Source organism: Chlorocebus sabaeus, chromosome 22 (genome assembly GCF_047675955.1).
Source record: "Chlorocebus sabaeus isolate Y175 chromosome 22, mChlSab1.0.hap1, whole genome shotgun sequence".
Taxonomy (NCBI): Eukaryota; Metazoa; Chordata; class Mammalia; order Primates; family Cercopithecidae; genus Chlorocebus; species Chlorocebus sabaeus.
Genome location: NC_132925.1, coordinates 54736787 through 55017316, shown reverse-complemented (window position 1 = coordinate 55017316; position 280530 = coordinate 54736787). Strand labels below are relative to the sequence as shown.

The 280530-nt window shown below is 48.2% G+C and overlaps 9 protein-coding genes across 55 annotated transcripts; 6 read left to right on the top strand and 3 right to left on the bottom strand.

The window, feature by feature from the left end:
* Positions 1-76480: 76480 nt before the first annotated feature.
* On the top strand, positions 76481-130256 carry MTMR14 (myotubularin related protein 14). 13 transcript variants are annotated; one of them, XR_012090591.1, is made up of 21 exons: positions 76481-76767; positions 80917-81065; positions 89699-89807; positions 95720-95795; positions 96405-96465; positions 97959-98081; positions 99804-99877; positions 104547-104617; positions 105198-105272; positions 110362-110428; positions 111755-111840; positions 112056-112132; positions 112379-112415; positions 115361-115431; positions 116239-116297; positions 116489-116627; positions 117532-117711; positions 125231-125386; positions 125597-125735; positions 125861-126189; positions 129654-129761. XR_012090591.1 is itself a non-coding variant. In XM_038003626.2 (19 exons), exons 1-18 carry the CDS (start codon positions 76609-76611, stop codon positions 125366-125368), a joined length of 1710 nt encoding a protein of 569 aa, XP_037859554.2. In that variant the 5' UTR covers positions 76481-76608; the 3' UTR covers positions 125369-125386; positions 129654-130256. The 13 variants fall into 13 exon arrangements, 10 of the variants coding, with proteins under 10 accessions (XP_037859554.2, XP_007983323.2, XP_007983325.2 ...); XR_012090592.1 differs by having other exon boundaries at positions 125272-125386; positions 125597-126189; XR_012090590.1 differs by having other exon boundaries at positions 125597-126189.
* Positions 130257-131695: 1439 nt separating this feature from the next.
* On the top strand, positions 131696-157743 carry CPNE9 (copine family member 9). 3 transcript variants are annotated; one of them, XM_073009887.1, is made up of 21 exons: positions 131696-131940; positions 132480-132520; positions 132642-132688; positions 132783-132886; positions 133357-133393; positions 133488-133613; positions 133883-133959; positions 140400-140463; positions 140584-140687; positions 141154-141258; positions 142740-142781; positions 143115-143190; positions 143299-143352; positions 143793-143854; positions 144893-144939; positions 145869-146050; positions 146315-146442; positions 153871-153973; positions 154882-154939; positions 155329-155402; positions 157342-157743. In XM_073009887.1, exons 1-21 carry the CDS (start codon positions 131873-131875, stop codon positions 157525-157527), a joined length of 1785 nt encoding a protein of 594 aa, XP_072865988.1. In that variant the 5' UTR covers positions 131696-131872; the 3' UTR covers positions 157528-157743. The 3 variants fall into 3 exon arrangements, with proteins under 3 accessions (XP_072865988.1, XP_072865989.1, XP_072865990.1); XM_073009888.1 differs by lacking the exon at positions 133488-133613; XM_073009889.1 differs by lacking the exons at positions 131696-131940; positions 132480-132520; positions 132642-132688; ... (2 more) ...; positions 133488-133613; positions 140400-140463 and having other exon boundaries at positions 133660-133959.
* Positions 157744-159572: 1829 nt separating this feature from the next.
* Positions 159573-175702, top strand: BRPF1 (bromodomain and PHD finger containing 1). Of its 9 annotated transcripts, none has more exons than XM_007985144.3 (14): positions 159573-159976; positions 161974-162582; positions 166844-167803; positions 168649-168811; positions 169185-169316; positions 169720-169848; positions 170638-170947; positions 171275-171595; positions 171918-172202; positions 172700-172847; positions 173260-173396; positions 173499-173617; positions 173989-174143; positions 174856-175702. In XM_007985144.3, the coding sequence occupies exons 2-14, from the start codon at positions 161984-161986 to the stop codon at positions 175037-175039; spliced, it is 3642 nt and encodes a 1213-aa protein (XP_007983335.1). In that variant the 5' UTR covers positions 159573-159976; positions 161974-161983; the 3' UTR covers positions 175040-175702. The 9 variants fall into 9 exon arrangements, with proteins under 9 accessions (XP_007983335.1, XP_007983334.1, XP_007983333.1 ...); XM_007985143.3 differs by having other exon boundaries at positions 171272-171595; XM_007985142.3 differs by having other exon boundaries at positions 169720-169866.
* Positions 175703-177464: 1762 nt separating this feature from the next.
* Positions 177465-216316, top strand: OGG1 (8-oxoguanine DNA glycosylase). Of its 12 annotated transcripts, none has more exons than XM_073009875.1 (8): positions 177491-178137; positions 178658-178905; positions 179787-179966; positions 182423-182604; positions 184169-184319; positions 184461-184510; positions 211487-211557; positions 215260-216316. In XM_073009875.1, the coding sequence occupies exons 1-7, from the start codon at positions 178001-178003 to the stop codon at positions 211535-211537; spliced, it is 999 nt and encodes a 332-aa protein (XP_072865976.1). In that variant the 5' UTR covers positions 177491-178000; the 3' UTR covers positions 211538-211557; positions 215260-216316. The 12 variants fall into 12 exon arrangements, with proteins under 12 accessions (XP_007983342.1, XP_072865980.1, XP_072865978.1 ...); XM_073009876.1 differs by lacking the exon at positions 215260-216316 and adding an exon at positions 212197-213353; XM_073009879.1 differs by lacking the exons at positions 211487-211557; positions 215260-216316 and adding an exon at positions 188473-189205 and having other exon boundaries at positions 177476-178137.
* CAMK1 (calcium/calmodulin dependent protein kinase I) lies at positions 185060-198185 on the bottom strand. Of its 2 annotated transcripts, XM_007985149.3 has the most exons (12): positions 198036-198182; positions 195887-196001; positions 194016-194147; positions 191127-191201; positions 190902-191040; positions 189633-189759; positions 189463-189538; positions 188322-188434; positions 187363-187441; positions 187179-187266; positions 185445-185562; positions 185060-185337 (listed from the first exon to the last, which is right to left on the bottom strand). In XM_007985149.3, exons 2-12 carry the CDS (start codon positions 195967-195969, stop codon positions 185255-185257), a joined length of 1113 nt encoding a protein of 370 aa, XP_007983340.1. In that variant the 5' UTR covers positions 195970-196001; positions 198036-198182; the 3' UTR covers positions 185060-185254. The 2 variants fall into 2 exon arrangements, with proteins under 2 accessions (XP_007983340.1, XP_072865984.1); XM_073009883.1 differs by lacking the exon at positions 194016-194147 and having other exon boundaries at positions 198036-198185.
* On the bottom strand, positions 209622-221950 carry TADA3 (transcriptional adaptor 3). Its single transcript, XM_007985164.3, has 9 exons — positions 221593-221950; positions 220640-220873; positions 219102-219352; positions 218898-219003; positions 216556-216697; positions 216363-216466; positions 214980-215089; positions 213681-213866; positions 209622-210203 (listed from the first exon to the last, which is right to left on the bottom strand). The coding sequence occupies exons 2-9, from the start codon at positions 220844-220846 to the stop codon at positions 210011-210013; spliced, it is 1299 nt and encodes a 432-aa protein (XP_007983355.1). The 5' UTR covers positions 220847-220873; positions 221593-221950; the 3' UTR covers positions 209622-210010.
* A 152-nt stretch (positions 221951-222102) lies between these two features.
* Positions 222103-237177, top strand: ARPC4 (actin related protein 2/3 complex subunit 4). 3 transcript variants are annotated; one of them, XM_007985160.3, is made up of 6 exons: positions 222103-222219; positions 227039-227157; positions 229530-229641; positions 231152-231247; positions 233403-233573; positions 236269-237177. In XM_007985160.3, exons 1-6 carry the CDS (start codon positions 222103-222105, stop codon positions 236272-236274), a joined length of 621 nt encoding a protein of 206 aa, XP_007983351.1. In that variant the 3' UTR covers positions 236275-237177. The 3 variants fall into 3 exon arrangements, with proteins under 3 accessions (XP_007983351.1, XP_007983353.1, XP_007983352.1); XM_007985162.3 differs by lacking the exon at positions 222103-222219 and adding an exon at positions 222376-222501; XM_007985161.3 differs by lacking the exon at positions 222103-222219 and adding an exon at positions 222463-222558.
* A 947-nt stretch (positions 237178-238124) lies between these two features.
* On the top strand, positions 238125-270672 carry TTLL3 (tubulin tyrosine ligase like 3). Of its 7 annotated transcripts, XM_038003608.2 has the most exons (13): positions 238125-240831; positions 241061-241149; positions 243385-243553; positions 243690-243787; positions 246029-246157; positions 247634-247748; positions 248812-248910; positions 250554-250749; positions 254958-255106; positions 257015-257258; positions 258979-259414; positions 263819-263988; positions 265392-265917. In XM_038003608.2, the coding sequence occupies exons 1-13, from the start codon at positions 240279-240281 to the stop codon at positions 265501-265503; spliced, it is 2559 nt and encodes an 852-aa protein (XP_037859536.2). In that variant the 5' UTR covers positions 238125-240278; the 3' UTR covers positions 265504-265917. The 7 variants fall into 7 exon arrangements, with proteins under 7 accessions (XP_037859536.2, XP_037859534.2, XP_037859533.2 ...); XM_038003606.2 differs by lacking the exons at positions 263819-263988; positions 265392-265917 and adding an exon at positions 270596-270672 and having other exon boundaries at positions 254922-255106; XM_038003605.2 differs by having other exon boundaries at positions 254922-255106; positions 263819-266114.
* Positions 270673-273286: 2614 nt separating this feature from the next.
* RPUSD3 (RNA pseudouridine synthase D3) lies at positions 273287-280158 on the bottom strand. 5 transcript variants are annotated; one of them, XM_007985154.3, is made up of 9 exons: positions 280028-280155; positions 279609-279745; positions 278365-278409; positions 278150-278249; positions 276835-276942; positions 276669-276753; positions 276316-276439; positions 274530-274669; positions 273287-273713 (listed from the first exon to the last, which is right to left on the bottom strand). In XM_007985154.3, the coding sequence occupies exons 1-9, from the start codon at positions 280150-280152 to the stop codon at positions 273522-273524; spliced, it is 1056 nt and encodes a 351-aa protein (XP_007983345.1). In that variant the 5' UTR covers positions 280153-280155; the 3' UTR covers positions 273287-273521. The 5 variants fall into 5 exon arrangements, with proteins under 5 accessions (XP_007983345.1, XP_007983346.2, XP_037859529.1 ...); XM_007985155.3 differs by lacking the exon at positions 280028-280155 and adding an exon at positions 279869-279945; XM_038003601.2 differs by lacking the exon at positions 274530-274669 and having other exon boundaries at positions 280028-280158.
* Between the last annotated feature and the right edge of the window lie 372 nt (positions 280159-280530).

The following is a 280530-nucleotide window of genomic DNA, read 5'->3' as shown; positions in this document are numbered from 1 at the left end:
GGTGACAGAGTGAGACCCTGTCTCAGATAAATAAATAACTAGAATATCTAATTTTTTTTTTTTTTTGAAACGGAGTCTCGCTCTGTCACCCAGGCTGGAGTGCAGTGCCGTGATCTCGGCTCACTGCAAGCTCCGCCTCCTGGGTTCACACCATTCTCCTGCCTCAGCCTCCCGAGTAGCTGGGACTACAGGTGCCCACCACCACGTCTAGCTAATTTTCTGTACTTTTAGTAGAGACAGAGTTTCACCATGTTAGCCAGGATAGTCTCAATCTCCTGACCTTGTAATCCACCCACCTCGGCCTCCCAAAGTGCTGGGATTACAGGCATGAGCCACCATGTCCAGCCTTTTTCTTTTTTTTATATGAATATAATGGGGATCTTTTAGTTTAAAAGGCAGGCAGAGAACTGGTCTCCCATATAAGATTTGAAAAGTCCTTGACTTCAGCCCGTTTCTACAGGCTACTTTTACTGTGCGTAAGGCAATAGGCAAAGCTTTATCCCACATCAGGTTAGTTTCCTGACAAATTTTAGCTAATGTTCTTTTTATAGTATGGTTTTTTGTTGTTGTTTTTGTTTTGTTTTGTTTTGTTTTGTTTTGAGACGGAGTCTCGCTCTGTCGCCCAAGCTGGAGTGCAATGGCATGATCTCAGCTCACTGTAACCTCCGCCTACTGGGTTCAAGCAATTCTCCTGCCTCAACCTTCTGAGTATCTAGGATTATAGGTGTGCACCATGCCTGGCTAATTTTTGTATTTTTAGTAGAGACAGGGTTTCACCATGTTTGTCAGGCTGGTCTCAAACTCCTGACCTTGTGATCCACCTGCCTCGGTCTCCCAAAGTGCTGGGATTACAGGTGTGAGCCACCGTGCTGGGCCAAGTATGGTTCCTTTTATAGTATTTATCTTTTCAATTTTTTCCAATAGACTGTGTTCTACAGGCCATATGGAGATTCCAGGTTATGTCAAGGGCCTGGGACACATTCTTTGTAACTTGGCTGCCCCATTGTCACTCTGAACGCAGACAGGCAATCTGAACTGAAGGATGATTTCCTTTAACAGAGCCTTAACAACTTTAGATGTCCGTTCGGTCTTGCCGTAATATGCTTCAGCCCATCCTGAAAAAGTACTTATGAAAACAAGCAAATATTTAAAATGTCTTGCTGACCTCAGCATCATGGTGAAGTCAGTTTGCTAGTCTTCCATTGGCCCTTCAGCTCTTGCTTGAACCCCTAATAGTGCAGCGTGGAGGACCAGTCTTAGGATCGTTTTTGGTGCAGAGAAGGCATTTTTCTATTACATTTTTCTTTTTTAAAAAAATTTGTGGTCCGGGTGCGGTGGCTCAAGCCTGTAATCCCAGCACTTTGGGAGGCCAAGACAAGCAGATCACAAGGTCAAGAGTTTGAGACCAGCCTGGCCAACATGGTGAAACCCCATCTCTACTAAAAATACAAAAAATTAGCCAGGCCTTGTGGCACATGCCTGTAATCCAGCTACTCGGGAGGCTGAGGCAGGAGAATCGCTTGAACCCCAGAGGCAGAGGTTGCAGTGAGCAGAGATTGCACCATTGCACTCCGGCACAGGTGACAGAGCAAGACTCCGTCTAAAAAAAAAAAAGTGTTCGTTATCACCAAGTAGCAATATATTAGCTTTTGGATAGTCCTCTTTAAGGCCCAAAGATGTAATTTTGGATTCACTGGAGAGTGACATCTCTGCCATAGTGCGTGGTGTCATGTACATGTTTGATAACATCTATCATAAGATGTTTAAGTGCCAGGACTTTTTTTCTTATTTATTACAGATTCATCTGTCCTGGGTTTTTTGATTGAGGTCAAAACCCCAATTAAGTGTTATTTTTAAATCTTCTGACTATTTAAAGGGTTCTATGATGAGGTCTGTTTCAGATACTAATGGCATTAGCCGAACTTTTGGGGTCTTTTTTTAATGCCATTTCCCTAGCAGCCTGGTCTGCTCGAATATTACCTTTTACCAAGTGTGGTGGCTCATGCCTATAATCCCAGCACTGTGGGAGGCCAAGATGGGAGGAACGCTTGAGCTCAGGAGTTTGAGACCAGCCTGGGCAACATAACGAGACCTTATCTCTACAAAAAAAATTTTAATTAGTTGGGCATGGTGGCACATGCCTGTGGTCCCAGCTACTCAGGAGGCTGAGAGAGGAGGATCACTTGGGGCCAGGAAGTTGAGGATGCAGCGAGCTATGACTGCACCACTGCACTCCAGCCTGGACAAGAGAGTGAGATTCTGTCTCAGAAAAAAAAAATTACCTTTTGCCTCCAAGTTATCTGTCCACTGGTGTCCAGGGTAATGTATTATAACTATTTCTTTGGGCTCTAAGACCAATGTTATTAATAGTAAGACTAGGATTTCTCTAGAATATTTAATTTGTTCATTACCAGAGGTTAAGAGCCCCCCTTTCTCTCCAGATGGCCCTGTAAGTGTGAACAAAAATAAAGGAAAATCTGGAATCTGTATACATGGTTATCCAGGAGTCTTTACCTAGTTGGAATGTCCCAGATAGGGCTATAAGTTCTGCCTTTTGTGCCAATGTACCAGAAGGGAGTGCCTTTGCTTCCAGAATCTGTCGGAGTGTTACCACGGCAGGCCCAGCCTTCCATTGTCCTTGATCTATAAAGCTGCTCCCCTCAGTGAACACTTTTAAGTCTGGATCTGCCATGGGGGTATTAGCCAAGCCTGGTCAGCTAGAGTAAACTTGTTCAATAACTTGTAAGCATTCGTGTACAGGGTCAGCTGTACTTTGAGGAAGCAAGGTGGCAGGTTTTAGAGTGGAGACTGCTCTCAAAGCTACATTTGCGTAATCTGGGAGGATGTCCTGATGTCTACCCAACCTTCCAGAGGTCAATCTGTACCCCCCTTTCTGTTCTAATAGAGAGAGCACACAGTGAGGGGTGTGCACTGTGGTAGGTTGTCCCAAAGTGAACTTTTCTGCCTCCTGGAGAAGGCCTCAGGTGGCAGCATCTGCTTGGAGGCAAAAGGGCCAACCCCTTGTGACAATGTCTAGCTGTTTTAAAAAGTAGGCTGCAGGTCTCATGTTTGCCAGGTGCTGGGTTAGCACTTCTTGAGCCATCCCTTGTCTCCCATGCAGGAACAAACTGAATAGCTTCCTTATATCTGGGAGTCCCAAGGCTGGAGCTGTTAATAATCTTTCTTTAATGGTCAGAAAGGCTTTTTGACAATCCCCTGTCCATTTTAGGGGCTTGATGTCTATTCATTTTAAAGCTTTATATAGAAGTTTGGCTGTAAGTCCAAAATTAGGAATCCAAATGCAGCAAAACCCAGCCAAACCCCAAAACCCTTGCAGCTTCTGCTGTGTGGTGGGTCTAGACACCCTGGCAAGAGCTTCCCTCTGGTTCAGGAGCATATTTATTTGACTGAGGGCTGTGAGATCTATGCCTGTTTCCTGGATACACTGTATCCCTATTCTGCCAGGAAATTTGAAGTCAGTATAGTGTTCCAGTCAGAGTCTGTCATAGTGGTACTGGTTACTAATATGCCACTGATATATTATAACAAAGTCTTGCCTTTTAGTTGGAGGTCCTGGTGGTCTTTGGCAAGTATTTCTCTAAAGATACCTGGAGAGTATTTGAAACCTTGAGGGAGCACTATCCAACAGTACTGTAGTTGGACTTTGGTATCCAGGTCTTGCCATTCAAAATAGTAAACATGAATAGTAAAAGTGCTCCAGATATTTGGAAAAAGCTACAAAAGGTAGATAGGCCTTTAGGAATGTCTTCAGCCTGGGTGACAGAGCGAGACTCTGTCTAAAAAAGAAAGAAAGAAGGAAGGAAGGAAGGAAGGAAGGAAGGAAGGAAGGAAGGAAGGAAAGAAAGAAAGAAAGAAAGAAAGAAAGAAAGAAAGAAAGAAAGAAAGAAAGAAAGAAAGAAAGAAAGAAAGAAAGAAAGAAAGAGAGAGAGAGAGAAAGAGAGAGAGAGAAAGAAAGAAAGAGAGAGAAAGAAAGAGAAAGAAAGAAAGAGAAAGAAAGAAAGAGAGAGAGAGAAAGAAAGAGAAAGAAAGAAAGAAAGAAAGAAAAAAGAAAAGAAAGAAAGTCTCTACAAATTGAGACAAAGGCATTAAATTGTGTGAGGCTTCTGAATTATTGTTCATGTACTGTCTGAAGGCCTTGAAAATCCACTCTAAGAACTCTGAGGGGATCTCATTAGGTTTCTGTCTAACTTCCTAGACCTTATTGAGACTTCTTTGCTTGGACACTCCCCTGCAGAGACCAGTCAAAGTGCAGTCCTGGTAGTGTTCAAGCTTATGTCTATCTCTAGTGTTTACATTTCATCCTGGGTCAATGGTGGGCACTGCAACTTGGGGCACTGCTCTTATGGGTTGCCAGAAGAGTCTGCATGCATTTGATCAGCTTTCTCCTTGCCTTTATTTAAAATCATTCTCCACTCCTCTGAAATTAATATAGTACTGAGCAAATTTTGGACACCTGCCCAGATGGGGTTGTGGGTAGCTAACATAGAGGAGAACAGATTTTCCATCCACTTTGGATCTTCCTAATAGGTGGGCTTATTTTTCCAGTAAAACAAGTCAGAGATGGAAAATAGAGAGTGGACCCAGCAAATCCCATAGGTTGGCCTGTGGCAGCACTAACACTTCCTCTGGGTAGTTGGCATAAGAGCAATTGCCCTCCCAGAGCCAAATGGCACCCTAATGAATTGAGTTCCCTGTCAGATATGAGAAGGAGAGACCATTCCTGTTGCCCCTGACTCCTTACTTCTCAGGGTGAGAACTCCAGTAGGGGAGCCATAGGCTCACTTAGTGGAACCACCAAAACATCAACATCTTTTTGTTGGGGGTCAGTCAAAACGGGCCTTTTCCCTCGTTCAACCATGATTTTGCATTTCTTTTGCATTGGTGGGTTTTGCCAAAGCTGCATACAACATTACACATAAGGGATCTCATCTCATTTCACTTCCTGTTTCAGAACAACTCTAGCTGTAGGAGAGTATTATAATTAAGGGAGCCATTTGGTGGTCACTATTTTCCTGAATCCAGCAAGTGTTGGGGCCAGGCAGAAGGATAAACGAAAATTATTCCTTTTTGTCTCATGGAATCATAGACAAAGCATCTTAATTTTACAGGATACAGCCCACCGGGGTGCTTGAGGAAACCAAATTAACATTTCCAACTCCAGCTGAGATGATGCACATACACCAAAATACAGACACTAATTGCTCTGCTCCTTGCCCAAGTTTGACCTGGAAAAGCTCAAACTTGCCCCTGTTGGCCCTTGGTGCCTTTGATTTACTCAAGGTGGAGAGGAATAATTTTCAACCAGAAGTGCAGCAGTCGATCTCTGGGAAAGGTGGAGAAGTGGCCAGTCACACTGAGTTAGGCCTGCTGAGATTTCATTAGCAGTTCCTTTAGGGTTCACTGATTGTGACTAGCCAGACAAAGAGAGTTTCCTGAGTTAGGGCTGCTGAGCTTCCACTAGTAATTCCTTCAGGGGATCCCTTTCACAAACATAAACATATATAACAGGACGAAGACAAACAAGGAGGCCTTCCAAAATAAAAGTTCAAATTTTAGAAATCAAGAGTATTTTTTCCTGGCCATGCCTTTTATTCAATTTCCAATTTAGGAGAAATCCCCTCAAACAAGGCCTTTCCTATTACTAGGGAGGTTCAACATGACTTCCTAAGAGGTCACAAGACCTCCAAGGAGGACAGCAAATCAGGAGACGGGAGAAGTGCGCCAGTTACACAGAGAAAAGTTACCAAAGACATCTTTCAAAACCAAAAACCGTTTATTTGCTGCAAGAAATTCGTGCACCACAGGTTGACACTGCCCTTTGAACATGCAAGGCACCGGAAACAGCCCTTAGTTCAGTGAAACTGAACAGCCACTTGGGCTTGTCTCTGGTTCCATGCCAATAATGAGGGGTCACCAAGCTGCAGGCCCACAAGGGGCTCCTGGCTGGATTGCCAAAATTTGTTATAGGACCAACGTGTTTGTATCCCCACTGTGCAATAACATACCAATTACTGTGAGACAGCACGATTTGCAGCAGAGAAAGTTTCATAATCACAGCACACCAAGTGAGGATGTAAGAGGAGACCTCAAATCCATCTCCCCAAGGAGTTCTGGGCTGGGGCTTTTAAGGGGATTATAGAAGGTGAAGGGTTGGAAAATTGGGGTTGTTGGTTGATTGGGGCAAGGGAGAGGAAATCACCAGGATGTGGAAACTGCATTCTTTCATAAGTGAGGTCCTTGTGGGGTCTTTTAGACCAGCTGGCATCCATGGGGTCCTTCAGATCAGCTTGAGTTGGTAGGGTCTTTCAGACCAGCTGAGTCAGTAGTTTCATCAATAAGCATGATCTTAAGGAATGTCTCAAAGGTAAAACTTAATGTTTCATAATGTTCAAGTTGTTACCTGTAGAACAGTTGAGAGGAACTATTAGGGTTGGCATGATTCTAGCTCAACTACACAACTATCAGGAAGCAGGTCAGAGAGCAAAGTGACCTAATGATTAATGCTGAGTGTGCTACAAGCTTGGCTTATTTTCCTTTCTCCCTCTCCTTTCTTCCCTGGTTAATTTTATAAGGTTTATAGGGATGGTTTCACTTTCATCTATTTGGCTTTCTGGGTGTTGACCTACAGAAAAAAAAAAAAAAAAAAAAACAGATACAATATTAATATAAGTACAGAGTTTATTTGGAGCAAGTTTGAGGATTGCAACTCCAAGTACCCTGAATCTATGCTCCAATCAGCAGCAGTTACAAGTGGATTTTTTTTTTTTTTTTTTTTTTTTTTTTGAGACAGAGTCTCGCTCTGTCGCCCAGGCTGGAGTGCAGTGGCCGGATCTCAGCTCACTGCAAGCTCCACCTCCCAGGTTCACGCCATTCTCCTGCCTCAGCCTCCCGAGTAGCTGGGACTACAGGCGCCCGCCACCTCGCCCGGCTACTTTTTTGTATTTTTTTAGTAGAGACGGGGTTTCACCGTGTTAGCCAGGATGGTCTCGATCTCCTGACCTCGTGATCCGCCCATCTTGGCCTCCCATAGTGCTGGGATTACAGGCTTGAGCCACCGCGCCCAGCCTACAAGTGGATGTTAAAGGGAAAAAGGAGAGGCATTTCCTAAGTCATTTATCAGGAATTTACACGAAGGCCAGGCCAGGTGGCTCACACCTGTAATCCCAGCACTTTGGGAGGCCAATGCGGGTGGATCACTTGAGGTCAGGAGTTCAAGATCAGCCTGGCCAACATGGTGAAACCCATCTCTACTAAAACTACAAAAAATTAGCTGGGCGTGGTGGCATGTGCCTGTAATCCTAGCTACTTGGGAGGCTGAGGCAGAATTGCTGGCACCCAGAAGGCGGAGGTTGCAGTGAGCTGAGATCCTACCACTGCACTCCAGTCTGGGAGATAGAGCAAGACTCTGTCTCAAAAAAAAAAAAAAAAAAATTTTACATAAAAATAACTAAAGCTCTTGATTTGCTATACATTGTTCATTGTACTAAAAATTCCAGGAACATGATAATAGGTAAGACATCTAGTCAGGAACAAAACGACTGTAAATAATTACATGGGTGCAGAGGGCATGGCTGAAGTCCCATACTCATGTCTCTCTGGGACTAATAAATTTTGCATACCTCACATAGCTCAAAGTACTCTGAGCTATTTTTCTTTTCTCAGGGGGCACCAGGGATTACTTTGTACTGTGAGAGAACATGACTTTTTAAAAATTTCAATAGCTTTAGGAGTACGAGTGGTTTTTGGTTACATCAATGAATTATATAGTGATGAAGTCTGAGATTTTAGCACACCTGTCACCTAAGTAATGTACATTGTACCCAAATTTTTAATCACACATCCCCCTCTCAGCCTCCCCCTTTTGAGTATGCAGTGTCCATTATGCCACTCTGGATGCTTTTGTGTACCCATAGTTTAGCTCTCACTTGTAAGTGAGAACATACGGTATTTGGTTTTCCATTCTTCAGTTAATTCACTTAGAATAATAGGCTCCAGCTCCATCCAGGTTTCTGCAAAATAAATTATTTCCTTTTTATTTTTATTATTTTGTTGAGACAGAGTCTCACTGTGTCACCCAGGCTGTGGTGCGATCTTGGCTCATTGCAACCTCCATCTCTCGAGGTTCAAGTAATTCTCCTGCCTCAGCCTCTCCAGTAGCTGGGATTACAGGCATGTGCCACCACACCTGGCTAATTTTTGCATTTTTAGTAGAGACAGGGTTTCACCATGTTGGCCAGGCTGGTCTTGAACTCCTGGCCTCATGTCATTCGCCTGCTTTGGCCTCCCAAAGTGCTGGGATTACAGGCATGAGCCACAACACCTGGCCAGTGTGCAGGTGTCTTTTTGACATAATGACTTTTTTTCCTTTGGGAGATACCTAGTATTGGGATTGCTAGATTGAATGGCAAACCTACTTTTAATTCTGTGAGAATTAAGCACCACAGGTGCGGTGGCTTGTGCCTGTAATCCCAGCACTTTGGGAGGCTGAGGCAGGCAGATCACTTGAGGTCAGGAGTTTGAGACCCGCCTGGCCAATATGGTGAAATCTCATCTCTACTAAAAAAAAAATACAAAAATCAGCTGGGCATGGGAGTGGGCATGTGTAGTCCCAGCTACTTGGGAGGCTGAGGCAGGAGAATTGCTTGAACCCGGGAGGCAGAGGTTGCAGTGAACTGAGATCATGCCACTGCCCTCCAGCCTGGGACACAGAGCAAGACTCTGTCTCAAAAAAAAAAAAAAAAAAGAGAGAGAGAGAGAGAATTACTGGGAAGTCTCCATACTTTTTTCCACAGAGGTTGTACTAATTTACATTCCCACCAATAGTGTATAAATGTTTCCTTTTCACCACATCCATGCCAATATCTATTGTTTTCTGACTTTTTAGTAATGGCCATTCTGGCTGGGATAAAGTGGTATCTCATGATGGTTTTAATTTACATTTCCCTGATGATTAGTGGTGTTGAGCATTTTTTCACATTTGTTGGCCATTTGTATATTTTCTTTTGAGAAACGTCTATTCAAGTCATTTACTACATTTGATGGGATTATTTGTCCTTTTCTTGCTGATTTGCTTAAGTTCCTTGTAGATTCTGGATATTAGTCCTTTGCTGGATGTATAGTTTGAAAATATTTTCTCCCATTCTATGGGTTGTCTGTTTACTCTAATGATTATTTCTTTTGCTGTGCAGAAGTTTCTGGTTTAATTAGGTCCCATTTATTTATATATTTATTGATTTATTTGAGATGGAGTCTCACTCACTCTATTGCCCAGGTTTGAGTGCAATAGTGCAATCTCAGCTCACTGTAACCTCCACCTCCTGGGTTCAAGCGATTATACTGGCTCAGTCCCCCGAGTAGCTGGGACTACAGGTACGTGCCACCATGCCCAGCTAATTTTTGTATTTTTAGTAAAGACAGGGTTTCACCATGTTTGCCAGGTTGGTCTTGAACCCCCGTCCTCAACTGATCAGTCTGCCTTGGCCTTCCAAAGTGCTGGGATTACAGGCATGAGCCACTGTGCCCGGCCCCCATTTATTTACATTTGTTTTTGTTGCATTTGCTTTCAGGGTCTTATTTATAAGTTCTTTGCCTAGGCCAAAGTCCAGAAGAATTTTTCCTACATTTTCTTTTAGAACTTTTCTGGTTTCACATTTTAGATTTAAGTCTTTAATCCATCTCGACTTGATTTTTGTACATAATGAGAGATAGGGATCTAGTTTCATTCTTCTACAGGTATCTATCCAGATTTTTCAGCACTATTTATTAAGCAATGTATCCTTTCCCCAATTTATGTTTTTGTATGCTTTGTCAAAGATCAGTTGGTTATGAGTATTTGGCTTTATTTCTGGGTTCCTGTTCTGTTCTGTTGTTCTATGTATCTACTTTTTTTTTTGTTTTTGTTTTTTTTTTTTGAGACGGAGTCTCGCTCTGTCGCCCAGGCTGGAGTGCAGTGGCCGGATCTCAGCTCACTGCAAGCTCCGCCTCCCGGGTTCACGCCATTCTCCTGCCTCAGCCTCCCGAGTAGCTGGGACTACAGGCGCCCGCCACCGCGCCCGGCTAGTTTTTTGTATTTTCAGTAGAGACGGGGTTTCACCATGTTAGCCAGGATGGTCTCAATCTCCTGACCTCGTGATCCGCCCGTCTCGGCCTCCCAAAGTGCTAGGATTACAGGCTTGAGCCACCGCGCCCGGCCTATGTATCTACTTTTATGTCAATATCATGCTGTTTTGGTTGCTATAGCCTTGTAGTATAAGTTGAAGTCAGGTAATGTGATGCCTCCAGATCTTTTTTTTTTTTTTTTTTTTTTTTTTTGCTTAGGATTGCTTTGGTTATTTGGGCTCTTTTTCAGTTCCATATAAAATTTAGGATTTTTTTTTTCCAATTTTGTGAAAAGTGATGTTGGTATTTTGACAGGAATTGCATTGAACATATAGGTTGCTTTGGGCCATATGATCATTTTCATGATACTGATTCTCCCAATCCATGAGCATGAGATGTATTTCTTTTTATTTTATTTTATTTTATTTTATATTTTATTTTCCAATCCTTTTTTTTAAAGATGGGGTCTTGCTATGTTGACCAGGCTGGTCTCAAACTCCTGTCCTTAAGTAATCCTCCCATCACAGACTCCTGAAATGCAGGGATTACAGGCATGTCAAGTGACCATCAAGTGATGGTCAGGTGATTGTTAAACTGTCTCTCTAAAATAATAGTTGGTTGCAACCAGTGCCAAGGAAAGGCAGTCTCCCAATAGATAAAAAACACCTGGGGCCAGGCACAGTGGCTCATGCCGGTAATCCCAGCACTTTGAGAGGCTGAGGCAGGCAGATCACCTGAGGTCAGGAGTTTGAGACCAGCCTGACCAACATGGTGAAACCCCATCTCTACAAAAATACAAAATTAGCTGGGCACTGTGTGCATACCTGTAATCCCGGCTACTTGGAAGGCTGAGGCAGGAGAATCGCTTGAACCCAGGAGGCAGAGGTTGCAGTGAGCCAAGACTGCGCCATTGCACTCCAGCCTGGGCATCAAGAGCGCAACTCTGTGAAAGAGAGGAAGGAAGGAAGGAAGGAAGGAAGGAAGGAAGGAAGGAAGGAAGGAAGGAAGGAAGGGAGGGAGGGAGGGAGGGAGGGAGGGGAAGGAAAGAAAGAAGGAAGGAAGGAAGGAAGGAAGGAAGGAAGGAAAGAAGAAAGAAAGAAAGAAAGAAGGAAAACACCTGAAGCTGGTAATCAGCAGTTTCCCATTAAGATTCCAGGAGTTGAGAGAGTGGGCTCAAGCATATGCACTAAGAGGAAAAATGGCGAAGTTTAACTGGCATATGATCTTCCTCTAGGAACACTCAACTGGTAAGGGAGAAATGCCTCAAATGAGTATGTGCACAACTTCAGTAAACACACTGCACATGTGGCCCCTCCCAAGTGCTAGCAGGCCACTGTGCAAGCAGAAAGCCCACCCCTCTGTGCCCACTGTGCAAGCAGACAGCCCACCTCTCCTCACTTGAAAAATCAAGTGAGGAGAGATGCAAAACCCTGGAAGCACCAACGTTTAAAACCCTAAGTCAGCCAAGGCAGGCAGATTACCTGAGCTCAGGAGTTCGAGACCAGCCTGGCCAACATGGCGAAATCCCATCTCTACTAAAAATACAAAAATTAACCAGGTATGGTGGGTGCCTGTAATCCCAGCTACTAGGGAGGCAGAGACAGGAGAACTGCTTGAACCTGGGAGGTGGAGGTTGCAGTGAACCAAGATGGCGCCACTGCACTCCAGCCTGTGTGACAGAGCAACACTCCATCTAAAAAAAACCCTCAGTCAAAGGTCAACAGGGCACTTAGATTGTTGCCTGCTTGGCCCTCTTGTACTTTACTTCCTTTCGTTACTGCTCTAAAACTTTTTAATAAACTTTTACTCCTGTTCTAAAACTTGCCTTGATCCCTTACTCTGCCTATGTCCCTCAGATGAATTTTTTCCTTCTGGGAGGCAAGAATCAAGTTGCTGCTGACTCATATGGATTTGCCACTGCTAACACCCCATGCATGTTAATAAAGTTGTATACCTTTTCTCCTATTAATCTGTCTTTTGTCAGCTGATTTCAGTGAACATTCAGAAAGCAAAGGGGAAGTTTTCCCTTTGCCTCATATGTGATTTGAAAATATTTTGTCCAAATTTGTGGCTCATCTTTTCACTCTAATTTTTTTTTTTTTTTTTTTTGAGACGGAATCTTGCTCTTTCACTCAGGCTGGAGTGCAGAGGTGCAATCTCGGCTCACTGCAAGCTCCGCCTCCCAAGTTCATGCCATTCTCCTGCCTCAGCCTCCTGAGTAGCTGGGACTACAGGTGCCTGCACCACGCCCGGCGAGTGTTTTGTATCTTTAGTAGAGACGGAGTTTCACTGTGTTAGCCAGGATGGTCTCGATCTCCTGACCTCATGATCTGCCCACCTCAGCCTCCCAAAGTGCTGGGATTACAGGTATGAGTCACTGCATCCAGTGAAAATCACTCTAACAGTGTCTTTTGAAGAGTGAAAGTTCTTAATTTTGATAAAGTACAATTTATCATTTTTTCTTTCTTTCTCTCTCTTTTTTTTTTTTTTTTTTTTTTTTGAGACAGGATCTCACTCTGTCACCCAGGCTAGAGTGCAGTGGCTCAATCATAGCTCCCTGCAGCTTTGACTTCCTGGGCTCAGGTGATTCTCCCACTTCAGCTTCCCAAGTAGCTGGGACTGGTGTGTGCCACCATGCCCAGCTAATTTTTTGTATTTTTTGTATTTTTTTTAGAGACAAGGTTTTGCCAGGCTGGTGTCAAACTCCTCAGCTCAAGCAATCTGCCCGCCTCAGTCACCCAAAGTGTTGGGATTACAGTTGTGAGCCACTGCACCCAGTTCATTTTTTCTTTTGTTATATTTTTTATATAATAGCCAATAATTTTTTGCTTGACCTGGATGACAAAGCTTTTTCTTTATGTTTTATTCCAGAAGTTTTATAGGTTTATCCTTTACATGTAAATCTATTATCTATTTTGAGTTAACTTTTGTTTGTGATGAAAGGTTAAGATCAAGGGTCAACTAATGTGTATAGTTACCTGATTATTCTAGCACTGTTTGTTGAAAAATGATCCATTTTCCATGGAATAGTCTTTGCATCTTTGTTAAAAATCACATTGAAATACCTCTTCACAATTACTAGTGGATAACATTAAAAAGACAGAAAATACCAACTCTTAGTAAAGATGCGGAGAAATCAGAACCTTCGTGTATTGCTGGTGAGAATGTGAAATGAAGATGCTGCCCTGAAAAACAATTTGGGCTAGGCATGATGGCTTACACCTATAATCCCAGCACTTTGGAAGGCTGAGGCAGGCAGATTCCTTGAGTCCAGGAGTTCGAGACCAGCCTGGACAACATGGCAAAACTCCTTCTCTAAAAAATACAACCTGGGCAACATGGCAAAACTCCTTCTCTACAAAAAATACAAAAAATTATCCATCTGGCCGGGCGCGGTGGCTCACGCCTGTAATCCCAGCACTTTGGGAGGCCGAGACAGGCGGATCACGAGGTCAGGAGATCAAGACCATCCTGGCTAACACAGTGAAACCCCGTCTCTACCGAAAAATACAAAAAACTAGCCGGGCGAGGTGGTGGGCACCTGTAGTCCCAGCTACTCGGGAGGCTGAGGCAGGAGAATGGCGGGAACCCGGGAGGCGGAGCTTGCAGTGAGCTGAGATCCGGCCACTGCACTCCAGCCTGGGCGACAGAGCGAGACTCCGTCTCAAAAAATAAAAAAAAAATAAAAAATAAAATAAAATTATCCATCCATGGTGGCACATGCCTGTAGTCCCAGCTGCTTGAGAGGTTGAGGTAGGATTACTTGAGCTTGGGGGGGTGGAGGTTGCAGTGAGTCAAGATCACACCACTGTACTCTAGCCTGGGTGACAGAATGTGATGCTGTGTCAAAAAAAAAAAAAAAAAAAAAAAAGGAAGAAAAGAAAAGAAAAAGAAAAAGAAAGAAAAACAATTTGGAAAATTTGGAAGTTTGGAAGTTTCTAAAAATGTTAAACATAACGTTACCACATTGACAGAAGAGAGACAGACCCTCTCATATTGTTTTTTATTGTTTTATACTCAGAAAAGAAAAGAAAAGCGAAACTAAAGGCAGGTAGCCCAGTGCCTGGGAACCAGACCCAAAACCAAGGAACCAGACCCAAAACCAGGCCTGGACCTGCCTGACCTAAGCCTGGTAGTTAAAATTCCCCGACCTAGCAACTGAGGTTATCTATAGATTCCAGACATTGTATGGAAGGACATTGTGAAACCTCCTTTTCTGTTCTGTTTCACTCTGACCACAGGTGCTTGCAGCCCCTGTCACATACCCCCAGCTTGCTCAATTGATCACGACCCTCTCACACGGACCCCCTTAGAGTTGTGAGCCCTTAAAAGGGACAGAAGTTGGGCACCTGACAAATTCAGATTTTAAGATGTTAGTTTGCCGATGCTTCCAGCTGATTAACAAATTAGCCATAAGATTAGAAATTATGGTTTAGGAGTCATGTGGCTGGAGGCTGCAAGATTCTGACCCTCCCCAAATGGCTCCTGGGGATGACATCACTATTGTAAAACCTAAGATCAGTGCTTGAGAGATTGTGCAGACCCTGCACTGGATGGATCAGCTGGCACCACCCAGATTGATAAACTGGCTCATCTGGTCTTGTGGCCCCCACCCAGGAACAGACTCTGCACAAGAGAACAGTTTTGACTCTCTGTGATTTCATCTCTGACCTGGCCAATCAGAACTCCCAGCTTACTGCCCCCCAATTCACAAAATTATTCTTAAAAACTCTGATCCTGGCTGGGTGCAGTGGCTCACGCGTGTAATCCTAGCACTTCGGGAGGCTGAGGTGGGTAGATCGCTTGAGCTCACAAGTTTGAAACCAGCCTGGGCAACAAGAAGAAACCCTGTCTCTACCAAAAATACAAAAATTAGCTGGTGGTGCATGTCCATAGTTCCAGCTACTCAGGGTGATAGGGTGGGAGGATGGTTTAAGCCCAGAAGGCAGAGGTTACAGTGAGCCAAGACTGCACCACTGCACTCCAGCATGGACAATAAAACAAGACCTTGTCTCAAAAAAAAAAAAAAAAAAGAAAAAGAAAAAAAAAAGAAACAATTAAAAAATTTAAAAAGATGTTAAAGCTCTGATCTCCAAATTTTCAGGGAGACTGATTTGAGTAATATAAAACTCCAGTCTCCCGTACAGCCAGCCCTATGTGAATTACTCTTCCTCTATTGCAATTGCCTTGTCTTGACAAATCAGCTCTGTCTAAGCAGCAGGCAAGGTGAACCCATTGGGTGGTTACAAGACGGGAAAATGGCTTCCCTTTACCCTGCTCTGTTCTTTGGCTGGGCTACAAATTAAGTTGACATACAACAGGTTAATAAAAGAAAAGGTATACAAATGTATTACATGAAAAGGGCATTCCATGAAAGAAAAGTGAATACTCGATAACCCAGGGTGATCTAGAAGCTAATATGCCCTCTTCCTAGAGGAGAGGTGAAAGAGAATGTAGGCAATTTAGGGAGTAGTAAATGAATTTTGGGAAAATGAATGGGCCCTCAGAAGAACAGGTGATAATCTGGGTGGGATAGAGAGAAGACAGAGCTCTAGTCTCTCCTCCTGATAGGGCGTTAATCTTCCTGACTTTTGAGTTCCTTTTGGAGGATCTGTCTTTAGGCAAATAAGGGGGAATCCAGAGAAAGGCTCTGCCTGAATCTGCTGTTCCACAAGTACCCTCGGTTCAAAGTGATCAGCATCCCAAAACATCATGTTTCGCGATAGCATTTCCTGCTCTCAGGTAATAAAAATTGTCTCTGAGCAACCCTCTTCCTGATACAGATACTTTTACTAGTATAGGTTTCCTTTATAGATGCAAATTTCTTGTACAAAAGGACAGTTTTTTAGAGCTGCTCCTGTCTGCAGCTTCTCAGAATAACCAGCTTGAAATATGCCAAGGAAGTATATTTTGGGGCAGCATATTCTGGTCTCCTACAGTCATATTTTGAGGTGGGGTATCCTGAGCCCCAACACCTCAACTGCTGACTAGATACCTAAAATGTAGTATAGCCATACAATGAAATATTATTTCATAATAAAAAGGAATTACATATTGATACATGCTACAGAGTGGATAAACCTTGAAAACATTATGCTAAGCAGAAGCAGCCTGTCACAAAAGACCACATATTGCATATTTCCATTCATATGAAATGTCAAGATTAGGCAAATATATACAGAAAGTAGATTAGTGATTTCCTAGGGTTGAAGGAATAGGAGAATAAGGAGTAGACTGCTAATGGATATGAGGTTTCTATTTGAGGAATTGAAATGTTCTAAACTTACATTTTGATAATTGTTGTACAACTCTGTGAACATAACAAAAGCATTGAAATGTACACTTTAAATGGATGCATTTTTATAATATGTGAATTATATCTCAATAAAAATGTTTTCAAAAATAAATTGGTGAGCGGACATGGTGGCTCATGCCTGTAATTCCATACTTTGGGAGGTCAAGGCAGGTGGATCAACTGAGGTCAGGAGTTCCAGACCAGCCTGACCAACATGGTGAAATGCCATCTCTATTAAAAATACAAAAAATGAGCCGGGTATGGTGGTGCACACCTGTAATCCCAGCTACTCGGGAGGCTGAGGCAGGAGAATCACTTGAACTCAGGAGGCAGAGGTTGCAGTGAGCTGAGATCGCACCACTGCACTCCAGCCTGGGCAACAGAGCAAGACTCTGTCTCAAAAGAAAAAAAAATTAATGGTATTTATGTGTGGATCATTCTCTGGACTCTGTTTTGTTCCATTGATGTATGTGTCCATCCTTTTGCTAATATTACTTTACTCTGATTATTTATCTTTGTAGTAAGACTTGAAATCAGGTACTATGAGTCCTCCAACGTTTTTGTTTGTTTATTTTTGTTGTTGTTTGTTTGTTTTTAGCTCACTTCAGTCTCTAACTCTTGGGCTCAAGCAATTCTCTCACCTCAGCCTCTCTAGTAGCTAGGGCCACAGGTGTGCACTACCACACCCAGCTAATTTTTTTTTTTCTTGCTCATTGCAACCTCCACCTCCCAGGTTCAAGCAATTCTCCTGCCTCAGCCTCCTGAGTAGCTGGGACTACTACAGGTGTGTACCACCACATCCGTCTAATTTTTTGTATTTTTAGTAGAGACAGAGTTTCCCTGTGTTGGCCAGGATGGTCTCGATCTCCTGACCTTGTGATCTGCCTGCGTTGGCCTCCCAAAGTGCTGGGATTATAGGCATGAGCCACCACACCCAGCCCCCAGCTAATTTGAAAAATGTTTTTGTGAAGATGGGGTGCCTCTATGTTACCCAGGCTGGTCTTGAACTCCTGGCCACAAGTGATGCATCTTGGCTCCCAAAGTGCTCAGATTACAGGCATGAGCCACAGCACGTAGACTTGTTCTTCTTTTTCAAAATTGTTTTGACCATTCTAGTTCCTTTTCTTTTCCACATAATTCTTAGAATCAACTTGTGGATTTCTACCGAAATATTGCTAGAACTTTAAAATGGATTGCACTGAATGTACAGATCAATTTAAGGAAAACTGACACCTTAATAATATTGAGTCTTCTTATCCATGAACATGATATATCTTGTCGTTTGTTTTAGTCTCCTTTGATTTCTTTCATCAGGGTTTTGTAGTTTTCTGTGTAAATATGTTGCACACATTTTGTTAGATTTATACCTATTTCATGTCTTTTGGTGTTATCATAAAGGATACTTTTTTTTTTTTAAACAAAGTTTCACTCTGTCACCCAGGCTGGAGTGCAATGGCACTGAGACAGCCAGGTGGGAAAGGGTCCCCAGAGAAACTTCAACCAGCCTGCACACTGGGAGGAGTGCACATTGGGATGGAGCCACAGAAGTTCCTGCTGTTTGCAGTGGGGAGGAGCCTGGCCCCTCCTCTTCCTGGGTGGAACCTGCAATTCAATCTCTGAGGCAGGAAGCGCTTACTAACAGTACTTTTACTCTGCTGAGAGTCCCTGTTTCCCATTTGACCCAATAAATCCCATTTTTCTCATTCTTCAAGTTGTCTGCAAGTCTAGATTTTCATGGCCATGTGACAAGGACCCCATCTTTAGCTGAACTAAGGAAAAGCCCAGCAACAGCACCATTACAGCTCACTGCAGTCTCAACCTCCCGGGGCTCAAGTGGTCCTCTCAGCTAAGCCTCCAAGTAGCTAGGACTACAGGCATGCACCACCACACCCAGATATTTTTTGTATTTTTTTCTGTAGAGACTGAGTTTTCCCATGTTGCCCAGGCTGGTCTTGAACTCCTAGGTCAAGCAATCCACCCACTTCAGCCTCCTAAAGTGCCAGGATTACAGGCATGAGCCACTGCAACTGGCAATGGTACTTTACATTTCAATGGTACTTCACATTACAATGGTTTTTTTTTTTTTTTTTTTTGAGACATTATCACTCTGTTGCCCAGATTAGAGTGCGGTGGCACCATCTTGGCTCACTGCAAGCTCCACCTCCCGGGTTCATGCCATTCTCCTCCCTCAGCCTCCTGAATAGCTGGGACTACCAGCACTTGCCACCATGCCTGGCTAATTTTTTGTATTTTTAGTAGAGATGGGATTTCACCATGTTAGCCAGGATGGTCTCAAACTCCTGACCTTGTGATCCACCCGCCTCAGCCTCCCAAAGTGCTGGGATTACAGGCGTGAGCCACCGCACCTGGCCACAATGGTTTTTACATTTCTTCTTCTTCTTCTTCTGTTTTTTTTTGAGACAGAGTATTGCTCTGTTGCCCAGGCTGGAGTGCGGTGGTGTGATCTCGGCTCACTGAGACCTCCACTCACTGTGACCTCCACCTCCCAGGTTCAAGTGATTCTCCTGCCTCAGCCTCCCGAGTAGCTGGGACTATAGGCTCAGGCCACCATATCCAGCTAATTTTTTTGTATGTTTAGTAGAGATGAGGTTTCACCATGTTGGCCAGGCTGGTCTTGAGCTCCCAACCTTGTGATCCACCCACCTCAGCCTCCCAATAGTGCTAGGACTACAGCCATGAGCCACCACACCTAGCCAGCTTTTAATATTTCAAGTTCTAATTTTCCTTTTTTTTTTTTTTGAGACAGAGTCTCGCTCTGTTGTCCAGGCTGGAGTGCAGTGGCGCCATCTTGGCTCACTGCAAGCTCTGCCTTCTGGGTTCACACCATTCTCCTGCCTCTGCCTCCCTAGTAGGTGGGATTACAGGCGCCCACCACCATGCCCGGCTAATTTTTTTGTATTTTTAGTAGAGACGGGGTTTCACCATGTTAGCCAGGATGGTCTCCATCTCCTGACCTCGTGATCCCAAAGTCTTGGCCTCCCAAAGTGCTGGGATTACAGGTGTGAGCCATCACTCCCTGCCCCAATTTTCATTGTTAGTGTACAGAATTAATATTGATTTTTATATTGACCACATATCTTGTGATCTTGCTAAGTTGCTTATTACTTATAGCAGGACATTTTTGAAGATTCTTTGAGATTTTCTGTATAGACGATTATGTAGTCTGTGAGTACAGTTTTATTTCTTCCTTTTCAATCTGTATGCTTTTTTGTATTCTTATTGTAATGTTCCATTACAATGTTGAATAGGAGCGACAAGAACAGATATCCTTACCTTGTTCTCTTTCTCAGTGGAAAAGCACTGTCTCTTACCATTAAATATGATGTTAGATGTAGGTATTTTGTTGATGTCAATTATCAGGTTGAGGATATTCCCTTCTGTTCCTAATCTACTGACAGTTTTTTATCATGAATGATGTTAGACTTTCTTTTCTTTTTTTTTTTTTTTTTTAGACGGAGTCTAGCTCTGTCGCCAGGCTGGAGTGCAGTGGCATGATCTCGGCTCACTGCAACCTCCACCTCCCGGGTTCATGTGATTCTCCTGCCTCAACCTCCTGAGTAGCTGGAATTACAGGTGCCCGCCACCATGCCCGGCTAATTTTTTTTTTTTTGTATTTTTAGTAGAGACAGTGTTTCACCAAGTTGGCCAGGATGGTCTCATCCCTTGACCTCGTGATCCACCCACCTAAGCCTCCCAAAGTGCTGGGATTACAGGTGTGAGCCACCGCGCCTGGCCTAGACTTTCTTTTCAAATGCCTTTCTTGTGGGTGCATTTTTTGAGATCATCATATGGTTTTGTAACAGCCCAAGAAGGTCTTCTTGCCCACTGCCCAGAAAAGCCAAAGCACTGAGAACAGCAGGTTTTGCAGCAAAGAACATGTTTAATAATGGCAAGTCCAGCAAAGCAAGAAGATAAGATAATTCTCAAATCTGCCTCCCAGAGAATGTGGAGGCTAGGGTTTTAAGGATAGTTTGGCAGGCAGGGAGCTAGGGAATGGGAAATACTGATTGGTTTGGTCAGGGATGAAACCACAGGGGTATCAAAACTGTCTCTGTGCCTGTCAGTTCCCAGGTGGGGGGGTCACAGGTCTGGGTGGCATCAGTTGTTCCACCAGAATGCAATGCCTGAAAAATATCACAAATACCAATCTTAGGTTTTACAATAGTGATATTACCTATGGGACAATTAGAGAAATTACAAATCTTGTGACCACTGGCTATGTGAATTCTGAGCAGTAAGCAAGTTAGAAAACAATGGATAGTTATTATTAAACTCTGCATAGGTCTTTGCAGAATTCAGGACCCACCCATAATTCTAATCTTATGGCCTTTCATAAGTTTTACAAAGGTAATGTCAGTCCCCAAACAAGGAGAAGGTAATTTGAGAAGGGGCTGCTATCATCCTTGCTTTAAGATTAAATTATTAACTAAATTCCTCTCAGGAATTCCTGCCCAGGAATTGGCAAGGGCAGTTAGCTTGTGAGTTTACAAGCAAGTTGGAGCCTGCTATATTAGATTTCTCTGTGTCATAATTTTTGCAAAGGCAGTTTCAGTTTTCTTCATTAGATTCTAGATATGATAAATTACACTGATTGCCTTTCCATGGTTTTAAAATCCCAAACTCTAGCTTGGAAGGCTTTCAAATTTGAACCATCTCTGCATTCCTTGTATGATCATGATATTGTATGGTCTGAATGTGTACCTCCAAAATTCATGTTGAAACCTAATCCCCATTGTGGCAGCATTAAGAGGTGAAGTACTTCGAAAAATGATTGAATCAAGAGAACTCCGCCCTCACAAGTGGTATTAGTGCCCTTCTAAAACCAGTTGAAAAGAGCTCCTAGGTCGCTTCCACCATGAGAGGACAGTGATAAAGTGCCGTCTATGGAGCAGTGAGTGAGCTCTTACCAGACTCCAAAACTGCTAGCACCTTGGTCTTGGACTTCCCAGCTTCTAGAAGTGTGAGAAATAAATGTATACTATTCATAAATTATCCAGGCTGTGGTGTAACTGCCCAATAGGTTTACCTTGCCCGCTGCCTAGACAGAGCCATTTTATCAAGACAGGGGAATTGCAACAGAGAAAAATATTTCACAAAGAACCGGCTGTGTGGGAGACAGGAGTTTTGTTACTACTCAAATCAGTCTCCCGAAGCATTCAGGGATAGGAGTTTTTAAAGATATTTTGGTGGGTAGGGGCTTGGGAAGGTAGGGGCTTGATCTGGGTGGAGATGGAATCACAGGGGGTCAAAGTGAGGTTTTCTTGCTGTCTTCTGTTCCTGGGTGTGATGGCAGAACTGGTTGAGCCAGATTACCAGTCTGGGTGGTGCCTGTTGATCCATCCAGTGCAAGGGTCTGCAAAACATCACAAACACTGATCTTAGTTTTTACAATAGTGATGTTATTTCCAGGAACAATTTGGGGAGGTTCAAACTCTTGGAGCCAGAGGCTGCATGACCCCTAAACCCTAATTTCTAATCTTGTAACTAATTTGTTAGTCCTGCAAAAGCAGACTGATCCCCAGGCAAGAAGGGGTTCTTTTTGGGAAAGGGCTATTACCAATTTTGTTTCAGAGTCAAATCATGAACTGAATTCCTTTCCAAAGTTAGTTTGGCATCCACCCAGGAATGAACAAGGACAGCTTGAAGGTCAGAAGCAAGATGGAGTCAGTTAGGTCTGATCTCTTTCACTGCCATAATTTCCTCAGTTATAATTTTTGCAAAGGCGGTTTTGTAACCGCCCAGGGGGTTGACCTGACCTTGCCCGCTGCCTAGACAGAGCAGATTCATCAAGACAGGGAAATTGCAATAAAGAAAGACTAATTCACTCAGAGCTGGCTGTGTGGGAGACCAGAGTTTTATTATTACTCAAATCAGTCTCTCCAAGCATTTGAGCATCCAGGGAGCAGAAATTTTAAGGTAACTTGGTGGGAAGGGGGGAAGCCAGTCAGGAGTGCTGATTGGTCAGAGATGAAATCATAGGGAATAGAAGCTGTCTTCTTAGGCACAGTCAGTTACTGGGTGGGGGCGCCACAAGATCAGATGAGCCAGTTCATTGATCTGGGTGAGGCCAGCTGATCCATCAAGTGCAGGGTCTGAAAAATATCTCAAAAACTGATCTTAGGAGCAGTTCAAGGAGGGTCAGAATCTTATAGCCTCCAGCTACATGACCCTTAAACCATAATTTCCAATCTTGTGGCTAATGTTAGTCCTACAAAGGCAATATAGTCCGCAGGCAAGAAGGAAGTCTGCTTTGGGAAAAGGCTCTTACCATCTTTGTTTAAACTACAAACTATAAAATAAGTTTCTCCTGGCAGGGTGGGTGGCTCACGCTTGTAATCCCAGCACTTTGGGAGGCCGAGGCGTGCTGATCACCAGGTCAGGAGATCGAGACCACCCTGGCTAACACGGTGAAACCCCATCTCTACTAAAAATACAAAAAATTAGCTGGGCATGGTGGCGGGCGCCTGTAGTCCCAGCTACTCGGGAGGCTGAGGCAGGAGAATGGCCTGAACCCGGGAGGCGGAGCTTGCAGTGAGCTGAGATTGCGCCACTGCACTCCATCCTGGGAGACAGAGCAATACTCCGTCTCAAAAAAAAAAAAAAAAAAAAAAGTTCCTCCCAAGGTTAGTTCAGCCTAAGTCCAGGAATGAACAGGGACAGCTTGGAGGTTAGCAGCAAGATGGAGTCAGTTAAGTTAGAGCTCTTTCACTGTCTCAGTCATAATTTTGCAAAGGCAGTTTCAGTTTCAATGGTATTTTGTGGTAGCAGCAGGAACAAACTAAGAATTATTATCCTTTTTATTACTGGTCTCAAAATCCCAGGCTTAAGCAATCCTCCCACCTTGGCCTCCCAAAGTGTTGGGACTACAGGCTAGGCCACTGCAGGGCCTATGGTTCTTACATATTGCTAAATTCACTTTGTGATATGAAGGATATTGGTTAATAAAGGATATATTCTACAGGTTCTCTCTCCACCCACCTTATAATGTCTTTGACTGGCTTTCGTATCAGGATAATTCAAATATAAATTAAAATGAGTTGGAAAGTATCCCTCCTCTTTTATGTTCTGGGAGAGTTGGTGTGGGACTGAGATTATTTCTTCCCTAAATACGTGAATCAGGGCTTCTGTTGGGGCGGGGGGGCAGGGGCGCTGGGCGGTGGCATGAAGGTCACGTGCCAGACAGGCACCAGCTGGCTAGATGCCTGGCAAGGAGGCGGCGGCGTGCTCCACTGCCCGCCAGACCTGCCCTTCACCGCCTGAGAGTGCACCGCGCGCTTAACGTCACCTTCGACTCGGTGGCGCCACGGCGGGCCCGGGGCAAAGTGCAGGGCTGCCGCAGGAGGGCGGCGGCGGCCGCGATGGATCTAGGCCAGGGCAGTCACCACCCTCCAAAGCTGCAAGTCCCGTACTCAACTCGTGCTCACCTGCCAGTCAGCCTGCCCATGGCCCACAGGTCTCCTTCCTCAAAGGGGGACAAGAGACCTTCTACTCGGAATATCCCGAGTGCTGCGTGGAAGTAAAACCATTCCACAAGATCGACAGTGGGAGAGCCGGCCTGGCACAGTGGCTCACACCTGTAATCTTAGCACTTTGAGAGGCTGAAGCAAGTGGTCGATACCAGCCTGGCCAACATGATGAAACCCCGTTTTTACTAAAACTACAAAAATTAGCCGGGCGTGGTGGAGGGCGCCTGTAATCCCAGCTACTCAGGAGGCTGAGGCAGAAGAATCGCTTGAACCTGGGAGGTGCAGGTTGGAGTGAGCCGAGATTGCACCATTGCACTCCAGCCTGGGCGAGTGAGCCAGACTCAGTCTCAAAAAAAGGAAGCGGGAGGCCGGGCGCCGGTGGCTCACGCCTGTAATCCCTGCACTTTGGGAGGCCGAGGCGGGCGGATCACGAGGTCAGGAGATCGAGACCATCCTGGCTAACACGGTGAAACCCCGTCTCTACTAAAATACAAAAAAATTAGCCGGGCACGGTGGCGGGCGCCTGTAGTCCCAGCTACTCGGGAGGCTGAGGCAGGAGAATGGCACGAACCCGGGAGCGGAGCTTGCAGTGAGCCGAGATGGTGCCACTGCACTCCAGCCTGGGCGACAGAGTGAAGACTCCGCCTCAAAAAAAAAAAAAAAAAAAAAAAAAAAGGAAGCGGGAGAGCCGGCCTAGCGCCTTGGCTCACGCCTGTGATTGCAGCACTTTGGGAGGCTGAGGAGGGAGGATGGCTTGAGCCCAGGAGTTTGAAACCAACCTGGGCAACATAGAGAGACGCTGTCTCTACAAAAAATAGAAAACTTAGCCAGGCGTGGTAGAGTGCGCCTGTGGGCCCCGCTGCTCAGGAGGTTGAAATGGGGCCATCACTTGAGCCCAGGGGTTCAAGACTGCAGGAAGCCATAATCGGGACACTGCACTCCAGCCTGGGCAACAGAGTGAGACAGTGTCTCAAAAACAAAAGGAAAGAAGTGACCCTCATCAGCCAGTCTGGAAAACCAGTGCTACATATCAGCTACAGGCCAACTTATGACCAGGGGGGCTCAGTTGAAATTTTCCCTCCCTCTTCTTTGGCAGGGTCAACCACGAATCCAAGGGAGAGTTCCTCCCCAACCTGCATGTCATAGGTGTCCAGGCCAACCTTCAAGGCCCAAAGGACCCACCTTCACTAAAAATGGATCCCCGTGGAAGACAGCCATATGGCTGACACTAACTCCCACTTTCAAGAACAGACAGGCCTGGCGCGGTGGCTCATGCCTATAATCCAAGCACTTTGGGAGTCTGAGCAGGGCTGATCACTTGGGGTCAAGAGTTCGAGACCAGCCTGGCCACATGGTGAAACCTCATCTCTACAAAAATACAAAAATTAGCCAGTTGTGGTGGTGAGCGCCTATAATCCCAGCTACTGGAGAGGCTGAGGCACGGGAATCACTTGAACCCGGGAGACAGATTGCAGTGAACCGCAATCGCAGCACTGCACTCTAGCCTAGGGAACAAGAGTAAAACTCCATTAAAAAAAAATTATATATATATGTATGCAATAGACTTCATTATGTCAGGGGAAAAGGAGGCAAGGTCCTGGTCCACTGTGAGGCTGGAATCTCCTGTTCACCCACTAATTGCAAGTCTTACCCCATGAAGACGAGAGAGCTCTGCCTGAAGGAGAGCTTCTATTACATCAAGCAGAGAAGAAGCATGATCTGGTCCAATTTTGGCTTCATGGACCAGTTCCTACAGAAGGAATCTGAGATCCTGCCCTCCATGCCCACCCCCAGCCTCTCTCTTGCCAAGTGAGGCAGCAGCCTCTTCATTAAAGCTCATTTGCAGATACTGAGCCCAGACCTGCAGGATGCCTACCGCACATTCCCTTCCCTGGTGCTGGCACTGGTGCCCACCCACTGGAAAGTCTCAGTTCAGCAGGATCCCTGTGGCCACAGCCACATCCTGCTAAAACTGGGATGGAGGAACCAGCCTGGCCCCAAGAGCAACTGTGACTTTTGTTTCCAAGACTCGTGGACATTTCATCCCTGTGCAATACTGAAGACCTCACTCTGTCACGCTGCCCCAGTGAGATAGTGAGTCCTCACCAGGCTTGCAAATGAACTTCAGGCTGACCTTGGGGTAGGTTCTCAAAACACCAAAGGAGGGCCAAGCCATTATAGGAGCACAGCATGTGCTGACTACTGTGCATCCAGACCCCCTGCCCTCTCGGGACTGCCTAGTCCTTGCACCTCAAAGTTCGCCTTTTCATTTCAGGAGTAAGGCAATAAATACCCTGCAGCAGCATAGGAGAAAGAAGTTGCTGGACAAGGAGAAAAGGCAGTTAGGAAGCCAATTTATTTGGAAGGAAGCACAATTTCCACCTTCTTTTCTGAACTTTGGCAGTCTCACTGTCTGTCTCTGTTGCTTCAGGGAATAAGCTGATCACCATGTAGCCAGAAAAGCAACCCTGCAGGGTTTGTAGGGGCACGATATATGCTTTGATTTAAACCCTGACATGTTTTTAAGATTCTTTTTTGGGTCCAATGGAGGCAGTTGGTTAAAGTAGCAAGATGTTGACTTTCCTGGGTTTCTTTTCCACCATGGGTTCTTCACTGACCTTGGAGTTTGGCATGATTCTTTTTTTTTGTTTTTTGTTTTTTGTTTTTTTGAGATGGAGTTTTGCTCTTGTTGCCCAGGCTGGAGTGCAATGGCGTGATCTCAGCTCATCGCAACCTCTGCCTCCCGGGTTCAAGCGATTCTCCTGCCTCAGCCTCCTGAGTAGCTGGGACTACAGGCATGCACCACCAAGCCCAGCTAACTTTGTATTTTTAGTAGAGATGGGCTTTCTCCATGTTGGTCAGGCTGGTTTCGAACTCCCAACCTCAGGTGATCTGCCCGCCTTAGCCTCCCAAAGTGCTGGGATTACAGGCGTGAGCCACCGCATCTGGCCTGGCATGATTCTTACTCATATTTTCGAACACGTTTCATTACACCTCTTCTCTTCTCTTTACACCTTTTCTCAAATGAAGCAACTCCTTGAGAAAAGTGTTTTTCAGATCATAAACAAAAAAATTATACTTTTCTTTTCTTTTTTTTTTTTTGAGGCGGAGTGTAGCTCTGTCGCCCAGGCTGGAGTGCAGTGGCCGGATCTCAGCTCACTGCAAGCTCCGCCTCCCGGGTTCACGCCATTCTCCTGCCTCAGCCTCCCGAGTAGCTGGGACTACAGGCGCCCGCCACCTCGCCCGGCTAGTTTTTTGCATCTTTTAGCAGAGACGGGGTTTCACCGTGTTAACCAGGATGGTCTCGATCTCTTGGCCTCGTGATCCACCCGTCTCGGCCTCCCAAAGTGCTGGGATTACAGGCTTGAGCCACCGCGCCCAGCCTAAAATTATACCTTTCAGGTGGTGGCAGTGGGTGCCAGGAGGGAGGGGGTACCTGCTGTGTATTCTGGATCAGTGGTGTTGAACACAATGGTTTCCTTAGCTTACTGTCCTATATGCTTGGTCTCTTACGACATTTGTTTTCCTCCCGGGCCCTGAGGGTTGTTTTCAAGCTACCCATTTCTGGGATTTGTGGATTTTGCAATGTGGTACTACTTTTTTTTTTTTTTGTCTGTGGGTTATTTCTGCAGGGGAAAAGGCAATAATTTTCTAAAACCCACATGAATGTGAAGAAAAGAAGTATGTGACTGGTTATTGGTTTTTCTTTTTTATGGTGCAAAAAAAAAAATAGTAAAAGGAAATAAATAAATATCTGAACCAATTTAGCAGTGAAGCTATCTAGCTCTGCAGTTTATTTTGTTAGATTTTTTTTTTTTTTTTTTTTTTTTTTTTTTTTTTTTGAGATGGCTTCTCGCTCTGTCCCCCAGGCTGGAATCTCTGCTCACTGCAAGCTCCGCCTCCCAGTTTCACGCCATTCTCCTGCCTCAGCCTCCCGAGTAGCTGGGACTACAGTCTCCGGCCACCATGCCCGGCTAATTTTTTGTATTTTTAGTAGAAATGGAGTTTCACCGTGTTAGCCAGGATGGTCTTGATCTCCTGACCTTGTGATCTGCCCACCTTGGCCTCCCAAAGTGCTGGGATTGCAGGCGTGAGCCACCGTGCCCAGCCTTATTTTGTTAGAATTTTTAAAACTAAAAATCCAATTTCTGGCTGGGCACAGTAACTTATTCCTGTAATACAAGCACTTTGGGAGGCTGAGGCGGGTGGATCACCTGAGCCCACTAATTCAAGATCAGCCTGGGCAACATGGGGAAAGCCCATCTCTACAAAAAATACGAAAATTAGCCAGGCATGGTGGCATATGCCTATAATCCCAGCTACTCAGGAGGCTGAGGTGGGAGGATCATCTCAGCCCAGGGAGGTTGAGACTGCAGTAAGCCACTGTGCTCCAGCCTGGGACACAGGGTGTGACCTCCATCTCAAAAACAACAAATCCAATTTCTTTTATAGATATTGGAAAATTCAGGTTATCTCTTCTTAAATGAGCTTGGCAGTTTGTGTCTTTTAAGGAATTTGTCTGCTTTATCTAAGTTGTCAAATTTACAGCCATATGTTTCTTGGTAATATTCCCTTATTTTCCTTTTAATGTTTGTAGGATGTGTAGAGGTGTCCCCTTTTTGGTTCTTTATCTTTTAAAAAAATTTAGATGATATTCACATAACATAAAATCAACAATTTAAAGTGTACAATTCAGTGGTATTCAGCATGTAATTGTCCAGTGGTTTCTTCCTGCCTGCTGCACAGACAAAACCAATTCACTGAGACCCTGGTATTGCAGTAAAGAGTTTAATTAATGCAAGATAGCTGAGCAAAAGGACTAAAGTTATCACTCAAATCAGTCTTCCAGAGAACTCAGAAGCTAGGATTTGTATGGATAATTTGGCAGGCAGGGGGCTAGGGAATGGGTGCTGCTGACTGGTTGGGGATAAAATCATAGGGATGTGGAAAACAGTCCCTGTGTGCTAAGTCTGCCTCTGGGTGGGTCCATAGGACCAGTCAAGTCATGAGTCACAGGTCTGGATGGGGTCAGTCAGTTGACAGAATATAAAAATCTGAAAAACATCTCAAAAGATCAATCTTAGGTTCTATAATAGTGATGTTAGCTATAGGAGCAACTGGGGAAGTCACAAATCCTGTGAGGCTAGACATGAGATGGAGCCAGCCATGCTAGGCTTCTCTCACTGTCATAATCTTTGCACAGGCAATTTCAATCACATACAAAATGTGCAACCACCACCTAAATCTAGTTCCCAAGTATTTTCATCACCACCCTCTCAAAAAACCCATACCTATTAAACAGCCAATCCTCATTTCTTTCTTCCCACGGGATTAGCAACTTAAAAATTTTCTTTCTGTTTCTATGGATTTACCTATTCTAGATATTTCTTATAAATTATGTCATACAGGCAGGGCGTGGTGGCTCACGCCTGTAATCCCAGCACTTTGGGAGGCGGAGGCGGGCAGATCACAAGGTCAGGAGATCGAGACCACGGTGAAACCCCGTCTCTACTAAAAATACAAAAAAAAAAAAATTAGCGGGGTGTGGTGGCAGCGCCTGTAGTCCCAGCTACTCCGGAGGCTGAGGCAGGAGAATGGCGGGAACCCAGGAGGCGGAGCTTGCAGTGAGCCGAGATCGCGCCACTGCACTCCAGCCTGGGCAACAGAGCGAGACTCCATCTCAAAAAAAAAAAAAAAAAAAATTATGTCATATAACATGTGGCGTTTGTGTCTGCTCACTGAAGCTCACTGAAGCCTCAACATCCGAGGGCCAAGTGATCCTCCCACCTCAGCCTCCTGAGTAGCTTGGACTACAGGCATGTACCACCACGCCTACCTGAAGTTTCACTGTGTTAGCCAGGCTAAATTAGCCTGCCTGGCTAATTTTTATTAGTAGTAGTAGTAGTAGTAGTAGCGACAGGGTCTCACTATGTTGCCAGGGCTGAATTCTAGAAGTTAAAATGTATTTTTTTCAGGGATGGGGTCTTGTTATGTTGGCCAGCTGGTCTCAAATTCCTGGGCTCAAGCGATCCTCCTGCCATGGCTTCCCAAAGTGCTGGTATTACAGACATGAGCCACCACACCTGGCTAGATTTCCAAAATATTTACTATTTTTTAAATTCTCATATTCTACTTTTATCACCTGGATTTAAATTTTCTTTTTTCTTAATTTTGAAGTATGTCTTTCGGCAAGGACCTTCAAATAGTTAACCCTCTTGGCTTCTTCTCCTCCCTCATTCTTTCTATTCTTTCCTTTTAGGACTCCTATTATATGCATAATGGACCTTCTTATTCAGTTCTCCACATCTCCTAACTGCTAACTCTGTTCTATATTTCTCTAGGCTACATTCTACATAATTTGTTCAGACCCATCTTCAAATTCATTATTGTTTTCTTTACCTATAGTTCTTAACATTTATTTTATTTTATTTTATTTTATTTATTTATTTTTTTGAGACGGAGTCTCGCTCTGTCGCCCAGGCTGGAGTGCAGTGGTGCGATCTTGGCTCACTGCAAGCTCCGCCTCCTGAGTTCACACCATTCTCCTACCTCAGCCTCCCGAGTAGCTGTGACTACAGGCGCCTGCCACCACGCCTGGCTAAGTTTTTGTATTTTTAGTAGAGACGGGTTTTCACCATGTTAGCCAGGATGGTCTCAGTCTCCTGACCTCATGATCCGCCCACCTCAGCCTCCCAAAGTGCTGGGATTACATTCATGAGACACCGTGCCCAGCCTAAAATTTATTTTTAAATATAGAGATGGCACCAGGAGAGGTGGCTCATGCCAGTAATCTCAGCATTTTGGGAGGCCGAGACAGGCAGATCCCCTGAGGTCAGGAGTTCAAGACCAGGCTGGCCAACATGATGAGACCCTGTCTCTACTAAAAATACAAAAAAAAGTGCTGGGCACAGTGGCTCACGCCTGTAATCCCAGGACTTTGGGAGGCTGAGGCAGGTGGATCACCTAAGGTCAGGAGTTCGAGACCAGCCTGACCAAAATGGAGAAACCCCATCTCTACTGAAAATACAAAATTAGCCAGGTGTGGTGGCGCATGCCTATAATCCCAGCTACTTGGCAGCCTGAGACAGGAGAATCGGTTGAACTCGGGAGGTGGAGGTCACGGTGCGCCGATATCATGCGATTGCACTCCAGCCTGGGCAACAAGAGTGAAATTCCGTCTCAAAAATAAAAAGAAAAGAAAAAAAAAATTAGCCAGATGTGGTGGTGTATGCCTGTAATCCCAGCTACTTGGTAGACTAAGGTAGGAGAATCACTTGAACCTGGGAAGCAGAAATTGCAGTGAGCCAATATCGTGCCACTGCACTCCAGCTTGGGCAGCAGAGTGAGACACTATCTTAAATAAATAAATAAATAAATAAATAAATAAATAAATAAAATAAAAATAGAGATGGGATCTCACTCTGCGGCCCAGGCTGGTCTCAAAATCATGGGCGCAAGTGATTCTCCTGCCTCAGCCTCCCAAAGTGCTGGGATTACAGGCATCATGAGCCACCATGCCTGGCCTTCTTCGGCTACATTTAGTCCATATTAACTCATTCAATGAACTTTTGTTTTCATTGTTCTGTTGACTTTTTTTTTTTTTTTTTTTGAGACAAGAGTTTTGCTCTGTCACCCAGGCTGCAGTGCAATGTTGAAATCTTAGCTCATTATAACCTCCCCCTCCCAGATTCAAGGCATTCTTCTGCCTCAGCCCCCCGAGTAGCTGGAATTACAGGCGTGTGCTACCATGCCCGACTAATTTTTGTATCTTTAGTAGAGACAGGGTTTCAACACATCAGCAAGGCTGGTCTCAAACTCCTGACCTCAGGTGATTCACCCGCCTCAGCCTCCCAAAGTGCTGGGATTACAGGCATGCACCACCATGCCCGGCCATGTTGATTATTTTATTTATTTATTTTATTTTAAAGACAGGGTCTCACTATGTTGCACAGGCTAGAGTGCAGTGGCTGTTCACAGACACAATCATAACACACTGTTGCCTCAAACTCCTGGGCTCCAGTGATCTTCCTCCATCAGCCTCCCAAGTGGCTGGGACTACGGGTGTGCAACATAATGCCCAGGTCAATGAACTTTTACTTCAGTGATTACATTTTTTCACTTCTAGAATTTCTACAGTTGACCTTTGAACAAGGCAAATTTGAACTATGTGAGTCCACTTATATGTGGATTTTCTTCTGCCTCTGCCACTCGTGAGACAGCAAGACCAATCCCTCTTCTTCCTCCTCCTCCTCCTCCTCAGCCTTCTCAATAAAAAAACAACAAGGATGAGGCTGGGCGCGGTGGCTCATGCCTGTAATCTCAGCACTTTGGGAGGCTAAGGCGGGCGAATCATGAGGTCAGGAGATCGAGACCATCCTGGCTAACACGGTGAAACCCAGTCTCTACTAAAAATACAAAAAATCAGCTGGGCGTGGTGGCGGGTGCCTGTAGTCTCAACTACTCGGGAGGCTGAGGCAGGAGAATGGCATGAACCTGGGAGGTGGAGGTTGCAGTGAGCTGAGATCACGCCACTGCACTCCAGCCTGGGCAACAGAGCTAGACTCTATCTCAAAAAAGAAAAGAAAAAAAAAAGAAAAGAAAAAGAGGTTTAATAGACTCACAGTTCCACATGGCTGGGGAGGCCTCACAATCATGGCAGAAGGTGAAAGGCATGTCTTACATGGCAACAGACAAGAGAGAATGAGAGCCAAGCTAAAGGGATTTCCCCTATAAAACCATCAAATCTTGTGAGACTTATTCACTACCATGAGAACAGGTAGAAACCACTCCCATGATTCAATTACCTCCCACCAGATGGGAATTATGGGAGTTACAATTCAAGATGAGATTTGGGTGGCGACACAGCCAAACCATATCAATGATCCACTTCCACTTAACAAATAGTAAATATACTTTCTCTTCCTTATGATTGTCTTAATAACATTTCTCTAGCTTACTTTATTGTAAGAATACAGTACATAATAAGCATAACAGCCTGGGCACAGTGGCTCATGCTTATAATCCCAGTGCTTCCGAAAGCTGAGACGGGAGATTCGCTTGAGGCCAGAAGTTTGAGACCAGCTTGGGCAATATAGTGAGACCCCCATCTCTACAAAAGACTTTTAAAAATAATTAGCTAGGCATGGTGGTGTGCACCTGTAGTCCTAGCTACTCAGGAGGCTGGGGCAGGAGGGTCTCTTGAGTTCAGGAGCTCGAGGCTGCAGTGAACTATGATGATGTCACTACACTCCAGCCTGGGTGACAGAGTGAGACCCTGTCTCTTAAAAAAAAAAAAAAAAAAAAAAAGTTATAGGCAGATTTTCTTTTTTTTTTTTTTTTTTTTGAGACGGAGTCTTGCTCTGTCGCCCAGGCTGGAGTGCAGTGGCCGGATCTCGGCTCACTGCAAGCTCCGCCTCCCGGGTTCACGCCATTCTCCTGCCTCAGCCTCCCGAGTAGCTGGGACTACAGGCGCCCGCCACCTCGCCCGGCTAGTTTTTTGTATTTTTTAGTAGAGACGGGGTTTCACCGTGTTAGCCAGGATGGTCTCGATCTCCTGACCTCGTGATCCACCCATCTCGGCCTCCCAAAGTGCTGGGATTACAGGCTTGAGCCACCGCGCCCGGCCTTGTTATAGGCAGATTTTCAACTGCATTGCTAGGTCAGTGCCCCAACCCCTGCACTGTTCATGGGTTAACTGTATCTGGTTGTCTCTACCACCTGTTTTCCTTTCATGTCATTCTGTTTTAGCCTGTGGTTTCTGTTCCTTCTTTAGCTCTTTATTTAATTTAATTCTTTTTTTCTTTTTTTGAGATGGAATCTTGCTGTGTCACCCAGGCAGGAGTGCAGTGGCATGATCTTGGCTCACTGTAACCTCCGCCTCCCAGATTCAAGCGATTTTCCTGCCTCAGCCTCCTGAGTAGCTGGGACTACAGGCGCCCGCCACCACGCCCAGCTAATTATTTATATTTTTAGTAGAGACAGGATTTCACCATGTGGGCTAGGCTGGCCTCAAACTCCTGACCTTAAGTGATCCACCTGCCTCAGCCTCCCAAAGTGCTGGGATTATGGGTGTGAGTCACCACGCCTGACCTCTTTTAGCTCTTTGAACATTCTAAACATATTTATAAAGCCTTTTTCAGATTTTAAATGTCTAGTTGTTGGGATAAAAAAGTACTAATCTGTGACATTTGTAGAATGTCCCCAATAATGATTCCTTTCCATGTGTACTTAATACTTTTGACCATAAGATTATCTTCAGCAAAGCCACCTTCCCATAGGAATCTATGTGCCCTGGATTATAGAAATATTCTGCAGAGATATGTCTCATTTTATCTATCAGGACCTGATGGGTATCACCAATTCTAGAACTTCTTTTAAGATTATGTCTTCACTTGGGATGCTTATCCTAATGTGGGGTAATAGATTCTGACTCTCCTTGTATCTGCATGTATAGCAAAGATTTAGGATTCTCAGGTTAAATTTGTGACTCAATCATGATATCAAGGACCCAAGAACTTTCCATCTTTCACTCTGCAGTCTACCTGCAATATTCTTCATTGTGGTCACAAGATGGCTGTGGCAGATATGGCCAATCTGAGGGAAGAGGAGGGGGAAATTTCTTCCCATGTATCTCTTTTATTAGGGAGGGAAACTTTTCCCAGAAGACCCTTTGCAAATTTTCCCTTAGGTCTTATTGGCCAGAACTGGGGAACCTGCCTACATCCCATCCAGATAGGATCCCAAGAGGTGCTGGGAAAGTTGAGTACCGGCATTTTCCCATCTCTATAGTGGGGCTGAGCCCTCCCAGTGTAAAGAAAGGACAGGTAGGAGTTGGAAATGACTTTGTAGGTAACATTTGTAACATTTCCAAATATTTTTGTGAGTGCAAACCTAGAGAAAAGATATTTTGTTACCAATTCAGTCCACCATACTGACTGAAATTCAGTATTAGATTTTTTTTTTTTTCTTTTCTTAGAGACAGGGTCTCACCCAGACTGAAGTACAGTGGGCCATTGTAACTCACTGCAGCCTTCGACTCCTGGGCTCAAGTGATCATCCCATCTCAGCATCCTTAGTCATAGGGACTACAGGCGCACCCCACCACACTCTGCTAATTTTGTTTATTTATTTTGTAGAGACAAGGTCTTGCTATGTTGCCCAGGCTGGTCTGTAACTTCTGGCCTCAAGCGATCCTCCCACCTCAACCTTTCAAAGCACTGGTATTGCAGGAGTGAGCCACTGTGCCCAGCCAGTATTACCTTTGTAATTAAAATGAAACAGGACTCATTTATTTTTAACAAATCTGTCTCAAGAATCCCTGCCTTTCTAACTAACTAACGTCCCAGGCATCACCTCTAGCAAGAAACCCAACCTATTTAGAAAGCCTAACTGTTTTGTCATTTTGTGCTAGAAGGAAAGAACAAAATAAACATTTGTGTGTGTGTTGGTGGAGGGGGTTGGGTTTTTTGTTTTGTTTTGTTTTGATTTTATTTGAGACACAGTCTTACTCTGTCGCCCAGGCTGGAGTGCAGTGGCGTGATCTCAGCTCACTGCAACCTCCGCCTCCTGGGTTCAAGCGATTCTCCTGCCTCAGCCTCCTGACTAGCTGGAATTACAGGCACCTGCCACTATGCCCGGCTAATTTTTGTGTTTTTAGTAGAAATAGGGTTTCACCATGATGGCCAGGCTGGTCTCAAACTCCTAACCTCAGATGATCTGCCTGCCTCGGCCTCTCAAAGTGCTGGGATTACAAGCGTGAGCCACTGCACTGGGCTGAAACATTTGTTTTTGCCTGCCTCATGTTGGGTCTTTACAATGCATTGTTGCCTTTGGTCCTTTCACTGACCCAGTGAAATAGATGCTGATTTAGTATGGATATTTGTCCCTACCCAAATCTCATGTTGAATTGTAATCCTCAATCCTGGAGGTGGGGGCCTGGTGGGAGGTGTTTGGATCATGGAGGCACATGTGTCGTGGGTTGATGCTGTCTTCATGATAGTGACCAGATAAAGATCTGGTCATTTAAAAATGTGTGGCACCCACCGCCACCCCCCTCCCACCAACACTCACTCTCTCTCTCTCTCTTTCTCTCCTGCTTTTACTATGTGACATGCCTGCTCCCCCTTTGCCTTCTCCATGACGGTAAACTTCCTAAGGCTTCCCTAAAAGCTAAGCAGGTACCAGCACCTTGCTTCCTATAAAGCCTGCAGAACTGTGAGCCAAGTAAACCTCTTTTCTTTACAGATTACCCAGTCTCAGGTATTTATAGCAATGCAAGAATGGCCTGATACAGATACCAATGTCCCCATTTTACAGATGAGGAAACTGAAGCTCAGAGAATAGAAATGGCTTGCTCAAGGTCACACAGCCTAGAAGCCCAGCACTTCCAGGTCTGCCTGACTCTAAAGTCCCTGCTGTTTTCTTTGAGCCATTCTGCCTCCATTCTCCTCATCCCAGTTATTTGTAAGGATCAGACTTGAGGATCAGGAAAGTAATTTTCTGGGCATCAACTGGGCCTAAAACATCCATCTTGAGATCAGAAATTATCAGAGTGGAGCTTGTTATTAAGTAGTACACCAGACAGTCCCTTGATTAGCAATACAAATGAAATTCCGGCAGACTGTCTCTGGGGATGCCATTTAGCAATATTAACTTGAGAACATAAATCAGTCTGGCTGGAGAGCTAATTCCCTCCCTGATTCAGGAAGCTGTCCTGAGAGAGATATCCACTGGGGAACTCAGCCTCCTATTCCACATTTGCTGTGGATGAGATTTCAGAAGAACCATCCATTCCTATATGACTCAAACTGCTCTTCCTGGGAAGTCTACCCACTGAATTTGTTGTCTGCCTTGCCTGCAAGACTGTGAACAAGGAACTCCCTAACCTTGTGCAATGCTCCCTTCCAGGCCCAGCATAGTGCACATAGTGCATTATGAGCACTATGCCAGGCTCATAGTGGCACTGCATATGTGCTTGCTTAACTAGTCGATTGATTAACAAACCATTGACAACGCCAGCATTCAGTTGCTCCCAAATCATGTTGAAATGTGTGTGTTGGCCGGGCGCGGTGGCTCAAGCCTGTAATCCCAGCACTTTGGGAGGCCGAGACGGGCGGATCATGAGGTCAGGAGATCGAGACCATCCTGGCTAACCGGTGAAACCCCGTCTCTACTAAAAAAAATACAAAAAACTAGCCGGGTGAGGTGGCGGGCGCCTGTAGTCCCAGCTACTTGGGAGGCTGAGGCAGGAGAATGGCGTGAACCCGGGAGGCGGAGCTTGCAGTGAGCCGAGATCGCACCACTGCACTCCAGCCTGGGCGACAGAGCGAGACTCCATCTCAAAAAAAAAAAAAAAAAAAAAAGAAATGTGTGTGTTTAGTGTGTTGAAATCTCCCAATGGTAGGATTAGAACTCATGAGGAAAACATGTCTCAGTGGCGCCTGCTGGTCTTTGAGGGTTTCCCAGGAGCAGCGACTTCTGCTACATACGGCCTTCCTGTACCCCAGATCTGAGGTTGTGGACTAGTCACTGCTCCCTACACTAGACTCTGGGCTGCCTTCCTTCCTTCCAGCCTTTGCCTGGTACTCCTAGATGGCAGTATCTCCTTAGAACAAGGAGAGAGGGACCCTTGCTCTTGACTCCTGCTCTAGAGGGCTCCATATCTCACAAACGCATATGTGAAATTTATGTAGAGCCACTTCTGTCATTTGTGATCTGGTGCTCAGCACTGGCACCATTCAACCCATAACCCTAAATAGCCACTCTCAGGACCAATCCCATTCAGGCCCCAGGGAAATGCTTATCTACATCTCTAAAGACAAGGTTGGGCATGGTGGCTCACACCTGTAATCCCGGTACTTTGGGAGGCCGAGGCAGGCAGATGACTTGAGCCCAGGAGTTTGAGACCAGCCTGGGCAACATGGCAAAACCCCATCTCTATGAAAATACAAAAACTAACCAAGTGTGCTGGTGCACGCATGTAGTCCCAGCTACGAGGGGGACCGAGATGGGGGGCTTGCTTGAGTCCAGGAGGTTGATGCTCCAGCAAGCCATGATTGTGCCACTGCACTCCAGACTGGGCCACAGAGTGAGACCCTGTCTCTAAAAAACAAAAAAAAAAAAAAAGAAAAGAAAAAAGGAAAAAGAAAAGATGACTGCATTCAAATGCCTTTCAGTTGGTTGTGCCACTGCTTACATTCAAGACAGACACTGTTTTAGGGTATGGGGAGGATTTGAGTGGTGGAATCACTTGGATAAGAGAAAAGACATATGAATTAAAAATTTACCAAATCCATCCCTTCAGAAAGAACACCTGCAATAGATTTTTTTCTTTCCAACTTTTATTTTTAGGTTCAAGGGGTACAGGTGCACATTTGTTACACAAGTAAACTGCATGTCACAGGTAATTTTGTCACCCAGGTAATCAGCATGATAATATCCATAGGTAATTTTTCAATCCCCACCCTCCTCCCACCCTCCACCCTTAAATAGGCCCCAATATCTATTGTTCTCTTATTTTTTCTTTTCTTTTTCCTTTTTTTTTTTTTTTTTTTTTTTGAGACAGAGTCTCACTCTGTCACCCAGGCTGGAGTGCAACCTCCACATCCCGGGTTTCAGCAATTCTCCCACCTCAGCCTCCTGAGAATAGCTGGGACTACAGGTGCAGGCCACCACATCTGGCTAATTTTTTTTGAATTTTTAGTAGAGACAGGGTTTTCACCATGTTGGCCAGGCTGGTCTTGAACTCCTGACCTCAGGTGATCCACCCGCCTCCATCTCCCAGAGTGCTGGGATTACAGGTGTAAGCCACCACGCCCAACCTATTGTTCTCTTCTTTGTGACCATGTGTGCTCAATGTTAGCTCCCACTTATAAGTGAGAACATGTGGTATTTGGTTTTCTGTTCTTCCAGTAGACTCTTGCACAACGAAGCATTGTCCCCCATTGTGTCAGATGTACAATTCTCACTACTCTCTATATTCCAATTTGTGGTTCTAGAAGTACTCACAAATTAGTTCTATACTCACAAGCATTACACATGGTAACTGAGGAATATTTTGCAATATTGAAAATGTTACTACTCTTAACTTTGCATATCAGTTTGTCTAGATATAATGTGAGTGAAATGTGATACCAGTTATTTACATGGGCAGCTAGACGGGCACTGGCATTGCAAGCAGAACTGCAAATGGTTTTAGGTTTCTAAAAATATTTAGCTGGGTACAGTGGTGCATGCCTATAGTCCCAGCTACTCACAGGAGGCTGAAGCAAGAGGATCCCCTGAAGTCAGGAATTAGAGGCAACAGTGTGCTATGATTATGCCTATGAATAGCCACTGCACTCCAGCCTGAGCAATATAGTGAGATTCCCTTCTCTAAAAAAAAGATAAAGGAAAGCCAGGTGCAGTAACTCATGCCTGTAATCCCAGCTCTTTGAGAGGCCAAGGCAGGAGGATTGCTTGAGACCAGGAGTTTGAGACCAGCCTGGGCAACACAGAGAGACCCTATCTCTACAAAAAATTTAAAAATCATCTGAATGTGGTGGCATGCACCTGTGGTCTCAGCTACTTGGGAGGCTGAGGCAGGAGGATCTCTTGAGCTCAGGAGTTTGAGGCTGCAGTGAGCTGTGTTCGTACCACTGCACTCCAGCCTGGGTGACAGAGCAAGACCCTGTCTCAAAAGAAAAAAGAAAAAGTACTAATCATATTTAATTAAACTTTCAAAAAATAAATTCAGATTTTTTAAAACTTTAATTTTGAAATTTAACGTTCATTTATTATAATTCTACTTGCCTTTTAATTTTAATAATTTTGCATATTTTAAGTTATTTTTGTAGCCCAGACAATTTTGCATATTTTAGAAGAGAAATAACTTTTGGGAAAACAAATAAACAACTTTTATTTTATTTTATTTTATATTTTATTTTATTTTATTTTGAGACGGAGTCTCGCTTTGTCGCCCAGGCTGGAGTGCAGTGGCCGGATCTCAGCTCACTGCAAGCTCCGCCTCCCGGGTTTACGCCATTCTCCTGCCTCAGCCTCCGGAGTAGCTGGGACTACAGACGCCCGCCACCTCGCCCGGCTAGTTTTTTGTATTTTTTAGTAGAGACGGGGTTTCACCGTGTTAGCCAAGATGGTCTTGATCTCCTGACCTCGTGATCCGCCCGTCTCGGCCTCCCAAAGTGCTGGGATTACAGGCTTGAGCCACCGCGCCTGGCCACAAATAAACAATTTTTAAATTGTAATATTTCACATTTACTTTAATTACACTTAATGAAAATAGATTCACATTTTATGTAATTTAAATGTAATTTTTGACTTTATAATCATTACTGTCAATAGGACACAAATTAGGTGAATAACTTGACTTAACATAATAATGTTTCTGACAGGATAGCAAGAAAAATAAATTTAATAGAATACTCAATTATTTATAAATTATGTGTCATTTTAATATTTGAAAATCACAACTCTGAACAAAACACTGAGACAGACAATCCACAATAATTAACTTCAGTCACCTTTAAGACTGTGTTGACGGGCCGGGCGCGGTGGCTCAAGCCTGTAATCCCAGCACTTTGGGAGGCTGAGACGGGCGGATCATGAGGTCAGGAGATCGAGTCCATCCTGGCTAACACGGTGAAACCCCGTCTCTATTAAAAAAAAATACAAAAAAATAGCTGGGCGAGGTGGTGGGCGCCTGTAGTCCCAGCTACTCGGGAGGCTGAGCCAGGAGAATGGCGTAAACCCGGGAGGCGGAGCTTGCAGTGAGCTGAGATCCGGCCACTGCACTCCAGCCCGGGCGACAGAGCGAGACTCCGTCTCAAAAAAAAAAAAAAAAAAAAAAGACTGTGTTGACTTTCAGTCATATAAAACTGTGGCTAGGGCCGGGCGTGGTGGCTCATTCTTGCAATCCCAGCACTTTGGGAGACTGAGGCCAACAGATCACTTGAGACCAGGAGTTCAAGACCAGCCTGGCCAACATAGTGAAACCCCATCTCTACTAAAACTACAAAAAATTAGCTGGGTGTGGTGGCGTGTGCCTGTAATCCCAGCTACCCAGGAGACTAAGGCAGGAGAATTGCTTGAGCCCGGAAGGCAGAGGTTGCATTGAGCCGAGATCATGCCACTGTACTCCAGCTTAGGCAACTGAATGAGACCCTTTGGTCAAAAAAAAACAAAAACAACAAAAAAAAAAACTGTGACTTGTTAGAACATGTGGAAAAAAGGAAAAAAAAAAACAAAAACAAACTGTGGCTTGGTTCTTCTCATTCCGGTCTCTTCAGCTCTGCCTCAGGGCCTTTTCTCCTGCTTTTTCAACATTCCAAGACTCTGTGCAGATCTTCAAGGAGCTATTCCTTCTCCTCGTTCAGGTTTCAGCTCAAAAGTTGCCTCCTCAGAAAGGTTTTGCTTTTTCCTTCCCACATGTGTTGTGCTCTAACTAGGTGCCCGGGTCTGTAACCAGTGCTCCAGAACTGTTTAACCAATTTCTTCCTTCCCACGGCCCTTGGAGGCAGGTACTTTTTGGCACAGAAGCAGCAAGTAACCGGAGGACATAATGCTAAGTGAAATAAGCCAGGTACAGAAAGACAAATATCCTCCCTGTCCCAGTCATGGACACATGACCCTGTCTTATTTCCTCATTTTGTTGATCACTCTCTTAAATTATCTTGTTCATAGTGTGTTTCCTTGTCTAGCTCCATGAAAATGGGGGTTTTCTCTTCCTTGTTTGTCACAACACCAGCAGAGCCAAGAAAGGGCCTGGCGCCCAGTGGGAGCTTGTAAATATTTGTTAAATAAGTTAATAAACCATTACATTAAGCTTTAAAAAGCAAAAGCTCCAATCATCAAGGTTTGTTTTTAACTTCAACTTACTATTTAAAAATGTATTCTGAAATATTAATGGGTGAAATTATATGATGCCAAAGACATGCTTTGAAATACTCTAGGTTTTTTTTTTTTTTTTTTTTTTTTTGAGACGGAGTCTCGCTCTGTCGCCCAGGCTGGAGTGCAGTGGCCGGATCTCAGCTCACTGCAAGCTCCACCTCCCAGGTTTACGCCATCCTCCTGCCTCAGCCTCCCGAGTAGATGGGACTACAGGCACCCGCCACCTCGCCCAGCTAGTTTTTTGTATTTTTTAGTAGAGATGGGGTTTCACCATGTTAGCCAGGATGGTCTCAATCTCCTGACCTCGTGATCCGCCCGTCTCGGCCTCCCAAAGTGCTGGGATTACAGGCTTGAGCCACCGTGCCCTAGTTTGTTTTTTTTTTTTTTAAATGTGGGGATAAAGGAAATAAGACTGACAAAATATTGATTATTATTAAGGATGGGTGATGGATCCATGAGTCATCTTGAGAGGTGAAACCGGCTGGGCTTCTGGGTGGGGTTAGGACTTGGAGAACTTTTCTGTCTAGCTAAAGGATTGCAAACACACTAATGAGCGCTCTGTGTGTAACAAAAGGTTTGTAAACACACCAATCAGCACTCTGTAAAAACGGACCAATCGGCACTCTGTAAAATGGACCAATCAGCGCTCTGTAAAGTGGACCAATAAGCAGGACATGGGCGGGGCCAAATAAGGGAATAAAAGCTGGCCACCGGAGCCAGCAGGCAACCTGCTCAGATCCCCTTCCACCCTGTGGATACTATGTTGTTTGGCTGTTCCGAGACCTTGATGTTTTGCTGTTCACAATAAATCTTGCTACTGCTTGCTTTGGTCTGCGCTACCTTTATGAGCTGTAACACTCACCACAAAGGTCTGCAGCTTCACTCCTGAAGCCAGCGAGACCAAGAACCCACCAGGAGGAACGAACAACTCCGGATGCACCAACTTTAAGAGCTGTAACACTCATTGCGAAGGTCTGCGGTTTCACTCCTGAAGTCAGGGAGACCATGAACTCACTGGGAGGAAGAAACTCTGGACACATTTGAACGTCTGAAGGGAAAAAAACTGCAGACACACCATCTTTAAGAACTGTAACACTCACCGTGAGGATCCGCGACTTCATTCCTGAAGTCAGCAAGACCAAAAACCCACTGGAAGGAACCAATTCCAGGCACATTTTTTTATTCTCTTTACTTTTAAATATGACGTTCAAAAAGTTCCTTCATAAAAACTTTTTTAAAGCCAGTTAATTGTCCTTGGGACAAGATAAACCCAAGCCTTCAGAATGCAATGACTTGGTTACTCCCTTGAAGAAGGAACAAGGGAAAAAAGAAAACTAGACAAAGCCAATTTCTATGTCATAGGCACACATAGGAGTTACAAAGGAGGCAGTAACTCAACCCCCGAAGGCAGAAAAGAGGGTTTTACAGGAAAGATGACAATGGAGGGGGAATCTGTTGGATGCATAGTTCATGCATTAAGCACAATAAAGGCATTCTAGGCAAAGGACACCAGTCTATCCAAAGGCACAAAAATTGACAGTGCCTGACATATTGATTAAATTAGGATATTTTCAACTGAACTAGATTAAACAGTAAAGACAGTTTAGTAGATCTCATAAGATGAGGAGAGGTAGATGGTGTCCAGATTGGTTAAGTCAGCAACTCTGAGATACCGTTAAGGACCCAGGTTCTCTCCATGTCTTTGCTCTGTCCACCACCACATGTCTTAGCTGTCCTCATGGTTGTAAGATACCTCCTTCAATTCCATGCATGATAACTTCCAAATGAAGAAGAAATAGCATCTTTTTCCACCAACAAGGAAACCTTTCTCAGAAGCCCCCAGCAGACTTCCCCTTGTGTTTCGTTGACCAGGAGTGTGTTATCTGCCCATGCCTGAGTCATAATTGAGGGAATCGAACCACCATGACTAGTTTGGGATGATCTTTATCCACCCCTTGCTGCCGGGCCCAGCGCCTGCCTCTAGGAAGCACATGCCTCTCCAAAGGTTAGCAGGGCCCGTGTGGGAAAGAGCCTTATGATAGGCTAAGGAGTCTTCATCCAAAAATAGGTGGTGGAATGCTGTTTTTAAAGAGACTGATTTGATCTGATCTGTTTTTCAGAAAGATCACTCTGGTGCCTGAGTAAAAGATGGTTTGGGAAGAGGGAGTCAGCTTTGGAGTCAAAAGAACACAGGGGAGGGGACTGCAGTTTTCCAGGAGAGAGAAAATGGGCCTAATGTCTTCTATCTTCCCCTGCAGATCCACTCTCCACTCTCCCCTGCTACTCTCTGCAATTCTTGGACACTGACCTCCATGGGCCTGATTAAAGACTTCCATGCCCTCTGCCTTCCAGTGCTGTTCAGTCAAAGGGAAGAACTGAGAGGGGAGTGGAGGGAGGAATGAGATTAAGGTGGGGGTATCTGTCTCCCCAGTTTCCTCCCCAGGTCACCTTGAGCTGGCTGGGTCTTGACCCATCAAGGCTCCCTCTCTATATGGCTCACATAACTGTTCACTGCATGCCCTTAGCTATGGGGATGGTAACAGTGATAGTGGCAGGAGAGTGACAAATTCTTAGGTAGATAGGGGCAAGTCCCTGGTGAAACCCAGCCTTCAAGCCAAAGAGAGTTTAAAGCCTGAAAACCAAGTCTCTGATAAATCCATGAACTGGATTGAGAACCATTTGGTGCACTTTCCCTTCATTGATCCCCACCCTTCACCCATTTTATATATACTTACTCTTCCCTAATTGGTTTTTTACACTGTCATGCCCATCTTTGAGTGGTGCCTTTTTTTAGCCTTTTTTGCATACTCACAAACCAATCAGCACACATCCCCCAATTCTGAGCCTATAAAAACCCCCGACTCAGCCACACTTTAGGACTACTTGCCTTTGGTGGGGGACTACCCACTTTTGGGTAAGGGCTGCCCACTTTGGGTCCCCTCTCTGCTGAAAGCTGTGTCATTGCTCAATAAAATTCTTCTCCATCTTACCCTCCAGTTGTCAGCATAACCTCATTCTTCTTGGGTGCAGGACAAGAACCCGGGACCCATCAAATGTAAGTACAGAAAGGGCCGTAACACTGTAGCTCTCTGCCCTCTGCTGATGCCAGGGGGCCACCTCACATAATGGGAAGCAGAAGCAGTGCTGGGTCAACCCAGGAGTTGCAGGCCAGAGTGGGTCAGTGGGACTGACCGAGCTGTAACACAAATGGGCTCAGACATGCTCTGTCCCCACTCTTATGTGCTGGGCTGCAGGTGGTAGGAAGGAGAGAAGAGCCATGACCCTTCTGGGGTGCCAGACCTTGGGGTTTCCCCAAGCCAGAGCTGTAACCTGCTGTAACCGCCTCTTTGGGGTTCTGCAGTTGCTGGCATCACCAAAGCTTTTGGGTGCCACTGTGTTCCCTTTGTCCAAACACTGATGCCCAAGGCAGAAGCAGGTCTTGGAATGCCTAGCCCAGCTGCAGGCTAAGCATGGATCCCACAGTGAGTGCGGGATCCAGGCTGGGGTGCAAGCCAAGTGCAACCTGCAAAGCTGAGTGGGCAGTGTGCCTCCCACCCAGGTAGGGTTGTCGCTGGCTGTGGAGATCTCTGGCTGGCAAAGCAGCACCAAAAAAATGCTGCATCAACTGCTGCCATCACTAGTCACAGGCACCACACTTCCGTTTTCCCTACACCTGACTCACACCTTTGTAGCTAGTACCTTTATCAGGTTTTCTTCCATTCATTCAAATTATTATTACTATGATTATTTTGAGACAGAGTCTCACTCTGTCACTAGGCTGGAGTGCAGTGGTGCAATCTCGGCTCACGGCAACCTCTGCCTCCCAGGTTCAAGTGATTCTCCTGCCTCAGCCTCGAGAGTAGCTGGGACTATAGGCATGCACCACCACCCCCAGCTAATTTTTGTATTTTTGATAGAGATGGGGTTTTACCATGTTGGCCAGGACGGTCTTGATCTCTTGACCTTGTAATCCACCCACCTTGGCCTCTCAAAGTGCTGGAATTACAGACGTGAGCCACTGCACCCAGCCCATTCATCCAAATTTAAACATGTTGTCCACTTCCTACAGGGACTTTGGCTGAGACATGTGACCAGGCTTGTGGAGTCAGGGGAGTCTTAAACAACCTGCAGAGCAGGAGAGGGGACTCCTTGGCCATTTGCTTCCTTATCGTGGGGGCAGACAGACTCCACAAGCTGCCACCAGAAGAGCACAGCACTGCTGGCTCAAGGAGTTCCATCCCCATTAAATAACCTAAGTTATAAAGGGCAGGTGCAAAAGAATGATGTACCCTTCTGTCTCCTTTTTTCTCTGTGTTATTAGAATTTTTGTTTGTGGCTGGGCACAGTGGCTTATGCCTGTAATCCCAGTATTTTGGGAGGCCAAGGGGGGCAGATCGCTTGAGGCCAGGAGTTTGAGACCAGCCTGGGCAGCATGGTGAAACACCATCTCTACCAAAAAATACAAAAAATTATCCGGGCATGGTGGTGTGTGCCTGTAGTCCTAGCTACTTTGGAGGCTTCGGTATGAGAATTGCATGAACCCAGGAGGTGGAGGTTGCAGTAAGCCAAGATCATGACACTGCCCTCCAGCCTGGGCAACACAGCAAGACTCTGTCTCAAAAAAAAGAAAAATTTGTTTGGTTGCATCTTCATAATATTTCATTCAGAGAATAGAAGGAGCTTACAGCTCAGTGCCCCAAAGGAGAAAGGAAAGTGAGAACTAAACGCCATCCTTGTCAGTCCTCTTGGGATATAAGAGAAAGTGAACATGTCAAATGGGAAAAGCAGGGATCTGATGCAGTCCACAGAGTGCAATGAGGATAAACCTTTGTGCTGTCAATCTAAAGGAAAAAAAGAAAAATCAGTATAAGTAGAAAGGTTATTTAGGTCCAGTTTGAGGGCTGCAACCTGGAAGCATAGATTCTTGCTGCCCTGAACATTCACTCTGATTAGCAACCGTTACAAGTAGGCACTTTTTTTTTCTGTTTTTTTTTTTTTTTTTTTTTTGAGTTTTAAGACGGAGTCTCAACTCTATTGCCTAAGCTGGGGTGCAGTGGTGCCATCTCGGCTCACTGCAATCTCTGCCTCCCAGGTTGAAGTGATTCTCCTGCCTCAGCCTCCTGTAACCCCAACTAGTACCTGGGATTACAGAAACGTGCCATCACGCCTAGCTAATTTTTGTATTTTCAGTTAGAGATGGGGTTTCACCATGTTGGCCAGGCTGGTCTCAAACTCCTGACCTCAAGTGATCTGCCCACCTTGACCTCCCAAAGTGCTGGGGTTACAGGCGTCAGCCACCATGCTGGGCCTACAAGTAGGCATCTAAAGGAAAAGAAGAGGGGCAGTTCCTAAATTGTTTACCAATAATTTACATTAAAATGACAAACTTTTTTTTTTTTTTTTTTTTTTTTTTAAGATAGGGTCTTGCTCTGTTGTCAAGGTCGGAGTGCAGTGATGCAATCATGGCTCACTGCAGCCTTGATTTCCTGGGCTCAAGCAGTCCTCCCATCTCAGTCTTCTCAGTAGCTAGGACTACAGGTGCGTGCCACCACACCCAGTTAATTTTTTGTATTTTTTGTAGAGATATGGTTTCACCATGTTGCCTGGGCTGGTCTCAAACTCTTGGCCTCAAGCAATCCTCCTGCCTCAGTCTCCAAAGTGCTGAGATTAGAGGTGTGAGCCACAGGGGCCAGCCAACATAAATTATCCTTTAGCTATTCCTTGTTCTTTGTATCTCGAATCTCAGGAACATGAAGATAATGCGTGAGGCAGCTGCTCAAGAACAAAATGCCTTTAAACAATTGCCCCCGGGCATTAGTGAGAGGAAGAGAGGAGGGGAGGAGCCTGGCTGAAGTACAATATTCAGGTCTCTCTGGGCCTGATAAATGTTGCAAACCTCACATAGCTCAAACTGGCCTGAGCTGTTTTTCTTTTCTCAGTTGAATAGTGTCCTCCCCCAACTTCCCAAAAAAAGATACCTTAAAGAGTCTGAACCTGCAGTGTGACCTTATTTGGTAATAGGGTTTTTACAGAGATAATCAAGTTAAAATGAGATTATTATGTAGGTCCTTATGAACGCAGTCTGAATTCGACTGAATTCAGAATGCATGGTGCCAGAAGCAAAACAGAAAAACAGAAATGGAAATTTGGATATGGGGCAGACACACATAGAAGGAAGACAGCCATAATGTGAAGAAGGGATTGGAGCAAAGCACTCACAAGCTAAAGAATGCCCAAGATTGCCAGGAAATCACCTGAAGCCAGGGAGAGGCAAGAAAGGATCCTCTCCCTACGGTTTCAGAGGGAGCATGGCCCTGCCAACACCTTGATTTTGAATTTTGAGACTCCAGAATTTTGAGACAAATAAATTTCTGTTGTTCTGAGACTCTCAGTTTGTGAGACTTTGTTATGGCAGCCCTCACAAATGAATACATCTCCTGAAAAGATGCGACAGTGTCAGGCTCAGCTCAGTCTGTAAGATGACTCACAAAGCAGACCTCACCAATGGACAGCTGAGACTCCAGTAGGGGTGACATCTGATTATTACATAATGGTGATCCTGAGTAGAAGATAAAGACTGTATACTGGCTGGGCACAGTGGCTCATGCCTGTAATCCCAGCATTTTGGGAGGCTGAGGCAGGAGGATCACTTGAAGCCAGGAGTTTGAGATCAGTCTGAATAACATAGTGAGACCCTGTTTCCACAAAAAAAAAAGTCTTTTTTTTTAATTAGCTGGGCATGGTGGCACATGCCTGTAGTCCCAATACTCAGTAAGCTAAGGCAGGAGTATCACTTGAGCCCAGGAGTTCAAGAATAGCCTGGGCAACATAGTGAGATCTTGTTTCTAAAAAACAAAAAAGAACGTTTAGTTACAAACCCTCCTTTTATTCTTTTTCTTTAAACTTATTAGGAAAACAATATCTGTCATCCAGCTTAAACAACCATCAATATTTCACTATACTTGTTTCATCTAACACTCCCTGTGCCTCTCCCCCACTTTTTCTTGGCTACAGTATTTTAAAATAAATCCCAAACAGTGTATCTTTTCACTCCTCCTCACAAAACCTAAGGCTGCATCTTTAAAATAAGAACATTTGATAAATAACTATTATTTAGCAGTCAAGCAAAATTAAATTCCTTAATGTCGTTCGTAAAACCTAGTCCATATTCTAATGTCCCTGAGATATTGTAAAGTATATTTCTATAGTTAGTTTGTTCAAATCAGGATTTAAATAGGTCTTATTATATTAGGTTGTTCTACCATTGAAGCATATTTTAAGTGTCTTTTAATTTAAAGTGTAGCCTTCTCCTTTTTTTTTTTTTCTTTTTTTGAGACACAGTCTCACTCTGTCACTCAGGCCAGAGTGCAGTGGCACAATCTCAGCTCACTACAGCCTCCATCTCCTGGCTTCAAGCAATTCTTCTCTCTCAGCCTCCACTCTGTCCAGCTAATTTTTGTATTATCAGTAGAGACAGGGTTTTGCCGTGTTGGCCAGGCTGGTCTTGATCTCCTGACCTCAAGTGATCTGCCTGCCTTGACATCCCAAAGTGCTGGGATTATAGGCATGAACCACCACACCCAGCCCTGCCTCCTCTTTTTTTATCCTGTCATTGACTTTTGAAGAAATGAGATCTGTTGTCTGGTAAAATGTCCTACTCTCTAGAGGATTTGGCTGGCTGTTTCCTGGTGTCATTTAACTTGTTCCTCTATCCCGATATTTCCGTGGTATGAAAGAAATATCTGAAGTCTTAATTAAATTGAGATTTAATTTTTTAAAGACTATTTAATAGGTGGTACTATGACTTCTATTGCATTGTGTCAGGAAGCCTACAGTATCTGGTGTCTATTTCTTTGCATTCTGAACTTTCTGACAGTGAATGATAATTGCCTGCACAACACCCATTCTCCTACAATATCTACTTTTCAGGAATAGAACTACAATTTTATTTTGGGAAGCAAAATGCCTGAAAAAGGTCTGCATTTGACTGGTCTCAAACTCCTGAGCTCAAGTGGTCTGCCCACTTCGGCCTCCTAAAGTACTGGGATTACAGGCTTGAGCCACCACTCCTAAAGGAAACATCCCTCTTTTATCTCTTGCAATGCTGCTTGTGTTAATATAACCACATTGGCTTCCTTTTGGTTAGTATCTACATGGTGTATCTTTTCTTAAACTTTTATTTTCAACTTCTCAGTGTATATATTTAGAATGTGCTCATATAAACAGTGTATCATTTATTTTCTGGGTTAATTTCCCTCTTCTGTCTCCACTTTCTGATTTCCATCACCATAGAACAGTGTTGTCTGTCCTTGAGTTTCATATAAGTGGAGCCACACAGTAAGTACCCATCAGGCCTCCTTCTTTCATTAACACAATGGGTTCTTTTTAAAATGTGGATGAGTGTATCAATAGCTCATTCTTTTTGATTGTTAGATGATATTACATTGTATGCATATACCATGGTTTGTTTGTTTACCCATTCTCCTTTTGATGAACATTTGGGTTATTTCCCATTTGGGGCTTGTTTTGAATTTTATTTTCTTTTTTCTTTTTCTTTTTCTTTTCCCATTTGGGGCTTTTTAAATAAAGTTACCATAAACATTTTTGTATAAGTCATTGTGTGGATGTGGACATATACTTTCTCTCTTTTTTTTTTTTTTTTTGAGATGGAGTCTCGCTCTGTTGCCCAGGCTGGAGTAAACGCAGTGGCGATCTCGGCTCACTGCAAGTTCTGCCCCCCGGGTTCCAGCCATTCTCCTGCCTCAGCCTCCTGAGTAGCTGGGACTACAGGCACCCGCCACTACGCCTGGCTAGTTTTTTTGTATTTTCAGTAGAGACGAGGTTTCACCATGTTAGCCAGGATGGTCTCGATCTCCTGACCTCGTGATCTGCCTGTCTCACCCTTCCAAAGTGCTGGGATTACAGATGTGAGCGACTGCACCTGGCCTTTTTTTTTATTTTATTTTGAGACAAAGTCTTGCTCTATTGCCCAGGTGAAAGTGCAGTGGTGCAATCTTGGCTCACTGCAACCTCTGCCTCCCAGGTTCAAGTGATTCTCCTGCCTCAGCCTCCTGAGTAGCTGAGATTACAGGTGCACACCACCACGCCTGGCTAATTTTTGTATTTTTAAGAGTTGGGTTTTCACCATGTTGGCCAGGCTGGTCTGGAACTCGTGACCTCAGGTGATCCACCTGCCTCGGCCTCCTAAAATGCTGGGATTACAGGTGTGAGCCACCGCGCCCAGCCTCCATTTCTCTTGTATAAATATCTAGGAGCAAAATTGCTGAGTCACAGGGTAGATGTTCAATTAATTTTATAAACAGTTCTCCAAAGGTATTGTTAACATCCTTCAGCAGTGTGTGAGAGTTCCAGCTGTACTTCCTTGGCAACATTTAGTATTGCCTTTTTTATTTTAACCATTCTAGTAATTGTGAAGTGTTATCTCATTGTGGTTTTATTTTGCCAAGTAATCCCAGCCAATTAACAAAAAGTTTTTTTGTAGAGATGGAAGATCTCACTCTGTTGGCTAGGCTGGTCTCAAACTCCTGGGCTCAAGCAATCCTGCTGATGCAGGAAAAGCAAGTCCTAAAGTGGGGCTTAGCCCACAGGGCTCTTGGCTTCTCTGGGGCGAACCAGTGCTAGGGTAGAAAAAAACAGCTTTATTGAAGCAGCAGTGTTGCAACTTGGGCAGCGTTGTAGCTCCATGACTGCTCCTGCGGAGCAGGGCACACACCCCATAGGCAGTGTACTGAGAGTAGAAGCTCAGGGGAGTTCTGTGGTCACATTCACACCATTTTCAATTACATAGAAATTAAGGGGAGGTTTCTGCAGAAATTTCTTGGGAAGGGGTAGTAACTTTTGGGTAATCAGGTCATTGCTATGGAAAGGGGCAGTAACGTCCAGGTGTTGCCACGGCAATAGTAAACTGACATGGCACACTGGTGGGCATGTCTTTTGGAAAGCCGCTTCCATCCTGTCCCTGTTTTAACTGTCCTCAAATTGGTCCAGTGTCCAAGCCCCACCTTTGGAGTGGAGTCCTGCCTCCTGCCTCACTCCTGCCTCAGCCTCTGGAATAGCTTGGACCATAGGCATGCACCACCACACCCAGCAATTTTTAAATTTTCTGTAGAGATGGAGTCTCATTTTGTTGCCCAGGCTGGTCTCAAACTCCTGGACTCAAGCAATTTTCCCACCTTAACCTCCCAAAGTGCTGGGGAATACAGGCATGAGCCACCGCGAGCCCAGCTTTTTTTTATATATATATACTTTTCTTTTTTGAGATGGCATCTCACTCTGCCACCCAGGCTGCAGTGCAGTGGCCCAATGTTGGCTCACTGCAACCTCTGCCTCCTGGGTTCGAGCAATTGTCTGGCCTCAGCCTCCCCAGTAGCTGGGATTACAGGTGCGCACCACCACGCCCAGCTAATTGTTGTATTTTTAGTGGATACAGGGTTTCACCATGTTGGCAAGGCTGGTCTCGAACTTCTGGCCTCAAGTGATCTGCCTGCCTCAGCCTCCCAAAGTGCTGGGATTACAGGTGTGAGCCACCACGCCCAGTCTAATATTTGTTGCTTTTCCTCCACATTACTTACCCATTCTTACACTCTTCATTCCTTTCTGTAGTTCCATGCTTCCTATCAGTGTCCTTTAGCCCGGACAACTCCTGTAAATATTTCTTATGGTTCAAGACTGCTGGCAACTAATTCTCTCAGGTTTGTTTTGGCCAGAAAACATTTTTGTCTTCCTTTTTTTTTTTTTTTTTTTTGAGATGGAGTCTCACTCTATCACCCAGGCTGTAATCTAAACACTTTGGGAGGCCAAGGTGGGCAGATCACTTGAGCCTAGAAGTTTGAGATCAGCCATGACAACATGACAAAAACCTGTCTTCATGAAGAAAAAAAGAAAAAAAAATTAGCCGGGCACTGTGGTGTGCACCTTTCATCCCAGCTACTTGGGAGGCTGAGGCAAGAGAATCGCTTGATCCTGGAGGACAGAAGTTACAGTAAGCCGAGATAGCATCATTGCACTCCAGCCTGGGAGACAGGAGTGAAACCCTGTCTCAAAATATATATATATATTGAGGCATAGTATTCCTACATAAAAGTGAACAAATCTTTTTTTTTTTTTCTTTGAGATGGAGTCTTGCTCAGTCACCCAGGCTGGAGTGCAGTGGCGCAATCTCGGCTCACTGCAAGCTCCATCTCCCAGGTTTGCACCATTCTCCTGCCTCAGCCTCCCAAGTAGCTGGGACCACAGGCGCCTGCTGCCATGCCCGGCTAATTTTTTGCGTTTTTAGTAGAGACGGGGTTTGACCATGTTAGCCAGGATGGTCTCGATCTCCTGACCTCGTGATCCCCCCGCCTCGGCCTCCCAAAGTGCTGGGATTACAGGCGTGAGCCACCGCGCCCGGCCTAAAAGTGAACAAATCTTAAGTGTACATCTGATTATTTTCTCATAGTTATATAACTATGTAATTGCCACCAAAATCAAGTTATAAAACATTTCCAGCACCCCAAAGTTTCTCTTATATCCTTTCTGAACCAATAACCCCTTACTCCAGAAAAAAATCCCTATTTTGATTTTTCTTTTTTTTTTTTTGGTGGGGGTCAGAGTCTCACTCGTACCACACAGGCTGGAGTACAGTGGCGTGGTGGGATCTCAGCTCACTGCAACCTCCGTCTCCTGGGTGCCAGCGATTCTCATATCTGGGCCTCCTGAGTAGCTGAGATTACAGGTGCCTGCCACCACACCCGGGTTAATTTTTGTATTTTTAGCAGAGACGGTGTTTCACCATGTTGGGCAGCCTGGTCTCAAACTCTTGACCTTAGATGGTCCACCAGGCTCGCCCTTCCAAAGTGCTGGGATTACAGGATTCAGCCACCATGCCCAGCCCCTATTCTCATTTTTAACACCGTAAATGAATTTGTTTTTTAATAACATCTTTATTAAATTCAAATAATGTACTATAATGTATATATTTCGTATATACTCACATGCTATAATTCACCTATCTAAAGTGCATAATTCAAAAGTTTTTAGTATATTCACAGAGCTGTGCAACCATTGCCACAATTTTATAACATTTTCATTACCCTCGCCCAAAACATTCACAACATGGTCAAGTCCCCTGTATTCTATTAGTTACACAGGCCAATCCTGATGCAATATGGGAGTGCACTACACAAGCATGTGAGCACCCTGGAACTCTGACACAATCCTAGGTAAAAGACAATGGAGAGGGGAGGTCCTGAGTTGAAAGAGGTTTCATTTCATCTGCATCATCGAACAGGGGCTTTTAGTAGAAATTTTATTTACTGATTTCTTTGAGAATGAAGATCTTGATACATTGCAAAATAAGAACCATTTACTTATAGCAGAACCTGCTGAGAAGGAATAAAAACTCAATGCAGTGTTTTTTTGTTTTTTGTTTTTTAGAGGGAGTCTCACTCTGTCACCCACACTGGAGTGCAGCAGCGCAATCTCAATTCACTGCAACCTCCACCTCCCGGGTTCAGGCGAGTCTCCTGCCTCAGCCTCCCGAGTAGCTGGATTACAGGCGTGAACCACCACACCTGGTTAGTTTTTGTATTTTTAGTACAGGCGGGGTTTCATACTGTTGGCCAGGCTGGTCTCAAACTCCTGACCTCAAGTGATCCACCCGCCTCAGCCTCCCAAACTGCTAAGATTACAGGCGTGAGCCACCATGCTAGGCCAAATGCTGTTTTTTTTGTTTGTTTGGTTGGTTTTTTTGAGATGGAGACTTGCTCTTGCTGCCCAGGCTGGAGTACAATGGCAGGATGTTGGCTCACCACAACCTCCACCTCCTGGGTTCAAGCGATTCTCCTGCCTCAGCCTCCTGAGTGGCTGGGACTTTAGGCATGTGCCACCACGCCCAGTTAATTTTGCATTTTTAGTAGAGACGGGGTTTCTCCATGTTTGTCAGGCTGGTCTTGAACTCCCGACCTCAGGTGATCTGCTCGCCTTGGCCTCCCAAAATGCTGGGATTACAAGCGTGACTCACCATGCCCAACAAATGCTGTGATTTTTAACAGCTGTTTCCAACCCTATGCTACTCAAAATGTGATCTGTGAACCAGGAGCCATGGCATCATCTGTGAATTTATAAGAAATGAAGCTCAGGCCGGCACGGTGGCTCATGCCTGTAATCCCAGCATTCTGGGAACCCAGGGCGGGCAGATTGCTTGAGTCCAGGAGTTGGAGACCAGCCTGGGCAACATAGGGAGACCCTATCTCTACAAAAAAACACAAAAAGTTAGCCGGTCATGGTGGCATGTGCTTGTAGTCCCAGCTACTTGGGTGGCTGAGGTGGGAGGATCACTTGAGCCCAGAAAGTCATGGCTACAGTGGAGCTGTGATCATGCTACTGCGCTCCAGCCTCGGTGACACAGGGAGACCCTGTCTCAAAAACACACACACACACAAAATGCAGTTCAGGTCCCACCCTAGACTTTCTAAATCAAAATATATATTTTAACAAGATTCTTACAGGTGATTCCTGCACATTCAAGTTTGACAATTACTGGTGTAGCATAAACCAAAGCTGACTGTGGGCTGTGAAGCCAAGATGGGAGGACTGCTTGAGCATGAGTTTGAGACCAGCATGAGCAACATAATAGGTCCCTGTCTCTACAAAATAAGTAACTAAATAAATACATAGGCCGGGCGCGGTGGCTCAAGCCTGTAATCCCAGCACTTTGGGAGGCCGAGACGGGCGGATCACGAGGTCAGGAGATCGAGACCATCCTGGCTAACCTGGTGAAACCCCGTCTCTACTAAAAAATACAAAAAACTAGCTGGGCGAGGTGGCGGGCGCCTGTAGTCCCAAGTTACCCCGGGGGGCTGAGGCAGGAGAATGGCGTGAACCCAGGAGGCGGAGCTTGCAGTGAGCTGAGATCCGGCCACTGCACTCCAGCCTGGGCGACAGAGCGAGACTCTGTCTCAAAAAATAAATAAATAAATACATACATACATACATACATAAACTTTGGCTAAGAGAAAAACAGTTCCACCTCATTCTTCACAAAAAGGAAAAAGCAAAAGACACACACACAAGAAAGAAAAGAATTCCATATAGATCATCATAGACCTAAATATAAATCAAATGACACTCACTTTTTCTAAGAGAAAAGTTTAGGAAAATACAAAACCTTGAGGTTGGCAAAGATTTCTTAATCTTGACACATAAAGTACTGACCATAAAAGAAAAATATCATTACAGGTAAAAAGACAAAAAGAAAAAACAAAACCAAAATAAAAGAAAAAATAATGGATAAATTGAACTACATTAAAACTAAGTACTGTGTTTCTCAAAGGGCACATTAGGAGAGTGAAAAGACAAGCCAGAATGAGAGGAGATATTTACCATATATATATTTCACCACCATGTACCCATCCAATGGGCTCGCCTTGCCCGCTGCCTAGACAGAGCCCATTTATCAAGACAGGGAAATTGCAATAAAGAGTAATTCACACAGAACTGGCTGTATGGAAGACCAGAACTTTATTATCACTCAAATCAGTCTTCCCGAGCATTCAGGGATCAGAGTTTTTAAGGACAGCTTGGTGCGTGGGGGGGAAGCCAGTGAGCCGGGAGTGCTGATTGATCAGGTCAGAGATGAAATCATAGGGAGTCGAAGCTGTCTTCTTGTTCTGAGTGAGTTCCTGGGTGGGGGCCACAAGATCAGATGAGCCAGTTTATTGATCTGGGTGGTGCCAGCTAAGCCACTGTGTGCAGGGTCTGCAAAATATCTCAAGCACTGATCCTAGTTTTTACAATAGTGATGTCATCCCCAGGAGCAATCTGGGGAGGTTTAGAATCTTGCAGCCTTCAGTCATATAACTCCTAAACCATAATTTCTAATCTTGCGGCTAATTTGTTAGTCCTGCAAAGGCAGTCTAGTCCCCAGACAGGAAGGGAGTTTGTTTTGGGAAAGGGCTGTTTTATCGTCTTTGTTTGAAAACTAAACTATAAACTAAGTTCCTCCCAAAGGTAGTCTGGCCTACACCCAGGAGTGAACAAGGACAGCTTGGTGGTTAGAAGCAAGATGGAGTTGGTTGAAGGTCAGATCTCTTTCACTTGTCTCAATTACAATTTTGCAATGGTGGTTTCAATCCATCCCTTTGGGTTTTATAACACGTTAATCTTAAAGTGTTGGCTAATGAAGATGGAAAAAGGGTGAAGCTTGCTCTAACTTCTTCCTGTTGATCAGGGCATAGTGGGGTAGGTGTTGACCCCAAGGTGAGAGGAGTAGAACCACTTTGTAACTGAATGTACTCATGCAGGCCTGGCTGGGGTTCCAAGGCTTGCATGGCAAAGGCGTTAGTACTGTCATCTATACCTTTAGTACCATATTTAAGGGAACAATGTACTATAATGGTAAATAATGAGTACTAGGGTAAGGAGTGCAATTCCCAGGTTTAAAAGTAAAGATTTGGGCCAGGCGCGGTGGCTCAAGCCTGTAATCCCAGCACTTTGGGAGGCCGAGACAGGCAGATCAGGAGGTCATGAGATCGAGACCATCCTGGCTAACACAGTGAAACCCTGTCTCTACTAAAAAATACAAAAAACTAGCCATGCGAGGTGGCGGGCGCCTATAGTCCCAGCTACTTGGGAGGCTGAGGCAGGAGAATGGCCTAAACCCAGGAGGCGGAGCTTGCAGTGAGCTGAGATCCGGCCACTGCACTCCACCTTGGGCAACAGAGCCAGACTCTGTCTCAAAAAAAAAAAAAAAGTAAAGATTTGAAAGCATTAGACTGGGGACTTGCAGGCCACAAATAATACAGGATTTAGTCTAAACTTCAGAAAAAAAAACTCAAGAACAACTAACAACAGGTGCACTATAGTTTTTCTTTTGAAGCATAATGTTTCACTCTCCAGTTCCCATTTTTATTAAAAACAAATGATAGAACTGATTTGTTTGCAAAATAAACTTTAGTCTTACTGAACTTGGCCTGATTATTTGCATAAACTGCAGCAAGAACAGTTATTTTTCACATAGGTTTTTAAAATTGGTTTTGATGGAACTCTGTTCCATAGGAATCTCAAATAAAACTTTTTGTTTTTTGAGATGGAGTCTTGCTCTGTCGCCCAGGCTGGAGTGCAGTGGCACCATCTCGGCTCACTGCAAGCTCCGCCTCCTGGGTTCATGCCATTCTCCTCAGCCTTCTGAGTAGCTGAGACTACAGGCGCCCGCCACCACGCCGGGCTTATTTTTTGTATTTTCAGTAGAGACGGGGTTTCACCGTGTTAGCCAGGATGGTCTGGATCTCCTGACCTCGTGATCCACCCACCTCAGCCTCCCAAAGTGTTGGGATTACAGGCGTGAGCCATCGCACCCGGCCAGTAAAACTTTTTTTTTTTTTTTTGAGATGGAGTCTCGCTCTGTTGCCCAGCACGATCTCCGCTCACTGCAAGCTCCGCCTCCTGGGTTCACACCATTCTCCTGCCTCAGCTTCCTGAGTAGCTGGGACTACGGGTGCACGCCACCATGCCCAGCTAATTTTTATTGTATTTTTTCAGTAGAGACCGGTTTCACCGTGTTAGCCAGGATAGTCTCCATCTCCTGACCTCGTGAGCCGCCAGCCTTGGCCTCCCAAAGTGCTGGGATCACAGGCGTGAGTCACTGAGCCCAGACCCAATACAACATTTTTAAAGCCAATCCCAGGCTGGGCATGGTGGCTCATGCCTGTAATCCCAGCAATTTGGGAGGCCAAAGCTGGAAGATCACCTGAAGTCAGGAGTTGGAGACCAGCCTGGTCAACATGGTGAAACCCCATCTCTATTAAAAATCCAAAAATAATGCTTTTTTTTTTTTTTTTTTGGTGGCACATGCCTGTAATCCCAGGTATTCAGGAGGCCAAGGCACGAGAATCGTTTGAACCCAGGAGGTGGGGGTTGCAGTGACCCAAGATCGTGCCACTACCCTCCAGCCTGAGCAACAGAGCAAGACTCCATCTCAAAAAATAAATAAAATGAAATGAAATAAAATAAAGCCAATCCCAGCCATGGGGTTTGCACCCCAAATACCTGTGAGTTGGGTAAGTTCCTCTCCTCTTGAGGTCCCAAGATAACTTGGTGCTCCTGGGCCTGTTAGAAAGTGACATTCTTGGCCGGGCATGATGGCTCACACCTGTAATCCCAGCATTTTGGAAGGCCGAGGCAGGTGGATCACGAGGTCAGGAGATCGAGATTATCCTGGCTAACACTATGAGACCCTGTCTCTACTAAAAATACAAAAAGTCGGCCGGTCGTGGTGGCGGGTGCCTGTGGTCCCAGCTACTCGGGAAACTGAGGCAGGAGAATGGCGTGAACCTGGGAGGCGGAGCTTGCAGTGAGCCGAGATTGAGCCACTGCACTCCAGCCTGGGCGACAGAGCAAGACTCTGTCTCAAAAAAAAAAAAAAAAAAAAAAGGGACATTCTTTAGTTACCACTAGTCAGGAACCTTGTACAGGGACTGTGTAGACAAGGTGAGGCCAGATTTCCCACGGGGTTTTTGTTGGCTCTGTAAGTCAACTTTGTTTTGTTAAAGAAAGCATGGCATTCAAGTCAAAGCCTGGGTAAAACGACCAATTTCTCCAATTATGTCCTGTTACAAAAGAAAACAGATGGTTTTTGTTTTTGTTTTTTTTCCTTTTTTGAGACGGAGTTTTTGCTCTTGTTGCCCAGGCTGGAGTGCAGTGGCATGATCTCGACTCACCGCAACCTCTGCCTCCCAGGTTCAAGCGATTCTCCTGCCTCAGCCTCCCGAGTAGCTGGGATTTCAGGCATGCGCCTCCACACCCAGCTAATTTTGTATTTTTAGTAGAGATGGGGTTTCTTCATGTTGGTCAGGCTGGTCTTGAACTCCCGACCTCAAGTGATCCGCCTGCCTCAGCCTCCCAAAGTGCTAGGATTACAGGTGTGAGCCACCGTGCCCAGCAGAAAATAGATTCTTATTGCACTTATGCAAATAACTATAATGCCATAAATTGAGAATACTCAGAAAGTTTCCAAATTCTGGAAAAATCAGGTAGAGAGAAACAAATATGCTCCAAATTTTGTTCACAGGAGTATATTTTACTCACTTGTTAAAACTTTCAAATAGCTCTAAAGAAATAAGTTCTCTTGACTCTGAAAACAAAAGGATTAGCAATATTTAACACATCAGCTCTCCATGAGACCCTAGAAGTTTCGTTTTTTCCTCTATTCCAATAGTACAATTTTTGTTTTGTATTGTTTTGTTTGAGACGGAATCTTGCTCTGTCGCCCAGGCTGAAGTGCAGTAGAATGATCTCAGCTCACTGCAACCTCCACCTCCCAGGTTTAAGCAATTTTCCTGCCTCAGCTTCCCAAGTACCTAGGATTACAGGCATGCACCACCATGCCTGGCTATTTTTTTTTTTTTTTTGGTATTTTTAGTAGAGATAGAATTTTATCAAATTGGCCAGGCTGCTCTCCAACTCCAGACCTCAGGTGATCCACCTGCCTCAGCCACCCAAAGTGCTGGGATGACAGGTATGAGCCACTGTGCTAAGCCCAAAAGCACAATTTCTTTTCTTTTTCTTTTTTTTTTGAGATGGAGTCTCACCCTGTAGCCCAGGCTGGAGTGCAGTAGCATGATCTCGGCTCACTGCAACCTTTGTCTCCTGGGTTCAAGCGATTCTCCTGCCTCAGCCTCCCGAGTAGCTGGGACTACAGGCAAGTGCCACCACACCCAGCTATTTTTTTGTATTTTTAGTAGAGATGGTGTTTCACCATGTTAGGATGGTCTCGATCTTCTGACCTGGTGATCTGCCCACCTCGGCCTCCCAGGGTACTGGGATTACAGGTGCTGAGCCACCACATCTGGCCCAGTAGCATAATTCTTAAGGTTATCATAGACCAGTACTCAGAATCCTATATCTGATTATAAACTGCCTTTTGAAAAGGATCAAAGCAAGACAAAATGTCTGTGGATGACAAGTCTTTCTTTTTTTTTTTTTTTTTTTGAGACAAAGTCTTGTTCTTGTCACCCAGGCTGGAGTGCAGTGGCGCGATCTCAGCTCACTGCAACCTCTGCCTCCCAGGTTCAAGCGATTCTCCTGCCTCAGCCTCCTGAGTAGCTGGGATTACAGGCACCTGCCAACACGCCCGGCTAATTTTTGTATTTTTAGTAGAGATGAGGTTTCACCATGTTGCCCATGCTGATCTCATGGTGAGGTTGCCACTGCTGACCTCAGGCGATCTGCCGGTCTCAGCCTCCCAAAGTGCTGGGATTACAGGCGTGAGCCACTGTGCCCGGTGACAAGTCTTAGGATAGCCACTATTAAAGCTACAATTCACTAGTGGTTTTGGTTACCTCTGTGGCATACAACAATTTTACATTAATTATAATTATTAATAACATACACTAAATCATATCGGAATTACAGTTTCTCATAATTTTGGAACACATACTGATAACATATTTATACAAAATATAGCCCAAAGAAAGCCATATACCATTTCATATTTGACAATGCTGCCTGTATGATTTTTATACCAAATAAGCCAAACATGTCATTTTTGGGCTTCAGGTGACCTAATGTCTGAAGGATTAAATAGGTCAGAAAATGACATGAAGGGGTGGCCTGCCCCTCCACACCTGTGGGCGTTTCTCGTTAGGTGGAACGAGAGACTTGAGAAATGAGACACAGATACAAAGTATAGAGAAAGAAAAAGTGGGCCCAGGGGACCGGCACTCAGCATACAGAGGACCCACGCCGGCACCGGTCTCTGAGTTCCCTCAGCATTTATTGATCATTATCTTTACCATCTTAGAAAAAGGGAAGTAGCAGGATAATAGGATCAACGTAGGGAGAAGGTCAGCAGTAAGACATATGAATAAAGATCTCTGTGACATGAGTAAGTTTAAGGAAAAGTGCTGTGCCTTGGTATGCTTATACAAACATCTCCATAAACCTTTTTAGTGCATAAAGAGCAGCATTGCGCTAGCAAGTCCCACCTTTCGCCCTAAGGCGGTTTTCTCCTTTCTCAGTAAACAGAACATACAATCGGGTTTTACACCGAGATGTTCCATTGCCCAGGGATGGGCAGGAGACAGAACTGCCAAGAGGCTTCTTTCCTCTTGTACTGGTCCTCCTCAGCACAGACCCTTCACGGGTGTCAGGCTAGGGGACGATCGGGTCTTTCCCTTCCCACGAGGCCATATTTCAGACTATCACATGGGGAGAAACCTTGGACAATACCTAGCTTTCTTAGGCAGAGGTCCCTGCGACCTTTGGCAGTGTATGTATCCCTGGGTACTTGAGATTAAGAGAATGGTGATGACTTTTCACAAGCGTACTGCCTTCAGGCACTTGTTTAACAAAGCACACCCTGCACAGCCCAAAATCCTTTAAACCTTGAGTCACACAGCACAAATCTCTTGCAAGGACAAGGTTGGGGGTAGGGTCACAGATTAACAGCATCTCAAATACACAACAAAATGGAGTCTCTTATGTCTACTTCTTTCTATATAGACACAGTAACAGTCTGATCTCTCTTTCTTTTCCCCACATGACATACTTTATATTTTATTTTGGAAAGTTTTTCAAATATAGAAAGTTTAAAACACTGGATATCACAAAGTAGAATCACACATTATTCATTTATCCAAACTGGTAAGTCAAAAAAATTTTTTTGCCGGGCACAATGGCTCATGCCTGTAATCCCAGCACTTTGGGAGTCCGGGGTGGGCGGATCACAAGGTCAGGAGATCGAGACCATCCTGGCTAACACGGTGAAACATCATCTCTACCAAAAATACAAAAAAATTTGCTGGGCGTGGTGGTGGGCGCCTGTAGTCCCAGCTACTCAGGAGGTTCAGGCAGGAGAATGGCATTTACCTGGGAGGTGGACCTTTCAGTGAGCCAAGATCGCAACACTGCATTCCAGCCTGGGCGACAGAGTGAGAATCCGTCTCAAAAAAAAAAAAATTTTTTTTTAAAGGCAAAAACCTTTACTCTGATAAAAGAGACTTAGCCTAGCCCGGCCAACATGGTGAAACCACGTCTCTACTAAAAGCACAAAAATTAGCCGGGTGTGGAGGAATCACTTGAGCCTGGCAGGTGGAGGTTGCAGTGAGCCGAGACCATGCCATTGCACTCCAGCCTGGGTGCAAAGCGAGACACCATCTCAAAAAAAAAAAAAAAAAAAAAAGAGACAGTTAGCTTTCCAAACAAGACCCAATGAAGACAGTATGAGGCCAGCTGAATCTGTCTCTTTTCTCTACCCTCTTTTTTCCCTGCCATTTACCCGAAGGGGTGAACAAAAACCTTTCATGAACCTTTTTTTTTTTTTTTTTTTTTGAGATAGAGTCTCACTCCGTTGCCCAGGCTGGAGCACAATGGCGCGATCTTGACTCACCACAACCTCTGCTTCCTGGGTTCAAGCAATTCTCCTACCTCAGCCTCCTGAGTAGCTGGGACTACAGGCGCCCGTCACCACGCCCGACTCATTTTTGTATTTTTAGTAGAGTCGGGGTTTCACCATGTTGGCCAGGCTGGCCTCGAACTCCTGACCTCAGGTGATCCACATGTCTCGTCCTCCCAAAGTGCTGGAATTACAGGCGTGAGCCACGGGGCCTGGCCCTTTATCTTTTAATATTACATAAAAAATCTTTTTCAAAAGAGAAAACCAAATTTATGTTTGCATTAATGCGTCTTCAATACTAAGGCAAGTTTTTAAATAAAATTTTATAAATCTATCCAGTTTTAATTAGTTTGACCATAAGGTAAGATTTTCGTAAACTTTTTAGAACCTTTTACAATTTTCTGTTAAACAGCAGATCAATTTTCTAAGAAAACCCTGTTATTTGAACACATGGACCCAGATTCTGACCCCGCATTAGTATGCTTTTATTTTATCTTCAACTTAGGGCAAAAAAAAGAAATCCCCTTCAAATTTTAGTTAACTTATTTACATCCACAGAACCTTCTTTTTGTCCCATTACTCTTCTAGGTTAAAACAATCTTTAAAACCCTCTGAAGTAGACAAAATTACATTCCCTTTAACAAAAGCCATATTACCATGCCTTCTCATACTCTTTAACCAAAAACACATTCTGCTTTCCCTACACACCTTGTATGTAAAACTGTTTCTCCAGTAGTCTCGATTACATGTTACAATGTTAACTCTTAGCAACTTTTATTTTGATGAAAAACCTGATAAATAAGCAATTTTAATTATGTACTAGGTGTAGAGCCTAGGACATCAGACAGAAATACAGATAATGTCTGGCCCTTTGCAGCATAGCTAGGGGCATGACTCTCCACATGTCCCCAGGCCTCATCTAGAATCTAATGCTCCAAAGTAGGTAAATCAAACAATTTTCGCAACAACGGACTTTTTTTTTGGAAACAGTCTCGCTCTTTCGCTCAGGTTGGAGTGCAGTGGCATGATCTCGGCTCACTGCAACCTCCACCTCCTGGGTTCAAGCAATTCTCCTGCCTCAGCCTCACAAGTAGCTGGGATTACACGCATGCGCCACAATGCCTGGATAATTTTTGTATTTTTAGTAGAGACGGGGTTTCGCCATATTGGCCAGGCTGGACTTGAACTCCTAGACTTAGGTGTTTTGCCCGCCTCGGCTTCCCAAAGTGGTGGGATTATAGATGTAAGCCACCACGCCCAGCAACTGAACAATTTTCAAAAGTCAAAGAAATAGTTTATGACCTTAAAGCATTTAGCAAATCTCATCTCTGACTTTAATCTAGGCCAAATGTCTAAAATTTGAAGACATTTTTATTTTACAAATAATCTTGAAAACTGTGTTTATTTCTAAAAGACTACTAAAGTAACATGAACAAAAAGGCATTAAAGTTTCTATTTTTCTGGCGGGGCGCAGTGGCTCATGCCTGTAATCACAGCACTTTGTGAGGCCGAGGCTGGTGGATCACCTGAGGTCAGGAGTTCGAGACCAGCCTGGCTAATATGGTAAACCCCATCTCTACCAAAAATACAAATATTAGCTGGGCATGGTGGTGGGCACCTGTAATCCCAGCTACTCGGGAGGCTGAGGCAGGAGAATCACTGGAACCCGGGAGGTGGAGGTTGCAGTGAGCCAAGGTCACACCATTGAACTCCAGTCGGTTGGCAGAAAGAGACTCCATCTCAAAAAATATATAAAAATAAATAAATAAACACACAGATGGACAGAAGATTCAGCACTTGTAAGATTTTTCATTTGCCAATTTCTTAACTGGATTACTGATTTTGGGGTGGAGCCCTCGGAGGAACAGGGCCAGGAAAGCATTCAGTTTCTAGGACCTAATAAGCAGGCACAGCTGGAAGGCAAAGATCCCAAAAATTCAGGGTATACTGTATCCTGGATCCCCAAAAGGAGGGAAATACTGTAAGAGAAGACAGTGCAGTGCTTCTGCTGAGCAAAACATTGCAAAACAACCCATAGTAAATTAGCCCATTTTATAATCAGCCCATCCCCCGTGGGAGTCTCATCTCTCAGTGCAGGTTGGGGATGTTTCCCTATCTTTTAATGACCAACAGTGTGTTTCCCTAATCGAAACATCAAAACAGAATATCCCCCTGTAAGTGCCATTAGCCATCCTCAAAAGCATATTTCCTACCTAGTTATTATACACCAAGTTTCTTTCATAATGCGAAGTAATTTCTGATACCCACAAAAGCCAAAACCATCAGCTAATGCAATGCAAAACAGAACAGAGCCTTAGATTTTGAGAAGGATCTATTCTCTTTTAATTTCTAGGCTTCTGTGAAGAAATCTGAGGTTTTTCTCAGAATGGGATCTGTGGCGCCTCCTCTGCTTTTCCCCAGGAGTCCCAGGTTGTTAGAATTTATCTTAGATTCTCTCATGTGGGCATCAAGAGTGACAAAAAGACAAAATGGAGAACAATTCAGTCGCCTGAGAAGAAAAAACCTGTTTTTCAGAAAAACATGATTCAAGAAGAGGAAAAAGATAAATTCCTTTTATTTATTTTTTTTTTTGAGACGGAGTCTCGCTCTGTAGCCCAGGCTGGAGTGCAGTGGCCGGATCTCAGCTCACTGCAAGCTCCGCCTCCCGGGTTCACGCCATTCTCCTGCCTCAGCCTCCCGAGTAGCTGGGACTACAGGCGCCGCCACCACGCCCGGCTAGATTTTTGTATTTTTTAGTAGAGACGGGGTTTCACCGTGTTAGCCAGGATGGTCTCAATCTCTTGACCTCGTGATCCGCCCGTCTCAGCCTCCCAAAGTGCTGGCATTACAGGCTTGAGCCACCGCGCCCGGCGATAAATTCCTTTTAAATACATATGGCTTGGTTATCCATTTTTAATTAAGCTGGTTTTAACCACAGAGCTCTTTTTTCTAAAAAAAAAAAAAAAAAATCCTTTTCAGTATCTTATTACCAGGGTACCCAGTATTTCTGGCTTTTGAATTCTACCACAGGTAACTTCCCACATGAAATTAATATGCTTTAACTAAGTTTATTACTTAACCATGGACGCATAAGGTGTCTCAAAGAGATGGTAAGCCTCTTTCTTTCTCTCTCTCTCCTTCCTTCCTTCCTTCCTTCCTTCCTTCCTTCCTTCCTTCCTTCCTTCCTTCCTTCCTCTCTCTCTTTCTTTTCTTTCTCTCTGTCTCTCTCTCTCAAGGGTAGTTTGGAGAAAGGAAAATCCAAAACAGAAATCAGAAGCTCTCCATGGAGTTTTAAAAAATTCCTCAATATCGGGAGGCTGAGGCAGGAGAATGGCGTAAACCCGGGAGGCGGAGCTTGCAGTGAGCTGAGATTCGGCCACTGCACTCCAGCCTGGGCGACAGAGCGAGACTCCGTCTCAAAAAAAAAAAAGAAAAAAAAAAAAAACTTTCCTCAATAAATGGCAAAGTTACACAAATAACAAACCAGAAAGGAATCATTCTGGAAGCTAAGAACTGAACCCAGGCCACAGTTGTCAAAAGACAAAGCCTTAGCTACTGACCTACATAACATCAAGCAGTTTCTATTGTTTTTCCCAGAAGAAGTCTACAGCAACCAATTTCAAGCTTAGAAAGAGCTTTAACTGCTCAAGATTATTTTATTTTATTTTATTTTATTTTATTTTATTTTATTTTATTTTATTTTATTTTATTTTATTTTTTGAGACAGAATCTCTGCCACCTGCGCTGGAGTGCAGTGGTTCGATCTCTGCTTACTGCAACCTCCGCCTCCCGGTTCAAGGGATTCTTCTGCCTCAGCCTCCTGAGTAGCTGGGATTATAGGTGCCCACCACCACATCTAGCAGGGTTTCACTATGTTGGCCAGGCTGGTCTTGAACTCCTGAACTCAGGTAATCCACCTGCCCTGGCCTCCCAAAGTGCTAGAATTTCAGGCATGGGCCACTGCACCCAGCCTGCTCAAGATAATTTTTAGAGCTATGACTTGAACCCCAAATTTTCCTGTGCTCTGGATGGTGGAAACCAAGAGAACTAAGAGAAAGTATCCTTACATGGTCACACAGTTAAGCTTTTTTTTTTTTTTTTTGGAGACAGCGTCTTACTCTGTTGCCCAGGTTGGAGTACAGTGGCACAATGTCAGCTCACTGCAACCTCCATCTCCTGGGTTCAAGCAATTCTGGTGCCTCAACCTCCCGAGTAGCTGGGATTACAGGCGTCTGCCACCATCCCTGGGTAATTTTTGTAGTTTTAGTAGAGACAGGGTTTTACCATGTTTGCCAGGCTGGTCTCAAACTCCTGACCTCAGGGGATCCACCCTCCTGGGCCTCCCAAAGTGCTGGGATTACAGGCATGAGCCACCACGCCCAGCCTAAGGTTAAACTCTTAGTGACATAAAACGAGAAAGAGAAATTTTGTCTGGTATTGGTTTCAGGGACCTGCAGCAAAGTTTGTAACTGACCAGCCTGCTGGGGTGGCTTGAAAAATAGTCTTACAGGGATCCTAAGCTCATGTTCTATCCTGTGATACCCCTCTCTCCATTACAGAAAGACACATTTTTAGTACAAACTGCATCAGATTTGCTACAGCCTAAGACTAGTCTCACAAATCCTTTATTTTTCTATTAATTAAACCCTTGCAGAGGACACAAATAATGACATTTATCGTTTACACACATACAGAGAGAGAGAGAGAGAGAGAGAGAGAGAAAGACCAGAAATTTGGCTGCTAAGAATTATTACCCTTTTTGCTGACATACCAACTTTCTGGGTCCCTTTTCTCTGCTGCAGCTTCCAGAAAAACGGAGCAGCTTTTGATGACCCTCTTCACTATGCCATAGCTATGGGGGACCAAGCCCCGTTACAAAATAAAATCATCCTTTTCTGCTTCGTGGAACCATAGGCAAAAGGTTCTCCATTTTGCAAGATGTTGTCCAACAGGCTGCACGGGGAACCGAATTAACATTTTCCATCCCAGCAAAATATACATAATACAACAGACACTAGTCACCTCTTTCAGCACCTAGTATCATCCTGGCAAAACGCAAACTTTCTCCTGTCGGTCTCTGTTGTTTTTGATCCACTCCGGGCGGGGAGGGATGAGCTCTGAAAGGTAACACAATGGGTGATCTCTGGGCAAGGTGAAGAGTGGATAGTCACACAGAGACAGGCCTGCTGATCTTTCTCCAGGGCTCAATGAATGTTAACAGACTAATAGGAGGGTTCTCTGAGTTAGGCCTGCTGGACTTCCGTCAGCAATTCCTTCTGAGATGCCCTCCACATATACAAACACATACATAAAGACGAGACAGAGAGAAGGCCTTCCAAATCATATCCTTAACCAAGAACTCCAAAAGTATCCCTTCCAAACTATTCTCCTATTCTCCATCTGAGAAATCTCCCCGAAATCTTCCTGATTGAGAAGTCTCCTGAACCAAGTCTCTTCCTACTAGTTAGGAAGAGCCAACTGAAACCCCCACCAGGAGCCAAACCAAGACAGACACTCCACAATGGGGCAACAGACAAACTGAGACCCCTGAAGGAGCCAAACCGAGACAGACTATCTGTGGCGGAGCTATTAGACAAACAGACACTCTTGGGACTACAGACACTCCACCATGGGGCTACAGACAGACACCTTGTGATAGGGCTACAGTTATGGGACCTCTCCCCAGGACTATTTCTCCATTGCAATTAAATCCATGCAGGCCAGCCGCGGTGACTCACGCCTGTAATCCCAGCACTTTGGGAGGCTGAGGCGGGCGGATCACGAGGTCAGGAGGAGATGGAGGCAATCCTGGCTAACACGGTGAAACCCCGTCTGTACCAAAAAATACAAAAAAATTAGCCGGGCGTGGTGGCGGGTGCCTGTAGTCCCAGCTATTCAGGCGGCTGAGGCAGGAGAATGGCGTGAACTGGGGAGGCGGAGCTTGCAATGAGCCGAGATGGCGCCACTGCACTCCAGCCTGGGCAACAGAGCGAGACTCCATCTCAAAAAAAAAAAAAAAAATTCCATGTACATTGGGTTGTCAGTGCCCCGCAACTGGAGAGAATACCAGAGTCAACCCCTAGTCCAAGAGAACTGGGCTGCGGCTTGGGCTGGCCTCTGGATCCATCGGCGGAGAGGGGCCTACCAAACCACAGGCAGGTAGCCACAAGGGCAATCTTAGACAAGTCCCCAAATTTGTAACCGTCCAATGGGTTCACCTTGCCTGCTGCCTAAACAGAACTTATTTATCAAGATCAGTTGATAAATCTGGGGGTCCAGGTGCAGTGGCTAACGCCTTTAATCCCAGCATTTTGGGAGGGTGAGGCAGGCGAATTGCCTGAGGTCGGAAGTTCGAGACCAGCTTCACCAACATGGAGAAACCCTGTCTCTACTAAAAATACAAAATTAGCCGGGCTTGGTGGCAAATGCCTGTAATCCCCGCTACTCTGGAGGCTGAGGCAAGAGAATAGCTTGAACCCAGGAGGTGGAGGTTGTGGTGAGCCGAGATCTCGCCATGGCACGCCAGCCTGGGTAACAAGAGTGAAACTCCGCTTAAAAAAAAAAAAAAAAAAAAAAGACAGAACTGCAATAGAGAAAGAATAATTCACACAGAGGCGGCTGTGCGGGAGAACATAGTTTTATTATTACTCAAATCAGTCTCCCTAAGCCTTCTGGGATCAGAGTGTTTAAGGACAACTTGGTGGGTGGGGAAAATCAGTGAGCCAGGAACACTGATTGGTCAGGTCAAAGATGAACTCACAGAGAGTCTTCTTGTGCTGAGTAAGTTCCTGGATGGGAGCCACAAGATCAGATAAGCCAGTTTATCAGTCTGGGTGGTACCAGCTGATCCATCAAGTGCAGTGTCTGCAAAATATCTCAGACACTGGTCTTAGGTTTACAATAGTGATGTCCCCAGGAGCAATTTGGGGAGGGTCAGAGTCTTGTAGCCTCCAGCAGCGTGACTCCTAAACCATAATTTCTAATCTTATGGCTAATTTGTTAAATCCTACAATGGCAGTCTAGTCCCCAGGCAAGAAGGGGATTTGTTACAGGAAAGGGATGTTATCATTTTTGTTTTAACCTGTAAACTAAGTTCCTTCCAAAGTTAGTTCAGCCTACGGAGTGAACAAGGACAGCTTGGAGGTTAGAAGCAAGATGGGAGGCAAAGACTTCATGACTAAAGCACCAAAAGCAATGGCAACAAAAGCCAACATAGACAAATGGGATCTAATTAAACTAAAGAGCTTCTGCACAGCAAAAGAAACTATCATCAGAGTGAGCAGGCAACCTAGAGAATGGGAGAAAGTTTTTGCAATCTATCCATCTGACAAAGGGCTAATATCCAGAATCTACAAAGAACTTAAACAAATGTACAAGAAAAAAACAAACAACCTCATCAAAAGGTGGGCAAAGGATATGAACAGACACTTCTCAAAAGAAAACATTTATGCAGCCAACAGACATGAAAAAATGCTCATCATGAATGGTCATCAGAGAAATGCAAATTGAAACCACAATGAGGTACCATCTTACGCCAGTTAGAATGGCGATCATTAAAAAGTCAGGAAACAACGGATGCTGGAGAGGATGTGGAAAAATAGGAATGCTTTTACACTGTTGGTGGGAGTGTAAATTAGTTCAACCATTGTGGAAGACAATGTGACGATCCCTCAAGGATCTAGAACTAGAAATACCATTTAACTCAGCAATCACATTACTGGGTATATACCCAAAGGATTATAAATCATACTACTATGAAGACATATGCACATGTATATTTATTAAGGCACTATTCACAATAGCAAAGACTTGGAACCAACCCAAATGTCCATCAATAATAGACTGGATAAAGAAAATGTGGCACATATACACCATTAAATACTATGCAGCCATAAAAAAGGATGAGTTCATGTTCTTTTCAGGGACAGGGATGAAACTGGAAACCATCATTCTCAGCAAAATATCACAAGGACAGAAAACCAAACACCGCATGTTCTCACTCGTAAGTGAGAGTTGAACAATGAGAACACATGGACACGGGGAGGGGAACATCACACACTGGGGCTTGTTGGGGGGTGGGGGACTGGGGGAGGGATAGCGTTAGGAGAAATACCTAATGTAAATGATGAGTTGATGGGTGCAGCAAACCAGCATGGCACTTGTATACCTATGTAACAAAACTGCATGTTATGCACATGTACCCTAGATCTTAAAGTGTAATAATAACAAATTTTTTTTAAAAAAAGAAGCAAGATGGAGTTGGTTAGGTCAAATGTATTTCACGGTTACAATTTTGTAATGGCGATTTCAAAAGAACTCAAGTCCAGAATATTCAAACCTCTTCTACAAATTTATAATAAAAATACAGACAACCCGCTAGAAAAATGGGCAAAGGATGTTAACAAGCACTACCCAAGAGTATATTCAAATGAGCAATAAATATGTGAAAAGGTGATCAACTTCATTAATCAGGGAAAGGCAAATTAAAACCAAAATTAGCTATGCTGAAAGAAGCCAGACACAGAATACACAGGGTATAATTCCATTTATAGGAAGGCTAGTGACAGAAAACAAATCAGTTGTTGCCTGGGGCTGGGGGTAGGGGTGGAATGGACTGAGATGGGACTCAGTGGAACTTTCTGGAGGTGATATATATGTTCAATATCTTAATTACACCGGTGATTTTATAATTTAGCAACACCCATCAAAATGTACAATTAAAGAGGATGAATTTTATTCTACGTACTCATACCTCAATAAAGTTGATTTTTTAAAAGCACAGTAGGGCTGGGCACCAGTGGATTATACCTGTAATTATAGCACTTTGGGAGGCTGAGGTGGAAGGTTCACTTGAGCCCAGGAGTTCAAGATCAAACTGGGCAACATAGCAAGACCTTGTCTCTACAGATAATTAAAAAATTAGTTGGGTGCGGTGGCACATGTCTATGGTTCCAGCTACTCAGGAAGCTCAGGTGGTAGAATTGCTTGGGCCCAGGCGTGGAGGCTGCAGTGAGCCGTGATCAAGTCACTGCACTACAGCCTGGGGGACAGGGCAAGCCCCTGTCTCAACAACAACAAAAGCACAATAAGATACCACTACATTCTTCCAAAGTATAAACTAGTATGAGGAAAAAACAAAAGAAATACCAGTACATTCTCACCAGAAAAACTAAAATAAAATTTACCAAGTATTGACAAGGATGCAGAGCAACTGGAACGCTGCTAACTTGCAGGAGGCAATGTAAATGTCATGGGAAAACTCTTAGAAAGTTACTCTTTGACTGTTGTCAAAAGACAAAATTGCAACTTAAAGATCTTAATTGGCTTTATTTTTATTTTATTTTATTATTATTTTTTGAATTGGAGTCTCCCTCTGTCACCCAGGCTGGAGTGCAGTGGCATGATCTCTGCTCACTTCAACGTCCGCCTCCTGGGTTCAAGTGATTCTCCTGCCTCAGCCTCCTGAGTAGCTGGGATTACAGGCATTCACCACCACGCCTGGCTAATTTTTTTTTTTTTGAGACGAAGTCTCGCTCTTGTCCCCAGGCTGGAGTGCAATGGCGTGATCTCAGCTTACTGCAACCTCCGCCTCCCAGGTTCAAGCGATGTTCCTGCCTCGGTCTCACAAGTATCTGGGATTACAGGCACCTGCCACCATGCCCGACTAATATTTGTATTTTCAGTAGAGATGGGTTTTCACCATGTTGGGCAGGCTGGTCTAGAACTCTTGACCTCAGGTGATCCAACCGCCTTGGCCTCCCAAAGTGCTGGGATTACAAGAGTGAGCCACCGCGCCCGGCCTAATTTTGTATTTTTAGTAGAGATGGGGTTTCTCTATGTTGGTCAGGCTGGTCTTGAACTTCCGACCTCAGGTGATCCGTCCGCATCGGCCTCCCTAAGTGCTGCGATTAGGGGCGTGAGCTATTGCGCTTATAGACAGATAAGGGCTGAAGAAAGCACAAACAACACAAAGTGGACTGGTCAGTTCTTTTCTTTTCTTTTCTTTTCTTTTTTTTTGAGACGGAGTCTTGCTCTGTGGCCCAGGCTGGAGAGGGCAGTGGCGCGATCTCAGCTCACTGCAAGCTCCGCTTCCCAGGTTCACGCCATTTTCCTGCCTCAGCTCCCTGAGTAGCAGGGATTACAGGTGCCCGCCACCACGCCCGGCTGTTTTTGTTTTGTTTTGTTTTGTTTTGTTTTGTTTTTTTAGTAGAGATGGTGTTTCACCGTATTAGCCAGGATGGTCTGGATTTCCTGACCTCATGATCCGCCCGCCTCGGCCTCCCAAAGTGCTGGGATTACAGGCGTGAGACCCGACCCGGCCGCATTGGTCATTTCAAAGTAACTTTCCTTGTAGGGCGGGAACAAGGAAACAGAACAATAGAAAAATAACGGATTGGGCCAGGCGCAGTGGTTCATGCCTGTAATCCTACCACTTTGGGAGGCTGAGGTGGGCGGATCACCTGAGGTCAGGAGTTGGAGACCAGCCTGGTTAACATGGCGAAACCCCGTCTCTACTAAAAATACAAAAAAATTAGCCGGGTGTGTTGGCGCACGCCTGTAATCCCAGCTACTCTGGAAACTGAGTCACGAAAATTGCTTGAACCTGGGAGGTGGAGGTTACAGTGAGCCGAGATGGCACCACTACACCACTGCACTCCAGCCTGGACGACAGAACCGCGGGAACTCGTCTCAAAAAAAAAAAAAAAGAAGAAGAAGAAAAATAACATTGATTAACATCAGGTTACTTTTGTTGTAAGGATTATGGGCAGAGGAAAGTTCATTGTCATGCTTATTGAAAGTGGCCTGTTGGGGAAATATCTGTTCTCCAGATTTCTCTGACGGTCAGATAATTAAGTTTCAGCTTGGTAAAATGTAACTTTAGCAGGAATTACTCCATTTTGGTTCTTAGTCTTGTTTGTTAGGATCTAGTGCAGGTGCCTTGTCCAAAATAATGGCCTTCTATAATTTTTTTACATTTCTTTTATTTTTGAGACAGAGTCTCAAGAGTCTCTGTCACCTAGATTGGAGTACAGTTTCGTGATCACAGCTCACTGCAGCCTCAACCTCCCTGGCTCAAGGGATCTTCTCCCACCTCAGCCTCCCAAGTAGCCTCTCAATGTGCGCCACCACACCTGGTTGATTTGCTTGTAGATACGGGGGTCTCGCCATGTTGCCCAGGCTCATTTGGAAGTCCTGGGCTCAGGTAATCAGTTTACCTTGGCCTTCCAAAGTGCTGGAATTACAGGCATTAGCCACCATGCCCGGCCTGTAATTTTTCTTTAACACCATATAATCCAGTCATTTCATTCCTAGGTGTTTAAGATAAATGTGTATATAGATTTGTCAGAAAATATCTACTAGGCCAGGAGTAGTGGCTCAAACCTGTAATCCCAGCATTTTGGGAGGCAGAGGTGGGAGGATTGCCTGAGCACAGGAGTTTGAGACTTGCCTGGGCAACATGGTGAGACTCGGTCTCTACAAAAAAATTTAAAAAGTAGCTGGGTGTGGTGGCACATGCCTGTAGTCACAGTTACTTGGGAGGCTGAGGCAGGAGGATTGCTTGAGGCCAGTAGTTGGAGGCTGCAGTGAGCCATGATCATGCCACTGTACTCCAGCTTAGGCAACAGAGTGAAACCCTGTTTCTAAAAAAAAAAACAAAAAATTAAATTAAAAACCAATCTACTGTATTAAAACTTTAGAAGCCAGGATAGTGATTATCTGGGGGTGGGGAGGGTAGGGTGGTGGGTGGTTGTTGGTGAGTGGGTAGTGACTGAAAGTGGTCAGGAGGGGGCTTCCGGGGTGCTGGTGTATATCATACTATATGCATATCATACTTCTATTAAAAGTTTACCAAAAACGAATTACTTTCGTTACATTTGTGAGACAATCTGAGAAAATGAAACCCAGACTGGGTATTAGACCACATTAAGGAATATTGTGAATTTTCTTAGGTATGTTAATAGCCTTGTATTTTTTATGTATTTTTTTGAAGCACTAATCTGTTGTGATTAATGCTTAAGTGTTCACAGATGAAATAATGTGATGTCTGGAATTTGCTTTAAAATAATTTCCTGGATGGGAAGGGATTGCTTAAACAGGATAAATAAGCAGATGTTGATTATTGTTCAAAACCAGTACATGAGGGTTCATTATACTATTGTCTCCACTTTTGCGAATATCTGAAATATTCTAATAATAATAATAATAATAATGAGAGGCTTTTCATCACAGAATTTCAAGGCAGTCGCTTCACCCCTGACTCCTGGTTTCTACCTCAATAAAATAGGGCTGATGATATAATGCACTGTACTCACAGGGATGTTGTGAGCAGCAGGGGGAGAAAAGAGTTTTATGAAATGTTGTGTTTTTGTTTTTGTCTTTGAGACGGAGTCTCACTCTGTCACCCAGGCTCTAGTGCAGTGGCGCGATCTCGGCTCACTGCAGCCTCCACCTCCGGGGTTCAAGCGATTCTCCTGCGTCAGCCTCCTGAGTAGCTGGGATTAGAGGCGCGGGCCACCATGCCCGGCTACTTTTTGTATTTTTAGTAGAGACGGGATTTCACTATGTTGACCAGACTGGTCTCGAATGCCTGACCTTGTAATCTGCCTGCCTCGGCCTACCAAAGTACTGGGATTACAGGCGTGAGACACTTCGGCCTGCTGAAATGTTGTTTTAATATTGTAACCACTGCCATTATGGTTTCTAGTACTGATTTGTTGCCTCCAAGCGTTCCCTCCTCCTCTCCCTGTATTTTTTTTTTTTCTTAAGACAGAGTATTGCTCTGTCACCCAAGCTGGAGTGCACTGGCTCGATTTTGGCTCACTGCAACCTCCACCTCATGGGTTCAAGCGATTCTCCTGCCTCAGCCTCCCAAGTAGTTGGGATTACAGGTGGGTGTCACCATGCCCGGCTAATTTTTTTATTTTTAGTAGAGATGGGGTTTCACCATGTTGGCCAGCCTGGTCTCGAACTCCTGGCCTTAAGTGATCCGCCTGCCTCAGCCTCCCAAAGTGCTGGGATGACAGGTGTGAGCCACCACGCTCGGCTTCCCTGTAATTTATTCATTCCGCTTTTCCTCTGGTTCTTTTCAATGGTTCCTTCCTGCTACCCCTATCCCCCGGCAGCCCAATGGTTGAGTCCGGTTTCCCCAGGGGAAACCCCTTGGGGCGGATCACGCGGTATCTGCGAGTGGTCTCCCTGGAGGCTACAAGGATCGCTACGCGCCGGGGGCGGGCCCGTAATCGTAGGCGGGGCGCGGGTCCCGAGCTCCGATTGGCCAGGACCGGAGTAAACATCCGGCGGGACGGGGCGGGGCCGGAAGTGGAGGTAGAAGGCGGTGGCTGAGGCGGTTCCGGAGGTTCTGGTGTCGGAGTTGGTGCAGGCAGGTGCTATGGGCCAGCTTGAGGCACACTGAGGGGACGCGGGGCTGGGCCATGGCCGGCACTCGGGCCGCTGCCGCCACCGCCTCGGCGGGGTCCTCGGCCTCTTCGGGCAACCAGCCGCCGCAGGAGCCGGGGCTTGGGGAGCTGCTGGAGGAGTTCTCCCGGACTCAGTACCGGGCCAAGGACGGCAGCGGGACCGGCGGCTCTAAGGTGAGACTGGAAGCGCGATGAGCTGGGGAAGGCCCCTAACTTGGGGAGTTACAGAGGAAAGGCTGAGACCAGGGGTGGGAGAAAGGTAGGAGTGGTACCTCGCCGCTGAGGAAGAGGAGAGAGAGAGAGTTCTCCAGAGTCTGGAACCAGAGTGTAAGAGTCGGACTTGACAACCATAAAAGGAGGAACTGGGGTCAAAATGAGCCCAGCAAAGAGGTCCTTTTTGTTTGAGAAGGGGTCTGAAGGTGAGAGATGAAGCTGAGGGGCCAGGTGCAAAGATCAGAGAGGAGGACCTAAGGAAGGCCTATTCCCTGCTTCAGGTGCCGTAGGATGAGTTGTGTCAGGGAAAAAGCTCTCGAATCTAAGAAAAACAGGGAGACGATTCCTCAGGGTCAGAGGTCAGAATGGAGCCAGGAGGTGAACCCAGTGTGTTGCCCCCTTATAAGGTCTCAGCATAACTTAGGCCCATCCCTTTTCTTCCGCTATAGAGCAAGAAGACAACCCACACTCCCACTCAGTTCCTTCATCAAAAGCAGGTCTCAGTTCCTCTTTTTCCTCCCTTTGGAATTTCCACCCAGTCGTCTTATCGCCAGACCTGGAGGGCTTCCTGTTAGCTCAGACCATCCCCACCCTAAGCACTGGCTGGCAGTGCGGTGGGAATCTTGCTGACCCTGCCATCTCATTCCCCCACGTGGTTTTGGCCGCTTTAGCACCAAGTTTTCCAATGGAACTCTGTTCCATCCTGCACCACAGAACTCTTATTTGGGCCCAGAGGTTACCCTGAGTTGCGATTCTGTAGTTGGCATCTGGTAGTCTCTGAAGTAACCCAGGGAAGACTTCAGTAAGGATTGGACCTGCTCACTCTCCAAATGGCCAAGTAATTTTTCCAAGTATAGTCTGGGGACCTCCTGTTTAATTATCATCTGGGGTACTTTTAAAATTTATGCTTGTGGGGTACTTTGTGAAAATAGAGATTCCATAGTCCCACCCAGTCCTACCAAGTCAGAATTAGCATCCTCCACCTCCCCAGTTCAAGCAATTCTCCCTGCCTCAACTTCCCAAGTAGCTGGGATTACAGGACCCCACCACCACGCCCAGCTGATTATTGTAGTTTTTAGTAGAGATGGAGTTTCCCCATGTTGGCCGGGCTGGTCTTGAACTCCTGAGCTCAGGTGATCCGCCTACCCCAGCCTCCCAAAGTGCTGGGATTACAGGCGTGAGCCACTGCACCTGGCCTTTTTTTTTTTTTTTTTTTTTTTTGAGACAGGGTCTCGCTCTGCTGCCCAGGCTGGATTGCAGTGGTGCAGTCATGGGTCACTGCAGCCTCGAACTCCTGGGCTCGAGCGATCCTCCCACTTAAGCCTGCCAAGTACCCGAGACCACAGGTACACACCACCATGCCTGGCCAATTTTTTTTTTTTTTTAATTTTCATGGAGACATGGTCTCACTATGTTGCCCTGGCTGGTTTCAAACTCCTAAACTCAAGCAGTTCTCCCACCTCGGCCCCCCAAAGTGCTGGGATTACAGGCCTGAGCTGCCACACCTGGCCAGTGAGGGTCTTTTGGTTTTTCTGGTCATTGGTTTTTTTGGACCCCTCTTTCAATTTACATGACCCTGAAGATTAGGGTTGTCATAAGTTAAACCTGATAGTGGCTGCAGCTGGCCTTAATTATCTCTCCAGGCCTTCTGATGTCCTGCAAACTTAGATGTATATGTATTTATATGTATTTATAACTGTTCAGGTAGAACAGGGAGTTAGATCTGTAACTGAACAATCGATTGAGGTAACTCCCTACCCCTTTGAACTAACCTCTTGCAAACTTCTTTTTTTTTTTCCCCCAGATGGAGTCTCCCTCTGTCACCCAGGTTGGAGTGCAGTGGTGCGATCTTGGCTTACTGCAACTTCCACCTCCTGGATTCAGGCTATCCTCCTGCTTCAGCCTCCCTAGTAGCTGGGACTACAGGCATGCGCCACCACGCCTAGCTAATTTTTTAAATTTATATATGTATATTTTTTTGAGACGGCATCTCCCTCTGTCGCCCAGGCTGGAGTGCAATGGCATGATCTTGGCTCACTACAACCTCCGCCTCCCGGGTTCAAGTGTTTCTCCTGCTTCAGCCTCCCAAGTAGCTGGGACTACAGGTGCCCGCCACCATGCCCAGCTAATTTTTATATTTTTAATAGAGGCGGGGTTTCACCGTGTTGGCCAGGATGGTCTCGATCTCTTTCTTGACCTCGTGATCTGCCCACCTCAGCCTCCCAAAGTGCTGGGATTACAGGCATGAGCCACCGCGCCTGGCCAGTGTTACAGTTCTTATGTCTTTTTTTTCTGTTGTGTTTTTCTCTGAACTGTGAACAAAACAAGTAATTTTAGGGGGAGCTCTTTCTTCTATTTCACAAATGAGTTGTGTATAAGGAAACTTTGCAGCTTTTACTGATTGCATGGAATAGAGCTTGTAGGTACTAGTCTATAGCTAAAGAATGGGGAAGAGGGCCAGTACAGTGGCTCACGCCTGTAATCCTAGCACTTTGGTAGGCCGAGGCAGGTAGATTGCTTCAGCCCAGGAGTTCAAGAGCAGCCTGGAAACATGGACCCCCATCGCTATTAAAAAATTTTTGTTGGCTGGGTGTGGTGGCTCATACCTGTAATCCCAGCACTTTTGGCAGGCGGATCATGAGGTCAGGAGTCAGAGACCAGCCTGGCCAACATGGTGAAACCCTATCTCTACTAAAAATACAAAAAATTAGCTGGTCATGGTGGCACGGACCACACCTGTAATCCCAGCTACTCGGAGGCTGAGGCAGGAGAATTGCTTGAACCCAGGAGGCAGAGGTTGCAGTGAGTGGAGACCATTGCAGTCCAGCCTGGCGACAGAGCAAGACTCTTTCTCAAAAAAAAAAAAAAAAAGGAAGAGGCCAGGTGCGGTGGCTTACACCTGGGAGGCTGAGGTAGGCGGATCACTTGAGATCAGGAGTTCAGGCCGGGCGCGGTGGCTCAAGCCTGTAATCCCAGCACTTTGGGAGGCCGAGACGGGTGGATCACGAGGTCAGAAGATCGAGACCATCCTGGCTAACACAGTGAAACCCCGTCTCTAATAAAACTACAAAAAAAAAATAGCCGGGCGAGGTGGCGGGCGCCTGTAGTCCCAGCTACTCGGGAGGCTGAGGCAGGAGAATGGCATGAACCCGGGAGGCGGAGCTTGCAGTGAGCTGAGATCCGGCCACTGCACTCCAGCCTGGGCGACAGAGCAAGACTCCGTCTCAAAAAAAAAAAAAAAAAAAAAAAAAAGATCAGGAGTTCAACACCAGTCTGGCCAACATGGTGAAACCCCATCTGTACTAAAAATATGAAAATTAGCCAAATGTGCTCACTTGAAACCCAGGAGGCTGAGGTTGCAGTGAACTGAGATCGTGCCACTGCACTCCAGCCTGGACGACAGAGTGAGACTCTATCTTTAAAAAAAAATAAAGGCCGGGTGCGTTGGCTCACGCCTGTAATCCCAGCACTTTGGGAGGCCAAGGTGGGCGGGTCACCTGAGGTCAGGAGTTTGAAACTAGCCTGGCCAACATGGTGAAACCCCCATCTCTACTAAAAATAGAAAAATTAACCATGCGTGGTTCTGTGCACCTGTAATCCCAGCTACTCGAGGTGAGACAGGAGAATCACTTGAACCCAGGATGCAGAGGCTGCAGTGAGCTGAGATTGCACCACTGCACTCCAGCCTGGGCGACAGAGCGAGACTCCGTCTCAAAAAATAAATAAATAAATAAATAAAAGAATAGGAAGCTAACCAAGGAAAGTAGTGGATTAGTGGCAGTTTCAGTAACCTGGACCAAGAGTTCGTATGTTTTATGGGTTGTAGACTTCTTTGAATCTAATGAAAGATGTAATCCTCTCCTCCAAATGCTCAACACCCACAATTTCAGATTCATTGTTAGGGAATTAAGAATCCTTCCTGAAGCATACAATATATGGGTTAATGAACTACATATGGGGCCTGTGGCCTAGCATCACATCTTCCCAGCACAGAATAATTATCTCTGAGGTACATGTCTTTCCCAGTGACCTCTTAGGCCATGGACCTCCTAATTCTCACCCTTGGAACCCCATAATTCTCTTTGTGTTCTGGTCTCCTTCTCTGTGCAGGTTGAACGCATTGAGAAGAGATGTCTGGAGCTGTTTGGCCGAGACTACTGTTTCAGTGTGATTCCAAACACGAACGGGGATATCTGCGGCCACTATCCCCGGCACATCGTGTTCCTGGAGTATGAGAGTTCTGAGAAGGAGAAAGACACGTGAGCATCATGTGACCGTAGTGTGCATGTCTGGGGAATCCGTGGCAGCTAATCCGTGTGGCTAGGAAGTCTGTAGCTGGGCAGGGCAGACTCACTTTCCCCAGGTGTTAAGCCTCATTGGCATTTTTATTTACTTCAAGTTTGGACAAGTCAGACTGACAAGGTGGCATGGCATAGAATGAGGGGTTGGGAGTAACAGCCCTTGATTTCTGTTTCACTTCCACCCTAGAGCTCATTGTCCGAAGATAGCTGACTTCACACTTCACTTCTCTGAATATCAGTGTCGCTTTTTTAGAGAGTGTGGTTGGGAGGTACACTGTCAAGACAGGCTTACCAGCGTTTACCATATGTAGCACTTAGGACCCTGAGGTCTAGAATCAGACTGCTTGAGTTCACATCCTGGATTCCCCTTTTGCTGGCTATGCAACTGATGCTGGACAAGGTATTTAACTGCTTTGTCCTTAGTTTTCTTATTGGTAATTCTCTACCTCATGTTAATTAGTTCTTTTAAGGACTAACTAAAATTTTAGAAAAGTGGTAGTGCAGTCCAGAGGATAAATAGGGCTGATAAAGCCTGACATGTACGTTGCAAGAATTAGAAATAAAAGCTACCATTTATGGTGAGCCTACCAAGAGCTGAGTACCTTATGTGGGATAACAATTTGTACCAGAGCAGACACAGAATGCTTGGTGCAGGATGTGGCCTGTAGTTAGTCGGTAAATGGTGTAGTTATTTGATATTGATAAGTACTCAGAGCATGAGGCTCTAGGAAGTGCTATATGTTGATCTCAAAGTTTGCTCCCCTAATCTCCCTACTTCCTGCTGAATTTAAGGGAATTACAGGAGCTGTTGTCAGCACTATCTGTGAAATCCTGGCCCCGTGGGTGAAATGTTGTGAGGAGTACCACAGCAGTCATGCTGCATAGTGCAGTAACCCCTTGCTACTCAAAGCAAGGCTAGCAGTGCACTCAGTAACTTGTTAGAAACGCGGAAGCTCAGGCTCCAGAGCCACTGAGCCGGAATCTCAGCAGAACATGATGTCCAGGTGATTCGAATGCACTACCAGGTTTGAGAAGCGCTGCCATAGGCCAACTGGGGAGAATGGTTAATTCTGCCTGGTGTTTGTGTGTCTGGGAAGAACTGGAATTGGAAGGGTGAGCAGGAATTTCCCTGAAAATGTCCTTAGGGATCAACTCATATAGGGGTCCTGATCATCAGGCCAGGGAGTGTGAACCTGTGGGTTGTGTGTGGGTGTCAGTGGTTTTACTGTGCCGGGAACCCCTGAGCACTTATTAAGATTATAGATTCTCGGCCTGGCCTAGTGGCTCATGCCTGTAATCCCAGCCTCCTTTGGGTGGATCACCTGAGGTCAGGAGTTTGAGACCAGCCTGGCCAACATGGTGAAACCCCGTCTCTACTAAATATACAAAAGTTAGCTGGGTGTGGTGGCACACGCCAGTAGCTACTCAGGAGGCTAACACAGGAAAATCGCTTGAACCCAGGGGGTGGAGGTTGCAGTGAGCCAAGATTGCACCACCGCACTCCAGCCTGGGCAACAGAGCAAGAGCAAGACTCCATCTCAAAAAAAAGATTACTGATTCTAGAGCTTCTCCTGGGCCTTCTGGAATCAGAATTTCCAGCCTACATTCTGTGAGAGCTCCCTTGATGTCTTAAATTACAGTATAGCTTGAGAACCGCTGCTGCAGGCCATGGGGAGCCAGAGAAGGTTTACAGCAGAGGAACAATGCTTTAGGAGTTTAAGCACTAATGCTTTAGGAGTTTAAGCCTTAGTTTCCTCATCTGTAAAGTGGGGATGTCTATAAGAGTGCCCATCTCGGCCAGGCATGGTGGCTCACACCTGTAATCCCAGCACTTTGGGAGGCCGAGGTGGGCATATCATGAGGTCAGGAGATTGAGACCATCCTGGCCAACATGGTGAAACCCCGTCTCTACTAAATATACAAAAGTTAGCTGGGTATGGTGGCACACGCCTGTAATCCCAGCTACTCAGGAGGCTGAGACAGGAGAATCACTTGAAGCCAGGAAGTGGATATTGCGGTGAGCCAAGATCGCACTACTGCACTCCAGCCTGGCGACAGAGCGAGACTCCGTCTCAAGAAAATTAAAAAAAAGAGTGCCCATTTCACAAGGTTGTAGTGGGGTTCTCTAAGAAAAGAATGTTGAGGACTCTTGTAAACAGATCACAGAAATTGTATCACATTCTCAGTTATATAACCTAAGAACTTGGGATCGCCAAGCCTAAAGAATTGGGGTTTGTTATGGCCCCGTTATTTATGGTTCTTAGCTCTTCCTTAATTCCTCCTTCCAGAATTAGGTAAAGTTCGTTTCTTCTTTTTTTTTTTTTTTTTTTTTTTTTAAGGCAGAATCTTGCTCTGTTGCCCAGGCTGGAGTGCAGTGGTGTGATCTTGGCTCACTGCAACCTCCACCTCCTGGGTTCAAGGGATTCTTGTGCATCAGCCTCCCAAGTAGCTGAAATTACAGATGTGTGGCACCATGCCTGGCTAATTTTTGTATCTTAGTAGAGATGGGTTTTGCCATAATGGCCAGGCTAGTCTCAACTCCTGGGCTCAAACAATCCACCTGCCATGGCGTCCCAAAGTGCTGGATTACAGGTGTGAGCCACTGCGCCCGGCCCGGTAAACTTAGTTTCCGGAAACCTTTAAGCTAAAGTTTCTGAACAAGAGGGTTTTGTTTTGTTTTGTTTTGTTTGTTTTTGCCTTGCCGTCCTCTTCCATCCCCTTCTTCCTACCCTCTTTGGTGCTGGCTGGCTGGTGGTTTTACCTCTCTGCCCTGATGATGACATTCTGATATTAAGCTCAACTGTAATCAAGATGGGTTTTTTTGTTTTTGTTTTTAATTAAGATGGGATCTGGAATGCAGTGGCACAATCATGGCTTGCTGCAGCCTTGATCACCTGGGCTCAAGTGATTCTCCCACCTCAGCCTTCCAAGTAGCTGGGAATATGGGCACATACCACCCCTCCCAGTGGATTTTTTAAAATTTTTAGTAGAGACGAGGTCTCACTACATTGCCCAGGTGGGTCTCCTGAGCTCAACAGATTTCCTCACCTCGGCCTTTCAAAGTGTTGGGATTAGAGGTATGTGCCACCACACCCAACAGAGTGGTTCTTTTCTATGTTCATTTTATGAGTGAATCAACTGGGGATCTTTCTACAATGCAGAGATTCAGTAGACCTGAGGTGGGCCTGACATTTGGCATATTCTAACAAGCTCTCAGGTAATACCAAATGTTACCCTTCAGTAACATAATAGTACATTGAGGAACCTAGTTGTGGTTGTCTTGTAGAAGCTTTTCCTGAAAGGAAACAAGTTTAGTGTTGATCCCTTAAAGAGAAAGAAACTAATATTTATTGAGTACCTGCTGTTTGGCAGGTATTGAGGTTTTACATAGATGAAGTTGAAGCCCAGAGAAGTAATTTGCCTTTGCCCAAGATCACAGAGGTAGTAAGCAGAGTGGGGTTAAAAGCTATGTTTCCTGACTCTATACCTGTCTGCCTTTTCTTTCACCACCCCGGCTCTCCCACTTTGTCTAGCAGAACCTCACAGTCAGGCCAAGGCCACTATGGAACATCATTAACCTTAGAGGAGCTTGTTGGAGTTTGCTTTTACTTTGCACTCCTTGCAAGGCCTTAAAGTGTTACTGAAGTGATATTGAGTGGGTGATGCCTACTTGTTGAAAGGGGGGACTTCGGGTGTGTTTGGGTGGGAAGAAATAGAATTTTTTGCTTTTTCACTGTCTGGCTTGGCTGTTACTATGATGCTGAATTAAACTGAATAGACTGAATAAAAAATAGACTGAATTAAACAGGGTAGAATTGGATTTAAGCAATGTTTTGGTCCTGTTAAGGAACCTCTCCAATTTGGTTCATCATCTGGGAATAGAAGCCTGGACAGGGATCCCTGAATAGCCAAGACATGTTTGTCAACAGTGTTCATTCAGTTGCTGCTGTGTAGTAGACCTCAGGGATCAAGTTGGACGCCAAATAGATGAAGTCCTTACCAGTAGGTCTAGTGGGAAACAGTGTCCAATAAAGAAACAATAACTGTTAATAAGAGCTGGAATTAGGGGAACTACAGGTGAGGCCCTGTGGGATAGTGGTTAAAACCTTGGGCCCAGTGGCTACCCACCAGGGTTTAGAATCTCAGCTACCCTGTTTACCTGTTTACCTGTTCTGTGACTTTGGGCTAGAGATTTCATCTCATTAAACTACCTCATCTGTAAAATTGGGTAAGTGAGGACTGAGTGAGATAATGTGGGTGTAAGCTTTACTTTGTGCCTCTTATCTATTAAATAATATCAGCAGTAACATCTCAGAAAGTTTTGGGGCACATCATAGGAATAACCCACATAGTTTGGTAAGTGTGATGCCTGTCTGGGAAAGCTTCCCATTGGAAATAGGCGATAACAGCATTTTCTTCTGTATTTGAAAATAGTTTGGCTGGGCATGGTAGCTCTTGCCTATAATCCTAGTTACTTGGAGGCCAAGATGGGCGTTTCACTTGAGCCCAGGAGTTTGAGACTGAATTAAACTGAATAGACTGAATAAAAAATAGACTGAATTAAACAGTCTGGGCAACATGGTGAGACTTTGTCGCTACGAAAAATACAAAGCATTAGCCAAGTGTCATGCCATGTGCCTGTAGTCCCAGCTCCCTGGGAGCCTAAGGTGGGAGGATCACCTGAGCCCAGGAGGTCAGCTGCAGTGAACCACGGCGCCACTGCACTACAGCCTGGGCAACAGAGGAAGACTTTGTTGGGAAAAAAAAAACAATCTCACTACCTGGTAACATCTTGCCAGAAATTTCAGTGCATACATTACAAATGTAAATACGGAAGCCTACATTTATCCCTTCAAATGTGAGTATTATGTGCCAGACACAGCTCAGTGCTTAGCACTGCAGTAAAAGAATCCTAAGGACAAGAGATAATAAAAATAAAAACAGGAACTAGTGAGAGAACAGAAACTGAATTGCTGCTTTTTTTTTTTTTTCTCACAACGGAGTCTCATTCTGTTGCCCAGGCTGGAGTGCAGTGGCGCAATCTGCTCCCTGCAACCTCTGCCTCCTGGGTTCAAGCAGTTTTCCTGCCTCAGCCTCCCGAGTAGCTGGGATTACAGGTGCGTGCCACCACGCGTGGCTAATTTTTGTAGTTTTAGTGTAGACGGGGTTTCACCATGTTGACCAGACTGGTCTTTACCTCCTGACCTCAGGCAGACTGCCGCCTGAGCCTCCCCAAGTGTTGGGATTACAGGCATGAGCCACTCTGCCTGGCCAGAAACTGAATTGGCACTTGATATAGGGGAACCGGTAAAGGAACCACTGGCCGGCCTAACAAGAAAAGCTGGGTCATTACATTAAAAGACCTCCCTAGAGGAAACTGCTGATGTGTCCTCCACCAGGGGTTTTTTGTTTGTTTTTAACAGAAGTTTAGCCTGAGAAATGCAGCTTGGTTTTGAGGATAGAACTCAACCTGGGAAAATAAGATGTAGGCAGGATTCGGAGGGCTGGTATGAGCTGAGTGAGAGTCAGTTGCAACATATGGTGCTGGCCAGATCTGTGACATTGGCCATGGGCCAAGTAAGTGGGAGGAAGGCCATTGTGGCAGTACTAAAGGTGCTTGGTTTTATGTTCTCGTGGGGTCTAGTTAGGCAATTAATTGGTACTGAGGTGCCTTTTGATTTCATAGAGAAACTGGGTGAGGGGAAGGCAGCACACTCTGGTTCTCTGTCAGCTTGTGTGCCTAGGCCTGCCTGGTGGGTTGTTGCCACCCTATGGGCACTTTGCTTGCTTGCTTTCTTTTTTTTTTTCCAGATGGAGTCTTGCCCTTCGCCCAGGCTGGAGTGCAGTGGCACGATCTTGGCTCACTGCAAACTCAGACTCCTGGGTTCAAGCAAAAATTCTCCTGCCTCAGCCTCCTGAGTAGCTGGGATTACAGGCATGTGCCACCATGCCAGGCTAATTTTTTGTATCTTTAGTAGAGATGGGGTTTCACCATTTTGGCCAGGCTGGTCTTGAACTCCTGACCTCATGATCCACCTGCCTTGGCCTCCCAAAGTGCTGGGATTACAGGCGTGAGCCACCACACCTGTGGGCACTTCTTTGCAAAGGCACCCCAGCCTCTTCAAGTTTGCCATTCTTCCTCCTCCTTTGAACAGAAAAAAAAATTTAATTACAAAAATTATATCTTATAGGAAAAGACACCATGGGAAGCTCAGTCCTCTTTTTATACCCCTTTGTTCTCTTTCCAGGATCATCAAACTATTCATTCTGGTTTTTATTTGAAGACTGCTTTTTAACTTCATTTTCAGACCCCCATTTGATAGTAGTTATATTGTCAAGCCACAATCACCTATATATATATCTTCTATATATATATCCTGTTATCCTATATATATCTTCTCTATATATATATCCTATATATCCTATATATATCTTCTATGTATCTTCTGTATATGTCTTCTATATATATATCTCCTATATATATGTCTCATATATATATATATATTTTTTTTTTTTTTTTTTTTTTTTTGAGATGGAGTCTCGTTCTGTCACCCAGGCTGAATTATAGTGGTGCAATCTCGGCTCACTGCAACCTCCACCTCCTGGATTCAAGCAATTCTCCTGCCTTAGCCTCCCATGTAGCTGGGATTACAGGCGCCTGACACCACACCCGGCTAAATTTTTTTGTATTTTTAGTAGATATGGGGTTTCACCATGTTGGCCAGGCTGGTTTTGAACCCCTGACCTCAAGTGATCTGCCCGACTTGGCCTCCCAAAGCACTAGGATTACAGGTGTAAGCCACCATGCCTGGCCCCTAGATATATTTTAAGTAAGAGTTCGGCAGTAATTTAAAGACTTTGTGTTTTTATTAACCCTAACAGCATCCAGATACATTTAAAGAGGTACTGCAAGTATGTGGAAGTCACTGATTTATTCCTTCTGAGATAATATTTGGGTGCATGTGTACAAGAGAAGCTGTGTAATAACATGCAGATTCCTAGAAGGATTAGGATGTGAAAGGAATTAAATTCCCTCTAGGAGTTGGTCTGAAAGCTCAACCCTTTTAAGGAAGGAACGTGAGTGTCTTTCCTTCCTTCTGCTGGGTTACTCTGCATGGCTGGGAAAGCTTCCTGCTCTAACTTTCCTGCCTCTTATTTCTCTTGCTACCAGAAGCTCTGACTGGCTGATGTGAGCTTTGCCAAAGGTTGGTAGGTGAGAGTGAACCCTTATTTTAGGGAAGTGTGATTTGATATGGGTGTGACTTGCTGGAGCTCACTTCTAAACCTGACTCATGTTCTAGAAGCTCACTTACCAAGCCCAGTGCGTTAACTACTACACATCCCTGTGTCACACATGGCTTCTCTTATGCCTCCTTTGCTGTGTGTGCTGTTGGCCATATGGACTGTGAAAGCAGAGGCCTAGAGCCATGTGGACCAAGAAACGTTATCTCATTCTGCCCTCTAAAACAGCACTCCCCAACCTTTTTGACACCAGGGACTGGTTTCGTGGAAAACAATTTTTTCACAGCAGGGAGGGGAAAATGATTTCAAATGAAACTATTCCACCTCAGATCATGAGGCATTAGATTCTCTGCAACCTAAATCCCTCACATGAGGAGTTCACAATAGGGTTCGAACTCCTATGAGAATGTAATGCCACCGCTGATGATCTGACAGGAGGTGGAAGTCAGACGGTAATGCTCATTTGCACCCTGCTCACCTCCTGGTTCCTAATGGGGCACGGACTCGTACTGGTCTGGGGCCCAGGGCTTGGGGACTGCTTGCTCTAAAAGATCACAAAAATCTATATTCAGAGTTATGTAAAAAATAGATAAATACTCAAAAAAAAAGGTCCTGTGATTTCCAGAGAGGGTCCCCAGGGCATCAGGTCTTATCCTGGGAGTTAAAAATTGGAAAACCCAGACATAAGATCCAGTTTTCTGTGTATATTTTTGAATTTTGTGTGTCTTCAGTTTAGCTCACCTTTTTTTTTTTTTTTAATAATCTTAAAGGTTCAGAAATCAGAGTGATTTAAATTTTAATACCTATAATTAGCACTTTTTTCTTTTCCTGAAAAACTTAATATATCTCATGCCTGTAATCCCAGCAGTTTGGGAGGCCGAGGTGGGCGGATCACCTGAGGTCAGGAGTTTGAGACCAGCCTGGCCAACATGGTGAAACCCTGTCTCTACCAAAAATAAAAAAATTACCCAGGTGTGGTGGCTCACACCTGTAGTCACAGCTACTCGGGAGGCTGAGGCAGGAGAATCACTTGAACCCGGGAGGCGGAGGTCGTGGTGAGCCAAGATTGTGCCACTGCACTCCAGCCTGGGCAACAGCAGTGAAACTCTGTCTCAAAAAAATAAATAGATAGATAGATAGATAGATAGATAGTCTCAAAAAAAAGATGGATGGATGGACGGATGGACGGACGGACGGACGATAGATGATATAAAATTTCGGAATGACATTTAATTTCAAGCAAGCATTATATACACAGATCTGGTATGGGGGTCTGTGTGAATAAACAAATATATACAAAGTTCCCACTTTAAAGTCAGCTTGACCTGCTTCTCTTGCCTGTGTGTTAGGTTTGAGAGTACCGTACAGGTGAGCAAGTTGCAAGACCTCATCCACCGCAGCAAGATGGCCCGGTGCAGAGGACGGTTTGTCTGCCCAGTAATCCTGTTCAAGGGCAAGGTAAGGCCCATACCATAGCTTCATGTTCCAAGACTCTCTTCTGGAGTAGCTGACTTAATGCAAAGTATAGGGTCTTTTTTTCCCTCAACATTTAGTAGCCAAGCATTGGGTGATTACTGGGTGCCTGGTGTTGTGGGAAGCAGTCCAGAGAAACAGACCAATTCTGACTGAAGGATGGTTCTAGGTAGGGAAGGGATGTCACACCAGCGTACCCCACCCCGTGTTCTAGAGCCAGACTGCCTGGATTCAGATCCTGACTCTTATTTCCTGCCTATGCAAAGTCTCCTTTTCCTCTCCTATAAAATGAGAACAATAATCACCTATTTCAAAGGTTTATGGATTAGATTAAATCAAATGAGTTCATATATTGTTTGTAATATATGGTTCACCAAGTATTTATTGTATGTTGTGTGTCAGACACTGCTTCAGGCCTTAAAATACATCATGTAAAGCAGACAAAAATCTTTATTCTCATGGAGCTTATATTCTAAGGACTTTTGTTAATTTGGCTGCCCAGTATGGTTTCATTTTACTTACTTTTTGGTGTAAGGAATGTGCCCATTTCATTGCAGATGAAACAAAGGCTCAGAGTGACTAAGTAACTTCCCTAAGTACAGGGTACACATCAGGGCAGAGGATGAAGGGAATTGAATGAGGAAGGCTGCAGGCTGAGCCATTGTGAAGTTTGAGCAGGGAAATTCTGAATGCAAGTAGCAACTGGGGGAAAATTGGTCCAGGAGGAGTGGACTGACATACAGAGAGCCTCAGAGTGGAAGGGAGCGGAATTCAGTCTGTTCATTTAGCCAGTATCTGAGTGCCTCAGTGGTCAAGGGCAGGGCAGTGGGGAGAGTCTTGACTGTTGTCTCAGTCCCTGGTATGCCTTTTTTGTAAATTGGGAAAGGGGAGGAAGGAAGGGAGACTCTGCCAAAGGCTTTCTTTGGCAGATCAGTTTTCAGAAGTATGTATGGAAGTTAGGCCCTAGAAATTGATCTTCTTAAAGCTGTTGCCACTTTGGAAAATTTTCATGTTCCCGAAAGTTATTGGAGCTTTTTTTTTTTTTGAGATGGAGTCTCTCTCTGTTGCCAGACTGGAGTGCAGTGGCCCAAACTTGGCTCACTGCAACCTCCACCTCCCAGGTTCAAGCAGTTCTCCTGCCTCAGCCTCCCGAGTAGCTGGAATTACAGGAGCGTGCCACCACACCCAACTAATTTTTGTATTTTTAGTAGAGACGGGGTTTTGCCATGTTGGCCAGGCTGCTCTCGAACTGCTGACCTCAGGTAATCCGCCCGCCTTGGCCTCCCAAAGTGCTAGGACTACAGGCATGAGCCACCACGCCTGGCCTGCAGCTTCATTTTAAAAAGTACCACCCTGTGCAGCACAGTGCTCGTCATTAGAAGTTGCACAGGAGATACTCCAACCAGTGTTTACCAGTGTTTCTGTAGAACAGCAGTTTAAGGATATGCTTGTGAAAAGCATTCCCTGTCAAATAAGAATTAGAAATACTGCATACTAGATTCATAAAGTAGATTGTTAAATGTATGTTGATATAGTTAAAGCTCTGAGAAGTCTTGTAGCAGAGAGGCCTGTGTTAGGTCAGACACGTGGCTCACAGCAGGCACTTAGGAACTAGTATGATGGTGGCAGCATTATTATTACCAACACTACTTTAGGGGCACCAACCTCTGCCAGGTTGAGGAAGAAAGAGAAGTGTGTTAAGAAATGCTTGCTTCTACAACCTAAATGTCCAACAGATGATAAAGAAAATATGGTACATGTACGCAATGGAGTACCATTCAGCTGTGAAAAATAATGAGATCCTGTCATTTGTATCAGCATGGATAGAGGTCATTATTTTTTTTTTTTTTTTTTTTTTTTTTTTGAGACGGAGTCTCACTCTGTCGCCCGGGCTGGAGTGCAGTGGCCGGATCTCAGCTCACTGCAAGCTCCGCTTCCCAGGTTTATGCCATTCTCCTGCCTCAGCCTTCCGAGTAGCTGGGACTACAGGCGCCTGCCACCTCGCCCGGCCAGCTTTTTGTATTTTTTAGTAGAGACGGGGTTTCACCGTGGTAGCCAGGATGGTCTCGATCTCCTGACCTCTTGATCCACCCATCTCGGCCTCCCAAAGTGCTGAGATTACAGGCTTGAGCCACCGCGCCCGGCCACGGTCATTGTGTTAAGTGAAATAAGCCAGGCACAAAAAGACAAACTTCACATGTTCTCACTTGAAAGCTAAAAAAAATTAACACAATTGAACTCATGAAGATAGAGAGTAGAATTATGGTTACCAGAGACTGGGAAAGGGTACTGGCAGGGACACGGGGGAGGAGTGGGGATGGTTAATGCGTGCAAAAATATAGTTAGAATGAATAAGATCTAGTATTTGATAACACAAAAGGGTGACTACAATCAACAATAATTTATTGTACATTTAAAAATAAGAGTATAATTGGATTGTTTGTAACATAGAGGATAAATTCTTGAGGTGATGGAACCCCATTTACACTGATGTGATTGTTATGCATGGTATGCCTGTATCAAAATATCAGCCGGGCGCGGTGGCCCACGCCTGTAATCCCAGCACTTTGGGAGGCTGAGGCAGGCAGATCATGAGGTCAGGAGTTCGAGACCAGCCTGGCCAACATAGTGAAACCCCATCTCTAATAAAAATACAAAAAATTAGCCAGGCATGGTGGTGGGCGCCTGTAGTCCCAGCTACTCCGGAGACTGAGGCAGGAGAATTGCTTGAACCCGGGAGGCAGAAGTTGCAGTGAGCCAAGATCATGCCATTGCACTCCAGCCTGGGTGACAGTGCCAGACTCTGTCTCAAAACAAAAAAAAAACTCATATACCCCATAAATAAATAAATGTACCCACAAATATTTTTAAAACTTAAGTACTTCCAGCAGAAACAGAAAATCAAATACCACATGTTCTCATTCATAAGTGGGAGCTAAACAACAGGTATGCATGGTCGTAAAGGTGGAAACAATAGACACCGGGGACTCCAAAAAGGGGAGACTGGAGGAGGAGGAGGCAAGGGTTGAAGAATACCTATTGGGTACTATGTTCACCATTTGGGTGATGAGTTAACTAGAAGCCTAAACCCCAGCATTACACAATATATCCATGTAACAAACTTGGACGTGTACCCCTGAATCTAACGTGTAGGAAAAAAGAAATACTTGTGTTCTGCTTCCTTCAAAACGCAGTTCAGCGTGGCTAGTGCAACTGAGAAACTAAGGGTTATATTTTACTTCATTTCAATTTAATTTTTAAGGCTTGAAGCAGTATAAAAGTTTGTCATTGTTAAAAAGAACTTTGAAATGGGCCCACATTTCCCTTAAAATGCCCCAAGTTTTTTTTTTTGTTTATTTTTGGTTTTTTTTTGAGACAGTCTCTATTGCCCAAGCTGGAGTGATGCCATCTGCCTCCCAGGCTCTAGCGATTCTTGTGCCTCAGCCTCTCAAGTAGCTGGAATTACAGGCACATGCCTCCACACCTGGCTAATTTTTGTCTTTTTATTAGAGACTGAGTTTCACCATGTTGGCCAGGCTGGTCTCAGACTCCTGGCTTCAAGTGATCTGCCCACTCTGGCCTCCCAAAGTGCTGGGATTACAGGCATGAGCCACCACACCTGGCCAATGCCCAAAGTTTCACATCCTACTTAAGATATGCTTTAAGTGTAAAATACACATCAAATTTTGAAGATTTAATAGAAAAAATGTAAAATATTCATTTTTAAAGTGATTACATGTTGACATGTCTTGGATATGATGGGTTAAGTAAAATATTTAAATAATTTTTCAAAATTCAGTTCAAGCATTGAGCGGTAAGTTCTCATACCATTTTCTCCCCAAACACTTGTGTCTGGCTTTTAGACCACTGAAACTGGAACAATTCATCTTTCTTTTTGTTTAAGAGGTGGGGAGCAGAGGTCAGAGGTTACTAAATTAGCAAATCATCCAGAGTACTTTTCCACAGACAGAATTAGAGGCCATTCCTAACTAGGTAAATGGATAGCATTCAGGGTAGATCTTGCGTTTTCAGTCAGGAGCCAGCTTAAAGGGCAGAGATGATGGGTTATAAGTCACAACCATGAGGCAGGTGTCTATCAAGAGGGGTCAACCCTCCCCCAGGGGCCTTCCTGAAGAGGCCGGTGCCCCACTTGGGGACTTGGCCAACTTGTTCTTCTCCATCTGACTCGGGGGTTTTGCTGGCCTAGGTCTGGCTGCCTCAGTTACTAAAAAGACAAGGTCAATAGAAGGAATGTGGAAGAAGAATTGAGAACAGAAAAAGGGTCTCAACTCAACAGCCAAAAAGAAGGCAGCTGTCTTCACTGAAAGATTTAACAGAAATAATGCAAAGGAGGGTGAGGTCAGCTGCCAGCAGCTTAGATGAAGTGGGGAGGGTGGACATGATACAAATGCCAGTGGAACAGGCAGCCACACACCCTGCCAACGTCTTGAGGAAATCAGACTTACCCCTTTTCTTTGGAGTCTTAGAGGTCCTCAGCCCTTTCCTGCAGAAGCATCCACTTTGCTCCTCACTACTTGACTGATTCCTTAAAGCAAGGGCTTTTAACAGGGTCTGGGGATGGGTTCATCAGTGGGCTTGAGAGAGTCCAGAAATCCCTGGAAATGTAAGTAGATTATGATGTGTATATATATATATATTTTTCAGGAGATAGTTGATAGTTTTTATCAGATTTTCAAATTGCTTTTAGACCCACAGAAATTTAAGTGGCCCCCACTGGAGTACATCCTACTTAGGCCAGCAGGAATGCCAGCCCTTGATAGGCTTCCTCAGTGGGTTTCCAGGATAACCTCTCCACAAACCAGCTCTTGCCCCAGCACCAGTAAAGCCCCTCACTCTGTCCCAGGTAGCTTTTCTATTGCTGTCCCCACCCCTAGGCTGCTGCTACCTCAGGGAGAGCCAGAAAGTGACCTAGTTGTTCCCATGCACAACTCTTTGCTGTAGCAACAAAACTTTCCTTCCCATTATGTTACAGGTAGAGAAGAAGCCTTCAGATGGTACTTGGCAATCTTCCAGGGATCCACTTTCCATTTGCACATTGTGTGACCCGTTTAGCAGTGAGCTTCACTCCTTGTCTGTCACCTCACAACTTCCCTATTGCAGTGTAATGGGGCCATGTTCTCCTAGCCTTTAGCTAAATTCTGGGCTGGTTTGCCTTCCCATCACCAGGTATCTCCTCCCATTCCCCCCACCCTACCACATTTCAGCAAACACTATTTGTTTAAACAAGTAACTTTACAATTAGATATTGAAGTTTGTGCCAGTTGCCTGGTTTCTAGAATTCTCTTACAGTGATCCCTTCAGTGATGAGGAAAAGAAAGCTCTAAAACATTTCTCACCCAGCCCCACTAGAAAGGTTGTTCCCCTCTACACTGAACAGTTCCAAATCACAGTAAGCACATAGGCTTTAGGGGTCAGTGGGTTTGGATCAAATCCCAGCTTACCTCTCGTTATGTGACCTTACATATCACTTCACCTCCTTTAGCCTGTTTTTCTTTTCTTCATCTGTGTAACAGCAACAATACATGCCACCTGCCACATCTCCCTCATGGGCTTATTGTGAAAATTCAGTAAGAAGATGGCAGGTTTTTCAGTACCATGTCCAGCACGTGGTACACATGCAACAACCACCCAATCTGATGCGATCCTGTTGGTAACACTGGCGCCTCTTGTTTGGGAATGAGACTCCCTCAGTAGAGGTTGTGAATTAAGTACTAGGGATCTTCTGACTGATTGTGGCAGCCTTGATGCTGATAAAACTTTGGGGAGTGCTGGGCCCATTATGCTGGCCTGGAAGAATCAGAAGAGTCCCAGGTGTTCCTTCAACTGTGCATGCTTCAGAAAACCATCTGACCCTGAAAATGCTGTTTCTCTCCCAGCACATTTGCAGGTCGGCCACACTGGCTGGATGGGGAGAGCTGTATGGACGCTCAGGCTACAACTATTTTTTCTCAGGTGAATGTTGAACAGCATCCTCTGATGTAGAATGAGAACCCAGTCATAGAGAATAGCTACCTGGGCCGGGCGCCGTGGCTCACGCCTGTAATCCCAACACTTTGGGAGGCCAAGGAGGGCAGATCACAAGGTCAGGAGTTCAAGACCATCCTGGCTAACTAAAAAATACAAAAAATTAACTGGGTGTGGTGGTGCACGCCTGTAGTCCCAGCTACTCGGGAGGCTGAGGCAGGAGAATCACTTGAACCTGGGAGCCGGAACTTGCAGTGAGCCGAGATCACGCCACTGCACTCCAGCCTGGGCGACAGAGTGAGACTGCATCCCAAAACAAAAGAATAGCCACCCATGGCCACAGTAGAATAGGTAGGGGGTCTCAGTGAGCTGGGTGGAGATCAGGGGCCTGCCTTTGATCAGGGACCAGGAGACAAATAGGAGTTCACCTTAGAGGTGAAGACTACCAGACATATGGGGGCATAGTGTTTCCTTAAGGGTAGAGCCGTGTTGGCCCAGCCCACCCTTGGCACTACGGGGAAGGAGGCTGGTGAGGAGGCCCCTGTGTGGAGCCCTGGGTCACCAGCCTCAGTACTGACAGATAGGTTTCTCTGGCAGGGGGTGCAGATGATGCCTGGGCAGATGTGGAGGACGTCACGGAGGAGGACTGTGCTCTTCGGTCAGTGCTGAGTTGCTGTGGTCAGGGGCTTGTGTTGGGGATGGGGTGTCTGGCCAGAGATGGCCATGTTCATATTGTCCATGTGTATTTGTCACTGGTTCAGGTGAGTGGATTGGCTTCTTTCCCTTCTGTCTGCCAAGTCTGTGCCCCTGAAATAGGGCTGTTGAAGTCCACTGAGTGCATATCTGGATTCACAGAGAACATCCCACTCTTGGGGTTCCTGGTACTGCAGGCCTGAGATAGGGCCCAGACATCTATATTTGTTTAAAAGCCCCACAGAGTTGCCAGTTTGCAGCTGTGATGCTGACTACCAACGTGCCACATCTCACCCAGTACACCTGGTACTGAGGCACAGGGCAAGGGCTACAGTCCATAAGTAGGAGACATGAGGTCTAGCCTGGAAGGCACATTTGGAGACCAGATGTGTCACAGCTGCATGATTGGTATGGAACAGGAGTTTGAATCCCTATAAAAGGAGGAAATGGGCTGGTTCACACTCTTCCTATCCCCTTTCCAAATGTTTTTAGAAAACAATGCTACAGGATATTTTAGAAAAGCTCCTTTGCATGGTCTGTACCACATGGAAAGTCTTTAACTGGTGTCAAGCATCTCTGGAATGCACACAAGCACTCTAGTTAAGATCAGCTTCCCAAATCATAGTTCAGTTCATGAAAGGGCATCTTGCTATGCCCAGGTTCTGCCTGTTAGCTCTGAAAGCAGCGGCTCTGGCTTGTGCCCAAGAATGTTTGGCTTTTCTCCCTAGATCAGGTGACCTCTGCCCAGCCAGGTCACCATCTTCAGCATATACTGTTCTTGGCAAGGAAACTACTGGGGACAACAAAGCAGTGTGGATTAAAAAAATAAAAAAGTAATGGTGACTGTTTATGCTTTCTACTTCTGCCTACATCTGCAGGGCTGATCAAAAGGCAGCACTGAGCATTAAAATTTTTATCTTTCTCTTTGCTTCATTGGCCTGCTAGGTAGAGGGAATTTACTTGCTAGTATTTCATAGTCAGTGGATAAAATAGCTCTAAAAACTTTATCTCTACAAGAATTTCAGACTGTTACATTATGAGCAAGTCATGTGGCTAAAAATGGTCATAAATGGGGGGAAAGGAGGCGGCGGAAGGAGATCAATTCTAATGGAAATGGAAAGATTCTATCAGCCACCAGCCTGCTGCTTTTTAGAACCCTGAGATTATCTTGAGTCCTCTGGCTAATGTCAAGCAATGCCAGAAAGTCCTTTTCCATTTCCACCTGCAAATTGCTCCTCTTTGAAATACATCCCAGAGATGGGGGTAATCTCTTAGAAAGTCACCTTTCCTGCAACCTCTCTGAAACCAGTTGTCCTGTTTGGCACCCATGCGTCCACCTAGCACACGCCCCAGCTTCTGGAGAAGAGTGACATCCATACTTCCCTGAATGAGTGCCCACTCCCCGGCTCCTCTGAGTGAACATGCTATGTAACTTCTTCCTCTGACTCTTTATTTCAGAAGTGGTGACACGCATCTTTTTGATAAGGTCAGAGGCTATGACATCAAGCTGCTTCGATACCTGTCAGTCAAATACATCTGTGACCTGATGGTGGAGAACAAGAAGGTGAAGTTTGGCATGAAGTAAGTACAGGGGCCACAAAATGAGCAGAGGCAGTGTGTACAGATTTGTAGGGCTGGCATTAGTATGTAGCTGTCACTGCGTGCTGGCCTTCTTACAAAGGGCTTTCTGTACATTCTCTCCCTGTATCTTCAGACAGCCCTACAAAACAGGTATCAGTGTCCCCCTTCTACAGATACTGAAGCACAGAGAGATGAAGTAGCTTGCTCAGGTTGTATGTTAGTGACTGCGGCAGCCATCAGTCTCTACCCAGTGCTCTGCTGCCACTTTCTTTTCCTTATCAAATCTTTTTTTTTTTTTTTTTTCTGGCTGCGAGTTCTATGCCATGTGTGGCAGATTAGAATCTCTTAATTTTTAAAATTTATTTTTCATAGAGATGGAGTCTTTGTTGTCTAAGGGGGTCTCAAACATGTGGCCTTTAAGCAATTCTCCTGCCTCAGCCTCCCAGAGTGCTGGGATTACAAGTATGAGCCATTGTGCCTGGTCCTAGAATTTCTTTTAAAATTGAACAAAAAAATCAGCATATATTCAAATTTTACTTCAGTGACTGCTGTCATATAAAAATAACACATATGGACCAAATTCTTTTTTTTTTTTTTTTTTTTTGAGGCGGAGTCTTGCTCTGTCGCCCAGGCTGGAGTGCAGTGGCACTATCTCGGCTCACTGCAAGCTCCGCCTCCTGGGTTCACGCCATTCTCCTGCCTCAGCCTCCCGAGTAGCTGGGACTACAGGCGCCTGCCACCACGCCCGGCTAATTTTTTTGTATTTTTAGTAGAGATGGGGTTTCACCGTGTTAGCCAGGATGGTCTCGATCTCCTGACCTCGTGATCCACCCATCTCGGCCTCCCAAAGTGCTGGGATTACAGGCTTGAGCCACCGCGCCCGGCATGGACCAAATTCAAATATAAGAAGCCAAAACTAAAAAATAGAGCCTGGGTTAGTGATGAGACTGTAGGAGCTTTTTCCAAAATTTTGTTTTTTAAATGATTTTTAAATGTTTTAAAATGATCCTAAAAGGTGATCTTAGAAAATAAGGCATACTGAGGCTAAAATTAGAGCTTACCTATCTGAGATCTGAATATTGCCTTATTCCTCCCTTCCTTTATCTGTCAGAGTCCCCAGTGTTTATTTTCAGATGCTATTTGTTCACCCTATTTAGTAGTGGGCTCAGTGACTATTAGAGAAGACAGGAGAGCAGGAAAAAAACTTTCCCATAGAATCATATTATTTGGCTGTCATCTCACTCCTGGGTCAGAGTGGCTACACTGTGTGCATTTTGGGGTCAGAGAAGGTAGAGTTCTTTTTTTGAGATGGAGCCTCACCCTCTCACCCCGGCTGGAGTTCAGTGGCACGATCTTGGCTCACTGTAACCTCTGCCTCCTGGGTTCAAACAATTCTTCTGCTTCAGCTTCCAGAGTAGCTGGGATTACAGGAGCGCACCACCACACCCAGCTAATTTTTTGTATTTTTGGTAGAGAGAGTGTTTAAACCATGTTGTCCAGGCTGGTCTTGACGGGGTTTCTCCATGTTGGGAACTTGACCTCTAGCCACCGCACCCGGCCAAAGTTAATAGTTCTTAATTGTACAAAGTAGGCACTGCTGAAGGGAATTATTAAGATTGAAGAATACTTTTTTAGCAGAAGCTTCATTTATGATTATAACCCTTATTTGGGGAATGGTGTGTGTGTTGCGACACTGTAACACCTTGTGTCCTTGTCTTGTAGTGTAACCTCCTCTGAGAAGGTGGACAAAGCCCAGCGCTATGCCGACTTCACTCTCCTCTCCATCCCGTATCCAGGTAGGGGGCTCTCTTCTAGTGGCGGGCATCCTAGGACTGGTGACCTAGGGGGCCATGAGCAAGCCCTCTCTACTTAGTTACACTGGAAGCTTTCCTGGAGGGTTTGCGTCAGGCAGCGTGGGACATTTTAGTTCCTAGTCACAGGCCACACTAAGCGTAGGATAGGATCCTGGGGAAGGGGCTTTCCACTCAAGGGGTCTAGGGATTGAGTACTATCACTGGTCCTAGCCACAGCCTTGAGTGAAGTACTTCACCCCTCCAAGCCTCAAGTTTTCTCAGGAACTTGGAACGATTTAGCTCAGTTTTGATTTATATGAAAGTGGTCTGTGCATGAAAATACCATTTAAGTGTAAAATAACATTATTAGTACTCTGTGTCAGCAACTATACTTGCTGCTCTAGCCTGAGTGGATGTCACGCTTTGGGTGCATGTCTTGAAGTGATTGAGTTATTTATGGAAATTGCCCCAGGCAAGGCTATTCTGGTGGTAGAAGAACACATAATTGCTATGTTCCCAGTAACTGGACAGTGGCCACACCATGTTGCAAAGCACATTGGTATCCACAAAGCTGCATTTGTCCCTGGCACATAAAAGTGTGTGCAACCTGTGGCCAGGGCTATATTCTCTGCAGTGGATATTAAAGCTGTTAGTCTAGTTTGTAGCATTCAAGCTTTCTGGCAATACCTGCCTGTTCAGCAAGGGAGGGCAAGGAGCTCTAACATCAGTGCAAGATGTTGTCAGCAGACAACAGGGAGTAATATACTCTTTCTCCTTAAAACCTCTCTCCTGTTTCTCAGCACCAGCATCTGCCTTCAGTCTTGTGTTGGACCTTATCTCCTCAATCTTGGGACCACTTAGCCATGAGCAAGGGCAGGCAGGTTCATCTAGTGCCTTGTAGGAGGGGTGTCGTCATCATGTGCAAGATGGTGGTATCCAAACTCCAGCCCCTGGTAACCCGGCACCTCTGCAGGGGACTTCCCCTGCCTCCTGCAACCTCTCCTGAGTCTGTTCACCATTCTCTGCTAGCATAGTGTTTGGTGCCACATAGAACTGGGCAGGAATCCCAGCCCTAGCACTGTGTCTCCTTGAACAAGTCCTGTAACCCTTCTGAGCATCAGTTTCCTCCTTAATAAAATGAAGATAATGGTGCTTATTTCAGAGTGAAGTGCCGGACCACTCCCTAACAGGTGTCCTGTAAATAAGAGGCCCAATGATGAGTAGTTGGGAAAGCCTCAGGGAACCTCCTCTTCCCTAAAAGCAAGTTTGGGCTGATGCAGCTGATGATGATGATAATGATGCTGGAGTGAGCTTGGCAGTATCAGACCCACACTGATGGGAGTATCCTACCTAAGGGGGTCCACACTGGAACCATTGGGTAACTCCATAGCTAGTTTTCAGACATAGTTTCCAGCTCCCAGGAGATGCTTCAGGGGTTCCACAGACTGAACTCTGCAGATTTGCACTGCCTGAGGAACCAGGCATTACTTCATTTAAATTTAGGTTTCAAGTAGGACTTGGTTTGGAAAAAATAGTTTTGCTAAAAGTATAAATACCATTGCTCCAAAATAGTAGCGCAGTGTCCTTTCTGCTATAGTTTGGCAACTTGTTACAGGACTCCCAAAATGTTATCACCCTTTAACCCAGGTGTTTTTCTAATAATTGGTCATTAGGCTGTAATTCAGCCACTTGGTGTTGAGGATGTTCTTCATGATGTCTGTTTGTAATAGCAAAACAAGAAATGTTTTCACTAATCAGAATAATGATTGAATGATGGAACATCCATCAGTAGTATAGTCATAGAAGAATTGGAAATTGGCTGGGCACAGTGGCTCACGCCTTTAATCTCAGCACTTTGGGAGGCCTATGCAGTAAGATTGCTTGAGCCCAGGAGTTCAAGACCAGCCTGGGAAACAGCAACACTCTGTCTCTACCGAAAAAAAGAAAAAGAAAAAAATAGAAAATGCTTACACTTTTTAATACGGAAAACGTCACAGAGCTTAAGATAAGCAGGATACAGAATCACATAGTATACTCTCAACTAAGTAAAGGAAAACATGCTTACAAAAAAAGGCTTAAAAGGAAGTGTGCCAAAATGTTAAGATGCCTGAATGCTTTCCCCAAAACTTTTTTTGTTGTAAAAGGCACCAAAAGCTGGGCGCAGTGGCTCACGCCTATAATCCCAGCACTTTGGGAGGCCAAGGCAGGCAGATCACCTGAGGTCGGGAGTTCAAGACCAGCCTGACAAACATGGAGAAACCCCATCTCTACTAAAAATACAAAATTAGCCAAGCGTGGTGGTGCATGCCCGTAATCCCAGCTACTCGGGAGGCTGGTGCATGCCTGTAATCCCAGCTACTCGGGAGGCTGAGGCAGGAGAATCACTTGAACCCGGGAGGTGGAGGTTGCAGTGAGCCGAGATTGTGCCATTGCACTCCAGTCTGGGCAACAAGAGTGAAACTCTGTCTCAAAACAAAAATAAAAACAAAAACATAAAAAAGACATCAAAAGAGACCAAAATTTGTATGTACTGCATCTGACAGTGTATGTGTGTTAGGGAGGGTAATGAGGATCAATAAAAATAAAAAAGCTGGAGATGGGGTGAGACACCATTACACACCCAAATAAGGGGAACAGAAGAATCACTTTTTATTTGATAGACTTGTGTTCTTGTGTTTTTTTTTTTTTAAACATATTTCTCTTACTTTATAATAAGAAAAAGAAATAAAATTACTATTATCCAAACCAAGTCGTGAGCTGCACTTTGATGCTGTTTGAGGAATCTCAGTTGAGCCCTATGATGACTTTGAGGCTCAAACAGGTACTCAGTAGTCTTAGTTCTAGCTGTGTCACTCTATCTTGGGCCCTTGGAAATGAGAAGTATTCTGGGATCATTTCTTTCAGCACACCAAAATAGATGGGCCCAAATTCTGCAGCACAAATCTAATCTGTTTCCTCCTTGAGTGAATGGCTCTTCTCATCCTGCTTTTGGTCCCTCTCCTCTTGCCTGACAGTGGTTCAGAAGCCTATTCAGGTAATGAGCATCAGGCATTGCCCTGAGTAGAGTCTATTTTAATTCTGTTTCTCACAAAAACTGCTTCTGTATCATAGGTGGGTCTGAACTCAGCCGAAGGCTTGCAGTGTTGATTTGAGCAGCTAGAGTTGGGAAAACAGCACTTCACAAGAGCTCTGAGAGATAATTGGTGTCTCTTCTAAACCTGGGCTCATAACTCAGGGCCTCTGTCTGAGATCTGTAATTCTTCTTTCTCCCAGTGAGGCTCCCAAGAATAGGCTAAAGTATAATGACTGAGGATTGTTTCCAGACTTCTCGAGGCCTGGGGATTAGAGTGCAGGGTGTGTATGGAATGAAAGACAATTCTGGAAAACATGGGCTGGGTCTCCAGGGAAGCTTTCCTATCTTCCCTGAGGTGGCCTCAGACAGGAACTTGGCCCAAGAATTGCTGCGACATTCCATGTGAATCTTTGCAGCTACTTCCCCTGAATTTGGATGATTGTTTTCTTGCCTCTGGGACCTCACCAGACTTGGAGGTGTAGCCAAAGCTACATGCCCTCTGAAGTTTGTGTAGAGGTCCTGATTGAGGTGCTGAGAATAACTGCAAGCTAGCCAAGTGCCTTCTCCCACGGTATTTCTTGAAGCCACTAGGAGCTCTTGGAGGACCAGATGCTCACTGTGCTATGGTCAGACTCAGCAGAGGCAGGCCACAGCCTGGGGGCACAACTCATTCTCTGTGACCAAGGCAGCCAACCCCAAGTGCAGAGCAAAGTAGTTGACTTCAAGCTGTGGGCTGGCACTGTGGGCTCTTGTTGCAGTGGCAGTGTGATTGACAATGGTGTGCTGCCATTTGAGTGTGACTTGGATCAGTGCTGTGCTACGTGTTTTATATGTATTCTGTCATCCTTAAACAGCCATTTTACAAATGAGAAAATCAAGGCTTTGAGACATTAAACAACTTGTTCAGCGTTACGGTGTTAAGTAAAAAGCTGAGATTTTAAGCTGGGAATGTTGCCAAAGCCCTATTCTCTCCAGTGTTTCTCTCTCTATTCCTGAGGGCTTGTCCTGGTGGAGTTACTTATGATTTTTCCACCAAATAATATAGAAAAGTACCTCTTTGCTTTGTTGGGCATGGCAGTGTCTCTTGAACGCCAGGTTTTAAGCACTGTCCTTGGGCCTTTCCAGTATGTTAGGATGTTTAGTCTTCACTAAAAGCCTGCAAGGCTAGCATTATTTGCCCCCATTTTAGAGATGAGGAAGAGTGATCCTCTGCAGCTAGGCCGCAGTGGCTCACGTTGTGAGTCATGCGTTTGTTTACTGGGATTGGCACTACAGAGACCTGTAGGACAAAGGGACTTGCAATGTGGGGGAAGTGACTAGTGACCAGTGAGCATAGATGGAGAAAGTTACAAAGAGGCTGAGAGCACACGGTGCCTCGTGGAAAAGGCATGCAGCCAGGAAACCAGAGGGACTCTAGAGGCTCGCCTCTGGCTTTTGCCCACCCATGTCAGCCTTGGCCTCACTGGAGCCACTGGTTTGGAGAAGTGTGAGCTGGCGGCCCCCTCTCCACAGCACTCAGGGACCTGGGTCTGGCCAGAGCTATCTCAGAAGACTTTGGGCTGGGAAGGGAGGTGTCATAACTCTGCCCTTCTTTTCCAGGCTGTGAATTTTTCAAGGAATATAAAGATCGGGATTACATGGCAGAAGGGCTCATATTTAACTGGAAGCAGGTATGAGCAATAACATACATCAAATTGGGTCTTATGTCTCTTTATAAAGGAAGACCAAGGAGAACAGCAAGCAGTCTTTTGGGGGAAAGTAACTCCCTCTTTCCTTTCTCCCCTGATTGTTTCTTTCTTTCTCTCCCTCTTCTCCTTGTATATACATGTTAAATTTTCATCATTATACTTTCCTCTCCCCTTTATTTGTCTTTTGTTTAAGGGAATTTTTCAGAAACAAGATAGGAAAAGCCCTTCTTTCTGTACTCTCTGTGTGAAAGCTGGGGGCAGCATTCTTTGCTTTCCCCAGCCTGTAGGGGCAGGCCGTGGAAAACCTGCTGGAAGCTGAACACATATTGATCTTGCATGTTTCAGCAACAAACATCAAATGTCCAACTGAAAAACTCTACTCAGCTGTAATGATCTGGTCACATTGATTTTTAAGCTGTCACTCCCAGGTAGCACAGGTATCTGGCTCAGAGAAGGCAAGCGCTGCCTGTGGTAGTCACAGCCTCAGGACTGCAAGCTTCCCCATCACCTTAGCCTCCTCTGGTGGCCAACCCATATCTCACAGGAGTCTTTCTGTCCCCAGGACTACGTTGATGCCCCACTGAGCATCCCTGACTTCCTGACTCACTCTCTGAACATTGACTGGAGCCAGTATCAGGTGAGGGACCTGACTCAAGCATTGAGGGCAGGATAAGGGAGTGGGGACCAAGAAGACCCCTGACGTCTGCCCCACAAGGTTCTCATGTGTTCGCCTGATGGGCTGGTTTGTGCCCTCAGATGCCTTTGGCCCTCTGACCTCTCAGAAAGGAGGAATTGTGTGTCCGTTCAAGTATCTCTTGATTTGCTCATGTCCCAGAAAATCAAAGCTTTCTGAACGTGACTCATTCAAAGATTTGCATCCACCAGGGGGTTCTGTTTCCAGAGGACCTCATAGAGTCTGCTATTCCAGATCTGGGCTTTAGTTACTTTTACATTTTTCCTTTTAAACGTGTGTTCAGCCAGAGGAAGTACAGAGCTGCCTGACCTCATTTGATTATAGAAACGTTAAAATTACTTCCACCATGCTCTTCTCCGTCACTGCACACCATGGAAGGGGCCCCTAGTCTTACTGGAAACATTTCTCTACCCTTACTTAGCCCACACAGTGTGAAGGCTGCCAGCAGCTTTGCTTGTCACTTGCTTCAAACAGAACAAGTAGTTTTGTTTTTCTGCGACCTTTCCCATGTCCTGTTCCTCTGCCTGGCTGCCACCTCTCAGCTTCCTCTTGTCTGGCTGACATACTGCCCTTCAGGCTTTGGCTCAAGTGTCTGCTTCAGGAAGACTTCCCTGATCTGCCTCTTCCTTATCCCTGGCGAGTTGGATGCCTGCATCTATATTCCCATTAACCCCCTGGGCACATCCATGATGGAATTTTCCACTGAGCTGTAGTCACTGATTTAGAGATCTGCTTCCCTGAAATCCTGGAGGACAGGGACCCACATTTTGTGTATCCCAGCACAGAAGCAGGCACAGAGCCTAGAACTTGAAAGACTGAGCCAGTGAGCAACAGAAAACATTCTCCCTCCCTGCTAGTTTCCCCTGTCCCCAGGTCTAGACAGCTCCCTCCTAGCCTTGAGATCTCTCTCTTTGAAAGGCTGACCTGGCTATGTTAAGCAACCCATCACCAATGTCAGTACTCTTGTTGTCCTGATAGCAGCAAAGTCCATCTTGTTTTCTCTGTATATATCCAGCCCCTAATCACAACGTTTACGCTCATAGCAACTGTTTGAGTGTATGAAGTAAGGTGATGTCAGGTCTCCCCTATGCAGGTGTTTGCAAGAGAGGGAGCACTGGGAAGGAAAGCAGGCCAGTTTATTATGGTCTGGAAGCCTGGAGAAGGAACAGGTTTGGGCTACCTGTGCTGTGGTCTCATGTCCCAGGCTGTGTCTAGACAGATTGAGTAGATAAAAGAACCGGCAGGTTTCCTTCTTTATGTGCTGCATGCAGGGGTCAAGTAGACTCTGCCCCAAACCACCCTCTTTCTGGTCCCTTCCGGCACCATTTTTTCTCCTTATGCAGGTACAAACTGGATCTGATGAACTACTCAGCAAATGAGATGTGACAGTTCCAGGCACTGGTCCCTCCAAGGATGTTTACCTCTTTAGGAAGGGGTCCTGTGCATGTGAGGAGGTACTCTGCTTAGTAGATGCAAGCCCTAGATCTAGGTCCCAGCTTGCCTGGCCCTTCCTGCAAGGCTCTGTGGCCTAGAACAAATGACCTCACTTCCCCCTGAAAGTGGTGTTGGCAGTACCTATTTCAGAGTTGTGCCAGGCTCAAATATGATCACTGCTTGAAAGGGACTCCTGAACTGAAATACCAGACAGATTGTAATGATAATTATGAAGAGGCTGCTAGCTGGCTAACTCAGGGAAGTGAACACTGATAAACTCCCAGGCGTGAAGGCAGCAGGGCTGGAGTGTAGCAGTCAGGCAGGTGCCTCCTAAGAGGCCACCTCTTCGGTGTTGCTCAACCTGTTTATCTCACTGGGGCTCCTAGCATCCTCTTCCTTCACTGGGTGTGGGCTCTGCCCTTTCTGCTGGCAAAGCCCTGGGGTGCTGGTACCCTGTTCCTTTTCACCATCTCCCCAGGTGATCTTATCCATCGTCCATGCCATGAGCCCACAGCCAGGTCTCTCTGATCCATACCTGCATCACCTTTCACACATCATCCCTTCAGGTGGCCCCTCAGACTTAAGCTGTCCAGAGTAGAGTTGGCCATGGCCACCGTTTACCCAGATGCTGACACCTGAAACTTGAGTTCTTTGCTCCCACCACATCCATCACCAGCTCCCATTGGTTCTCTAGTCTCTGCCCCAGATGCAACTGCAATCCTCCTTGCCCTCATCTCCCGTGCAGTGCCTAGCTCAGGCCACCACTGTCTCAGTGCATCTCACAGCTGAGTATGGGGCCTCACTGAGGAGTAACTAGAAATGAAGTGCTCAGATAGCAACCACTGAAATGATAGAGCAGGGCCATCATTGTCACCCCTGCCTTAAAACCTACCACTGACTTCCCATTTTCCTCACAATACAATGTAAGAACTTGTACATGGCCTACCCAGCTCCATGCAGTCTGGTCTTGCCTGTTCTTGTGACCAGCTGATCTTCCTGCAGCCCCGCTGCCTCCCTTCAGCTCCTTAAGAAGGCATCCCATGGCCGGGCACGGTGGCTCACACCTGTAATCCCAGCACTTTGGGAGGCCAAGGCAGGCGGATCACGAGGTCAGGAGATCGAGATCATCCTGGCTAACATGGTGAAACCCCGTCTCCACTAAAAAATACAAAAAATTAGCCGGGTGTGGTGGTGGGCACCTGTAGTCCCAGCTATTCGGGAGGCTGAGGCAGGAGAATGGCGTGAACCTGGGAAGCGGAGCTTGCTTGCAGTGAGCAGAGATCGCGCCACTACACTCCAGCCTGGGTGACAGAGCGAGACTCCATTTCAAAAAAAAAAATGGCAACCCTCTCCAGGTTCACACATGCTGTTTTCTCTGCCAGAAACACATGTTTCCTTTCTCTGTTGCTTATGCTGTCTCATGTCATTACCTCTGAGAAGCCTTCCCTGATGTCCCTACAGATCAGGCTCGGCTCTCTAGTCACATGGTCGCACAGCATCCTAGAGGTCTCCTTTTAGTAGCACGCCTGCAGTGGTTAGCTTTGTCTCCCCTGTCCTGTGACTCCATGAGGGCTGAGGTCATATTCACCCTTGTGTGCCTGGTGCCAGGCCCTTCAGGAGGCATGCAGTGTGAGGCTCACTGAATGAATGAATGAATGGTAGGAGGAGTTGTGGCAGGACACATGTGTCTTGCTGCCCTCCATGTAATCGAATTGAATTCCATAGATGTATGCCCTTTCTGTGTACTAAGACCCCTCTCTGGGGCTGCTGCCCCTCAGGCACTCAGCATTGCCCCACCTATGAACAGGCAGCAAGGAACATTCTGCAGTGACCTCCTAGTCCCTGAACACTAAGCCTTAGAGATGCCAAAGCAGCCTCTGCCCTCATGGAGATTAGAATAGGAAAATAGGCAGCAACATAACCATCGTCTACAGCAGTGGTCACAGAAGCCCCAAAAAGAAGATAATTGGGCTGGGCCTTTGAAGGATGAATAGGAGTTTGCCAACCAGGAGAAAGAGTACTCTAGGCATAGAAACATAAGCAGAGGCATGGCATTCAACTCAGCTCCCAGAGACTTCTTCATGATGCACATAGGATGAGAGAGTCAGGCATGAGCCTAGTGTTTTTTGTTTTTTGTTTTTAAGCTTATCTCCTCAGTCCTCACTTTGAGCAGTCCCCTCAGACTTCTGCTGCTTACTCTGGTGTTATAGGAAGAGTAACTACAGTGTAGCATATGATTAAGAATGTGGACTTTGGAGTCTGGCAGGGCTTGATTTAGCCTTCAGCTCAGCCGTGTGACCTTGGGCCTCTACCAGCCCAGCCCTCCCCAGCCCTGGGAACTTCCTGCCCCTCCCTGATGGTCAGCATCTCCTCCAGACAGCCATCATGGTGGCTGGCACTCCGCAGCTCTCTAGTCCTTAGCGGGGCCTGCCCTCCCCGACTACTGCAGTCATCCCCCAGCCCACCTGATGCTCCCTGGGCTTGGTGCAGTGCAGCTCCTACCTCCCTCTCCTGCTTTTCCTTGCCCTGTGAGAATCACTGCTCCATCGGCAATGGTGTGTCTGACACGTTGAGCCAGATGAGTTGAGAGATCCCTTGTGCAGCTACTGATAATGACTTTATTAGCACAGCACTGCAGCGCCTGTCTCTGGAGCCACTAAAAGTGGGTCAGAACTCTCCAGGGGCGTGGGAGGGTCAGGTAAATGAGCCTGTTTTTAATTCCTGGGAAAGCCATTCCAATTACAGGTGCCGTGTTCCCCCTCCCCCTGGGAAGTGCTGTCTTGCTGGCATGCGTCCTCTCTGCACAGCCCCAGAACACTGCTAAGCAATTGTATCTTAAGAGAACAGAGGCTGCCCCAGCTAGGGAAGAGGGTGCCGCAAAACTGGGTCAGGCCCTTCCATGGAGTTCCAGGTTCTGAGTGGACTGTTTCTTAGAGGGTCTGGACTAGACGTTGCACTTGGGCTAGGACAGAGGTTCTCATCTTTAAGGACTTTTGCTTAATTTCCCATCTCCCACCTCATGAGCTTCCTTTTTAAAAAGACTTTCCTTGTTAGACTCCTTATTTATTGTTTATCAAAAGATAGTATGCAGTAAATAGGAATAAAAAGCAAATGAAGCAAGTTTGAAAAGGTTGATGTTTTAGTTTCTATGATGTGATGGCAAATGAAGCAATGAATCTTATTATGTGGCCATTTGGAGACGTTGGCCACAGCCTCAGGGCTCTTCATTTACCTTTACTGAATTCCTGGACAGCCACACCAGGAGCCCAGCACTTAGAGGACCCTAATGTGGGCAGGGGGGCTCTGGATCACCCTGGCCTCAGCATCCCTTTGTGTTCCTCACTCTCACATTGGGTCAGAACACACTGAGTAGGGGGTCCACAGGCTGAGGGGTGCAGGGAGAGGTGATAGGAGCTGCTGGAGATGGAATATGAATGTCCCAGATTATCTGGGATTCAAAACCTGTGGTCTGTGACCAAGGGCCTTGTGTAGTTGCCCCAGAATAACTCTGGGCATTTTATTTTTTAAATACTTTAAATTCTAAATCTGAGTTAATGTCCATTCTTAGACCCCTTTTCTTCTCAATTTTCTCCAACAGTGTTGGGACCTGGTGCAACAAACACAAAACTACCTGAAGCTGCTGCTTTCCTTAGTTAACAGCGATGGTGAGTCTGTCTCCTCCAGATCCCTCGAGCCACTGCACCCTTGGGGAGTTCCCAGTTCATTCTGCCTCAACTGTATGTTTGTTGGAGTCGCATACCTAACTTTTGCACTGTGGGAGAGGGATTTGGGGAGTTCCTAGAATCCCAGAGGCTGGGTGGGATTTGTCCATTGGTGGCTTTATTCCATGTCCTCAAAATCCTGGAAAACAAAATTAAGAACTCATTACCATCTCTGCCGTGCACAGGGTATTTTCACACTGGCTCAGCATTGCTCATCAGCATTGTGTGTGGGGCCAGGATGGGCCTCTCATTCAGAAAGATGAGGCATGAGATGAGAGAATCAATCCTGGCTGCTCAGCGGATGCACACAGCCTGTAGAGGCCCTGTTCTCCAGAGTCCTCCACCCAGTTTGGCTATTTTGATGGGATGGGCCTGGCTTGCTCAATGTCTCTAGAGCAGACGGACTCTGAATCCCTGGTAGCAATCAGGACTTCTGTAGGAGTTGCACTTGCTCAAACTAATGGAAATGCATTGGCTTATGGAACCAAGAACGCCCAAGAACAGAGCCAGGTGAACACCATAAAGAATCTTTCTCTGTTTCTCAAAACCACTGTCTTGGCCTCATGGCTGGCAGCCATTCCAGATCTATCTTCCGACATCTTAGCTCCACCAGGGGAGACTGCCTCAGTCTCTGGAGTTCCAGTAAAAGTCTGAGCTCATGCTCATTGGCCCAGTTTGGGTTAAGTGCCCATCCTTGAACTAGTCACTGGAGGGAGAGTTGCCACAAAGTCACATGCCAGCCCTTGGAGCCAGGCACTGGTTCTCTAGCTGGGGGCAGTACTTACCCCTCAAAGCACTTCTGGAAATATGTGTCTGGCATATTGGGTGCTGTAGAAACTAGAGGATGGGGAAGGTAGTACTAGCATGTGGTTGGAGTTGGCCAGCGATAGTCATTGTCCTGCAACTCATGCAGCTCTTGCCCACTCCCCGCCCCCAAAAAAATACTTGTAGTGCCCTCTGAGAAACTGGGTAGGGATGTCAGCCCTGCTTAAATGACCTGCGCAAAGTGGACTGTGCAGGCTGCACTGTGTCCCCAGAAGTACACTGAGAACTACAGCCAGAAAGGAAGAAAGGAGGCTACAAAGCCAGATGCCTGCCACTCACCCCGTTCTGGGACTAGGCTGGAGAAGAGCCGTGGGGAGGCCATTGGGGAAGACAGAAGCTGGTGGGGCCTGGCTCTCTCCACCAGGCCAGGGTGGTGGTACTTCTGTGCTCATCAGCCCATATCTGATTCTCTCCTGGGCATCCTCTCCTGTGGTTCCTGAGTAGATGACAGCGGGCTGCTGGTACACTGTATCTCAGGCTGGGATCGGACCCCCCTCTTCATCTCCCTCCTGCGCCTTTCCTTATGGGCTGTGAGTATGAGTGGGCCCCTACCACGCTCTGCTCTTTGGGTGTGTTAGGATTGTGTCCAGACAGGTTGAGGCAGGGGATGCCATCGCTCAGAGCAGATGTGTTTAACCCTGTCCTTCAGGGTGTTCATCAGCTTGCATTGTCACTGGCTCTGGTTATGGTTTAGCTCCTGGGGACGAGAAGAGGGCTCTGTCACATCTCCTGTGGTCTCTTCCAGGATGGGCTCATCCACACGTCCCTGAAGCCCACTGAGATCCTCTACCTCACTGTGGCCTATGACTGGTTCCTCTTTGGGTAAGCCTTTGCAGGAGTCGGGTTTTGGGGCCTTGGTAACAGTTTCTGTATGTGAGTTTTGTGGTGGCTCCCTTGACAGGGGTTGGAGGTAAGGATAATTCTATCCCTTGAGAAGGACCAAAGCTGCTGATCAGGCCCCATCTGCCATGCTGGTGCCAGTGACACAGTCTTTGTCTGGTGACCCTGTTCTCTTGGCGTTGTCATCTTGGTGCTGCTGACTTTGCCTGTCCACCCTCTTTTTTTCAGGCACATGTTGGTAGATCGGCTCAGCAAAGGGGAGGAGGTGAGTGCCACCTATGACTTGTGGGCACAGCTCAGCAGTGAAAGAGGGGCAGGGGGTGGCCTGTCTGAGTTCCATGTTTTAGGGACAGCTCCTTGCCCCAGGTATGCAGGGATGTGGCCCCCTGTCCTGTCCTCCTGAGGCAGCATGGCAGGACAAGCACCCACACAGTAGCTGTCTGTTCTGGGCCTCGTGGGCCTGTGCCGTGGAGATAATACAAGCCCACACGTCGGGGTGAGCAGTTACAAAGCTTCTTGGCTGCCTGTGATCTTTCCTCTCACAGGCCATTCGTTTTCTCTGCTCAGTTCTCGAACCATCTTACAAGTCTTTTCTGTGCCCCTCGTCTCTGCAGCTAAAATGCAGCAGCACTTCTCTTCCTCACCCTCCCATCACACCCTTCAGCCACTTTTCAATGTCAGGGCGCCCGGCAGCAGGGTCCTGCCCCTGATGGTTGCTTCCAGGTCCCCTCTCCTCTGGACCTGCTCTTCCTTCCTCTTCCCATGTGCTCAGTACTCTCTACCCCATGCCTGTCGCCACCTCTGCGCCCCCATCCTGTCAGCCACTCTCCACAGGCCTTACCTGTTAGTGCCTGTTTTCATCACATGCAGGTCTGGAGTCGGCCCTGAGTGTGTTCCCTAGTTGGCCCCCTTACTCCCTGGGTGACCTTGGGTGATGTGCTTCACCTTGAGTCTCCTGGTGTCAAGCGTGCTGCCTCACTAGGAGAATGAGTCCAGAAGCCCAGCACGGAAGCTGTCCCACAGTGCCAGCTTCTTCTCTTTGGCCCCCACTCCCCCATTTTCCCAAAGTGTGTTTTTCATCTTTCTCACCCTCGTGAGGCTGCTTCCTTCCTGGGCATCTTATCTCGCGCCTCCTCCTTTTGTTCCTCCGTCTCAGCTGCTCCTCTCCCCTTCTAAATCTCTCTTCTGAACACTTACCACGTCTGCCAGGGCTGTAGAGCTCTAAGCCTATTCCTCAGAGGCCCCCATGAACTTCCTCAGAGGCCCCCATGAACTTCCTCAGAGGCCCCCATGAACTTCCTCAGAGGCGGTGACTTTGGCATTGAAATCAGTGCTTAAAGAAGCCTCTTTGTAGCCTCTCATTTTGGGACTTGCCCGGAGCTCCGGGACATTCTACCTTCCCTGTAATCTCCCTACCCCCACAAAGCAGACCAGATCTGCCTGCAGAGGGTGGGGCTGAGCCAAGTAGTGTCTGAGTTTGAGCCCTTGGCATCTCTCCATGTAGACAAGAGGCTCTCCTCAACTGCAGCGTTCGTCTTCAGGACCTTTTGTTTACCACCCCCGAGACAATCCAGACACTGATGTGTCCAAAGCAAAAACCCCAGGCCTATTAGTTAAACATGATTGTGTCATCTCCCCACCTCACCTTGGAGGTTTGAGGAACATATTAGCATATTAAAGACTACAAAGTCTGCAGTGAAAACACCTGTTTAATCTTATGTAACACAATGTTTTCATACTGACCCGACCTGGGCAACCCTCTCCTTGTGGGGGGAAGCTCCTTGCCTGGGCACACAGAGAGAAGAAACTGACAGGGCTCGTGGGATGCCAAGCGGGGATTTCTCTGAGGGAGGGGCTCATGGGCCAGGCCTTTGGGAATCACCACAGAAACAGAAGCCTGGTGTGTGCTTCCTGGAGGCCCCTAGGCTAGGCACTGGCTGAAAGGAAGAAGATAATTGCTCATGGAGGTGGGGATATGGGTGGGGTCAGGAGCCTCCTGCCTGTGCCCATCTCAGGCTTAAGACCTGACCCTCACAGCTTCTCAGCAAGGGAGGCTCTAGACCAGACAGTGGCTGCCCACACCTCTAGTTCTGAACCAGTAGTTTTGGGTGCCTCTCCTAAAAAATGTGATTCCCTTGCCTTCCATTATGTTCCTGCTTTGTTCATTATTCTCCCTGCGCCCAAGTCATCTCTCCCGCAGCTGTCCTTCCCTGTTAGCGTCTCTCCCTGGGAATCTTAGAAGAGTGGAGAGGGTACCATTTCAATTTATCCTTTTTAACCACTTGAGAACACACATGTTGAATTTGATGATAGTTTGAAAAATCGCTGGCCTGACCGGGTGTGGTGGCTCACACCTGTTATCCCAGCACTTTGGGAGGCCAAGGTGGGCGGATCACGAGGTCATAAGATCGAGACCATCCTGGCTAACACGGTGAAACCGTGTCACTACTAAAAATACAAAAAATTAGCCAGGTGTGGTGGTGGGCGCCTGTAGTCCCAGCTACTCGGGAGGCTGAGGCAGGAGAATGGCGCGACCCTGGAGGCAGAGCTTGCAGTGAGCCGAAATTGTGCCACTGCACTCCAGCCTGGGTGACAGAGCAAGACTCCGTCTCAAAAAACAAACAACAACAATGGCCGGGCACGGTGGCTCAAGCCTGTAATCCCAGCACTTTGGGAGGCCGAGACGGGTGGATCACGAGGTCAGGAGATCGAGACCATCCTGGCTAACATGGTGAAACCCCGTCTCTACTAAAAAATACAAAAGACTAGCTGGGTGAGTTGGCGGGCGCCTGTAGTCCCAGCTACTAGGGAGGCTGAGGCAGGAGAATGGCGTAAACCCGGGAGGCGGAGCTTGCAGTGAGCTGAGATCCGGCCACTGCACTCCAGCCCGGGCGACAGAGCGAGACTCTGTCTCAAAAAAAAAAAAGAACAACAACAACAACAACAACAACAACAAAAATTGCTGGCTTAACCCTGGCAGTCCCAGGAAGGAAATCCCTTCCTGCCTTCCCCCGGTCCAAGTGCATCTGCCAGGCCCTGCCAAGGCCTCTGTACCACCCACACCATTTATGGACCAGAACACCCACAGAGTCCCACAGCAGGGCCACTGTCCAGCAGGGGCCTTGACCTGAGTGGCTGGCTGCCCTCTCCTGGGAGTTCTGCCTCCTCGGTTCTTCTCATTGTGCATTGCTCTTTGGTCTCTCCTTTAAGATTTTCTTCTTCTGCTTCAATTTTTTGAAGCATATTACCTCCGAGGAGTTCTCTGCTCTGAAGACCCAGAGGTAAGTGGAGGCCTACACGTGTCATGCTGGGCCAGGGCACTCTGAGAAGGGCTGCTCCCTGGCAGGCAGAGGCTGGCCACCTCATTCCCGCCCTGCCTCCCTGCTTGTTGGGCTGGTGCTCCTTCCTGCGTTCGCTCTGAGGCCAGGGTAGCGGTCCCTGCTGAAGGCCACTGGTGAAGAGGCTCTTCTGCAGGGAAGGCCATGTTGGGGTCAACTTGGAGTCACACTAGCAGACAGGCTTTGGGACAGATGAGTGGTCTCTGATGACCAAGAGAACAGGTGCGTTGCTGCAGGGAGAAGCCAGCCTAGGAGTAGGAGGACTCTCAACTCCCAGTGCGCTCAAGCTGACTCTTGCCCTCCATGGCCTATAGCAGAAAGTGTGGCTGAACACTGCAGCCCCCTACAAAGGGTCAGAAGGCTGCTTCCAGCCTGGGAAATGCAAGCGTCTTGACTGGCAACTGCCTTAGGACCCCTGTGAGAGTTGGGGTCTTGCCTGAGTTGGTTTGCCTTCCTAATCCGAGCTACAAGCATGTTGGGCCAGATTTGAACGTGAATGCTCAGGGCACAAGCTGATGAGGAGGATGCAGACCTTGCTGGCCTCAGAAATCTGCACCTGTGTGTTGGACAGAGCCTTGCAGCATGTTTCCCAGCAGTGGGCCTGGTGTTTTATAACACTTCCTAGGCTACGACCCATCTCCATGAGTTGCTAGTGAGTTGAGCTGCTTTCCAGAGCAGGCAAGATTAGGAACGGGAGACAATAAAACCCCAGATAGATCTGGAATTTACTGCTCCAGCTTCTGTTTCTAGGAGGAAGAGTTTGCCAGCCCGGGATGGAGGCTTCACCCTGGAAGACATCTGCATGCTGAGTGAGTCCTGGGCCCCAACAGACTTCCCTTCCTCCATGCATCTTCCTGAGTACAGATCAGGCAGGAACTGTTCGTCCTAGGAGTTTTTTTTTTTTTTTTTTTTTTTTCCCCCAGTTATGTGGTATAGAAAAGGTGAGGGACCAGTAGTGGGAGAAGGTAACATGCTGACTGATGGCACTGGCTACTTTTAGGACGAAAGGACCGTGGCAGCACCACCAGCCTTGGCAGCGACTTCTCCCTGGTCATGGAGAATTCCCCAGGAGCCACTGGGAGCTTCACCTATGAGGCCGTGGAGTTGGTCCCAGCAGGAGCGCCAACTCAGGCAGCTTGGTAAGGGGCCAGACTGGGACCAAGGTCACTCACAGCTGTGGCCCAGGGCCATCAGCACCAGGGAGTCAGGCTGGAGCCCCGAGAACAAAGGGGGCCCCCAACAGAAGAGCTGAGAAGATAGCTCCGTTCTCCTGCTGTCTCTACTGGGCCTCGGAAGCCAGCCATCTGGTTGGTGAAGGGCACTGCCTGTGGTGGCCCAGGAACATAAAGGGCTAGGGCTCCCTGTGGGACAGAGAAGCGGCTGGGCAGGGTAGGGCAGGGGGGTGCTGGGAGGCTGGTATTGGAGGAGCTCCATTGTATCATTTGTTGGGGAGATAGGGGGCCATTTTGGAAAAAGAAAACCAAAAAGGTGAGTATAAGATGATAGGTAATTGGGAACTTGTTTGAAGGTCAGCTCCTTTGAGAATTTCATGAAATTGAGACCCTGATGACTTTCACCATAGACATATGGCTCAAGATGTTGTATAGCACAGTCCTGAGTGGTGGCTCATATTTATAATCCCAGCACTTTGGGAGGCCAAGGCAGGAGGATCACTTGAGCCCAGGAGTTCGAGATCAGTCTGGGCAGCATAATAAGACCCTGTCTCTTAGGGGGAAAAAAAAGAAGAAAAAAAAAAGATTTTGCATAACATATGGAGGTGGGCAGTGACTGAACAGTGAGGAATCATTTTCTAGCACATACTTCGAGGCCAGTAGGCTGGTGTGATTTGGATGCCATAGACCCTCCATAAAGACCCAGCCCTGCTACCCATGGCCCTGAGCTGGAGAGAGTGTTAATGTTTGCCTACTCCTATGTGACGTTTTCCCAGTGGAAGTAAAGCCTGGGCCTGAAATTCAGTGAGGGTGGGCAGAGGGCTTTGCCTACAGTGGCCCCTGGCTCACAGCCCTGCTCCTTCCACTGCAGGAGGAAGAGCCACTCATCCTCTCCACAGAGTGTCCTCTGGAACCGGCCACAACCCTCAGAGGACCGCTTGCCTTCCCACCAGGGGCTGGTGGAAGCCAGGTCTTCCAGCTCCTCATCCTCAAACCATTCTGATAACTTTTTCAGGATGGGTAGCAGTCCCCTGGAGGTCCCCAAACCCAGGTGAGGAGCTCCAAAGCCCTTGCTGTTGGAAGTGGCTAGCTTTCCCCCTTAATAAGACTGGAGGGTCGGGGGCCCAGCACCTGAGCTAGGGTCTCAAGATGGGGTTTCTAAGCTTGCAGGCCCAGTATTTGGAGGATGGGTTAGTGTTTGGTAATAAAGCAAGGGCTGATTTGTAGAGTGGTTTGAGACTCCTTCCTCGAACCCTAGCAGAATGCAGGGGAACCCAGAAGTGCTGTGGCTGTGATGTGATGGTGGGGAATAGGGACTGCCTCCACTTGTTACCTATGGCAGATCCCAGCCCCCTAGGTGTACCTCCCATTGTGATTGAAGAGATGGATCTAGATTCTGAGTCCCTTCTGGCTCTCACATCTCAAGTCTGAATTGGTGGAGCAGTGAGAACAGATGTTAGGGAGCTGAGCTACTTGTGTGTGGCTGGGACAAATGGTGGTGATTGCACACCTGGAAAGGGAGCAGCTCAGCCAGGATGGCCATGCCAGGGCTGTGGCTGAAGGGTGCTGCAGGAATGGTGCTTTCTGGGTGAGTTTAGAGCTGAGCACGGGCCAGAGGCTAGGACTGAGGACTGGTCTGGCACTTGGGAAAACCATTTCCTACCACTTTTTCCACTTCATAGTCCGGTCGAAAGAATCCTGTGAATTGCTTTGTTTTCTAAAGCTTTGAGAATGTCTCGCCTTCCTGGAGCAAATAAAGCAGTGTGGGACTTCAGGCCCTTAGTGAATCCCAGGGAGAAAGGGGCATTTAGAAGAATGGGCATGAGCTTTGGAGTCCATCCCAGATTCAAGTCAAGCTCTGCCACATCACATCCATGTGATTTTCAGACTCAGTTTCGTCCTTGGTAGTAATAGGTCTGTTAAGAAGAAAAACATTCTGAAACTTCTGGAACCCTCCTCCCATCACCCCTCTGTGATTTTTCCCTCTGGGCAAAAACAGGCAATGAAGGAATATGGGGAAGAATATCCTCTGCACGTAGGCAGAGCAGATAAGCGGGAGTGGGTGTTCCAGACTGCACTGCCCACAGGGGCCCTGTGTGCTCACTCCTGAGTGAGCTCTTCAGCTCAGAACACTGCCTGAGTGCTGGAGCTGAGTCTGTGAAACCACGGCCACACGCTGTCTGGCCCCATAGGAGGTGTCTTGGAAGTGGTGGGGCAGAGACGGGGCCAGACAGACAAGCCCATGTGCTGGTGCCCTGTCCCATCCTCTGTGTGCATGCCTGCTGCCGCATCACCCTTGTCTGCACCCAGCTGTCTTCAGGGCCACTCTGGGGCTGCAGTGGCACTGTGTGACCCTCACTGTTCCAGGCTATGGCTTTAGGTCATGGTCCCTGCGTCCTTTTCTGCCTGTGCAGCATTGCTGAACTACTAGGGAGGAAACCAGAAGGTTCCTCTTGTCCTCTGGGTCCTGCCTCAGTCTTAACTGCCTAGACTGCAGTGAGCTCCCAAGTTGAGGCAGCACCCCATCACCCATTACCACACCCTAGCTCGCCATCTCCTACCTGCCAAAAAATAGCACTTTCCAATCTTGTGATAGTGTCCCTCAGTCTCACAGGTGACTTTCTGCTTGCAGGACGTGGCTCAGGCTCTTGTGGCCAGTCAGGATGGCCACCATGGCCCTCTCTTGGGAGGCTGAGGAGGATAAGGGTTGTCCTCCTGACCTCAGAGCCCTGCACACTGGGACTTGGCCAAACTTGGGATAGCTGGACCAAGATGGGTGCAAGGCTTTGAAAGGCGTGGGGTGGGCGACTGTGAGGTGTTTGATCCTTCTGCTGGTCTGTTTGGGGGAGGCCTGTCTGGAGCCAGGCTTCTTCTGACTTGGATGCCTATTGGTCAGAAGTTTTGAAAGTCTAGATTATTCAGATTTGGAGCATTCTAATTATATATTTCCATTACCATTAAAATTAATTTAGTCTCTTAAAGTGCCTAAGGGATTAGCTTCCCTGCCTCTTAGGTAACAATAGCCAGGTCTTGAATGTGTTAGGAGAAGCTGTATGGAAAGAAACCTTTTAGTGAAGGTGTCTGTGACAACCAAAACTCTTCTAATGTGAATTCTTTGGGTTTTTATATGCTCCAAATTCTACAGGCATCTCTCTTTTAAAGCAGGATTCCCCCATGGAATGAATCTGTGAAGCTTTGTTCAAAGTTAAGTAGTAGGTATGAATCAGGTTGGGAAGAAAGTTCTGTGGGGTGCCAATTCTTACTAACCCCCAGCCCATACCCCTTATTGGCAAGCCTGGTGGTTTTTAATCATTGTTAGCTGTTGCTGCAGCAGCTTCTGATTAAGCTGCATTTCTGGACCATTGTTAAATCTCTCCATCAGTGACAGGGTTGAGGGCTGAGACGGGCCAGGACCAATGCTCTGAGCTCACATGCCTCCCCCACCTCTGGTTAGCAGGTCGCTCTACCTTGCATGGCCTTGGCCTCTGCTCTGGAGTCACACATCCTTTAGGAGTAGGGGGGTTGCTAGCACAGCATTATCCATGCCCAAGGAGGGATGGTGCCACCACTGAGCCCAGCTTGAAGCCAGGCTACCTGAAGAGCAGATGAAGTTTGCTGGGGGATGCCCAGCAGCCTGGTTGAATAGCTGAGTAGCAACACAGGGACCAACCTCTGCTGCCCAGTTAGCTACTCTTCCCTCAACCTCCACCACCTGCTAACTACCTTTGAGCAACTAGTTCTGTCCTAGGCTGTCTGCTTGTGGGTGGGAGCAGGGTAAGTTTAGATTAGGTGACAGCCAGGTCCCCTCAGAACCCAGGATTCTGTATCTTAGTTCAAGTACTAACTGTGTGTGACTTCATGACATATCACTTGATGACTTTGGGTTTCCATTTTCTTATCTGTGTAATCAGAGGCTTAGGTAATTCCAAGGTCCTTCCTAGCTGTACACCTTCAAACCTTCTGTATCAGCCTTGTCAGATGTTTTCAAATGCAAGTAACAGAAAACACATCTCACTGACTGAAACAGTAAAGGAAACACATTTACAGTCAGCCCTCCATATCTGCAGGTTCCACATCCATGATCAGCCAACCAGATTGAAAACATTCAAGATAACATAAACAATAGAAAGTAATACAGTGAACATGCAGTATAACAATCGCGTACAGAGTACTGACATTGTATCAGATATCTAGAGATGATTTAAAGCATATGGGAGGATATGCATAGGTTATATGCAAATACAAGTGACCTTGAACAATGCACGGATTAGGGCTGTCCCTCACCCCATTCAGTTGAAATCTGTATATAACTCTGACTCCTCAAAAACTACAGATAGCCTGCTGTTGACTAGAAGCCTTACCAATAACATAAAGTCAGTTAACACATACTTTGTGTGTTATCTCTATTACATACTGTATTCTTAGGTAAGCTAGAGGAAAATAAAATGTTAAGAAAATCATAAGGAAGAGAAACTGTATTTCCTGTGTGTTCAGTAGAAGTGGATCATAAGGGTCTTCTTGCTGAGGAGGCTGAGGAGAAAGTGGAGGGAGGGATTGTCTTGCTGTGTAGGGCAGCAGAGGCAGGAGATAATCTGCATATGAGTGGACCCATGCAGTTCATGTGTGTTGTTCAAGGATCAGCTGTGCTACTACATTTTATGTAAGGGATTTGAGCATCCAAGGACTTTGGTATTGGTGGGGTGGTAAGTGGGTGGTGATCCTAGAACCAATCCCCTGCGATAAAAAGGAATAACAAGGAACAACTGTATATAGAAAAGCCTAGTGGAAAATCAGTCTTCAAGTGCAGCCTGATCAAGGTTCCAGCTCTATTTCCCTGTAGTTTGTTCCCATTGCCTCCTTCTGCATGTTAGCTTTGTTCTCTGGCCAGCTTCCCTAATGGTGGCAAAATGGTTGACAGCAGCTCCCAGGATGACATACTGCTTCCTTTCTCACATCCAGGGGTCACATGAGAGCCTCTTTTTTTCAGTTATAGGTAGAAGCTGTGTGCTTTACTCCCATTGGAGGTTATGTGGTGGTCCATGAACCGATTTCTGAGGTGCCCACCCCTTATCAGGAAGAAAGATGAGTGTATTATTGCAAGGGCTTTGGTCAGACCTGGGTTTCAGTTGTAGCTTTGCAGTCCTAGCTGTCTGACTTGGAAAAATCACTTCCCTTCTGAGCTCAGTTATTTTATCCTGTTTTTAAAGGGGGAAAAATGATTCAGGCCCCCATAAGTTTGGGTTAAAATGAAATAATGGGTTGGACATGATGGCTCATGCCGGCCAAGGTCAGATTATCGTTTGAACCCAGGAAATCAAGACTAGGCTGAGCACCATAGTGAGACCCTGCCAATACAAAAGATAGATTAGATAGATAGATTGGATGGATGGATAGACAGATAGATGGATCGGACTGGATTGGGATGGATTGGGATGGATGGAGTAAATACTCATAGTAGATACCTTTTTACCAATGCCCAGCAAACAGTAGCTGTGGTTAAGGATTTGGCCTTATCAGTCATTTGTCTGAGAGCCTGTAGGCCCTGTCATGGCACTAGGCAGCTGCATAAAAGGCCAGGCCCACATCCCGACCTGTGTGTTCTTGCCTGGGTTGAGCCAGCTCGGTTTGTGTGAGTGTTCTTGTACCCACTTCCAGAAAGGACTAGCTAAAAGACACCTGCTCTGAGTTGGCTGTCAGTAGGGCATCTGGGCAGGTGGGAGCCCGTAGCAACTACAGCTCTGGGTGCTATGAAGAGGGCCCTGAGCTGCATCCCACTAAGGAAGTGAAATGTTGCTGAGCTCCCACCCTCCTAGGCAGAGGTCCGAGCCACTGGGATGTGGACAGGTGACCTCTGAAGCGTTGTCAGCTCCACCACCATCCAGTTTGAGGGTTGCTTGGTCCCATGTTCTCTCCAGTTGTGTAGTGGGAGAGCAGAGGGGGTAGAGATTGGACCCCTCTGTTTGCTGCTCAGGGCAAAAGGGTTTGGGCTCTTGTTGAAGCTAGTTAAGTTACCTGTGTTCTTAGACTGACTGGAAGGCTTTTCCTCTCTTCTCAGTATATGGGCACAGGTCCTTACTCCCGGTGACATGACCCACTGTAGATGTACCCTGCAGCCAGCTAGTCCATGGTGGTATTTGTGGACACTTTCCTGCTTAGCATGGCCCTTTGCCTTCAACCCCAGGAGCTGAATGGTCACTTTGTAGCCCTTCCTTTGACAAAGGCCTCATGTAGGAAAACTCCTTTGTAGCCAATGTGCTCACTCTTGAAAAATCCCAGAGTCTGCAGAAGATGGCTGCCTGCTGAGAGATGCTTCTGTCCCCTGGGATCACACACACTGCTGCTGTCTGTGCTGCCTAATCCATCCAACAGCTGCTCCAAATGCAGTTCTTGGCCGGTGTTACCTGCTGGGACATGGGGGAAGTAAAGGGAAGTGACTAGCCCAGGGGACCTGGAATCCTTGAGGGGAGCCAGTCAGTAACTCCCTCCCATTGGCCATGTTTCCCTTGCCAGTGTTACTCTTTGGCTCTGGGGGAGTGGTTTTGGGGCCTGAGAAACTTCCCCATGCTCCTGGCCCCAGTTGTGCCTCGTCCTAGTCAGCATCCCTTCCATTCCCTCAACATTCTGGTTTTTAGCTGTTGTTTTCCCACAAGCTACTAAAACTGGAAAAGATTCTACCCTACAGCTTGAACAATAGATGAGATTTGTGGAGCTAGGATGCGCCTCAGGGTTGTGCCGGCTGAAGGCCTAGTGTGACCTGGAGGAGGCACAGGGCAGGCTGCTCCTGGGGAGCTGTCTCTTTGATTTAGACTGCCTGAGCCCAAGTTTCTCCATCTAGAAACAAGGAAGCCCTGCTCTGTCGGGCCCTAGGGGCTTCCGTCAGGTGACAGACCATGTCCTGTTCTCATCCCTAATGCTGCCATCACGCACCTTCTAGAGTTTAGCAGGAATGATGAATGTGGTAAGTCTGTATGTTGTAGGGGGTTCCGATTTATGGCAGCCTTAACATAGAAAACCATCTGTTTTTCCTGGTCCCAAGGTGGTTCTGTTTCAGGACAAATGTGCAATCATTCTTGGTTTTAAAAATCTCTTCTCAGCTGGGTGCAGTGGCTCACGCCTGTAATCCCAGCACTTTGGGAGGCCGAGGTCGGCAGATCACCAGAGATCAGGAGTTCAAGACCAGCCTGGCCAACATGGTGAAACCCCATCTCTACTAAAAATACACACAAAAAAATTAGCCGGGCATGGTGGTGGGCCTCTGTATTCCCAGATACTTGGGGTTACAGTTGGGAGGCTGAGGCAGGAGAATTGCTTGAACCCAGGAGGCAGAGGTTGCAGTGAGCCTAGATCACGCCATTGCACTCCAGCCTGGGCGACAAGACTGGAAAAACAAAAACCTCTTCTCACACTCCCTAGCTGTGATACATCAGGCAAGTATCTTCACCTGTCTTATAGATGGAGATGGTTAAGGATTGCCAGAGTTGCAGGGCCTGGCCAGCTGCACTCCAGTGGCAGCTGCTTGGGGATAAGACTGGCCCAGTGACCAGTTGGGCTGTCATCTCAGACTAGGAGCCCTTGACACCAGCCAGCTGGGGGAGCCAAGGCCAGTGAATGTTTTTCTCCACTCCCAATCCCTGCTCTTCATTCCTGTTTCTGGGTCCCTCCTGGAACATCTGCTGTTTTTGGATGAAAGAATTAAGGGTCAAGCATCAAAGATGATGTCCCTCTGGGGACTGGGACCTGGGGTAGCAGGTGGAAGGGCCTTGTTTGATGTCTCCCTATCTCCTCCCTCACCCGCACTGGCTGGATAGAAGAGAGGGGTTGGCTGAGTGGGGAGGAGGCGGAAGCAGTAGATTCCCAGCACAACTTTCTTCCTCCCACCCCCCAAACCTCCATCTGAAGAAGGCCTGATGAAGCTGTCAGGCTGCCTGCCTGATTCATCCCTTCCCTCTGGGCATAGCCACTGAGTCTGTTGGGCTGGGCTGATGCTTCTGAATACAAACTATGGCACTTGGAAGGCACTGCAGAGAAAGGGGGGACTTCAGGACTCCCATTCCATCACTCTTCAGTCTAGGTCATACCCTCCACAGTCCCCAAGAGGCCTGTTCTGTCTCTTCTGATGGGACTCCTGGGTTGTGTGTTGCCCAGCCTGCAAATCTGCATGCCAAGAAGCATGGGTGACCCGGCTGCTGGTACACCTTCATTTGGGTGCTAGCCTTGCTCCCTTCATTTGGTGCTGTTGAGATTGTTCTGGCCATGTTTGCTCCCAGCACAGGCACGCCCTGGCCCCAGGCTGTGGCTCTGATTCACTCTTACTGCCATGCTTTGTTCTCGTTTTTTGCTTCCACAGTAAGTCTGCACAAAGTACTGTCCTCACAGCTGAGCTTACCTGGTGATCTGTTCTTTTTTGTCGGTCACTACTTGTCCAGCTTTTTTTTTTTAGACTTTTGGAGACGGTGATTGACAACAGAACCTAGCAGCCAGGGCCACGCTAGCCCCCCAGTCCCCTCCAGAGCCTGTGTCAGGCATATGACTGACTACATCCTCTCCCCTCTCTCTCCTCTCTGCCCCAGATCAGTGGACCATCCCCTGCCCGGATCCTCTCTCTCCACAGACTATGGCAGCTGGCAGATGGTAACAGGCTGTGGCAGTATTCAGGAGCGGGCTGTCCTGCACACAGACTCCTCTCTCCCTTTCAGCTTCCCGGATGAGCTCCCTAACAGTTGTCTGTAAGTGTCTTGCTTGAGAAGGCAGGATACTCCCCTGCCCATGTGAAAAGCTGGTGAGCAGTCAGGAGTGCTGGGTAGGAATGAGACAGAGGTTGGCGCTTGGGAGCTGGCCTGGCCTCCTGCCCCTCCCCTCTCAGCTGCTGAACCTGAGGTATGAAGGAGGCCTGTGGCTGGTCAGGAAGTGCACTGGTTTGTGTGTTCACTCTGCAGCCTCTAAAAACGATCCAGTGGTGTCTCAGGTGCACCCAAAGGGAAAGCTGCTGGACTGTAACTATAGAAGATTCTATTTCTGTATAAGCCTTTGCCTGACATGAGAATCGTTTGAAGGCAGAACAGTGGGATAGTGAAGGTAGGTGTATGGTGGAGGCCAGAGCCAGAGTGGTGCTGGGTTAGCCCAAAGCTGTGCTCCTGAGCAGAATCTAGGGTGACTTGCCGTCTCTACCCGCCTTGTCTTCTGTTTTTGCCTCTGGGCAGGAATAAGAATTGGATGGGGATTCTAGATCCCACACCTACAAAACCCTGAGTTTCCAGCCCCTACAATGTGTCCACCTGACTGGAGCAGCTGCCTCTGGGGAAACCACCTGCCCCTGGCCTGTTCTGCCGCTTCATGGATGTCAGGCAGGAGAAAGCCTCCGGTGGCCGGGGGAGCAAGACCTGCTCCTCAGCTGTGGTGCCTGAGGGCCCCTCAGCAAACCTTCCCTTCACCTCCATACTATGGGCTGGATGAATGGCACATGCTGAGGCCTCACCGCCAGCACCGCAATCCAGCTCATCCCCACCCATGTTGGTGGGTTGGAGGCAAGGTGCCTTGCGGAGTTGGGAAGGGAAAGGGGGCCCTAGATCCTAGCTGAGGGCAGTCAGGAGCCAGTCAGACCTTGAAATTCCAGGATGGCACAGGTCCTGGCCCTGCAGCTGTGAAGTCACCAAAGAGCTTCTGAGGTCACTGTGCCTGGCACAGCCTCCTCTGCGGCCAACCCCTAGGCCAGAAACAAGATCTCTTCGATTTTTGAAGGTTAAAAATAAAAAAATTGCAGGCCGGGTGTGGTGGCTTATGCCTGTAATCCCAGCACTTTGGGAGGCCGAGGCGGGCAGATCACCTAAGGTCAGGAGTTCGAGACCAGCCTGACCAACATGGAGAAACCCCGTCTCTACTAAAAATAAAAAATTAGCTGGGAGAGGTGGTGCATTCCTGTAATCCCAGCTACTCGAGAGGCTGAGGCAGGAGAATTGCTTGAATCCAGGAAGCGGAGGTTGTGGTGAGCCAAGATCGTGCCATTGCACTCCAGCCTGGGCAACAAGAGCGAACCTCTCAAAAAAAAAAAAAAAAAAATTGCACCTTTCTGTAGAGACTTCCTACTGCAGCCCCGTTTGCCCAAAAGCCATCTCTGAAGGAAGCATAGATATCCCTGCTTGATAGCACCCCTCACTTACCTGGGGTCAGCCACTGAAACTGGCAACTCCAGCCCCAGATCACCCACCCTAGAACCTACTGAATTTAGGCCCCAGGCAGCACTCCAAGCTCCTAGCCCACCCTTTAGTTCTGGGAGGTTCTCAGAGGAGGGCTGGATTCTGTATGATCTCAAGGCCTCCAAGATTGTGGGATGCAGTCAGAGTTGATTCCTGTGAAGCCGTGTAGCATGTGGGTGCAGCACTTGGGCTTTGGTATCAGAGAAACTTAAGTCCAAATCCTAGCTGCTCTATTCACCAGCTGTATTTTCGAGTGTCAGCCTTGCCTTTTCTGAGCCTGTTAGCTCATCTCTCAAGAAGGAGTGGCACTGTAGTACCTCCCTTGCCTGGTATGTGTCCTTAAATGGATCACATAGCCTCTCTTGTTTTCTCGTCTCTCAGGAGGTTGTGGTCTCTGTCCCTTCCATCTCTCAGAAATGGGCAGCCCAGCCGTGGCGGGGGCTGGGGGGAGGGGGCAGGGCAGTGAGAATGCTCATGTATGGATCTTTGGATGTTCCCTGTGAGTGTAAACTAATTGGTCTGTTTCTCCTTCGTATGCTGTAAGGAGAAGCTAAGGCAAGCATGCATGGCCTTTGGCCTGTGTGAAATTAGAAAGTAAAAAGATCTCGGGCCATGCTTCTCCCCCAGTTACCAGGAGAGACTTCAAGATTGTTCATGGTAGTGCAGGAATCCGGTCTCAGCTCCATGTTCTTAGTGCTGCTGCAGGAGCAATTTGACTTTTCTTTGCCCAGAGCCTACTGCTTCCATCTCTCACGTTTCACTCCCACAGATCTGCTTTCCCTTGAGTCCTGTCTATCTCCACACTTACTTACCTCAGGACTGTCATTTATCCTCAGACACCCCTCTGCTCCCACAAGCCCTGGGTACAAGTCATTGAGGCTTTGGGATTGGGTTCACTTCAGCTGCCTCCGACAGATTTCCAGGGAGGGACTGTCCAGGCATTGGTTTCTTGGGGGTGGCTTTGGAGCAATATTAGTAGGCATGGCTGGTCTTAGTATTTAGGTGTAAATACTTAGTATTTAGGTGAGGGCTCTTCTCATTTAGGTCTGTGACCCCTAGAAAGGGCCCTCTAGGGACCCATCGGGGGAACACCATGTGAGTACCTGACCTTTGAGTCGAGTCCACAGGCCTCTTCTATTAAAGGCCCTTGGGGATGTCACACAGCCTCATGTGGAGTCACACTTTGATAAGCCTGAGTTGTGTGCACTTGTTTCCCTTCTTGACTTGTAATTTCAAGGTAAGGAAAGAAGAGGGGCTTTCATCTGTGATCAGAGCCTACAGAGGCCAAGAGAGGAATGGGGGATAGAATCAGAACACAGATCTTTCTGGAAAAGCGAGCACCCTTTCAGCTGTTTACCTGGGAACCGCAGTGACGGAAAGTGTAGCTAAAGCCCTAGAGGTTTCCAGTGGGGAACCCTGCCCTCAACCCAGCAGACAGTGGGTTCTTCCAGGGCAATAGCTTCCTCCTAAGATGCGTCATGTCTACGCCTCAAAGCTGAGGCCTTTTTCTTTTTTTTTTTTTTTTTTTGAGACAGAGTCTCGCTCTGTCGCCCAGGCTGGAGTGCAGTGGCGCGATCTGGGCTCACTGCAAGCTCCGCCTCCTGGGTTTACGCCATTTTCCTGCCTCAGCCTCCCGAGTAGCTGGGACTACAGGCGCCCGCCACATCGCCCGGCTAGTTTTTTGTATTTTTTTAGTAGAGACGGGGTTTCACCGTGTTAGCCAGGATGGTCTCGATCTCCTGACCTCGTGATCCGCCCGTCTCGGCCTTCCAAAGTGCTGGGATTACAGGCTTGAGCCACCGCGCCCAGCCTCTTTTTTTTTTTTTTTAAGACACAGTCTTACTCTGTTGCCCAGGCTGGAGTGCAGTGGTGCAGTCTGGCTCACTGTAACCTCTGCCTCCGGGGATCAAGCAATTCTCCTGCCTTCAGCCTCCCAAATAGCTGGGATTACAGGCACATGCCACCATGCCTGGTTAATTTTTGTATTTTTAGTAGAGACAGGGTTTTGCCATGTTGGCCAGGCTGGTCTCGAACTCGACCTGCCTCGGCCTCCCAAAGTGCTGGGATTACAGGCATAAGCCACCACACCCGGCCAAGGCTGAGGCCTTTCAACAGCTGTGGCCTGCTGCCAGATTTTAGGGGCCTCCTTGCTGTTAGGTATAAAACTTCATGCCTCAACTTGCCCTTCCCAAGGAGTGGAAGCAGAGAGCTGCTGGGGCAAATTCCCTCCTGCTTAGCTACCCTCCTTCCAAGTGATCGCAAAGAAAGTTATTTTCACAACAGGTCAGGTCAGGCCAGGCACAGTTGCTCACGCCTGTAATCCCAGCACTGTGGGAGGCCAAGGCAGGCAGATCAGTTGAGTCCAGAAGTTTGAGACCAGCCTGGGCAACATGGTAAAACCCCATCATGGTGACATGTGCCTGTAGTCCCAGCTACTTGAGGGGCTGAGGCAGGAGGATGGCTTGAGCCCGGGAGGTTGAGGCTATAGTGAGCCCTGATTGTGCCACTGCGCTCCAGCTTGGGCAATAGAGTGAGACCTTGTCTCAAGAAAAAAAAAAAAAAGGTTAGTGTCCCAGTAAAAGCTCCTGTTCTAGGTGGGAACAGTAGCCTGAGGGCTTTGAGAAATGGTTTAAGGGAAAACAGGGCCAGATATCTGGGGCCTGAACCACAAGGATAGCATGGCCATAAGACAGACACTGGATTTGTACAGTCAGAAGCACAAGGACAGGTGGTGTGGAGGGAGGATGCTGGGTCCTGTCCCAGGGTAATGTCTTTGTTCTTTCTCTTTCCCTCCCCATAGGCTTGCAGCCCTGAGTGATAGAGAGACTCGGCTGCAGGAGGTGCGCTCAGCCTTCTTGGCTGCGTACAGCAGCACGGTGGGGCTTCGGGCAGTAGCCCCCAGTCCCTCTGGTGCCATCGGGGGCCTGCTGGAGCAGTTTGCCCGTGGTGTCGGACTCCGGGGCATCAGCAGCAATGCCTTGTGAAGAAGCCAGCCCATGACAGTTTCCTGCTCCTCTCTCAGCTGAGCCCTTAGCAGAATCAAAGCCATGCCTGGCCAAAGGGGTACTTCCAGGTCAGGGGAAATTTCACTCCCTCATCTCCATCATGTACATGGCAGCCCCAAAGCTGAGCAAGGCCAAAGACAGGGTTTTCCAACCCCCAGCCTCTTGACTGGTGACCACCACCCCTTCTTGTCACTGTCTCCCACCCACCCCGTCTTTGCTGGGATTCCCATCAACTCTCAGAACTGTGTGGGGTTTCCCTGGGGCCTTGTGGAAGCCATGACTTCACAAAGACCCTACCTCTCAATTCTTGTTTCCTGGGGAGGGGGGATCACCTGCACTGAGAATGAGGCAGTTTGACACAGATCACAAAATAAAATCAAAGTCTTTTTAAACAGCCACTCGTGTCCTCATTTGGTTATTGTCTTTGTGGAGCTATTAGGAAGGTTATCATTGTCCTTTTTGCTGGACAAGGGGTGTTTAAGTGGAGGACAGGTGAAACAGGAAGAGAACTGGCGACAGGTGTACCTCTCCACTCGTGAGCCATGGTAGTCCTGCAGTGGGGACAATACTTAAGACTGTTGAGAGTAGTGGTTCTCGGGCCTAAGCAGGTCCTAGTCACCTAGGGAGCCTGATTAGCTCTGCACATTCCCAGGGCTGCCTGAGCTTTAGCCTTTGAGTTGCTAAGGAAGTTGCCTGGGAATTAGGAGCTGGAGGATCTTCATTTTTTTTGTTTGTTTTTTTTTTTTTTTACTTTTTGAGATGGAGTCTCACTGTCATCCAAGCTGGAGTGCAGTGGCACAATCTTGGCTCACTGCAACCCCTGTCTCCTGGGTTCAAGCGATCCTCCTGCCTCAGCCTCCTGAGTAGCTGCGTGAACGTGCCACCGTCCCCAGCTAATTTTTGTATTTTTAGTAGAGATGGGGTTTCACCACGTTGGCCAGGCCAGTCTCAAACTCCTGAGCTCAAGTGATCTGCCTGCCTCGGCCTCCTAAAGTGCTGGGATTACAGGCATGAGCCACCTCACCCAACCAGGATCTTCATCTTTAACAAGTTCTGTAGGCAGCATGGTCCTGGTACAAGTGACCTACAGCCCTTACCTTGAGGCCTGCCTATGGAGGAGGGACTGGCTTCTGAAGCTTTGGAGATAGCAATTGGTGTGCATGTGGTGGGGGAGAGCCTGGCTGACCACCACTCTCTTCTACAGTGTGGCCTACAGTAGATTGCGTCATGAGAGTGTGTCCGCATCTGTAATGCCATGAAAGTTGTGAGGGTTTAAAGGCATGGGCAGACAGCTTTGCACGGTGCTTGACAGCCACCATTTATGTCATCAGTGTGAATACCCAGAGGACAAATCATAAATACCAGTGAATGTTGAGCACTTGCTGTGTGCTAAGTGCTTTCCTTGGGTTATCTCAGTAAAATTTTACATCACCTAAAGTAGCTGCTGTTAAGGGCCTTTCTAACGGTCTTTCATGGTCAAGCCACAGAGATGTTGAGTAACTTGTCCAAGGTCACACAGCTAATAAGAGACGTACTTTTCCTATTCAGAGACCTAGGCAGGCTGGGAATGGGAAAGGGCAGAAACACTAAGGGAGTGGCTCAGTAAGAGGCAACAATTCCAACGCCCACCAGGTGCCCCAAATGCTTCAGCATCATGGACAACTCTAGGGGGCTTGGGTTTCCACCCCAGAGAGTTGGCAGGGTGGACTCTACCGAGGTGTGGGTTGGAGTTGGGGGTCGGGGTGAGGTTCCCCGCTGGCTCCAGGCTGCTCCAATGGGGCGGGGGCCGCCCGCAGGGCCGGGCGGGGCTGTACTGCCATCTGGAGCTGCTGCCGCCGGCGGCCACTGTCAGGGCACGAGCGGCGGGAGCGCACGCAGGGCTGGAGGGAGTGCAGCCGCCGCAGCCGCCGCCACCGCCACCGCGGCACATGGGCCGGCCCCGCCGCTGCCGTCGCCCCTAGCCCCAGCAGCCCTGGTCTCGCAGCCTCCTGCGGCTCGGGTCGCCCGACCAGCCATGTCTCTCGGCGGAGCCTCCGAGCGCAGCGTCCCGGCCACCAAGATTGAAATTACCGTGTCCTGCCGGTGAGCGAGCCGTGCTGGGGAGGGCTTAGGCACTGGCACTGCCCCAGCCCCAGCCAGACGCGGGGCTCAGCCCGGGCAGGGGCTAGACCCCCAGGGGAGAGGCGAAATTGGCTGGAAAATCACAACTGATGACAGGGGAGTTGCTGGTGGGATCGAGAAGGTGGGGGGGGGGGTCTTCTTGGGCAGCCCCACCCTGAAAAAAGGGCTCAGCCTGCGGGTTCAGGGGGTGGGTCGCAGGTATCCGGTAGGAGCTCGGCCCCAAGAGGACAAAGTTCTGGGGCGAGCCCTCTTTCCTGGGCCCTTGGAGACAGTGTGGGTGCGTTCGCGTCCAGTCCGCAGAGCCACGGTTCCTGGACAGCGATTTCCGGTGCTGTCCAGAGTGCTGACAGCGCGGACCCCAGCTGGGGGTAGTCATGGGGGACAGAGGTTTGATGGTTTGATGCGGGCCCCATACCTCCCCTCAGTGCCCGGCTCAGAGCTGACTCGAAGCGGGCGGGCTCCAGGATGATCCACTCTGTCTGTCTGTTGCTTTTCTCTAGGAACCTGCTAGACCTTGATACCTTCTCCAAGTCCGACCCCAGTAGGCGGCTCCAGGACCGGGAGGGGGAACTTGGGGTCTGGGCGCGACTCAGGGGCGGGTGGAGTCGGGGCCAGGGGTGCAAGCCGACCTCACGTCCTTCCCTCCCCGCCCCCACCTGCAGTGGTGGTGCTTTACACGCAGAGCCGGGCCAGCCAGGAGTGGCGGGAGGTGAGTCCCAGAGCCCCCTCCCGGCCCAGGGCGTCGCCCGGGAATCCCCTGCGCGTCTGCACGTCCCACGCTGACCCTCCATCCCCCTACCCAGTTCGGACGGACCGAGGTGATCGATAACACGCTGAACCCAGACTTCGTGCGCAAATTCGTCCTCGACTATTTCTTTGAGGAAAAGCAAAATCTGCGCTTCGATGTGTGAGGCCCCGCCTGGAATTCTGGCTTGGCCCGCCCCCGACCTGGATCCGCCCGGAATTCTGACTGGCCCCACCCCCGCCTCGCCTCCCGGCCTGGTTCTTCCCGCAGGCCTCCCTCCCATTCTGAATGGCCCCCTCTAGCCTGAGTCCTGCCCTTCTGTGAGATGCGGTCCAGTTCCGTCCCCCGCTCTGGCCCCGCCCACAACTCTGCTCCTATCGCAGCTCCACCTCAGGCCCGACCCCTTCCAGACAACCCTGCCCCCAGCAGCCCCTGACTTGGCCTCGGCCCAGGCTTGACCCTTTTACTCCTCGGCCTACCCTGACTCCTCCCCCAAAGGAGACCAAAGCTGAATTCGAGTCCACAGCCACCCATCCCTCCACCCAAAATTTTCACCAAGACTCGGTGCCCGACCCCCTTCCACCCTCTCCCCCACCCAGCCCCACCCCACACCGGTTCCACTCTTTTCCTAGGTACAACGTGGACTCCAAAACCAACATCTCCAAACCGGTGAGCAAACGTTTACTCGAGGGTTGGCAGAGCGCAAAGGATGCACTTAGATGTGTTCAACCACTCTTGGAACTTCTCCTAACCCTCGACCCAGACCCCATCTTCTTCAGGCCCCCAACTCACCCTCCTGGTCCCTCTCCTCCTGCCTGAGTGTCCTGCCTGTGCCCCCTACTCACTGTTCCTCTTCCTTCTTGGCTGCCACTACTGGGAACTGCAGAAGGTGAGACTGAATGGGGCTGGGCAGAGGCTGGGGGTGGGGGTGGTGTTGTGGAGAACAAGCTTGGACTGATGACCCACTATGAGACAGAGATTGCTCGCAGACCCCTTCTTTCACACCCCCTCCAATAAAGCCCATGCAGGGTGGTGGCTCCTGCACCACTCACTCGCCTGGGAACTGCCCTGGTCCTCCTGTGCAGGAGCATCACTGGGGCTGAGCTGGGACTCAGCACTCAAGAGCTTCTGGTCTCGCTGACTCCTTGTCCTGCATAGGATTTCCTGGGACAAGCATTCCTGGCCCTGGGAGAGGTGATCGGAGGCCAGGGCAGCCGAGTAGAAAGAACCCTCACGTAAGTTGAATGGGAAGGGGTGTGGGAGTAGGGTGGGGGCTTCCAAATTCTCTGTCCCAAGGATGCCACTGACTGATAGCAGTGGAGGCTGGGGTTGCCCCTGGTCAGGAGCCTGCACTGGCTCCCATCACCCTTGTAGAAAAGTCCAATTTCCAGTGCTCTGCCCGAGTCACTCTCAGGCCTCATATGTCTTCCTTCTTTCTCTCTCTCTTCTCTCTTCTCTCTCTCTCCCCCTTCACTCTTTTTCTAAATCTGATTCAACCTTTAAAGTCCACTTCCAAGCCCCTCTCCACAGGGAAGCTCCCCCGGAATAAATCAAATCCTCAGGAATTTCCATTACATCCACTCACTAAATATGCATTAGCATGTTTTATATCCCACACCCTGCTCTAGGTACCAGGGCTTCATTCATTCCACAAACACTATGTATACATACCCTATGTCAGCCACTGGTAAAGGGGATTAGCTTGCAATGGTAAACAAAACAAAGGTTCTTGTCCTCAGGGGGCTGATACTCTGGTTGTGGGGGTACAAAATAGACCTAAGTAAATTACATACTAGATTAGACAATATTAAGTGCTATGGGGAAAGAGACAAAGTAGAGCAGAATAAGGGGAACTGGCAATGCTGGGTGAGTGGGAGGTGCAGGATTCAACAGTGCAGTTGAGCAGGCCTCATGGACAGGTAACTGTGGGGCAACAACCTGAGGGAGGAGAGGGAGTCAATGGTACAGACATGTGGAGGAAGAATGTTCCAGGCAGAGGAGACTGCCAGTGCAAAAGCCTGGCACATTCAAAGTACAGCAAGGAGGCCAGTGTGACTGGAGCCAGGTGACTGGGAGGCAGGAGGAAGTGAGGTTGAAGAGCTAACAGGGCCTTGCAGCGGACTTCCACCTTTCCTCTGAAACGGGAGTCACTAGAGGGTTCTGAGCAGAGGAGTGACATGATATGGCTGCTTGCAAAAGATGGTGCTAGCTATGGGGTTAAGAATAAACCTTGGGGACCAGGCGCGGTGGCTCATGCCTGTGATCCTAGCACTTTGGGAGGCCGAGGCAGGTGGATCATGAGGTCAGGAGATAGAGACCATCCTGGCTAACACAGTGAAACCCTGTCTCTACTAAAAATACAAAAAATTAGCCAGGCGTGGTAGCGGGTGCCTGTAGTCCCAGCTGCTCGGGAGGCTGAGGAAGGAAAATGGCATGAACTCAGGAGGCAGGGCTTGCAGTGAGCCGAGATTGCACCAGCCTGGGCGACAGAGTGAGACTCCGTCTCAAAAAAAAATTAAAAAATAAAAAAATGAAAAAAAAAGAATAAACCTTGGGTGGCCAAAGGTAGAAGCAGAGAGCCAATGAGAAGACTCTGACAGTAATCCAGGCTGCTACCAGTGAAGGAGGGGAGAAGTGGTCAGATACGGGATATATTTTAAAGGTGGAGCTAACAGGTTCCTGACAGATTAAATATGAATGTGAGAGGAAAAGAGGAGTTGAGGACAATACCAAGGTCTTTGGCTTGAACAACAGGAAAAATGGAATTGACACCAACTGAGATAGTAGGTAAAAAAAAAAAAACAAAGGAGAGCCAAGCATGGTGGTGCACACCTGTAGTCCCAGCTACTCAGGAGGCTGAGATGGGAAGATCACTTGAGCCCAGGAGTTTAAACTCCTGGGCTCAAGCCTGGGTGACACCCCAAGCTGGGTAACAGAGTGAGACTCTGTCTATGGACGAAAAGACAAAAAAACAAAACAAAACAAAAAATGTGAAGGAGAAGCAAGTTGGAGGAGGAATTCAATCAAGAGTTCCATCTGACATGTTGAATTTTATGTTTTATAAATATATAAAATGTTAGACATCCAAGTGGAGGTATCAAATGAGTCTTGGATGTTGGTTTTGTTGTTGTTTTTTCAAGACAGGCTCTCATTTTGTAGCCCAGGCTGGAGGGCAATGGTGCAATGATAGCTCACTTCAGCATCAAGTTCCTTGGCTCAAGGAATACTCCCACTCAACCTTCCAAGAAGTCAAGTAGCTGGAACTACAGGTGGATGCCAGCAGGCCCAGCTAATTTTAAAATTATTTTTTGGGTCGGGCGCAGTGGCTCAAGCCTCTAATCCCAGCACTTTGGGAGGCCGAGACGGGCGGATCACGAGGTCAGGAGATCGAGACCATCCTGGCTAACACGGTGAAACCCCACCGTGTAAACCCGGGAGGCGGAGCTTGCAGTGAGCTGAGATCCGGCCACTGCACTCCAGCCTGGGCGACAGAGCGAGACTCTGTCTCACAATAAATAAATAAATAAATAAATAAATAAATAAATAAATAAAATTATTTTTTGTAGAGACAGGGGGCCTCGTTGTGTTTTTCAGGCTAGTCTTGAACTCCTGACATCAAGTAGTCCTCCTGCCTTGGCCTCCCAAAGTGCTGGGATTACAGGCATGAGCCACTGAGCCCGGCCTTAGATGTTAACTTTAAAGCCATGCTATTAGATGAGATCACCAAAGGAGGGGAGGAAGGACTGGCGAAAAAGAAAGAGGGAGACGAGAGAGAGAGAACCAAAGGCCGAGGCTCCACAAATTGGACCTAGAAAAGAAGACTGAGAAGGAGCAATTAATGAACTAGGAGGAGAACCAAGAGAGGGTGATGTCATCGAAGCAAAGAGAAGGGTTATCAAGGAGAGAGTTACCAACCACGTCAAATGCTGCTGCAGCTCAAGTAAGATGAGGATTGGGAATTGGCCATTGCATTTAGCAAGGTGAAAATCCCTGTTGACTCTTACAAGCATAGTTTTAAAGAAGAGGTGGAGGTGAAGAGGATGGAAGACGGAGGGAGTCAAGGCATCTGTCAAGGAGTTTTACAGCAAAGGGGAGAAGAGAAAAGATGTGTGACCAGGCACGGTGGCTCACACCTGTAATCCCAGCACTTTGGGAGGCTGAGGTAGGTGGCTCACTTGAGGTCCAGAGTTCCAGACCAGCCTGGCCAACATGGTGAAATCTCTACTAAAAATACAAAAAAATTAGCTGGGAGTGGTGGCGCATGCTTGTCATCCCAGCTACTCAGAAGGCTGAAGTAGGAAAATCGCCTGAACCAGGGAGGCACAGGTTGCAGCGAGCCAAGATCATGCTACTGCACTCCAGCCTGGGCAACAGAGGGAGACTTTGTTGCAAAAAAAAAAAAAAAAAAAAAAAAAAAAAAAGAGAAGGGAGAGGAGAGGAGAGGGGAGGGGAGAGGAGAGGAGAGAAGGAGATGTGGCTGAAGCAGGAAGAGAGGTCAAGAATACGTTTATAATTTTTTCTTTTTTTTTTTTTTGAGACGGAGTCTCACTCTGTCACCCAGGCTGGAGTGCAGTGGTGTGATCTCAACTCACTACAAACCTCTGCCGCCCTGGTTTAAGTGATTCTCCTGCCTCAGCCTCCTGAGAAGCTTGGATTACAGGCGCCTGCCACCGCGCCCGGCTAATTTTTGTAGTTTTTTAGTAGAGATGGGGTTTCGCCATCTTGGCCACGCTGGTCTTGAACGCCTTACCCCGTGATCCACCCACCTCGGCCTCCCAAAGTGCTGGGATTACAGACGTGAGCCACCACGCCCGGCCAAGTTTATAATTTTTTAACACGAGGCTGGGCGCAGTGGCTCACACCTGTAATCCGAGCATTTTGGGAGGCTGAGGCCTCCTAAAGGTGAAGGCAGGTGGATCACCCGAGGTCAGGAGTTCAAGACCAGCCTGGCCAACATGGTGAAACCCTGTCTCTACTAAAAATACAAAAATTAACTGGGTGTGGTGGAGCACGCCTGTAATCCCAGCTACTAGGGAGGATGAGGCAGGAGAATCGCTTGAACTCAGGGGGCAGAGGTTGCAGTGAACCGAGATCACACCATTGCACTCCAGCCTGGGTGACAGAGCGAGACTCCATCTCAAAAAGAAAAAAAAAAAGAAAAAAAAATTTAACATGAGATAAATTATACCACATTGGCTGGGCGTAGTGTAATCCCAGCTACTCTGGAGGCTGAGGTGAGAGGATCACTTGAGCCCAGGAGTTCAGGACCAGCCTGGGCAACATAGTGAGGCTCCATCTCTACAGAAAAAAAAAAAGGAAAATTATACTATATTTACATATTGATGGGAATGACCAAGTAGAAACTGAAACCTTGATGTAATAAAAAGAGGTGAGCGTTACTGAAGTGATGTTCCTGTGCAGACAAGACAGTATGAAATATAGTACACAGTGGAGGGATAAATAGGCACAAGGACAGTTCATTTATAGCAACGGTAGGAGTCACACTTGTGTGGGTGAAGATACTGGTGGCAGGGTAGGTGTGGTGGTGGGTGGACATTCTCTTCTGATTGCTTCAATTTTGTTCAGTGAGTAGGAAACAAGGTCATTGGCTGAGAATGCGGATAGGGGAGGAGGCTTTAGGGGTTGAGGAGAGAGAAGGAGTGAAACTGCCATCTACCAGAACTACCATCTACCAGAGAGTGAAGGGCCTTGGGACGTATAGTATGACTCCGAGGCAACAATAAGGACCCTCTTGAGGTCTGCAGTCATGCATCTGAAAAGAGACAAGTTCGCATAATTGTGTTTTTGTCTGGCCATGTTCAGTTTCACAGGTACAGTATGGGTTAGGCAGAGTTAGGCTTAACTAGAGCTGTGGTTCTGCCAAATAAATATATCGAAAGTGAGAGAAAAGGCTGGGCCAGTGGCTCACACCTATAATCGAAGCACTTTGGGAGGCTGAGGCAGGAGGATCTCTTGAGGCCAGGAGTTCAACACCAGTCTGGGTAACATAGCCAGACCTTATCTCTAAAAAAGTAAAAATTTAAACATTAGCCAGGCGTAGTGATGTGCACCTGTAGTCTCAGCTACTTGAGAGGCTGATGTGGGAGGATCTCGAGTACAGGAATTTGAGGCTTCAGTGAGCTATGACCGTGCCACTGTACTCCAGCCTGGGTAACAGAGTGAGACCCCAACTCTTAAAAAAAAAAAAAGTGAGAGAAGGAAAAAAGAGACAGGATGCAAGTGAATGATTATTATAATCACTGACTGGAATTCACACTGGATGGATGAGGTGGTAAGGGAGAACATTAAGGAGGCAAAGAATAGTGAGGAGGCAACAGGATCAACAATTCGTTGGTCCTGGATGTGCAGGTGAATTATTATTATTATTATTATTAATATTATTATTTTGAGATGGAGTCTCACTCTGTCAACCAGGCTGGAGTGCAAGGGCTTGATCTCAGCTCACTGCAAACTCTGCTTCCCGGGTTCAAGCAATTCTCCTGCCTCAGCCTCCCCAGTAGCTGGTATTACAGGCGCCCGCCACCACACCCAGCTAATTTTTTTTCTTTTTTTTTGTATTTTTAGTAGAGAGAGGATTTCACCATGTTGGTCAGGCTGGTCTCCAGCTCCTGACCTCAGGTGATCTGCCCACCTCGGCCTCCCGAAGTGTTGGGATTACAGGCGTGAGCCACCACGCCCAGCCGTAGGCAAATAGTCCCTATTCTCATCACGTTCCCTCTTTGTAAAGCACAAAGAGTCAAAGATCAAAGGAGCCAAATAGTTCAACTCTCATTCTAAGGATAGGGAAAATCACATAGCAAGTTAGAGCCAGGACTGGAATCCAGGACCCTTCTGACCTAGTTTTTTCTCTGCTACATTTTGGATCCCTTTGGGAATCAGGGTTCACAGGCCCAAGGTCTCTTGGGGGTCCTTGTATGCACCGTTCAAACACATGGAAGTGTTCCTTCTAGGGTCAGGAAAGGATAAGGTTTCCCTTGTCTTTTAAATCTCTCTCTCCATGGTCTTCAGAAAGTACATCAGCTTTGACCTAACAAACCAGCCCTGTCCCTGGGTCTGGACAGAAATTCTTCTCCCTCATTCAGTATCGCTACAACCCACTCTATTTACCTAGTGGCTTTGACATTCCACCTCCCCCTGCCCTGCGGGCAGTCTAGCAGAGCTGGAGAGTGCCAATTGCCCAATTCATGTCTATCAGCACCCGGCATATAGTAGGAACCAGGGTTGGCTTTGAAGAATACAACTAGCTCATATCTATAAAGCTTATGAGTTGATTTTCCTTCCATGCACTCATCTCTTCACAGCCCTGACAAGTCATCATGATTCCCATTTCACAGAGAAAAAAACTAAAGCTGAGGAAGGGGAAATAACTTGCCCAGGGTCACACAGCTTAACAATCATAAAATCCACTGACTAAATCCCTTGTCTTTCTCATGCTACTTTTGTGAGATGTTCACCTAAGCTGTTCTAACCCCTTTTTACCAGACTGCAGACCCCACCCAAAGTGAGGCCCTTCCTCACCAGAAGGCACTCAAGACAAAAGGGACTGTCAGTAAATGGCAAACTGAATCCCCTGGTCCACCTAACCCCAGACTGGCCACTCAATCCTTGTTGCCTACCCTCCCTCCTCTCACTAAGAGGCTTTTTCTGCTTCCAGGGGTGTACCAGGCAAGAAGTGTGGGACCATATTGCTGACTGCAGAAGAGCTTAGCAATTGTCGGGTCAGTAAGGGCCACATGCTAGACCCAGGAGCTCCCTTCTCTCCCCATAAACCCTTTAATGGACTGTCTGAAGGCTATGGGCAATTTGGGTGTCACCAGCCCAACTTCATCCATCCCTAGGACATTGCCACCATGCAGCTATGTGCAAACAAGCTGGACAAGAAGGACTTCTTTGGGAAATCAGACCCCTTTCTTGTGTTCTACAGGAGCAATGAGGATGGCACGTGAGTCACTGCCATCAGGGCTCTTAGGCTGGGGTGGGGCATGTGCTTAACAAGTGGGGTAGGCCGGGCATGGTGGCTCAAGCCTGTAATCCCAGCACTTTGGGAGGCCGAGACGGGCGGATCACGAGGTCAGGAGATCGAGACTATCCTGGCTAATACGGTGAAACCCTGTCTCTACTAAAAAATACAAAAAAACTAGCCGGGCGAGGTGGCGGGCGCCTGTAGTCCCAGCTACTCTGGAGGCTCAGGCAGGAGAATGGCGTAAACCTGGGAGGCGGAGCTTGCAGTGAGCTGAGCCACTGCACTCCAGCCTGGGTGACAGAGCAAGACTCCGTCTCAAAAAAAAAAAAAAAAAAACAAGTGGGGTAATCTCAGGAATCTCTGAGAGCATCCAGTTCTGTCTCTGGATTCAGTCCTACCCCCAGGCACGAGATAAATTATACCAATCCTTCCCACTCCCCTCCAGGTTCACCATCTGCCACAAGACAGAGGTTGTGAAAAACACACTGAATCCTGTGTGGCAGCCCTTCAGCATCCCTGTGCGGGCTCTGTGCAATGGAGACTATGACAGGTTGGCTCTGGCATAAGCTGGGGAGTAAGGAGCCAAGGACATGCCAGTGGGGTTCCTGGGCCCAAGAATGATAGTAGAAGTATCATAATAGCATTGGAGGGTCCTGCTCAGTGAGATAGAGTTTGCGGCATGAGGTTGGGTGATGAGGTTGGATGGAGAGGCAGATGGATAGCCACACAGATGGATAGGTGGACTATCCAGTGATGGATCGACTGATGGATGGAATGGTAGGTGGATGGGTAGATGAAAGGGCAGATTAACAAATGAATAAGCAGGTACATGGATGGATCGTTGGATGGGTAAACTAGCGAATGGTTGGATATGTATGTGGATGGATATATGAGTGAATTGGTGGGTGGGTAGAGGGGCAGATAAATGAATGGATAGCAGATGAATGGATAATTGGACTGATGATGGGTGGATCTGTGGATATACAGATGATGGGTGATTAACGGATGGATGAGCTGATGGATGGGTGGATGATAAATTGGTAAATGAGAGTTTGATGGATGACTGGGAGGCAGGAGGATGAACAGAAAAGCAGGTGGAATACAAAAAGATAGGTTGAGTGACAAGTAGATTGATGGTTGGATAGATGAATAGATGGCAAATGGATTAATGGATGGATTTGTAGGTGAATTAGTTGATGGATGGGTATAAATTAGATGGATAGGCCAACCAAATGAATGAGTAAATGGGTAGTATAAAGATAGATGGTAGGTGGAAGGGTGGAAGAATGGATGGGCACATACATGAGTAAATGAATCGTTATGCTGATGAATGGATAACTAGATGGGTAGATGTTATACAGTTGGGTAGATAGATGGATGGATGCTTGCATGCCTCAGTGAGTCAGTGAATGGCTAGATGTATAGTTAGGTGGCCAAAGAGATGAACTGATAGGTAATTGGACTGGCAAATGTATAGGTAAATAGGTAGCTAGATAGATAGATGGATGGTTGGATGGGCTGATAGGTAGACATATGGAATGATTTAGGCATGACAGTTAAGAACAAAGTCTTTGGAATCAGGATGCCTGGGTTTAAATCTCAGTTCAGTCATTTACTAGCTATGGGATCTTAGCCAAATTACTTTTTTTTTTGTATCTCAATTTCCTTATCCCAAGATAAGCATAATAGTACCTACTTTATATAGGGTGATTGTTAAGTTAAATGAGACAATCTGTGAATGTGCTGAGAACAATGCCTGGAATACAATAAGGCTCAAAGCAGTAAAAAAACCAACCAAACAAAAAAAGTACTAGTGGTACTAACCACAGTAGTATTAACAGGGGTAGGTGGTTGGGTACAGGCACGGACTGATGAATGAATAGACAGGATGGGAGGTAGGTTGAAAGATGAACAACTTAATGGGAAGACAGATGGGTGGATGGGGAGATGATATGTGTGTGGTTAACTGTATGAGGGTGTCTCTGGGATTTATCATACACATCTAGCATATGTTTGTCTCCTACATTTCAGAACCGTGAAGATTGACGTGTACGACTGGGATCGGGATGGAAGGTAGAACTGCCCCACATAGTCCCTTCTCCTGTACTTGACCCAAGCAGTTCTCAATAATATGTTGTACATTCACTGAGAACCCCAAAGTAGCTTTAGGAGCCAGGAAAGGTGATGATAAACACCAGTGTCTTGGGTACAACTGATCTCCCCAATTGTCTCTCTGGACACTGTCTCTTCCCGTTTTTCCCCTATGTTTGCCCTCCCTTATGGCCCCAGCACTAGGCTGCCCTGCAGCCTAAGTAGGGGCTTAGGATAGAAGGAATAAAAGATTGGGTTCAGGTCTGGTTCCAAACCAGCAGCAGCTGCTGCTTAGCCACACCCACCTCATTGCAGCCACGATTTCATTGGTGAGTTCACCACCAGCTACCGGGAGCTGAGCAAGGCCCAGAACCAGTTCACAGTATATGAGGTGAGCATTCCAGCCCTCTCCAGATCACCCAGGCCCTCCATCCCAGTGTGCTGAGTCTGCACCTCCCTTCCTTTGTTTCTCATCATCACTGTTACCTCCTCCACTTAGGTACTTAACCCTCGGAAGAAATGTAAGAAGAAAAAATATGTCAACTCAGGAACTGTGAGTGCTCCCTAGAGCTGTGGCCCTCCCTGGATCCTTCCATGTCTGTCCCCATTGACACAGCATGAGAAATATTGAGGGCAAGGCAAGACGGTGGGCAAGATTACCTGGAATAGTAATACTGGGCACAAGGAGCACCATTTAAGTTTTTGTTTTTTCTCACTCAGGAAATTTTTCTGATTTTACTCTTTTGCAGAATAAAAGAAAAAAACCTAAGTTGTATTTCCCAATTTAATATACTTTTGGAAATCCAACTATGTTTCTGACAGCTTCCCCTTTTTCCCTGTCAGAAGTTGAACAGGGTGGGGCTGACTGGGGAAGCAGGTGGAATCATGTGCCTCCCATCACGTGCCTCTTTCCAAGCCCCTATATGCCTCACTCCCTTCTGCCAACCCAACTGCCTTTTCCAAAGTGCCAGGGCTGCCTATTCTGTCCCACAGGTGACGCTGCTCTCCTTCTCTGTGGACTCTGAATTCACTTTTGTTGATTACATCAAGGGAGGGTGAGTCACAGGCCAACCTCTGGGCTGAAAGCCCGGCAATAAATTACTCCCAGTTCTGAGCCCCAGGTTTCTTATTTATGAATGGTCAGGGTCCAGTGAGACCATGTAGATAAACTTTAAAACACTTGGCCAACTACAAAGTGCTCTGTAAAATGCAGAATACTGCTCCTCTTAGTTCCCTTCAGGGGGCTGCTTTCATTCTCGGCTTTCGGCTCCTCCCGGGAAGACAGCTCCCAGACCAGTGGTCTTCATTGGTGGCCCCAGTAACCTAATTGGGGCACGAATAAAGTTATAGTCAGGCAAGACAGAGAGGTAGAGACAGAGGGAAAAGCCAAGCAGACTATAGGGGACATTCTGTTTGGTTTGGTGGAGGCAGGAAGACCTGGGAAAGGTACTTTGCTTCTCTGCACTTCACTTTTCTCCTGTGTAAAATGAGGAATTTTTTTTTTTTTTTTTTTTTTTTTTGAGACGATGTTTCACTCTTGTTGCCCAGGCTGAAGTGCAATGGTGCAATCTTGGTTCATTGCAACCTCCGCCTTCGGGTTCAAGCAATTCTCCTGCCTCAGCCTCCCAAGTAGTGGGGATTACAGGCATGCGCCACCACGCCTGGCTAATTTTTTTTAATTTTTAGTAGAGATGGGGGTTTCTCCATGTTAGTCAGGCTGGTCTCGAACTCCAGACCTCAGGTGATCCGCCTGCCTTGGCCTCCTAAAAGGCTGGGATTACAGGCGTGAGCCATGGCGCCCAGCCAAATGGGGATATTAATTACTACTTCAGGGCTATAGTAAGAGTTAAATTAAATGACCTATAATACACCTGACACACAGCAGGCATTTAATTCTGCTACCTAAAGTGTGGTCCATGAGCTAGCAGCATCAGCATTACTTGGGAGTTTGTTAGGCTCCACCCAGACCATCTGGATCAGAATCTGCATTCTAACATGAGCCCCAGGTGATCCATATGCACATTACTGTTTGAGAAATAGTGAAGTAATAATTATTAGTTCCTCACTTCTCAATTCATCTGCTTCCCCAACAGGACACAGCTGAACTTCACAGTAGCTATTGACTTCACAGCTTCCAATGGTGAGACATGGATGAGTGAAAAAGGGGGAGGTGGGAAGGGACTTCTAAGGGAGTCATTAGGAGTTGGTCTGGATTCCTACCTAGGGATAAGAGTTTACCTACCCAAGAAGCACAAACTTAGGCAAAACCTAGCCAGGAAAATAGAGTACAGAAAAATAGATGGGTAGATGGATCACAGAGGGTTGAAAGGATATATAGCGCAACAGGTGGATGAGTAGGCTGATGGATGAGAGAGAAAGGGGGTATAAGGAGAGATGGATAGGTGAATAGGTAGTGAGTCTTGAATGAATGCATAGATCCATGAACAAATGGAGTGGGTACACGGGTTGGTGAGTATAATAGGTTAGCCAAGTAAGATGCATGGATGGGTATGTGGGTGGACAAATAGACCAAAGTTTAAGTTGGGGAAATAACAAGTAATTAGATAGAGGAAATGCATGAGTGGATAAATCCATATGAGAACAGACAAGAGAATGAATGGAATGGAGAGGGCTGGCTAGCTGGATGGATAAAATAATACTGCTCTACAGATGGATGGAAAATGAAGAAAAATGGCAAGTAGACAAGTGGGTAGATGGGTGGATGGATGGATGGACTGACAGATGGATGAGTGGGTAAGCAAGTAGCTGCATAAGAGAATGGAGAGATTGGTGGATAAAGATGTATAAGTAGACTGAAAGATAGATGTATGGCCAGGTAGATGGGTGGATGGATGTGTGGGTAGGTAGGTAAATGGATGAATAGATATAGGAATGGGTAGGTGGATAGATGGATAAATGAACCAATGGATGATTGGGTAAAATAAGGAGGGAGGACATGGGCAGAGGGCAGATAAATGGATATAGGTGGATGAATGCACACAAAGATAAGCAGGTGAGCAGATGGATGATCCAGATGATCATGAGGCTGGGGTTCCTGTGTCCCTACAGGGAATCCTCTGCAGCCTACCTCCCTGCACTACATGAGTCCCTACCAGCTCAGCGCCTATGCCATGGCCCTCAAGGCAGTGGGAGAGATCATCCAGGACTATGACAGTGACAAGCTCTTCCCAGCTTACGGCTTTGGGGCCAAGCTGCCCCCAGAGGGACGGATCTCCCACCAGTTCCCCCTGGTATGGTATTGGCCAGAGCTTAACCTCCATGCCCTGGCATCTGGTTCACCCAAGTTGATGATTTTGTTCTGTTTACATTTCTTCAAAGGGCATGTAGAGGCACAGGAAGCTATGAGAGGATAGCAGAGCAGGGAGGGGAGCAGGGCTGGGTTTGGAGGGGAGCATGAAAGGGACTGATGGAAAATGGAAGGAGTGAGCTGGAATCAGAGCACTCCTGGATGTACCCTGCATGGGCTCAGCCTGGCAGGGCATATTGTTTGACAGAACAACAATGATGAAGACCCCAACTGTGCGGGCATCGAGGGTGTGCTGGAGAGCTATTTCCAGAGCCTGCGCACAGTGCAGCTCTATGGGCCCACCTACTTTGCTCCTGTCATCAACCAAGTGGCCAGGTAAGGGAACTGGGTGGAGGTTGGGGGAAATGAGGGGACCCACATAAGGGACTGACTCCCCAAGGACAGTCAGGAGCACTCTAAGTAATGTGGGATGTTTTAAAGTATACAGGAGAGGCCAGGCATGGTGGCTAATCCCAACACTTTGGGAGACTGAGGCAGGAGAGTCACTTGAGCCTAGGAGTTCAAGGCCAACTTGGGCAATATAGTGAGACCCCATCTCTTTTTTTTTTTCTTTTTTTTGAGACAGAGTCTTGCTCTGTCACCATGCTGGAGTGCAGTGGCACGATCTTAGCTCACTGCAACCTCCACCTCCCAGATTCAAGCAATTCTCCTGCCTCAGCCTCCCAAATAGCAAGTATTATAGGTGCACGCCACCACGCTCGGCTCATTTTTGTGTTTTTAGTAGAGACATTTCACCATGTTGGTCAGGCTGGTCTTGAACTCCCAACCTCAGGTGATCCGCCTGCTCAGCCTCCCAAAGTGCCGGGATTATAAGCATAAGCCACCATGCCTGGCCCTTTTTTTTTTAATTAAATATTTAAATTTTAAAAATTAAAGTATACAGGAGGATGTGTATAGGTTATATGCAAATACTACACCATTTTATATAACAGACTTGAGTACTGAGGAGCTTGGTATCCACGGGGGTCTTGGAACCAATCCGCTGCGGATACTGAGGGATGACTGTACCTTATTATGGGGCAGAAAAGGTGTCAGCAAATTACCCTAACCCCACTGCCTGAAAATGACAACCCAGGGCTTGAGTTTGGGTAAGAGAGAGAAGAGCCTACAGCACTGTGGTGAAGGCATAAGTTTTAGCATCAGACCTGAGTGTGATCCTAGCTCCACCATTCACTAACCAAGCAACTTAGCCTCTTTAAGCATCTGTTTCATCCCTGTAAAGTGGCATGATAATGGATGACAACAGCAGCTTCCTTATAGAGTTATTGCAAGGTTAAAAATTAGATAACAGTATAACAAGTATTAGCACAGTGTCTGGCCCATGGTACATGCTCAATAAATGATAAGTTAAAAACTAGAAGCATGACTGTCCAAGTTTTCAGAACAAAAATATACAAAGCAGGCTAGGCACGGTGGGTCACGCCTGTAATCCCAGCACTTTGGGAGGCCGAGGCGGGTGAATCACAAGGTCAGGAGTTTAAGACCAGCCTGGCCAAGATGGTGAAACACCGTCTCTACTAAAAATACAAAAATGAGCCAGGCGTGGTGGCGGGTGCCTGTAATCTCAGCTACTCAGGAGGATGAGGCAGAGAATTGCTTGAACCCGGGAGGCAGACAGTGCAGTGAGCCCAGGTCACGCCACTGCACTCCAGCCTGGGCGACACAGCGAGATTCTGTCTCAAAAAAAAAAAAAAAAAAAAATACACACACACACACACACACACACACATAAAGCAAAGCAAAGAAAACCCAGATCATATATCAAATGACTTTAAAAACCAGAGGGTATTAAAATAAATTTAAAACAAATTTATGAAATGACAGAACTAAAACCAAACATATGTCAATAAACATAAATAAGCTCTGTTTGACCTTAAAAAAGAAAAAGATTATTTGATTGAATAAAAAATAAGCAAACCCCACTTTATAGTAAACAGAAGAAACCCAGCTAACACAAAGCCCCTCAGAAAGCTTAGAAGTAAAAAGATGAAACAAAAGGGGAATAAAAGTGAAAGGATTTCAGTGAGATTTATATGTCACATACTTTTTCCCCTAGCAAAGATTTATTTGTTTATTTTTTTAACTTTCCTTTTAAGTTCAGGGGTACACATGCAGGTTTGTTACATAACAAACTTGACACATGGGGGTTTGTTGTACAGATTATTTTATCACTCAGGTATTAATTCTAGTAGATTTGTTTATTTTCTAATTTGCAGTAATGATAATAGATTATTTAATAATAACCGTACAAAATTTCAATAGAGAAATGAAGAAATCACCCTGAATACTGCCCATGGAATGTGGATGTACATACAGTTACTTTCCTTATGCATCCATAATTATAGTCAAATTATTATACATATAACATTTCACTACTGATTTTTTTTTCCACTAATACTGGAACCTGATCATATTTTTGTTGTTATTAAGCAGACTTCTTAAATATTATCTTATGCAACTACACTAATTCAAAATTTATTCATTCACTTAGTAAACATTCAGTAAAAGGGCAGTGTATCATGAGTGTGGGGTCTGGAGCCACACTAGCCAAGTTAACACACTGGTTCTATCACTCACTAGGTGTGGCTTTGGTCAAGACTCTTAACCTCTCTGTGCCTTATTCCTCATTTGTAAAATGAGGAAAGTAACAATGTCTACTTCATAGGGTTGTTGTGAGAACTAATTAATATATGTCAAACACCTAGAACAGTGCCTGCCATATCATAAATACTATAGGTGTTCGCTATTACTGTTACTATTATTATCATTATTACTATTCAAAGGGCATCTGCTGTGTGCTCAGTTCTCTGCTGGGGCACTGAAGATTCACAGATGAAGCAGATCTAGTCCCTGCCCTTGGGAGCTCCCGCCTTGGTGCAGGAGACAGAAATATAAATAAATCATTACCTTCTGTAGACCAGAGCTTCCCAGACTTTTCTAGCAAGTCGCCTGTCGGCAAAGGCAAGCGACAGCGTCCCTCTGGGGGAATCTGGGGGCATAGCTGAAAGCAGTCAGGCTGAAAATGTCTTTGAAGTTTCCGTATTCCATCTTAAAAATTCATGCAAATTTTATATTCTTCTCACATTGCATCCATGTTTAATTTAGGAAAAAAAGGTGTTTTAAGTGTACTTATAGTCATCTAGCTTTATCCAGCAGATCACGCAGTGAGAACCCACTTAGAGGAGCAGACAGCCCATCTTGGTGGGTGGAGTAGTATCCTAGAGGGAGGGGGTAGGGCATAGGCTCCAGTACCATAAAGGGGACTGCTCAGCTGGGTCTAGAGGACAAGGTAGACTTTATCAGAGAAAAAGAAGTAGAGCAGGCCTGGTAGAAGGAATGGCATGTGAAAAACAGAAGAATGAAGGGGCAAGTTCATGAAACAGTAAAGAGTTTAATATGACTAGAGTGTACACTGTGTACAGAGGACTACACAGAGAATGGCCTTGGGATAAAGAATAAGAGAATCAAGAGCTCCAGTTTTAGGCTCAGCTGATCAGGCATGGGCTTGGACTCCAGCTTCATAACCCCTTGGGGATGCTACTTAATGTCTCTAAGCTTCAGCTTCCTCATTTTAAACATAGGAACCTTTTTTTTTTTTGGAGATGGAGTCTTGCTCTGTCACCAAGACTGGAGTGCAGTGGCATGATCTCGGCTCACTGCAACCTCCGCCCCCGGGTTCAAGCAATTCTCCTGCCTCAGCCTCATGAGCACCTGGGATTACAGGTGCGCACCACCATGCCTGGCTACTTTTTGTATTCTAGTAGAGACGGAGTTTCGCCATGTTGGCCAGGCTGGTCTCGAACTCCTGACCTCAGGTGATCCACCCCCTCGGCCTCCCAAAGTGCTGGGATTACAGGCATGAGCCACTGCACCCGGCCATAAAAATAGGAACTTTTAAAGTGCCTACCTTATAGAATGGGGGTGAGGATTAAATTAGATCATGTATGGCCGGGCATGGTGGCTCACGCCTGTAATCCCAGCACTTTGGGAGGCCGAGGCAGGCGGATCATGAGGTCAGGAGATGGAAACCATCCTGGCTAACACGGTGAAACCCCATCTCTACTAAAAAAAGTACAAAAAGTTAGCCGGGCGTGGTGGTGGGCGCCTGTAGTCCCAGCTACTGGGGAGGCTGAGGCAGGAGAATGGTGTGAACCCGGGAGGCGGAGCTTGCAGTTAGCCAAGATCACACCACTGCATTCCAGCCTGGGAGACAAAGCGAGACTCTGTCTCAAAAAACAAAACAACAACAACAAAAAACCAAATTAGATGATGTATGTCAAGTATACATCTGCGATTTTGATGATCACAATGGACTCTGCTGTTTTCCACTCTACAGCCAAGTGAGGCACAGACTGGCTTCTGGCCAGTCACCCATTTTCTCAGCTAACTTCCAGATAAAAATAGCCTTGAAAATGCAAGGCATCTACAGAGAACCAAAGATGTACCTCCTGTGCCCCCAAACCCTTGCATTATGCTCACTGTCTCCTCTCTTCTATAGTTCCTTATTTATTTATTTTTTTAAGAGCAGGGTCTCACTCTGTTGCTCAGGCTGGAGTGCAGTGGTACCACTGTAGCTCACGGCAGCTTTGAACTCCTGGGCTCAACCGATCCTCCCTCCCACCTGAGCCTTTTAAGTAACCAAGACCACAGGTGCATGTCACCACGCCAGGCTAATTTCGTTATTTTTTGTAGAGACAGGGTCTTGCTACATTGCCCAGCTGGTCTCAAACTCCTGGGCTCAAGAGATCCTCTGATCTCATCCTCCCAAAACACTGGGATTTTAGATGTGTCACCAGGTCCAGCCTCTCTGCCATAGTTCTACATGTAACTCCTCGTGGTTTGCACTTACCCATTCTCTCTCTCTGGAACACTTTTCCCTTTACCTTCCTACCCCCATCACCACCTGGCTAAACCCAACCCATTTTTCAGGTACTTAGGTTAGATGTTACATCCTCAAAGCCCTAACCTCGATGCATTTTAGTAGTTTAAGCCTCTCTCTCCCCAAGGACAATATCCTATTCTGCTCCATGCTCAGCACCCAGTTTGGTGCCTGATACATAGTAGGTATGCAGTTGCTATTTGTGAAATGAGTAAGTGACAGGAAAAGGTACCAAGCCAGGTCTCTGAGGAGGCTGGGACCAGAATTCAGGAAGTGGGTAGGGGATGTAAAGGAGAATCATGGCCGGCTGCGGTGGTTCATGCCTGTAATCCCAGCACTTTGGGAGGCCAAGGTTGGTGAATCACTCGAGATCAGGAGTTCAAGACCAGCATGGACAGCATGGTGAAACCCTGTCTCTACTAACAATATAAAAATTAGCTGGGCATGGTGGTGGGCACCTATAATCCCAGCTATTCAGGAGACTGAGGCAGGAGAATTGCTTGAACCCAGGAGGCAGAGATTGCAGTGAGCTGAGATTATGCCATTGTACTCCAGCCTGGGCAACAGAGCGAGACTGTCTCAAAAAAAAAAAAAAAAAAAGAGGATCATGACCCACTCACTCCCACTCTGGGCCCTGGGCAAACTGAGCCAAAATTATTTTATTACTTTATTTTTATTTTTATTTCAGTTGGGGTCTTACTCTGTCTCCCAGACTGGAGTGCAGTGGTGCCATCATGGCTCACTGGGCTCATGCAATCCTCCTGACTCAGTCTCCTGAGTAGCTGAGACTATAGGCACGTGCCACAAAGCCCAGTTAATTTTAATTTTTTTCGTAGAGACCAGGCCTCACTATGTTGCCCACGCTGTTCTCAAACTCTTGGTCTCAAGTGATTCTCCTGCCTCAGCCTCCCAAAGTGCTCGGATTACAGGCGTGAGCCTCCCGACCTGTCCCCAAAGCTGTTTTATAATTCTATGCCCTCTCCGTGCCTTTCCTCACATTTTGAGATCAGGTTTCAATACAGCACCATCCAATAGCACTTTCTGCAATGATGGAAAAGTTCTGTATCTGTGCAGGCCAATATGGTATTCACCAGCCACATATGGATATGGAGCACGTGAAAGTAGCTAGGGTGGCCAAGGAACTGAATGTTTAACTATATTTAATTAATTTAAATTTCAATAGCTACATGCAGCTAAGGCTACCTTACTGGACAGCACAGCTCCATCCTTTCCAATCTGCACAGGACTGGAGACTGGAAGTCAAGAGACCAAGGTCTCCCACTACCTTTGTGCCCTCTCTAGGTCTTTTTTTTTTTTTGAATATGCATAATAAAGGGACTGGACTCAATAACTTCTGACATCCTTTTCAGGTGGAAAAAAAATCTTGGCTTCAAAGACTGGTGAGAGAAGGAAAAGGAGCTCTGGAAGCAGCTATTAGATTGACCAGGGAAGGACTGCACGGGGCCCAACAGCCCAGGCAATGAGATGTGGTCGGCAGAGAGGAGAAGGGAGAGAGAAATGTGGGGGAGAGGGAAGCAAGGAAGCCCTCAGCCTTTGCTCTTGCTCGTGTATAAACATCAAAATCTTGCCAGGGGTTGATAAATCCCTGTGTGTCTAAGCTCTGTGCTTCCTCAGCCACATGGCCCACTCTGCTTCCCTCAATTTCTGACCTCCACACAGGGGAGTTGTCGTTTAGCCCCACTCTAGTGCCTTTGGCCTTACTGTTCCCCCTTCCTAGAAAGATCCTCCTCCTCTTTCATTTAGCCTCTCTATCCTCAAACATCACTTCCTTAAAGAAACCTTCGCTGACCTTCTGGCTCACATCAGGATCCCATTTGTCTGTCTGTCTATCTATCTATCTATCTATCTATCAATCAATCAATCAATCATGGAGTCTCACTCTTGTCACCCAGCCTGGAGTGCAGTGGCGCAATCTCAGCTCACTATAACCTCCGCCTCCTGGGTTCAAGGATTCTCCTGCCTCGGCCTCCCGAGTAGCTGGGATTAAAGGCATCCACCACCATGCCTGGCTAGTTTTTGTATTTTTCATAGAGACAAGGTTTCACCATGTTGGCCAGGCTGGTCTCAGATCCCTGGCCTCAAATGATCCGCCCACCTCAGCCTCCCAAAGTCCTGGGATTACAGGCATGAGCCACTGCACCCGGTCAGGATCCCCTCTGGCACCCTGTCATAGCAGTGTCCCTTCCATCACAGCACTCATCACAGTGGTAATTTTACACATTTTTGTGTGATTCTTGGATTAATGTCTGCCTCACTCAAGAGGGCTGGGATGGATTTATTTTTTCTCCTCATGTATCTCCAGTGTCTACCATAGTAAGTGTTCAATAAATATTACTGAAGGCAGGCTAGGCACGGTGGCTCACGCCTGTAATCCCAGCACTTTGAAGGGCTGAGGCAGGCAGATCACTTGAGGTCAGGAGTTTGAGACCAGCCCACAACATGGTGAAACCCCATCTCTACTAAAAATATAAAAATTAACCAGGTATGGTGGCACACACCTGTAGTCCCAGCTACTCGGGAGGCTGAGGCAGGAGCATCACCTGAGCCTGGGATGTGGAGGTTGCAGTGAGCTGAGATTGCACCACTGCACTCCAGCCTAGGCAACAGGGTGAGGCTCTGTCTCAAAAAAAAAAAAAAAAAAAAAAAAAAAAAAAAATTGGTGTGTGTATATATATACATATATGCAGGCAGGGGCAGGCTGCCAGGTCTGCGGAAGGAGCATGGGTTTCAGAAGCCCCAGGTCTTGCCCACTGCCCACACAATGGCTGTGGAAGCTCTGGGGGTAAGGTATTCCTGTGGCCTGTCTGGCTTTCATCTGGATTCTGATTTGGCCTCTCATCCAGGGCTGCAGCCAAGATCTCTGATGGTTCCCAGTACTACGTTCTGCTCATCATCACTGATGGGGTCATCTCTGACATGACACAGACCAAGGAGGCCATCGTCAGCGTGAGTCTGAGGAGGAGGGCTTGGCAGGGAAGAGTAATGTCAATACTGTGAAGGGGCTGAGATTTTTTTTTTTTTTTTTTTTTTTTGAGACGGAGACTTGCTCTGTCGCCCCGGCTGGAGTGCAGTGGCCGGATCTCAGCTCACTGCAAGCTCCGCCTCCCGGGTTTACACTGCCTCAGCCTCCGGAGTAGCTGGGACTACAGGTGCCCGCCTAATTTTTTGTATTTTTTTAGTAGAGACAGGGTTTCACCGTGTTAGCCAGGATGGTCTCGATCTCCTGACCTCGTGATCCGCCCGTCTCGGCCTCCCAAAGTGCTGGGATTACAGGCTTGAGCCACCGCGCCCAGCCGGGGCTGAGATTTTATCCTACTTGCAAGCTAACAAGTTAGCCTGCCAGTTTCATGGATGCTGGCAGAAGACACAAGACTCTTGGATTAGAGACAGAGGACTTTGATTTCCAGCAAAAGCAGTAGCTGGAGTATTAGCATTTGCTTGAATTCTCTAAGTCCCAGTTCCCACTAGATGATGTGAAGTGGGACAGATGACACTTGCAGCCACTGTGGGTTGCATTACAGAAGAGGAACCCTGAGCTTAGGGAACTTGAGTCTTTTATAATGGACAGTAAGCATGCTTGCCTTTTGTTCCAAAGATCTCCAGGGAGACCTTGTTTTAAAACTATATTGGACAGTATGCAAATATGCCCTCTGCTCTAGAGGAAAATACTGTATTTTTCAAGGCTGCTTGATATAGAAACATCCTTCAAAAAGTAGTCTGGGGCAGAGAGAATCAATGCCTCTGCTTACAAAATGTGCAGAACTATGACACACATACTCAGAAAACTGTCTGCCAACAGTCACCTCCCTGGTGATGGCTGCTTGCCCCAACCGTTCACCCTCTTTCCCCCACAGGCCTCCTCATTGCCGATGTCTATCATTATCGTCGGTGTAGGACCAGCCATGTTTGAGGGTGAGTAGGAAGGGGTGTCCCTGAGTGGGACTAAGAACTAAGGAGAAAAGTGGGAGGGGGTCGGGTACTTGGGCCTGCCTCACAGAAGAGACAAGGTAAGATACCCCTGTGTGAAGCCTTGGCCAAGTCACAGACCTTCTCTGAACCTGTTTCCTTATCAGAATCAAGGCTGATGATACTAATATTTCCCCTGGGGTTCCTGGGAGGACGGACTGCCTGGGAGGCATAATAATAATAATAACAACTCCATAATAAAGCCTGATATCTGTAGGACTTGATCACAAGCATTAGGCATTCTTCTGATGACTCCAAAGGGGAGCTCAAAGGGAGGGGGCAACATGGGGGTGGGGCTGGAGAGGCCAATCAGCTGAGGGGTGTCTTTTCTGCAGCAATGGAAGAGTTGGACGGTGATGATGTGCGCGTGTCCTCTAGAGGACGCTACGCAGAGCGGGACATCGTTCAGGTAGACCTGACCTGGGAGAGGTTGCGGAGCTGAGAGGCACAGAGAGAAGAAGAGGCTAAGCTGGGAGCCACTCACACTTACTGCCTTCTCAGTCTCCTACTTTTTTCCCCGTCACTCTTTCATCCTTTCTCATTCATTGAATACATCCTTTTTGATAAATAGGAAGGTTGCTGCAGCCTTGGTGCGTCCATGGTGTAAGTCGGGAGGTCCCCAAGGCCCCTGCCCTCTAGTGGAGGCAACCAACAATAAATAATCACGCAAATAAATATCTCATTAGATTGTGATAAGTACTCCAGAGGAATAGCAAATGCCACTCTGAGAGCCTGTAACAGGGACCTAACATAGGTACAGTAGTCAGGAAACGGTTCTTTAGCTTGCCGAGACCAAAGGGAGGTGATAAGCATTACAGGGAGAGGAGCAGCATGTGAGAAGTCTCCGAGGCCCAGAAGAACTGGCCCAATCAACAAAAATGCAGAAGCTAGGGTAGCAGGATCATACTGAGTGTGAGGAGGGAGGCAAAATTTGGGGGTTTGTTATAAAAGAATTGGAAAGCTCTTGAAGGATTTTACATAGGGGAGTGAGATGGCATTTTAAAAGGATCTCTCTAGCTGCTGCATGGTGGGTGGACAGTAAGAGGGCAAGAGAAAAGGCAAGTAGACTCATTAGTGAGGAAGTCTTTGAAGTAGTAGAGGGCGGTGATAAAGATCTAGCTGGAAGCAGTGGGGAGGGAGAGAAAGTGGCAGGTTCAAAAGATATTTAAGAAGAAAATGTTACAAGACTTGATGATTAGATGATGATGGGGAGTGAGGGGGGCTGTAATCCCAGCACTTTGGGAGGCTGAGGCAGGTGGACCACCTGAGGTTGGGAGTTCGAAACCAGCCTGACCAACATGGAGAAACCCTGTCTCTACTAAAAATACAAAATTAGCCAGGCGTGGTGGTGCATGTCTGTAATCCCAGCTACTCGGGAGGCTGAGGCAGGAGAATCACTTGAACCTGGGGGGAAGTGGAGGTTGCAGTGAGCCGAGATCGCACCATTGCACTCCAGCCTGGGCAACAAGAGTGAAACTCCGTCTCAAAAGAAAAAAATAAAATAAAAATAAAACATAATTTTTTGAAAAGAGGTCATGGATGGATATATACATTTGGCAGTCATTAGGAAACAGATTTTCTTTTTTTTTTTCTCCCTTAGCCCCTCTCCCCCTACACCTTATTTCTTCTTCTCCGCTCCCCAAGACCCTCTCCTAGGCCTCTCTCTTTTCCCAGCCCCTTCTCACAGACTCCTCCTCCTTCTTGCCCCAACTCCATCTCTCTGGCCTCCTCCTGTTCTCAGGATCCCTTCTCCCTGGTCCCTGCCCCTTTTCTCCCCTGATCCTTCCTTTCCAGTCTCCCTCCCTACCTCCTGGCCTGCTCTACTTCCTTCCAGGGAACAATTTTTAAAGTCATGGAAGTGTATAAAATCATCCAGGAAGAGAGCTGAGAGAGAGAAGGGACCAGGTTTAGAGAGCAGGTAGACCCAGAGGAATGGTGGTAGGAGTGGGGAGCTTCAAGAAAGGTAAGCAAGAAGCCAGAAAAGTGTGGTGTCAAGAGTGGGATGTGTCCAGAAGAATTATGGTCAAATGTAATGGAAAGCTAAAGAGAAGTCAAGCAAGATGAGGACTAAAAATTACTGTTCACTGGACTGATTTAGCAACACAGGGCCACTGACGACATCAGCAAGAGCAGTTTCAATGGCCTGTGTGAAGCCAAACTGGAGTGGGTTGAGGGTGGAAAAAAAAGTAGGTGGAGAGAAAGCAAATGTACAAAACTGTTCAAGATGTGGGGAGGGAGATACTATGATAGTTGGAAAGAGATGCTGGAGATCAAAAAGCCTCCCAGCTGTACCCCCATGCCCTCTCTCCTGGTCATGGCTTCTCTCTTCTTGTCTGTGCCTGACCCAGTTCGTCCCATTCCGAGACTATGTTGACCGGTCGGGGAACCAGGTGTTGAGCATGGCCCGACTGGCCAAGGATGTGCTGGCCGAGATCCCGGAGCAGCTGCTGTCCTATATGCGCACCAGAGACATCCAGCCTCGGCCCCCACCCCCTGCCAACCCCAGCCCGACCCCAGCTCCAGAGCAGCCCTGAGGATTCCACATATCCAATGCCTCACAGTCTGCTCGTCTGCTCACCCACTGCTTCTGCTTTAAGCCAGAGGCACCTGGAACCCTGGACCTCACTGGGAGGACCAACTTGGAGGATCGATGCTGGCTGATAAGCCCTCCGCCTCCTTGCCTGCAGAGGGCCTGGCACTATCACCACCTCCCTGCCTTCATGCCAATAATAAAGCTGATCTTCACTCCACCTCTGTCTCATGCATATTGGGGAAGGAAGACTATGGGACCCAAGGACTGGGGCTACATCAAGAAGGGGGGAACCAGGATGGCTTCAGCTAGATTCATCCCCATCCTAACACGTTCATCCAATCACTTCTTCATACATTCTTCAAAGACTTTAATAAGTGAAACTTGGTATGTTTTCCTCAGGAGAGAGGCCCTCAGTTGTTTTTTTCTTTTTTCCATAAAATCCGAATCCTGCACATGGCCCAAAGTTTTCACCAGATTCTCAAACGAATTCCTGACCACTAAAGGAGATGACTTAGTATAACTCTGCTTTGATCCATTTATTCTGAGTTATTTTAATAAGGATAATAACAGATAATATTTTCTTTGAACATTCACTACATGTCAAACCGTGTGCTAGGTGATTTACAAGCATCACCTCATTTAATTCTCACAACTCTGTGAGAACAGGTACTATATATTATTCCCACTTTACACATAAGGAAACTGAGGCTCTGAGAGGATGAATCATTTGTTTAAGAGAATTCATCAGTTTGACTTCAGATTCCAAGATCTTAATCAGCAAACCTCTTCCTGGCATGTTGATTTTATTGGGATGGTTTTTAGAAAACAGACATTTTAGTGGGTCAAATGCAAAGTTTGCATTAAGATAAGAGAGAAGCTTTCAGATGCTTTGGACTTTGTCCCAGATCCCTGGAAGACCCTTTCACGCTCCTCTTTGATGACAAAACGAGTATTGTTTAAGGATGTCTCCCCTGCCATCCAAGTTCTCTGAAACCCTCAAGAGCTAGCAATAGAGTTTTCGAGCTCTGTTTTACAAATAAGGAACTTGAAGAACTGAACTTGCCCACGTTCACATTGCTAGGAGGTGGCCCACTCACATTAAATCAGCTGTTTTGGCACCATCTTCCAACCAGCAACCCGCAGCACATCCGTGCCAACCCACAGAGTTCCCGCCGCTTTACCAGACACAAGCCCTTTCACACCCACCGGCCCCAAACCAGCCCCTTCTCTCAGACCCATACCTTTTCTCTAGCACCTCTCCTTTACTTTTCCCGAGTTTCTTCCCTTTCCTTCTGTCACGCCCCGTTATCCCTAATCGGTCCCGCCCTTTCCCCACAGCTCCGCCCGCTGCCTTCCCAAGCCCCGCCTACTCCCTTCAGCCTCGCGTCGTTTTTTCCAACTCTGTTCTTTATTTCTAGTCCAGCTCCACTTTCCAGACTCGTCCAAAGCTCCGCCCATTCTCTCATGAGTACTCCTCTTCTGTTTAACCCCACTTTTTACCTCGCTATTCTAACAGGGCCCCCGCTCTACAGTAGCCCCGCCCCCTCCTCACAAGCCCCGCCCCACAGACCGGTCTAATCTCCTGCCCCGCCCCGGTCCTACCCACAACTCCCGGTCCCTTAGGCTCCAGCTCCCATCCCTCTTGGTCCCGGCCCTGCCCCCAGTCCCGCCCCGTGACTCTGGCCCCGCCTCACCGCCTTCCTCCGAGACCAAGGCCAGGTCCCTCCCGCAGCCGCGGCGCCAGCAGGAGGCAGGGAGCGGAGAGGGAGGAGGCAGAGGGGGAGGGGAGAAGGGCGGGCTCCTCACCCCCAGCCCCGCGCTCACCGTCCGTGGCTGCAGATTCGCCACAAACCGCCCGACGACCTCGGATCCCGAATACGGTGACTTCAGTCTCCAGAAACTCCACTCTAAAATGAGAGAGCTAGAGAAGCCCTGTGGGGTGTCCAGGGTCCTTTCTGAATCCCAGAGAACGGTCTTTCGAGCCTCAGCAGGCGGGCGGGGATCCGTGGCGAAAGTGCAACTCAGCAGCGCCGCGGAGCCACGTTTACCCTGCGCAGACGCCGTCGCCGCCGCTGCTGCCGCCGCCGCTGCCACAGCCTTTGCCGCCACGGTCTTCGCCGCCGCTGTCCTCGCGCTGCCTCTGGGAGCCTCCATTGTTCCAGCGGCGCCCGGTCCCCAGACCGGGCATCCTAAGGGCTCGCGAAACGGGCGGCTGCCGACGGAGTTGAGACCCCAGGGCGCCGGCGGGACCGGGAGCAGCAGGGGTCAGCGCAGGAATCCCGGGGAGCCGGGACCAAAGCGTGGGGCGGCAGGGGGCCGAGGTGGCGAGGTCTACGGTCTCCGGAGTTGGGGCTCCCCCTTCCCGGCCCGACTTTCCCCGCCGGCCTCCCCAAGTGGGGTCGGAGCCCCGGCGGGCGCCCCCGGCGATGAGCCCGGACTCGAGGTGGCCGGTGAGTGCGGGCCTGGGACCAGGGCGGGAGTGGCCGGCAGGGAAGGGGTAGGCTACGTTCGTGGGGCGCGCACTGAGCCGCGTGGCCCGGGAGCCTCTCTGGCAACTCCAGCTGGGAGAACTGACAGTGCATTGCTTCCCAGCAGGCATCCCGGGGCAACAGTGTGTTTTTCGGGGCTGCCCTGGCCAGTGGCAGGAGGGGAGCCTTGTTTCACTTGTTACACTTCCACAAAGGGGAAACGCCGCCGCATCCGGAGAGTGGGCTGCGGGCACTGCCGGGGCCCAGCCCTATCCCTCCGGCCCCCGCCCCCTACTTCCTCCAGCCCCCTGAGCTTCTGGGGCAGATGCAGCCGCCATTCTCCTTGGTCCCTCCCCACGGGCTTTCTGGTCACAGTTCTCGTCTCCGTCGCCTGTGCCTCTGCTGCCGGGTTCCAAGGGGAGATTGCCGGATTCACTGTGCTGCTTTGGGAGCCATTCACCCGGGACCCAGCTTGGAAAGAGGAGAGCTTGTTTGTGCTTCGGTTGGTTTGTGTTTAAAGACACAGCCGCAGGTAGGAAGTAGAAGAGAGTTGCAGTTGGACGTGTAGCGTTACTGATGTGAAAGTCAGGAGCCGTTGACAGAGGAGCTGGAGCAGCCCACTTGCCTGGTTAAGGCACAGGTGGAGAGGCCAAGAGGGGTTATTTTGTCAGGGAGCTCATGATAGCCCTGCCCGGCTGGGATGGTGCCAAGCCCCTAGCTGAATTGTTGAACTCAACTAGGCCGAGAGAAATTGGGGCAGTCCCTGACCAAGCTGGGCTTCCTGAGGCCTGGTGCCATCTGCTGTCTACACTCACCCAGGAATGTTGGGGAGGGAGAAGGGAGGGCCCCTGCGGACCACTGTGGAGCTGAGCATGCCTAGATTGTCGCGTTCGTGTTTGTACCCTTAGGGTCTGGCACTTGGTAGTCACTCAGTTAATGTTGCGTGAGTGGGTGAAGAGCTCAAATGTAATATAGGCTGCTGTCACTGACTAAATGATCTCAGTTTTCACTTCACAGTACATCTCCTACCCAGTTCCAGGGCCAGGCTCCCCAGAAAGACCTCAAAAGTAAATGAATTCTTTCTGTGATCCAGTGATTTCTGCAGGAGTCCAATGCTAAAGCATTGGCCACCCATTCAGCCTTCTACATGGCCTTCATCCCATCTGAGCTCTCAATCTGGTGATCCCCTCATTCAGCTATTCGTTCAACAGGTCATTCATTCGTTCACCAAAAACTGAGTGTCCACTGCATGCTAGGTACTGGGGATACAGAGGTGGATAGGCTCTCTTGTCTTTACTACACAGCTCCCAGTCCAGCGGGGAGACAATTTTCAGTATGTCAAGTGCTGTGGTAGAGGTGAGAATGGAATGCTGTGGAAACAGCTCCCCATGGGAGAGTCAGAGAAGTTGTGTCAGAAGTGACATCTGAGCTGGTTTTTTGAAGAACGAGTAGGAGGCTACCAGTCAGAAAGGATGGAAGGCATTCCAAATAGAGATCATTTTGCAGGAATGAGAGGTTATAACATTCAGGGAATGGTAGGTTCCCCTGTGTAGACAAAAACAGCTGTAACTTGTAAAAAGAATCTGGAAAGGAGGACTAGGGCCAGAAAGTGAAAGGAGCTCTTTGAATGGCGTTATAGAGAATTTGGAATATTATCTTGAAGGAACTGGGGAGCATCGGGAGGCTTTTAGTGAGGAGATTGTCGTGATCATTACTACCTGGTAGAAAGATCACTCTCCTATATGATGTGAGATTGGGCTAGAGGAGTTGAGACATAGGGCAGGATAACCAGGCAAGAGGTGATGAGGGCCCAGATCCGGGCCATGGTGGAGGAGATGGCATTTGGAGACACTGTAGAGGTAGGCTGGCCAGGACCTGGTGACTCCAAGTGAGGGGGAGGACTGGAAAGACTGGGGTCTCTGGTGCAAATGGTCAGGAACTCATCCCCAGCCTTATGCTAACTGATCTGTGTGTTCTAGATGTGACAGCATGGGGGTGGACTTTGATGTGAAGACTTTCTGCCACAACTTGCGGGCGACTAAGCCACCGTACGAGTGCCCGGTGGAGACCTGCCGAAAGGTCTACAAGAGTTACAGTGGTATTGAGTACCACCTGTACCACTATGACCACGACAACCCACCACCACCACAACAGACTCCACTCCGCAAGCACAAGAAGAAGGGGCGCCAGTCACGCCCAGCCAACAAGCAGTCACCCAGCCCCTCAGAGGTCTCACAGTCACCAGGCCGTGAGGTGATGAGCTATGCACAGGCCCAGCGCATGGTGGAGGTGGACTTGCATGGCCGCGTCCACCGCATCAGCATCTTTGACAACCTGGATGTGGTGTCAGAGGATGAGGAAGCGCCTGAGGAGGCCCCTGAGAATGGCAGCAACAAGGAGAACACTGAGACACCAGCTGCTACTCCCAAGTCAGGCAAACATAAGAACAAGGAGAAGCGGAAGGACTCCAACCATCACCACCACCACAATGTTTCTGCGAGCACCACTCCCAAGCTGCCAGAGGTGGTCTATCGGGAGCTGGAACAAGACACCCCTGATGCCCCACCCCGGCCAACTTCCTATTACCGGTAAGGCCACCTCTACCTTTCAGCTCTGGAAAACTGGTCAAGCAGGGCTCAGGAGCCAGAGAGAGGTGAGAGGCACAGATAGAAGAGTGGTGGGAATAAAGAATAGTGAAAGAACACTGAGTTTGCCAGGGCAGTGAGTGGAATGGTACCCTACTAATGGTGGCACTTACTCTACAGTGCCACACGCCACTCCTTTATTTTTTTCTCACAACTCTCAGGTAGATATTTTTCTCATTTCACAGATGAGGAAACTATGGTCAAGAAAGAATGCCAGATTTATCTTCTTTTTCTTTTTTTTTTTTTGAGACAGGGTCTGGCTCTGTCACCCAACCTGGAGTGCAGTGGCACGATCTTGGCTCACCCCAACTTCCGCCCCCCATGCTTAAGTGATCCTCCCACTCAGCCTCCTGAATGTCTGCAACTAAAGGCGCATGCCATCATGCCCAGCTAGTTTTTAAAATTTTTTGTAGAGATGGGGTTTCACCACGTTGCCTAGGCTGGTCTTGAATTCCTGGGCTCAAGCGATCCACCCACCTCAGCCTCCCAAAGTGCTGGGATTATAGCATGAGCCACTGTGTCCGGCCAGACTTATCTAAAATCACATGCCAGTAGATAGCTGAACTGGGGTTCAAACCCAGGTCCTTCTGACTCCATAGCTGTACTGTTTCCACTGTGGCAAAACATCCTGTTTCTGATTCCTGGCCCTCTCCATTTCATTACTGAATGACCTTGGGAAATGCATCCAACTTAAGGTGTTTTAAGGACCCCATCTGTAGAGCAGATACAGTATTTCTCTGCCTCCCTAAAGGCATAGGATCACTGATTTCATAAGGTACTAAAAGCACTTTGTAAATCTGCAGAGGTAATTCTTCCACTATTTGTTTTGTTATTGTCATTTGTCCTTTAACATGTTTAAGCGGTATTTTATGCTTAAGCAACATTTAATAATCCTCCAGTGGCTCTTTTATTTTTGTCATTTAATTGTTTGTTTAACATGAGGTAAAAGGTGAAGGGATGTGGGGGGCAGTGTGGTGGTGAAACTACATGGAGAAATCCTGGCTGAAGGATGGCACAAAAACCAAGTGTAAAACCTCTCTGAAAGTTGGCATCCAAGGCAAAAAAGGCATTCTGATGAGTTAATTTGCCAAGAGTGGTAAGTTTGTTGTCAGCTAATTAGAAGGCCTGATCTCTGAGGAGGATTTGTCATAAAGGCTTTTATATGAAAAGCATTTTTTACCAAAAGTGCAGTCCACATGATGTTATTCCTCCATTCTTTTTTTCCGTTTTTCTTTTTTTGAGATGGAGTCTCGCTCTATTGCCAGGCTGGAGTACAATGGCGCGATCTCAGCTCACTGCAACCTCCGCTGGGTTCAAGCAATTCTCGTGCCTCAGCCTCCCAAGTAGCTGGGATTACAGGCATGTGCCACCACATCCAGCTAATTTCTGTGTTTTTAGTAGAGATGGGGTTTCACCATGTTGGCCAGGATGGTCTCGATCTCCTGACCTCGTGATCTGCCCGCCTCAGCCTCCCAAAGTGCTGGGATTACAGGCATGAGCCACCCACTGCGCCTGGCCTAAACCTCAGTTCTTTAAAAGCAAATCTGGGAATGCAAGCAGTATGGCCGGTAGCACTTTCTTCTCTCTACTATTAGAATTTAAGCCCATCTTCCTCTTCCTCTCCCATTCTTTCATCTTTTCAGTCCAATTCCACTTCCTTCTGGCTTTCCATGGTCTTTCTCTTTTCTGTTCACACTGACTACCATACCCACCTCTGCCCCCCTCCTAACACACAGACCCCTCTTTGGACTTCCCCTCCCTCCCAGTGGCCCTTGAGCTCTCTCTGCTCTAACAGGCAGCCAAGTCCAGCTCATTAGCTGCTTTTCTTCCTCCCTCCACTTAGATTCACTCTTCTTTCTGGGGATCAGATCTGCTCTTTAGGGGAGCAATTTTCAGCAGGTGCACTGCAAACAACTGGGAGGTGTATTGCATGGAATTTGTTACCACTGTTGGTAAAACTGCCCAAGTTTTGGAAATGACTTACTTTCTATAGAAATTGAGAAGATTTGAGGTCACCTCTCTAATAGCATCACTTTCTTTTGCTTGCATTCTGATATGCTTCCTTGAGGGGGAGAGAGAGGGTGGCATGTCAGCTGGTGTGCCAGGAATTACACGACATGCAGCCTACCTTATCTGTACTGCAGCCTGTAATCTGGGTGCCTGTGGGAGTGTGTTATGCACCATCACATAATGTCACGTGTGTCATGGCAGAGAAAAGGGTGAGAATTGGTGCTGAAGAGAGCTGGTGCCAAGGCCTAGAAGAAGCCAGATGGTTCACACCATCCATGAGTCATACCCTTGTTCAAAGATAGGGATGTTGCAGTCACCTTGGGGAAGAGGTAAAGGGCTAAAAAGGAAGAAGCTGCTTTCTACAATGTTTCAGTCTCTCTCTTCCCTTCCACCCCCAAAATGTCTTTCAAATGAACAGTGATGAGTGCCTGTATCTGTATGGCGAATCAGACACAATCCCCACTTCTGTTGTGTAGTGGGGAAGTTAGACACATAAACAGCTATAATGCTAGGAAGGTGGGTAAGGGCCATACAAAAACTAATAACATTTATTGAGTGTTTGCTGCACACCAGGCACTGTCCTAAGCACTTTACCTGCATTAACTCATTTAATGCTCACAATAGCTGTGTGAAATAGGTTCAGATTAGCATCACCACTTTACAGATGAACAAACAAGGCTCAGGGAGCTTAGCTCACTTGCCCTCTGTTAGACAGGACCCAGGCAGTGTGGCTCCAGCACCTGTGTGTCCCGGCCCACTCTAGCAGCCAAAGTCCCATTTCCCACATGAGAGGAGAAACAGGAGCTAATGTTTTTCTAGGACCTGCTGTGTGCCATTTGACTTAGCTCATTCATTTTTAAAAACAACTTTTTAATAAAAAGATAAATGTTTATATTTGCACGCGTCTGTATGTGGTCACATGTGACTTAGTGGTTAGGTGGCATTTTACACCAAGGTGCTCACACTTCCTTCCATTGGCCTGCTGGGGGCTGCTGGAGCCTGATGGAGTGGTAGGCACCGGGCAAGGTACTATATAAATAAATGTAAAGGCCAAGAGTTTGTAGCCTATTCATTTTTATAATTCCACATAATCCTGACAGCATCTTTGTGAGTAGGTAGTATTATCCTCATTCTGTCATCAATAAAACTGAGGTTCAGAACAGCAGTGATATCCTGAAAGTCACAAAATGGCAGAGCCCAGATTCAAATCCGGTTTACTTAGAAGCCAAAGCCCCATTCTTTCCTTTGTACCCTGTAGTTCACAGTGCCAGAGTCTAGGCCACCTATAGCATGGCAGGCAAGGAGCACCTTCTCTGTGTGACAAGCACCTAGAGCAGCCCTCAATTCCAGGCCTGTTGGCACAGTAAGTGATATAGGGTGGACATTAAGAGCACTGGGGCTGGAGGTTGAATGCCTCTGCCTCTGCCATTCCCTTGTTATGTGACCTATCTGTGTTTTGATTAACTTCTCAAAGCTTAAGTTTTCTCATCTACAAAATGAGGACAATAAGAACACTAACTCTATGGCTGCGGTAAGAATAAATGTAATAGTTAAGCACAATGCCTGGCTCATAGTAAATCCTCAGTAAACCTTAGCTATTATAATTGTTATCTCCCAAGGCTATCCAGTGAACAAACATAGCACCTAGAGTTTGATGGAGCTTTGAGCTGATGTTGGCACCAGCTGAGAGAAGACCCATGGCAGCTCTAGTCGAGGCCCTGCCCACCAGTGCTAAAACAACTTGTATGTAATTTGTCAGTGACATCCAATGACCTTCCTTCTTCCCTGATTCTTCATACCATCATCTGGACCACTCCAAGGGGTACTAGCTGCCCCACCTTCCTCCTTTTAGAGGAGGCTGGCTACGCCTCTGCAACCCAAAGAAGATGGTGTCACATATAGCAGCTAGGACATGAGCTTTGCAGTGGCAGGTCTGGGTTCACATCCCAGCTCCACCACTTTCTCACAAGTGAGCTGGGGCCAGGCGATTAACCTTCCAAGCCTTAGGTTTCCTTTTCAGCAAAATAGAAATGATGATAGTACCTATAATATCTGAAGTTAAGGTGAGGATGAAATGAGACAACACATCTGAAGGGCACAGGCACAGAGTAAGTGCTCAGTGGCAAATGACCCACCTTCTTTAAGGGAGGGAAGTCTCAACCATGTGATGCTGAGCTCCCTGTGTGTACCATAGGTACATCGAGAAGTCTGCAGAGGAGCTGGACGAGGAAGTAGAGTATGACATGGACGAGGAGGACTACATCTGGCTGGATATCATGAATGAGCGTCGGAAGACAGAGGGTGTAAGTCCCATCCCGCAGGAGATCTTTGAGTACCTAATGGACCGACTAGAGAAGGAGTCATACTTTGAGAGTCATAATAAAGGCGACCCCAATGCGCTAGTGGATGAGGATGCTGTTTGCTGTATCTGCAATGATGGTGAGTGCCAGAACAGCAATGTCATCCTCTTCTGTGACATGTGCAACCTGGCCGTGCACCAGGAGTGCTACGGTGTCCCCTATATCCCTGAGGGCCAGTGGCTATGCCGCCGTTGCCTGCAGTCACCCTCTCGTGCTGTGGATTGTGCCCTGTGCCCCAACAAGGGTGGTGCCTTCAAGCAGACAGATGATGGTCGCTGGGCCCATGTGGTGTGTGCCTTGTGGATCCCTGAGGTCTGCTTCGCCAACACGGTCTTCCTAGAGCCTATTGACAGCATTGAGCACATCCCACCAGCTCGCTGGAAGCTCACCTGCTACATTTGCAAACAACGGGGCTCAGGGGCCTGCATCCAGTGCCACAAGGCCAACTGTTACACAGCTTTCCATGTGACATGCGCCCAGCAGGCTGGCCTTTACATGAAGATGGAGCCTGTGCGGGAGACAGGCGCCAACGGCACCTCTTTCAGTGTCCGCAAGACAGCCTACTGTGACATCCACACGCCTCCAGGTTCAGCACGCCGACTGCCTGCCCTGTCCCACAGCGAGGGTGAGGAAGATGAAGATGAGGAAGAGGATGAGGGTAAGGGCTGGAGCTCAGAGAAAGTCAAGAAGGCCAAGGCCAAGTCCCGGATCAAAATGAAGAAGGCACGGAAGATCCTGGCAGAGAAGCGGGCAGCAGCACCTGTGGTGTCAGTGCCCTGCATCCCACCGCACAGGTATGTGGGGAGCCGGTGGACCGGCAGGTGAGGGAGAAAGCCTTCTAGAGAGGAGCTGGCAGCCTCCTGAGTGGAATAGCAGGGCTGGGCTATCTTCTTCCCAGGAGTGGAATGTCAGGGCTGGACTATCTTCCCAGGAGCTGCATAGAAGTTAAAAAGAACATATTTTCAAAAGAGATAGTTGTCTTTAGCAGGTCACCTGACTTAAGAGCCAGAAATGTCAACTTTTATCTGGCATAGCTAACAGGTATTTTGAACTGCCCTTCATTTTGATGGTGTGGTTTGTTAAGTTGGGATGGAAGAGGATGGAACTGCCACTGGCAGCAATGGAAAAAGTGGTCTGATTATGAAGAAACAAATAGAATGAAAAACGGGGAAGGGGAAGCTCAAGAAGTTGTGAAGTGGTTACTGCCTCTCATGTGGGCTGTGATGGCCAGGGGTTTTTTCAGTTCTCTCATGCCATTTATTTGATTTACTATATGTTTCTGCTATACAGTTGTACTTCATCTTAAAACCTTCAAAGGCTTAGTCTCAGTGGGGCTCTCAGGGTCAAATAGTACCCTGGGCTGCCGTGACTAGAGCAGTCTTTGGGGCAGAAGTCCCTGATCCCTGGTATACAGGGTTAGGGATCTGGTTTAGTGATGGGAGCTTGGTTTCCTGTCTGCTGTGGTACCATTGATGGCACCACTCTTTCTTCCTTGCCTTAAGTCCAGAGTCCCAGGCCTTTTGGACAAGAGATACTCTCCCTTCATCCCCATTCAGGAACTCTCACTGGCCAGAGACCCTTGCTCTGCTTAAGAGAATCAGGGCCCAACAGGTTTTACTCTTTGTTTCCTGCCTCCCAGGCTTAGTAAAATCACCAACCGCCTGACAATCCAAAGGAAGAGCCAGTTCATGCAGAGGCTGCACAGCTACTGGACACTGAAGCGGCAGTCACGGAATGGGGTTCCATTGCTACGTCGCCTACAGACACACCTGCAGTCTCAGAGGAACTGTGACCAAGTCGGGGTACTGTGTCCAGTTCCCTGTGGGCTCTGGGAACTAGGGCCAGGGGGATGAAAACTAAAATTTGCAACTGTAGTTTCCAGTGTCAGAGGGTTTAGACTCTTTCCTCCTTTAAGCTAGCCCTCAAGCCAGGATCAGCGTGGAATCCTCAGTGAAAGGATGTTGTTCCTATGTGTTTATGTATTCATTCAACAAACACCAGGCATTTATTCTGCCAGGCCTTGGGGACACACAGATTGAGGCACTACCAATAAATTGCTGTGCTCCCTCTTTTGGCTTGACCTGCCCTTGACCTGAGTTTCCTGGGCTCTCTTCTCCCTGCTGACCTTTCCTCTGGCTTTCTAATCATTCCCTGATCTTCCTTTTGCCTCTGCAGAGAGATTCTGAGGATAAGAACTGGGCCCTTAAAGAACAGCTCAAGTCCTGGCAGCGGCTCCGGCATGACTTAGAGCGAGCTCGGCTGCTGGTGGAATTGATCCGCAAGCGGGAAAAACTCAAAAGGGAGACGGTGAGTGATCCTGGGCCAGCCCTATTTTATAAAGAAGAAAACAGACCCAGGAGAAGGAAAAGTGTGTGTCGCTCAGCCAAATAGCAGCAGGGCTGACGCTAGAGTCAGGTCTCCTGGTTCTTGGTGTGCCTTTAAAAGGTCTACTGGAAGCAGAATGTCACAGGAGCGTAGGAACAGAATCCTCAGTGACATAGGTAGTTGATGCTGGTAGTTCAAGAAAGGGGGAGGCCAGAATCGTTGGTGCAAGTTTCTTGTACCTCGTAGAAGGTAGACCTGTATGAGCGCACCCAGCTGTGAGGGTGGGAAAGAAGGTGGCTTCCCAGGCCAGCTGGGACCATATCCTCAGATCTCTCTGCCACTGGACTGGCCGGGGCCTGGCTGATCAGGCCTTTTTCTGTGTTAGATCAAAGTTCAGCAGATTGCCATGGAGATGCAGCTGACCCCTTTCCTCATCCTCCTTCGCAAAACCTTGGAGCAGCTCCAAGAGAAGGACACAGGCAACATCTTCAGCGAGCCGGTCCCTCTGTCTGAGGTAACCGAATTGGACGAAGTAAGAATCCCTTCCCCTCACTCCACCTTCTCTCTGTTCCTCTCCCAATTGGACCCCTGCTGCAGGTCTGGGCCAGGGACTAGATGGGGACCTTGAAGAGAGGGGCTGGTGGCTCTGGGGCAGGATGAACTGGAGCCACATGTATCACCTGGACTCTGTCTTGTCCCTGTCACACCCCAAGGGCCCAGAATGGGAGGCAGTCTGCATTCCTTCCCCAGAGGCAGGGACTGAGTCTGCCAAATGAATAATCCCAGGGCAGGAAGACACTTTCGGGGTGCTGAACCCTAGAACGGAGACTTTAGAAGGCTCAGCACCTAAAGAACCAGCTCTGAAGCCCTAGGTCCTGACTGGCAGACTCTTCTCTCTAAAAGGTATAAAATGAGAGGTCTGAGGCAGCAGCCTCCTTATAAGTTACTGTTAAGTAAAAGGAGCTCTAGGAATGCAAGGTGGTGTTTATTTTCAGAGGAGTCCCCAAGCCATTTTCTTACTAAAGCCTCATGTAGTCTAAAAAGTATATTTGGCTCTACTTTCATGATTTTCTAGGAGAGGAAAAGTAGGCCCAGAGAGGTGAAGAGACTTGCCAAAGTCACACAGCTTGTGACTGGTAAAGTCAGGACCAGAATTCAGCTTTCCTTTCGTCTGTGCTATATGCCTGATTCTAACTGATGGGAGGAGGTTGCTGGATGTATTTCAGGGGGGCTTGTTAGGAGCAGGGTTCGGGGCAATGAGGAGGATATCTCTACTTAAAACAAACTTGCCCTGCCCTCCCAGGTACCTGACTACCTAGACCACATCAAAAAGCCCATGGACTTTTTCACCATGAAGCAGAACTTGGAGGCTTACCGCTACCTGAATTTTGATGATTTTGAGGAGGACTTCAACCTCATCGTCAGCAACTGCCTCAAGTATAACGCCAAGGACACCATCTTCTACCGGGCAGCAGTGCGGCTTCGTGAGCAGGGTGGTGCTGTGCTCCGCCAGGCCCGGCGCCAGGCAGAAAAAATGGGCATTGACTTTGAGACGGGCATGCATATCCCCCACAGCCTGACTGGAGATGAGGCCACACACCACACTGAAGATGGTGGGTGATATGTCACACACACATATAAGAGGCCAATGCCAGGGATGGACAGCTTTCCAAAAGTCCCCTCCTGGGAGCAGGCAGTGTAGGTAGAAAGCAGCTAGGTTGAGCAGCGGCACACTATCCCCAGGAATGCTCCCCAAGAAGCCAGACTGGGTGAATGGATAGCAGTGCCCATCATTCCACATCTTGGTGCGGCTATTTTACAGCTGTTCCTGGTGAGAAGCCGAGGAGGGATGAGTGGGTTTCTTGCTGCCTGCCCAGGTTCAAGGGGCCCTGAGGGCTGCCCTGAGTCTGACCTTTCCCCTTCAACCTTACTCCTAGCAGCTGAGGAAGAGCGGCTGGTCTTGCTGGAGAACCAGAAGCACCTGCCAGTGGAAGAGCAGCTGAAGCTGCTTCTGGAGCGGCTGGATGAAGTGAATGCCAGCAAGCAGAGTGTGGGCCGCTCACGGCGTGCAAAGATGATCAAGAAAGAGATGACGGCACTGCGGCGGAAGCTTGCCCACCAGCGAGAGACTGCACGTGATGGGCCTGAGCGGCACGGCCCTTCGAGCCGGGGCAGTCTGACACCCCACCCGGCAGCCTGTGACAAGGATGGGCAGACAGATAGTGCCGCAGAGGAGAGCAGCAGCCAGGAGACAAGCAAAGGTCTGAATCCCATGGCAAGGTGGACCCCAAAGCAAGTCAGACTTTGGCTCTGCAGCACACACTCAACCCCTGCCATTCCCCAGGCAGAGGTCTCTCCTACACAGCTAGCTGTACTTTCTCCCTCATTCCCCAATCAGGGGCCTCTTAGCTGCCTCTCTGGCTATTTGTATAAGAGTTAATGTTCCAAATTCCAAGCCCCTAAAATGATCTCCCCAACTTTAGCTGGAGTAATGACCCTATATACCCAGGGCATGACCCTGGATAGCTACCTTTCTCAAATCAGGCCCCTCACCAACTCTCCTTCTTTCTTTCTCTGCTCCAGGCCTGGGTCCCAACATGTCCTCAACCCCCGCACATGAGGTGGGCAGGAGAACCTCAGTTCTGTTCTCCAAAAAGAACCCGAAGACAGCTGGACCGCCCAAGAGGCCGGGCCGGCCCCCCAAAAACCGGGAGAGCCAGATGACCCCCAGCCACGGAGGCAGTCCTGTGGGGCCCCCCCAGCTCCCCATCATGAGCTCCCTGCGTCAGCGCAAGCGGGGTAGGAGCCCCCGGCCCAGTTCGAGTTCAGACAGCGACAGTGATAAGTCCACAGAAGACCCCCCAATGGGTGAGCCTTACCATCACCCAGCCCCCCAAGAGAGTGAGCAAAGCTGCCATTCTTCCCAGCATACTCCATTACCCCTTTATTTGCCCATAAAAGAGAGAGCTAGAAGGGCCCTTAGGAATCCTTTAACTCCACTCACTCATCTTACAATTGGGAAAACTGAGGCCCAGAGACACTATGACCCAGCTAGAGTCCCACCCAGGGCCCCCCGCCTCCGTTGTATCACTTTACCTTTTCTCTTCTCACCTTCCTTGGGGATCTCCTGCCCTTTAAGCCGTTTGTGTCCTAAAGCCAGTAACTGCCACAGGAAGCAAGGGGTGGGGCAGGGCTGTGGCCAACTGTGGTAGACACTGCCCAGAGCTAGCTCTGCTGGCAAAAGTTGGAGGAATTTTCCAGCACAGAAGGGGAACCCAAGCTCCAAGTCCCTCTTACCTCCATGTCATCTCTGATCTACATCTTCCTGACCGGTTCCTTCCCTCCTCCCCTTCCCTTCAACCAAGACTTACCAGCCAATGGCTTCAGCGGTGGAAACCAGCCAGTGAAGAAGAGTTTCCTGGTATACCGTAATGACTGCAGCCTTCCCCGGAGCAGCTCAGACTCTGAGTCCAGCAGCAGTAGCAGTAGCAGCGCTGCCTCAGACCGGACCAGGTACCAGCCCTCCAGATCAAGGCCAGCCTCAGGGGATGCCCTTCCAGGGCTCTTGGGCCTTTCTAGGTTTCCCTGTTGGAGTGGGGTGACTGCCATCTCAGTCTAGATTAAGATGACTCAAACTCAAGGTTCTCTGTTAAATAAATAAATCAGTGTTACCATTAATGGAACAGAGAGAACCATCCTGGGTTAAGGTGATGATTAGAGTATGCACTCCTGCCGCCACTGCTCAGTCTAACACACCTCAGGTCACCAGCCTAGCCCCTGTGGGTGTTTGAATTTGAAATTCCTCATACAGCCTCTGCTTTCCAAAAGTCTCAGACCCTGGGGGCTTTAAGAGCAGAGGGCACATACCATGCTGTTCCCCATTCTTCCCCTCCTTTGAGCTGAGCTCCCATTGTCTTGTCCACAGCACAACACCTTCAAAACAAGGCCGGGGCAAACCTTCCTTCTCTCGGGGCACTTTCCCAGAGGACAGCAGTGAGGATACCTCAGGCACTGAGAATGAGGCCTACTCCGTGGGCACTGGCCGCGGCGTGGGCCACAGCAGTAAGTTCCCTTGCCCAAGGCCAGGGATGCTGGGGACCCAGTGTCAGGGCCTCGCCAGCCCCCCAGCTGCTGATCCACCCCCTCTCCCCCATTCCTGTGAAGTGGTAAGGAAGAGTCTGGGCCGGGGAGCTGGCTGGCTGTCAGAGGATGAGGACTCCCCGCTGGATGCTCTGGACCTCGTGTGGGCCAAATGCCGAGGGTATCCATCATACCCAGCTCTGGTATGCTCCGCTTCTGTTATTATGCCCCTTGCTTTCCAATCCCAGAATACAGATTCACAGTTAGCAGACTTTTCCTACTCCCTGCTGAGCTATGGGGCACAGTTTCTTGGCAAGGTATACTGGTGGGCAGATACAGCTTGAGTACCACTTAGAGGCTCCTACTCAGTTTCTCCATCTCTCCCTTTTCCTTCTCTTTGCTCCTTGGGCTCTGAAATAATATAGCGTGGAAAGAAGCTGAGGGTCAGCATTGCAGTTCTAGTAGCATGATAACCTTTCTGTCCCCACTTCAGACGTACTCTTTAAATTCTTGAAGAGGGCAAGCCTTGGGAGGACGTGGACTGAACCAAACTGGGCTCTTATTACACCCTCAGATCATTGATCCAAAGATGCCCCGAGAAGGTATGTTCCACCATGGAGTTCCCATCCCTGTGCCCCCACTGGAGGTGCTGAAACTTGGGGAGCAGATGACCCAGGAAGCCCGAGAGCATCTCTACCTCGTCCTCTTCTTTGACAACAAACGAACCTGGTAAGGAGGGGAGCATTTGGTGTGACTCACAGCCACAGATGCAGCCCTGTGTGGTATGGAGGCAGACTGCCAGGAAACTCCAGCAACAGGCAGACTGGGCTAGCATAAGTCAGTGGGGGAGGGACTTAGAACAGTTTTTTGAGCGAAAGGGTTGTGTCAACCATGTGTCTGAGAGGCTGAGTGGGCACTAGAGGACAAACAGCTGTAGCTAGAAACCAAAGGACCATCAGAGACTATGACAAATATAGAGGTGGCTCCCACCCAGACTCAGATGGCTTCTAGACTTAGTTTTCCCACCTCTGCCTCCATGGTGACAAAATGAGGATAAAGCAGGCATAAACATTCAGGCTCTGAATCCCTCTTCTGTCATATTTGCACATGTAGTCTTTTTGTTAATTGTCTGCAGAGGATATTCAGTGTCAGTGAAGTGTGCCTAGAGCCTATGGCACAGGGTAGCTACTTCTGGTGAGGTCAGGGCGCCTCCTTTTTGTACCCATAAATACCCTGTGATTACCCTCCCGCTGCCACCACACAGTATAACCGTTGACTGGGCTCTTTCATCTCTAGACCATGAGCACTCCTTTGAGGGCAGGGACCATCACAGAGTCTGCCCGGAGTGGGTGCTTGGGCGGTATACTTAAGTGAATAGAGGAGGAAGGCTGGTCCTTACTCTCCCTGAGATGATTTATTTGATCTTCACCTTGTCCTATAGGCAGTGGCTGCCGAGGACCAAGCTGGTTCCTCTGGGTGTGAACCAGGACCTAGACAAGGAGAAGATGCTGGAGGGCCGCAAGTCCAACATCCGCAAGTCAGTACAGATCGCCTACCACAGGGCTCTGCAGCACCGCAGCAAGGTGCAAGGCGAGCAGAGCAGTGAGACCAGCGATAGTGATTGACACTGCTCAACACAGCCCAACCTACACAGGGTCACACAACCCTGTGACCTCTCTCCTCCCCTTTGCTCACTGTCCTGGAGTGGCACCGGCCTCTGCACTGACTCATTTCTGGTCTTGCGGCCAGTCTCAGGGGAAGCTGGGTGGGGGAGGTCCCTCCTGCCCTAAGTGCAGCTGGACTGTACAGAACACTCCAAGGGCCAGTGGCAGTTCAGTGCAAGGAGAGGGAGGGCCCACAGGTCAGAAAGAGCTCCAGAGACCTCACAGCATTGTAGGGCGGGGTGGTGGGCCAAAGTTAGGACACTGCATAAAACAGGCCATCCCACCACCTCTACCTGCTCATGCCAGGAGAATCTATAACTGCCTAGAGGCCTGAGGCCCCTACCGGTGGTGAGGTGAGCGGGCATCTGTCCAGCCTGGAAGAGGGGCACTAGGTGACTCCCTCCCCTGCTGTTGTAAATAACTGTAATTATCGGAGAATTTAAATTATTCTCATTTGTAACTGCGTTTCCGGGTCGCGCCAGAGTCATTTGGTACTTAAAAAAAAAAAAAAAAAGACTGGGGCCTGTCCCCATTTCCCTTCTCTTTCCCATAGATTCCCCTACCTTTCAAACTGGTTTGTATTTATTTCAAAGGAAGAAAATATATTGATTCTTAGAAAATAAACTGTCTTTTTAGAATTCTTTGTTCTTACCCCCTGCCAGGGCAAAGGGGATACAAAGGGAGGTTCTGTGCCCCAGGGATGACACATAATTGGGCCCAAGTGGTTGCTGACTGCTGTGCATGCTACATTTATAAGACATAGCAGAAAGAGCCCCCGTTACCCATGCATGGAGTGAGTGGCAGGCCCTGTGCTAAGCACCTTTAGACACTCAGCTTTGCGTAATCCTTGCAATAACTATAGGGAGTTTAATAATAGGCTGGTTATCTCCACAAAGATGCTGAGGTTTCAAAAAATTATCTTGCCTACAGTTCCTACAGTTCCTAGTTCCTACAACTAGGAAGGTACAGAGCTAGAATTGGAACCCAGGTCTGTTTGCAAAGCTGGCTCTTCAACCAGTATGCTGAACTGCCAGGGGAAGAGTCAACTGTTGATTCCTTCTTGGCCCTCAGAGGCCTCAAGTCCTTTGCCAGTGGCATGGCCCAAGTGTTTCAGCATCACTGCAGCTGAGACCTTCCCCACTGCTTAACTGGAGACAGAGCAGGGATGGAGAGGGTTGCTCTTTGCTCACTCCCAACTTCGGCACCTTCATTCCAGACTCTACCGACATTTATTGAAGGAATGCCTTCCAAGTGCTAGGCGCCTGTGGGGTGGCATGCCTACAGATAGGAACAGTCACAGGAAAAAGGGGCGGCCCAAACCTTGCAGCCACTGAGGAGTGGCACTGAGACAATGATGGCATTGGTCTGATGTTGATTCCATGCTCACGGTACACTCTGCTAGGTCTCTGGCTGAGATATAAGGGTCAATCCGCTGCAGATGTTGCTCTTTAAGAACTTGCAATCTGGGCAGGGTGCAGTGGCTCACGCCTGTAATCCCAGCACTTCAAGAGGCCGAGGCGGCTGGATCACAAGGTCAAGAGATCGAGACCATCCTGGCCAAGATGTGAAATCCCGTCTCTACTAAAAATACAAAAATGAGCTGGGCGTGGTGGTGCACGCCTGTAGTCCCAGCAACTTGGGAGGCTGAAGCAGGAGAATCGCTTGAACCCGGGAGGCGGAGGTTGCAGTGAGCCCAGATTGCACCATCACACTCCAGCCCGGGCGACAGGGTGAGACTCCGTCTCAAAAAAAAAAAACCTGCAGCCTGATAGTTAAGATACAGCAACCCCAAATCCCTATGCTAGAAGGTGAGAATGGCCCAGTAAAATTCATATCTCTTAGCTCCCTGCTTTTTCTCGTCATTCGCCAGAAGGGAAAACATTACATAATCCATCCTCCTGCTCCAGGCGGCTGGACGAGGCTGGCTGCCTCAGGGCCACACACTGGGACTTGGACTCAACCTGATGAGCTTCTGGGCCCAGCCCCAGACAAACCCCCGGCACAGGCCCCATTCTGATGAAAGCATGAGCAGATGGAGTATGGAAGGAATGAATGCCCAAGACTGCAGGCAGCAGCTGTGGCGGCCGGCGGGACAATCCGAGGAGACGCCTCTGAAGTCCTGAGGTCTCAGAGGACGCCTAAAGGTCTTGAAGGGGACAAACTTAGCGGGCGGGCGCAAAAGAGAATACTCTGGAGACACTTCCCGAGGGCTCTAGGGCCTGAGCTGTGCTCGCTCCAGTTCTTGGTGAAGATAGGGTTCGTGGGAGGCGGCCCAAGGAGGGCGAACGCCTAAGACTGGAGAGGCTCAGGGGAGAACGGCTCTCGGAGGACAGGCTGGGAAAGGACGTGGCCCTGAAGACGGACAGCCCTGAGGAACCGCGGGGCGCCCGGATGGAACTCGTTAACTCCCCGAGTGCAGACAATCCCGGGGCGGGGAAAGGCCAACAGCGGGCAGACAGCCCAGTGCGCGCCAACCGCGCGGGCGCCTCGGAACGGCCCGCCCACCCTGATTTCTCATTGGCGCCTCCCACCTCCTCCTCGGATTGGCTACCTCTAGGTCAAATACGCAGAGCTTGAGCACTACTTCCGGTGGTGGCGTGGTCGGCCACTGGAGAACTCAGAAGAACACAGCTGTGCGCGCCCAGAGGCTCTGGGGGAGGGAGAGGATAAGTCGGAAGGAGGGGGCGGGACCTACACCTCAGGAAAGCCGGAGGATTGGGGCATGAAGCGGGGCTTTGATGACCCGCAAAGGGCGAGGCATGCAGGAGGTGGAGGAATTCAGTGAAACGAGGAAGGTCGTTTATCAGGACCCTGTGGGCTAGGCCTTAAGGGGCGTGGTCCTTGTCTGGGCGGGGTCTTTGGGCGCCGACTAGGCCTGGTTCTGGGTGGGCGGGGCTGCTGTGGGCGGCTCCTGCTGTGGAAATGCCGGCCCGCGCGCTTCTGCCCAGGCGCATGGGGCATCGTACTCTAGCCTCCGCTCCTGCCCTGTGGGCCTCTATCCCGTGCCCTCGCTCTGAGCTGCGCCTGGACCTGGTTCTGCCTTCTGGACAGTCCTTCCGGTGAGTGACTGCGCCTGGGAAGCCCGTCCCCTGGGACTGGCTCCTGCCGCCTCAGCACTGCCCGGCATGGGGTACAAAGGAATTTGCGGGGTGATGGAAGAAACCCCGGGGTACAAAAGAGGAAACAAGCACGGGTGGCCAGGCTGTTCCCTTTAATATGTCTGTGCAGTGATATCGTAAGGATTTAGCGGTATAACCGATGCAGAAGATAATAGTACTTGTTTTTCTTTTTTTGAGACAGTGTCTCACTCTATTGCTCAGGTAGGAATGCAGAGGCCCATTCCAGCCTCGACCCCCAGGCGCAGCCTCCCGAGTAGCTGGGAATACAGGTGTGTGCCATGCCCGGCTAAATTTTTGTATTTTTTGTAGAGGTGAGGTTTCACCATGTTGCCCAGACTGGAAGATAGCACTTTTTTACTTGTATCAGTTTTGTACATGGAGCGATAGTAGGATGGGAGGGACCCCAAAGGGTGCAAGAAAGGAAATTGAGTGCCAGGGTTGTCGTGTGCCTGGGGCTTAGGTGGAGGGAGCAAAGTCCTGCACACTGGAGTGGTGTACTAGCGGATCAAGTATGGACACTGACTCAGACTGAGGAGCAGCTCCACTGCACTGTGTACCGAGGAGACAAGAGCCAGCCTGGCAGGCCCACACCAGACGAGCTGGAGGCCGTGCGCAAGTACTTCCAGCTAGATGTCACCCTGGCTCAACTGTATCACCACTGGGGTTCTGTGGACTCCCACTTCCAAGAGGTGGCTCAGAAATTCCAAGGTGAGTACAGGACCTGGGCTGGGATTAGGGTTCTTGGACATAAGTTACTTCTCTATGACTCAGTTTTACCACCTGTAAAATGGTGATTATCTCTACTTCATAGGCTTTTATGAGGATTTAAGGAACTAATCCATGTAAAGTGCTTAGAATAATGCCAGGCACATAGTAATTATTATTATCATTATTATTATCCTGCTAATAACCATAGTGAAGTGACAAGGATTTTGAGCCCATTCGTGGTTGTGTGACCTAGGGCAAGTGATTTCATTCATTCTGTAAATATATACAAAGCATCTGCTGTGCGACTGGGGATACACCAATGAACAAAACGGACCCAAATGCCGGTCCTCATGGAGCTTACATTGTGGTCTCTTTATCTGTGGAATGGGATGGTAACTCAGCCCTTACAAGACGCTATGAGGAATGAGAGGTCTGGTGTTGCCTTTTTTTTTTTTTTTTTTTTTTTTTTTTTGAGACGGAGTCTCGCCAGGCTGGAGTGCGGTGGCGCGATCTCGGCTCACTGCAAGCTCCGCCTCCCGGGTTCAGGCCATTCTCCTGCCTCAGCCTCCCGAGCAGCTGGCGCCCGGCACCACGCCTGGCTAATTTTTTTTGTATATTTAGTAGAGACGGGGTTTCACCGTGTTAGCCAGGATGGTCTCGATCTCCTGACCTCGTGATCCGCCTGCCTCGGCCTCCCAAAGTGCTGAGATTACAGGCGTGAGCCACCGCACCCGGCCTGGTGTTGCTTTCTCTAATGGTGCTGACTCTCATTCTCCTGGGATCATCCTGGAGTTTTGGTATCTAGAATCTGACCTGTGGGTGGGAAGAGGCCACACCCAACAGCAGGTACCTCTCCTACCTCCTGCATTTCTGGTCTCCAGGTGTGCGACTGCTGCGACAAGACCCCATCGAATGCCTTTTCTCTTTTATCTGTTCCTCCAACAACAACATCACCCGCATCACTGGCATGGTGGAGCGGCTGTGCCAGGCTTTTGGACCTCAGCTCATCCAGCTTGATAATGTCACCTACCATGGCTTCCCCAGCCTGCAGGCCCTGGCTGGTGAGTAGGTGGGTCCCCTGCCCCCAGGCCTCCATCAGCTTTGAAGATCTGTTCATTTTTCCCCTGGTTACCATCTCAAGGCTTCCTGCCTTACCAAACACTTCCCCAATCCAGAACTGCCCTGCCTGGTCTGATCAACTCCAGTTACTCATCCTCCCTATGCATCCTAAAATGTCAGCACCTCACTGGTCTGTGCTTTTTGCCTAGTGAGTTCAATGCCTCATCAGAAAAACATCTGTATACAATGTACAGTAGTTTGGGGTTAAGAGCATGTATTCTGGGGACAGACCCATGCCTGGTTTTGAACCCCAACTCTCACTTGAGCACATTATTTAGCATCTCTGTACTAAAGTTTCTTCATCTGTGAAATAGAATAATAGCACCTACCTATGCTGTTATTGGAGTTGTCACGAGAGTTGAATAAAGGAATATACATACTGCACCTAGCGCAGTGTTTGGCACACAGGAAGTATATGTAAAATTCAGGTTGGTATCAACTGGGTGCGGTGGCTCAGGCCTGTAATCCCAGCACTTTGGGAGGCCGAGGCAGGCGGATCACGGAGTCAGGAGATCAAGACCAGCCCGGCCAACATGGTGAAACGCCATCTCTACTAAAAATACAAAAATTAGCTGGGCGTGATGGCAGGCACCTGTAATCCCAGCTACCCCGGGGGGTGAGGCAGGAGAATTGCTTGAACCTGGCAGCAGGAGGCTCCAGTGAACCAAGATCACGCCACTGCACTCCAGCCTGGTGACAGAGCGAGGTTCCATCTCAAACAAACAAAAAGAAACCTGGGCCGGGCACAGTGGCTCACACCAGTAATCCCAGCACTTTGGGAGGCCGAGGCGGGTGGATCACCTGAGGTCAGGAGTTAAAGACCAGACTGGCCAACCTGGTGAAACCCCATCTCTACTAAAAATTAGCTGGGCATGGTGGCGGGTGCCTGTAATCCCAGCCTCTCAGGAGGCTGAGGCGGGAGAATCACTTGAACCTGGGAAGCAGAGGTTGCAGTGAGCCGAGATCATGTCATTGCACTCCAGCTTGGGCAACAGGGCGAGACTCTGTCTCAAAGAAAAGGAAAAAAAAAAAGAAAAAGAAACCTGACCGAACACAGTGGCTCACGACTGTAATCTCAGCACTCTGGGAGGCCGAGATGGGCGGATGACGAGGTTAGGAGATCGAGACCATCCTGGCTAACATGGTGAAACCACATCTCTACTAAAAATACAAAAAAATAGCTGGGCATGGTGGCAGGCGCCTGTAGTCCCAGCTACTCTGGAGGCTGAGACAGGAGAATGGCGTGAACCTGGGAGGCAAAGCTTGCAGTGAGCCGAGATCGCACCACTGCACTCTAGCCTGGGCAACAGAGCGAGACTCCATCTCAAAAAAAAAAAAAAAAAAAAAAAAGAAGCCTGTTCTTGAGTCTCAGCTCCTGGCTTAGTCATCAGACCTGAAGAAAGTCATTCACCTCTCCTGGCTTCTCTTAGCTTGTTTGTAGAATGGGAATAACAGATTCTATCTAGAAGGACTTTGTGGGTGAATAAAGCAATCATGAGGCAGTGTCATGTAATGGGTTAAGAGCATGGCGTTAGCCAAGTGTGGTAGCCCATGCCTATAATTTCAGCACTTTGGGAGCCCAAGGTGGGAGGATGGCTTGAGCCCAGGAGTTTGAGACCAGCCTGGACAACATAGTGAGACCTCATCTCTACAAAAAATAAACAAAATTAGCCAGGCATGGTGGCACAAGCCTGTAGTCTCAGCTACTCAGGAGGCTGAGGTGGGAGGATTGCTTGAGCCTAGGAGGTGAGGCTGTAGTGAACTGAGATTGTGCCACTGCATTCCAGCCTGGGTGACAGAGCAAGACCTTGTGTCAAAAAAAAAAGGAAAAACCACAGGTCTTGGTGTCCCAGACCTAGGTGCAAGATCTTATCTCCCCCATGTCCTTTAAGTAAGTTAACCTCTTCTAAGCCCTCATTTTCTCCACCTGTAAAATGGGAAAACAGCAGTACTGTCGGTGGGGTTCTTAGGAAACGTAAGCATGATAATATATCTGAAGCGTGTTGCCAGTGCTTGATGCCTAGCACTTAATCATAGAAGCTCTTGCTATATTTTGGTTATTTTTTTAGATCATGAATATGAACACTCTTTTGGAAAGATTAAGGAACTCGGTTGGGGAGCTCCTCCAGGGCAGCAAGTCCTCAGTCCCTGGACTAGACTTGGGCTCCAGGGGCCAATTCACAGTAGGTGCTCAGAAAACATGTGTAGAGGGACAGGATCCAGGCCTTAACCCTTTCCCTTGCACATAAAAGTGTCCACTATCCTATAGAGGGTGGGGAGGTAGGAGGGGTACTTAGGAAAAGCACTCTTGTCCCGAGGTGGAGAGCTCACTTACTAGCCCAAGGACAGGTAGAACTTAAAGATGCCTGATGCCTACTCTCCTCCTCACTCCCCACAGGGCCAGAGGTGGAGGCTCATCTCAGGAAGCTGGGCCTGGGCTACCGTGCCCGCTACGTGAGTGCCAGTGCCCGAGCCATCCTGGAAGAACAGGGCGGGCTAGCCTGGCTGCAGCAGCTACGAGAGGCCTCCTATGAGGAGGCCCACAAGGCCCTCTGTACCCTGCCGGGAGTGGGCACCAAGGTGAGGCCCCAGGGGGTAGGAGCTACCCTCTCCACTGACACTTAAGAGGAGAGCAGGAAATGAGCCAAGCCTGGGAGCTGGGTGGAGGCTTGGCTTCCGGAGGCAGAGCAGGAAGGAGAAAGGATATAAGTAGATGTTTTATGAGAGAAAAAAGCAGAGTGCAGAAAGAGTGGAAAGGATATAGCCCTTTGAATGAATTTCTAGAAAGACCATTTGTTCACATGCAACACATATATGCTGCTATATATATGCAGCAATTTCCAGAAGGAAATTGCAGGAAACTGAATAGTTTCCTTGGGGGAGACAAATGGGAAGATATTTCTCCTTTTCCTATTTTGTTTGTTTGTTTTGGTAGAAACAGGCTCTTAACAATGTTGCCTAGGCTGGTCTTAAACTCTTGCCCTCTAGCAGTGTTCCTGCTTTGCCCTCCCAAAGTGCTGGAATTACAGGGATGAGCCACTGCTCCCAGCCACATTTTGTTCCTTTCATAAAATTACATGTACTGACAAAACTTTTTTCTTGATGTCAATAGGGTTAACTGGCAATAAGACAATTGGAAATTAGGCATCTGTCTTTTTTTTTTTTTTTTTTTTTTGAGACAGTCTTGCTTTGTCGCCAGGCTGAAGTGCAATGGCACAATCTCAGCTCACTGCAGCCTCCACCTCCTGGGTTCAAGCGATTCTCCTGCCTCAATCTCTCGAGTAGCTGGGATTACAGGCATGAGCCACCACACCCAGCTAATTTTTGTATTTTTAGTAGAGACGGGGTTTCACTATGTTGGACCAGGATGGTCTCGATCTGACCTCGTGATCCACCCACCTCAACCTCCCAAAGTGCTGGGATTACAGTGTGAGCCACCGCACCCAGCCTTTTTTTTCCTTCATACTTCTCTGTAGTTTAAAAAATGAATTTTTGCTTAAAGAATTTTTTTTGATGGGCTTTGGACTATAGCCTAACATTAAATATTGTTTCTGCCTGTTCCCCAGCCATGTGACTTTGGCCAGGTCACTTCACCTTTCAGAGCCTCAGTTTTCTTGTCTGCAAAATGGGTGTGGTAATACCTTCTTCCCAGGTTGTAAGAACCTGGTAGCAGCTCTTACTACAGCAATTTCAGTGTATTCATAGGCCGGGCATGGTGGCTCATGCCTGTAATCCCAGCACTTTGGGAGGCCAAGGTGGGCGGATCACTTTAGGTCAGGAGTTCGAGACCAGGCTGGCCAACATGGTGAAACCCCATCTCTACTAAAAGCACAAAAATTAGCCACACGTGCTGGTGCATGCCTGTAATCCCAGTACTTGGGAGGCTGCGGTAGGAGAATTGCTTGAACCTGGGGGGCGGAGGTTGCCGTGAGCCGAGATTCCACCAGTGCACTCCAGCCTGGGCAACAGAGCAAGACTCCATCTCAAAAAAAAAAGCATATTCATAGATAGTATCTGTTGATTGAGAATATAGAACAGTAACCCCAGAGTGAAGGAGAAAGCAGCTGGCTTTGGGGTTATAAGCAAGATGCTGGCCGGATGCTGCCCTTCTTCCACAAGGGCTCATTTTCTGTGTCTGTCAAAGGTGGCTGACTGCATCTGCCTGATGGCCCTAGACAAGCCCCAGGCTGTGCCTGTGGATGTCCATATATGGCAGATTGCCCAACGTGACTACAGCTGGCACCCTACCACTTCCCAGGCGAAGGGACCAAGCCCCCAGAGCAACAAGGAACTGGGTGAGGAAAGTGGGCTGCAGGGGCTGGCAATGGGGTGGTATGGTAGAAACCTCTCTCTTAGTCATCTCTCCCTCATACCCTACCTCTCTTGATGGGTCACAGAAGGGGTCAGATAACTTAGTCTCATCACTTCTGATTTAGGAAACTTTTTCCGGAGCCTGTGGGGACCTTATGCTGGCTGGGCCCAAGCGGTGAGTGTACCTAGGTTTCCTCTCCTCCAGCTCAGACCCCATAGGACTTCTCCTCCAGCCCTGACCCAGCAGACTCTTCCACCACCACTGCCCCAGGTGGCCCTAAAGGACTCTCCAGCCACCCCTGTCCCAACCCCAGTGGACTCTCATTGCCTTCGGCCGTGTTCCCCAAGGACTCTTCTACCTCCCAGCACTGTCACTAGTCCCACCAGCCCTGACCCCAGTGTACCCTCCTCACCACACCGACTCCACCCTCATACAGGTGCTGTTCAGTGCTGACCTGCACCAATCCCACCGTGCTCAGGAGCCACCAGCAAAGCGCAGAAAGGGTTCCAAAGGGCTGGAAGTCTAGATGGGGCACCCTGGACAAAGGAATTCCCCCAAGCCCCTTCCCCTCCATTCCCCACTTCTCTCTCCCCATCCCCACCCAGCCTCATGTTGGGGAGGGGCCTCCCTGTGACCACCTCAAGGGCCAGGCACCCCCAAATCAAGCAGTCAATTTGCACAACAAGGTGGGCTGGGGGCTATTGGGGGAGACAGCGCTAAGGATGGTTTTATCTTCTTCCCTTTATTACAAGAAGGAACAATAAAATAGAAATATTTGTATGGAAAATGCAGTGAGGAGTGGTAGGGAAGCAGGTGAGGAGGGGACAGGGCAGAGAAACTCCCAGTTCAGGGAGGGAAGGGGAGCAGGCTGCCCCCAAGCCCTCCCACGCAGGGGATCCTGACCCGAGGTCCAGGGCCCTAGAGCTGGTGGGGCAGTGTGGGGGACAGTTCTGGGCCCGGTTCCACGCAGCAGTCTCGACAGCAACAGCCAGTTGCCGGCCCTGCATGGGAAGAGAGAACAGAGCTGGCTGGAGGGGCAGGCCCTCCACTCCAGCCCAGGTGCCTCTCTGTGGACCACCCATGCCCTTCTGCAGAATCTGCTCCTCACCCCCAGCCACTGGTGTCAGCAGCTCCCCGTGGCTCGCCGTCTGCCCCTGCCCCTCCTGGCTGGTGCCTAGCTGCAGTTTCCTCATGTGCCGCACCACAGCCGTGGCATTGAAGGCTTGCTGTAGGGAGAGGGGAGAAAGGACTTTTGAGATAGTCAAGTCATGGGGCAGGGGTGGAGGTGCAGTGGGATTCTTGCAATTGTTCTGTTATTTTCATTCAGGAGTTATTTTATTGATTCCCCTAAAGGCCCCCAAAAACCTCTACAAGGCTTTATTATATATTCACACACACACATGCACGTATGTTAAATGTATGTGTATATATATAAATAGAAACATAACTCTATAATTCATATTAATATGTAATAGCAAACACTGTAGCACTGTATGCCAGGTACTGCTCTAAGCACTTTACATAGTAATTCATTTAATCTTCATGAAAGTCTTTGAGGTAGGTACTATTAATATAATTTTCAAAGGAGGAAACAGAGGCACAGAAAGCTGAAGTAACTTGCCTAGGTGTGTCTCTATTCAACATCTCCACCTAGGTGTCCCACACACCCCTCAAATTCGCCATGTCCAAAACTAAAACCATCCCCACAAAACATGTTTCTGTCCCTGTGATCACCATCTCAGTCATGGTACCGCCACCGTCCACTCTGTTCCCAGCTACAATCTTGGGCCAGCCTTTGACATCTCTTTCCCCCAACATCCATTGCATCATCATGTCTTGTCAGTTTCACCTCCTAAATGACTCCTGGATCAACCACTGTTCTCTACCCCTGTTGATACTACTGTGGTCCAAACCCTTACCCTCTTCTGCCTGTATCTCTGCCACAGCCTCCTAATGGGTCACCCAGTCTTTACTCCATGCCATTCTCTGCATCCTGAGAGCTCTTTATTTTTTTTGAGGTGGAGTCTCACTTTGTCACCCAGGCTGGAGTGCAGTGGCACGATCTCAGCTTACTGCAACCCCCATCTCCGAGGTTCAAGTAATTCTCCTACCTCAGCGCCCCAAGTAGCTGGGATTACAGGCACACACCACCATGTGTGGCTAATTCTTGTATTTTTAGTAGAGACAGGGTTTTGCCATGTTGGCCAGGCTGGTCTTGAACTCCTGACCTCAGGTGATCCGACCACCTCGGCCTCCCAGAGTGCTGGGATTACAGGTGTGAGCCACCATGCCTGGCCCTGAGAGCCCTTTCTATGTAGCAGATGCTTGCCTAAGATTCTTCTGGGCCTCCTCAGTGCCCTCAGGATCAAGTTGGTGCTCCTCTGTGGAATCTGAGGCCCTAAGAGGCCTGGCCCCTACCTGCTTCCCCAAATTGGGCTCCTGCCTCTCAGTCCCCTCAGCCCCTTCAGTCTGGCCAGGCTTAGCACTTGCACTTCCCGGAATGGCTGTAGACATTTTTCTGCTATGCCTTGCTAATTCCTACTTAACTGATAGCTCTATCAAGTCATCACCACCTTTATGACCTTCCCCGGACCCCCATAGGCTGGATCAGATGACTCCTGAAGAATTATAGACTTCTCCTCTAGACTTGGAGGTGAGGGACCCTCTCTGGAATAGAGAAGGTGTTGGGAGTGTTGAATGAATGAATGAAGTCCTTCAGTAAGGATCCCTAAGCAGTTACTGTGTGCCCAACTTGGTGCTAGGTGCTGTGTGAGCTGAGCCTGGGTAGGGATGGGGAGGAGTCCTGGGGAGGCTGGGACCAGAACTAGGGATATGGACTCACCTTCCACTTGCTCTTGGCAAAGTTCTTCTTGATCTGCTCACTCACTGACTGGTGGATATTCTTATCTAGAGCCGTATCTCCTGCAATCCTAGGATGGGGTTATGTGGTGGGTTGCCTATGAGAGCAGAGGCAGACCTGAGGGCCCCAAATCCCACCTCACCTCACAGCTTGTGTGAATTCTCACCATGGGTGCTGCAAGGCCTGCTCACAGGTGAATCTTTTCTCTGGGTCCTTCTCCATCAAGTGCCGGATGAAATCTTTGGCTAAACCCCCAAGACAAAAGCAAAGATAATGACAGCATGGTAGTGCCTGTGTACTCCCCAAGAGCGTATGCACTCCCTTAGGTCTGACCCAGCATCAAAACAAAACAAAGAGGCCAAATCAGTCCATGCCGCACCCCACCCAACCTGTGCTCTTCTTCAGACCCTCCCACCCCATGCCTTCCAGCTCTTTCCTGTCTCTCTCAAGAAAAACATGAGGCCAGGCACAGTGGCTCATGCCTGTAATCCCAGCATTTTGGGAGGCCGAGGCAGGTGGATCACGAGGTCAGGAGTTCAAGACCAGCCTGGCTGAGATGGTGAAACCTCGTTTCTACTAAAAATACAAAAAAATTAGCCAGGTGTGGTGGTGGGTGCCTGTAATCCCAGCTACCTGGGAGGCTGAGGCAGAGAATTGCTTGAACCTGGGAGGCGGAGGTTGCAGTGAGCCGAGATTGTGCCACTGCACTCCAGCCTGGGCAACAAAGCGAGATTGCATCTCAAAAAAAAAAAAGAAAAAGTTGTTCTTGACTAATTTCAGTGCATTCACACTGATAAATGATAGTAGCTTCACAGGTTTGCTTCTTAATAGGGGGCACAAAAGGAGGATGAAAATGTTTATGGTGGTGTTTTAGACATCAGGAAGTCAATAGGGAAGAGGTATTTTCAAATAGACTGTGTTTGAAGATTGAACAAATGCCTAGTTTCTCATTCTGGGAGCCAAGCAGAAGGAAGTACCCAGGGTAGGGTGTCTGGTCTTGAAGACAGCTCTTAGTGTGGCGCTGGAGAATCCGACAGAAGGAAGGCAGGAGGGAGACCGCCCCCAAAGCAGGTGAGGGAGGGACCAGAGGCGGGGCCCAGGGGAAAAAGGCAAAGTCCCAAATACCGGAGTCAGAGATGTCGTCCCAGTAAGGAGAGTCAAACTCGTACTCGGCCTTCAAAATCTGTTCAAAGAGTTTGGCATCATTCTCATCATAGAAGGGGGGATAACCGCAGAGCCTGGGCAGGGAGAAACTTATCCTCATTTCCACTTTCAGGTGCACCCATTGACTCCGGGGTGGAGGACTGGGGCAGTCTCAGGGGTCAGGCAGGACCCACGGAAGGAGTTCCCCCTTTATAAACTCTACCAGCCCTGTCTGCTCACTCCCATTCTAGCTATGTTGTCCTTTCTGTTCCTTGAATGTACCGCCATCTTGCCCTCCTCAGGGCCTTTGCACTTGCCATTGCCTCTGCCTATGCTACTCTTTCCTCACACCTCCAATGTCTGGCTCCCTCAGCACTTGGATATCCCCTCCACAGCGAGCCCTTCCCTGACCTCCCTACTGAAATGGCATCACCCCTATCTCCCTATTCCTCCTTGGTTTTTCTCCACAGTATGTATTTTTATCACCTGATGTTATTTTGTAGATTTATTTACTTGTTGATTGTCTTCTCTACTAGAAAGAAAGTCAGCTCCCAGGCCGGGCGCGGTGGCTCAAGCCTGTAATCCCAGCACTTTGGGAGGCCGAGGTGGGTGGATCACGAGGTCAGGAGATCAAGACCATCCTGGCTAACACGGGTGAAACCCCATCTCTACTAAAAATACAAAAAAAAATTAGCCGGGCGTGGTGGCAGGCGCCTGTAGTCCCAGCTACTCGGGAGGCTGAGGCAGGAGAATGGCGTGAACCCAGGAGGCGGAGCTTGCAGTGAGCCGAGATAGCGCCACTGCACTCCAGCCTGAGCGACAGAGCAAGACTCCACCTCAAAAAAAAAAAAAAAAAAAAAAAGAAAGTCAGCTCCCTGAGGGCAGGCACTTTGTCTGGTTTGTTCTGTGCTAAATTTACTCCAGTGCTTGCTTGGCACAGTGCTTGAAACATAGTATCTATTGAATGAAGTGATATTCATAATTGATTGGTGGAAGGAAGGGAAGAAGGGAAGAGAAGAAGGGAAGGGAAGCAGAGGGAGGGAGGGCAGAGGGAGGAAGAGAGGAAAGCAGGCCAGAGGACAAACTCTGGAGCCATAGCCTACCATGGCCAAGCCCCACTTACAGGATGTAGGCGATGACACCTATGGACCAGCAATCCACAGCCTTGCTGTAGGGCTTTTGGGCCAGGACCTCAGGGGCTGTGGAGGGAAGAGGACATGGTGGTGACAAATCTCTGCCCTTCAGCTCCTGGTTCCCCCCACCATCACAGCCCCAGCCCAGGGCCCTCCGCACCCACGTATCCCGGAGTTCCGCAGGCGGTGGAGAGCACACTGCCCGGGTCCTCCATCTTGGAGAGGCCAAAGTCGGAGATCATTATTTTGGAGTCTTCATCCAGGCTGTAGTATAGCAGATTCTCTGGCTTGAAGGGCAGGAGGGAAGGGAAGGAGCAATCAGAGATGGTTAGAGGCTAGTAGAACCTTCTGCCTCTCCAAGCACCTTCTGAGAAATAATGGATCCCCCAAAAGCCACTGTGGCTTCATGGCTGCCATAAGAAAATCAAGAAAGTTCTCAAGAAGGCCAAAAATTCCAGGAAGGACAAGGCCCAAGAGGGTGTGGGAGGCAACTTTCTATAAACCTCAGGTGTGCACTGTAAAGCCCTAAAGAAATGTTTGAATACCTACTTTATGCCAGACCCTGGATTAGTGCTTGATTTCATGTCATCCTCACTGCATCCCTGCTAGGCCAGTCTGAATAATCCCACCTAACAGATGAGGAAACTGATGCCTTTGGAGGCAAAGTGACTCACCCAAGAACCCACAGTTAGGGAGTAGCAGGGCCAGAATTCAAAGCCAGGCATGTGCCCTTCTCTTAGACCGGATTGAGATGTACTGCTAAATGTGAGCCCCATCACTATTTCTGAGGAACAGGATTTCAGGGATTTCTGGCTTTTTTCTTTATGTTTTGCTGTCCCATCCAAGTTTTCTACAAAAGGGGAATAGGATTTTTTGTTTTTATTATTTTTTTATTTTTTAAATTTTTTGAGATGGAGTCTCGCTCTGTCGCCCAGGCTGGAGTGCAATGGCACAGTCTCAGTTTATGCAACCTTCGCCTCCTGGGTTCAAGTGATTCTCCTGCCTCAGCCTCCCTAGTAGCTGGGATGGCACCCGCCACCACACCCGGCTAATTTTTGTATTTTTGGCAGAGACAGGGTTTTGCCAGGCTGGTCTCGAACTCCTGACCTCAGGTGATCCGCCCGTCTCTGCCACCTGAAGTGCTGGGATTACAGGCGTGAGCCACTATGCCTGGTCAGATTTTTTTTTTTTTTAATCAGAAAAATACATAAAATGTTATTTGGATAAAATGCCAGCACAGTTCACTCGTGTTCTTTTGAGTATCTGGACTAGAATAGGAGGAGGCAGTTTAAAGGTTACAAGATCCACTTTGTAGATGGAAATCCAAGGCTCAGTGAGGGGGTGAAAGTTGCCCAAGGTCGGACAGTTTGGGGTATGCAAAGGCCCCACCCCTGGGTACCCCAGCTCACCACACCCCCTCGAGCCCCACCTTGAGATCCCGGTGTACAATGCCCAGGTCATGTAGGTATTTCACAGCATCCAGCACCTGGAAGATGAGGCGGCTGGCGTCCCGCTCCGTGTAGAAGCCTTTTTCCACAATACGGTCAAAGAGCTCCCCACCCGACACCCTGCAGCGGGGATAGGGCAGTCTGGCAAAGAGGGTTGGGACAGCAGGGAGAGGTGTGTGGGGGTGGGCAGAGGTGGGGCCACTCACAGCTGCATGATGAGGTAGAGATGGCCCCCACTCTCATAGATGTCATCCAGGGCTACAATGTTGGGGTGCTTGATCCTGAAAAGAGAAATGAGGTGGTTTAGCCAGGCATGGCGGTGTGCACCTGTAGTCCAGGCTACTTAAACTTGGGAGGCTGAGGCAGGAGGATCACTTGGCCCCAACAGTTCGAAGCTGCAGTCTGTTATGATTGCACCTGTGAATAGCCACTGCACTCCAGCCTAGACAACAGAGTAACACCCTGTCTCAAAAGAAAAAAAAAAAGCAGTGGTTTAGAGCTCAGGACAGCTACCCCTGACCAAGTGCCTGCAAACCTGGGTAGGACAAACCAAGGATGTAGGCCCCAAAGGGAAAAGCTGGCTTACCATGGTTTATTACTATTTCTTGGAAGGTGAGAGAGCAGAGGGATAAACACTGGGCTCTGGCATACACAGACCTGGGTCCAAATCCTGTCCCTGTCACATGCTATATGGATGCTGATCTCTTTACCAGTGAGCCACTGCACCCAGTCTGATACATGCCTGTTAAGAGTTTTCTGACTGGGCACGGAGGCCCACACCTGTAATCCCAGCACTTTGGGTGACTGAGGCAGGTGGATCACTTGAGGTCAGGAGTTTGAGACCAGCCTGGCCAACATGGTGAAACCCCATCTCTACTAAAAATACAAAAATTAGCTGAGCACGGTGGCACGTGCCTGTAATCCTAGCTACTTGTGAGGTTGAGGCAGAATTGCTTAAACCTGGGAAACTGAGGTTGCAGTGAGCCGACATCATGCCATTGCACTCCAGCCTGGGCAACAAGAGCAAAACTCCATCTCAAAACAATGAAAAATAAAATAACTTTCTGTGTTTACATGTTTGTCAGCCTCCCCTACCAGACATACGCTCCCCGAATCCAGAGGCTTTGTCTTGCATGCCTCTGTTCCTCCAGCACCTGGTACAGGGTAGGTGCTAGATTTAATGTAACCTCTCTGAGCCTTAGTTTCTTCATCTATAAAATAAAGCCAATGGTAGTACTTCCCTCAAAGAGTTGGAGTGAGGATCATGTGAGATCATGCAAGTAAGGTGCTTGGCACAGTGCGTGGCACACAGTAAATACTCATAAGTGGGCCGGGCGCAGTGGCTCACGCCTGTAATACCAGCACTTTGGGAGGCTGAGGCAGGCGGATCAGGAGGTCAGGAGATCAAGACCATCCTAGAGAACACAGTGAAACCCCGTCTCTACTCAAAATACAAAAATATTAGCCGGGCATAGTGGTGGGCGCCTGTACTCCCAGCCACTCGGGAAGCTGAGGCAGGAGAATGGCGTGAACCCGGGAGGCGGAGCTTGCAGTGAGCAGAGATCACGCCACTGCACTCCAGTCTGGGTGACAGAACAAGACTGTCTCAAAAAAAAACCAAAAAACTCGTAAGTGAAACAGTAATGGTAATTGATTTTTTTTCTTTTGTTTTTTGTTTTTTGTTTTTGAGATGGAGTTTTACTCTTGTAGCCCAGCTGGAGTGTTGCCCAGGCTGGAGTGCAACGGCATGATCTTGGCTCATCACAACTTCTGCCTCCTGGGTTCAAGGGATTCTTCTTTCTCAGCCTCTCAAGTAGCTGGGATTACAGGCATGCACCACCATGCCTGGCTAATTTTGTATTTTTAGTAGAGATGTAGTTTCTCCATGTTGGTCAGGCTGATCTGGAACTCCCCACCTCAGGCAATCCATCCGCTTCAGCCTCGCAAAGTGCTGGGATTACAGGCGTGAGCCACCGCACCTGGCCTTTTTTTTTTTTGAGCCAGAGGTTTGCTCTTGTTGTCCAGGCAGGAGTGCAATGAATGGCGTGATCTCGGCTCACCGCAACCTCCACCTCTTGTATTTAAGCAATTCTGCTGCCTCAGCCTCCCAAGTAGCTGGGATTACAGGCATGTGCCACCACGCCCAGCTGATTTTGTAATTTTAGTAGAGACAGGGTTTCTCCTTGTTGGTCAGATGATAATTGATCTTGATGATGAAGGTTTAGCTCTGCTACAAACTTTCCATGTGACCGTATACAAATCCCTTGTCTTCTCTGGGTCTCAGTAGAAATGCTCTGCCCAGGAGTTGGGTGCGGTAGCTCATGCCTAGCACTTTGGGAGGCCGAGGCAGGTGGATCACCTGAGGTCAGGAGTTCGAGACCAGCCTGGCCAACATAGCGAAACCCCATCTCTACTAAAAATACAAAAATTGGCCGGGCGTGGTGGCAGGTGCCTGTAATCCCAGCTACTAGGGAGGCTGAGGCAAGACAATAGCTTGAACCCAAGAGGCAGAGATTGCAGTGAGCCAAGATTTTGTCACTGCATTCCAGCCGGGGCAACAGAGTGAGACTCCATCTCAAAAAAAAAACCCATTATCTGCTCAGGGGAGAGATTAGCAGTGATTCTCTGTAAGTTTTCCAGTGAGGACAGGAGGTTTCATACCAGCATGAGCAATTCATACACCAGCTGGTTGTGGATTTAGTCAGGGGGTCAGCAGACAGTCATTTTTAAACTTGCTGAGTGGCTTTAATATGTAAGGGGAACTTGAGGTAGGTCCAGAGACAACACCAACTGAGATATGTGGGTCCAAGCCATGTTCAGGATGGATCTTTACACCTGATTGAACAGTTAAACCCCTATTACTAAGCCCTGGCATCTCCATCACATCTGTCGTGTTAGCTGTTGTGCCAGGCACTTGAAATAAAGGACTTCTGATGTTCCCCCACAACCCTGCCCAGTGGAAATTGTGATCCCCATTTTATGAATGAGCAATTTAAGGCTTAGAGAGTTTAAATGTTTGGTCCAAAGCAGGGAAGGAGGATGGGAGGGCCAAGGCAGGGTCAGCTTGGGGCAGGGAAAGGCTATGGCCCACGCACTTGTGCAGGACAGCAATCTCATTCTCCATGCTGCCTTCCTTGCCCTCCAGGGCCTTCTTGGCAATGCATTTGATGGCCACCAGCTTCTGCGTCCTTTTATCTTCTGCCAGGATCACCTCCGAGAAGGCCCCCCTATGGGGAGAGGGGATTCATAAGGTGAAGAACTGGAACCCCAGCTTCCCTCCAGCCTTTCCTCCATTCCCTATGGGTTCTGTGACCACTGCTGGACCAGGGATGTGGATGACCCTCTCCTAGTCACTCATCTATCCCCTGGCTCCAGAGATGGTCACATGACCCAGGCCTGGCCAAAGTAGTCTCTCCCCTGGTCACAGTAATTGGTCATGTGATGCAAGCCAGATTCCTAGCACTTTAAGAATGAGGCTGCTGCTGAGCTGTTAGGATGTAAGCCTGGAGCTAATGACGATCATCTTTGTCACCACTTGGGGATAGCCTGCTTGGGAATGAAATTAACACAAAGGAAGTCCAACCTGAGAAATGGCCAAAGACATTTCATGATAACATTATATGGCCCTCTGGATCCAGCCATGCCTGAAGTCTACCCCTGAGCTTTTTGATTTTGTGTGCAGTTGGTTCATCCCTTTTTCTGCTAATTTGAGTCATGGCTAATTTAATACCTTAAAGAACCATCAGCATCACCTGGGAACTTTTTTAGAAATGCAAAATCTCTACTGCTTTGGATCCTAGGTCAAAAAAAAAGAAAAGAAATGCAAAACTTTAGGCCCTGCCCCAGATTTACTAAATCAGAATCTGCAGTTTAACAAAATCTCAGGTGATTTGTATGCTCATTGAACTTTAAGAAGCAGTGCTTTAGAACAAGCTCTTAAAAAGGAACAAATAAACTCATTTAACTAAAGTTAACTGATTAAGGAGGATTTACTAGGGTATTGTTTCCACATCTGTTTGCTTTCTCCGGGAGAATAAAAAGTCGTAAGTCAAAGAAAGGCATCTCTCATGGTGAAATTTCAATCCTCAGGGATAGTTACTGTAGTAACCTCATCACTGGTTTCCAGTCCTGTCCCTCTCCAGTTTACCCTCCAAGCTGTAGCCAGAGTGACTGTCCTGAATTGCACACCTGCCAAAGTCTTAAGTGTCTCCCGGTGGCCTATGGAACAATATCTAGCCTCCCTGACCTGCTGTCCAAGACCCTACACAAACTGTTCCACTTTCATCTCCAGCCTTTTTTCCCACTCTCCCCCAGCCTCTGATTTTAAGCTCCACCACACTCTGCCTCTTTCCACATAGAACCATGCCTCTAAGCCTTTGTTTATAGGATTCCTTCTGCCTGGAATGCCCTTCTTCCTCTCTCACAAGTGCACACCTACCCATCCTTCAGTCCCCGGCTCTAATGCCCCATTCTCCACGAAGTTTCCCCCCAGGCAGAAGGCACAGCTCTCTCTGGGCTCCACAAAGCCCTCAATCCCAACCTTAATTGGAGCACAGCACACACCCTGTTGTCATTTTCTGTGGGTCTGTCTCTTGCACATGTCTGGGATCAACTTGAAGGACAGAGACCAGGTTTGAGTTATTTCTGCATTCCCAGCACCAAGAACAGAGCCATCCCCAGCCTCAGTTCCCAAACCTAGGCCAGAACACCTAGCTCTTGGCAGCAAGTTAGATGGACTGACTGGCACCTTCATTCTCCCAACTTCTTTCTCTTCAAGAACCCAGGGCTATTGGAAGAGCAGCCCCTGTCCCACCCAGAAGTGAAAAGCTGGGGACAGTTTAGGCCCTAGAGTGCTGCCACAGGGCCTGGGCTATGGGAAACAGGAAGCATTAATTGACCAGAGGAAGCACCACCCTGGACTCAGCCTCCCCCAGCCATCCAGCACCCAATCCTGCCCTGGACTCACGTGCCCAGAACATCTCGGAAGTCGTAAATGTCCCTAATGTCCTCTGTCTGCTTCCACCTGGGGCCTTCCACTGCCCCCGGCATGGCCCACTGCCCCCCGGCCACAGCCAGGGCTCCTGCAAGGAGAATGGAAGGAGGAGACTCAGCAGAGTCTTCTGTCTGGGAGTTTGCTACAGGCCTCATTCAGTCATTCAACCTGCATTTATTCATCCTTGATTCATCCAATTGACAAAATCATTCAACAAACATTCATTTGTTTATTCAACATTCGGCAAATTCTCGTGCCTAGAGAAAAACCTTTCACAGTGGCAGCAAAATTCTTTATTTAACAAAGTCATGCATTCATTCATTCATTCATTTATTCTAGTTCACTTCCCAGTTTTCCCCCTCTCCAAATCCAAGCACCCAGGGAAACCCTGACCTCTGGCAGTACAACAGATAAACCACCAGAGCAGCTGGTAGAAGCCTGGAGGATCCCCCTGTCCCCAGAACTAGTGATGTCCCCACCCCACCCTGGGGATTGCTGGGGTGTCTCCTCTCCCTCCTCCTCCCCACCCCCCCCAACCGGCCCGCAGCCTGGGCTTCCAGCAATATCTCAGCCACGTTTTTAAATAGCTCTTTCTGCACTGTTCCCACAGCAACAACAGCCACAGCTGGAGCTCCCCAGACCTCTCCCTCCTGACTCCCCATCTGGGTCCCAGAAGCCTGAGAAATGGTCCTACTCACTCTGTCCCTTCCTGGCCCCATCTAACCCTATCCAGCCTGGCCCTTCCCCTGCTGAGGTCTGTCTCATCCAGCAGGAGAGGGTGGGAGTTCTCTTCCATTTATCAGATGAAGAATGGGGAGACTGAGGTTGGAGTTAGGTAGAGGCTGGCTCCAGAGGCCCAAATGACACCTGGTCTGGGGCCCCCAGCTAAGCTTGCTGAGGGCAAAGCCCATGGAATGGCCTTGGCTGGTACTTCCAATATGAAGCCAGAATGGGCCCCATTCGAAAAACACAGCCTCCCAACCCATCCACAGAGGATGAGGCCAAAATAGAGCCTAGCATGCTTAGTGACCTCAGGGAGAGGACTTTCCTTCTTTCTTTTTCTCTAAGGGAGAATGAGGAGAGGTGCCCTGACTAGGGCCTCTGACGTGAGATTCCACTCCTGGAACAGGACCTTTTTCCCAGGGGACCCTGCCCACCCATCCCAGGGGCAGAATCTTCTAGGAAAGGCGACTTGAGCTCTAGAGGCAAAGTCTGAAACCCACATGGAGGCCTACCAAATACAACCGTCAGAGATCCACACACATCCCTGTAGCAGACACGCCACACCAAGCCAACGCCACAGCCCTGGACTCAAAAACACCTGCCTCCCAGATCCAGTACACCTTGTATCCAGATCCTGGGACACCTGATCATATATGTACTCCCAGACCTCAGCACACATGTCCACACCACACAGTGCCCCAGACAGCCCTACACCCGGGCACCTGCCTGTCCATCCAAACATCTCTCACCCAGCTCCCTCTTACACCCCAAAACACACATCCACCCACACCCACACAAGATGACACCTAGACACACACACACCCTCATATACCAGACGTACCCTACACCCTCCAGCTCCTCTACCCCATCCCCTGGAAGCTCCTATATTCCAAACCAAACCCCAACTCCGTACACACCTAACTCCCTCCTCAGTACACAATTGTACACCCCCTCCTAACTCTGACTTAAGACCCTGAGAGCCAAATACCAGCACACAAAACACGTGGACACCCCTCTGGAACAAAAAACACACAGATTCCCAGATCCCCCACCCATGTCTGACCCACATGCCTGTCCTAAGGCTGTACACTCCACAAGCCCCCCCAACCCCATGGATACCTCCAAATGCCCACGCCCTTCCACAGTCAGGCCCACCTGAAGGCGCTCACACAGGCCCCCTTCTCTATTACCCAATCAGTGTCCCATGGGCCTGCCTGGTACCTGCTGGGCCTGGGGCAGAGGTGGAGGAGAAAGGCCCAGCCCTGCCTGCCCCTCAGGGTCCAGCCCGCCCGGGAGGGTGCCCAGTGGCCACTCCTTGGGAAAGGATACCCAGAGGCTAGGGGCTCCTACCGCCCCCCCGCAGCGCCCAGGGGTGCAGGGGTGGGTGGGCCGGCTGTACCTGCGGCTGCCCCGCCGCGGGGCTGGCTGGGAGGCCCGCGGTGGTTGGCGCCGAGCTCTGGCCGCGGTCCTCACCGCTGCGCGCCTGGGCCACCCGCCCGCTCTCTCGCTGGGGCTGGGGCTCGGCTCGGCTGGGCTCGGCGGCTCTCTCCGCCCGCCTGCGGCTCTGATGTCAGTGGAGGAGGAGTCTGCGGCGGAGGGACCCGGGATTGGGAGGCGAGGCGCCGCTCTAAGGCTGGGAAGGGGCACGGGTGGAGGCCAGCTCTCTAGTTCTGGTCAGAGATCTCCTGCTAGACGCTTCCCGCCCTTGGTCTTAAGCGGGGCTACATTTCACAGAGGGGACAACTGAGGCCCAGAGAGATGATTTTCAAATCAGCAGGTGGTCGGAAGCAAAGCAGGATTTGAACCCCGTCTGTCTGAAGCTAGAGGCCGGCCAAACTCACCCTGTGGCCTAGTGGGTTCTCTTTCAGACCAGTTCTTCGACTTCCCTTAGGGCTCTGTCGTCCTTCGCCTCTCCCAATCCTCCTGTGCCCTGAGGGAAACAGGTCCTCGGAACTGCATGGGAGTCTGGTGGGGGACGGGGGAGTGAGGGAGTGGGAAAAGACCGGGCAAGACTAGGCAATGAAGAGAGTGAAGGTGGTGTAGGGTGGGGGCCCCACTTGACAGGTGGGAAGACTGAGGCCCAGGTTCCTCTGCAAGCTGGAGCCCAGGCTTCAGCCCGACACTTGTTCCTCAGAGCGGATGGTGGTGCCCAGAGGTATTGGGGGCAGAGGGAGGCGGGGAGGAGGCAGTTAAATCGGGATCCTAAAGGAAACAGGCCAAAAAGAACCGATATATCACGTGACTGGCCGGGCTCCAGGGTTTGATGGCTAGGGGCCAGGTTAGGGGAGGTGGGGGACAGAGCTCGCAACTAGGACGGCAGGCAGGCGGCCAAAGGTTGACTTGCGCAAGGCCTTCCTTGGGAAGAAATTTGGTGCAGATGGCAGAGGGATCAACTCGCAGGAATTGGGGATGGGGCTGGACTGGGGGCAGCCAGTGGAGGTATGGTGCTTGGGACCCCACTCCACCTCCAAGGATCCCCAAGTGCCACTCCCTACTCCTGAATTCCTGCATTGTCCAGCTGTGGATGGGGAAAGAACAGTGCTTACTCCCAACTCATTTCCCTTTTCTTTCTTTCTCTTTCTTTTTTTTCTTTTCTTTTTTTTTTTTTTAAAGACAGGGTCTTGCTCTGTCACCCAGGCTGAAATGCAATGGCATGATTCATGGCCCACTGCAACCTCAAATTCCTGGGCTCAAGTCATCCTCCTACCTCAGCCTCCCATGTAGATGGGACTACAGGTGCATGCCACCGCACCTGGCTAACTTTTTTATTTTTTGTAGAGTTGGGAGTTCTCACCATATTGCCCAGGCTGGTCTCAAACTCCTGGGCCCAAGCAATTCTCCCCAATCAGCTTCCCAAAGTGCTGGAATTACAGGCATGAGCCACTACACCTGGCCAATTTATTATGCACATTTTACAGATGAGAGAGGAAGATAGCTGAGGTTCCTAGAAAGGCTTTGGAGTCTAACTGATCTGATCAAGCTTTGCCTCTCGGAACCTCAGTTCCTTACTCGGGAACATGGTAATATTGATGATTGACCAGAGTTCTGAGAATTCTATGAGATAATGACATGAAGTGCCTAGAACACTATTCAAAACATGAGAGCTAGACTCAGTGTAAACTGAGGCTCAGAGACAGGACTTGATTTGGCCAGGGACGAGGGGTTAAGGGATCCCTCTTCCAAATCTCAGTATCTCAGACTCCGTAGTTCATGGAAAAATACATTTCCTGCTCAGGGCTGAGCCCCCCTCTCCCCTATACCTGCCAAGCACACCCACTGAGCTAGGGGTTCTTTTATCACAAATTCCTGTTCATCTTGATGACAACACCCCCGGGTGATAAGATGACCTCTGTCCTTTTGAGGACTTGTACAACTTCTTCTTCTTCTTTTTTTTTTTTTTTTTTTGAGACAGAGTCTCCCTCTGTTGCCCAGACTGGAGTGCAATGGTGCCATCTCACCTCACTGCAACCTCCGCCTCCCAGGTTCAAGCAATTCTCCTGCCTCAGCCTCCCAAGTAGCTGGGACTACAGGCGTGAAACAGCATGCCCAACTAATTTTTGTATTTTTAGTAGAGATGGGGTTTCACCATGTTGGTCAAGCTGGTCTCGAACTGCTGACCTCAGGTGATCCACTCGCCTCAGCCTCCCAAAGTGCTGAAATTACAGACATGAGCCACTGTGCCAGTTGACTTGTGCAACTTCTATGGTGTACTTTACATTTTTCCTGCTTTTGAGCATTTCTGAGAGCACTCATGTTTTCTTTTCTTTAACAAACACATTATCTTTACTTTTTTAGTATTTCTATTGAACAAGTGATACATGGTCATTGGAGGAAAATTCCATAACATATTAAAAACACACACAGACTAACTGATAAGATTCTTTCACTTCCCAAGTGACAGAATCCCAACCTAAACCAGCTTCATCCAAGAGGAATCTTTAGTTGACAATAACTGGCACAAGATTGCAGGAAAGACACCAGGGATTAGGGGCTTGGAGACTGGAACTGGAGATGTAGTACTCATAGGATTTGCTTTCTCTATCTTCTCTCCTTATCTTGATTTCTCTTCACACATTGGCCTCTTTTTCTCTCCAGTGTGGTCTTCTAGTTGGCAGGAAACATGGAGTGAGGCAGCCCCAGCTTTCCAATTAAACACAGTAGAAGGAAAGCAACTTCCCAATTTCCTGTCTCATTATCAGGGAAGGACTCTGGCTCTGCTTGAGTGGTAGAGTGACATGTTCACCCCTTGGCCTCCAAAACTGTTGCCAGGAGAATTAGAGTGCTGTATTGAGTGAGTGTACTGTAATGGGCAGCCATAAGGAATGGAAGAGGTATCTTGTCCAAAGGAATTAGGGGTGCAAAGGAAGCAAGAATAACACAACCCTCTCAGCCGGGCCCCCACCAACCAGAGACAGCCAGTGTTCACATTTTTAGTACAATTCTTCCAGATTTTTTGGATGCATATACATATACATCCTTCTGCAGCTCCCAGTCCCAATGAGCACATTTCAAGGTACTAATCAAAAAGTGAGTCAAGGGTCGGGCACGGTGGCTCAAGCCTGTAATTCCAGCACTTTGGGAGGCCAAGGCGGGCAGATCATCTGAGGTCAGGAGTTTAAGACCAGCCTGGCCAACATGGTGAAACCCCATCTCTACTAAAAATACAAAAATTAGCTGGGCATGGTGTTGGGCACCTGTAGTTCCAGCTACTTGGGAGGCTGAGGCAGGAGAATTGTTTGAACCCAGGAGATGGAGGTTGCAGTGAGCCAAGATTGCACCACTGTACTCTAGCTTGGGTGACAGAACGAGACTCCATCTCAAAAAAAAAAAAGAAAGAAAGAAAAATGGTGAGCCAAGGAAAGTCAGATGTTCTCAGGGAAAAGGGGGATTGTTTAAAAAAAAATATCAAAACAGTGCAGACATCTCCGTCAATTCTTTTATTTATTAATTATTATTATTATTGAGACAGGGTCTCATTCTTGTCACCCAGGCTGGAGTGCAGTGGCACCATCATGGCTCACTGCAACCTTGACTTCCCAGGCTCGAGTGGTCATCCCACCTCAGCCTCCCGAGTAGCTGGGGCTACAGGTGTGTACCACCATGCCTGGCTAATTTTTTTTATTTTTTTATTTTTTGTAGAGATCCGGGTCTCTACTTTCTCTGTTGCCCAGACTCCTCTGGAACTCTGGACTCAAGTGATCCTCCCGCTTTGGTCTCCCAGAGTGCCAGGATTATAGGCGTGAGTCAGTATGGCTGGCCGCCATCAGTTCTTGAACCTGACAGAAAGGAAGCTATTGAAAGAGTGAGTAGTTAAGATTAGAGAAAACGGAAGAAATCACAAGGAAAAGATGGACAGATTTTGTTTGTTTATTTATTTATTTATTTATTTATTTATTTATTTATTTATTTTTGAGATGGAGTCTCACTCTGTTGCCCAGGCTGGAGTGCAGTGGCGCGATCTCAGCTCACTGCAACCTCCACCTCCCAGATTTAAGCAATTCTTCTGCCTCAGCCTCCCGTGTAGCTGGGGCTACATGTGCTGGCCACCACACTTGGCTAATTTTTGTATTTTTAGTAGAGACAGGGTTTCACTATGTTGGTCAGGCTGGTCTCGAACGCCCGACCTTAGGTGATCCGTCTGCCTCAACCTCCCAAAGTGCTGGGATTATAGGCATGAGCCACTGTGCCTGGCTGACAGGTTTATTTTTAAAAATTCTCTGACTGGGCGTGGTGGCTCACTCCTGAATCCCAGCACTTAAGGAGGCTGAGGCAGGTGGATCACCTGAGGTCAGGAGTTCAAGACCAGCCTGGGCAACATAGTGAAACCCCGTCTCTACTAAAAGTACAAAAATTAGCCAGGTGTGGTGGCGCACACCTGTAGTCCCAGCTACTCGGGAGGTTGATGCAGGAGAATCGCTTGAACCCAGTAGGGGAGACTGCAGTGAGCCGAGATTGCACCATTGCACTCCAGCCAGGACAACAGAGCCAGACTCTGTCTCAAAATGAAAAAAAACAAACAAAAAAACCTTTAACTTTTGTTGCTTTTTGTCACTTTTTTTTTTTTTTTAGACGGAGTTTCGCTCTTGTTGCCCAGGCTGGAATGCAATGGCAGGATCTTGGCTCACCGCAACCTCCGCCTCCTGGGTTCAAGTGATTCTCCTGTTTCAGCCTCCCAGGTAGCTGGGACTACAGGCGTGCACCACCACGCCCAGCCAAGTTTTGTATTTTTAGTAGAGATGGGGTTTCACCATCTTGGCCAGGCTGGTCTCGAACTCCTGACCTCATGATCCACCTGCCTCGGCCTCCCAAAGTGCTGGGATTACAGGCATGAGCCACCGCACCTGGCCTATTACTTTTTTTTTTTTTTTTTTTTTTTTGAGACGGAGTCTTGCTCTGTCGCCCAGGCTGGAGTGCAGTGGCCGGATCTCAGCTCACTGCAAGCTCCGCCTCCCGGGTTTACGCCATTCTCCTGCCTCAGCCTCCCGAGTAGCTGGGACTACAGGCGCCCGCCATCTCACCCGGCTAGTTTTTTTTGTATTTTTTAGTAGAGACGGGGTTTCACCGTGTTAGCCAGGATGGTCTCGATCTCCTGACCTCGTGATCCGCCCGTCTCGGCCTCCCAAAGTGCTGGGATTACAGGCTTGAGCCACCGCGCCCGGCCTCTTTTTTTTTTTTTTTATACTTTTTTTCAAAAAGTGAAAACCCTACCCTACTCTGAAATGGTAGGCAACAATGAAAGGCAAACTTCAGACTGGGGAAATGTTTTATAGACAATGGCTTAATATTTTTATTATATAAACAACACACAGAATTGATAACAAACAGTAAGAACCCAATAAATGGTCAAAGGATACAGATAAAACACAACAAACACAAGACATTTTGTATCTCACTAGTAATACAAAAAAATACAAAGTAAAAGGTCATTTGCAGGGTTTCAGATTTGAAGTTTAAAAAGCTGGTAACACTGAAGGCTGATGTTGATGTGAGGAATGAGTAGTCCTATGTTCTGGTGGGAAAATGATTTGCTAAAAATCCTTTGGAAAGCAATTTGGCAATATGCAACAAAGGCTTAAATAATGTCGAGGTCTTTTGACCCAGGGACTTTTCTTCTGGCAATCAGTTTCGGAGAAGTAATCCTAAATTAGGACAAGGCTATATACTCCAAGATGTTTGAAGAATTTTTTTTTTTTTTTTTCCTGGGCTCACGCCTATAATCCCAGCACTTTGGGAGGCCGAGGCAGGGGGATCACTTGAGCCCAGGAGTCCAAGACCAGCCTGGCCAACATGGTGAGACCCTGTCTCTACTAAAAATACAAAAATTAGCTGGGCATGGTGGCACACGCATGTAACCCCAGCTACTTGGGAGGTTGAGGCAGGAGAATCACTTGAACCTGGGAGGCGGAGTTTGCAGTGATTTAGATTGTGCCACTGCACTCCAGCCTGGGTGACAGAGCAAGACCCTGTCTCAGAAAAAACCCAGAAAAACAAAACAAAAAACAATATTCCCTGAGCTTTTGATTAAAAGTTTTGATAAGAAATCACCATGTGAAACTTAAATTCCATTTGCTATCAAATGTATGGAGAGTATTTTCAATGTATTATTCCATTTTCCACATGAGATATTACTGAAACAGATTTTGGAGGACATCTACCAGTCTGCCACATTCCCCATCTCACTTGTATTTCTTTGCACCAACTTCACCCTCACTCCCTCTCATTAGTTCAACCTCCATGCTGCTCTGAGAGTGCTTTCTGATTCAGAGTGCTATTATGGCACTAGTCTGCTCACAAACCACCTATAGCTCCCTGTTACCTCAGAATGTGATTCTCAAACTTCAGTATGCACCAGGAATCACCTAGAAGGCATGTTATAATAGAGTGGCTAGGCCCCATACCCAGAGGTTTGTTTTTTTCTTTGAGACAGTCTCACTCTGTCGCCCAGGCTTGAGTGTAGTGGTGTGATCTCCGCTCACTGCAACCTCCACCTTCCAGGTTCAAGCAATTCTTCTGCCTCAGCCTCCCAAGTAGCTGGGATTACAGGTGCGTGCCACCATGCCTGGCTAAGTTTTGTATTTTTAGTAGAGACAGGGTTTCACCATATTGGCCAGGCTGGTCTTGAACTCCTGACCTCAGATGATCTGTCCTCCTTGGCCTCCCAAAGTGCTGGGATTACAGGTGTGAGCCACCGTGCCAGAGCTGTTGATTCAGTAGGTCTGTGGCCTGAGAATTTGCGTTTTTATCAAGTTCCCAACTGATGCTGTTGCTGCCAGTCCAGGGACCACACCTGGAGCACCATTGTCCTGGAGAATAAAGTCCATGCTCCTTAACCTGCCATTCAAACCCTTGCCCAGCCTGGTCTTCAGCCTACTTTCTAGCTTCATCTCTTATCCTTTCCTTTCCCCTCCACACACCCAGGGCTCCAGTCACACTGCAGTTCTCACTTCTCTCTAAGCAGGCCAGCTGTTCACACCTCTGTGCCTTGCTCCTTTTGTCTGGAATGTTACCTTCTGCCCAGCAATTTTCTTTCCACATCCTCCCTGAAGCCTTTCCTGACCCTCTAAGCTGTTGTTAAGTCTTTCTGTGCCCCAGGTCCCTGCCAACTTTGCACAGTCTCTTTTTTTTTTTTTTTTTTTTTGAGATGGGGTCTCGCTCTGTCCCCCAGGCTGGAGTGCAGTGGCGCGATCTTGGCTCACTGCAAGCTCCGCCTCCCAGATTCACGCCATTATCCTGCCTCTGCCTCCTGAGTAGTTGGGACTAAATGTGCCCGCTACCACGCCCAGTTAATTTTTTGTATTTTTAGTAGAGAAGGGGTTTCACTGTGTTAGCCAGGATGGGCTCAATCTCCTGACCTCGTGATCCGCCCACCTTGACCTCCCAAAGTGCTGGGATTACAGGTGTGAGCCACCGCGCCCAGCCTACACAGTCTTCTTATTGCTCTTGCGGCCTAGTGTTTTGATTGTCTGTCTAGCTGTGTGCCCATCTCTGGAGCCTTAGTCACCTCCATAGCTCTCAGCCATGGCAACAGGGTCACTGAGTGAGGGAACAAAAGTATAATGAGGAAGTGGAGGGGTGTGGATGACTGAATAAGTGAATGGAGTAATTAGGTAAGTGAAGAAATGGGGAGTTTATTGATACCTAAGCGAGTGAGTTACAGTCTACTGGGCTTGGTTCTTTCCATTGAGTCCTGAGCTAGAGGCCAAGAAAGAAATTTATTCCCTGACCACATTTCCACAAAGTTCCTGTCATCACTTTCTTTTCAGCGGGGGCCAATTGGGACCCAGAGCACTCAGTGCCTAGAGTACTCAGGAGCAGACAGGGGCTGGGGACCCACTGTGGGTCAGAGCCTACCCTCCCCATTCGCACTCACCCTGGTGTTGCTGAAAGTCAGCTGTAAGGCATTTGGGACTCTGGGGAGGTCATGTTGTGCAAAACAGATGCTTTCTAGGGCCAAGACACAAAAGGCTTCGCCTCCAAACTGGTGATAAGGAATCAGAATTGTTTTGAGTTAAATTTGGAGATTTGAGGTACTGGAACTAATCTGCCCTCATCATGAGAACCCAGCTTCCTCCACACTCATAAAGGAGGCATCTTTTGGCTCCAGCAGACACTCTGATATGATTGTAAGAACTTTGCCAGGGATGGTGCTACCTGGGGGCAGCAACTATTCCTACATCAAGGCTGCATGGCCTCAGTAAGGCACAGCATCTCTTTGAGCTTCTGTGTCATCTGCAGGCTGGAATATTACTCCTTGGAGGTGCGTGGTAAGCATCAGATGGGAGGGGTGGGTAAAGGGCCTGGCACAGTGCCAGGCAGATAGTAGGTATGCAGCAGAGAACAGCTAGAGTGCTCATGACTGATCCTTGAAAGTTAAGTTTCTTCTCTGGTGAACTAGGCCCAGTCGGTCTTCTAGGGTTCTTCCTTCTATTTATATCTGTCTTCCTTCTTTCACAATTCTATCCAATTTTAGGACGTCAGCTCTCATCCCACCTCCTCCGCAAAACTGTCTCTGTTCTTGGAACTCTCTACCAACAACGCCCACTATACTTATGGTGTGGCCCAGTGAACATGGAATTGAGTAGTTAAGAGGAGGGGGTCTTCGAGCAGAGCTGCCGTGTATGGCTGCATAGGTTGGGCACTGCCCAAGTATAGGGAGTACCATTCACATACACTGTAATGGGAGTGGGGACCCAGTGAGTTGTAATGAAGAGGCTCTCTCTGCAAGCCAAATGGCCTGAGTTTGAATGTTGGCTCAACCACTCAATTGCTTGACAAAGCAAGGTATGTAACCTCCTAAGGCTCAGTTTCCTCATCTGTGAATGGGATGTTATTATGGGGTAGCTGATACCTACCCCATAATATTAGGTAGTTGAATGAGTTCAAAACAGTGCCTGGTACATACTAACATTTACTGAGCACTTAATTGCATTATCATTATGATTATAGTTGGTTTTTCATCATTGCATGTGTGGGTGTCTTTTCTCTCTGAGAAGGCTGTGAGCAACCTGGGGACAATGAGTCACTGAGAAATTGCAGCAGCTTGGCCCAGCACCTAGTGGGAGGCAGGGCCTCATGCTGTCCTCTCTCTCAGGATGCTACTTCATCTTTCTTTTTGCCAAAATTCACTTGTAAGAGTTAGGCCTTTTTTAGTTACAAATCACAAAACTCTAAAGCAAACTAGTTTAAGCCAGAAGAAGTCTTTGTGGGCTGATATATGTGGGAAGTCTAAGGGAGGATCCGGTGGCTTCAGGAATAGCTGGATGCAGCGCTTCTCCTTCTCCTGGCTCTGCTTTTCTGAGCTGGCTTTATTCTCAAGCAGGTTTTTCCCCATGGGAGGAGCGCAGGTCACTGGGGTAGCCTGAGCTTATCATCTGTGGCTTATGGTCCAAAAATAAGTGAAATTCTCCTCTCAGCATCCATAGAGCAATATTATGGAGGGCCTCGAGTGACCCAACTTGGGTCACATGCCTGCTTCTGGGACTAATCATTGTGGCCAGAGGGATTGGCACTTGACTGGCTGTGGGGAAAAGAAAGAGATCAGCCTGTTACTGTGTCTATATAGAAAGAAGTAGACATAAGAGACTCCATTTTGTTCTGCATTTGAGATGCTGTTAATCTGTGACCCTACCCCCAACCTTGTCCTTGCAAGAGACATGTGCTGTGGTGACTCAAGGTTTAAAGGATTTTGGGCTGTGCAAGGTGTGCTTTGTTAAACAAGTGCCTGAAGGCAGCTTGCTGGTTAAAAGTCATCACTATTCTCTTAATCTCAAGTACCCAGGGACACGTACACTGCCAAAGGTCACAGGGACCTCTGCCTAGGAAAGCTAGGTATTGTCCAAGGTTTCTACCCATGTGATAGTCTGAAATATGGCCTCATGGGAAGGGAAAGACCTGATCGTCCCCCAGCCTGACACGCGTGAAGGGTCTGTGCTGAGGAGGACCAGTACAAGAGGAAAGAAGCCTCTTGGCAGTTGAGATAGAGAAAGCGTGTGTCTCCTGCCTGTCCCTGGGCAATGACATCTCGGTGTAAAACCCGATTGTATGTTCTGTTTACTGAGAAAGGAGAAAACCGCCTTAGGGCGAAAGGTGGGACTTGCTAGCGCAATGCTGCTCTTTATGCACTAAAAGGGTTTATGAAGATGTTTGCATATGCATATCAAGGCACAGCACTTTTCCTTAAACTTATTCATGTCACAGAGATCTTTATTCGTATGTCTTACTGCTGACCTTCTCCTTACGATGATCCTATTATCCTGCTACTTCCCTTTTTTCTAAGATGGTAAAGATAATTATCAATAAATGCTGAGCCAGCGTGGGTCCTCTGTATGCTGAGTGCCGGTCCCCTGGGCCCACTTTTTCTTTCTCTATACTTTGTCTCTGTGTCTCATTTCTTTTCTCAAGTCTCTTGTTCCACCTAACAAGAAACGCCCACAGGTGTAGAGGAGCAGGCCACCCCTTCACTGGCCAAGCTGGGGCCATGTGTCCACCCTAGTTTGGCAATCAGGTAAGAGCCATGTGTGATGGGGAAGGGACATTTCTCCAACAGAGAGGTGCTGGGTGTACGAGAATCTCGGCCATGTTCGCCCTCCTTCTTTATGGCTCAGTTCATAGGTCACTTCCTTAGGGACCCTTACCCTCGCTTCTCCCCTGCGTGGATCTCAACCTTCCCACAGTAAATTGCAAATTATTCCCTGATTCTCTGAGACCAGTCTTGGAACAACTTGAGGCAGGTACCAAAGCATATTAATTCATCTGTGTCCCTCAGGCCAAGCTTCCTGCACCAGGTGTGGAAGGGTGGTTGTTGGTGGCCTATCCAGCATTCACTTCCCCGCTTCCTACTCAGATCTTGTTAGGTTTTACTCTCTCTCCACCACCTTGATGGAGTAGCAAACTCCACTCTGGCATAAACCCATTACAGTCTCTCTTGCCACAGTGACTGAGGAATGGGCATGTGAGACTGAGTTTGGGCCACTGAAACATGATGGTATCTGGGAAAAGGCTTCTTGCTCCTGTAGGTGGGCCATGGAAGCCCACTGGCTCCCGCTCCCTGCTGTGCTGGATGTAAATGAGGAAGCATCTGGCCTCAACTGCTCCACTGCCACACTGCAGCCAGAGAAGGACTCACCTTAGGCAGAGGTTGACACTGTGGAGGGCAGTGTAGCGACCCCTAAGGAACCTGGACCCTTAATGACCCTGAAGAATTGCTAGATTGGCTAACCATGAAGGCCACCCTGTCCCAGGACTGCCAAGCCTGCAACTAACACATTTCCTTATTATGAATCCACTTTGAGCTGGAGGGCATTCTTACCTGCAGCCACAAGTATCCTCAGAAAGAGGTGCTCAGAAAGAGGTACTCAGTTCTCCCTGACTGTATGCCATGGGTTAGTGGCCACGGGCTGAGAGCCACCAAGCATACCCCCTACAAACCTTACCACCCACACTGGTTCCTTTACCCCACCGTTACAGACATTCAAAGACTGGATGCTTTTTTTGAAAAACCACAGCAGTCACTTTATTCTTAAGTTTGCACTTTACAAAACCACAAGGGAGAAGTCCTTGAAGGGGAAACAGGGGCAGGGGGTTAGGGAGTGGGGGATGGTAAAGGGGGAAGAGGAAGACCAGGAAACGAAGTCCCCTCCAACCCCATCTTGGGGACCAAGCAGAGACTAGGCCTCAAGCCAGCCCAGCAGGGCTTCCTGTGTCCTGGCTGTACAGAGCTAGGCCAAAAGACCTCAGGGGAAGGGCCACGGTCCTCTAGAGACTGTCGCCATTTGAGGGACAGCCACAGGCCAATGCTTCCTGTGCCCAAAGAAGGAAGTGGGCCTCCCTTCCCCTCCCCGAGGCCAGATAATCAGCCTGAGGCAGGGGTGAGGGCTACCCATCCAGCAGCTTCAGGATGCTCTCGCGCTCCTTCAGTGTCTTCCAGGCCTGGTCCTTTTCTTTCTTGGTCGGAGTCCGCTTCTTCTGCCGGGCAGCCATGATCTTGCGAAAGGCGTCCATGACCTCATTGTCAGCCATGCGCACCCGCTGCCTCAGCTCCTGCCGGCTCACCTCCTCCTTTGCCAGCCTGTGGGGACCAGCCAGCCAGGTGCCATGGTCAGCCCACCTCCAGAGAGCGGCCCCTCCCTCTTCAAGACTGAGCCTACCCACCAGCCCAGGCTGGCATGCTTGTGGATTGTGTCATACAGTCGTGACCAAAAAGCAGTTACTGACCTGCACTTATATGGCACTATTTTAAGCTCCTGAAAAAAATACTAACTCATGTTGATCATGGGGGAGGCTGTGCACATGTGGGGACGGGGTATACGGGAATTCTCTGTACCTTTCTCTCAATTTTGTTGTGAACTTAAAACTGCTCTAAAAGAATAAAGTCTTGGCTGCACTTGGTGGTTCACATCTGCAGTCCCAGCACTTTGGGACCCCAAGGCAGGAGGATCACTTGAGCCCAGGGGTTCGAGACCAGTCTGAGGAACATAGTGAGACTGTCTTTACAAAAAATTTAAAAAATTAGCTGGGTGTGTGTAGTCCCAACTCCAAGGGGGCTGAGGATTGCTTGAGGCCAGGAGTTCAAGGTTACAGTGAGCTATGATCATGCCACTGCACTCCAGTCTGGGCAACACAGCATGACTGTGTCTTTTTTTTTTTTTTTTTTTTTTGAGACGGAGTCTTGCTCTGTGCCCCAGGCTGGAGTGCAGTGGCGCTATCTCGGCTCACTGCAAGCTCCGCCCCCCGGGTTCACGCTATTCTCCTGCCTCAGCCTCCCGAGTAGCCGGGACTACAGGCGCCGCCACCTCGCCCGGCTGGTTTTTCGTATTTTTTTTTTTTTTTTTAGTAGAGACGGGGTTTCACGGTGTTAGCCAGGATGTTCTCGATCTCCTGACCTTGTGATCCGCCCGCCTCGGCCTCCCAAAGTGCTGGGATTACAGGCTTGAGCCACCGCGCCCGGCGACTGTGCTTTAAAAAAAAAAAAAAGTCTTAAAAATATATACAGTAGGCTGGGTGAAGTAGCTCGTGCCTGTAATTCCAGCACTTTGGGAGGTGGAGGCAGGAAGATCGCTTGAGGCCAGGAGTTTGAGACCAGCCTCCTCAACAGAGCAAGATCCTGTCTCTTAAAAAAAAAATATATATATATATATATATATACACACACACACACACACACACACACACACGTACCCACTCTCTCTTTCAGTTAATCCTAAAAACCCTGCAAAGTATGTACTATTATTCCTATGTTACCCGTGAGGAAAATGAGGCTCAAAGATGATCCCAGGATCCCACAGTGAGTAAGTGGGAGATCTGGAGCAGGCTGGGGCTAAACTCTTATTTTTAAATACTGTTCTTTAACAGGTGTTCCAGTGCCAGCAGAAGGCCTGCTCACTTCAGCATCTACATTCCTAAGGTCTAGGCAGCCTGAGGAGGTGGGTGAAACACCAAATCAATCTCTCTGAATAGGATCTGATTTATACATTTCATTGATGGTGGAGCTGGAAAGTCACTTAGTGATTGAGTCCAGCCTGCCCGTTTTCCAGAAGAGGAAGCTGCTGCTCAGGTCAGGGAGCGCTTAAGGCCTTGCAGCTGCTCTGCAGCAGGGTAAGGGCTGTGCTCTGGTTTCCTGAGAGCTGCAAGCCATTTCTTCATTGCCCATTACTTCTTTTTTTTTTTTTTTTTTTTGAGACAGGTCTCACTCTGTCACCCCGGCTGGAGTACAGTGGCCTGATCAAGCTCACTGCAGCCTCCACCTCCCAGGATCAAGTGATCCTCCCACGTCAGCCTCCTGAGTAGCACTATAGGCATGTGCCACCATGCCTGGCTGATTTTAAATTTTTAGTAGAGATGGGGGTCTCACTACATTGCCCAGGCTAGTCTCGAACTCCTGAGCTCAAACAAGCCTCCCACCTCAGCTTCCCAAAGTGCTGGGATTATAGGCATGAGCCACCAGGCCCAGCTAAGGCCCATTACTTCTGTAACTGCACATGCCTGCTTTTCTCTCTCTTCCTCTCTCCCTCTCCTTCCCTCAGTGCCCCTTCCATCTGTGTTTTCTTCTTCTCACCTTTCAGAGAAAACGTGAACTATTACAGAAAGAGGCTTTGATTCAGCCATGGGCTCAAGTCTCAGCTTGGCTGTTTATTGAGTGTGTGACCTTCAGCAGAGCACTTCGCTTCACTGGGCCTTTATTTCCTCATCTGGTAAACAAGGAAAACAGCACTTCCCTCCTGGGTTGTTGTCAAGACACTTGAGAGTGTACATAAAGCCCCTGACACACAGTAGGCACTCCGCATACATTAGTCATCCTTATCCTTAAATATCCTGCAGCTTGTCAGCAACTACCTCTCCTTTTAATGGCACTCGTCTTTACTGATCATCTGCTAGTAATCTGCAAGTCTCTTGCTGTGCCTCTCTTGCTGGTCCCTAGCACAATGTCTAAGAGACAGTAAGAATGGCCAAATGATTAGCTGGGCATGGTGGTGGCACATGCCTGTAATCCCAGCTACTCAGGAGGCTGAGGCAGGAGAATTGCCTGAACCTGAGAGGCGGAGGTTGCAGTGAGCCAAGATCGTGCCACTGCACCCACTGCCTGGGCAACAGAGTGAGACATTGTCTCAACAACAACAAAAAAGGCCAAATGAATGTGTATGCCCTGTCCTGTCAGGGCTCTATGAAGTTAAGACACAGCACTTGCCTGTGAGAAGCAAAGACTTGTTTGGGTTGCTTCCCTATCTCTTTAACTAAAGGGTAGCTATTCCACAGTCTTCCTCCAGATGTCACCTATACCTTTGTTGTGATCAATGCAGAACAAGATGGATGCGAGTTGACATCAAATGAATGGTAGGCACTGTGACGGATTCCCAAAAGAACATGTCCTAAAACACTGGTCAATTTCTTGTGATAAGCAAATAAAAGTCACAGATCTCTAACAAAATGTTAATAGTTAATTAGTCTAGGTGGAGAATATGCTGATGTTTATTGTAAGATTCAGATTTTCTGCGTGTATGAAATTTTTAATAAAAAAACTTTGGGGATAAAAAGAAAAGCAGCATGAAAAGACAAAAAATAAATCACACAACAATGTGCATATGGGTAACACTACTAAACTGCACACTTAATAAATAGTTAAGAAGGGTAAATTTTATTTTCTTTTCTTTTTTTTTGAGACGCAGTTTCACTTTTGTTGCCCAGGCTGGAGTGCAATGGTTCAGTCTTGGCTCACTGCAACCTCTGCCTCCCAGGTTCAAGTGTTTCTCCTGCCTCAGCCTCCCATGGGGATACATTTTACATTATGCCTCTACCACAATTAAAAAACCAAACCAAATCAAATCAAATCAATCGATCAATCAGTCACACATGCCTGAGCCCCACTCTGTGGAATTAGAATTTGTTTGACACATACCCGGTGGACTGGCCACTGCTGTTTCGAGGCTCTCCAGGTGATTTAGAGGCCAGCTAGGCTTGGAAAGCCTGTTATAAAACCCCTGGAAGGTGACCAGCTGTGGCCACAGCCTCCAAGGCCACCCGCGGGACTGTGCATCCTACTCACACTCACCTCAGCAGGTCGTGCTTCTTGGTGCGGTTGTGGGCACTAAGTGCCTTCAGCTCCGCCTGCCGTTTGCGCAGCTCAGCAAGGACCTCATCCTCGGAGTCCTCTGCTGGGCGGTCCTCAGACTCCAAAAGGCCCTGGGCAATTAGCTCCTCCTTGATGCGGCTCTCCAGGGACTTAGTATGCGGCACACTGCAGGGGGAGGCAGGCCCCTGTCAGACTCAAGAGCCAGCTTGGAGGAGGGCCCACCTTGGAGGTTCCCAGGGCTTCCCAAGCTCAGTGAAAACCTGCCTTTCCCTTTGGGCACCCCCTCTGTATCTATCCAGATACAAAGGGAAGGACAGACACATCTGGTCTGGTTTTTAAATACAAGCAACATATGTATCCACTATCCAAAAAATATGGAAAAACCTGTAATGCCAACAACCCAGAGAGAATCACTATTATTTTGTTATATGTTATTATATATATTCCAGATTTTGTTATATATTATTCCGAATCTTTTACTACATATTAGTCCAGGTTTTTTCCCCTATGTGCACGTATTTAAATATATTTTAAGTAGGCCAGGCATGGTGGCTCATGCCTGTAATCCCAGCACTTTGGAAGGCCGAGGTGGGAGGATCACCTGAGGTCAGGAGTTCAAGACCAGCTTGGCCAACATGGTGAAACCCCGTCTCTACTAAAAATACAAAAATTAGCCTGGCATGGTGGCAGGCGCCTGTAATCCCAGCTACTTGGAGGCTGAGGCAGGAGAATTGCTTGAATCTGGGAGGCGGAGGTTGCAGTGAGCCAAGATTGCACCATTGCACTCCAACCTAAACGACAAGAGTGAGACTCTGTCTCAAAAAAAAAAAAAAGAAAAAGAAAAAAAGAAATACATTTTAAGTAAAAATAAGATTATAAAAATATGTATCTGTACTGGCCTACAACTAACATTTTCCCCACTTGGCACTCTATAATTTACATCTTTTCATGTCATTTACCTATATTTCTCTATACTTGCAGCTATATGATTAATAGTTGCAAGTTATTTCATCATATGGAGTTATGCCAATTTAGCCAACCACTCCCCTTCAGCAGGACATTTGGTTTATTTATGGTATGAACAGTTCTGTGCTGAACAACCCTGCACTCAGTCTGTGCATGCAGACACACTGGGCCAGCACTCACACTTGAGACTGCTATTGGGCTTCACCTAACTGTCCCCAGCCTCTTATTGATGAGGAACTCCCCAGGTTGAGGTGGAGAGAAGCCAACAGAAGTGGGTGCCAGACTGTGGGTTGTGGATAGGACACCACTCACCTGAAGGGCTTATTCTGATTGCGAGGGGAGGTGCTTGCCCCGTCAGCCCCTGATTCTTTCCCAGACATGTCAGGAATAGGAGAATCCTCCATAGGGGAAATAATATTTTCCTAGAAGACCACAGAAATGGGTGGAAGGAAAAAGAGCTGTTCCACTTTCCTGCTCCTTTCTGACCTACACTGACAGTCTTCAAACACCAGAAATATCCTTTTATCTTTCCCATCCCACCTACTCTGGGAAGCCTTCCCATACTGATCCCAAATTGCTTTGATCATTCTAGAAATCCATTTTTGTACTGATATGAAGAAAAAGGAACAAAAGGAACACAGAAGAGAAATGATTAACACTCAATGATGGTAATGAACAGTCAAGGTTTGTGAAGTGCCTGCAACGCACCAGGCACTGTGCTAGGCCTGCTGTGGCAGAGGTGCTAGCTGTCCGAACGCCTCTCTCCTTTCCTCCATGGCAGCTAGGCAATGCCTGTCCAGCTGCACTACATTTCCCAGGCTCCCTTGCAGGCAGGTATGGTCATGTGACAGATTCTCTCCAGGGGAAAGTGATCAGAAGAAATAAGAGCCACAGCTAGGCATGGCCCAAAAAGTTTCCTTCACACACTCCTCCTTGCTCTTATTCTGTGGGACTGGAGTGACAATTATGCCCAGAGTGACCTTGTGCAGACTGCAAGGCCACCATCAGCTGGGATTCCTGTTTGATGATATGCCCCTTCCCCTACCTTAGATAACCTGGAACATGTACCCAGACTGTTACATGAGAGAAACTATTGTGTTTGAGCCAGAAAAGAAAACTGAGTCTCAATGAGGGGAAAGAGTATGAGGGTGTGTCTAAGGTCAACCAGCAGGTATAAAGACAGCGACCCCGAAGTAGGAGTTTGAATCCTGCTGTGTGAGACCTCAAGTGAACAGTTCCCTTTTCTGAGCCTCTAATCTTCTCATCTGTAACACAGGGTTAACCACTGTCCTGGCCTCCAGTAGGAGAATGTGTATAAAGCCCCTCCAACAGATGCTTAGCAAAAGTTAATTGTGGAGTAGAGGCTATCTTTGGGGGAAGTTGGAGAAAAACAGGGGCATGAGAGGGGCTTCTAGGATATAGTAATGTTTCATTTTGTAATCTCCAGGCTGCTAATACAAGCTCATTTGTGAAAACTGTACATTTATGATCTGTGCACTTTTCTATTAGGTTGGTGCAAAAGTTATGTATTATTCCCAATCTTTTGCTATGTGTTAGTCCAGGTTTTTACTTTTGCAGCAACCTAATTATTTTTGTACCAACCTAATAAATGTATGAAATATTCCAATAAAAAATAAATATAACACATTAAAACACAAAGTAAATGTGGCTCCTGTTTTGGGTTAGGGTGCTCACCTCCACCAGGGCCTGCAGGAGGCGCTGCGTCAGGGCACCAAAGGGGCATCCATCTTCTGGCTGTTCATGCTGGGCCTCAGACTTCTTCAGCAGGGCATCCACATCTAAGTGGGCACAGGAAAGGAGGGCAGGTGGGCTGAAGTTCTGGAACTCAAGTCCTGACCTGGGGTTGGCAGGGAGGTGAGAGGCCTACCTTTAGTGTCCAGTTCAGTCAGTGGCCCCATGAGGCCTTTCTTCTTGTCAGCCACGGCTGCTGCCCGGGCCCCATCCTTCTGCTCCTCCAGCAGGTCCTCCTGGGCCCAACGCTGGGAGTAGTGCTTCCCCAGGGGTGGGATCTGTGGAAAAGATGGCACCCAACCCTGAGTGGGTAAGCACTGGCCAGCCATACTTCATTCATTCATTTATTCACTTATCTGTCTTATCTCTCTCTCAAGTCCCTAGTCCAAGACCAAGCCCAGTGTCAGGTATAAGAAAGAAAGTATAAAGAAGTTACCTCTACTTCACACTCTAGTAAAGGAGACAGGTCCAAAAAGGACTAAGACACACACAGAGAAGCCAATCTGAAACAATTCCCAAGATCGAAGGTGCAGAATACTCTACATACACGGATTGTCTCAGGTCACATCAATTGCCTCTCGAGAGAATTAGGAGCCTTCAGGTCACGGGTGACAGGGAATTACCTTCAATATTGCTTGAATTAACTGCTGTCTGTATGAACTCTTTTTCAAATAAATTTTTAAAAAGGTAAGTGAAGTGAAAGAGATAGATCAAAGTGTTGTGGCAGCACAAAGGAGAGACTAACTTTCTGCTGGGGAATCTGAAAGGGTGCTTTGGTGGAGGTAACATGAGATCAGAGCCTTGGAGGGTGAGTCAAGTCTATCAGGGAGAGAAGAGGGAGAAAAGAGCTTGCCAGAGGGGCCCAGAGACCAGCAAGGAGGCTGTGGTGTCCTGGAATGAGGGCAAGGTACTTGGTGGGACTGGTCAACACAGCAATGAAGAGGGGTATGTCTGAGGAAAATGGAGAGGGGCACTGGAGCTGTGCCACCAAGGACTGGGATGCATGGACTTGATCCTGTAGATAATGGGATGAAGACAGGCCTAGATGCAGTGCCATGTCATGAGCACATCTGATGACAGCTGACCTATGGGAGTATTCTCCCTCAACATTTTTCTGTATTTTCTAAATATTCTTTTTTTTTTTTTTTTTTTTTTTTTGAGATGGAGTCTGGCTCTGTCGCCCAGGCTGGAGTGCAGTGGCCGGATCTCAGCTTACTGCAAGCTCCGCCTCCTGGGTTTACGCCATTCTCCTGCCTCAGCCTCCCGAGTAGCTGGGACTACAGGCGCCCGCCACCTCGCCCGGCTAGTTTTTTTGTATTTTTTAGTAGAGACGGGGTTTCGCCGTGTTCGCCAGGATGGTCTCGATCTCCTGACCTCGTGATCCGCCCGTCTCGGCCTCCCAAAGTGCTGGGATTACAGGCTTGAGCCACCGCGCCCGGCCTCTAAATATTCTTTAATGGAGCATGTTTTATTTATTTTCATCATTAAAACATACAGTTTTATATCTTTTTTTTTTTTTTGGTGAGATGGAATCTCGTTCTGTCACCCAGGCTAGAATACAGTAGCACGATCTTGGTTCATTGCAACCTATGACTCCCCGATTCAGGCGGTTTTCCTGGTTCAGTCTCCTGAGTAGCTGGGATTATAGGTGCATGCCACCATGCCTGGCTAATTTTTGTATTTTTAGTAGACACAGCATTTCACCATGTTGGTCAGGCTGGTCTTGAACTCTTGACCTCGGGTGATCTGCCTGCCACAGCCTCCCAAAGTATTGGGATTACAGGTGTGAGCCGACTTTCTTATCTTTTTTTTTTTTTTTTTTTTTTAAAAAAGATGGAGTCTTGCTCTGTTGCCTAGGCTGGAGTGCAGTGGCGTGATCTCAGTTCACTGCAACTTCTGCCTCCCAGGTCCAAGAAAGTCTCCTGACTCAGCCTCCCAAGTAGCTGGGACTACAGGTGCACACCGCCATGCCTGGCTAATTTTTTGTATTTTAGTAGAGATAGGGTTTCACCATGCTGCCCAGGCTGGTCTCGAATTTCTGAGCTCAGGCCATCTGCCTGCCCCGGCCTCCCAAAGTGCTAGGATTGCAGGCATGAGCCACTGCACCTGGCCCAAGCTTTACATCTTAAAGAAAGAAGAAAGGTTCCTCCAGAGGCCTCAAAGCAGGAACAGAGTTAAGGGGCTGTTTGCATAGAAGTTGATGAAGGCTTGGACCAAAGCAAACGGACAGAGATAAAGGAACACGGGCACACTTCACTTAAGCTTGCAGGCGTGGTGACATCTGGCTCAGGTAGAGGGGAGGCAGCGCACAAAGCAAGCTGAGTTTGGACCTGGGTGTCTGGATACATTGATGGAGCAGATAGGAGGCTGGGCAGGATGGGGGAAGGAAGATGATGCATGGCTTTGGTAGCTTTAATTCTCAGCCACCTCTGAACTCTCTTGTTCTGCATCATGTCTATCAAGGCCCAGAGTTTCTACCTTGTAATGCTCAGCCTCATCTTCTGGGGGCTTCAGTAGCTCCTCAAGTGTGCGGACCTCCTCGCTGGTGATATCAGCACAGTAGGGCTCCACTGAAGCCCAGAACCTGCAGGGAGAAGCAGATCCTCAGTGGGTGCCCCTGCCCCACCAGCGCCTCCACCACCAGAACCTTGAGGCCCCCTTCTGTGTTCTCTAGCCCAGAACCTGTTGGGGGCATCATTTTTGGGGATCCGTGGCACATCGATAGGGTCATCAGTGAATTCATATTCCTGGATCTTGGGCTGAAGGTTTTTGGATTTGGGCCGTCCTGGGCCAGGGCCCGGCCCATGTCCCGCCTTCCCTTCCAGTTTCTGCTTCTTGGGCTTTCCATGTTTCGGGGGAGCTCCAAGTTCATGGTCTCGACCCAGCTTCAGGAATCGTCGGTCACCTTTCTTATCCTGCCAGTCGGTGAGGATCTAAAATGTACAGAAACTGTCACTGAGGGGGAGAAGGGAAAACAAAGAATATCTCTTTCCTCTAGTGAATAAATTAGGATCTAGAATCTAAGGAGTCTCCTGGGCCTTTCCCCATCCTCTTTTTACCTAGTAAACTCTTACTCATCCTTCAAAATTCAGCTCATTTTCTGTGTCTGGCCTCTTACGACTTTATTCATATACTTCTCATCATCTCATTCACTTGTTCATCTGTGCTTTTGATTCACTTCTTTATCACCCATGCCAGTCACATATTGTTTAACAGAAGAGTCCTTCCAGCAAACCTTCACTTCAATGTCACCACTACTGAGATGCCTTCTCTGAATCAGTTACCCAGGTTCTTAGATGCTAAAATACAACATAGCCTTCCTCAAGGAGCTTCCATGGATTCCCAGGGACAAGTTAATTCCATTCATCCTTTTAGGTCCAGTTGGCACCTCCTTCCTCTACAAGTCTCTGGCACTTCACACCTCCACCGTGCACCCAATCATGCTGTTTGGTCACACTGGAATGACCATCGCACCTTGTCTCTTCAACTAGACCATAAGCTACTGAAGACCAGAAAGCACACCTTAACCATCTCTATTTTGCAGGATACAGCATAGCGCCTGGCACACAAGGCTGAAGGCATCTTTATGCAGTGAATAAAGTAATCAGAGTAGTAAATAAATAACATCTGAAGTGCTTACTTAGTGTCTGGCATTGGGTTGAGTTTTTGCAAAAATTCTCTTTTAATCCTCACAAAAGGTAGGTCCTATTATTCACCCCACTTTGCAGATAGGGAAACTGATACTTGGAGATGTGAGAAAACTTTCTCAAAGTCATATAGCTAGGAAACAGCAATGCTAGCAAGTGCTTATGCCAGGATTCAAATCCAGGTCTCCCCATTCCAGTTCCCTAGGACTCCTAACCACAACATCACATCACCTGGTATGCACCTGACTTTCTCCCTTTCCTAGTTGGCAAGCTCCTTGACAGCCAAAACTGTCCTAATTACCTTTCTCTAATGACTAGCGTAGAACCCAGAACATAATGGGGGATGGGTGGGGGGGATGCCAATAAAAGTGTACCGAATTAGAAATCTTGCAATTTAAGAGGATCATGCATATTCTTGTGTATTTTTTGTGTCATGCAAACCCAGTTTGGGTCTCTCTCCCTCTCCCCACAAACCCCTGTATCCCAGGTTTCAGCATATGGAGCTAACTCAATGACCCATCCCATAACTTGTTGCAGTCCATCTCTGGTGATGGCCCCTCTCTGGGGTATCACCTGGGTTTCAGCCTCAAGCACACGCAGGCGCCGGCTGGCAGAAGACAGCAGGGTCTCAAGCTCCAGCTGCAGGGTGTCCAGCTCCTCGATGCCGATGCCATCATCCTCGGACCGCGCCAGCACTGCCGTGTAGCGGGGACAGACCTTCAGGTGATCCACAGACTTGAAGTCATGGAACTGCAAGGGGCAGTCTTTCAACTCACTCATGGCCCAGGATATGGGGATCCTGTGGGGCTGGAGAGGACAGGGCCATTGATGGGAGACAAAGTGGTTTGAGAAAAGCCCAAGGGCTTCTTACCTCCAGGGACAGTCTCAAGCAAGCCAGGCTTCAGTCCCTTACTGACAAAATTGATGGCACAGTTCCTACCCACAGGGCACTTAACTGTGTACCAAGCTAGGCACAAAGCACTTTATCAGCTTATCTCACTTAATTTCTCACTCAGCACCATGAACAAGGACCGTTGTGATCTCTTTACAGAGAAAGAAACTGAGACTCTGTAAGGGTGGGTATGTGCCTATGCTTCCAAGATGCAATTTGAACCCCGCTATATTGAGTCTGCACCCCTGATCACCATGCTATATTACTGTGCATTGCCTTGCCTTTCTGATGCTCTTTCCTTCCCTTCTATTTCTCTTGGGTTCCGCTAAGACTTTGAGTTCCAAGCACCCCATTCTTACCATGTTCTCTGGGACTCTTGGCCTCTTTTCTTATCCTACTCCACCTTTCTCCCTTCTCTAGTCACTAATAGTGGTTTAGAACGTGGGCTGGTAAGCCAGACAGACCCGGGTTCAAGTCCAGACTTTACCATTCTCTACTTATGTGCCCCTGAACATGTTGTTTAACCTTTTTGAGTCTCAGTTTTTCCATCTGTAAAATGGGAACAAAAGAAGTCTCGGTCTGTTTCCCCATTAAAAGTCTGAATCTGAAAAATGGGGATAACAACAGTACCTACCTCCCTGGGATGTTCTGAGGATTAAGAGATGATGCCCGTCAAGAGCCCAGTTCAGTGTCTGGCACAGAAATGGGACTATTTAATGGCTGGCCCCGCCCGGGGGTCGCCCAAATGTCCCGCCTTCAGAGTTCTCGTTCTCTAGGGACACCCTAGCGCGACCCCCGCCCCCTCTACCTCCTCACTGCGGCCTCCTACGGCCCCAGGGCCGCGGGAGGGGGCGGGGAGTTCCGGTCGATGGGAGCAACCGCCCCGGAACTGGCTATGGGCGGGCCCCTTGCAGTTGACGCGGGGGCGGGGAGTCAGCGAGGGCGAGCCTACTGAAGTTTGCCGGGGGTGGGGAGAAGGTGGGCCTCGAGCAAGCCCGCTAGAGGTGGGGTGCGGGTGGTCGGCCTCAGGCGCGCCCCAGGGCACAGCCCGGGGCGGGAGGCGGGGCTTGGCGGCGGAGATCGCGGCGCTGCAGTTAGCGCCGCTGAGCCCCAGGAGCTGCGGGTAGGAGGGGCGAGAGAAAGGATGGGGACACAGAACCGGAAGAAACGAAGGGCTCCTCCGCTTCAGCTTGTCCTAATTTGGTGCCCAATCCGAAGCTGGGCTGTACCATTGCATACCTGGGGGGAGGCTGTGGCAAAGGTAACAAGAAGGCCGAAGGCACAAAGGGGAGCTGCTCTCATTCCTGGAGGAGCTTAAGTAGTGACTCGAGTGCGAGAGTTTAAAGATACCGAGACAGCCCTAGGTGGAAAACTTCCGGAAGGGCCAAGCGTTCGCAAGGGCTCCCTATCCCGCTCAGAGCATAGATGGTACCACCCGGAAGTCCGGGCGGAGACAGCGGCTGCGCTTCTCGCGAAAGCGCAGGCATCGCGGGGCTGGCCACTTCCGTACTTCCGCTTTCCGGCCCAGCCAGCGCCCGCGATGGTGAGAGAGCCGGGCCCCCGGCCAGGGACCCCCAGCTGTTCAGCTTCAGGGCAGTGGGTCGGTGGGAGATGTGGCTTTGCCGCAGGGGCGCGGGGCTGAGGGATGCGGGGGGGTTGTGGGGACACCATGAGGGTGGGAGAAAGAGGGTGGGGGCCCGAAGTGAGGAAGGGGCGAGTAGGGGTACTCCCTGGTTTGAAGCAGGCCTTGCGGCTTCGTGATCAGCCTTCCAAGCAGGTAGGGGCTTTTACTGAGCCCTGGAGGAAGCTGGAAGTGGGGCTTCCTAGGCTCTTTGGAGCGTTTCGAGGGTACGTAGTCGGCCTCTTAGCCCGTCGAAGGGCCGCTGAGGCGTGTAGCGGGTCCATCTGCCTATCCACAGTAGAGCTTCACTAAATACGCCCTTTGTCTTCTGCCTTCCTGGCCCTACAGTTGCTTAAGGCAGGCGGCCACACTTCCTTATCCCACTCTTGGTACCTCCAGCCCTGCTTCCACCCCACTGGAGGATCTCTCGTGTTGCTTCTATTCAGGCCCCTCCTGGTCAGAACTGAACTGTGTCAGCCCTAGTGTTTGTTAGCTGTGATACTGCTCATCCCTCCCTTCCTGAAAGTCCTCCCTTTTTCATACATGTGGGTATTCTTGGGAGTTGTGACTTTGGATGACCACCTCCCTCATCGTCACACCTTCCCTGGTGATACCGATCTAGTCTGCTGGCTTCGATGACTTTCTTCACTCTGATGACTCCTAATCTGGCTTCTCAGCTCTTTCAAGGTTTGCCTGGGTATCTTGAAGAGACCTTGAAATTACACCTCTAGTTCAAAACTCATCTTCCTTTCTAAATTGGCTCTTCCTCCTGGGTTCCCTATCCTGGCAAACTTTGTGAACTCATATCTCTGCTAGAAATCTGGATTTTTTTTTTTTTCTAATGGAGCACATGCCTCTTGATTTTTAAAAATTTAAGTTTATTGAGGTATTGCATGAGACTACATCTGTTTTATTCATGAAAGGACAGGCGTCACGGAGCCAGTCACCTTTTTTAGGTTTACTGTCTATAACTATTGCCAAAGGCCGGGTGCGGTGGCTGGCGCTTGTAATCCCATCACTTTGGGAGGTCGAGGTGGGCGGATCACGAGGTCAGGCCATCCAGACCATCCTGGCTAACACGGTGAAACCCCTTCTCTACTAAAAATGCAGAAAATTAGCCGGGAGGGTGGTGGTGGACGCCTGTAGTTCCACCTTCTCTGGTGGCAGAGGCAGGGGCAGGAGAACAGCGTGAACCCAGGAGGCGGAGCTTGCGGTGAGCCGAGATCGTGCCACTGCACTCCAGCCTGTCGCTCCAGCGACAGAGCGAGACTCCATCTCAAAAAAAAAAAGTGTTGACAAAAACTTGCTGGGTATGGTGGCATACACCTGTAGTACCATCCGCTCAGGAGGCTTAGGCAGGAGGATCTTGAGCCCAGAAGTTCGAGGCTGTACTACCCTGTGATCACGCCTGTGAATAGCCACTGCACTGTAGCCTGGACAATATAGCAAGATCCTGTGTCTTAAAAAAAAAAAAAGTCAAGTTATGTAACCACTACTACAACCAAAATGCAGAATATTTCCATCACCCCAAAAAATTCCCTCGAGCCCTTTTGTAATCACACCTTTCCTCCTTCCCACCCCCGACAACCACTGATTTTTTTAACCCCTATAGTTTTGCCTTTTTCAGATTGTCATGTAAATGGAATGCTTTAGTATGCAGGCTTTTAAGTGTGGCTTCTTACCATAGTACATGTGAGAGTCAACCATGTTGTGTGTATCAATAGTTACTCTTTTTTATTGCTAAGTAGTATATAATTGAATGGCTGGACCACAGTTAGTTGGAAGTTGTTTTTCTTTTTCTTTTTTTTTTTTTTAAGGACACAGTCTCTCCCTGTCGCCCAGGCTGGAGTGCAGTGGCCAGATCTCCGCTCACTGCAACCTCAGTCTCCTGGGTTCAAGCAGTTCTCCTGCCTCAGCCTCCCAAGTAGCTGAGATTACAGGCACCCATCGTGGCTAATTTTTTTGTATTTTTAGTAGAGACAGAGTTTTGCCATGTTAGCCAGGCTGGTCTTGAACTCCTGACCTCAGGTGATCCACCCACCTCGGCCTCCCAAAGTGCTGGGATTACAGGCATAAGCCCCTGGGAAGTTGTTTTTCAGTTCCATTATCCACTCCATCTGTCAGTCCAACACTTGTGATACTCTTTGCTTGTGTCACAGTCTGCTGTATGTCTCACTTCCGTCTCCAAATCATTCTTCACAGAGCCACCATGCAGCTGCAGTCATGAACTTCCTCCTCAGAAAGCCCCAGTAGTTCCTTACCCCCTTAAGAGAAAAGCTAAACTTGGTAGCCTGGCATTCAAGATTCCCCATGATCTTACCTCAGTCTACCACTGCAGCCTCATTTAGTGAATCTAAAATGCTTCTCATATACAGAAACATTGTACTCATTACTGCTCTGGAACTCTTGCTGTCCTTTTGTGTTACTCTAACGTTAATTATTTCTTTTGCTCATTTATTCTACAGGAAATGAGTAAGACACTCTACATGTTACGTACTGAGCTAGGTTGGAGGCTATATAGCTGTGAGTAAAATAAATATGGTCTGTTGACCACGAGGTTTACAGCCTAATAAAGGAGAAATCACTTTACAAAGGCATGAAGGAGGCCAGGTGCAGTGGTTCATGCCTGTAATCCCAGCATTTTAGGAGGCCGAGATGGGCGGATCACTTGAGGTCACGAGATTGAAACCAGCCTGGGCAACATGAGAAAACCCTGTCTCTACTAAAAATACAAAAGTTAGCCAGGCGCGGTGCTGCACACTTGTAATCTCAGGTGTTTGCGTGACTGAGGCAGGTAAATCACTTGAACCCGGGAGGTGGAGGTTGCAGTGAGCCAAGATTGTACCACTGCACTCCAGCCTGGGCAACAGAGTGAGACTCTATCTCAAAAATAAAATAAAATAAAATAAAGGCCAGGCACATTGGCTCACGCCTGTAATCCCAACACTTTGGGAGGCTGAAGTGGGCGGATTGCCTGAGGTCAGGATTTGAAGACAACCATGGCTAACATGGTGAAACCCCATCCCTACTAAAAATACAAAAATTAGCTGGGCATGGTGGTGTGCACCTGTAATCGCAGCTACTTGGGAGGCTGAGGCAGGAGAAAGGCTTCAACCCAGGAGGCGGAGATTGCAGTGAGCAGAGATCGCGCCACTGCACTCCAGGCTGGGCAACAGAAGCGAGACTCTGTCTCTAAATAAATAAATAAATAAAAATTAAAAAGATATGAAAGACATTTTATTGTAAATTGTAATAAATGCCTTGTAGGGGGAAGTGAAGGCCTAAGAGGCTTTCCTTAAGCTGAGATCTGGAGGATGACCTAGGCAAAGAAAGAGGAAAAAAGCCTACAAATAGATGGTCAAGCATGTGTAAAGCCCTGAGGTGGGAGAGAATTTGGCTGATATAAGGACTGACCAGTGCATCTAGAAGCTAATCCCTCTACTAAGAATGTCCTTAATCTAGCCGAGTGTGGGGCTCACACCTGTAATCCCAGCACTTTGGGAGGCTGAGGCTGGTGGATCACAAGGTCAGGAGATCAGGACCACCCTGGCTAACATGTGAAACCCTGTCTCTACTAAAAATACAAAAATTAGCCAGGCGTGGTTGTGGGCGCCTGTAGTCCCAGCTACTTGGGAGGCTGAGGCAGGAGAATGGCATGAACCCAGGAGGCAGAGCTTGCAGTGAGCCGAGATCGTGCCACTGCAGTCCAGCCTGGGTGACAGAGCAAGAGTCTGTCTCAAAAAAAAAAAAAAGAATGTCCTTATTCTACTTTTTCTCATTATAAAATCCTCCTAATCCCATTTCACTTTCAAAACCAGTTTCTTCTGCAAATATAGATTACTTGTAAATCTAAATATTTCAACATTTTATCTTTATATCATAGTTATTTTGTGTATATCTGCTATCCAGTTGAGCTGTTTGAGGGTAGAGACAGTGTTAATCATCTTTGAATTCCCAGTTAGCTCAGTGCCTGGCAAACAGTATATACATTTGTTGGCCTAATAGATTGAAGACAATCATGCATTCACTGGTATGTCTCTAGATCACTTTCTGAACCTCAGCACTTTTGCTATTTGAGACTCAATAATTCTTTGTAGTGCATTGTAGTATGTTTATTGGATATCTGTCCACTCAGTGCCTGCAGTTCGCCTCCCCGCCAAGTCATGACAGTTGAAAATGTCTCAGCATTCCTCTGGTGTGACCCCAGGTTAAAAAAGAAAGAAAGGAAATGTCTCGACATTGCCAAATGTACCCTGGCAGGCAAAATTGCCTCCTGTTGAAAACCATGATTCTGCACCTTGGAAGGCGTCTCGAAGGCCTAGTCTGTTGTATTCACAGTGGTGTCTTAAGAGCCTTGCACCCTCAGTGCTACCTGGCTTCATGGGAGCTGGAATAGGGGATCAGTGGGTTTGGCATGACAGATTTTGATCTTCCCTTCCCTTTGTGTTATTTCCTATAGACTGCCACTCTCCGCCCCTACCTGAGTGCCGTGCGGGCCACATTGCAGGCTGCCCTCTGCCTGGAGAACTTCTCCTCCCAGGTTGTGGAACGACACAACAAGCCGGAAGTGGAAGTCAGGTAGGGAAGGACAAGTCAAGGTGGGGATGAGGGGTGCGGCACGCAGAGATGGCTGCTGTCTAGAAGGTGCCGTGAACTTATGTCCCAGAGTAGTCAGGACAGCTGCAGTTGACATTTTGTCTTGCTGCCAGCTGAATGGTGATTCCCAATTTGGAGTTAAGAAAATAGGGTCAGTGGGTTGGCAGGACAGAACCCAGGGGAAAAGACGAGATTGCTTGACACAAGGTATGACTTCTCAGAGCGGGGCTGTTGATGAAGTCTTTCCTGTGGCATTGTTGAAAACACTGGTAGTTTAAGGAATAGTCAGATAATTTAGTTATCTGAGATGCCATCTCCATACTTTTCTAATGTAATGATCAGGGATTTTTTTGTACCTACCAGTCTAGACACTCTGACACCCTAATCCAAATACTCCACATTTTGAATGATTTTTTCTTATCTAGTTTCCATTTCATAAATATCTTTTTCCCCTTTAAAATTTAATCTGGTGCAATGGCTGGTGCAAGCCATTGCCTGGTGCAATGGCTCACCCCTTTAATCTGAGCACTTGAGGAGGCTGAAGTGGGCAGATCGCTTGAGTCTAGGAGTTCAAGACCAGCCTTCACAACATGGCAAGACTCCATCTCTACCAAAAAAATATACAAAAATAGTTGGACTTGGTGCCACATGCCTGTAGTCCCAGCTTCTTGGGAGGCTGAGGTGGGAGGATCTCTTGAGCCTGAGAGGTAGAGGTTGCAGTGAGCCAACATCGTGACAGTGCACTCCAGCCTGGGTGAGACCCTGTCTCAAAAAATAAGTAAAAGAGGTTGGGCACGGTGGCCTATGCCTGTGATCCCAGCACTTTGGGAGGCTGAGGCAGGCAAATCACGAAGTCAAAAGATCGAGAGCATCCTGGCCAACATGGTGAAACCCTGTCTCTACTAAAAATACAAAAATTAGCTGGGCATGGTAGTGCGCGCCTGTAGTCCCAGCTACTCAGGAGGCTGAGGCAGGAGAATTGCTCGAACCCGGGAGGCAGAGTTTGCAGCGAGCAGAGATCATGCCACTGCACTCCAGCCTGGCGACAGAGCAAGACTTCGTCTCAAAAAAAAGTAAATAAAATTCAATCTGGTATATACATAACTGAGATAATCTGGGTTATCACATTAAATGGTATGATTTAATTTTGAATTTTAAAAATAACTGATGTTAGGATATGCCCTATTGTACTGCTTAATGTACATGATTTCCAGTGGGCCTTTGAAAATGATTAACAGTTTAGAGATATCACACCACAATTAATTACTATTACAGATCTCTAGGTATTCAGAGGCATTACCTTGGAACCTGAACTCATAGGGGTCTCAGAGGCAAATGAATCATTTCTGGATTGATAAAGGAAGCCAAACTGTGTTCAATTTTAGCCTTTCCTTACCTCCAAGACAGGTGTTCTCTCTGCATTCCTAAATGGTATATTGGTTTGCCCGTGTAGGTTGAGTATCTCTTATCCAAAATGCTTGGGACCAGAAATATTTCAGATTGTGGAATTTTTGCAGATACTTAACCAGTTGAGCATCCCTAATCCCAAATCCAAAATGCTCTAGTGAGCGTCTCCTTTGAGCATCTTGTCAGCACTCAGAAACTTTCAGATTTTTTTTTTTTTTTTTGAGACAGAGTCTCATTCTGTTGCCCAGGCTGGAGTACAGTGGTGTGATCTTGGCTCACTGCAACTGCCACCTCCTGAGTTCGAGCAATTCTCATGCCTCAGCCTCCTGAGTATCTGGAATTACAGGAATGCGCCACCATGCCCAGCTAATTTTTATATTTTTAGTAGAAATGTGATATCACTATGTTGGCCACTCTGGTCTCGAACTCCTGACCTCAAGTGATCCACCTGCCTCAGCCTCCCAGAGTGCTGGGATTACAGGCATGAGCCACCATGCCCAGCCAGTTTCAGATTTTGGATTTCGGATTTGCAGATTGGGGATGTTCAACTTGTCGTTACTAAAATAGCTGTTTTTTGTAAAGCTCCTACTCTGTACCAGGCAAGCTATTAGACATTTGACCCTTTTTGATCTCTCTCAGTCCTCGCCAGTGAATTAGGAATCAGAGTCATTTTACAGATGAGAAAATTGAGATTCCAACAGGGTAACTTGCCCAAGGAAAGTAACAGAGGAGGCTGGATTTCAAAACCTTTTCGCCCTGACTTCAGAGCCTGTGCTCTTTCTGCTGAAGAACACACTCACTGGCCCCCATCTTGGAGCACCCCTGCTTGTGAGTCTTCTATTCCTTGGACTCTGTGGTCTCATAGTGATTCCAGGACCTGCCAAGGGGTCACTCTGACTATTCTGTCCCTCTGTAGTACAGAGGACTCTGTCACATTGTGTTTTCAGGAGTAGCAAAGAGCTCCTGTTACAACCTGTGACCATCAGCAGGAATGAGAAGGAAAAGGTTCTGATTGAGGGCTCCATCAACTCTGTCCGGGTCAGCATCGCTGTGAAACAGGTGAGTTCACCATGGAGGAGGCCCAGCGTAAGGAGCTCTCTTTCAGTCCAGGGGTCCCCATCTGAGAGATCAGTGAGCCAGATTCTAGATTCAGAGTGCAGGAAACCTAGCCTCTGCTTCCTTTTTTTTTGAGACGGATTCTTAACTCTTGTCGCCAAGGCTGAAGTGCAGTGGCATGATCTTGGCTGACTGCAACCTCTGCCTCCCAGGTTCAAGCAGTTCTTCTGTCTCAGCCTCCCGAGTAGCTGGGATTACAGGCGCCCGCTACCACGTCCAGTTAATTTTTGTATTTTTAGTAGAGACGGTGTTTCACCATGTTTGCCAGAATGGTCTCCATCTCCAGACGCAGGTGATCGGCCCGCCTCAGCCTCCCAAAGTACTGAGATTACAGGCATGAGCCACCATGCCTGGCCAGTAGAAGGCAACTCTAAACTTTCAACAGGATGAAAACAAAACAACATTGTTAAATGCAGACTACATAATGTTTTCTACAGAAAGTTCTAACCCTGGGGCCTGCTTTCCTTGTTAAAATGGGAGGTTAACAAGTGTTGGGAGGTGTTAAGGGCATACTAGCAACCAGCAGCAATAATTTTCCTTTAGAAATGTTGAGAGTTCGGGGCCAGGCACAGTGGCTCATGCCTGTAATCCCAGCGCTTTGCGAGACCAAGGCGGGTGGATCACTTGATGTCAGGAGTTCAAGACCAGCCTGGCCAACATGGTAAAACCCTGTCGCTATTAAAAATACAAAAATTAGCCAGGCGTGGTGGCATGTTCCTGTAGTCCCAACTACACGGGAGGCTGAGGCAGGAGAATTGCTTGAACCCGCGGGGCGGAGATTACAGTGAGCCGAGATCACGCCGCTGCATTCCAGCCTGGGCGACAGAGTGAGACTCCGTCTCAAGAAAAGAAAAAAAAAAAAAGGTAGCCAGGCGTGGTGGTGGGCACCTGTAGTCCTAGCTACTGGGGAGGCTGAGGCAGGGGAATGGCGTGAACCCGGGAGGCGGAGCTTGCAGTGAGCCTAGATCATGCCACTGCAGTCCAGTCTGGGCAACAGAGCAAGACTCCGTCTCAAAAGAAAAAAAAAAAAAAAAAAAGGAAATGTTGAGAGTTCAGAAGGGAGAAACTTCAGAAATGTTCAGTGTTATTAAAGCAGAGATCACCTAAGGTTATTTCTGATAGCCCAGGTGGTGCTACAAAACACCCTGGGAAATGTAACACTAGTGAAATGAGAATGGGAAGGACAGCTTGGAGTACAGTTGTAGACTCTGAAAGAAGCCATAGAAGACTATAAGAATTACCTCTCTGGAATGGGTCCTCATTAACAGATGGCCCAAGGTAGACCCTTGTTTCAGCTGGCAGCCAGGTCCCCCACTTCAATGATCCTTCCGAGTACCAAACCTCACTGTCTCCTGGGAGCCTTGGAGAAATTGGAGTCAGAAGACCAGGCTACAAGATGTTTTTGGCCTTGGGTGTCAGCTTTAGAGAAATGTTTCTCTCTTGCACTCCGCAGGCCGATGAGATCGAGAAGATTTTATGCCACAAGTTCATGCGCTTCATGATGATGCGAGCAGAGAACTTCTTTATCCTTCGAAGGAAGCCTGTGGAGGTGAGACCCTGTGACCCATGAGTTTGCGATACCCAGGACCCTGTTACAGAATGGCCTGGGATTGTTTCTAGAACGAGGATCAGTGCTCCTCCAGCTGTTTGGCACCCACTGCCTGAATTGACAGTTGGCCTTCATCTCAGAGTGGGAGCAAAGAGGATTAGAAACTTAGGAAAAGTTGGGTCTACCTCAGCCATAGAAAAGGCGAAAAAGGGCCGGGTGTGGTGACTCATGCCTGTAATCCTAGCACTTTGGGAGGCCGAGGTGGGTGGATCATGAGGTCAGGAGTGCCTGACCAACATGATGAAACCTCGTCTCTACTAAAAATACAAAAATTAGCTGGGCGTTGTAGTGGGCACCTGTAATCCCAGCTACTCAGGAGGCTGAGGCAGAGAACTGCTTAAACCTAGGAGGCAGAGGTTGCAGTGAGCCAAGATCGTGCCACTGCACTGCAGCCTGGGCAACAGAGCAAGACTCCGTCTCAAAAAAACAAAAAAAAGGGGGGCAGAAAAGGTAAGACATATTGCTTATTCCCAGAGCCTATAGTCTAGCATCAGAAAGAGCTCAGTGAATTAGAAATCCTTTCTAAGCTCTGCCAACTGAATCATAGTCTCTCTCTCTCTCTCTCTCTTTTTTTTTTTTGAGATGGAGTTTTGCTCTTGCTGCCCAGGCTGGAGTGCAGTGGCACAATCTCACTCACTGCAGCCTCCACCTTCCAGGTCAAGCGAGTCTCCTGCCTCAGCCTCCTGAGTAGCTGGGATTACAGGCATGCACTACCACAGCTGGCTAATTTTGTATTTTTAGTAGAGACAGGGTTTCATCGTGTTGGCCAGGCTGGTCTCGGAACTCCTGACCTCAGGTGATCCGCCTGCTTCGGCCTCCCAAAGTGAATCATAGTCTCTTTTTTTTTTTTGAGATGGAGTCTCACTCCGTCACCCAGGCTGGAGTACAGTGGCGCAATCTCAGCTCACTGCAAACTCCACCTCCCAGGTTCATGCCATCCTCCTGCCTCAGCCTCCCAAGTAGCTGGGACTACAGGTGCCTGCCACCACGCCCGGCTTATTTTTTTGTATTTTTAATAGAAACGGAGTTTCACCGTGTTAGCCAGGATGATCTTGATCTCCTGACCTCATGATCCACCTGCCTCGGCTAGGTTTACAGGCGTGAGTCACCACGCCCAGCCTTTTTTTCTTTTCTTTTCTTTTTTTTTTTTTTTTGAGACAGAGTCTCGCTGTGTCATGCAGGGTGGAATGCAGTGGTGCGATCTTGGCTCACTGCAAGCTCTACCTCCTGGGTTCACGCCATTCTCCTGCCTCAGCCTCCCGAGTAGCTGGGACTACAGGCGCCCGCCACCACACCTGGCTAATTTTTTGTATTTTTAGTAGAGACAGGGTTTCACCGTGTTAGCCAGAATGGTCTTGATCTCCTGACCTCATGATCCACCCACCTTGGCCTCCCAAAGTGCTGGGATTACAGGCATAAACCACTGTGCCCGGCCCACCAAATCAGTCTCTTAAAGCCACAGTTAACATTGGGTCAGTTGTTGCCTGAATTTTTATTTGAATCTTCTCCACAGACTCCTTGCCAGGTCAACTTAAAATATCCCCAGTGACTGAGCAACTACCACACAGCAGCATGTGCCATCATCAGACACGTCAGACGTGTTGGCCAAGTTCTTACTCATCCTGAGCCAAATTTTCTCTCCTGGTCCTAGATCTAACCTCTGGGGCCACCCGGAATAAATAAAATTGCTCTTCCTCCCACAGCCCTCCAGCAGAAAAAGACCTTAATCCCACCCATCTTCCACATCATCTCTTCTCTGAACTAAATGTTCCCTGTTGTTTGATTAGATTCTTCTTTAACAAGACTTTAAGTCCCTTGACTCATTCTCAATGCAGAGTTCTTTGTGCCACAGATAGTTTTCCAGAGATGTCTGATACACACAGAATTCTCAACTGGGTTCAGTTGCTTAGATCCAACCTAGACACCCTCCCCCAGAGCAGCTGGGCTGCTGACTGGAAGGGTGTGTAACTTGGGAGAAGATCACAGCCAGTGGAAACCATGTGGATGAGTGGAGGACGTGACCAGCTTAGTTCCCCGGGGGTGCTAATTGTCTCCTGTTCCTTCTCTTCCTCCTCCCTACTGTCTTCTTCCCTAGGGATATGATATCAGCTTTCTGATCACCAACTTCCACACAGAGCAGATGTACAAACACAAGTTGGTGGACTTTGTGATCCACTTCATGGAGGAGATTGACAAGGAGATCAGTGAGATGAAGCTGTCAGTCAATGCCCGTGCCCGCATTGTGGCTGAGGAGTTCCTTAAGAATGTGAGTAGGGGCCTTTCAGCTTTCCTTCCAGAGGCCAAAGGATCTGGGGGTCATGTTGAGAACTTAGCATCTGGTGGGAAAGGGGTCCAAGCAGTGTGTTTATATCTTCTGAGCTCTCTAGGACCCCTGGGCACAGCAGGTCAGTCAGGTGCTTTGGAGCCAGAGGACCCCAAGTTCATCTCTGAGAGCTACAAGGCGTTTTCTGTATTTGGGTGTCTGGGATGTCTCCTAGTCCCTCATAGGAACTTGGACACTCATTTCTACATCTCAAGATGTTCACAAAGGCCTTACCTCTATCTTATTCAAACCCCAAGCGAGGCAAGTGAAGTCTGCGTGTGAATTTTCTAGGAATATAGGACAGTTTATCATGTTATAATTCCACTTCTCAAATAGACTTCAGTACTTCCCTTCAGCATGTTTCTCAGGCTTAGTCATGATTCCTTCAACCTGTTTTCTATCACTTGCATGATATAAGTCCTCCAGATTCCTCTTACATTGTTTATGCCTTTCTAATTGAAAGCACGTAGTCATCTGAAGAGGTAGAATTGTTTACATTGATGAACTGATGACATAGTTCTTAGTTGTTTAGATATTCAGAACATGCCCTCTTTTTTTTTTCTCCTTTTTCCAAACAATCTTCGGTTTGTTGATATGTTCCACCCAGAGTGGCTGTGATCTCTAGATGGTAGACTTAGTGTGTACTCCCACTAGTAAGTACACACCCAGTCCAGAAGGAGCTCAGATTCCTAAAAATGGAAATTATACCCGCTTCCCTTGGGATTTAATTATACCGAGGGTGGCCAGTATACAGAGTAGCCATAGTGTGTGCACAGGTCAGCATGGTTGTTCAGCTCACTCAGCTGTGGAGGCAGACCACCTGTGTGTGAATCCAGGCTCCACCACCTACTCAGGCATGTCACTGAACTTTCAACTAAGCCTCAGTTTCCTCAGCTGTGAAATGAAGATCTGGTAATTAATACTTATCTTTCAGAGTGGTTGAGCATTAAGTGAGACCATGTGTGTAAAACATAGCACCTGGTACATAGTAAGCCTTCCATGTATTGCAGCACTGAAGTTTTTTTTTTTTTTTTTTTTTGAGACAGAGTCTTGCTCTGTCGCCCAGGCTGGAGTACAGTGGCCGGATCTCAGCTCACTGCAAGCTCCGCCTCCCAGGTTCACGCCATTCTCCTGCCTCAGCCTCCTGAGTAGCTGGGACTACAGGCGCCCACCACCGCACCTGGCTAATTTTTTTTATTTTTAGTAGAGACGGGGTTTCACCGTGGTCTCGATCTCCTGACCTTGTGATCCGCCCGCCTCGGCCTCCCAAAGTGCTGGGATTACAGGCGTGAGCCACCGCGCCCGGCGGCAGCACTGAAGTTTTATGACCAGGATACTAGGAACCCTCTAGATTGAACTGGAAGGGGAAAATAGCTCTTGTTCCAATATTGGCTTACTCATTTCAACAATCATTTACTTATTTATGATAATTACATCACACAGAATTAGACACCTAAAAAAGTATGTTCACATATCCCGTTTATTACTCAAAACAATCTTTGAGTCAGCTATTATCGCCATTTTAGAGATTAATAAACTGGGGCTCTAGAAGCAAAAGCACCTGTCCAAGGTCCCTCAGCCAGTAAGGAGGAACCAGAATGTGGAACTGGGTTTTCAGACTCAGAGGTCTAAGATAGTACCATAACCTTTGTCGGGGTCACAAATTCAGGTGCATCTAAAGGTTGAGTAGCCTTGGAGTGGGCAGGATGAGGAGCTGCCAAGCACATGGCTCATCTGCAGGGGCTGGCTCCCACACACCTCCAGGCCATTGAGCCCCCAATATTTTTTTTTTTTTTTGAAATGGAGTCTCGCTCTGTCGCCCGGGCTGGAGTGTGGCTCACTGCAAGCTCCGCCTCCTGGGTTCATGCCATTCTCATTCCTCAGCCTCTCGAGTAGCTGGGACTACGGGCGCCCACCACCACACCCAGCTAATTTTTTTGGTACTTTTAGTAGAGATGGGGTTTCACCGTGTGAGCCAGGATGGTCTCAATATCCTGACCTCGTGATCCACCCACTTGGGCCTCCCAGAGTGCTAGGATTACAGGCGTGAGCCACCGCGCCTGGCCAACTAATTCATACTCTTTTAAACACCATGTGGGCCATACAGTGCTCATCTTTGGGCTGGTTTCAGGCATGGACCATTGGTTCACAACCTTTGGTCTCTAAAATGTCCAGGGCTGTCCTAGGCAGCATGGGGGACCCTTGAGGGCAGAAAACATTTCAAGGGCCTGTCTTGGTTGGAGGATCATCCAGAGCTTGACACAAAAGTACCAGAACCTGGGTCCTTCTCCACTTGGCCCTCTGAGTCCCCAAGCCCCTTGCATGAGAGCCCCCATGCCTAAAGAAAGCAACCTCAGTTCACCAGGCAGGATGCTGACAGGGCTTTCTAGCAGCCTCCATGCCAGGGCACAGGGGAGCTGTGGAGAAGCTCCATGGCTGTTAACTTTTCTGCCTCATCTAGTGTTAGGCTTAGGGCTGGTGTCCATAGGTCACTTCTGACCACAAGGTGTCCTGGGACCCAACTCTGCCCATCAGAGAGATGAGCACAGTGGCAGCTCAGGTTCACGCACCTCCTTAGAGCAGTCCTACCAGGATGCAATAATAACCACCATGCACTGCCTCTTGGTTCTCTTGACAGTTTTAAACCATCTGGCTGGATCTTGTGGCCTTCCCCCTCAGACTACCCATGTCTCCACGAAGGCATCCTGGAGTTACTCCCCAGAGCAGCGGCGGCGGCGGCAGGGAGCTGGGTTGGGGTGGGCATTTGATGCGGGAGGTGGGTGATGTGCTTGCTAGCTGGACAAGAAAGCAGCTGTGGACCTGCCCCAAGGCCACACATGCCTGGTCAGGTTGGCTTCTGATGTTCAGTGCCCTGGGCCGGGACAGATTTTTTTTTAACTTCTTGAAACTTAAACTCTGTGCTTGTAGGATACTGTAACCTTTTTGTCTTTTTTTTTTTTTTTTTTTTTTTTTTATAAAAAAAAAACCTCCACCTCCAGTGACTGTGACTGGTCCCAGTGATTGTACCTTATTGGTTGCTGTGGGTCTGGGCGGGCCTGGAGCCAGAAGGCGACTTTATTTTTTTCTCTCCTATGCCACCCCAGGTGGGGAGGGAGGAGGTTTCAGACTCCAGTTTCTCTCCCTTACCCTTTTATTCCCAAGCCTCCTTGGCCCCAGTATAAGTGGTGGGAACCTTCTGCCAGCTTCCTGAGTTCTGCCTGAAGATGGCCCCCCAGCACTGGTTGGGGACAAGGGCCAAATTGGTGACCACCAGTCATGCCTAGGACCTGGGGCCCAAAAACCAGGCAACCCCTGACTACAGGGGCCACTGGGTACCCTCCCAGTTGAGAGGGGCCGCTGTTTCGCCTTGTCCGTCAGTGCCAGTGCCTGTGCCAGAGGTTGCGAGGTGAGTCCTCCAGAGCTTCCCAGCCGGGCCCTCCTGCCTGTTCTGGCTTGTCTGCTCCCACGCTAGCTGTCCCTTTTCTGATTCTGGTGGATCCTCCCTCCCCTAATTAAAGTCTCTTTTTGCCCCTTTGGGGCTGCATGAGGTCTTTGCTGTCTGTGTGTATGAAAGGAGGGGAGGTGGGGCTTCTTTTCCCTGAGACTAGATGGCTGGTAATTGTGCCTGGAGCTCCCCACTGGGTGCACTCTCATGATTGGTCCCGCCATTATTCCTACCAGGGGCCCCAACCCAGAGACTCCATTCATTGTAGTCCAGGCACCATTCATTTCTGAAACTGCTCTCTCTGCCTATACAGAGCTTGGGTGCTTTTCACATAATGAACTTACTTGGGCTAAAAAGTAACCTCAGAGAAACAGTGCTCCCATTTGGTGGATAAGGAAACTGTGATTCCAAACATGAGATGTAATAACTTGCCCCAAATCTAGCCAGTGAGCAAGAGAGTAGACTTTTGTCTGTGCCAAAACAGTAATCACCATCCACAAGTGGCTATTTAAATTTTAATTATTACAATTAAATAAAGTTTTTTTTTTTTGTTTTTTTTTTTTGAGACAGTCTCGCTCTGTCGCCCAGGCTGGAGTGCAGTGGCCGGATCTCAGCTCACTGCAAGCTCCGCCTCCCGGGTTCACGCCATTCTCCTGCCTCGGCCTCCCGAGTAGCTGGGACTACAGGCGCCCGTCACCACGCCCGGGTAGTTTTTTGTGTTTTTTTTTTTTTTTTTTTTTTTTGGTAGAGACGGGGTTTCACCGCGTTAGTCAGGATGGTCTCGATCTCCTGACCTCGTGATCCGCCCGTCTCGGCCTCCCAAAGTGCTGGGATTACAGGCTTGAGCCACCGCGCCCGGCCTACAATTAAATAAAGTTTAAAATCCAGTTCCCTAGTCCCACTGGCAGCTTAACAGCTACCAGTGACTGTACCATGTATAACAGCATATATAGACACAGAGCATATACAACACATACATAGAGATTCCTATCATTGCAGAAAGTTCCATTGGATAGTACTATACCTTAGTAACACCTCGAAGTAAAAAAAAAAAAAAAAACCCTTGTGTTTGAGTCCTGATTCTTCTTGACAAATTTGGTCAAGTTATTTCTATTTTGTGTCTCAGTTTCTTAGTCTATAAAGTAGAGATAATGAATATGAACAATCTGACACGGTCCCTGCCACACAGGTACTGACAACCGTAGTTGTTCACCAGCCCAGTGGCTGGGGTGTTGAATAATTTCCAGTGTTCATGATGTTATCCTTGCCTTGAAGAGACTTGGAGGTCCTGGAAAAGGACTAGGTATGTAAAAGGTTCACTGAAGTGTGTTATATTTAATATTGGAAGTCTGGGGGCCAAGGGGTAAATATAGGAGAGGGTGTCAGGGTAAGCTTCAAAGAAGGGTTAACCTTTGAGCTGAGCTTTGAAAAGAGATTCCTCCAGATGGCCAGAGGGGTCTCTCTTGATGGGGTGGACAAGGTGATGTTAAAGGCAGGAGGGCGCGAGGGCAACCTGAACAGCTATTGCCCCTCTCCCCCGCCACCTTTTTTTTTTTTTTTTTCCATTTTTGAGACGGTCTCGCTTTGTCACCCAGGCTGGAGTGCAGTGGTGCAATCGTGGCTCACTGCAGCCTCAGCTTCTCCAGGCTCAAGTGATTCTCCCACCTCAGCTTCCTGAGTAGCTGGGACCACAGGCTTGTGCCACCACGCCCAGCTAACTTTTTTGTTTTTGTTTTTTGGTTTTTTTAGTTCTCGCTATGTTGCCTGGGCTGCCTTGGGTGATCCTTCCGCCTCAGCCTCCCAAAGTGTTATCATCGCCTTTATGACATTACCTCTGTGACCTACCTCACTACCCCTCTGAATTAGATGTTCCCTCCTCCAGGGCACATGGTTATGTTCTAGCTTTGCAGTGAATGTTAAAGGTGGTCACAGTGAAACTGGGTGACTAATAGGGTATAGCAGCTGGTCACTCAACAACCCTCACAGGACAGCATTGCCTGGGTGAGCCAGCCACAACCCTCATTTGTCACGTATCTCTCTCCCAGGGTCCAAATTCCCTAAATCATCTCTCCTGGGGATGTGCTTTTTGGGAAGTCCAGCCATCAGCTAAAGGGGGTTAGGATCAGCTGGACAGGAAGGTGGGGGATCCACCTTCACTCTTAAGAGCACATCTACCCAGTGACTAACAAAGCTGGGCTCTGACCAGCGTCCTCTCTTCAACTCTGCCTGCATGGGCACTGCTAGAGTTGGCCTCTCAAACTGTGCCTGTGTGGTCCTTCTGTGACTAACAGGCAGCCTTCTGTGTGATAACATACAGGTGTTTAAGAGACAGGCTTTAGAGTCAGACCTGGGTTGCAATGCTGCCTGTGCTCTGTGATTTGAGGCAAATTGTTTAACATCTTGGAACCTTATCTCCCCTGTGACTTTTGAGGATAATACTTTGCCAGTGCTTCCAAAAAGGTTGCTTACAGTCTTAGCCTGGGGGCCAGGCATAACTGTTCTGATCTATTACGTTTCTTTCACAGTTGACTCAAATGATGATCAGTTTTTCCATTTCCAAGTTCCTAGGGAGGGTGTGCTCTGCACCTTCGTGTTACCCCCATATGCTGCCCTCGCTAAGGACCTTAACCTAGGCCCATCTGCCAGGCCCGGCAGGTCTGATCTGTCCTCACCAGGCTCCAGCCACTCTGGCTGTCTTGTAGTACTTAACCCTTCTCGGCTGTTGCTGGGACTGTTTGTTCCCTGAAGTGCTGTTGCTCCCCTTTCCCTGGTGACTCCTGACTCCTCGCATTTACATCTTCAGCTTAAATGTGTAACCTCTTCAGAGAGGACATCCTCTACCTCCGCTTTATCTAAAATGCGTCCTCTTCCTGGTTTCACCTCTGCTTGTTCATTGCCCTTATTATACCTGTAACTATTCCCTTCCTTTGTTACTTTTTATTCCCCTCACTGGGCTGTAAGCTCCATGAGGTCAGGGGCCATTTGTTAGCGCCTATAAATACTGTAGAATCGCTCAAACCCCAGGGCCGGTGGCACCAGGAAGTACTGGATAAGGAACCGCGACACTAACTGGGGCTCAGTGCTCTCTTCCGCCTTCAGTACCCCGCTCATCAAGGGTCTGGGTGAGGCCCCAGGTCCTGAGGAAGCCCTCGCTTGACTGCCCCGGGGCCCGCCGAAGCCCCCAACCAACCCCGAGCGGTCTGATGGTGCCCAGGGAATGGTTTCCAAGGCAACAGCAAACGGGGCGGGGCTTGGAACGGAGGACAAGGCGCGAGCCTAGGCAGGACCTTCCCGGGAGAGGAGGCGGCGACGCGGAGGGGAGGCGGGATCAGGGGCGCTGGGAGGGCGAGCGCGGCGAGGGGCGCATGCAGGGCCCCGACACGCCGCTGCTCCTGAGCGCTGGGGAGCTGGGGCCCGGGCGCCGGGTCTCGGCCTCCTGGTACAGCCAGGGGGGCGGCCCGGTGTGCAACTGGCTGCGAAAGCCGCAGCCGCTCGAGCCACGCACCAGTTTCCCCTTGGCCCGCCGCTCCGAGTTCCGTCCACCCAGGAGGCTGCCATGGCCCGGCCCTGCCTCCGCCCAGCCCGAGGAGGGTCATCCAGGAGGTAGATGCCAGGCAGGCAGCCCCGCTCCTGCGCGCCGCCTCGGCCGCGCCTTCAAGACGCTGGTCCCAGACACCCACGCCCAGGGCGCCGCGGATCCCCGCCCCCTCGGCCCCCCGCACACCCCGGTCCTGGATGACCCCTCTCCACAGGATGGTGAGGCCCCGTGCGGCGCATTCACTCTGGCCTACAGCGGCTGCGAGGACTACAAGATGCTGGGGTGGGGGGAGGGAATGGGGGTCGGGAGAAGAACGGCCGAGGGTGGACATCCGGATGAAGGCGGGAGGCAGAGAAGAGGCGTGGCTATCGGCGGCCAGAAAAGATCTTAGGCCGAGACCCTAGGCCCAGGCCCAGTCTACCCCGCCCCTACTGCATCTTTCTGCAGGTTTCCCGGTCCTCTGGCGAGGATCCTCCAAGGCGTCTCACATGAACCGGCTCAGAAACGCCAAAATCTACGTGGAGAGAGCTGTCAAGGTCAGAGGAGGGGCGGGGGCGCTTAGAAAGGGCCCTGGGAGCGGCTCAACCTGTCTCCCTGCGCTGTTTTCTTATATCCTTAAAAAACAAAAGCAAAAGAAAAAACAACAGCAAAAACCCTCAACCACCACACCCATCTTCAACTACCTCCCCATTTACCCCTTCAGCACCAAACTTCTGGGCTCCCTCCACTCTGGTTCCCTGTGATGTCCCACTCTAATCAAGGTGCCTGGTGAGTTCCAGGGAGCCAAACCCAGCAGTGCCTGTCTGTTTTGATCTCGGTTGGGCACCCTGTATCTTTCTACACCGCTGCCTCACACACCCTTCCCCTTGGCTGTCTGACCGCACGCTCCTCGTTTTCCTTTCTCCCTCTTTGGCTGCCGCTTTTCAGTGGCCTTTAAAGGTTCCTCAGCCATTAGTGGCCCCCTGGCCCCTTCCCCAGGTCTGTCTCCTTTGGCTGTGTCCTTGGCTGAGTGCGGTCAGTGTGCTGCACCCCCTCTGTGCCCCTTCCAGCCCAGCCTCGAACTCCACATCCCGTCGATCCAGCCCCCTACCTATCATCTACACCCAGAAAACTTAACAAGCATTTCAAATTCAGGTCCCAAACCAGACTTTGATCTTCCTGCCCAAACCTGTTGTCCTCCCCAGTCTCTGGTCTTTCCCATCTCTCAGTTCCTCAGGCCAGAAATTTCATCTCTCTGTTTCCTCACCCACAGGTCTAATCCCATCAGCAAAACCACTTGTCATCTCCACCTCCAAAACGATTCTCGACTCTAGCACCTTCTCCAGTCTGTGATGTAACCATTTTCATTTTAGTAATTGTGATTTCTCTCCTAGGCAAACCATGACAGCCTCCTAACTGGTCTGCCTCCATCCTGTCCCCTCATCTTTTTGCCATACAGCAGCAAGCCAAGCCTGGAAAGACTCCCTCAGTTAGCCTTTTTTGCTCACGACACTCTTAGTATGAAATCCAAGTCCATTCTGAGGCCTGCAGGCCTTCCACAGTCTGGCCACTGCCTACCTCCTCTGGGGCTTTCCCCATCATTTTCCATGCTCCACTCACTCTGGTCTCCCTTCAGTTCCTTCTGACCTCTCTCCAGCCTCAAGGCCTTTGCACATGCATTCCCCTCTGCCTGAATCCCCTTTTCCCAGTTCTGTGCATTCATGGCTTCCTTTCAACCTTCCCTGGCCATGTATTTCTAAGTAGTTTCTCTGGATCCCATTAAGTATGCAGCTTCTGTAGCCAAACTGCTAGGATGTAAATCCCTGCTCTTTTGCTTAACCACTGTGGGGCCTCAGGCACCCTGCTCAACTTCTCTATGCCTCTGTTTCATAGCCAGTAAAATGGAGATAACAGTATCTAATAAAAATGCATAGTATTGGCCGGGCGAGGTGCCTGAGACCTGTAATCCCAGCATTTTGGGAGGCCAAGGCAGGAGGATCACTTGAGGCCAGGAGTTCAAGACCAGCCTGGCCAACACAGTGAAACCCAGTCTCTACCAAAAAATATAAAAATTATTTGGGCGCCGGGTGCGGTGACTGATGCCTGTAATTCCAGCACTTTGGGAGGCCAAGGTGGGTGGATCACCTAAGGTCAGGAGTTTGAGACCAGTGTGGCAAATATGGTGAAACCTCGTCTCTAATAAAAATACAAAAATTAGCTGGGCATAGTGACACACACCTGTACTCCCAGCTACTGGGGAGGCTGAGGCAGAAGAATCGCTTGAACCTGGGAGGTGGAGGTTGCAGTGAGCCAAGATTGTGCTATTCCAGCCTGGGTAACAGAGGAAGACTCCATCTCAAAAAAAAAAAAAAAAAAATTCTGGGCATGGTGGTGCACACCTGTAATCCCAGGTACTCAAGGAGGCTGAGGCAGGAGAATCGCTTGAACCCAGGAGGAAGAGGGTGCAGTGAGCCGAGATTGTGCCACTATACTCCAGCCTGGGCAACAGAGTGAGACCCTATCTCAAACAAAACAAAACAAAAATGCATAGTATTGTTAGTAATGCATGTAAGTGCTCAGCACGTAGTAGGTCCTCAATAAATAGTAGCCATTGCTATTATTATTACCATGCATATTTATTTCTCTACTTATTTATAGTCTGTTTATTTCTCCTACTGGAATATAAAAATTTCCTGATGGCAGTGTCCATACTGTCTGGTTCACCTTTATATCCCCTATGTCTGGCACTTATGCAATACTTATTGAAGAAGTATCCATCTCTCACCTTGCAGCAGAAGAAGATCTTTACAATCCAAGGCTGCTACCCAGTGATCCGGTGTCTCTTGCGCCGGAGGGGCTGGGTGGAGAAGAAGATGGTCCATCGCTCAGGCCCCACCCTGCTGCCACCCCAGAAGGATCTGGATAGCTCAGCGATGGGTGACAGTGACACCACTGAGGATGGTGAGTGGTTCCCTCTCTTTCCACAACTGTCCCTCCTGAGTCCCTTTTCTTTGGTTCCCACTGTCCCAGGGTTGAGGCCTTATGGACTATGGGGCAGGGAGAGGAAACTCATCAGCCCTGGGCTCTGCATCCACAGAGGATGAAGATGAGGATGAGGAGTTCCAGCCACCACAGCTGTTCGACTTGGGTGATTTACTGAAATTTGATGACCTAGATGGAACACATGCTCTGATGGTGAGGGCCCTGGGAGACAAGATGAAGCAGGGGCCACCTGCTTAGAGGGAGAGCATTGGTGTCCAGCTGGGTGACCTCAGACAAGTCCTTTCTTTCTCTGGGCCACAGTTTCCCTATCTGTAGTAAAAACTGCTTCTTTAAAGGCTGGATAGAGCTGGGCATGGTGGCTCATGCCTGTGGTCCCAGCTACTCAGGAGGCCAAGGTGGGAGGATCACTTGAGGCTAGGAGTTCAAGACTAGCCTGGGCAACATATAAGACTCAGTCTCTACAAAAAAAGGTAGAAAAACATTATCCAGGTGTGGTGGCATGTTCCTATAGTCCCAGCTACTCAGGAGGCTAAGATGGGAGGATCGCTTGAACCCGGGAATTACAGGCTGCAGTGAACTATGATCGCACCACTGCACTCCAGCCTGGGCAACAAAGCAAGACTCTATCTCTAAAAAAGAAATAAGTGAATAAAGGCTGGATAGGGCCGCAGAGTGGGGAGGGACACATCAGGCCTGTGTCCCATCTGGCCTGTGATTCAGAGCTCTGCTAGGTCATACCAGATGCCAGCACAGCCTCCATGCATGGTAACTCCCCCTTCAAATAAAAACCCCATAGTTCACCTTCTCCCTCTGCTCTTGGTAAGTGAAGGTAGGAAGGAAGGACTTAAAAAGCTCTGGAAGAGGCGGAGTGGGGTGGCTTATGCCTGTAATCCCAGTATTTTGGGAGGCCAAGGCGGGTAGATCCCTTGAGGTTAGGAGTTCGAGACCAGCCTGGCCAACATGGTGAAAACCCATCTCTACTGGAAAAAAAAAATACAAAAAAAATTAGCCAGTTGTGGTGGCAGGCACCTGTAATCCCAACTACTCAGGAAGCTGAGGCAGGAGAATCACTTGAGCTTAGGAGATGGAGGTTGTAGTGAGCTGAAATCGCACCACTGCACTTCAGCCTGGGTAACAGAACAAGCGATAACTCCATCTGGGAAAATAAAAAAAAAGCTGAAAGAGTCGGGTGTGATGATGTGGAGGACATGCATGTTGAGGTGAGGGTACTTGGGTTTCCATCTTGGTAGTGCCACTTACTGAGGTCAACTATATAAAATTGCCATTTCTGGCTGGGTGTGGTGGGTCATGCCTGTAATTGCAACACTTTGGGAGGCCAAGGTGGGTGGCTTATTTGAGGTCAGGAGTTCGAGACCAGCCTGGGGAACATGGTGAAACCCCGTCTCTACTAAAAATACAAAAAAAAAAAAAAAAATTATCTGGGTCTGGTAGCACACACCTGTAATTCCAGCTACTAGAGAAGCTGAGGCAGAAGAATCACTTGAACCCAGGAGACGGAGGTTGCAGTGAGCCAAAATCACGCCACTGCACTCCAGCCTGGGCGACAGAATCAGACTCCATCTCAAAAAAAAAAAAAAAAAAAGCCATTTCTCTATGTCAGGAATGGCTGAATATTGGCAGCTTCATATGGGTCAATCTCATGAGCCCTTGGGCAAGTCACTCGCCTTCCTATGCCTCAGTTTCCTCATCTGCAAAATAGAGATTACCTTAGCACCTACCACGTAGAATTGTGGTGAACCTTGAATGAATTGACATGGAAAGTGCTTAGAGCAGGGCCCAGCATGTGCTGACATTGGTTATGAATAATTATCCCACCTCCCAGAATTGTAGGAAGGATGGAGAGAGGTGGGGTCCATGAGAGAGCCTTTGTCACAGGCTGTGTGCCCATCAGCTTGGAGTCACCGTCCTGCCCCTGGGCAAGTCACTGATGACCATGGGCCAGAACAAAGTGTGACATTCAGTTGTGCAGCTTTGTCACTGCTTGGGGATACCCTTAGGGGCCCTGTCTCCTCAGCGGCTAACTCCATAGGTGGGTCTATGTCTCAGTCTTTGGAATTTGCCGTGGTTTGATGAGGCTAATGCCAACTCCTTCTTCTCACGCTGCCACCACCTGGGGGCTGAGAATGACAAGCCTCATAGGACACCTTAAGCGGTGACAAAGGGAGGCAGAAGGGAGTCTTTGGCATCCCTAAGGCCAAAAGGAACCTGAAAGGCTGGCTTGGCCTCTGCCCACCTGTGCCCTGGAGGAAGAGAAATCGACTTACACAAAGATGATGTGTGGGCTAGAGTCCACCTTGGAAGCATCCTCTCCTTCCTGTTCACCCACCCTGCTCAGCAGGACAGGGAGAGGCTGCCTTAGGCCCTGCTACCCACACTGGCCTCTGTGTTTCTGTCTCCTCCCTGTCTCCCCAGTCCCGCATGGTTCAGAATGAGACCCCCTACTTCATCTGGACCACTCGGCGGGATGTGCTCGACTGTCGCTTCCTCTCCAAGGATCAGATGATAAACCACTACGCCCGGGCTGGCTCCTTTACCACAAAGGTGGGCTCCCTAGAGGAGCAAGCAGGGCAGCCTCCAACTCCCCGCCCTTGGGCTGGCAGCCCTCCTCCCTGCTCTCCTTGTTAGTAAGAGGAAGTTCTCAGGGCAAGGGGAAGTATATAATTCAGAAGATTTGGAGTCTGACCAGCATCTGGCTGGTTCAAATCCAGCCCCTGCACCGTATCTGGCATGTGTAGATACAGTGACTAAAATGGGCTCCAGCATTCAAATGGGTCTGGAGGTAGAACAATCACCAAACCCAATGATAGTGAGCAAGCAGACTCTTAACCTCCTAAGCAGAAGATATCTGGCTAATGAACCCATTCTGTCTTACCTGGGTTCCTTTTTTTTTTTTTTTTTTTTTTTGAGTGGAGTCTCACTCCGTCTCCCAGGCTGGAATGCAATGGTGCAATCTCTGCCCACTGCCATCTCTGCCTCTCAGGTTCAAGCAATTCTTCTGCCTCAGCCTCCTGAGTAGCTGGGACTACAGGTGTGTGTCACCACACCTGGCTGATTTTTGTATTTTTTAGTAGAAACGGGGTTTCATCATGTTGGCCAAGCTGGTCTTGAGCTCATGACCTCAGGTGATCCACTTCAGCTTCCCAAAGTGCTGGGATTACAGGCATGAGCCATCATGCCCAGTCTTACCTGGGTTTCTTAGCAAGTGACTTCACCTCTCTGAGCCTCAGTTTTCTCATCTTTCAGTGAGAATACCAGTAAGGACTATCTTCTGGGATTGTGGCAAGGATGAAGGGCTTTATAATAATGACCTGCCATTATATTATTGGTGTGGGTTAGGAAGGATTCTAGAAGAAGCAGCTCTTGTTTTGTTCTATTTTTAAGAGGTGAGGTCTTGCTATGTTGCCCAGGCTGGTCTTGGCCTCAAGCAGTCCTCCTACTTCAGCCTCCCAGAGTGCTGGGATTACAGGTGTAAGCTACTGCGCTTGGCCTTGGCAGCTCTTTAAGAATGTGAAAGGGTGGGCCAGGTGCAGTGGCTCACGCCTGTAATCCCAGCACTGTGGGAGGCCGAGGCGGGCAGATCACAGGTCAGGAGATCGAGACCATCCTGGCTAACACGGTGAAACACCGTCTCTACTAAAAATACAACAAATAAGCCGGGCATGGTGATGGGTGCCTGTAGTCCCAGCTACTCTGTAGGCTGAAGCAGGAGAATGGTATGAATCTGGGAGGCAGAGCTTACAGTGAACTGAGATTGTGCCACTGCACTCCAGCCTGGGCAACAGAGCGAGAGTCCATCTCAAAAAAAAAAAAATGTGAAAGGGTGGACAGGAGGGACGTCAGGCATTCTTGGCAAAGGACACTGCCCAGGCAAATATATGGTGATAGATGTGAGCAACTCAGACCTTGCAAGTAGGGCCAAAGCTCTGAGAGCATATCCAGTTAGGGTCTTTCTGAGCTGTCTGGGTATGTGCTGAGTGTGGGCAGTCCCGCCCTGCCCTCTCAGCACTAACTCTGTAGGTGGGTCTATGTCTCAATCTCCGGAATTTGCCGTGGTTTGATGAGGTTGATGCCAATTCCTTCTTCCCACGCTGCTACCGCCTGGGGGCTGAGGATGACAAAAAAGCCTTCATAGGTAAGGAGACCCCCAGCCCTATGCCTGGACCTCAGGCTGACGGAGCAGGGCTGAAGCTCTGGCTCATGTTGGAGAGCAACAGGCCTCTCTTCATGTCCTCGTCTGCCCCAGCAGATTTCCTTTTCCACCCTCAATCCTTATCCTTCCCTAATGTGCCCTCCCTTAATGAGCCTCTTAGCTTGGTCAACTCTGACCTCCAGAAAAGCTCAGGTAGCTTGGCTTATATTCTAGAGCAGGTTCTAAAAGTTGGTCAGTCCCTTGAGTTTGGAATCCAGAACAGATTCCAGGCTTATATCAAGTTCCACTTGTTGAATTGGGTTCCAAAAAAGGCTGCAGGCTTTGGGTTTCTAAGGCAGACTAGGTTCCAATTCCACAATACGTTCTAAATTCAGGTTAGAATTTGGATCCAGATTCTATGCTAGGTTTAAATTACATTCAAAATCTGAAATATGACATAGTCTGGTTCTCAGGATAGAATAAGTATCAAAAGTAGGTGATGAACAGAAGAAATAAATCAGACAATGGGTCCAAGCCAGATTCTGAAGGCAGAATATGATCCAAGTCAGGTCAGATTTGGGGTGTGGTTCCACAACTGAAACAGGAGCAAGTCCTTTTTTTTTTTTTTTTTTGAGACGGAATCTCACTCTGTCACCCAGACTGGAGTGCAGTGGCTCGATCTTGGCTCACTGCAAGCTCCGCCTCCCAGGTTCACGCCATTCTTCTGCCTCATCCTTCCTAGTAGCTGGGACTACAGGCGCCGCCACCACACCCAGCTAATTTTTTGTATTTTTAGTAGAGACAGGGTTTCACTGTGTTAGCCAGGATGGTCTCGTTCTCCTGACCTCGTGATCCACCCACCTCGGCCTCCCAAAGTACTAAGATTATAGGCATAAGCCACTGCACATGGCCTGAAACAGGAGCAAGTTCTAAACTCAGGCTCTAGAGTCAGAAAAGGTAGAGTCAGGTTCTGGATCCAAAATGGGGCAAGTCATGATCAGGTTCTGGAACCAGAACAGGCCTCAAGCCTAGGGGCTGAGCAGGGTATCCCCTGGCCTGGGAGCAGAGGACTTCTGGCTGACAGCTGCCCGCAACGTTCTCAAGCTGGTGGTGAAGTCTGAGTGGAAGTCATACCCTATCCAGGCAGTAGAGGAAGAGGCCTTAGGTAAGTACTGTGATTACCTCCACTCTCCCACCCATTTATCCTCCACCCATCTGCCCTTCCACCTATCTACTCATCCACCCACCTACTGGTTCATTCACACATCTGTGTATGATTCACATCTACCCATCTATCTATCCATCCATCCATCCATCCATCCATCCATCCATCCACTCATCCATTCACCTATGTACCCACTTATTCACCCACTCTCTGATCTACCGATTCACCCACCCACACTTCCATTCATCCTTCCATCCTCCCACCTGTCACCCATTGTTAATCTCTTCATTCATCTACCTGATGTCAGCTCCATACTCCCCATCCATCTATCCACTCCCTGCCTACCTATCCTTCCACAGATCCATCTACCCATCTACCTACCTGCTATTCCATTCTCCTATCTACTACCTATCTGTCCTCCAGTCCCTCCACTCATCCATTTTTCTGTCCCAGGTACCTAGACACTTGTCTTCCCATCCATTTGTTAGTTGATCCACTCCTCATTCCGCCCTCCCATGGGCCTGGCATGTGGCCAAGCACCCTGGAGAGGGGAGACTAAGAAGACATGGTCCGTCCCTGCCTGTGAGGAGCTCAGGTCTCTGAGGAGGAGGAAGCAGTGAAACTGGGCTTTACACATGGCCCGAGAACAGCTTAGGCCTGAACATAAGGAAGAGCTTGGAGTGGAGGGGGACACAGAGGAACCCTCACTATCATTGCATGCCAGCCCAACCACTGCCTGCCCTTTCCCTTTCTGGATTTAGCTCGTGCCTCCAGGCTCCTAGTCCTGTAATCCAGGGACCCATCAGTGAGGGATTCAGGGAAGTAGAGGCAGCTCTCCAGGAAGGAGGAAAATCCCTGCCTCTTCCAGAGGGAGACCTCCCCATTGCTGTCTCTTGCATGTGTCACGTACAGGGAAGGTTTGGTTGTGTGCCAGGATAAGGGGCAAAAGGACCTCAGGTGTGGCTAGAGACCCCGTGCTTAAACTTTTATGGTATAGGTCAGGCTGCAGGGGTCTGAGGGCCTCAGTTGTATATCAGGGTCTTCAGTGCACTGCGATGTTCCGGGTGAGTCAGGTCTGTGGATGTGCATGGGGGTCTTCTGAAGGGTCAGTTTCTGTAATCACTTTCAGGTGTGTCAGGGCCTTGTGCAATAACAGTGCACACAGAGGTTAGTGCTTCTGTGGGCTAAGGGTTGTAGCTCTGTGTCAGGATTCTGGGAGTGGGTCTGGATTTCTGGTGTGTGGACTTAAGAAGTCGTGTCAGACGTGGGGGAGGGGTATTCATGTATAACTGGGTTCACATAGGCCAAGGCTCCCAGGTGCATTTTAGGCAGGGCCTCAGGTGTCTTACAGGTCCCAGGGGCAGAGAGGCTATAGGTGCTGTCAGAGGACTTGGGGACATTTAGGGCAGAGTCTTAAGTGAGTGACAGGTCCTGGGACAGTGGGAGCCAGGGGCAAGTGCTAGAGTTGCAGTGAATTTAGAGCAAAGCGTCAGCTAAGTGACACATCCCAGGGCAGTAAGGGATCTATCTAGATACGTGCTGGGCCGCATGTAAGTGACAGGCCTTAGGACAATGGGGGCTGTGGCATGTGTCAGGTTACCTGCCTTGATATGGGATCGTGACAGGCCCCTCCCTATGTGCAGGAGACAAGCAGCGCAAGAAACAGGAGAAAAACCCAGTGTCGGTGTCCCCAGAGTTTGTGGATGAAGCTCTGTGTGCGTGCGAGGAGTACCTTAGCAACCTGGCCCACATGGACATCGACAAGGACCTGGAGGCCCCACTGTACCTCACCCCCGAGGGCTGGTCCCTCTTCCTCCAGCGCTACTACCAAGTGGTCCAGTGAGTCCCCTGCAGCTGGGACTTTGGGCTGTGGGCAGGTGTTTAGGGACAGGCCCTTTCTGTCTCGGGCAGCCCCCACCCCTTTCCCAAGCCTCCCGCTCATTTACCCTGCTGTTCTGCTCGGGAACCCTCAAGGACTCCCACTGCCTCCATGATAGGGTCTGGGCCACTCTTCTTGGTTCTTGGCATAGCATAGTCTCTAAGAGCATGGCTTGTGCCACCAAATGGACAGCACATTGCCCAAAGCGTGTGTTGTATGGATGTTAATTCTCCAGGAAGTAAATAGATTTTATGGAAAAAGGGCTTTTGTGGTCCATCACATTTGGAAAACACTGGATTAAGCAGTTAATTAAAGAGGCTTCCCTGGGGCAGTACTCTTCAGAACCTCTGGGTGGTGTAAGCCTACTGAGTGTATCCTGTATACTCTCTCTGTAGGCTCCCACCCTGCCCTGCCTCCCACCAAGCATCCTGAGGGGCAGTGCTTTCTTTTTCTTTTTTTTTTTTTCTTTTTTGAGAGGGAGTCTCGCTCTGTCGCCCAGGCTGGAGTGCAGTGGCACGATCTCGGCTCACTGCAAGCTCCGCCTCCCGGGTTCACACCATTCTCCTGCCTCAGCCTCCCGAGTAGCTGGCACTACAGGCACCCGCCACCACGCCCGGCTAATTTTTTATATTTTTAGTAGAGACGGGGTTTCACCATGTTAGCCAGGATGGTCTCGATCTCCTGACCTCGTGATTCGCCCTCCTCGGCTTCCCAAAGTGCTGGGATTACAGGTGTGAGCCACCACGCCTGGCCTGGGGCAGTGTTTTCTGAACACACTTTGGAGAAAGGTTCTCAGGCCCGGGAAGGGAGGATCAAGGTGAGCCTGGTGCTGCTTTAGGGAGATTCCAGTCAGGAGAAGCATGCAGGAGCGACTGGAGGGAGAACAGCCCGGAAGGCAGAACACACAGTAAGCATTTTTTGAGCAACTCCAATGTGCCAAGCATTGTGCCAGGTACCAGAAATGAAGCGTAGCCCCTGTTCTCAACCGGGACACAGCTCAAGGTTTGAGACCTGCAGGAAGCCAGGTGGGAGTGCTAGGAATCTCACCTGGGGTGGTGGTAATGGAAAGAAATTGACAGATTTAATTACTCAATAGGGGAAACTGAAGAACAGAAACAAATGGACAGATTTAATTACTCAATAGGGGAAACCGAAGAACTAATGAATGACATGAGCAGCAGATCCACGTCATTAGCAAGTAATTCATTGCATCTTTTCTAAATGTCAGGAAATAACTTAGGTGACCCAATACTTTCTCTTTAGCTACTGGAAAATGTAAAGCTACCCATCTTAAATTAAGAATTATCAAGGCGGCCAGACGTGGTGGCTCACACCTGTAATCCCAGCACTTTGGGAGGCGGAGGCAGGCAGATCACTTGAGGTCAGGAGTTGGAGACCAGCCTGGCCAATATGGCGAAACCCCATCTCTACTAAAAATACGAAAATTAACTGGCCTGGTGGCACATGCCCATAATCCCAGCTACTCAGGAGCCACTGAGTAGTGTGAGCCACTGCACTCAGCCTAATTCGTTCAATATTTACTGTTAATGCTTCTCAACTTTTTAAAAAAACAAATCTACTTGGAGCGGTGGTTCATGCCTGTAATCCTAGCACTTTGGGAGGCCAAGGCTGAGACAGGAGATTTGCTTGAATCCGGGAGGCAGAGGTTGCAGTGAGCCGAGATCGTGCCACTGTACTCCAGCCTGGGTGACAGAGCAAGACTCCGTCTCAAAAAAAAAAACACCCAGTTTTTTGTTTGTTTGTTTGTTTTAATCCTGGATTTTAAGAACTAAGCCAGCCAGGTTTTCATCAAGGTTGACTTTTCATTAAAATACTGTTGTTGTTTTTTTTCTTTTCACTAACTATAAAATCATATTGTCATGTCGAATATACTTTTTCAAATTACACTCCTGTGTGATACTTTCCTGGGCCACATCACAGATTACTGAACAGATGCTTCATGCTACGGACCACAGAAAAGTTTGTCAGGACATAGGTGTGAGTACTGCTGGGAGACCTTGCCTAGCCCCCTGCATCTTGCTGTACCTGTTCCTGGCACTGCCCCAATGGCTGCTGCCTCCTCCTTAAAAAAGAGAAAGTTCTCCATGACTGGAGACATTCAAGATGCTAAAGTGTTACAGAGTTAGCTTCCCCTGAATAGGAGGCTCCCGTCCTATTCATTCAGAAGGAAAAGGAGAGTCTGGATGAGGTAGCCATCTGGTGTATTTTGTGACTTGGTTTAGTTCAGGACATTTTCTGTCCTGCAGAGAACAGGGTCACTCTTTGTCCATGAAACCCTGTCTGTGCAGCCCAGTTGCTGAGGCAGGCTCCTACCAAAGTACTTGCTGAGCCAACCGTTAATTCACTGAGCAAACTTTTAGGGAGTACCTGCTGAGCGCCAGGTGTGGTGCTTGGGGATGGGGATTACAGCAGAGAACAACTACAAAAAATGTTGCTGCTCTTACGGAGTTTACATTCTAGTTAGGGGATTCAAACAATAACCAAATAAGCAGATGTGTCAGGTGGGGGTAAATGATGGGGAGAAAAGCAAGAAGAGGTATGATATAGATGTGCGATATAGATGTGCTTGAAAGGAATTAGGCTAATATTGTAACAGCCAATATTAGGCGCAGATTAAGAGAGGAATGAACCCCAAAAAGCACCTATGCATGGAAGAATCAGACAGGACAGAGTTTGAATCCTGGCTGTACCACTCAGCTTTCAGTGTATGGCCTTGGGTAAGTCCCTTAACTCTCAAAGCTTCAGTTTACTTTTTTTTTTTTTTTTGAGATGGAGTCTCGCTCTGTTGCCCAGGCTGGAGTGCAATGGTGTGATCTCGGCTCATTGCAACCTCTGCCTCCTGGGTTGAAGCGATTCTCCTGCCTCAGCCTAACGAGTAGCTGGGATTACAGGTGCCCACCACCACGCCTGGCTAATTTTTGTATTTTTAGGAGAGAGACAGAGTTTCACCATGTTAGCCAGGATGGTCTGGATCTCTTGACCTCGTGATCCACCCACCTCGGCCTCCCAAAGCGCTGGGATTACAAGCATGAGCCACTGTGCCCGGCCCAGTTTACTTTTTATTTTAATTTAATTTAATTTAATTTAATTTTTTTGAGACCGAGTCTTGCTCTGTCACCCACCCAGGCTGGAGTGCAGTGGCGGGATCTTGGCTCACTATAACCTCTGCCTCCCTGGTTCAAGTGATTGTCCCGTCTCAGTCTCCCAAGTAGCTGGGATTACAGGCACCTGCCACCATGCCTGGCTAATTTTTGTATTTTTAGTAGAGACAGGGTTTTGCCATGTTGGCCAGGCTGTTCTCGAACTTCTGACCTCAGGTGATCCACCTGCCTCCGCCTCCCAAAGTGCTGGGATTATAGGCATGAGCCACCGTGCCTGGCCCAGTTTACATTTCTCTAAAATGGGACCAGTGCTGGGTGTGGTATCTTATGCCTGCAATCCCAGCACTTTGGGAGGCTGAGCAGGAGGATCGCCTGAGGTCAGGAATTCAAGACCAGCCTGGGTAACATAATAAGACCCATCTCTGCCAAAAATAAAAATTAGCTTGGATGTGGTGGCATATGCCTGTAATTCCAACTACTTGGGAGGCTGAAACTTGGACCTAGGAGTTCCTGGCTGCAGTGAGCCATGGTTTCACCACTGCACTTCAGCCTGGGTGACAGACCAAGACCCTGTCTCCAAAAAACAAAACAAAACAAAAGTCGGGGGGCAGGGGGTGGGGTATCAGTAATACTTCCCTGGCAGGGCCTTGAGGGGATTAGTGAAAATATATGGAAAGCCCTTGTCACAGTGCCTGGCACATAGTGGTGCTTTATCATTAGGAACTGGAAAGATTAAATTCTATCAAAGACAGTTTTAATGTAATAGGAAGGGGAGTGGCACAGGTGGAGTGCTGGAGTAGGGGGTGGTTTGCAGTTAATGGAATTTTATCAACCTTTCCCTTTCCTGTAGTCTGGGGAGGTTAGGATTTCAGGGATGGCTTGAAGGTGGGGCCGGAGGCTTGGGAGGGACCTATGGATATCTGCAGGGAGGGCGTGACCGAGGCTGCCTGGAAGACAGTGGGGGGTGGTGGAATATATCTCCCCTTGCCCTCTCCACCCACATGTGCCAGGTCCAGCCCTGCCCAAGTTCCATCATTTCCCCACAGCGAAGGGGCAGAACTCAGGCACCTCGACACTCAGGTCCAGCGCTGTGAGGACATCCTGCAGCAGCTGCGGGCCGTGGTACCCCAGATAGACATGGAAGGGGATCGCAACATCTGGATTGTGAAGCCGGGAGCCAAGTCCCGCGGACGAGGTGGGGGTCAGCTCCTACTTCCTGCCTTGGCACCCCCCATCTCCCAGTAAAGGCCAAGGAAGTTAATAGTGTAGGTCTATTGAAGCCAGATTGCCTGGGTTTGAGTCCTAGCTCTGCTACTGATATTCTTCGTGACCTTGAGCAGGTTTTATCACCTCCCTGAACCCCAGTTCCCTCATATGTGAAATGAGGAGGATGATAATACCTCCTGTGAGGTGAGGATTAAATGCAGTCATGCATCTAAAGCACGATTCCAAATCCTTAACATGTTTTAATTTATACAATCCTGGGAAACTAAGGCATGTGTAGGATCTCACATGATCTGGAAGGATATCCATAAGGACCTGGAAGCAGCAGTTGGCTGCCTCTGGACAAGGAGATGTAATTTTTATTGTATGCCCTTTCGTACTGTCAATTTTTGTTTTGTTTTATAGTCTATTTATTATTGGTAGGAAAGTAATAGGTGCACATACTTTAAAAAAGCCCAACACTGGCCGGGCGCGGTGGCTCACGCTTGTAATCCCGGCACTTTGGGAGGCCGAGGCGGGTGGATCACTTGAGGTCAGGAGTTGGAGACCAGCCTGGCCAACGTGGTGAAACCCTGTCTCTACTAAAAATACAAAAATTGGCCACACGTGGTGGCAGGCACCTGCAATCCCAGCTACTCAGGAGACTGAGGCAGGAGAATCGCTTGAACCCGGGAGGTGGAGGTTGCAGTGAGCCAGGCTCGTGCCACTGCACTCCAGCCTAGGCGACAGGACTGTCTCAAAAAAAAAAAAAAAAAAGGCCGAGTGCGGTGGCTCAAGCCTGTAATCCCAGCATTTTGGGAGGCCGAGACGGGTGGATCACGAGGTCAGGAGATCGAGACCATCCTGGCTAACACGGTGAAACCCCGTCTCTACTAAAAAATACAAAAAACTAGCCGGGCGAGGTGGCGGGTGCCTGTAGTCCCAGCTACTCGGGAGGCTGAGGCAGGAGAATGGCGTAAACCCGGGAGGCGGAGCTTGCAGTGAGCTGAGATCCGGCCACTGCACCCCAGCCTGGGCGACAGAGCAAGACTCCGTCTCAAAAAAAAACAAAAAAAAAAAAACAAAACAAACAAACAAAAAAACTAGCCGGGCGTGGTGGTGGGCGCCTGTAGTCCCAGTTACTCGGGAGGCTGAGGCAGGAGAATGGCGTAAACGCGGGAGGTGGAGCTTGCAGTGAGCTGAGATCCGGCCACTGCACTCCAGCCTGGGTGACAGAGCAAGACTCCATCTCAAAAAAAACAAAACAAAAACAAACAAACAAAAAAACTAGCCGGGCGTGGTGGTGGGCGCCTGTAGTCCCAGCTACTCGGGAGGCTGAGGCAGGAGAATGGCGTAAACCCGGGAGGCGGAGCTTGCAGTGAGCTGAGATCCGGCCACTGCACCCCAGCCTGGGCGATAGAGCAAGACTCCGTCTCAAAAAAAAAACAAAAAAACAAAAAACAAAACAAACAAACAAAAAAACTAGCCGGGCGTGGTGGTGGGCGCCTGTAGTCCCAGTTACTCGGGAGGCTGAGGCAGGAGAATGGCGTAAACGCGGGAGGTGGAGCTTGCAGTGAGCTGAGATCCGGCCACTGCACTCCAGCCTGGGTGACAGAGCAAGACTCCGTCTCCAAAAAAAAAAAAAAAAAAAAGCCCAGCACTTTAAATTTGTATCCATGTATATATTCATATTTAATCAAACAAAACTGGTTAATTAGGAAAAATTTAAAATCCTTAGCAAATTCCTGGCTTTCCCAAAGGGAATTGAGTTCTGGTTAAGGGAGACCGCCTTACCCACACAGCCCTATCAGCTCCGAGGGGATGAGAGCTCATGACAAGCTGACCCTTCTCCCAGCCCACGCCTGACCTTCCAATCCCTGACTGCCCTCTTCCCCCGTAGGCATCATATGCATGGACCACCTGGAGGAGATGCTGAAGCTGGTGAATGGCAACCCCATGGTGATGAAGGACGGCAAATGGGTGGTGCAGAAGTATATTGAGCGGCCCCTGCTCATCTTTGGCACCAAGTTTGACCTGAGACAATGGTTCCTGGTAACTGACTGGAACCCACTTACCGTGTGGTTCTACCGCGACAGCTATATCCGCTTTTCCACACAGCCCTTCTCCCTGAAGAACCTGGACAAGTGAGCCCCTCTGTTCGCCTCCCACAAGCTCCCTGCCTAGTTGGGGAACTGGCAAGCAAACAGGCAATTACAGTGCAGGGGACTCGCGCAGCAGCGCTAGGCTCCATACACAGACTGCAGGCAGGCGGGCTCTCATCCAGCCAGCTGTCCTTGCATCCAACAGATTTTTTATTTTTATTTTTTTTGACAGGGGGCGGTCTCACTCTGTTGCCTAGGCTGGAGTGCAGTGGCATGGTCACGGCTCACTGTAGCCTTGACTTCCTGTGCTCAAGCAATCCTTCCTCCTCAGCCTCCCAAGTATCTGAGACCACAGACATGTACCACAGCTGATTTTTGAATTCTTTTATGTAGACATGGGGTCTCACTATGTTGCCCAGGCTGGTCTCAAACTCCTGGGCTCAAGCGATCGTCCCACCTTGGCTTCCTAAAGTGCTGGGATTACACTGTGCCTGGCCCCTCCAACAGATTTGACCGAGTGTGTACCTTATGCCATGCACTGTTCTGGGCACTTGGGGTATAGCAGTGAACAAAACAAGATCCCAGCTCTCAAGGGCTTACATTCTAGCAGGGAGAAACAGACAAGCAATGAACACAAGTGAAATTATTTAACAGGTTCAAAGATTATTTGGGCCAGGCGCAGTGGCTCACGCCTGTAATCCCAGCACTTTGGGAGGCTGAGGCAAGCAGATCACCTGAGGTCAGGAGTTCGAGACCAGCCTGACCAATATGGTAAAACCCCGTCTCTACTAAAAATATAAAAATTAGCTGGGTGTGTTGGCGGGCACCTGTAGTCCCAGCTACTTGGGAGGCCGAGACAGGAGAATTGCTTGAACCTGGGAGGTGGAGGTTGCAGTGAACTGAGATCGTGCGACTGTACTCCAACCTGGGCAACAGAGCAAGACTCTGTCTCAAAAAAAAAAAAAGATTATATTTGTCGTTGGGGAAAAAAGGGAAGCAAATGTAGAGCAAGGGAAAGGAGGTCAGAAGTTTTGAAAACCAAGATGTCGTGTTAAGTTCTGGGGTGAGAGAAAGCCTTGTTGAAGCCTGAATTCAAATTCTGTCTCTGCAGCTTCCAAGTTGTTTGACTCTGGTCATGTGAAAACCTATTTAAGCCTTGGTTTCCACATCTGAAGAATGGAGGCAGTAGTATGAAATTCATAGCTATCAATTATTGAGTGCTTCATATGTGATAGTGCTAAGCACGTTGTATCCATTATCTTATTCTTCATAAGAACCCAGTGAATACTTCCTGTTCACCAGGTCTGAAGAAAAAAATAAAAAACAGTGAAGTGGGTACTGTTACTACCCTCATTTTGCAGATGTGAAGAGCACGCAGGTTAGATGACTTGCCTAAGGTCTCACAACTAGTGTGGAGATGGCATTTGACCACGTCCTGGTGATGACGGGGCCATACCCTTACCCACCCTCTTATCTTCCAAACACTGAGATGGTTAACTGAGACTATGCACAAAGCACTTAGTACTGTGGCCCCCATAATTAGTGCCCTCAGAGCAGCCCTGAGAGATAACAGTAGTTCTGGCCCTAAAGGAATGTGGTGGGGCCCAGGCCTCTGTCCTTTTTGTCCTTCCCAGTAGGGCCCCATCTCAAGTTGAATAGTGCAGGGTGTCCCAGGGCTGGTTCCAGGACTTGCCTGTCCTCCCTGAACTTGGATGGGAGAGACACAAGGGCCTGGACTTCAGTTTTCTGCTCTCTGCCGCAGCTCAGTGCACCTGTGTAACAACTCCATCCAGAAGCACCTGGAGAACTCATGCCATCGGCATCCACTGCTTCCCCCAGACAACATGTGGTCCAGCCAGAGGTTTCAGGCCCACCTGCAGGAGATGGGGGCCCCAAATGCTTGGTCCACCATCATCGTGCCTGGCATGAAGGATGCTGTAATCCACGCACTTCAGACCTCCCAGGACGCCGTGCAGTGTCGGAAGGCCAGCTTTGAGCTCTATGGTGCTGACTTTGTGTTCGGGGAGGACTTCCAGCCCTGGCTGATTGAGATCAACGCCAGCCCCACCATGGCGCCCTCCACGGCAGTCACAGCCCGGCTCTGTGCTGGCGTGCAAGCTGACACCCTGCGCGTGGTCATTGACCGGCGACTGGACCACAGCTGTGACACAGGAGCCTTTGAGCTCATCTATAAGCAGGTGAGGAGGTTGGGCCCAGGCAGGATCCCAGAGAGTCTGCACCCTCTTCCAGGCAGCCCCATAGTGGAGCATAGGGCTCTGCAGTCAGACCCAGTTTAAGACCCAGATTCAAGTCCTGGTCCTGCTAAGGTGACCTCACCTCCTTGAGCCTCAGTCTCCTGATCTTTGAAATGGGGATATTATTACCAACTTTCTCATGGGAATGGGAGAATAAAATGAATTAGTGTATGGGGATAATATTTCTAGAGAGGCATATAGCATAGTCATAAGAGCAGAGATTCTGGAATCTCCTTGGTTTCTTTTTTTTTTTTGAGACGGAGTCTCGCTCTGTCTCCCAGGCTGGAGTGCAGTGGCGCGAGTTTGGCTCACTGCAAGCTCCGCCTCTTGGGTTCACGCCATTCTCTTGCCTCAGCCTCCCGAGTAGCTGGGACTACAGGCGCCCGCCACCGCGCCCGGCTAGTTTTGTTTTTTGTATTTTTTAGTAGAGACGGGGTTTCACCGGGTTAGCCAGGATGGTCTCAAACTCCTGACCTCGTGATCCGCCAGTCTCGGGCTCCCAAAGTGCTGGGATTACAGGCTTGAGCCACCGCGCCCGGCCGTCTCCTTGGTTTCAAATTCCTGTTCAGTGACAACAAGCTGTGTGACTTCAGACAAGTTCCTAACCCCTAGGTCTCCTCATCTGTAAGAATAAAAATAGTACCTAACTCACAAAGTTAGGTACTATGAGTTGTGAGAATTAAATGAGTTGATAAGTAAAGTACTTCATTTTCATTTATTTATTTTTGAGACCGAGTCTCGCTCTTTTGCCCAGGCTGGAGTGCAGTGGCATGATCTTGGTTCACTGCAACCTCCACCTCCTGGGTTCAAGCGATTCTCCTCAGCCTCCCAAGTAGCTGGGATTACAGGTGCCCACCACAACGCCTGTCTAATTTTTGTATTTTTAGTAGATACAGGGTTTCTCCATGTTGGCCAGGCTGGTCTCGAACTCCTGACCTCAGGTGATCCGCCCACCTCAGCCTTCCAAAGTGCTGGGATTACAGGCAGGAGCCACCGTGCCCAGCCAGTAAAGTACTTTAGAATAATGCCTGGCACATAGTAAATGCTACTAAGTTTTAGCTAATGTTGTTATTACCTAATAAGGTTAGGAGTTTCATCATGTATAACCTGTAAAGTGCCTGAATGTATAGTAATAGGCAATTACTGGTAGCTACTATTATTAGTAGTATTATAATTATTTTACTCATCTTGCTTCAAAGAGAGATTGAAGTCTACTTGTAAAATAGAACAGCATTTTAAAAAATCAGTCAGAAAATTGATTGCAAAGCTTTCTGAGCTCTGGATAGAATTTCTTGTGGCAGTTTAAGTGGCTTCTGATTAGCATTCGGCTTCTGTCAAGGTTTGGTTACAGGAAGAGAGCATACCGATCACATGACCTAAGTGACCTCGTCTTCATTACAGTTATTGATCTTTTTTTTTTTTTTTTCAAGATAAGAGTCTTGCTCTGTTGCCCAGGCTGGAGCGCGGTGGCGCGATCTCGGCGCAAGGCAAGCTCCGCCTCCTGGGTTCATGCCATTTTCCTGCCTCAGCCTCCCAAGTAGCTGGGACTACAGGTGCGCGCCAGCACGCCTGGCTCATTTTTTGTATTTTTAGTAGAGACAGGGTTTCACTGTGTTAGCCAGGATGGTTTTGATCTCCTGACCTCATGATCCGCCCACCTTGGCCTCCCAAAGTGCTGGGATTACAGGCGTGTGCCACCACGCCCGGCCCTGATCATTTCTTAAATTAATATATTGGCGTTTTGGTTTCAAAAAATGTAAATGGTGAAATACATGGGCAGGAAAATATGAGCAAGCTGAGGGAAAAGGTGCCATTGTAGTGCAGTGCTCCCAATGCCAGTGCCCAGGCCAGAAGCATGTGAAAGCTTCTAAAGGTACGGATGTCAGGAGGCTCCACCCCCAGAGATTGACCCAAGATGTCTAGCTTGGGGAGGTGACTACGCACCTGCATTTTTCAAATGTCCCCCAAACATCTTTTTTTTTTTTTTTTTTTTTTTGAGACAGAGTCTCGCTTTATCACGCAGGCTGGAGTGCAGTGGCACCATCTCAGCTCACTGCATCCTCCGCCTCCCGGGTTCAAGCGATTCTCCTGCCTCCACCCCACTGAGTAGCTGGGACTACAGGCGCCCACCACCATGCCTGGCTAACTTTTTGTATTTTAGTAGCGACAAGGTTTCACCGTGTTAGCCATAATGGTCTCACTGTTAGCCATAAGGGTCTCGATCTCCTGACTTCGTGATTCGCCCGTCTCGGCCTCCCAAAGTGCTAGGATTACAGGCGTGAGCCACCGCGCCAAGCCCTCTAAATGTCTTTTATTGCTGATTTGTTCTTGTTTTTGTTTTTAGGCCAGCACATAGTGAAGGCTCACACCTTGCACTGGTTTTTTGTCTCTTTTCATCTAGGCCAGCCCCAGTGCCTTTTGACACCACAGTTTTGATCTTTTGAGGGGCCAGGCCGGTTGTTCTGTAGAACTGTCCCACATTCTGGATTTATCTGATTGTTTCCTTATGGTGTTATTTACCTTGGTCTTTTGTTAGCTGATTGTCTCAGGAACTAGAAGTTAGGTCAGACAGCTTGATGAGGTTCAGGTTAAACATTTTTGCCAAGAGCACTTCAGAGGTGATGTTGGGTACCTCATATGGCATCACAAGGCACATCCTTTGACAGTATCTCACAGTTAGTGCTGCTGAGTTTGACTGTGGGTTACAGCGGTGGTTACGAGATCTCTCCATTATAAGCTACATCTCCCCTTTGCAATTAATTTTTTTGTAAGGTGTTGTGTTGGCTCTGTCCAGATGACTGTCATTTTCCTGTCATCCATTCATCTAATTGTTTTGATACCAGTTTTGATTATTGCCTATTTTATTAGAGTTGCAAAATGGCAAATGTCTAATTCTGTTGTTCCTTCTGCATTTATTAGCTGAGATTCTTCTTTAAAGATGAGCTTTCCTTCATCATTTGGGGCCACTCGGGAGTGCTGATAGCTATATTTTTATTTGATTAAAAAGAATTTTTTTTTAATTTTTCTTTTTTTTTGAGACAGAGTCTTGCTCTGCCACCCAGGCTGCAGTGCAGTGGTGCTATCTCGGCTCGCTGCAACCTCCGCCTCCTGGATTCAAGTGATTCTCCTTCTTAGATCCCAAGTAGCTGGGATTACAGGTGCCTACCATGGCTGGCTAATTTTTGTGTTTTTAGTAGAGACGGGGTTTTGCCATGTTGGCCAGGCTGGTCTCCAACTCCTGACCTCAGATATCTGCCTGCCTCAGCCTCCCAAAGTGCTAGGATTACAGGCATGAGCCACCATGCCTGGCAATAGCTGTATTTATTTATTTATTTATTTTTTTTGAGACGGAGTTTCGCTCTTATCACCCAGGCTGGAGTGCAATGGCGCGATCTCGGCTCAGTGCAACCTCCGCCTCCTGCATTCAAGCAATCCTCCTGCCTCAGCCTCCCGAGTAGCTGGGATTACAGGTGCCTGCCACCATGACCTGCTAATTTTTTTGTATTTTTAGTAGAGACAGGGTTTTGCCATGTTAGCCAGGCTGGTCTCAAATTCTTGACCTCAAGTGATCTGCCGGCTTTAGCCCCGCAAAGTGCTGGGATTACAGGTGTGACCACCATGCCCGGCAGATAGCTGTATTTTTAACAAGCTCCAAGTAATTCTGATGTTTAGATAGATTCTGATCAGGATCCTTCAGTGGCACAGAAGATACCTCCAATTGACTCCAGGTTGCTGGCGAGGCACAGGGAGCTCTCCTGGAGCCCAGCTGAGGGCAGGACACACAGCTTGGCCTGATAGGAACTGAGAGTTGTAAGGGACTCCCTCTCCTTGGACCCTTCTCTCTGCCTTCCTCTGCGTATTCGCTACTTCATTCTCTCCACAGACTGTCTTCTTTAAGGTTCTTAATTTCTGCTCCCCCATAACCTGGGTTCACATGAGGCTCTAGGCAGGCTCCAAGCCTCTTACCTGTCTGGGTGGCGTAACTCAAACTCCCTGTGCAGAGAATCTGATTGGCTGAGCTCAGGAAGCTGTCCACCTGCGGTAGCCTGTGCAGTGGAGCCACACACATTCCAGCAGGGGCTGGGGGCAGCTTAGGAGGGAAATGTGGCTGAGGGGTGCTGGTGGGACATGGCTGGGATTCCCCCATTCCTCTGGGCTAGCAATTCCTGGAGCTCTGTGACTCTAGGTACTGACTCAGAGGTGGGCTTTCCATTTCTCAGCTCAGAAATGTCTCTTTGACCAGGTGCCTCAGAAAGTAATTCCACCCATATCTACCCTGGGTCCCGCTGGGCCAAGGATTCCACTACCACTGACTGAGTGGGCCTTGTCTCCTCTTCTTGCCCACAGCCTGCTGTGGAGGTGCCCCAATATGTGGGCATCCGGCTCCTGGTAGAGGGCTCCACCATCAAGAAGCCCATGGCGATGTGTCATCGGCGGATGGGGGTCCGCCCAGCAGTCCCTCTGCTGACCCAGCGAGGCTCTAGGGAAGGCAAGGACTCGGGGACCCCTATCCACAGGTCAGCTTCTAGGAAAGGTGCTGGGGCCAGGAGCCTGGGGCACAGTGAGAAGCCAGTCTCCACTGCCACCACTTCAGCCCTCGGAAAGGGGAACAAAGGCAAGGCGAAAAGTGCCACAGCCCTGGTCTGCCCCAATCTCCCAGAGTAGGATGCCCCCAGCACCAGGATAGGCTGCATTTTCACTATGACCTTTTCTAGTGGGGACAGGCAACCCCACCACTTGAACACATTGCCGTTGAGTCCGAAGAACCCCCAGGCCCTGGGTAAGACCATTCGCCCAAAACACCCAAGTGTCCCAAGGCGATTTATTCCTGCTCTCCAGGCCCCTCCTAACCACCTGGATCAGCTACCCCACCAAAGAGCCACCAGTAGCAAGTAAAAGCCACTACTCACAAAGTATTCTTTAAAAATACACAGCCAAATTAGCTGGGCATGGTGGCACGAGCCTGTGGTCCCAGCTACTCGCGAGGCTAATGAGGATGGCTTGAGCCTGGGAGGTCAAGGCTGCAGTGAGTTATGATTGCACCTCTGCACTCCAGCCTGGGAGACAGAGCGAGATGCTGTCTTAAAAACAAACAAACAAAAAAAAGCACTTTGGGAGGCCGAGGCGGGCAGATCACTTGAGGTTAGGAGTTTGAGACCAGCCTGGCCAACATGGTGAAACCCCATCTCTACTCTACTAAAAAATACAAAAATTAGCCGGGTGTGGTGACAGGTGCCTATAATCCCAGCTACTTGGGAGGCTGAGGCATGAAAATCGCTTGAACCCGGGAAGCGGAAGTTGCAGTGAGTTGAGATTGCACCATTGTACTCCAGCCTGGGCAACAAGAGCAAAACTCTGTTTAAAAAAACCAATAAAAACCCGGCCAAATAAGTATTGTCTCCTCCAAAGTAGTCACTCTGCGAGGCAGAGTGATTTTTCAAAGATGACCTTATTTCAAAGATGCCAGAACTTAAGCCCAGGTTGTTCTCTCCAGCACCCACGCTTTTCCCACTGCAGTATTCTGCCTTTGCCTTCAAGCAGTCACCGCTGGGGAAAATAACTAACATGTGTCCAGCACTTAACAATTTGCCCCATGCTACTACCTGCCCAGCTCCTTTAGTGCCTACACCAGCCTAGCAAGGTAGGTGCTATTATCCCCATTTTCCAGCCAAGGTATCAGGAAGTTTAAAGAAGTTGCCCAAGGTTGCACAGCTCAGAAGGGGCACAGCTGGGATGCAGACCCAGGTCTGTTGGACTCTACCCTGTTTTCTTCTCACTGCCTCTGGAGGAGGAACCCGGAGGGCTCCATCTGCCTTCACCCCGCCCCTCCACATCCCCCCATCCTCCACACACGCCTTTTAGGGCAGCTAGGCCACCTTGGGGCCCCCCCAGGCCCTCAGAGCTTCTCTTGCTCCCACAGCCCCTCACCACTTCCCCAGCCTCCACACCAAGGCCCAGCTGCCTTCTCCCCATGTACTCTGACACCAGGGCCAGGTCCTCAGACGACAGCACAGCAAGCTGGTGGGCACTAAGGCCCTGTCGACCACAGGCAAGGCCTTGATGACTCTACCCACAGCCAAGGTCTTCATTTCCCTCCCACCTAACCTTGATTTCAAGGTGGCACCCAGCATCCTGAAGCCAAGAAAGGTGGGCCTCGACCTGTGGCTCACACCCAGTGGACCGTGCTGAGCATGGGGTCAGGGCTGGAGGGCACAGGCAGATGGCAGCTCCCAGGCTGGCTGGCACCCCAAGGGAAGAGCTGGTCTCCCTCAGAAGCCCCTTCCTCAACAGACTTCTGACCATCTCCCTCTTCTCCCCTCCTTTCACACTGAGGCTCCTGCTCTCTTGTGCCTCCGAGGCCCCCAGCTAGAAGTGCCTTGTTGCCTCTGCCCTTTGAAGTCGGAACAATTCCTAGCACCCATAGGAAGGTCAAGGCCAAAGGGAAGTTCAAGACCAAACTGCGACAAACCCAGGGCTGAGGCGTGCCCCATGAAGAGGCTGAGCCCCCTGAAACCCCTGCCCTTTGTTGGTACATTCCAGAGGCACAGGGGCCTGGGGGTATGAAGCTAGGGAAGCCCCTGCTTCGATTCCCCACTGCCCTTGTCCTGGATCCAACACCAAATAAAAAGAAACAAGTGAAGTATTTGGGGCTTGGCTCCATTGCTGTTGGAGGGTCAAGAGTGGGTGGGGCGAGGCCGTGTACCCCAGGGTCCACAGCAAGAGCCTGAGGCCATCAGCAGCTCCGCCATGCAGCGAGGCCCAGAATTCCCACCCAAGGACAGACACGGGGCTTCCTATTTAGGGACTCCCCCAGCATCTCTGATCCAGAGGTGGGGAGCGTGAGCCTTCACTTTACAGATGAAGAAACTGAGTCTGAAAGAGGAGGCATGGCTTGCCCAAGATCACGTGGCAGTGAGTAGACTCAGGGACGTATTGCCAGAACTGCCGACCACGGAGAGCCCCCCAACACCAGAGAACAAGCCGGGCTGGCAGAATGACACCTAATGGGCATAGGAATGTTAATGTCATGAGACGGGGAAAGAGTTGACCTTGCCTAAACCTCAGCCCTTCTGCAGAGGGAGTGGGTCTATCCCTTCTTCAGCAAGGGGCCAAGGTCACCGAAAAATGAAATATCCAATAAGCCACACCTACCTGAAGAAAAGTGTGGCACTGCTTAGTTGTAGTGGGTTAAACTGTGGTCCCTGAAAAGAGATGTCTACCTGGACCCCGTGAATGTGACCTTATGTAGGAAAAGAGTCTTTGTAGCTGGGTATGGTCGCTCATGCCTGTTATCCCAACACTTTGAGAGGGCAAGGCAGGAGATCACTTGAGCCCACAAGTTCAAGACCAGTCTGGGCAACATGGTGAAACCGTTTCTACAGAAAACTAGCCGGGTGTGGTGGCACGCACCTGTAGTCCTAGCTACTCGGGAAGCCTAGGTGGGAGGATTACCTGAGCCCAGGAAGATCAAAACTGTGGTGAGCTGTGATCATGCCACTGTACTCTGAGCCTGGGAAACAGAGTGAAACCCTCTATCAAAAAAAAAAGTCTTTGCAGATGTAAATAAGTTTAAGATCTTAAATGAGATAATCCCAATGACCAGTGTGGTGCCTACATTCAATGACAAGTGTCTTCATAAGAAAGGATAAAGGCCAGTGGCTCACTCCTGTAATTCTAGCATTTTAGGAGGGCTGACGTAGGTGGATCACCCAAGGTCAGGAGTTTGAGACCAGCCTGGCCAACATGGCGAAACCCTGTCTCTACTAAAAACACAAAAATTAGCCGGGCATGGCGACATGTGCCTGTAATCCCAGCTACTCGGGAGGTTGAGGGAGGAGAATCACTTGAACCCTGGAGGTGGGGTTGCAGTGAGCTGAGATCGTGCTGCTTCACTCCAGCCTGGGCAACAGAGTGAGACTCTGTCTCAAAAAAAAAAAAAAAAAAAAAGATAAGGAGGCTGAGGCGGGAGGATTGCTTGAGGCCAGGAGTTGGAGGGTAGCCTGCCTGGGCAACATACTGAGACCCTGCTTTAAAAAATATAATAGAGGCCGGGCGCAGTGGCTCACGCCTGTAATCCCAGCACTTTGGGAGGCCGAGGCAAGCGGATCACAAGGTCAAGAGATCGAGACCATCCTGGCTAACTCGGTGAAACCCTGTCTCTACTAAAAATACAAAAAAAATTAGCCAGGCGTGGTGGCAGGCGCCTGTAGTCCCAGCTACTCAGGAGGCTGAGGCAGGAGAATGGTATGAACCCGGGAGGCGGAGCTTGCAGTGAGCCGAGATCGCACCACTGCACTCCAGCCTGGGCAACAGAGCGAGACTCTGTCTCAAAAAAAAAAAAAAAAAAAAAAAATATATATATATATATATATATATATAAATATAAAATAGAGTAAGAAGGCTGGGTGCAGTGGCTTATGCCTGTAATCCCAGCACATTGGATGGGGGGGTGCCAAGACAGGTGAATTGCTTGAGGCCAGGAGTTCAAGACCAGCCTAGTCAACATAACAAGACCCCAACTCAGTTGTTTTTTGGGTGTGTGTGTGTGACAAAGTTTCACTCTTTCACCCAGGCTGGAGTGCAGTGGCAACATCTTGGCTCACTACAATATTCACCTCCTGAGCTCAGATGATCCTTCCACCTCAGCCTCCCAAGTAGCTGGGACTACAGGTGCGTGCCACCACACCTGGCTATTTTTTTTTCTTTTTTTTTTGTGCATATTTTGTAGAGACAGGGTTTTGCCATGTTGCCCAGGCTGGTCTTGAAATCCTGGGCTCAAGTGATCCACCCAACTTAGCCTCCCAAAGTGCTCAGATTACAGGTGTGAGCCACTGAGGCCAGCCGCCATCTCAATTTTTTTTTTTTTTTTTTTTGAGATGGAGTCTTGTTTGGTTGCCCAGGCTGGAGTGCAGTGGTGCAATCTTGGCTCACTGCAACCTCCACCTCCCGGGTTCACTGCCTCAGCCTCCTGAGTAGCTGGAACTACAGGCACGCACCACCACACCCAACTAATTTTTGTACTTTTAGTAGAGACGGGGTTTCACCATGTTGGCCAGCCTAGTCTTGAACTCCTGTCCTTGTGATCCGCCCACTTCGGCCTCCCAAAGTGCTGGGTTTACAGGCGTGAGCCACTGCGCCCAGTCTACAATTTTTAAAAGGATTAGCAGGGTGCAGTGTGTGTGCTTGTAGTCCCGGCTACTCAGCACAGGTAGGAGAACAGCTTGAGCCCAGGAGTTTGAGGCTGCAGTAAGCTATGCTTGCACAACTGCACATCAGCCTGGGTGACAGAATGAGACCCTGTCTCTAAAAACAAAAACAAAAAACCCAGAAGAGCAGACAGACATGAGGAGAAAGCCACGTGAAGATGGAAGCAAGCCGGGTACGGTGACTCAGGTCTGTAATCCCAGTACTTTCGGAGGCCAAGGTGGGTGGATCTCTTGAGGTCAGGAGTTTAAGACCAGCCTGGCCAATATGGTAAAACCCCATCTCTATTAAAAATATAAAAATTAGTCAGATCTGGTGGCATACACCTGTAATCCCAGCTACTTAGGAGGTTGAGGCACGAGAATCGCTTGAACCTGGCAGGCAGAGGTTGCAGTGGGCCGAGATCATGCTGCTTGCACTCCAGCCTGGTGACAAGAGCGAGACTGTCTCAAAAAATAAAAATTAAAAAAGAAAAAAAAAAAAAGGCTGGGCACGGTGGCTCACTCCTGTAATCCCAGCACTTTGGGAGGCTGAGGCAGGTGGATCACCTGAGGTCAGGAGTTCGAGACCAGCCTGGCCAACATGGTGAAACCCCCGTCTCTCCTAAAAATACAAAAATTAGCTGGGCGTGGTGACACACGTCTGTAGTCCCAGCTACTAGGGAGGCTGAGGCAGGGGAATCACTTAAACCTGGGAGGCGAAGGTTGCAGTGAACTGAGATCATACCACTGCACTCCAGCCTGGGCCACAAAGCAAGACTCCATCTCAAAAAAAAAAAAAAAAAAAAAAGAAGAAAGAAAATGGAAACAGATATTGATGTGATGCAGCCACAAGCCAAGGGACACCTGGAGCCATCCGATAATCTGGAAAGGATTCTAACCCCCAAGCCTTCAAGAGTGAGGTGGTGCTGGGACTTCTGGCCTCTTGAACCAAGAGAACATTAATACATTTTAAGCCACTCAGGCTGTGTTAATGTGTTGTGGCAGCTCTAACAAACTAACACACCAGGCCAGACATTCTAATCCAGAAATCCTTGTGTAACTGCACCAGGAAATGCATACAAGCAGATTCACAGCAGCATTGTGGTAACAGCCGAATGACCTAACTGTCCACTAACAGTAGAATGGGCAAACTGGTCTATTCCAAGTATGGAATTCAAACCATACACCGTACAACACAGACACACTTTACAATTAGGAGCAAGAGCAAATCATGAAAGCGTATATACAGCGTGGTTCCAGAAACTTCAAAACCAGGCAAAATGAAATACATGGCTGGGTGCGGTGGCTCAAGCCTGTAATCCCAGCACTTTGGGAGGCGGAGACGGGCGGATCACGAGGTCAGGAGATCGAGAGCATCCTGGTTAACCCGGTGAAACCCCGTCTCTACTAAAAAATAAAAAAAAAACTAGCCGGGCAAGGTGGCGGGCGCCTGTAGTCTCAGCTACTTGGGAGGCTGAGGCAGGAGAATGGCGTAAACCCAGGAGGCGGAGCTTGCAGTGAGCCAAGATCCGGCCACTGCACTCCAGCCTGGGCAACAGAGTGAGACTCCGTCTCAAAAAGAAAAAAAAAAATGAAATACATCGGTTAGGGATGCATATGTATGCAGTCAACTTGAAAACAAAGTAATTCTCCCAAACCAGGGGATTCGTTTCCGACCTAGACTGAACAGTAGAACCCCTTCAAGTAGTTTTTTAAAAGATCAGTGCCAGGGTATCCACCCCAGGCCAATTAAGCCAGAATCTTTGGGGGTGCAGAATTGGGGACTTAAGCTTCCTGAGGGATTGGGGGAGGGGGATTCTAATCCAGGGCCAGGGTTGACAATTGCTGCTCTACAAGAAAGGAGTGGGTGCTTGTATTTCATGCCCCAAGGGGAGTAATATGGGTACTACTTTATACAATTGTCCCTCCCTATTCACAGGTGCCACATCTGTGGACCCAGTCAACTACAGATGAAAAAATAAATAAAAATGATACAACCAAAAATACAAATTAAAATGCAGTATAACAACTGTTTATATATTTACATTGCATTAAGTGTTATAAGCAATATAGAAATGATTTAAACTATATAGGAGAATGTACGTAGGCTATATGCAAACACTGTGCCATTTTACATATAAGTGATTTGAGGGTTTTGGTATCAGATTTTTGGTGTCTGAAGGGGGTCCTGGAACCAATCCTCTGTGGACACTGAGGGGATGATGGTATTTGTTGTTGTTTTCTTTTTCTTTGAGATGGAGTTTCGTTCTTGTCGCCCAGGCTGGAGTGTGGTGGCGGGACCTTGGCTCACTGCAACCTCCACCTCCTGGGTTCAAGCAATTCTCCTACCTCAGCCTTCTGAGGAGCTGGGATTACAGGTGTCCACCACCACGCCAGGCATTTTTATTTTTAGTAGAGGCAGGGTTTCGCCATGTTGGCCAGGCTGGTCTCAGACTCCTGACGTCCAGTGATCTCCCTGCCTCAGCCTCCCAAAGTGCTGGGATTACAGGCATGAGCCACCATGCCTGGCCTGTTTTCTTTTGAGACAGGGTCTCACTCTGTTGCCTAGGCTGGAGTGCAGATCACAGCTCACTGCAGCTTCAACCTCCTGGGCTCAGGTGATCCTCCCACCTCAGCCTCCTGGATAGCTGGGACTACAGGCGTGCACCACCACGTCTAATTTTTTGTAGAGACAGGGTTTCTTTCTTTTTTTTTTTATTTTGAAATGAAGTCTCGCTCTTGTCCCCCAGGCTGGAGTGCAATGGCACGATCTCAAGCGTTTCTCCTGCCTCAGCCTCCCAAGTAGCTGGGATTACAGGTTCAGGCCACCACGCCTGGCTAATTTTTGTATTACTAGAGACAGGGTTTCACCTTGTTGGCCAGGCTGGTCTCAAACTCTTGACCTCAGGTGATCCGCCTGCCTCAGCCTCCTAAAGTGCTAGGATTACAGGCATGAGCCACCGTGCCCGGCTGAGACAGGGTTTCACCATGTTGCCCAAGCTGGTCTTGAATTGCTGGGCTCAAGTGATCCTCCCATCTTGGCCTCCCAAAGTGCTGGGATTACAGGCATGAGCCACCACACCCTGTGATGGTATTATTTTAAATCATAGAAATGGCCAGGCACAGTGGCTCATGCCTGTAATCCCAGCACTTTGGGAGGCCAAGGTGGGTGGATCACGAGGTCAGGAGATCGAGACCATCCTGGCTAACACAGTGAAACCTCGTCTCTACTAAAAATACAAAAAATTAGCAAGGAGTGGTGGCGGGCGCCTGTAGTCCCAGCTACTCGGGAGGCTGAGGCAGGAGAATGGCATGAAACCAGGAGGTGGAGCTTGCAGTGAGCCAAGATCGCACCACTGCACTCCAGCCTGGGCGACAGAGGGAGACACTGTCTCAGGAAAAAAAAAAATCATAGACACGTTTTAGGTATATTTTGATGTTTGCTATATTTCACAATTTTTTAAAGAAAAAGATCTAACATCTCCACTTACGAGGTTCCTAGAACAGTCAGCTTCATAGAGACAGAAGCAGAATGGTGGCTAACAGGGGCTGGGGGGATGGGGAATTAATGTTTAATGGGGAGAAAGTTTTTTTTTTTTTTTTTTTGAGATGGAGTCTCATTCTGTTACCCAGGTTGGAGTAAAGTCATGTGATCTCGGCTCACTGCAACCTCTGCCTCCTGGGTTCAAGTGACTCTCCTGCCTCAGCCTCCCAAGTAGCTGGGATTACAGGCACCTGCCACCACATCCAGCTAATTTTTGTATTTTTAGTAGAGACAGGGTTTCACCATGTTGGCCAGGCTGGTTTCGAACTCCCAACCTCAGGTGATTCACCTGTCAAAGTGTTGGGATTACAGGCATGAGCCATAGCTCCCAGCCCTGAGACACAGTCTCACTCTATCACCCAGGCTGGAGTGCAGTGGTGCCATCTCGTGGTCACTGCAACCTCCACCTCCCAGGTTCAAGTGATTCTCGTGCCTCAGCCTCCCTAGTAGCTTCGATTACAGGCACCTGCCACTGTGCCTGGCTAATTTTATATTTTTAGTAGAGACGAGGTTTCACCATGTTGGCCAGGCTGGTCTCAAACTGCTGACCTCAAGGGACCTGCCCACCTCAGCCTCCCAAAGTGCTGGGATTATAGACATGAGCCACAGCACCTGGCCAAAATTTCAGTTTTATAAGATAAAAAAGTTCTGGGGATGGTGGTGCTGGTTGCACAACAATGTGAGTATACTTGATGCCACAGAACTGTACACTTAAAATGGCTAAAATGGTACATTTTATTTTGAGACAGGGTCTTACTCTGTGGCCCAGGATGGAGTGGAGTGGCATGGTGCGATCTCAGCTCACTGCAACTTCTGCATCCCTGGCTCAGGTGATCCTCCTACCTCAGCCTCCTAAGTAGCTGGGACTACAGGCATGTGCTACCACGTCCAGCTGATCTTTCTATTTTTAGTAGAGAGGGTTTCTCCATGTTGCCCAAGCTGGTCTGGAACTCTTGGGCTCAAGTGATCCACTGCCTCTGGCCAAGATGGTAACTTTTGTATGTATTTTACCACACAAACACACAAAAATCTAACATCTCCCAGCCAGGATCAGGATGGAAACCACCAAATAAAAAGACTACATAGTCAACTCAGCAGAAAGCAAGATCTGTAATAAACATTTACTTTCTTAGCAAATCCTCAAAACCATAACATGAGGTAGGAACTTTTATTATCACAAGTCCAGAGAGGTAAACTTACTTGCTCAATGCCACACAGCAAGCAAGTGGCCTGTCCAGGATGTGATCTTAGGTTTGTCCAATTGCAGAGCCCCCACCCTCACTTTCCAGTGTATGTGAGGGGGTCAGGAACAGAGGGAGGACTATTGTAAGTGGAGCCCCAGGCACTGTAGGGTCCTGGAGAAATAAGGGGGCAGTGGTGCCAGGAGCTCGATGGGGGTGTCCCTGGCCCTGGTGCCTGGGAGGAGGAGCCGATGTAGGTGGAGGTGCAAGGGCAGCTGGGCAGCCTGGGAGGGGGTCAGGTGGAGGTGTCTGAGGAGGGCTTCATCCAGGACCTGGAGCAGAGAGGTACGTTGTGTTGAGCCCCACATTTTCCAAGCAGCTGGGTACCCACCTCTAAGGGAAATGGGAGTAAGGTGGGCGCTTCCTCTATTCCCCACTGTTCTGCTGCTGTTAATCACTTCTTCTTTATACACAGATGTGCACATTCACACAGGCACTCACACTGCAGCAGACTGGCTAGGGGGTCACCCAATCAGTTTCCTCCTAGGCACATGCCTCAACTCCATTTCCCAGCCCTCTCACAGCTTGGTGAGACGTGAGTGAGCTCTAGCCAAGTGAATGTAGGTGGCAGTATGTATGCCACTTCCACACCTGGCCCAGAAAAGCCTTACCCACTTGAACCTACACTGTCTCCCTTATCTGGCTGGATATCAACAGCCTGGGTCCCTGAGTACTTACTGCTTGGAGCAGAGCCCACTCCCGTTATTTGACCTTAACATGAGGGCACAGTTCTTGTGTTAAGATTCTGGTAGTCTGGGCTTACTCTGTTAGAGCAGGTAGAGGCATCTGGTGTCCTAATACATGCATGCCTTTGACCCTTTGTACCAGACTCAAAGAATGGCAGACTTAAGAGGGTTTTAGAAATCAGCCACATCAACTCCCTTATTGAACACACAGACAGAATGAAGCTCAAGAGAGTGTTACTTGCCCAAGGCCACACACCAAGATGTGGGTACAGATACAGCCTTGGGAGCCAAAAGGGCTGCCTCCCAGTAGTCCCAAGCTGCAAAGATAAGGTCTTGAGATGCTGTCCATGCTCACCTCTCCCTCCACCCCTCAGAAAGCAGCAAGCAGGTGGGCTGAAGTACCTGTCTTTGGGGCTTGGTGCTCTCAGCTGGCAGCAGAAATCGCTGGCCCAGGACAGTGCCCACACGGGCAGAGTATGTGTGGTCCCCAAGCACAGGGCAGAGCTGTAGTACCATGTGTACCTGTAGTTGACTGGAGAACACTGGGCAACAGGAGAGCCCGGAGAGACAGTGGGCAGCTGCTCGTTCTGTCCCACCCAGTATCACCCCTCCTGCTTTCCTTTGGGGAAACACCACCCCTTTTCTCAGATCACATGTTTCAGTGAGGTCGGTACTATGGCCCCTGCATCCAGAGAGGGACATACAACACGTCAGGACGACCACAGCTATCTGCCTGGCTGTGGGATCCACTCATGATGAGATGCAACCCTGATTTAATTGCTGAAGCCACCAGCCATAAGGACTGTTTTTTCCTGCTGGGGTGCTAGCCTGAAGCTGTCTCCTCTAGCTGGCCTGGTCATATACACCTCTGGGGGTCATCAAATGCTTCCGAGGCTGCTGTTGATACCACCATCTCCCCAGCCCCTTGCCCCCTTGAGCCAAGTGCAGTTTTTTTTTGTTTGTTTTTGAGACGGAGTCTCATTCTGTCTCTCAGGCTGGAGTGCAATGGTGCAACCTTCGCTCACTGCAACCTCAGTCTCCCAGGTTCAAGTGATTCTCCCGCCTCAGCCTCCCAAGTAGCTAGGATTACAGGTGCATGCCACCAACCCCAAGTAATTTTTGTATTTTTAGTAGAGATGGGGTTTCACCATGTTAGCCAGACTGGTTTTGAACTCCTGACTTCAAGTGACCCATCCGCCTTGGCCTCCCAAAGTGCTGGGATTACAGGCGTGAGCCACCGCGCCCGGCTCAAGTGCAGTTTTTTTTTTTCATTTGTTTTTTTTTTTTTTTTTTATGAGACGGAGTCTCGTTCTGTCACCCAGGCTGGAGTGCAATGGCCGGATCTCAGCTCACTGCAAGCTCCGCCTCCCGAGTTTATGCCATTCTCCTGCCTCAGCCTCCCGAGTAGCTGGGACTACAGGCGCCTGCCACATCACCCGGCTAGTTTTTTGTATTTTTTAGTAGAGACGGGGTTTCACAGTGTTAGCCAGGATGGTCTCAATCTCCTGACCTCGCGATCCGCCCATCTCGGCCTCCCAAAGTGCTGGGATTACAGGCTTGAGCCACTGCACCCGGCCTTTTTTTTTTTTTTTTTTTTTTGATGAAGTCTCACTCTGTCGTCCAGGCTGGAGTACAGTGGCGTGATCTTGCCTCACTGCAACTCCTGCCTCCTGGGTTCAAGCGATTCTCCTGCCTTAGCCTCCCGAATAGCTGGGATTACAGGCCCCTGCCACCATGCCCGGCTAATTTTTTTTTTTTTTAAGGCAGAGTCTCGCTCTGTCACCCAGGCTGGAGTGCAGTGGCGCGATCTCAGCTCACTGCAAGCTCCACCTCCCGGGTTCATGCCATTCTCCTGCCTCAACCTCCCGAGTAGCTGGGACTATAGGCGCCCGCCACCACGCCCGGCTAATTTTTTGTATTTTTAGTAGAGACGGGGTTTCACCGCGTTAGCCAGGATGGTCTTGATATCCTGACCTCATGATCCGCCTGCCTCGGCCTCCCAAAGTGCTGGGATTACAGGTGTGAGCCACCGCGCCCGGCCGTGCCCAGCTAATTTTTATAGTTTTTAGTTGAAACAGGGTTTCACCATCCCTGCCAGATTGGTCTTGAACTCCTGACCTCGTGATCCACCCATCTCAGTCTCCCAAATCAAGTGCAGTTTTAAAGGCTGGCTGGGGTGCAGACCTACCTGTCAGTGGCTGCAGCTGGACCAGGGCACAGCCAGAGCCTGTGGCTACCACACGAAAGTGACTGAGAGTCTTCTTGACACCTTCCAGGATGTCCTTTCGGGATGGGGCCTTCACTGGAACTGTCTGTGGTGCCAGTCAAGAGTGAACAAGCCTTACACAGGCCTGGGAGCTATACCCAGACCCTCCCTGCTCCCAACAGACTCTGGGCAGGGCCACAGTATAGGCAGTGGTCAACTGCCTGTTTTAGGGGACAGGAGAGCCAGCCTTCCCAAATCCATACCCCTGACTCCTCTCTGTAGGGGTACTATATCTAGAAGCATCCCTCCTCTTCCCTGCCCAGACCCGGACTCACAATTTTGACCCCATCAATGTGTTCCAGTTTCAGGGCGGCCTGGATCTTCCCCTCCGAAGCAGTTGGGATCCCATTAGTGACAGCACTGAGGAAGGGGCAGGAGGAGGTCACACAGTGGCTTGCTGGGCCCTCCCCACCACCTTAAGAACCTCCCAGCACCTCTCACCAGTAGGTAGCTGTGGGCCTCTGGGCTCTCTGTGAATGGATGAAGAACTTCTGGAGGCGACTAGCCGTCTGGGGACAGCTGGAGAGGAGTACAAGCCCAGAGCTTTCCCTGGAATAAGGAGACAAATTACACAAGTTAAAGTCCCTTGAACTCACCCACTAAAAAGGAGACTCTTAGGAAGGAACACTGACCTGCTTCAGGCCAAACACTTAACACCAGGACTATAACCTAGACCACCTCCTGAGAAATAAGTAAGGTTTCCCCTTCTTTGATATCAAGACTTTGTAGCTTAATGTGTTTCTCATTTTTCCCCAGCCCCCAGGGAGCTCAGAGCCAAATGTCGTAAGGATTGTCTACCATGTGCCAGAACTCTACTAGAAATTCTGTACATAGTAGCTCTTAAATAAGTTCCCCACAAAAAAGCTCATGAGTTTGTGGAACTGCAGAAATATTTAATCTCAAGTACCATCTTTAATTGATGGCAGTTAGAGGAAAGAGTATCATGGATCGACTAGCAATGCCTGCCACGAGTACAGACATGGAGAAATGACTGCACCCTAAGCATAGGTATTATTTTCTCTATTTTACCATTAGGGGAACTGAGGCTCAGGGAGGGTTTTGTTTTGTTTTGTTTTGTTTTTTTGAGACAGGGTCTCACTCAAGTTGTTTAGGCTGGAGTACAGTGGCAGGATCTCAGCTTATTGCAGCTGCCATCTCGTGAGCTCAAGTGATTCTCCCATCTCAGCCACCCGAGCAGCTGGGACTACAGGCATGTGCTACTATGCCCAGCTTGTGTGTGTACATGTGTGTGTGTGTGTGTTTTTCTTTTGTTTTTTTAAGTAAAGATAGGGTTTTGCCATGTTGCCCAGGCTGGTCTTGAACTCCTGGACTCAAGCAATCCTCCCACCTCGGCCTCCCAAAGTCCTAGCGATTACAGGCATAAGCTACCACGCCTGGCCTCAGGGAAGGTTTTGTTGTTGTTGTTTTTCCAGAGATGGGGTCTATTTTGCCCAGGCTGGTCTCGAACTCCTGGGCTCAAGTGATCCTCCTGCCTTGGCCTCCTAAAGTGCTGGGATTACAGGCGTGAGTCACTGTGCCCAGCGTCAGGGAGGTGTCATGCTTTGCCTGGTATCACACCATTTGTACTTGAGGATTTGAACCCAGTCATCAGCTTCCTCCTCTTCACTGTACTTGTATCCACCTCTACGATCTCAAACCTTCCTATGGAAAATGTGTCAGCATATCCCAAAGCAGCTGTTTCCCCACCACAGATGGATGCCTGTACTCCTAGCTTCCTATCACCCCTACCACTTACTTCCCAGATGCTCGGACAACCTGAAGCTCCTGCTCCCCGAGCCCCAGGGACTGGCTCAGCTCTGGCAGCACTGACAACAACGTCAGCTCTCCTGATTTTCCTGGAAAGTAAGAAAGAAAAATTACAAGAGGCCAAAGCTTCACGCCTTCACTTTTCCCTCCCCAGACACAAAACCCCCTTCTGCTGCATTCCCTTCCCACATACCCGGCCTGTACCTGTCACTGGTAGACCCTGTGGCTTGTTCAACGTCACTAGAGGTCCTGAAACATACATCACATGAACATCAGCAAAAGCAACAGTAACCCTTTATGCAGCACTTAAGAATTTCCAGAGCACTTTCTCACACATCTTAGCACATGGCCCCATCATGACTCTCAGAGGTGACTTATCTACCGCACACCAAACTGAACTGCTTTCTGTTCCTCTGCCACCTCAGAGCCTTGGCACTTACTGTTTCCTCTGTCCCCAAATTTCCCAGGTCTGGCTCCCTATCATCTTGGCTCAAATGTCACATCACAGAGAGGTCTGAATCTCCAATCCAATGTCTGCCTTCTTCCTACAGTTCCTCACCATCAGAACATCCTGTTTTAGTTTATGCATAGCACTTATCACTAGTAACTTGTTCATTTATTTTCTGACATCCATTTCTCCCGTTAGAGAGAAATCCGTTTCTCCCTTGAGAGTGGAAACCATATCTATCTTTTTCAGCACTGTATAGCCTGCCTAGAACAGTGCCTGGAACACAGCATATGTTTAAGAAATAGTTGAGAAAAGAAATAAATCACTGAATGGAGAGTGGGGTTCAGAGAAATTCAGTTATTTTCCTAAAGCCACACAGCAAGCTGATCACAGAGCCTAGATACGTCTGACTCAAAGCCTGTGTTTTGTCTATCAATAAACAATAATTTGTTGTCGTTTTTTTAGACTGAGTCTTGCTCTGTTGCCCCAGGCTGGAACGCAGTAGCATAACCTCGGCTCACTGCAACCTCTGCTATCCGGGTTCAAGTGACTCTCCTGCCTCAGCCTCCCCAGTAGCTGGGATTACAGGCGGACGCCACCACACCTGGCTAATTTTTGTATTTTTAGTAGAGACGGGGTTTCACCATGTTGGCCAGGCTAGTCTTGAACTCCTGACCTCAGGTGATCCGCCCGCGTCAGCCTCCTAAAGTGCTGGGATTACAGGCGTGAGCCACCGTGGCCAATAAACAATAATCTAGTATAGCAACTCCTGTAACTGAGCGCCGGCTATGTGCAAGGCTTGATAGTTATTTGCATCCTCTCCCCACTCTTAACCCTACTGCATCATGGCGGTAAGGTTAAAAGCGGGGAGAGGGTGCAAATTAGGTGGCTCGTCCCAGCTCATGCTGCTAGTGGGAGGCAGAAGCAGGGCTGATCCCGTGGCTTCACTCCGCGGCAGTCCCCTCCCGATCCCTGTGCGGCCGTGCCTCTCACCCCTCACCTTTCCGGTCCACCACGGCTGCCCGCAGCGCATCAACCAGCTCCTCCCGACTGAGGTTTTTTGGCAGCAGCCCCGGGAAGGGCTGGTCCCCGAGGGGCCCCGACCGTAGGCGGGAGCCGCGGGGTTGCCTGTGATGCCTGGACAACGAGGGAGAAGCAATGGGAGTCATTCCGTCCCGAGGTGCCGCCCATTCCTATCTCCCGAGGCCTCTTCCCAAAACCTGCGGCCTCTGACAAATGCCTCACAATGTCTAGGCTGACCTCGAAAATTCAGGTACGACCGGTCCCATCCTACAGTCCAGGGCACCGAGGCTGAGAGAGGCCAAGGTTTTCGGGTAACATCTACCTGATGCAGATCCCGCAGGTGCCTTCCCCCTGCCCTAGCCTCCGTCCCGCATGAGGGAGGGGGTACTTAATCACCGGGCTTCGATGCCAAAGCCTGCGTCCTCGGGCGCTGTGCTTACAGCCAGGCCCCGCCGCCAGCCACTCCAGATCCGACCCAAAACACGGCGGCCGTCCATCTCCCGAGTCAGTACGGTGCGCATGTGCGTTCAGAGGAGCAGCGCCACGCTCCCGCCAGCGCGCTGATTGGTCAGCTTGAGTGTCAATCGGAATGGTGACGAGGCGGGACTCAGAGCCTAAGGAGGCGGGCTTTTCCTCCGCCCAGGAAGGAAATACTGCATTGCTGGCTTGAGCTTTTAGGGAGAGCTCCAGAGCGGACGCATTTGATCCGTTCAGAAAACGTGTCTTGGCCGGGCGCGGTGGCTCATACCTGTAATCCCAGCACTTTGGGAAGCCGAGGAAGGCAGATCACAAAGTCAGGAGATCGAGACCATCCTGGCTAACATGGTGAAACCCCATCTCTACTAAAAATACAAAAAATTAGCCGGTCCTGGTGGTGGGCACCTGTAGTCCCAGCTACT

Bases quoted from the DNA above. Each gene is read 5' to 3' on its own strand.
- MTMR14 (XM_007985131.3), top strand. From the start codon at position 76,609: ATGGCCGGCACTCGGGCCGCTGCCGCCACCGCCTCGGCGGGGTCCTCG. The intron at 98,082-99,803 runs GTAAGTACAGGG...CTTGTCTTGTAG, and splicing joins AAGGTGAAGTTTGGCATGAA to TGTAACCTCCTCTGAGAAGG. The intron at 116,628-117,531 runs GTAAGGGGCCAG...CTTCCACTGCAG, and splicing joins GCGCCAACTCAGGCAGCTTG to GAGGAAGAGCCACTCATCCT.
- CPNE9 (XM_073009887.1), top strand. From the start codon at position 131,873: ATGTCTCTCGGCGGAGCCTCCGAGCGCAGCGTCCCGGCCACCAAGATT. The intron at 143,191-143,298 runs GTGAGCATTCCA...TCCTCCACTTAG, and splicing joins ACCAGTTCACAGTATATGAG to GTACTTAACCCTCGGAAGAA. The intron at 155,403-157,341 runs GTAGACCTGACC...TGCCTGACCCAG, and splicing joins CAGAGCGGGACATCGTTCAG to TTCGTCCCATTCCGAGACTA.
- BRPF1 (XM_007985138.3), top strand. From the start codon at position 161,984: ATGGGGGTGGACTTTGATGTGAAGACTTTCTGCCACAACTTGCGGGCG. The intron at 171,596-171,917 runs GTCTGAATCCCA...TCTCTGCTCCAG, and splicing joins CAGCCAGGAGACAAGCAAAG to GCCTGGGTCCCAACATGTCC. The intron at 173,618-173,988 runs GTATGCTCCGCT...TTACACCCTCAG, and splicing joins ATCCATCATACCCAGCTCTG to ATCATTGATCCAAAGATGCC.
- OGG1 (XM_073009879.1), top strand. From the start codon at position 178,001: ATGCCGGCCCGCGCGCTTCTGCCCAGGCGCATGGGGCATCGTACTCTA. The intron at 178,138-178,657 runs GTGAGTGACTGC...CCTGGGGCTTAG, and splicing joins CCTTCTGGACAGTCCTTCCG to GTGGAGGGAGCAAAGTCCTG. The intron at 178,906-179,786 runs GTGAGTACAGGA...TCTGGTCTCCAG, and splicing joins GGTGGCTCAGAAATTCCAAG to GTGTGCGACTGCTGCGACAA.
- CAMK1 (XM_007985149.3), bottom strand. From the start codon at position 195,969: ATGCCGGGGGCAGTGGAAGGCCCCAGGTGGAAGCAGACAGAGGACATT. The intron at 187,267-187,362 runs GTGAGAATTCAC...ACCCCATCCTAG, and splicing joins CAGGCCTTGCAGCACCCATG to GATTGCAGGAGATACGGCTC. The intron at 185,563-187,178 runs GTGAGTCCATAT...CTCTCCCTACAG, and splicing joins TTGCCAAGAGCAAGTGGAAG to CAAGCCTTCAATGCCACGGC.
- TADA3 (XM_007985164.3), bottom strand. From the start codon at position 220,846: ATGAGTGAGTTGAAAGACTGCCCCTTGCAGTTCCATGACTTCAAGTCT. The intron at 215,090-216,362 runs GTGAGCACCCTA...GTGGTCTTCTAG, and splicing joins TCCTGCAGGCCCTGGTGGAG to GAAAATATTATTTCCCCTAT. The intron at 213,867-214,979 runs GTGAGTGGTGTC...CTCCCCCTGCAG, and splicing joins AATCAGAATAAGCCCTTCAG to TGTGCCGCATACTAAGTCCC.
- ARPC4 (XM_007985160.3), top strand. From the start codon at position 222,103: ATGGGGACACAGAACCGGAAGAAACGAAGGGCTCCTCCGCTTCAGCTT. The intron at 222,220-227,038 runs GTAACAAGAAGG...TATTTCCTATAG, and splicing joins GGGGGGAGGCTGTGGCAAAG to ACTGCCACTCTCCGCCCCTA. The intron at 227,158-229,529 runs GTAGGGAAGGAC...TTGTGTTTTCAG, and splicing joins AAGCCGGAAGTGGAAGTCAG to GAGTAGCAAAGAGCTCCTGT.
- TTLL3 (XM_038003605.2), top strand. From the start codon at position 240,279: ATGGTGCCCAGGGAATGGTTTCCAAGGCAACAGCAAACGGGGCGGGGC. The intron at 241,150-243,384 runs GTCAGAGGAGGG...CTCACCTTGCAG, and splicing joins ACGTGGAGAGAGCTGTCAAG to CAGAAGAAGATCTTTACAAT. The intron at 259,415-263,818 runs GTGAGGAGGTTG...TCTTGCCCACAG, and splicing joins TTGAGCTCATCTATAAGCAG to CCTGCTGTGGAGGTGCCCCA.
- RPUSD3 (XM_007985154.3), bottom strand. From the start codon at position 280,152: ATGCGCACCGTACTGACTCGGGAGATGGACGGCCGCCGTGTTTTGGGT. The intron at 278,410-279,608 runs GTGAGGGGTGAG...TGTATGTTTCAG, and splicing joins AGCCGTGGTGGACCGGAAAG to GACCTCTAGTGACGTTGAAC. The intron at 276,440-276,668 runs GTGAGTCCGGGT...CTGGCACCACAG, and splicing joins ACATTGATGGGGTCAAAATT to ACAGTTCCAGTGAAGGCCCC.